Genomic DNA, 288,358 nt, shown 5'->3' on the forward strand with positions numbered 1-288,358 from the left:
AGTTTCAGGGAGGCATAGTGAGAAAGAACTCGGAGGCCGTGTCGTACGGCGCGCACATCAATGTCGTCGTCAATAGCGGCGAGCAGCGAGACATCTCAGCGTAACAGGAATTATGTAAGAGTACTGTATAAGGTAAAAGAAAAAGAAAAGGAGAGTACCATATACTAGGATAAGTTAAACTTTAGGAGTTAACAATAACTAGATCCTTAATATTGTGGGAGTTTTCTACCACAAGTGTTGTTTGGCGCGCGCCTGTTGGGATGCTATTTTTCAAGTCACCAAACCATAGACCCCGAGATGGAGGGACGGCGGGCGAGCGAACGTAAAATAGTTGCATGTTCTTTATAACGCAGTAAAACTTCCACCTGCATAATAACATAATTCATTCAAAAGACATAGAATGTAGATCGTTGGCAAATGGTAGTTAACTCTTGAGCATGTCTGCTGTCGCTTTATATAAGTAAAGTAATATTAGTGCGAGCCGGCACATTTCGTTGTTCATCCAATATAGCGTCCCACACCATGTACAGTAGTGAGATCGGTCTCTACACAAATATCAAGATAGATTATTTCCAGTTATAGATTAGATACACCAAGATTTTGTTATAATGGTAGCCATAGATTGATAACTACACTCCTGGAAATGGAAAAAAGAACACATTGACACCGGTGTGTCAGACCCACCATACTTGCTCCGGACACTGCGAGAGGGCTGTACAAGCAATGATCACACGCACGGCACAGCGGACACACCAGGAACCGTGGTTTGGCCGTCGAATAGCGCTAGCTGCGCAGCATTTGTGCACCGCCGCCGTCAGTGTCAGCCAGTTTGCCGTGGCATACGGAGCTCCATTGCAGTCTTTAACACTGGTAGCATGCCGCGACAGCGTGGACGTGAACCGTATGTGCAGCTGACGGACTTTGAGCGAGGGCGTATAGTGGGCATGCGGGAGGCCGGGTGGACGTACCGCCGAATTGCTCAACACGTGGGGCGTGAGGTCTCCACAGTACACCGATGTTGTCGCCAGTGGTCGGCGGAAGGTGCACGTGCCCGTCGACCTGGGACCGGACCGCAGCGACGCACGGATGCAAGCCAAGACAGTAGGATCCTACGCAGTGCCGTAGGGGACCGCACCGCCACTTCCCAGCAAATTAGGGACTCTGTTGCTCCTGGGGTATCGGCGAGGAACATTCGCAACCGTCTCCATGAAGCTGGGCTACGGTCCCGCACACCGTTAGGCCGTCTTCCGCTCACGCCCCAACATCGTGCAGCCCGCCTCCAGTGGTGTCGCGACAGGCGTGAATGGAGGGACGAATGGAGACGTGTCGTCTTCAGCGATGAGAGTCGCTTCTGCCTTGGTGCCAATGATGGTCGTATGCGTGTTTGGCGCCGTGCAGGTTAGCGCCACAATCAGGACTGCATACAGGGCCAACACCCGGCATCATGGTGTGGGGATCGATCTCCTACACTGGCCGTACACCTCTGGTGATCGTCGAGGGGACACTGAATAGTGCACGGTATATCCAAACCGTCATCGAACCCATCGTTCTACCATTCTTAGACCGGCAAGGGAACTTGCTGTTCCAACAGGACAATGCACGTCCGCATGTATTCCGTGCCACCCAACGTGCTCTAGAAGGTGGATGTCAACTACCCTGGCCAGCAAGATCTCCGGATCTGTTCCCCATTGAGCATGTTTGGGACTGGATGAAGCGTCGTCTCACGCGGTGTGCACGTCCAGCACGAACGCTGGTCCAACTGAGGCTCCAGGTGGAAATAGCATGGCAAGCCGTTCCACAAGACTACATCCAGCATCTCTACGATCGTCTCCACGGGAGAATAGCAGCCTGCATTGCTGCGAAAGGTGGATATACACTGTACTAGTGCCGACATTGTGCATGCTCTGTTGCCTGTGTCTATTTGCCTGTGGTTCTGTCAGTGTGATCATGTGATGTATCTGACCCCAGGAATGTGTCAATAAAGTTTCCCCTTCCTGGGACAATGAATTCACGGTGTTCTTATTTCAATTTCCAGGAGTGTATAAAATAAAAATAAGTGTGTCTGAAATGACAGACCATCAATGTATCGTTATGGAAATTTATTATAACGTAAAAGGTCATGGGAAATAGTTAGGCATAAGATTTTTGTGAGAACTGTGCAGATGACGGGAATCGTGGCAATGCAGGGGCCGGCCGGTGCAAAATACAAGAGGTCATCGGCTATCTCCAAGAAGGGGAGCGTCAGCGCGCCACCTGACAGGAAGGGTGCGGCAGCGTCCGGTCCTACAAGCAGACAGTCACCAGGCCGTATACCTGAGGGATTAGGCGGCAGACAGCCCTTGCCGGGCCACATGCGAAAATGTGGCTGGCCGTTGACACTGACACGCGATCAGCACGCAAGAGCCAGCTAGCTCTCCGGACGCGGCAGCCGTTTGGAGGGACTCCCTGCGGCAGGCCACGTTGTCGTGAGTACACGAAGATCACGTAAGGTACCAGATCCTGCGCCTCATGTGCCTCAGGACAGAAAGGGACGCTATATAATCACCTATTTGAGTTTTTACAACTCACTAGCATTGGACGATCTGCATACACAAAGCAGTATCGTGCCACAAACGCTAACAAATGAACTGCCTCATTTTTAACTTCTCCCCTCACTTAGAGACCACTTGTAGCAATCGTCGCTCCTAGTTCGATCCTGTCTGGATGACCTCACACACTTGTGGAATCACTCCACGTGCCATCATCCCTCGTCGAACTGCAATATTGGGAAACGTAAAGTACTGTCCAGGGAGAGAAGAGACCTGGACTAGTGATGTATCCCAACTAGCAGACCTCAGAGACAATTAATCGACGTGAGGAGAGCCTATCACTATGTCTTCCTACCGTACTGCCGTGATCATATGCGTGGGTCTTGCTGCAATCTCAACAGAGTACTGCAGATGCTCCAGCCCACCCTATTGCTATTGCAACAACGTAGCAACAACAGCCGACGTGTAGCCCTATGTCATGTCAGTACTGTGGCCCCATCCCAAAAGCCCCCCTCCGATGCTCAAGACATGGAACCACGTGCATCAATGCATATGACTCAACATACCAACCCCCTCGGAGAAACTAACGAATTTGTGAAGTGCTTCGAATATTTCTAACAATGTGATTTAGTGCCTCATTCTCAGCACAGTCGTGAACATTGTGCAATGTGCAAGCATAACTTGACACCCCATGAACCTTTTTTTTCTTAAATTTCTTTGTCTAGTGTTGTTTGTGAATGTATGTTATACCTTGTATGTGTTTGTGAATTTGCACTGTAATTCTGATGTAAGTGATAGAGTAGAGCAAACAAATTACAAATTACTGTATTATTCTCTACACCATGTTTTTTTTGTATTCAGAATTTTTTGTTGTATGTATGCAAACAGTGTGCCTGCAGTCCCCATAAACTGAAGCAGATACCACCACTGTCATTGCGAATGGACCATCAGTTCAGGGAACATTTTGTAAAGGTTATTCTTGCTCCAGGGAGACAGAATGAATCGGAGGTTGTAATTAGATTCAGAAAGCTCACAAAGGGATTGTTAACTTAAATATTATCATGTGTGATTGAGATCATGTTAGTTTAATGATTGAAATTGTTGTAACATCTTGGGCATTTAATTGCGGAGCACTCCAACTCTTATTGTAAAGAATAAACTGCTCCATATTTGGCTCACGTGCCCGGGCCATATTTAGAGCGTGAATGTTTGTGTGAATCGGTGTTTGGAAGGGGCTCCCTGGGTATGGGTGTGTGATGTGAGTGTTAGAGTTCCATATTAAGAAGGTGAAGTTGGCTACATCATACATAATCCTCCCTCTATGAGCTGCATTTTTCAGTTGCTGTGATTTTTTTTATAGAGTGCGGCATGTGGAGTCAGTGTGCAAGAATGTTCTTGGGCGATTGACGCACTACCTTGCTCCTAAGTGAGCCAACCGCTCATCAATTACAATCTAAAATGCCGTAGGGGCTATGAGAGACGGCAGAAGCCCCCTCTCATATTTCTATCTTTCTCTGAGAAATTCGATTTTCCTCTCTAATTGCATGCGGTGACTAGTTGCTATTCTTTCACACGCGGACTTCCCACGCAGCGTCTCTCGTCACCTGGGTGGCCCGGTGACAGGCGGGCTCTGCTGAACTGCAAAGGGTTAAGCCGACGGATGTAAGGGAGTCGGGTGAATGCTTTCCAGACGCTGGGCTAGAGATTCCGTTACTTCGCAGAAACTTAGCGAAAACACTTTCTGGCGGGCTACCAGCGAGGCGTGGTAATGACTAGTGTTCCCAAGCAGCCTTGTCAAATTCCCGCGTTTTCTGCCAAATCGTAACTGTGATTGGCTTGCTCAGGGCATAGCTCCTTGACGTAGCAAAATCAGCGAAGACACTGGCGCCAAGAATCTCCATTGGTGGAATGGTACTGCTTCGGCAATAGAGTGGAATTTTCCGTCGGTTTTAGAGTTGCTGATTGGAACGTTTAACCACGGCCACTGTTGTGGGGGCGGGAATGTTCTGTGTTCGGATTGTACGGGTGCTCTTGTCGTAGTCGGCTCTCGCCTGTCGGTCGGAGTAGGTTACAAGACTGAGCTCTCGCTGCTCTGGACAGCCTGCCTTCCGTTGGCTGTCTAATATATTTTTATTTCATTGTAACTGTTTAACGAAGTGGCTGAAGTTTCGACTTCAACGTAACTTTCCGAGTACATTTGGCAATTGAGCGTTCTGCGTACAAGCGGCCTATGTTGTCTGTCTTGGGAAGTTTTGGCTAAAGTTGACTGTATCGTACTGTGTGACTTCGTTTGTTAAAATCAATCACTATACCGTCAGTGATTGTGTGGCGAGCCTTCTTCGTCTTCCTCAGAGGCGCATTTGTACTGATAGGAAGTCTTTAGTCTGGAACAACGAGACCAGGACAATTTGTTTCGGGCTATACTCGCGACATTATCATCACCATGACGGGACGTCGAAGCGACCAGCCATCGCTTCCGGTACGCCAGATCGTGTCCTTGCAGATAAGAAGACAACTTGGTAATGTATGTCCGCAGCACCGGCAGACTAGGGAATTTGCACTGTGATAATCAGAGCTCAGCAGAGCGCGCCTGTTCGTCTTTTCTAACTTTGTTTGGTCTTGGGTGTTCATTGTCTGAGTTATCACTAGAGTAGCAGCAATTAATGTTGAGTTGGCTGGGTGTTTCTCTTAAGATTTGAGTTGCAAGGAATTGGCTCCACATACCACTTCGTCATAAACGTCACAATCTAGTTTATGGACAACTTCACCTTCACAGCATTTATTTGAGTATCCAGTTTGAGCCATTTTGATGTATTGTAAATGTTTCATGTGTTTATGTTTATTTATTTGAGTTATAATAAACCATATTGTTATTTTGGACAGAACTTTCATTCTGTTAATCGGTAGAGCAACCCTATCATTTCTCACTACGTTAATGAAACTTTCGTTTATTTAACTTACTTATCAATTGAAATTATTGCAGGTGCCAACTCTTTTCTACTCCACTTGCAGGGTCGATTACAGTCAGTTCGCTTTTCTTTTTAGTCCATGTGCAACAGCAAAAGTCAGAGTTAGAATAGGGGGGGGGGACTTGGAGCATCATTTACATATGTAAATTCTAGAAGAATTTAGTGTTAAATACATTCGCAAAGTGGAGGGCATCATCTTTCTCCTTTTTCCTGGTCTTACCTTCACGGAGTTGGCACGTTATTCTGCTCTGAATTCGACAGGCAGAGAGTGGATGAATGTCCTTCCTGTGTCCACCCTCGCCTCTTTCCCCTTCCCTACCCCTTCCGGAACGGAATTTGTGTACCCCGTCTGTTTGCGTGTAGGGTGAGAACGTTTTATCGAACTGTTTGTGAATCGTGTAACTGAAGTGGAACGTGGATACCAGCCCAGTATTCACCTAATCGGATGTGGGAAACCACCTATAACCACATGCAGGCATACCGACCCTTGTCCTTAATCCGCTGGGCAGATTCGATCCGGGGGGCCAACAGCACCTCACCGAAGCCCGGAAGTGTCGGTTAGGGAGGGGTGACACACACACACCATTACATTAATAATTTTTGTGTTGCCACCATCTGTATTCAAATGAGTAAAGGCAAAACGTTTGTTTTGCAAGACGCGTTTCGCCTCTATTTATTAAGGCATCAGCAGTGGCATGAAATATTAGGTTAGGGCGTAAATTCGTAGCGGCTTTGTTTTGCATGTTGGTATTTCAGTTGCTATGAGTTTATTTGTTGAATTTCATGTTTTATTTGTAGTTGGCTGTTGGTATTTGAGTTTACATATTGCAAAAGTGTGGACGGAATTTCGACGTATCCTTCTGTTTGAGTTCAATAGAGCGTTGACAGCAGCGGAGGCAGTCAGAAACAATTGGGCCGTGTATGCCACCCGACAGAGTACGGCGAGAAAATGGTTTTCTGGTTTACAGGCAGATCGTTCTGATATTAGTGACTCTCCACGTTGAGAGAGACCTTCGGAGTTTGATTAAGATCGTTTAAACGCTTTAATACACGATTATCATCGTCACTATACTCGAGAACTGGCCATTAAAATTGTTACACCACGAAGAAGACGTGATACAGACGCGAAATTTAACCGACACGAAGAAGATGCTGAGATATGTAAATGATTAGCTTTTCAGAGCATTCACACAAGGTTGGTGCCGGTGGCGACACCTACAACGTGCAGACATGAGGAAAATTTCCAACCGATTTCTTATACACAAAAAACAGTTAACCGGCGTTACCTGGTGAAACGTTGTTGTGATGCCTCTTGTAAGGAGGAGAAATGCGTAGCATCACGTTTCCGACTTTGATAAAGGTCGGATTGTAGCCTATCGCGATTGTGGTTTATCGTATCGCGACATTGTTGCTCGCGTTGGTCGAGATCCAATGACTGTTAGCAGAATATGGAATCGGTGGGTTCAGGGTGGTAATACGGAACGCCGTGCTGGATCCCAACGGCATCGTATCACTAGCAGTCGAGATGAAGGCATCTTATCCGCATGGCAGTAACGGATCGTGGAGCCACGTCTCGATCCCTGAGTCAGCAGATGGGGACGTTTGCGCGACAACAACCATCTGCACGAACAGTTCGACGACGTTTACAGCAGCATGGACTATCAGCTCGTAGACAATGGTTGGGGTTACCCTTGACGCTGCCTCACAGATAGGAGCGCCTGCGATGGTGTACTCAACGACGAACTTGGGTGCACGAGTGGCAAAATGTCATTTTTTTCGGATGTATCCGGGTTCTGTTTACAGTATCGTGATGGTCGCATCCGTGTTTTGCAACATCGCGGTGAACGCACATTGGAAGCGTGTATTCGACATCGCCATACTGGCGTATCACCTGGCTTGATGGTATGGGGTGCCATTGGTTACACGTCTCTGTCACCTCTTGTTCGCATTGACGGCACTTTGAGCAGTGAACGTTACATTTCAGATGTGTCACGACCCGTGGCCCTACCCTTCATTCGATCCCTGCGAAAGCCTACATTTCAGCAGGATAATGCACGACCGCATGTTGCAGGTCCTGTACGGGCCTTTCTATATACAGTAAATGTTCGACTGCTGCCCTGGCCAGCACATTCTCCAGATCTCTCACCAATTGAAAACGTCTGGTCAATGGTGGGCGAGCAACTGGCTCGTCACAATATGCCAGTCACTACTCGTGATGAAGTGGTATCGTGTTGAAGCTGCATGGGCAGCTGTACCTGTACATCCCATCCAAGCACTGTTTCACTCAATGCCCAGGCGTATCAAGGCCGTTATTACGGCGAGAGGTGGTTGTTCTGGGTACTGATTTCTCAGGATCTATGCACCCAAATTGCGTGCAAATGTAGTCACATGTCTGTTCTTTCTCTCTCTCTCTCTCTCTCTCTCTCTCTCTCTCTCTATCTCTATCCAATGAATACTCGTTTATCATCTGCATTTCTTGGTGGTGTAGCAATTTTAATGGCGAGTAGTGTAATATGGAGTGTTATCATTCTACGATCGTGAGACAGCTGCCTGCAATGGCGAAGGTTAAAAAATCGTGTGTATACATATCGTAGGCTTCAAGCGAAAATCAGTAGGTGGTCATACATACAGTAAATCTCTGTTTGGTCGTCATCCATTGCATATCAGTACCGGTGACAAGAAATGGTATCTTTATCCTTACGTAAGGAAAAGAAAAGAACGGTTGAACCCAAACAATACAGCAACTCCAGTAAAAAGACCTGCGCGCATCCACAAAAGATAATGTCATGCATCTAGTAGGACAGCAACGGTGTAGTGTACCACGAATCGTTTCTCCGAGATGTAACTATCGCTGCTGACACTTACTGTCAACAAGCGAGACGTTTTGCAGACGAAATCCAAGAACAACGAGTAGGAAGACTGCGTGAAGTGATGCTACAGCACGAAACGGCCGCCTGCATTCTAATACACTGATGACAAATATTACACAGGAGTTTGGGTTGGAAATTCATTCCGCGCCCACCTTATTCGCCTGATTTTGCGTCCTCAGATTTTCATTTTTTCCGCTCTCTACCGAAGAATCTTCAAGGAACTTCCTTTCTGGACGAAAATACTCTCCGAACACTGCTCGACAAGTTCTTCGCCTCAGAACCACTTGATTTCTACAATCACAGAATCGGAAAGTTACCCCAGCGTTGGCAGACTCTTGTAAATAGTGAATGATGACTAAAGTCTCTGTTATGTGTATCTAAACGTTAGGATTTTACGCACCAACCCACTAAATGCGCATTGTCATTTGTATGAAGCACTTTCAATTTACATATTCTCTTATCGTACACGTAAAGCATAAGCCACAAACATTTCTAAGCTAAGAACGTTTCGGTCAGTACATGTTTTATCACTACTGTGATCAGAGTAAGTAAAGAGAAAACAGTCTCAGTACGTTCAGTTTCCCTCTTTTCATTCAAAGGGGAAGTTTCAAATGTCAGAGCTCTGTTGTAACGTCCTCATTATCTTCGGAAGGAACGTAAGGATCTTCTGAGTAGCGGTCGAGTCCTCATCCGAACTTGTAGCTAAAGGAAGCCCTAAAACCTTTTTAGTCCTCATAGAAATGTTGGTGGGTGCTCTGCTCATATCTGCCAATTCTAAACAAACGATACAGGTTCTATAAATAGGTACGATAGAAAAATTGAATATGAATAAAACAGACACTAAAAACAAAGTCTTTCCAAAATTTACCTAAAGAGAAACATCGATCTCATTAACCGTTCTAAGACAAAGGCAACACGAGTCTCTGAGGCCGAGTGAATAATACGCCCATTGAGAAATAACATTTTGTCAGAAGAGTCAGAAATGTACGCTATAGGGAACACCGGTCCACGAGACAGAGTAGGTGTCGGAAAGGTGGGAACGGGTGACCACGTTGTTCAGAGGTCCGGACGCTGGTGTAGCCTACCTACTGTCCAAGGGTGTACCGAGATGCCCTTATGGGGCGAGGACAACCTGGGCAGTCTAAGACTCAGATTCGATACTATACATGTCCCAGTAGCCGTATTCTGTGGACAGCGTTAATACACTACTGGCCAATACAACTGCTACACCAAGAAGAAACGCAGATGATAAATGGGTATTCATTGGACAAATATATTATACTACAACTGACATGTGATTATATTTTCACCAAATTTGGGTGCATAGATCCTGAGAATTCAGTACCCAGAACAACCACCTCTGGCCGCAATAACGGCCTTGCTACGCCTGGGCATTGAGTCAAACGGAGCTTGGATGGCGTGTACAGGTACAGCTCACCATTCAGCTTCAACACGATATCACAGTTCATCAAGAGTAGTGACTGGCGTATTGTGACGAGCCAGTTGCTCGCCCACCATTGTCCAGACGTTTTCAATTGGTGAGAGATCTGGAGAATGCACTGGTCAGGACAGCAGTCGAACATTTTCTGTATCCAGAAAGGCCCGTACAGGATGTGCAACATGCGGTCGTGCATTATCCTGCTGAAATGTACGGTTTCGCAGGAATCGAATGGAGGGTGCGTTCACCGCGATGTTGCCAAACGCGGATGCGACCATCATGAAACTGTAAACAGAACCTGGATTCATCCGAAAAAATGACGTTTTGTCATTCGTGCACCGAGGTTCGTCGTTGAGTGTACCATCGCAGGCGCTCCTGTCTGTGATGCAGCGTCAAGGGTAACCGCAACCATGGTCTCCGAGCTGGTTGTCCATGCTGCTGCAAACGTCATCGAACAGTTAGTGCAGATGGTTGTTGTCTTGCAATCGTCCCCATCTGTTGACTCAGGGGTCGAGACGAGGCTGCACGATCCGTTACAGCCATGTGGATAAGATGCCTTCATCTCGACTGCTAGTGATACGAGGCCGTTGGCATCCATCACAGCATTCCGTATTACCCTCTTGAACCCACCGATTCAGTTTTCTGCTAACAGTCATTGTATCTCGACCAACGCGAGTAGCAATGTCGCGATACGATAAACCGCAATCGTGATAGGCTACAATCCGACCTTTATTAAAGTCGGAAACGTGATGCTACGCATTTCTCCTCCTTACACGAGGCATCACAACAACTTTTCACCAGACAATGCCGGTTAACTGCTGTTTGTGTATGAGAAATCGGTTGGATACTTTCCTCATGTCAGCACGTTGTAGGTGTCGCCACCGACGCCAACCTTGTGTGAATGCTATGAAAAGCATATCACAGCATCATCTTCCTGTCGGTTCAATTTCGCGTCTGTAGCACGTCATCTTCGTTGTGTTACCAATTTTAATGGCCAGTAGTGTAATATTTGAACATCAGCCTCATGACCCTCGCTCCTTGGATCTATGCTTTAACAATACTGTAAGAAGACTGTATCTTATTTAATGATACAGATGGGAACAAGGCTTTGATGGGGCAGTAGCTGCTACTGCGACACAGTTTAGCTCCATTTTCACTTGCTTCCCCCTCTCGTGTGGAGGTAAGGAACAGGGTGAGAGTTTCGACTGCTCTTCAGGAGCTGCCGTGCGCCTTTAGGAGAGGATGAGGCGGAGTCGGGATCCGAAGTGACGGAGAGTGCGCGACGTTCCGGACAATTGACTCGCGCGGCGCAAAGTGGCGGCAGGTGCGCCTGGAGCCGGCAAACGACGCCGGAGGGAGCGAGGTGAGGGAAGCAGTTAGTTTTATGGCTGCGCTTGGCGCGCTGTTAAAGAAGGGCGCCGGCCGCCACCCTTCGTGTCGCTAACAAGAGCGGCCGGGCGAGCGGTGCCACCTCCCGCCAGATACAAACGCGTTCTCTCTCCTCACTGTCGTCGGCGCGAAGGACGGCGGGGGTGGCGGGGGTGGAGAATTTAAATCCTCCCCGGGAAGGGGTTTTATAGCGGCTCCCGCGTACCAGGTGGTGCTGCGCTCGTTCCGAGTTATTGTCCACGCGCACCGGCTCCGCAGGCTGGAGAAGCGTCAGAGCTAAGCAGTCGCCTGTTCCTGCTACCCAACTCGAAGGGCTCGACTTACGAGTGTGGGCGACGAAACCTCTCCACATAAACTGACGGCTACCAAAACTTTTGCGGGGAGCATACGGAAAGCAATAAACTGTGGGATGGGGGAGTGGGTGAAGGGGAGAGGAATAAAATAAATTTCAAGATAAACAGTAACGTGAAGAGGGACTAGTGAATACAGAGAAGAATCGGAGAACATAAAAAATCGATGTGCATTAATGAACGTTTTCAGTATACATCTCTCCCAAAATTTGCATGAAACCCATTGCAAACTAACAACACAGTCCCACACAGCGTGTCCCGGGAGAAATAGTCATTATTCAGGGATATGACAGGAAGGAACATTTGCAGAGCAAAAAATGTAAACATCGGCTCTAAAGAGCGTACCTTAAGGGCTATGATCACTTCTTTGTCTCTGATACTGTGAAACAAACCTGTCATACTGTGCAATATTAGTAATTTTCGCCTAACAAAGAGTCTTTAAAAATGTGGTCCATCAACAAAGGAGGTGGCTTACGAAACACTCGTTAGACCTATACTTGAGTATTGGTCATCAGTGTGGGATCCGTACCAGATCGGATTGACGGAGGAGATAGAGAAGATCCAAAGAAGAGCGGCGCGTTTCGTCACAGGGTTATTTGGTAACCGTGATAGCGTTACGGAGATGTTTAGCAAACGCAAGTAGCAGACTCTGCAAGAGAGGCGCTCTGCATCGCGGTGTAGCTTGCTCGCCAGGTTCCGAGAGGGTGCGTTTCTGGATGAGGTATCGAATACATTGCTTCCCCTTCTTATACCTCCCGAGGAGATCACGAATGTAAAATTAGAAAGATTCGAGCGCGCACGGAGGCTTTCAGACAGTCGTTCTTCCCGCCAACCATACGCGACTGGAACAGAAAAGGGAGGTACTGACAGTGGCACGTAAAGTGCCCTCCGCCACTTGCGGAGGATAAATGTAGATGTAAATGTAGATGTAGATGTAATATACGCTCAATAGTAAACGCCTCATGGCCTAAAGTTATCGAACAATTGTAAAGTAAAAGAAATGACCAACGCATAGCAGCGACAGAATCTATTATTCTTTATCTTTGCCGTTCTTGCGCGGTGCCTGTAAATCTCTATGTACATGTATCGATTAATAATATAAAAAATAATTTTGTAGTTTCAAGATAAATGAGGCATTTGGCGTCTCACCTTTTACTGTTTGTATTCCATGAAAGGCGGACGCTTACTAGTTGCGTTCCGCAACGGTATTTTATATTTCATGTGAAAATATTGAGTGAATATGCTAATTGTTATTTTTTTCCAATCAGAAAACATGTAGTTTCTTGTAACTGGTTACGAACAGACAGCATCAAGAGGGAATTTTGACTGTTATGTATACAGTATTTAACCACAATGGTCATCTATTGTAATTTAATATGAAAACATACGTAGCATTAAAAAAAGTGTGTTAAAGGTAAGTGTGCTTAATTTAGTAAATTAACCTTATGATTTCAATCTCCTCATTTACTTAATTGTGTTAGTTCATCACCAGAAATTACGATCACGCTGAGGAGCTGAACGCAGCGAGAGGCAGAAGGAACATTATCGTTTTCCTGTTATTTCTGAACCAACTTTTTTTTAAATTGTGTAGTGTCGCATTTCTTTTAAAGTCAGTAAATCTTCTGGTCCCTTAGTGTTGTTCCGAGTATGAGTACATCGAGAATATAAAAATGCACAGAAAAGATAATGTTTCTCTTATTTAGGTATTTAATGCTCAACGTATGTTATTATAATAGTGTAATCAATCCCTGATTCTGTTGCCAAGTGGCCCACCAAAATATTCACTTTTCGACATTTGAGAAAGAAAACTAAAATAACACTTCTTTTTCATTGCTACATCTGCAAGATCTTGGCTTTCCTTATTTTGGGAGAGTGTAGTATGGTTCAAATAAGAAAAAATGATTAGTAACTAAACATGGGCTCTGCAACTCATATCTTAGGAGCTATGAGAACTTGTTCAGTAGAACAAATGTTTTGCAGTAGTGGTCTGTGCGGCTCCCCCGCCGGAGATTCGAGTCCTCCCTCGGGCATGAGTGTGTGTGTTGTTCATAGCGTAGGTTAGTTTAAGTCAGATTAGATAGTAGAGTGTAGGCTTAGGGACCGATGACCGCAGCAGTTTGGTTCCATAAGACCTTACCATAAATGTCCAATTTTTTTTAAGATGGACAAGTTCTGAAAGCTCCTATGGTATGCACTATAGAGCCCATGTTTACTGCATTTTTTCTTGTTTTGTTCCATATCTCTCAAAATACGGAAAACAAAGAGCTTGCGACGGAAGAGATTTGTTTCACAGAATCGAAGATAAAGAAGTGCTCATAGTTGTTGAGGTGAGCGTTTTAGAGCCCACTTTTACTAGACTCTTCTGCTACGAATGGTCGTTCCCGCTGTATGTTGTCTGTTAATGGAAGATATCTAATCGATGATGAGCATCGGATTAAATCCAAGCATCGCTCCACAGACACCAACAGCCGGCCGGGGTGGCCGAGCGGTTCTAGGCGCTACAGTCTGGAACCGCGCGACCGCTCTGGTCGCAGGTTCGAATCCTGCCTCGGGCATGAATGTGTGTTATGTCCTTAGGTTAGTTAGGTTTAAGTAGTTCAAAGTTCTAGGGGATTGATGACCTTAGAAGTTAAGCCCCATGAACCATTTCAACAGACACCAATATATGTACTGTGCAATGGTACAATCTACCAGTATTTTAGAGATAGTCTGGTGCTCTCGTTTAATAAACAAGTGCTGTAAGCTACTGACGACCAGTTTCTATCCTTAGAAATGGGAATAAAAAATTAAATCGCAGACGCAATTACTCATACATGGACTGACAACGCCATACCACGTAAAAAGATTAAGGTAAAAACTTAGCAGGCTCTTCTTCGTCGTCTGGCAGAATGACTTACTTCAGTTTTATAAAACTGACCCTGAAATACCAAAGTGGTTCCTCATAGGCGTCGTACTGAGGTAGCAAATTTAATAATTCACATTAATATTAACTACAAAAATTTATTGTATGAATTCAGGGTCTGCCGGCCGTAACAGAACTTCTCGGATCTCCAGCAGCGTCAAGTGACTAAAACTACACGAGCTTTCGGCCAGTCACTCCTAGGCCATTGTCAAGTGGGCTGCTGGTACGGCGTTATATACACAAGTTGCTGGCTATGACGTCACTGGTGGTCGCGGCGTTGCCATAGATGAGCATATGTTCACTCCTTTCGATGTGCCCGCATCAACCGCGCGTTAGCTGAATCCCATGCAGTGTTGAGCTGCAGGTCGCCGTACCTATTGACGCGTCAACGGTGATTTTTATTTGAGTGAATTCTTTAATAATACAGTCCAAACAGCTGTGGCAACCCTCCTCTCGGGGGATTTTGAGGATATTTCTTCTACCCACACCGATTTGTACGCCATTAGCCATCAGAAGCCGAGACGGAGGCGGACTGTGCTACAAACATTGCTGCATCGTGCATGAATGATATCAGACGCTGATAACCTGCTCGCTGAGGTGAGCCAGCTACGCAAGGACTTTGGTAACAATGGCTATAACGTTCTCCAAATGAAGGGATTTCAATCACAATAAGAACACCGACGAGAGGCAGGAAAAGAGACTTGCTTTCTTGCCGTTCTGTGGCTCCGTGTCGGGCAAGATAATCCGTCTGTTGAACAGATACAAGGTCAAATCGATTTTCAGGCCTCCGACAAAACTCCAATTACTAAGACGAGTTAAACACACCTGGTCTCTACAAGATACCTTACGATTGTGGCCGTCTTACGTCGGGCAAACGGTATGAACTGCAGAAAAACGCAGGAAGAAGCATGAGACGTTTTATCGCCTATGTTATCCCGAGAAATCCGCTTTGGCTGAGCGTGCCTTAAAAAACGGTCACCAGATAAAACGACGAAACCCCTGTTGTAGTTCGCACTAACGGCTTTTTGCCTGTGTAGTTAAAGGCTCCATTCAAATAAAAATCACCGGCAACGCCCTAAATAGGGACGATACCCAGCAGCTCAGCGTGGGATCCAGCGATCGCGCAGTAGAAGCGGACACATCGAACGCCGATTCAACGTATGCTCATACGAGGTTCGACAATAAAGTAATGAGACTGGTTTTCTTTGCAAGATGTGACAACCCTGCAGGCTTGCTTAGGCACAATAACTTTGACCTTGGTCTATAAGCTGCTTCCAGTCCAAGCGGCACATCGATGCAATGCTCAGTCGTGAGTTGTGCTGTAGTAAGTAAACACGTGTTTGTGTCTCTCGTTACGGAAATGGAACCACATTATATTTCGCAACGGTATGCCATTTCTTTTTGCATTAAATTGGGTGAAAACGCGAAGAAAACTTACGGTAAGCTTCAGAAGGCCTTTGGAGAGGAGTTTACGTCAAGAGCTCAAGTTTTTCGTTGTTGAAGATGAAGACCGTAGTGGACGACCATCAACATCACGGACGGATGTCAGCTTGGCCAGGGTGCGTGGACTCGTACGATCTGATCGAAGATTATCAATGAAAATGATTGCAGAAGAACTGAACATCAATCGAGGAACGGCTCGTCTAATAATAGCTGAAGGTATTGGTATGAGAAAGAGTTGTGCAGAAACGGCCCCCAAAAATCTCACTCTACAACAGCGAGAAACACGGACAAATGTGGCAGCCAATCTGTTAGAGCAAACGGAAATCAATCCAGAATTGTTGAGCCGTGTTATCACTGGTGATGAAAGTTGGTTTTTTCAGTACGATCCAGAGACAAAACGCCAAAGTTCGCAATGTTTCTCAAAGGGAGCACCCAGACCAAAAAAGCTCGCATGTCAAAGTCAAAAGTGAACTGAATGCTTGTGTGCTTCTTTGGTTCCAAGGGAATTGTTCATAAAGAGTGGGTGCGTCCTGGACAAACAGTTAATTTTAGAAAGACTTCGTAAAATAGTTCTTCGTCTCCGTGCCAACATTGCTGATAATTGGATTCTGCATCACGATAATGCGCCATCCCATACTGCTCTATCAGTACAGTAATTTTTCAACTCAAAACAAATATCAATACTACCATAGCCACCTTATTCAGCAGATATCGCTCCGTGCGACGTTTTTCTATTTCCAAGAGTCAAAACGTCGATCGAGGGACACCATTTTCAAACAACACAAGATGTCCAAAAAGCTGTGACCAGGATCTTGGAGGATATTACAGAAGATGAGTTCCAGAAATGTTACCATCAATGGCAGAAGCGCTGGAAAAGTGTGTGCAATCAGAAGGGAACTACTTCGAGGGAGCCAACACTAAACTTGACTAAAAAGGTAAGCAACATTTTTTTTCACATCAGTCTCATGACTTTATTGTCGCACCTCGAATACTGCGATGCTGTAAGCGCGAGTGACGTCACAGACGGCTGCTTGTGTACATCAGGGCGTACCAGCTGTCCCATTGGGACAATCCATACCCATTAAAGCCAGCAGACAACTCCCAGCCTCTCCTTCCCCACTATCCGTAGGACCACTGCCACATTCGTGGCTTGTTGTACAAGGTGGCGTTCAGGAAGGAGCTAAGCATAATCAACGCCCACCGATCTTCACTCCCCCCCCCCCCCCCCCCCCTGGACTAGGAGCACATCTACCGAGTCTCGGAGAAGTGGGCGAAGGGAGAGGTGCTCAGGCAGGAAGAAGCCTGTCCCACAAAGTCTTGCCGCCATCGCTTACTTCAACAACCTGAAGAAGTAGAGTTATGCCAAGTCACAAGAGAGGACATCACATCACCAGAGAAGATCAAGGAGGAACAGCAGCAACGCTGCTTAACCTCCGCCACTGACTCTACGCTCAGTCCGTTACTTAGTGCAGTGCGGTTTTCCCATGGGGAAGTCCGAGAACTTTTTATTCAAAATATTTATTAATTATTAGAAAATGCAAGAGATGGGAGTATTAGTCTGACCAAAGTGAAGGAACAGGAAGAGTCAAACAAACTTCTGGTTTATTAGAATAATTACTACAATTATTGCATAATTTAATACAACCCATGACATGTGCTACACTTAATAAAATTACATGTGGCCCAATTCCTGAATCGGTAATATTAAGAAAATACATAAGTATTTGCCAATTGTTTGATGAGTGAAAACAATGATTTACTATCACCCGATCGCGAGTTACATGCTGGGCGTGATAGTAACCAAAACACCGAATTTTGGGCTCAGCCTAATTTTCACTCTCCAATGTTGTTCGTCGGGAAACCTAATCAGCCACAATGCCACTGGACACAAGTCAAGTCGTAGGAAAAAGGAACCTTACCTCACCTCAGTTCACTGAGAACAATACATAGGAAGGAGCAACATGCGCTTGTCAAAGTCAGTTTAAAAAAAGAAGAAAATATAGCTTCATCTCTCAAAACTAACATTGCAGCCACTGTCAATACCAGTACCAATATAATGCACTCCTTTTCAACTGCTTGGCAATAGAATTATGAGACCACAGCTGTCTTATACAAACAACTTGCAACCGGCCTGCTACGGCTCAGTACTGCCTCCTCCGGCCCAGCACTACCTCCGCGCACCAACTTACAGTAACATGCATTTCACGCGCAAAATTGCTCATCACCGACTAAGTTATAATAACATGCACTGCACTAAATGGAAAAACGTCTTACGGTTGCGCACATCAGACAAAAACAGGCTGAATGCCTCAGAACAGCTGCCACCTTACAACAACCTCCATTCCACAGCCTCTCCCCTTCCCTCAAATTCATGCTCACATGGCACGATCACGCTCTAGGCGTTGATTGGCCAAGATACTCACTCCACAATCACTCGTGACATCTAAATACAGAGCAGAGAGATATCTAGGTCCACCAGCGAGCGGTCGACAAATATACCAAAGAACTCTCCTGTAATCGATATGCAAAATTCGTAATCGAAATGAAGGTTGCCTCAACCAACAGACACCTTTCACTGTCATATCCCTGAATACTGACCATTCCTCCTGGGACACACTGCATAATTAAATATTCTACTTAGCGATTTAGTCACTCAATACTTAAAACATGCTATTAACTGCAAGCATCAGTAAAACTAATCTTCCGTGAAAGAAGGGAATTCCTTGATCTGATCAAAAGTATCGAGACTCATAATTGGCGACGTGTCATACGGAACTGTGATCTCTGCTGTTGTAGTAAGTAACCAGACTCCGCCTGGATCACTTCTTTCTTGTTGACTGCCGATTGCAATCTGTGCTGCGGAGCACCTTCAGGTATATTTGGAACAGGAAAAAGAACCAACTACAATAAAAATTACAAAAGCTTGACATTACAAACATTAACATCAGAGGCTGCACAATTAACAATAAAATACTATGCGAACCAAGACAGACCTGGCGCCGTGAAGTGAAATTTGGTAACTAAAGTCAAAAATTTGTGCATATGTCATAGGATAGTATATTAAAACAGCGTCAAAGAGATTCCTCCATCATAAAATAAAATAAAATAAGAATTCAAAGCCTAAAAGACGTGAACAAGAAATAAATTTCCGTAAGTGTGATGCGTCATACAATAAAAGATAAAAACAGACGTAAAAAGCAACCTTATAGTACACTGTCCTTCGTACATTTTCGTTCTCATTTGTACACTTTAAACAATGCTGCAAATTAACGAACATATCTGATTAGCATAGTTCGAGTCTTCCAGTTGTTAAAATACAAATTCAAGAAAGGGCCTTCATTTTAATGAATAATAATACAAATATATTGAGAAGCATTACTTAAAAAAAGGGAGAAGAGGAAATACAGCTCCTAAAATAATTGTAACTTTTTTGCGCTTAATACGAATTTTAAAGAATAAAATGGTTCAAATGGCTCTAAGCACTATGGGACTTAACATCCGAGGTCATCAGTCCTCTAGACTAAAAACTACTTAAACCTAACTAACTTAAGGACATCACACACATCCATGCCCGAGGCAGGCTTCGAACTTGCGACCGTAGCGGTCGCTCGGTTCCAGACTATAGCGCCTAGAACCGCTCGGCGGTGGAGTAAAGAGCGAGGCGACTGGATAGTTGATGACTGGAAAGGGTTGATTTGTGGTGATGATACACGGTATAGCGTGTGGTAATCCGAAGGAATGGTATGGGTTTGGCGAATCCCTGGAGAACGTTACATACCGTCATATGTAGTACCAACACCGGACTGTGGAGCAGTGGTGTTAGGGTACTGGGATGTTTTTCGTTGTCAGTGTATGATCCCCGTATTGCACTTAAGGAACCGCTAAATGAGGAAGGATGTGCACACTTTTACAACATACTACGTACACTAGAACAACAGGTCGCAGACGGTCATTGTTTGCATAAACAAGACAGTGCACCCTTTCATAAAGCAGCATCTCTCAGGCAATGTTTTCTGGACAACAAGGTTCCTGAAATCAATCGGCCTGCCCAGAGTTCTGACCTCAAACCAACGAAACACTTTTGGGATGAGTCAGAATGTCGTCTTATCTCTAGGCCCTATCGTACAACATCACTACCTCCTCTATCTCGCCGTCCGATGTGGCCGAGCGGTTCTAGGCGCTTCAGTTCGGAACCGTGCTGCAGTTGCGGTCGCAGGCTCGAATCCTGCCTCGGGCATGGATGTGTGTGATGGCCTTAGGTTAGTTAGATTTAAGTAGTACTAAGTCTACGGGACCGATGACCTCAGATGTTAGGTTCCATAGTGCTTAGAGGCGTTTGAACCCCTTTTTTTTTTTTTACCCCCGAACTTCCTTCCAAGGTAACACTTTGCCATCTCCTCTAGCTCCACATCCTGAGGAAGAATGGAAATGGCTGCCATTTCTCCACAGACTTTCAGACACCTCACTGAAAGTGTTCGCAGCAGAAGTCCTCATAAATGTCCACTAATGAAGATCGGGTACTTGTAATTACATAGCACACCTTCGTCGTTATAGAGGTGCTAGTTTACCTTATCCCTTCGGTCTCCGTTGTCGCGTCGTAATATTCAAATCTTGCTGTTTGAAGTTCTCATAGAGACTTTATCAAACGTGCAGTCTTTTAGTTAAGTGAAACACTACTGTACCCTTTTGAAATTAAAGGGTGTCGCAGAAGGAAAATGTCAGTATTCAGGGATATGAAAGGAACGCTCATTCGAAGCAAAATAGATGGGCTCTAAAATGCATACACTAAGAGCGCTATGAACACTCCTTTATCTTTCATATTGTGAAACAAATCTTTTTTGCCGCAAGCCCTGTACGTTTCATATTTTGGTTGTAGTAGGGTCCAAATCAGGAAAAAAAGGCTAGTAAAGACTGGAACTGAATTGGGTACCTTAAGGGGAGTTTTACTATCTTTGACATGAAAAAAGTATGTTCTTTGGGAATTTTTTTCACTTGATGTGTTATAGATATCAATATCAAATTTGGTCAAAATGTTTATTGATATTTCCTCTACAAGCCGGAAATGTCGAAGAGCAAAGGCGGAAGTGCCGTCGGAACGAAACAAAATTTCGATGTAGACCTACACGCGCGGTATGTCACAGGCTTCTTTGAGAATTTTGAAGAGCATTTTGTTGAATTTGAATGTTGGGCTGTTCCTGCAGTTCACTATAGGTCTTATGGGGGTCCCATTTTTGTGTATCTTGGGTTGTGACCGAAGGCAAGGTGCTTGTGGGCTCATTGTTACAATATTTCTTGCTTCTTGGATGGTGAGTAGAAAGTTGATGTTGTTTGAGATGTGTTTAATCTCTTTTTGAATTCTGGCTGTTGGATCTTTATGTATCTCTGTTATGTGGTTGGTTTGGAAGAAGTCTAAAGTTTTTTCTACATATGTTGCTCTGTTCATTACAACAGTTGTGTTACCCTTGTCAGCTTTTACTATTATTGCATTATTCATGTTTAATTTAGTCTTAATGGTACGTGTAAGGATTTCTTCTCTTTTCTTGTATGCTGGGAATGGTTTTGCATGTTCTCTTTATATTCCTTCCCCCTCTGCCTCCAGCCTTTCATATCTACCTATGAACCCCTATAAGAATTGTCAATTGTGTATTATTTTATTTTATTTTATCACTGTAGCCAATATGATTATTGTACTTAAAGTTTCTAACACCTCACCTGATTGTATAAATGAGTATGAACTTTATGCTATTTTAAGCTGTCAAAATCGTATTTACATACTGCCTGAAGTATTTACTCCAACAAATGTATTCAACACCTCCAAATCCTTCAAAAAAGTTTTCTGTAATAATGTTGTTAGGACGTATATTCTCTGGACTTTGTGAGAACGTTTTCTCTTTTGCTGTACGATCCATGCACCTAATAGATTACGACGCCATATTTGTTTATACAATATGATAGTGTTCATGTGATGTGTTACGACTGTGAAAGGATCCTGTGACCACTGGAGGTACTTTATCTTACTTAATTTATGTTTACTGCTAGATACAAGTTCAATTTTTGTCAAAACAGACCAAGTTCTGAAATACTGTTTTGTTTTCTCCACTAGAAAGTGTCACAACCTCCTCCAAAGAAATCGTAACACAACACAAACACACAAATGCCATATTAACTGATGTATATCCACCTGATGATGGAGGTTTAAACCTTCGAAACGCGTCGTGGAAACAAATAAACAGTGACTGGTAACAGTAAACTTATTGTTTCATTTTAAAAAAAAAAGTCATTTCGAGAAAAACACGTTTGAAGTTTTGACTACATATAAATGCAACTTACGTTCAGTCTGCTATTCAGCGTGCATAAACTAGTCCTTCCTCTTCCTCATAGAGGGCGTTCTGCTCGATCTGGGCCATCCTGCGCTGCTCCAGAGCCGCTTCTACGGCCGGTGACAAGCGGTTTTCGGCCGCTTGAATCCGGTGGTCTTGAGAATGCTTGGCGAACTGCGTCGAATTGAGTCCCAGGGTGACGTCCATCGCTGTCATGGTCTCCAGAACTGCTGAATACCCTTCGTTGTAGCTGCTCACTGCCAGGAAAGACGCAATCTCCACACTCTTCTCACCAGAATGGGGGCTAACTTCCAAACACACGCGTTCAAACTTTGATTTGAATTTTGCGCATTTCCTCCCAAGCACCGGTACAATAACTTGTCCTCCGAAAGAAAAAGAAACTGGTGCATGAAAAAGCCCGATTTCAGCTAGGTGCATTTTCTTTCTGTTCAACCACGAATAACAAACATTTCCGTTCCGTATTCGGAAAAACCATTGCAGGGGTGGATGCTAAACACTTTTGTGGATCCAAAAATGCAATTTAAAAAAAATGATTTGTTGAACCAAAAGATAGCAAACCTTCCCTTAAGAGCTATGAGCAATTGTTCAGTAGAAACGGGTTTCACAGTAGCAAAGATGAAGAAGTGATCATAGCTCTTAAATTACGCACTTTAGAGCCCGTGATTACTACAGTTTTTCTTGTTTTGATCCATAATACCACCTCTCGAAATGTGGTAAGCCAAGAGCTTGCAGTAGGAGAGATTTGATTCATAATATCGAAGATGAATTTTAGAGCTACTAGGCTTTTTTTGCTTCGAATGATCGTTCCTCTCATTTCTCTGAATATTGACCATTCGCTCCCCCCCCCCCCCCCCCCCCACACACACACACACACCGGCGACACCCTTTATTTTATAAACGACACGCACAGCATTCAGTTTTAGCAACAAATTAGTCAAGAGACCAAAATCCAAGAGTCCTTTTCAGAGTATCAGGTCTCCGAAACACTTTAAAAGTAAATAAAATAAACAACTTTTTGGTTAAAGAAACTGAAATATCAGTGAACAGAGAGCAGTAGCGTAGCCGGTATTTTGGCTGCAATGTTACATGGTTTCTTCGCTTGTACATCTCCTAAAAATCACATTGATCCCATTGAGGGCAGCTTACACACGTGGTTGTCGACCTGGAAAAGGCATTTGATCATGATGCTTCGGATAAGCTTACAACTATGAAAAGGGATATCATTTGACTGGCAAAGCTGGAGATTTACAAACTCGTTACATTTAAACGTAAAAGTAGACGTGAGAGTGGGAAGAGAAAGTACAAACTGGTTTAGATGAATATCCAGTCTGAATGTGAGAAATATGACTGAGCTATGCCCACTAGACGACATGGGGGTAAAAACTGGAGGACGAAGGGTACAGTATTCGAGGTTTAAAGACGGTATGGTCCTTCTAGTAACGGAAGAAAAAGAGTTTCAGGAAATAGCGGAGGTTCAAGAATCAAATGACTCCAAGCACTATGGGACATAACATCTGAAGTCATCAGTCCCCTAGGCTCAGAGCTACTTAACCTAACTAACCTAAGGACATCACACACATCCCTATCCTCAGCAGGATTCGAACCTGTGACCGTAGTAGCAGCATGGTTCCGGACTGAAGCGCCTAGAACCGCTCGGCCACAGCGGCCGGCATAGTGGAGGTCATTGTAGCTGAAGGAAAGAGCTATGCATGAAAATCAGTGTGAAGACAACAAAAGAAAATAGCAGAAAATAAAATGTTGATAAGAATGCTTAATGGAATAACGTTAGAACATGTGCAAAGTTTTAAAATAACTAGAAAGCAGAATAGAAAACAACTGAGAGTGCAGCACAGCAACAAAAACCAAGAGGTAATGAAAAAAATGGGAGGGCAGGGACAGCCAATGAGTGAAAAAAAGAAGAAGAAAGAGATAAATAAGAAAGATAAACTGGCTAATAAAAAGAGCCTTAAAAGAGCACGAGTAAGGGGAGAGGAGGGAGGAGGGAGGAAAAGACTGCATGGTGCAATTCCTGGACCATGTGCTAGGCATCAAACATAGAGTCGCGTTCAAGGGGGAAGCGATGGACTGCCGGAAATACAGACATAAATGACCTGCTAACACTGCAGAAAACTGACGGTGATGATGGTATTAATGTATGAATGAGCAAAAACGCAAAACCTTTTTATAGACCCCTTGTTGGGACAAGAAAGAGCAGGCTGCGAAAGACAATAAAATATTATGGTCGTTTCTAATACTAAATATAAACCATGTACATAGCAGAAGAATAAAATTAGAGAAGCCTATTTCCTTTCGCAGAAATATATGTATATGCGTATGACTTCCCGGTTAAGAATGATTTAATCTAATAAAACAAATATTTCAGTGAATGATATACGCAATAGGGTGAGTTCTTTGTTGTACTGTGGGGTGAGCCCTTTGTCACAGTGTTAATATTTGTATCTTTATAGGCTACTGTGCTACTGAAGCAACTCTGTTGTTTAGTAAATTGACATTTTTAAAACCAGTCAAGAGCTCTCGCATAAAGTTCTTACAGTTGCCCGTGAAATTGTTGGTAAACAGTAGACAGAAACTGTTCACATAAGGACACAACACTGCTCAAAACATCATTAAGCATTGCTTACGTTGCAACGGTACCAAACTGCACTATGTCGGCAGCCTTGTTCCCCACATTTAAACAATTTCTCGTCTGCTTTTGAGAAAAGTATCACTGCAAAACTATGTCACTGTAAGCATTCTCTTTGCAAAAATTGTCGAATTTAGTTTAAAAAGCACGTAACTTTTTCCATTCGCTTGTCGGGAGAACCGACGCAGAATCCTTGGAATTTTCAGCTAAAAAAAAAAAAAAGTCAATAAATGATAATCTGTGAAGCGACTTCGTTTGTTTAGTAAAATGTATGTATTTATAAATCGGTTACCACCACCTACAATTTTCATCACAAACGGTGTATGACATCAACTGTTTCTAAATGTACGCCAGTCTCCTGATGACTGACTACCTCGTTTAGAGCTGGGTATCCCCTCATCAAAATGGAATTATTATTACATTTTTATATTGGCTGGAATTTGCTCTAAAAATTTCTTCACTTTAATTCACTTTGTAGCAACTGCTACTTGCACAATGATTCTGGTGCAAATCTAGACGAAAAATAAGAAGTGACCTGAGAGGAATGAGACACGAGGACATTCTAATTTTCGTAAGACGCAGTAAACTTTTGAAATAATTGGAAATCGTAGGTTATCTGTATGAATAACCACGCGTAGGTTATGGTAGTGAATAGCGATATTCAAAGAGGTAAGAACAAGTATTTTGAGGTTAAGCGACGTAAATTCGGCGTAAACATATTGCTACAAGCTCAGCAACTTTACCTGTATAATGACGATACGTATGATGGTTATCTCATGTTGCGCTGTAAATATCAGTAGAAACTCTCTTACAGTGCTCATAAAATGACACACAATTCTTTCTAATGAAACAGAACGCAGGTATTTTTTCCGATCGTCAGTAGACATAAATTATTTCTTACGAAATTACATAATCAATTTCTAATCATTCCAGTCTAAAACTAGACAACATATTGTAATCACTACTTACAATTCGAGAAGTCAAGGAAGAAAATCACTGGTACAAATGCAGAAGAATTCCTTACAAAGACATGTTAATTGCTTACATTAAGTGTTATTGTAATGATTCAATATGATTCTAGAGAAAATAAAAAACAATAAAATTATCAGAACATACAGAATATGTAGTTGGAGGTTGATAATAGCAGCAATATGAACAAATTCGATGGGTTTCACCAGTCGATATACTTGGAAAGAAAATTGTGCATTATTATAATTGAAAGGAAGCAGATATGAACACTGCTACAAAGTGATCATAAAATCGGATAGAGCAGCTCACAAAACAAATGAAAGGACCACGGACAAAAGTAAGTAAATGAGAAATCTAGAATGAAATTTTCACTTTGCAGCGGAGTGTGCGTTGATGTGACACTTCCTGGCAGATTAAAACTGTGTCCCGGACCGAGACTCGAACTCGGGACGTTTGCTTTTCGCGGGTTAAGTGCTCTACCATCTTTCTTTTTCTTTTTTTGTGTTTTTTTGTTTTGTTTTTGTTTTTGTTTTTAGGGCCTCCCAACTCTCCTTGTACCCCTTCCTTGCTCTCACCAAAAATGCCTTCATCGGCCTGGCTTCTTTGCCATTCAGAGAACTCAAAGTAATGTAACTCCTAGAACTGTTAAAAAAGTGTTTAAGAAACATTTTGTCTCCTCGGGAATATATCGAACTGAAGCAAGTAAAAAAAAATTCTACTTGATGTGTGATGAAACTAAAATCAGTCCTCAATATATGTAAGAAGTTATGTTCCTTCTGCATGAGTGTGAAACCCATTGGGACACAGTTGCGGTTGGTGGTTAAACAACAGGAATTTGCAAAGGTGACTTTCTTTTTGTCTGAACGACAAGACAGTTAATGTTCTAGAGTATTAATTTTTTTTGCATTTAGAAATTAGTAAGTGTTGGTAGTATATATGAAATACGCGTCTCGTTTGGCGACCTTTGCTTTGGGCTCATATCTTTGGTTTGCGGTCCGTGCCCTGTTTTCCCTTTTTACTTTTAGATAATGTGGGTAAATGGTAAAAACTTTTCTCTTGTCCATGGATTCGTGAGAATCGCTTGTTTTTCATGAATGATGTGTTGTTGAAAGTCAGGCATTGATTCTCCTCCCTCGTTAAAGACGTAGTAGAGGAAAGAATATATAAACGAAGTGAGTGTTCTTAACTCACACACTGGAAATGCTTTAACGTCCATGTACAGTAATTTCTTGTTGTTGATTTCATTAGCATTCGTTGATAACGTACCATCTGAGCTACCCATGCACGACTCACGACCCCTCCTCACAACTTTAATTCCGCCAGTACCTCGTCTCCTGCCTCCCAAACTTCACAGAAGCTCACTTCAGAAGTTTCAAATAAGAATTGTCTAATCATGACGTCGAAAGCCAGATGAAAAATTTTGAAAAGTAAAATAGTGTAATGTTGTGAACTAATCTATTTCTCTTTGTATTTCTTACTTGTGAGATGCAAATGGAGTCCATAAACACGCTTCACGCGAAATGGGGTAACGATCCAAAGCGTATAAAAGTCACAAGCACGTACTTCAGCCACATTACAGCGTAAACAACACGGCAGTATGCGGAAGTGTGAAAACGTCGAGAATATGACTCATCATATGGTAGCTACAGGGAATTATATGTAGATATAATTTATTTTCTGCACGTCTGATGCGTTTACTGCAGCCAAGGTCCGCCCCCCCCCCCCCCCCCCCCCCCCGCCCCGGTAGCTGAGTGGTCAGCGTGAGAGAATGTAAATCCTCAGGACCCGGATTCTATTCCCGAATGGGTCAGAGATTTTCTGCGCTCAGGGACGGGGTGTAGTGTTGTCCTAATCATCATCATTTCATCCCCATCGACGTGCAAGTCGCCGAAGTGGCGTCAAATCGAAAGACTTGCACCCGGCGAACTGTCTATCCGACGGGAGGCCCTAGTCACACGACATTTACATTTACTGCAGCCAAGTGAGTTGAAAAATTGCATGAGAAAGTAGTTAACAACTTGCTTGTCATCTCATTAGCTTTAGACGACGAGTAGCGAATGTGGTGCTTAAAAAGTTGTTGAAGCAATATAGACGGAACCAATATGTTCCAAAGAATTGGAATTTAGTTGATTGCTTTAACCGTGTCCTGTACCTCTGCATATTTAGGACTTGGAAGGCTGAAACTGAGGATTTGAGGCTTAATAATAGATATCTAGGAGATTCCAGAATACTATTTACAGCTATTTGAATTTCAAAGATGTTAGTAACAGTTACGGAACTGAAATGGTACTGTTCGCGTCAGGCCACCGATGTTGGATGTGACCATTAATAAGTACAGCTCACAGTCAACAGTCGAGAAACGTCAGTTATTTTACAATTATCATTAAATTAAGTGACATTATGTATGTAAAATAACTCTGCTGTATTCAGGATGATAGAAAATTTCTCTTGTTGAATTAATTTCGTAGTGTTGAAATTTCACAACAGCGTGCGCTCAGAAGAATTACATTACGTTATTGTGTAACATTTGTCCAACATATTTTGTCAAGACCTAAATTGTAGTTGTAGCAACTACATTAATATCTATGCAACTTTACTTAGCACGAAGTCTTTAACAATAAATCAAAATGTTACTTCTTGTGGAGCACTGCAATTTAAAAGAACGGCGTATAATATATGAATTCGTATGATCAAAATAGTCATTGTTTTTTTTAGGAATAATGTGTGGTTTCACAAAAATTCTTAAATCTAACGGAGGATTTAAAAAAATGATTGGAGCGCAAGGAAGTCAGTTTGGGATTTCTCGTTCCTTTCTGTTTCTTTCGGTAACAGACGTTAAATGTATAGCATACAGTGTAGGGTTTAAAAGGCTTCTTAGTCATTCTAAATCAAGAGAAAATGAAGCTAATAGCCTAAATACTTTTTCACGCAGCATCATAACTGTTATGAGATGTTGTTAAACACGTTATTTGTGTAATTAATGTGAATGTAGTGGTCTGGAGATTGGCATACCTGCCCGGACAGGACCGGTTATGCCGATAAAATTAAAGCCTTCAAACGCGGCATTATAACTCTACTTAAGAGCACTAATCTCCTTCTAAAGTTAAATAAGACGACTAGGGTCAATGACGCGTAAGCTGCTAACTACTTCCTCTAAACAACTTGGTGTGAGTTTTCGAGTTCGATGGCTCCAGTGAACGTATAGGCCTTCCCGAGAAAACTGATAACTGTTCATCACTCTCTAGAGCTAAAACATTAAGTCAAACTACTCTACAATATTTTCAATATTTGCAACTGAATATGGGCTTCTCCATCGATCTATAATTGTTTTTTGTTTTCTTTTTGATCAAATGTTCGTAGTGAAAACGAAACTCTCTAGAAATAAACACAACAGATTTTGATCCCAATTTTCTTAGCTAAATGAAGAATGGGAAGTGAAAAAATGGGCTATCAAATAGAGCTGCGGAAAGTCTAGTTCTCCAAAGAAACTTTTGGGTCCCGGCGGAGGTTCGAGTCCTCCCTCGGGCATGGGTGTGTGTGTGTGTTTGTCCTTAGGATAATTTAGGTTAATAGTAAGCTTAGGGACTGATGACCTTAGCAGTTAAGTCCCATACGATTTCACACACATTTGAACATTTGAATCTTTTGATTGCTTGAAAGTAATACGGGAAATGAAGAAAAGCGTAATTAGTGATGGAAGATTTTCGTCGGAATTTTCATAGCCAACGAAGAGTGGGAAAAGGACAAATCGGATATCAAACTGACCTGTTTTTGCAAAAAAAAGTAATTAATTGCTTGAAAATAATCAGGGTAATTAAGAAAAACGTAGTTATTTGAGAAAAACTGAAATTTTTCAAGAACAGCTGCCGCTAGCTATGTAAATAAAGTGTCAAAAAGTTCATCTTTCCGGGACCTAGCTACTTGCGGATAAACAGTTATACTGCTGTGGAAATCGTGCAATTTTTTCTTTCCTGATGAAAAAATAAAATAAATATCAGATTAACAGCGTAAATTGAAACTTTTTTGCTTTTCCCTTATCTATACACTCTTAATAGCAATTAATAGAATACCGATACGATATTTAAATGCATTATACTAGCGGGAAAAAGCTGCGCTCTCAGGTATTTTTTTCTAGCTGTGCTTAATTTTTATGGCATCATATGTTCTGAACTGTGTGTCGTACAACGATATGATTATGTAAGTACATTCAGCGGAATACGTGGATATTGCCTGCAAAGTGCGCTGCGAATGGAGTTAGTAGCAAAGATGTAATAAATTTAAACGTCAGGCATAATGCGGTAGCTTTTCACGCATCTCACTATTTATGACGTCATTCATGCTGAACTGTGTATCGTATAATGATGTAATTTTGCACTTAAGTTCAGTAGTATGTGCCCATACTGTCTTTTTAAAATGTGTCACGAATGCAAACAGTAGTGAAGAAGTAATAAACTGTAATGTCATTACTCATGCGGTACTTTCACTGCATGGACAGCGGGAAAGTGGTAAGCTATAAACATTTTTCCTTTCATAATTTTGTAGAGGTCGTCAGCGACAAAATTTTATGTGAGGTTTGAAAGTTCAGAAATGGCTCTGAGCACTATGGGACTTAACTTCTGAGGTCATCAGTCCCCTAGAACTTAGAACTACTTAAACATAACTAACCTAAGGACATCACACACATCCCTGCCCGAGGCAGGATTCGAACCTGCGACCGTAACGGTCGCGCGGTACCAGACTGTAGCGCCTAGAACCGCTCGGCCACCCTGGCCGGCGGTTTGAAATCGTGTGTAAAGTTTATTGCAAGTCGCTAAGTGCTCTCGTTCGCAAATGATGGACTAATAAAGACTGGGAATTCACATGTCACGGGCTAGGGCTACGCTTATTTTTTCACCCTTACCCATACCCCTTTGACAGGTAGGTGGTTCCTACCCCTACAGCGATTGTTGCCTGACTGTAAAGCGTATGTGTAGCAAGTTTGCTTAGAATGAATCCACCAGTTCAAAAAAATGTCAAATTGTATGATTTCCTAAGGGACCAAACTGCTGAAGGCATTGGTCCTTAGACTTACACACTACTTAAACTAACTTTAATTTATGCTAAGAACAGCACACACACCCATGCGCGAGCATGTGGGGCCTCTAATCGCTCGGTCACTCCGCGCGCCCAGGCAGTTCAGGAAGAGATGTGGAACATACGAGAGTCACTTCAAAAGAAATGCACACTATTTTTGTGTAAAACCAGTTACCATTCTGCATGTGTGAAAGTTTTACAGTGTGTAGATACATCCTTCCCGCTTGTTTTCAAACTTAGTTCAACCTATTCCCGTGAGTGGCGCCGTCACAGCATGTCGTCACGATGGCTGCTACACTCGACGTTCGTCAGATGCAACGTGCTGTCATAGAATTCCTATGCTGTGGAAACGAGACAGTGGGAAACATCCACAAGAGTTTGAAAAATATGTATGGAGATGCTGCTGTCGATTGCAGTACAGTTAGTCGGTGGGCAGGAGGTTAAGTGATCAAATCGGGCACTGCAATATTGAGGATTGACCTCGCATCGGCAAGCCTCGTACTGCACACACTCCAGACAATGCGCAGAGAGTTAACGAATTGATGACTGCTGACAGACGCATCACAGTGAACGAATTGTCACGCTTCATTGAAATAGGGGAAGGAAGTGTTTGCAGAATACTGAAAGTGTTGGTATTAAAAAAGGTTTGTGCCAGGTTGATCCCCAGGATGTTGACCGTGGCTCACAAAGAAACAAGAAAAACGGTATGCAGCGATCTTTTGGAGCAGTATGAGAATGGTGGAGATGAAGTTCTTGGATGAATTGTGACAGGTGATGAAACATGGCTCCATCATTTTTCACCAGAGACGAAAAGGCAATCAGTGGAGTGGCATCATGCAAATTCACCCAAGAAAAAAAATTCAAAACCACACCTTCTTCTGGAAAAGTTATGGCTACGATGTTTTTCGACTCCGAAGGACTCTTGCTTGTGGACATCATGCCAAGTTGAACCACCATAGATTCTGAAGCATATGTGACGACACTGAAGAAACTTCAAGCTCGACTGAGTCGTGTTCGACATCGGCAAAAGGGGGATGTTTTGCTGTTGCACGTAAATGCACGGCCACATGTCAGTTAAAAAACCATGGAAGCGATCACAAAACTCGGATGGACAACACTGAAATACCCGCCTTACAGTCCTGACCTGGCTCCATATGACTATAATCTCTTTGGGAAACTGAAAGACTCTCTTCGTGGGTCAAGGTTTGAAGATGATGACTCCCTTGTGCATGCTGCCAAACAGTGGCTCCAACAGGTTGGTCCAGAATTTTACCGTGTGGGTATACAGGCGCTGGTTCCAAGATGGCGTAGGGTAGTTGAGGGGGATGGCAATTATGTGGAGAAATGAAAATATTTTCCCTAAGGGATGTATATACACACTGTAAAACTTTCAAACATGAAGCATAAAAGATGGATTTAAAAAAAAAATAGTGTGCATTTCTTTTGGAGCGACCCTCGTAGATACAGACATACACGTATACATATATTTTTATAATATGTACGCATTATATCCTCTATGAATCCAATTTGAAAGTAAAAAAATGAAAAATATTTCAGTTTGTTGTGATGTGTCTAAAAATAAAAACAGATTATGAAACACTGGACGCGCCTCTGAATGACGCACGAGATCCCATGCAGCAAATGAGGCGTGTAGAAAGTTTCGCTAATCTGTTTCATTTGTTCCTTTTAAACAAATCATTTAACTAAACATTGAAAATTTTTTCAACGTTTTTTATTTTAAATTTAGTACCTTCCGAAAAATGGCTTTTTAGCAACACAGTGAATGAGCTGTTACGGCAGTGTACCCGTTTGTCAACGTACAAGCCTGTAGCAGCTGCAGTGTCAGCTTTTTATTGCGTGCACACTGAAATTCATACGAGATTACGAGAAATACATCGGAGGTTTCAGAGATGAAGATCGAGCTTATGTCACTGTAACTTATTTTAAGGTTTACGGTATTTTTACAACGGTAGGAGTACCTTTGAAGTTTTTATACATCTGCTTCTCTTTCCACCTGTCAACTGATGCAAAATATTTGTGTCACCTATGGAGCGGCATTTCCTACGCCTCTGACACAAGGGAACTCTGATCCAGTCGTTTACACAGCGAAAGCTGACAGCTGTCAACCAGTAGTACGGTGTGACTGATATCTTTCACGTCTGTAGATTATCAGCATGACGTCTCACTGCTCCATCGCTTGGGTGACATTCAAGAGATGACCTACAGCCCAAAATAGAAATACTTCGTAGCCTTCAGCTACTTTTCGTAAGAGGACCACAACAGTGATACTAGCTAAGAAACCTCACCTTTTTAGCTATGGCATCAAAGTATGTATAGCCTGGTAGTTTGTAAATAGAATAGTACACAGTATGTTGAAGAATCCTCGAAATTTGGCAAGGTGACGCATGTGACACACAAAGTCACGCTGCGATGGTACCATTAAACATACACTATGTGATCAAAAGTATCCGGACACACCAATTGTGCTGCCAGGTACTCCATATCAGCGACCTCAGTAGTCGTTAGACATCGTGAGAGAGCAGAAAGAGGCTCTCCGCAGAACTCACGGATTTCGAACGTCATCAGGGGGCATCACTTGTGTAATACGTCTGTACGCGAGATTTCTATACTCCTAAACATCCCTAGGTGAACTGTTTCCGATGTGATAGTGACGTAGAAACGTGAAGGGACACGTACAGCACAAAAGCGTACCGGGCCGACTTCGTCGTTGACTGACAGAGACCACCGACAGTTGAAGAGGGTCGGAATATGTAATAGGCAGACATCTTTTCAGACAATCACACAGGAATTCCAAACTGCATCATGATCCACTGCAAGTACTATGACAGTTAGGCGGGAGGTGAGAAAACTTGAATTTCATGGTCGAGCGGTTGCACATAAGCCACACATCACGCGGGTAAATGCCAAAAAACCCCTTGCTTGGTGAAAGTAGAGTAAACATTGGAGGATTGAACAGTGGAAGAACGTTGTGTGGAGTGACGAATCATGGTACACAATGTGGCGATCCGATGGCAAGGTGTAGGTATGGCGAATGCCCGGCGAACGTCATCTCCCAGCGTGTGTAGTGCTAACAGTAAAATTCGGAGGCGGTGGTGTTATGGTGTGGTCGTGTTTTTCATGGAGGGGGCTTGCACCCATTGTTGTTTTGCGTGGCACTATCACAGCACAGGTCTAAATTGATGTTTTAATCACATTCTTGCTTCCGACTGTTGAAGAGCACTTCGGGTATGGCAAATGCATCTTTCAACACTATCGACATCTGTTCATAATGCACGCCCTGTGGCGGAGTGTTTACGCGACAATAACATCACGGTAATGGACTGGGCAGCACAGGGTCCAGACCTGTATCCTACTGAACACCTTTGGTCGAACGTATGCCTGCGAGAGTGGAAGCTATAATCAAGGCTAAGAGTGGGCCAACACCGTACTGAATTCCAGCATTACCGATGGACTGCGTCACGAACTTGAAAGTCATTTTCAGCCAGGTGTCTTGATACTTTATCACATAGTGTATCACTGCGATATCAAGTAAAATTGGCAGCTTAGGATTCTTAACTTTACGGGAGGGAAATACATCGTTAGTGGCTTTGTACCGATATACTGTACAAGATATTAAAACGTGCGACGAAACGTCAGACACAAAACAAAGTAAAATGAAAATAGTAAATAACTCTGAAAATGAGCGTGCAGTTAGCTCTCATAACGGTAATTTATAATAAAATGAAACAATAATGGCACAAACAGACGCTATAAGATAACTGTATAAGATCTCTGTGTTAATTATTCTTTTACTCGCTGACGAAAGAAAAGAAAAAGACCAACCTTAGTACTCACTCTTTGTTCTAGTCTCGAAGCTAATACACGCTACGGCGTCCACTAAGCACTGTAAGTTGTAAATTTTAAATAACATACGATAATTTATGCTGAACGTGTATTTTTTTCCTTCATATGCCGAATGACCTTGATGCAGAAATAAAAATATTATTTGTAAGGTTTTCAGCACGTTGGATAAACGACAAGAGCGATCGAACAATCGACCATTCTTGGCAGACATCATGCGTAGGAAAATATTCATTATAAATTTCATTGCGTTCCGTCATCAACGGACGCATTAAAAGACTTGCACCATAATTATTAAAGAAAAGAAAGTGAGTATACTACTTTGTGTTGTGTAAGTAAAAACTAAAAACATTCCGTTAAGTTCAGATATTGGTCGCTTCTCGGCAAGACGAAGATTATTACGTTAAGAAAAAGGGAAATACTTTCTTTCAGTACAAGGTTTTTTCAAAATTAAATTTTACTACAGTAAAGATATCCTACAGCAACGTTTTAATCTGATAACACGAAACACAATCCCTGCGATTAGGTCTACGTTTTTTTTGTTATCATGAACGCTCCATGCACACCTCAGTTTTAACAAATGCTAAAAGTGCCTCACGCAATCCGATATTAACAAGGCGGTGAGTCGCGCTGTTGAATAAGCAGAGTTTAGAGAATTATTTTACCAAAGTATAGCTTCAGGTCCCACACATGATCGAGATTTTTTCTTGCTCTATTCACGCTCTTTCCAGGCGTAAAAGTAAGTTAAGTTGTAAAATCTTACATTCGATGAGTACACCGTAAGTTTACTTTCGACGCTGTACGGACCCGAGCGGTAGCGGCACAGCTTCTGGTGTAAGATTCATGAATTTCCCTTCTCTAAGGCATTCCTGTGGGGGAACAGTAATGGATTTGTGTGGCCGCAGCCCTGTAAATGCGCTAAGGCATAAGCTCTCTCTCGCTCGGCTGGTGGTTGCAGATATACTATGGCAATATACTGGCTGACCTCTGGTGTCCGCGAGGCGGCACAGTCTTGGAAAATAGTTGAGCATTTCTTGTCTGACGAATCTGCATTTCCTGCCGGCAGTTGCAAGTAGGTGACACCGACATTGTGACATGTTCAGTGTGAGAAAATTCTAGAGTGTAACTGTACAGATGATGTCAGTCAATCAGAAGGGTCATCGCCATAGGTGCTGTCGCGTAAATGTCTGAACCAGTGAAATAGAATATGCAGTGTACCTGTGTAAGTAGGCTGTTTAGGACTTTGTGTTGGTAACACCACGTAGCGCTCTGTATGAAAATCACTAGCTATGCTGTGTGCAGTCTGTGGCTGGTTGGCATTGTTGGAATATTCGCTTGTGTAGTGTTCGGCAGTTGGACGGGAACAGCGCGTAGCGATGTGAAGTTGGAGGTGAGCCGCCAGCAGTGGAGGATGTGGAGGGAGAGATGCCAGAGTTTTGAGAGCTGACGATCTGGACGTGTGTGCGCCAGAAAGTAATGATGACTTTTGAACATTATTAAAGTGAATACACTACTGGCCATTAAAATTGCTACACCACGAAATTGACGTGCTACAGACGCGAAATTTAACCGACAGAAAGAAGATGCTGTGATGTGCAAATGATTAGCTTTTCAGAGCATTCACACAAGGCTGGCACCGGTGGCGACACCTACAACGTGCTGACATGAGGAAAGTTTCCAACCGATTTCTCATACACAAACAACAGTTGACTGGCGTTGGCTGGTGAAACCTGGTTGTGTTGCCTCATGTAAGAAGGGGAAATGCCTACCATCACGTTTCCGACATTAATAAAGGTCGGATTGTAGCCTATCGCGATTGCGGTTTATCGTATCGCGACATTCCTGCTCGCGTTGGTCGAGATCCAATGACTGTTAGCAGAATATGGAATCGGTGCATTCAGGAGGGTAATACGGAACGCCGCGCTAGATTTCAAAGGCCTCGTATCACTAGCAGTCGAGATGACAGCCATCTTACCCGCATGGTTGTAGCAGATCGTGCAAGACAACAACCATCTGCACGAACAATTCGACGACGTTTGCAGCAGCATGAACTACCAGCTCGGAGACCACGGGTGCGGTTACCCTTGACGATGCATCACAGACAGGAGCGCCTGCGATGCCTACTGAAAACGTCAACGACGAACCTGGGTGTACGAATGACAAATCGTCTTTTTTCCGATGAATCCAGGTTCTGTTTACAGCATCTCGATGGTCGCATCCATGTTTGGCGACATCGCGGTGAAAAAACATTGGAAGCGTGTGTTCGTCATCGCCATACTGGCGTATCACCCGGCGTGATGGTATTGGGTGCCATTGGTTACACGTCTCGGTCACCTCTTGTGCGCATTGACGGCACTTTAAACAGTGGACGTTACATTTCAGATGTGTTACGACCCTTGGCTCTACCTTTCATTCGATCTCTGCGAAACCCTACATTTCAGCAGGATAATGCACGACCGCATGTTGCAGGTCCTGTACGAGCCTTTCTGGATACAGAAAATGTTCGACTGCAGCTCTAGCCAGCACATTCTCCAGATCTCTTACCTACTGAAAACGTCTAGTCAATGGCTGGCCAAGCAACTGGCTCGTCACAATACACCAGTCACTACTCTTGAAGAACTGTGGCATCGTGTTGAATCTGCATGGTGAGCTGTACCTGTACACGCCATCCAAGCTCTGTTTGACTCAATGCCCAGACGTATCAAGGCCGTTATTACGGCCAGTGGTGGTTGCTCTGGGTACTGATTTCTCAGGATCTATGCACCCAAATTGCGTGAAAATGTAACCACATGTCAGTTCTAGTATAATATATTTGTCCAACGAATACCCGTTTATCATATGCATTTCTTGTTGGTGTAGCAATTTTAATGGCTAGTAGTGTATACTGATACCACCCCACCAGCGTCGAAGTTGAAAGTTTGCATCAGACAACGATAGCGTTGTTGCACCGAACAGTGGACTTAACAGTGGGCGCCTGCTAAGTTACGCCTTCAGAAGCTCTGTGCGACGAGCGGTCTCTGCCGCCGCGGCATGGGACGGCCGGTGGCAGCCGGACAGCCTATTCGCGCTCCGAACCTATTCGCTGCTTGACGCTACGCAGATGCCGCCTAGCTGCGGCTCCGACATTACTGTCCGTGCTTTGGCTGAGAGAGCCTCACGCAATTTGACTGCCAGAATCTGTTTCTTGCTGCGTTATTTGTGATGAGTCTTAGTACTGGAGAAATACAAGTTAAATAAATCTTCGGTTTACTGTATTAACATGTTCACTAACAAAAAATTAAAAAAAAATGGTTCAAATGGCTCTGAGCACTGTGGGACTTAACATATGTGGTCATCAGTTCCCTAGAACTTAGAACTACTTAAACCTAACTAACCTAAGGACATCACACACATCCATGCCCGAGGAAGGATTCGAATCCGTAGCGGTCACGCGGTTCCAGACTGAAGCGCCTTAGAACCGCACGGTGACACCGGCCGGCTGTTCACTAATCATTTCTGCTCCTGTCCAGGTTTCCTACGACAGTTGTTGCACCAGTCTGCAGTCCACCTCTCCTTACCATTGTGTACGAAATCGTGCACAACAGTACCAATATCTGGGCAATTAATGGGCATACTGTACGCAATGGTGGAGAAGTTTTGGCAGCCTTCCCTGGAATTTGAGCGTATTAAGAACAATTCTAGTTCGTCACTATGTGAAAGTTGTAAATCCTCTCCTCCAGGCGACAATTTTCTGGGAGCGGAGAGGAACGTTAGTCAGTGTTGGAGTTGGTGTGAGGACTGTGGCCAAGAGGTCAAAATGTCAAAATCAAATCTGTGTGAATTCCTAAGGGACCAAAGTGCTGAGTTCATCGGTCCCTAGACTTACACACTACTTAAACTAACTTATGCTAAGGACAACACACACACGCATGCCCGAGGGAGGACTCGAGCCTCCGGCGGGAGGGGCCACGCAGTCTGTGACATGGGGCTTCAAACCGCGCGCCCATTTCGCGCGGCCTAGAGGTCACACTGGGAGAGGGAGGCGCCTGGTCGCAGCATGGCAATTTACGCATAATCGTAAGTGTCGCCTTTTTAGAGCTTACGCTGCTTTTGCTCGCAGCAGCTCGCAATTGGCCAGGTAAATTCCTCACATTGTGTTTCTTCCTCGGTGTCTTTACTTATTTGGATCTTGGATCTGGTTTTAATTTGCGGTCAAGAGCTGCACAGAATTAGGAAAGCCTATCGTTGTTCCACAGCAATCTTCTGTTCAATTAAACCACTTGTTAGCAGAAAATCCTGTCACAAGTGAGGTTTTACTCAAACGATTATTTATGGCACATAAACTTACATTCCATTGTGGAAAATGATTTTGTAAAATTTTTGCAGAGACAATTTGTTTCTTATTTGAGCTTTAAACATTAAACTGTTCACAGATTAATTTTTTGAGAAAATATTCACCTTACTTATGAACTAGTTTCGGGGAAAAATCTAGTCTTTAAAAGAACTGATTTGTTTTCCTTATTTTATGTAGTACTACAACAAATTTGATCAAGCGAACTAATGAAGAAATTTGACCGATTTGTTCCGCATAACTGAGCTGTGCTCTTTGGACGGCTTTCACTCGTAAAGTAGGTGCCTTTACACGGTAGGAAATTTGATTAATCTGTGTGATAAACGACTGAAGTCTGCCTCTGATAGCTGAGTGGTCAGCGTGAAGGAATGCCATACCTAACGGCCCGGGTTTGATTCCCGGCTGGGTCGGAGATTTTCTCCGCCCAGGGACTGAGCGTTGTGTTGTCTTTATCATCGTTATTTCATCCCCATGGACACGCAAGTCGCCATAGTGGCGTCAACTCGAGAGACTTGCACCAGGCGAACGATCTACCCGACGGGAGGCCCTAGCCACACGGCATTTCCATTTCGATGAGTGAAGAGAATTGCTCTCGTTTATGTTTAACAGTTTTGGAATCACAGAACACTTTCAATTCATGTGATTAGCACGTTGCCGGATAAAAGTAATATAAGACTTACATCAGTCTGAATATCGTTTGTGTGTTGAGCACGCAAGTGCGGCAGGCAGATAGCACTTCCCAGTGACGAGAGCCAACACGTCACGCTCACGCAGCAACGGTCGGACGAGCTGCTCGTTTCAACGTTTGTAAAGATATCATCACACAGACACAAAGGCCCGAATTAATCCAACAGAGCAGCAATTGTTGCATTCTTCAGTTCGATGACTGGTTTGATGCAGCTCTCCACGATGGTCACACCAGTGCTAGCTTATTCATCTCCAAACAACTACTGCAGCCTACATCAATTTCAATCAGCTTACTGCAGTCAAATTATAGTCCCCTACTACCTTTCTAATCTTAAGCGTTCTCCCACCGCAGGACTTTTTAAAAACATCTCTTCGAGTATGAAACGTTTCTCATTGATGTTTTGCTTCTGAAGTGAGGCTACTCTGCAGACAAATAGCATGTGGAAATACTTTAAAACACTTAAATTTAATTTTCGTAAAAGGTGATAGACAGCTTTGATGAAGTTAAAATTGCAATTTATAATACACAGCTGCCGCGAAGGGATTAGCCGAGCGGTCTGAGGCGCTGCAGTCATGGACTGTGTGGCCGGTCCCGGCGGAGATTGGAGTCCTTTCTCGGGCATGGGTATGTGTGTTTGGCCTTAGGATAATTTAGGTTAAGTAGTTTGTAAGCTTAGGGACTGATGATCTTAGAAGTTAAGTCCCATAAGATTTCACACACATTTCACCATTTTTGACCAATACACAGCTATGCCAATTTATCTTTATAGGCTGCTGTCCTAAGAATGGAACGTTTCTGGAGTTTCATTGGACTTTGCAGTTATACAATGCATAGCTGAACACCTTTTTGGGACCCGAAGAAGGTCACACACATGACCAAAATCTATTGCCTTTATTGGAAATAAAGTAGTGTAATACAATCCAATTATTAACTTAATTTATATTCGATATTAACAAATTTCTTTTTTTAAACAACGCTGTTCTTCCTGTTGTAAGTCTGCATTGTATATCTTGTCTATCTCAGCCACCTTAAGTTATTTTGCAATGCAAATAACAAAACTCGCCTACTTCATCAATTCGACTACATTCCAATACGCTCGTTTTATTTTTGTTGACGTTCATTGTACAACTTCTTTTCCAGACATTATCTATTCCGTTCAGCTGCTCCTGGAACTCCCTTGCCATGTGTGACAAAATTATAACAACACCGGAAAACCTTAAAGTCTCAATTTCTTCTCCGACAACGTAATTTCCTCTTCCTCTTCTGAAGTTGTGCTTGGTTCCTTTACAGCATGTTTACCATAGGGACAGAAGAACATCGTGGTTGGGCTACAAACCTGTCTCCCTTCCTTTTCAGTTAACATTTTGCTTTCAAGCCCTTCGACTCCGATGTTTGCAAGTTGTAGATAACCTTTCGCTCCGTAAATTTCATCCACACTATATTCAGAATTTCAAAGGATGTATTCCTGTCATCACTGTCAAAAGCTTTCTCTACCTCTACATCTACATCTGCATGATTTCTCTATAATTCAGTGTTAAGAGCCTGGTAGAGGGTTCATTAAACCAGCTTAAAGCTATTTCTCTACCGTTCCATTTTCGAACGGCACGCTGGAAAATCTAGCACTTAAGTCTTTTTGTGCGAGGTCTGATTCGTTTTATTTTATCATGATGGTTAGTTCTCCCTGTGTAAGTGGACGCCAATAAAATATTTTCACACTCTGATGAGAAATTTATTGATTGAAGTTTCGTGAGAAGGTCCTACCGCAACGAAAAAAAGCCTTTGTTTTCAGATTGCCACTCCAATTCACGTATCTTGTCCGTGGCGCTCTCTCCCCTATTTCGCGATAATACAAAACGAGCTGTCCTTATTTGAACTTTTTCAATATCCTCCGTCAGTCCCATCTGATGCGGTACTCGCATTGTACAGCGATAGTCAAGAAGAGAGCGGACAAGTGTGTTGTAAGCAGTCACTTTAGTAGACCTGTTGCACTTTATAAGTATTCTACCAATCGCCGTCTTTGGTTTGCTTTACCCAACGCTCAAATTTCAATTAAGTTATTCGTGATTGTAATCCCTAACTATTTAGTTGAATTTACAACGTTTAGATTCGCGTGATTTAGCATGTAACAGAAATTTAGCAGATTCGCACATCACGGAATTTCGACATAATGAGTAAAAGAAATTCCACAGTCCAATATTAACTATGAAATGCTTTATTTTGTGTCTACAGTCTTGAACAGTTTGTAGTAAGAGTGGAATCCAGGCACTACCGACCTGTCTAAACTCTGCAAAGCATTTTCTGCTAATACATGAAGCCACTGCAATATCACATTTATCCGACGACGACAGCCAGAGACTTTCAGTTAAAATGTCCTCCCCAGCACGAGAATTACATGATGTGTGTACGAGTACACAGTGTGACGCAGGAACGAGAACATATGAGGTTTGAGACTGGCCGTAAGTCGTGTACGGAGAGCCAAAGTGCTTAGAGCGCCAGTCCGGCACGAACTTTGACTGTCGTCATTTCCTTATTCACAGCTCCGAATATATTTCCCGTAAATGAAAGTTACCCTGGAAATACATTGCCTTAGCGCAAAATGAGATGCTAAGGTCGTAGTTGCTTTTATGGGAGTTTGAGAGAGAGTGTCACATCTTCGTACACATGGTAGTATTGGCCAAAGCTAAGAAAAGTTCCCATTGTGATATGTCCGGAAACCGATACCTGCTGGAATATAGGCAAATCTGTCCCTTCCTTCCCATCTGAGTGGTACTTAGAAGCAGACACTATAGGCAGTGTTGCACGTGGTTACCATGCTTCCTGACACACTTTTTAGCCCTTATTCTCAATGAATCTCGTACTCTTTCAAACACACCTGGCTTCATTCGGATAGCGCCACAGGCATTGGTCACAGGCTCCTGTAATGTATGCACCTTGTCTGTAGGACGGGCGTATACCAATGACTTTAAATGTCCCCTTAGCCATAAATACAATGGATTCATGTCTCTTGAACGGGCTGACCATGTTACTGGAACTCCTCGACAACCCATAGCCCACCAAACGTTGCGAGGAGCACTAGCACACTAAACGTACAAAAAGGGATGGTGTACCGTCGTCCATAAGGCACAGTCGCTGTTTTTCTGGAGGGGTAACGTTCTACAATGGCGCTGGCAATTCATCGCGCAGCAGTTGATGATACACAACACATTTTAATCTCTTTGATAAAGAGTGTGGGCAATATGAATATCTCATCGATAATTTCTGCCCCTACATTCACACCGAAGTGATTCTGATGTCGCACCTTCATGATCTCTCGAAGACTTATATCTACCAAGAAGTGCGCCTTGTGGTAATTTACTATGACATTTCTTGTGAATCCAACTTCATCTGTAAATAAAATGGTGGCTGTGAACTGCGGATCTTCAACGGCCTATACCTCAGGAGGTATTAGTTTCCGTAGATGTCATTATAGGAAATTTTCTGCTGGTTTTGACCAATACTACCTCCTGTAGGGACTTGTGACAGTTTTTTAAACATCCCTTATACTCTGTAGCGTGCGGTAGATGGAGATTTGGATCGGACGGGGGACGTGCTCGTATGGCTGATGTGGTTAAGGCAGCTGCTCGCGTAAAGCGGAAAATCCAGGTTCGAAAGCCGTCCGGCGCAAATTTTCATATGCCACCATTGAGTTTTCTCAGAGTCCCACTGCAGCTAAATAACGGATACTTATTCCGTCATGTTTTGTTTATAGCTGTTGATCGAACTGTCTGCTCTTTCGGACATGCAAATCCAAGAGAACAAGCTCCATCCATATGCGCTGATCAGCCAGAACATTATGGCTACCGAACCACTATAGATATAGATCCACCCAGTCGATAGCAGCGTCACCTGGCGCGGAATGATTGCTAGTCAGACACATGCACGGTGCATGTAGGCTCATGCTCATAAATTATGGATAATGCTGATACATGGTGAAACAACGCTCTGGTGGGCGGTTTGCGGGTTTAAATCACCTCGAGGTATGACAGTGCGGTGCATTTCACTCGCGGTCGTCGCGTGGTGGCGCTGGCAGCAGTCCCCATACGCAGAGGTGTGTTGGTGCATGTCAGAGTACGGTGCAGCGAGTAAGTGTGCAGACGTTTTCAGACTTGCTAATGGTGACTGTGTGTTGAAAATGGCTCGAAGAACACATATTTATGACGTTATGAGGGGTAGAATACTATGGCGACTGGAGGCTGGTCAAACACAGCAGGTCGTAGCACGGGCCCTTCGTGTGCCACAAAGTGTGATCTCACGTTTATGGGAACGATTCCAGCAGACATGAAACGTGTCCAGGCGCTACAGTACGGGACGTCCACAGTGTACAAAACCACAAGAAAACCGATATCTCCCCATCAGTGCCCGCAGACGGCCACGGAGTACTGCAGGTACCCTTGCTCGGGACCTTACCGCAGCCACTGGAACGGTTGTCTCCAGACACACAACCTACAGACGACTGAACAGACATGGTTTATTCGCCCGGATCCTTCAAGGTGCATTCTACTGACTCCTGGTCACAGGAGAGCCCGTAAATTCTGGTGTCAAGAACACAGTACATGGTCACTGGAACAGTGATCTCAGGTTATGTTCGCGGACGAGTCCAGGTATAGTCTGCACAGTGATTCTCGCCGGGTTTTCATCGTGTGTGTTCCCTATGTGCCAATGCTAGGGCCAGTTTTGTGTAGTGCCACGTTGTGTGGCACCACATTCTGCAATTATCCTTAGTTTATGAGCATGAGTCTAGCATCAGTGTGCGTGCTGTCTGTATGTAGACTTGAGAAGGCGCGCGAGCCATCTGAGTTTTAGCGAGGGCAGTTTGTGATGGCCCGAAGGCTCGGCACGAGAATTTCGGGAACAGCACCACGTGTCGGGTGTTGTAGAAGTGCTGTGGTGAGTGTCTTCAACGCTTGGAGAAACCAAGGTGAAGCCAAGTTCAGACGTTGTGCTGTTGGGCGACCACCCCTCATCACATATGTCGGACGTCGTTGGCTAGGCGAATTGGTTAAAAAGGACAAGCGCGAACTGTGGTGGAACTAACTTCAGGTTTTAATGCAGGGCAGAGAACAAGTGTGTCTCAACACTCGGCGCGCCGACCACTCCTAACGATGGGCCTCTGCAGCCGAAGAAGCATGCAGGTGCCAATGCTAACACCACGATGTCGGCAACTGCGACTGAAATGGGCACTAGACCATCGTCTTCCGCGGGAACAGCTCCTTGACACTTGTACTGAGACAATGAGACAAGCTGGCGGCAGCTCCATTAGGCTCTGCGGAACATTCACGTGGACATCCATGGGTTCACTGGAGCTCCTACAACGCGGAAGCTTTCTCGTTTCCCGTGCACGGGGTCCCGGGTTCTATTCCCGGTGGGGTCAGGAATTTTCTCTGCCTCGAGATGACTGGGTGTTGTGTGTCTTTCATCATCATTTCATAATCATTGACTCGCAAGTCACCGAAGTGGCGTCAGCTAAAAAGGACTTGCAATTACGGCGGCCGAACACCCAGTATGGGGTCTCCCGGCCAACTATGCTGTACGATCATTTCATTTGAACGAATCATGACGGCCAAGGAGTAACGTACACAAGCTGCAGACCACGTACACCCCTTCATGACTGTAAAGTATCCCGACGGCAGTTGCGTTTCTCAAAAAAAGATAATGCGCCATGTCACAAGGCCAGGAGTGTGATGGAGTGGTTTGAGTAACAAAAAGGCGAGTTTCAATTCATATTCTGGCCCCAGAACTTGCCAAGTCTGAACACGACCGAAAACATCTGGGATGTGTTTGGAGGTGGCGGCAGAGCTCACCTTCCGCTTCTCGGAATTTACGAAATCAGGTTCAAATGGCTCTAAACACTGTGGGGCTTAGCATCTGAGGTCATCAGTCACATAGAACTTTTTTTTTTTTTTAGTCATCAGTCTACTGACTGGTTTGATGCGGCCCGCCACGAATTCCTTTCCTGTGCTAACCTCTTCATCTCAGAGTAGCATTTTCAACCTACGTCCTCAATTATTTACTTGACGTATTCCAATCTCTGTTTTCCTCTACAGTTTTTGCCCTCTACAGCTCCCTCTAGTACCATGGAAGTCATTCCCTCATATCTTAGCAGATGTCCTATCATCCTGTCCCTTCTCCTTATCAGTATTTTCCACATATTCTTTTTCTCTCCGATTCTGCGTAGAATCTCCTCATTTCTTACCTTACCAGTCCACCTAATTTTCAACATTCGTCTATAGCACCACATCTCAAATGCTTCGATTCTCTTCTGATCCGGTTTTCCCACAGTCCATGTTTCACTACCATACAATGCTGTACTCCAGACGTACATCCTCAGCAATTTCTTCCTCAAATTAAGGCCGGTATTTGATATTAGTAGACTTCTCTTGGCCAGAAATGCCTTTTTTGCCATAGCGAGTCTGCTTTTGATGTCCTCCTTGCTCCGTCCGTCATTGGTTATTTTACTGCCTAGGTAGCAGAATTCCTTAACTTCACTGACTTCGTGACCATCAATCCTGATGTTAAGTTTCTCGCTGTTCTCATTTCTACCACTTCTCATTACCTTCGTCTTTCTCCGATGTTCTCTCAAACCATACTGTGTACTCATTAGACTGTTCATTCCGTTCAGCAGATCATTTAATTCTTCTTCACTTTCACTCAGGATAGCAATGTCATCAGCGAATCGTATCATTGGTATCCTTTCAACTTGTATTTTAATTCCACTCCTGAACCTTTCTTTTATTTCCAATCATTGCTTCCTCGATGTACAGATTGAAGAGTAGGGGCGAAAGGGTACAGCCTTGTCTTACACACTTCTTAATACGAGCACTTCGTTCTTGATCGTCCACTCTTATTATTCCCTCTTGGTTGTTGTACATATTGTATATGACCCGTGTCTCCCTATAGCTTACCCCTACTTTTTTCAGTATCTCGAACAGCTTGCGTGATTTTATATTGTCGAACGCTTTTTCCAGGTCGACAAATCGTATGAACGCGTCTTGATTTTTCTTTAGCCTTGCTTCCATTATTAGCCGTAACGTCAGAATTGCCTCCCTCGTGCCTTTACTTTTCCTAAAGCCAAACTGATCGTCACCTAGCGCATTCTGAATTTTCTTTTCCATTCTTCTGTATATTATTCTTGTAAGCAGCTTCGATGCATGAGCTCTTAAGCTTATTGTGCGATAATTCTCGCACTTGTCAGCTCTTGTCGTCTTCGGAATTGTGTGGCTGATGCTTTTCCGAAAGTCAGATGGTATGTCGCCAGACTCATATATTCTACACACCAACGTGAATAGTCGTTTTGTTGCCACTTCCCCTAATGATTTTAGAAATTCTGATGGAATGTTATCTATCCTTTCTTCCTTATTTGACCGCAAGTCCTCCAAAGCTCTTTTAAATTTCAATTCTAATACTGGATCCCCTATCTCTTCTAAATCGACTCCTGTTGCTTCTTCTATCACATCAGACAAATCTTCACCCTCATAGAGGCTTTCAATGTATTCTTTCTACCTATCTGCTCTCTCCTCTGCATTTAACAGTGGAATTCCCGTTGCACTCTTAATGTTACCACCGTTGCTTTTAATGTCACCAAAGGTTGTTTTGGCTTTCCTGTATGCTGAGTTTGTCCATCCGACAATCATATCTTTTTCGATGTCTTCACATTTTTCCTGCAGCCATTTCGTCTTAGCTTCCCTGCACTTCCTATTTATTTCAATTCTCAGCGACTTGTATTTCTGTATTCCTGATTTTCCCGGAACATGTTTGTACTTCTTCCTTTCATCAATCAACTGAAGTATTTCTTCTGTTAACCATGGTTTCTTCGCAGCTACCTTCTTTGTACCTATGTTTTCCTTCCCAACTTCTGTGATGGCCCTTTTTAGAGACGTCCATTCCTCTTCAACTGTGTTGCCTACTGCGCTATTCCTTATTGCTGTATCTATAGCGTTAGAGAACTTCAAACGTTCTGATTAGAACAACCCGGTCACTGAACTGTTCACAGTAACACACCCTCTGCCCTGCCTTCCTATTCATAACGAATCCCACACCTGTTATACCATTTTCTGCTGCTGTTGATATTACCCGATACTCATCTGACCAGAAATCCTTGTCTTCCTTCCACTTCACTTCACTGACCCCTACTATATCTAGATTGAGCCTTTCAATTTCCCTTTTCAGATTTTCTAGTTTCCCTACCACGTTCAAGCTACTGACATTCCACGGCCCGACTCGTAGAACGTTATCCTTTCGTTGATTATTCAATCCTTTTCTCGTGGTAACCTCCTCCTTGGCAGTCCCCTCCCGCAGATCCGAATGGGGGAGTATTCCGGAATCTTTTGCCATTGGAGAGATCATCATGACACTTCTTCAACTACAGGCTACATTTTCTGTGGATACACGTTACGTGTCTTTAATCCAGTGGTTGCCATTGCCTTCTGCATCCTCATGTCGTTGATCATAGCTGATTCTTCCGCCTTTAGGGGCAATTTCCCACCCCTAGGACAAGAGAGTGCCCTGAACCTCTATCCGCTCCTCCGCCCTCTTTGACAAGGCCTTTGGCAGAATGAGGCTGACTTCTCATGCCGGAAGTCTTCGGCCGCCAATGCTGATTATTTATCAAAATTTAGGCAATGGCGGGGATCGAACCCGGGATCGAAGACGCTACCTCTAGACCACGGGGACGAAGCATCCTACTTAAATCTACCTAACCTAAGGACATCATACACATCCATGCCCTAGGTAGGATTCAAACCTGCGATAGTGGAAGCAGCGCTGTTCCGGAATGAAACACCTAGAACCGCTCGGCCACAACGGCCGGCCACGGAATCAGGTGACTTGTGTGTGCAAATGTGGTGCCAACCTCCTCTAGTGACCTACCAAAGCCCCACTGTTTCCAAGCCACGACGCGTCGCCCCTGTTATCCGTACCAATGTGCAGGCATGAGTGAGGCGTTGCGTGGTTGTGGAGAAGGGGAAGTACGTTTGCATATTTGTGGCGACGAACACGCTGTAGTCGTTTCTTCGGTTTCCTGAGGGTAGCGTAATATACTTCAGAGTCGATCGTTGCACCATGAGGAAGGACATGAAACGGAATAACCCCTTCAGAGTCGCAGTTGACCGGTGCGACAAGCTTACTGGCTGTGGCTGTGGCTTTGAACTTTTTCTTTGAGGAGAGGTGGAGAAGCGCCACTTATGGATTACCGTTTTGTTACCGGTTGGACGTGATGAAACCATGTTTTATCACCTGTGACAATGTTTGACGAAAATATTGTCAGAATCAGCCTCGTAACCTGCAAGCAACTCCGCACAAACGGTTATCTGTTGCTCTGTATGGTCTTCTGTTAGGCGGCGAGGAACCCGGCGTGCACACACATTTGAGTACCGTGCTTTTGTTCACTACCAGGTCTTTGTAAACATTCACAAGCGCCTCTGAACATCTGCGAAGTTCTGGCTTTCTGCCAAGAGAAACTCAATGACAGCTCTCCGCTTGGAACGCATCTCCGCTACAGACGCCATTTAGAAGGATACGTGTAGCACTGCCATCTATCGGAACTTGTGGGGCGGCGTATGGAAATTTATTGTTAGAAATAAATAAATGTGGAATGTCTTTCCTAACGATGCACCATATGTGGGGAGGCATATGGAATTTTGTTGTTATTAAAATGTGTTCCTATGTTTTATTTAATGCTGTTGTTTGCCGTTCTCAACACTGGCTCTCTAACTACAATATTGGCAACCAGAAAGTGATTAGCAAAACGTGAAGCCTGTAATTAGAATTCCTAGTGCCCACTTCAACTGAGAAATACACTTATAGCTACAGCTTATAGCTCTGAGGAATTAGGAGATTGTCTGGGATTCATAATCAAAAACGATTCACTCTAAAAGGTTCACTATATTCTGAAAGTCACAGACCAAAAAGAATCCGCACAATCCAACTACCAGAGCAGTTCAGAGTCTAATGCGCTGATGCAACTATAACTGTTCCAATTAAATGTTTAACTGAATGCTCGCCATAATTTGATGATAATGTTCATCAAAGGCCACGCTAAATAATGGTAGAATGTCTGTCCCGCGGCGGCACGTGAAAATACGACATACGCAAACTGAAGATAGATCATTAAAGTCATCCCAGTATAACAATTCACTCGAAAATGATTTCATGGTTACGCGTATCCCGAGTAACTTATTACGGCATCTGAGGCTGTTTATAGCAATGATACCGACGCGACGCGACGCGACTACCGCCACAGATTGTGCGCAGATCAGCGTCTGGAGAGAACTGGGGCCTTATTTCCTCGCGCAGCGTTCTTATATATAAAGCCGCGGTGCGGACGGCTAAGGGAACGCTTGATTAAATTCGCTGTCCCGACTAGCTGCTAGGCTAGTAATGCACCACTTTAAGTTATTAAATAAATCATTGCTTCCTTTGCTGATGGCCAATGAAGCTCTCAATTTAAATGTGCAATCAGCACACAGGTAAGTAATCATAATAAAAGTATGACGTGACTAAGTCCAATATTTTGGGCGAGAGAATTAATTTCATTACACTGCACGCAGTAGACGAGCTCTGAACTAGCCCTTTGGAGATACGCTATCGCTATAGTTTTATAGTTATTCAGTTGAAAATTCTTACATCTTTATGATGGTAGCGTATCTCCCTTCTACTTAAATTAAACATCCTAGCCTTATTTATTCGCCTACTTAATCTATCTTGCTTCCTTAATTTTTAAGACAAAAACCAGAAAATCATGAATTTTAACTAAAATTTTAATTAATGAGATCCAGAATACTGTTTCTACTTAATTGTTATGCAAAAGGAATCCAAATATAAATTTTTAAGTTTCTAGTTCTTTTTTGTTGCGCCAATGATTTTTACAGAAAAACGTCCAAATCTCGAAAATGGTTAAAGCTATTGAACTGATATTCAACACATATTGATTTAGTGTTACTTCTGACATGCTAGAAACGTTTCAGGTTATTTACTTGATTTTTAAAGTATTGCGCAACATTTATGACGTTAGAGCTAGTTACAGCGGACTGGCTGGCACACAATGGAAAGACTGATGTGAATTTTATACGGCGTGAGTAGGCTGCTTCCCTACAAACTTCATGAAACTATTGGGGGTTTAGCGAAAATACTCCACGGTATCCCACCAGAAATTCCGCCTTTTTCATCCGAAATTGGAGGGGAAATAAACGTGTTGCGTTGGTTATTGGATTCCGGTCTTATGTTTGTCTGGACTACAATTATATTATTAATTTAATGACTCATTTTGTCACATAAAACCTCTTCAAAGTCAGTTCTCAGTTATGATTTGTACCGATAGCACTGGTGAGATGCTTGTGTAAATCTATTTGTACTTTTGCCTGTGGCCAGTGACCAAACGTATTAGGAAATTAATAAAATACCCGTGATCAAGATAAGCATACAACTAAATTATGTAAGTTATCCGTGCTAACATGTACGAGGCGTGTTTTTTTGGAAGTACCGTTTTGCCAAACCGCGGCCTCAGCGCTGTGGTCGCGGTTCTGCGCATGCGCACTGGATACCCACATCTGTGGTCTACTCACTGACGCCATTAAAGTCTGATTATTCCTTGTTTACGTTTTTGTACTGAGTGTTTCAGATGCCTCCGATAATCGTGAGTCCTGCCGACTGTGAAGTACGGGCTGTCATAAGATTTCTTAGTGCTAAAGGCCTAAAAGCGATCGATATTCATCGTGAGATCTGTGCAGTTTACTGAGAAAGCATTGAGTGATGGAATGGCAAGAAAGTGGGTGAGAGTATTTAAAGATGGCCGCACAAATGATGAACAACTGAGTGGGCGTCCTTCAGTCGTTAATGAAAGTCTGGTGCAGGAAGTGGACTATAAGGCCAGAGAAAACAGACACTTTACGATTTCCTCCTTGCGGGAAGACTTTTCTAATGTTTCTTACTCACAGTGTTTTGTATGGCGTTGTGACCGAGCACATGAAATACCGAAAATTGTGCGCACGTTGGGTACCAAAAATGTTGACGGATGTGCACAAAATCAAACATTTAGATAGTGCATTGACTTTCCTTGAGCGGTACCACAACGATGGTGATGATTTCTTAAGCCAAATTGTTACAGGCGATGAAACATGGGTAGCCTACATCACACCAGAATCAAAGCAACAGTCCATGGAATGGCGACATTCACATTCACCCAGAAAACTGAAGTTTAAGCAAACAATTTCTGCTAGGAAAATCATGTGCACAGTTTTTTGGGACAGCAGCTTACTGTAAGACATTGCACAGTCTGTGCCGTTCAGTTCAGAACAAAAGACGTGGCAAGTTGAGCAAGGGCATCGTTTTCCTGCAAGACAATTCCCATCTGCATGTGGTGAATCAGACCAAAGATTTCATCACATCTTTACGATGGGAAACTCTAGATCATCCCCCATACAGCCCCGATTTTGTGCCCAGTGACTACCACCTGTTCCTGCACTTGAAGAAACACCTGGGCGGTCAGCGCCCTCAAGACGATGATGAAGTCAAAACAGTGGTGATGCAGTGGTTAACAAGTCAGGTGGCAGACTTCTATGAGGAGGGCATTCAGAAACTGGTACAACGTTATGACAAGTGCATCAATATTGACGGAAATTATGTAGGAAAGTAGGTTAAGGTACAGGCTTTCATGTATAAATAAAATTATTGAGATATCTTAGCATGTCTTTTTTTAATTTCAAAACGGTACTTACTTAAAAAAACACGCCTTGTATGTAACTATGCTCTAAGAGTTGGAGAGTGGTCGTAGAGCGTAACGTTAGTTGAGATCGTATGTAACTTTCCAAACACACACGCCTTGAGCGGGAAAGTCGCAGACCTAGTACTTTTCTGCTAACCAACAGGAAAGATGGAAATTCTGTAATTTTTATCAATCAGCACGACATTAAAAAAATGTGTGTAGTAACTGACCGTGAAATATCTTTCAGGAAAAATTTTATCTCGTGGCGCAGGCATTTATGTCTGAATTTTTCTTTGCGTTTCGACGGCACGAGGGATGAGTAGGGCGATAAGATAATCACAAGTGAAGCATCACCTCGTCGCTGAGCCAGCGCATCGGTTACTCCACTGTAGTGGCAGCAGCGGGCTATAAATATTTACTGAAATATTAATACCTCCCCCGCGACATCTCTGGGCCCCAGCGACGCAGATGTATTTGCGGCACGTTTTAATATTAACGAGAGGACGCGGGGCAATGTAAATCATATGCGGCCACGCACCGTTCCGTGAGATGTCGCCTCGGAAGTCGGGCCAAAGGGTGAGGTCAATGAGCGGGCGATGAATTTTGGTCAGGGGAGCGTCCTCCACGCCGTGTAATCTGATGCCGTGACGTGTGCCCCGATAACATATCCCTCTGCTATGTCGTATTACACGTCGGAAGGGCTCCACGCAACGAAGTACAAGGAACTTTCACAAAAGGGGAACAAACGTAAAAAATCCCATTGTTTTCACAGTGATGGTAAATGCGTTGTAGACGTACTTATTCCGAAATTATCTTAGGTCATAACAATAACCCTCTATAATTTATGGTAAAAGGAACGCCATCACGAACTGCAGGGCGTATAAATACAGGTGTAATTGCCCGTGACACGACAGAGTATTGTAAATAATAGGCGTAAGACAAGGCACAAGGTAGCGACGACATGCGAGTAAGTTCTGTTTGGATAGCTGTCATACTCTCATTAGTCTTTTTTTTTTCAGTCATCAGTCTTCTGAATGATTTGATCCGGCCCGCCCCGGAATGCTCGCCGGCCGCGGTGGTCTCGCGGTTCTAGGCGCGCAGTCCGGAACCGCGCGACTGCTACGGTCGCAGGTTCGAATCCTGCCTCGGGCATGGATGTGTGTGATGTCCTTAGGTTAGTTAGGTTTAAGTAGTTCTAAGTTCTAGGGGACTAATGACCACAGCAGTTGAGTCCCATAGTGCTCAGAGCCATTTGAACCATTTGAACTGGAATGCTCTCCTGTGCCTACTGTTTGATCTTGTAACACCCCACCCATCACTTATCTGGTTTTGGCGTGTGTTCGCCCCAGCTAATTGACTAACACATCAACAGAGAGTGCAAAACTGCCGCAATATCGGATAACGCAAAGAAAGTAATAAGGCCCTGTGACTCCTGATTGAACTGCGGTGGCAGTGTTGACATTAATTGATTCAGAATTGATCACTTTTATTAAAAAGGAGTGCACATTGATGTTATATTCAGCTATTGAACATCAGATGCAAATGTTGAACATAAAATTAATTAAGAAAGTGACTTGGGATTTCAACTACTTGATTGAAAACAGATGCAGTCGACAGCACAAATTTATTTTAACTCCCGACCATCAATCATCACATTACAAGACTCTCCTATCAGGCACTAGTAATAAATTGCGTTTGTGTGAAGTAAAGCGTGATAACTCAAAAGTAATTCCTATCGATTGACCCAGGCGTAATGCGAAGTGCGAGAAGAATTCTGCAATTCGCAGCCCATGAAACACTCGAGGAAACTTTGCCGACGTGATCCAACAAATTAATCAGTGGCCAGAGCTGGCCCAATATCACAGAATACAGCGTGGAGGAGCGGCGTCATTGTGCGGACGTCGTCCGACCTCGTGGTGCTGCAAGGCTGCGCTCGTCTATTCACTCCTAACTATCTTGCTCAGCACATAGCTGAACCAAAACTTCCTATCTCCAAGCTCAATCGTTCCATTTCCTAAGACCTAAACTGCAGAGATGCTCACTCTTTCTGAGGCAAGCTGAGTAAAGAACGTCACGTCCGCACTCTAGGCATGCTGGGAAAGGAAGACCACTACGGGGACTTCTACCAGTCCACTCTTCGCCTCGGTTTCCCCTCCAGCAAAATCACTTACGCCAATTGCAGAGCAAGTCACGTTAATTATGTGTCGCTTCCCAGCGCCGACCAATGCGTGCTCTGGGAAGCGAACAAATTCCCACAAAATTTCCCTTCCTCTCAATTTCTTTTATTTAGCTCCTCGCAGGCCACTCATCAAGGTTAGCGTCTGCACAAACACCAATTTTTCCGTAATTCTAACTCCCAGGAGAGTACTTCAAATTCCTTGGTCCTACATTCCCATCAGAGGCCAGCATATTTCATTCTGTCGCTCTTCACCTGATTTACTTCAGACTCTGCAGACCGCGAATTCAATGTGAAGTTGCTATACTCATGAACATTCATATTTTGGCCTCTGTTGACCACTCCACCATAGCTTTGCGTAGCTCACTCGCATGTTTCACTGAAAATGGGACGACAGACATTTATCAACAAGCTTACAAGTTCTCCGTCTGCTTCCCGGTACACCAGCATGCAGTCAACCACCCACTCACTGTCACTCATCTTAAGGCAGCTGGAGGCCGCGCCCCGTTACCGCTTTCTTAGAACTTGAGAAGCCCTAAGCTGCGTATTCTCGCTTCCCTTCTCCGCTCCCCTGCCGGCCACGGTCCTCGAGTACTTCCCTGGGATAAACTAGCCTCCAGTAAATCGACACGTTTCTACAAAGTTTTCATGTCGTGTGAATTGCTTTAAAACCATCACCCGACACTAATTATTCCAATTATTCCATACTATACCATCTACAAGATCCATTGCGCCTTGTCAGTCATTTTTGTTCAGCCCTACTGTTCGCTCAACTTGAGTTACGAGATCTTTAATGACTTCATATAAGGGGCATAGTTCTTGCCATCTTACAGTCTCAGGGTAGCACTTGCAACCTATATTCTCAATTATTTACTGGATGTATGTGTATCCAAATCTCTGTCTTCCTCTATAGTTGTTATCCTCTAAACCTTCCTAGAGAACCATGGAAGTTATTCACTGATGTCTTAATAGATGTCCTGGCCCTTCTTCTTGTCAGTGTTTTCCATGTATTCCTTTTCTCGCCGATTCAGCGGACTACCTCAAGAGTACAGAATTAATTTGTCAGATGAACGATTTAGACAGTTGCTAGTTACCTGATTAGCTAAAGAAGACAGCACTCCTTGGATTATTGAGGGATGTGTATGCGTGCGCTTGTGAAGTAAGAGGCGTGTAGACTGGAGTCTATTTCATTGCTGGAACAATACCGCCACCACGTAGGAGGCAATGCTGACCCTGCGACTTCTCTTAGAGGATAATTTGAAACAGAGCAAAAATACCTTTACGGTATTTGTTGACTTGAAGAAAACTTTTGACAGTGTTGACCGGAATACTCTGTTCTGAGGGTAGCAAATGTAAAATATAGGAGCCGAAAGGCTGCTTACATCTTGTACAGAAACCAGACGGCAGCTATGAGGTTCGGGGGACATTAAAGGGAAGCAGTGGTTAAGAAGGGAGTGAAACAGGGTTGTACCTTATTCCCGATGGTATTCAATCTGTACACTGAGCAAGTAGTCAAGGAAACCAAAAAAAATTTGAAGTATGAATTAAAGTTCAGGCGGAAAAATAAAAACTCGGATATTTGTCGATAACATAGCAATTCTGTCAGAGAGAGCAAAGGACTTGGAAGAGCAATCGAACGGAATGACCAGCGTTTTCAAAGGAGAATATAGGATGAACAGCAACAAAAGCAATATCCTTCTTGGAAAGTAGTCGAATTATATCAGGTGATACTTAGGGAATTAGACTAGGAAACGAGGGGCTCAAAGTACTAAATGAGTTTTGCTATTTGGGCAGCAAAATAGCTGACGATGGTCGAAGTAGAGAGGATGTAAAATGTATACTGGTAGTGGAAAGAAGAGAGTTTCTGAAGAAGAGAAATTTGTTAACATCGAATATAAATTTAACATTTACATCTACATCTGCACAGTACTCTGCAAATCACATTTAAGTGCCCGGCAGAGGGTTGATCGAACCACCTTCACAATTCTCTATAATTCCAATCTCGTATAGCGGGCGGAAAGAATGAACACCTATATCTTTCGGTACGAGCTCTGATTTCCCTTATTTTATCGTGGTGATGGTTCCTCCCTACGTAGGTCGGTGTCAACAAAATATTTTCGCATTATGAGGAAAAAGTTAGTGATTGGAATTTCGTGAGAAGATGCCGTCGCAACGAAAAATGCCACTCTTTTGATGATGTCCAGCCCAAATCCTGTATCATTTCTGTGACATTTTCTCCTATACTTCGCGATAATGCAAAACGTGCTGCCCTCATTTGAACTTTTTCGATGTACTCCGTCAGTCCCATCTGGTAAAGATCCCACACGGGGCAGCAGTATTCTAAAAGTGGACAGGCGTAGTGTAGGCAGTCTCCTTAGTAGGTCTGTGTGTTTTTAAGTGTCCTGCCAATAAAACGCAGTCTTTGGTTAGCCTTCCCCACACAATGTATTCCTTCCCATTTAAGTTGTTCATAATTGTAATACCTAGGTACTTAGTTGAATTTACGGCTTTTAGTTAGATTACAATGATTTATCGTGTAACCGAAGTTTAACGAGTTCCTTTTAGCATTCATGTGGATGACCTCACACTTTTCGTTATATAGGGCTACCTGCCACTTTTTACACCATTCAGATATCTTTTAAATCGCTTTGCAGTTTGTGTTGATCTTCTGATGACTTTATCAGTCGATAAACGAGAGCGTCATCTGCAAACAACCGAAGACTGCTGCTCATATTGTCTCCCAAATCGTTTATATGGATAAGGAACAGCAAAGGTCCTATAACACTACCTTGGGTACCACCAAAAATCACTTCTGTTTTACTCGATGACTTTCGGTCAAGACTTAAGAAGTCTTTTCCGAAGGTATTTGTCTGGAGGGTGGCCATGTATAGAACTGAAACATGGACGACAAACAGTTTAGACAAGAACAGAACAGAGGCTTTTGAAATGTGCAGCAACAGAAAAATGTTGAAGATTAGATTTGTAGATCGCCTAACTAATGACGAGGTATTGAACAGAATTGAGGAGAAAAGGTATTTTTGTCACAACGTGACTAAAAGAAGGGATCGGTTGACTGGACATATTCTGAGACATAGATGGATCATGAATGTAGTACTGGACGTAAGTGTGGAGGGGTGGAAGGGAGACAAAGAGATGAGTATAGTAAGGTGATTCAGAAGAATGTAGTTTGCAGAAGTTATTCGTAGATGAAGAGGCTGACGCAGGACAGCTGCGTCAAACCAGCCTTCGGACTGAAGACAGCAACTACAAAAACAGTAGCGCCAGTCTGAAAACATTTATAGCTGGGTATAGGTTCCCGCTGTTGCAAAAAGAGAAAAATCTCAAAGTAATTTCCTATGCGGGACTGATTAGCAACATTGGTACGTAACGTCCTGAAACGATTATCAGAGTGAGGTTGTTGCAGCAGCAAATGTTGTTTCCGGATGTATACCAGATCTCACTGCGTTCTAAATTCGTTTCATTTGAAAGGAATATTGAAATGTGAAGTTATTATAGATGTAGACGACACATTTATACGCTTCAGAGGGGTATATGTTACGCTGAATTCGTGCGAGAAGTTAAACTGTCCGTCGTTTCGGGATTCGAGCTCAGGTCCCTATTTCTCACATGCAATACGTTACCAGCTGCATAATCCGAAGTCTGTGAGAGATGGTGGTCAAGGAAGGCAGGATTCGGTTACAATTGTGGATGGGGGCGTAATCAGTTGTTATTGGTTGGCTTTTCTTTTTATGACACATAATTTATTTAAAATCAACAAAAAATTAAATAAAGGCAATAATTTAAGAATTGTTTCACGACTGAAGGCTTCAAAGGCAATAAATTAAGAATTGATTAAACTTGATGCACCTTACAATTACAGTTATTAAAATATTGAAGACAAGTGACCAAGGTCTTAAAGCTCGCTGCAAAAGTGCAATTGCCAAATCAAAAATTTAAGATAAGTAACGACACTCGCCACTGAAGGCCTTAATGGCAATAAATTAAGAATTGCTTAACTTGTTACAACTTACAAACTACAGTTATTAAAATATTGAAAACAAATCACCAAGGTCTTAAAGGTTAACTGCTAAAATACAATTGCCACATTTGAATTTCAGGAGAAGTAGCGACAGTCACGGCTAAAGGCCTTTAACGCCAAGAATGGCAATTATTTAAAAAAATTAACAAACATACTGCCAAACAGCAAGGCAATAGCAAAAGTTTATTTAAAAGACAGGCAACTGATCACCAATCATGTGAGACAAAATGATAGTAAACTCAGTAGCACAGCCGTTAAACTTCCTGTAACGCCAAGAATGGCAATTATAATAAAAAATTTAGAAACAGACAATAAAACAGCAAATATAATGACGAGGTTAATTCAAAAGGACAAGCGACTGATCAGCAAACAGGTGAGATAAATGACGGTAACCTGGTCATACAATAATAAAGTAATAACACAATAATAAAATACAATGGCTAGCCACAGACTGCGCTCCAGGAATTGCCCTCTGAGAAGGTTAGGCCCAAAACACATTCGCGAGCGATGAAAAAGGAAGAGAGGAGTTGCATTCATTTCACAAGATGGTAACTCAGACTAGTGGTAGTCTAACGAATTACTAATGATAATCTGCTGAAGCTACCTAACGTCCGATAACCAATGCAAAGATGGAACACCACGCCAAAGTCGGAACCGGTGGTCAGCACTACGTCCTCAGAATGCTGTGTTTAGAGCGTCCAAAAGGAGAAAGAAACCATTACTACCAGAATAGAAGAAACACCGACAGACCTCCAAATCAAAGAAACTGTCAAAACTACACGCCTTACGGGACAGCAGCGGCAAGGCGAGGAAACGTACACTGCCGTTACATACACTAACCTCCAGCGCAGGTCCCTGGGCATTAGCGGCCACCAGGCAGGAAAAATACCGCTGGTTGAACTTAACAAATAGTAACACGTAGAATGCAGCAATCAGTAACATAAAGTCGAGGAAAGCCAATTAGATCCGCTTTCCTGAAGCACTCCACTCGCTGCTCTTCGTCTTGGTGCCACTGCGAGCAGCAACATGAACCCAAGTCACTGGAGAATCGCGAGATCTAACAGTGGTGGAGGTTTCACTGCTAGGATTAAAATCCACTCAACTTGAAGCTTGTTGGCTCCGGTTGACAACTAGATCGTGTACTCTCGCGACTACAGCCCTTCCATCCGGCAGTGCATGCATGCCGCCATCGGTCCCGGCGCGTCTTCGTACTGCCGTCTTGGCTCCTCCGGAGTCCCCAACCGAACTGTTCACGCACGCGACCCTGAAGAACCACGACGTCACCCCAAAGATAGGGCCACAGTTACTACATATAGATAACGCCGTTGCTGCCACTAGTGGACAAGCAACGCTTGCGAAACCGAGTGGCGCCAGTCAACACAAGAAGAAGACAAACAACCGCAAGCATGCCAACTAAACGAAACCGTCTGGCCCCCAACAGAGGACGGAAACCTACATCAGCACCAACGTGAGCTGCAGCACGGCTCAGTTCCTCACGGTCCGACTCAAAACATCAAACTGTCAGTAGAAGAGGAAGCAGACATTTATTTTTCATAACTTGACACATAAACAAGACATAAACACTCAAACTTTTATTGCAATTATTTTCATGGGGAAAGATATCCGCGTTGCTGTCGACATTGTTATCGATATATTCATTGTAACTGTCATCAAAATGAAGGGATCTCAAATTCGCTATAAGCAAGTTACTTCCTATGTATACTGACAGTTTTTTGTCTCTTCTTTTTATTTTGTTTCGTCTTTGTTTTTACAGGTTTGATACAGCATGCTAAGAATTCCACTTCTGTGCCAACTTCTTTATCTGAGAGTAGCGCTTGCATCCAACGACTTTAGTTACTTGTTAGATATGGGGTTACAATTATTGAACTATATGGAAAAAACGTGAATTAGTTACAAACTACGACGTGCACACACTTTATTCAACATGTTAACGTCACTATATATATATATTCGGATTTAGGTTATGACATGTTCGATAGCCGCGTGGGGTAGCTGTGCACTCTGAGGCCCCCCCAGTCGGAGATTCGAGCCCTCCTTCGGGCATGGGTGTGTGTCTTGTCCTTAGCGTAAGTTAGTTTCAGTTGGATTAAGTAGTGCGTAAGCTTAGGAACTGATGACCTCTGCAGTTTGTTCCCATAATTTTGGAAACACATGTTCGATATGCCTGCCTTCATTGGCAATGATGTGGCGCAGACGAATAGCGAAATTCTGCATGAAGTGTCGTAACATCGATGCTGTCGATGACCTCCTGAATGGCTGCTTTCAGTTTTGGAGTTATTTCTGTATACCTCGTCTTTAATACAGCCCCACAAAAAGGAGTCGCATGTGGTCAGTTCCGGAGAATAGGGTGGCTAATCGAGGCCCATGCCAGTGGTCTCTGGGTACCCCTAAAGGCAGAATGCTGTCCCCAAAGTGCTCCTCCAGGACAGAAAACACTCTCCTGCTTCGATGGGGTCGAGCTCCGTCTTGCATGAACCACATCTTGTCGAAAGCAGGGTCACTTTGGGTAATGGAGGTGAAATCATCTTCCAAAACATTCACGTACACTTCGGTACTCACCGCACCGTCAAGGTATATCACACTGATTATTCCGTGGCTATACACTGCACACTACACATTCACCCGTTGAGGGTGAAGAGACTTCTCGATCTGGAAATGCGGATTCTCAGTCCCCCAGATACGCGAATTTTACTTATTGACGTACCCAAAAGAAAATGGGCTTCGTGGCTAAACCAAACCATGCATGCGCACACTAAGTCCCATCATGCCCTGTGGCCAACCGTGCAGTTTGAACGTCCTAACGGAAACCGTTCAGAGGTAATGACGATTTTATTTCATTTAGTTTAATAATTGCCACCCTGTATGTTCTGATGTCTGTCTTGTCCTACAATTTTTACCCGCTACAGTTCCCTCTAGTACCGTCGATGGTATTTCCTAATGTCTTTACACATTTTCTAAGATACTGTCCCTTCTTAGAGTTTTCCACGTGTTCGTTTCGTTGCAGATTTTCTGGACAAGCTTCAAACCTTAGCGGTCCACCTAATTTTCCACATCCTTACAAAGCACCACATCTCAGATTCCTCGTCTGTCTTCTTTTCTAGTTTTCGCACAGTCAAAGATTCGCTTCCGTACAGTGCTATAAGCCATGCATACATATTAAGAAACTTTTTCCACAAACAAGAATGCTCTCTTTGCTTACACTAGACTACTTCGTATACCATACTTGCTTCGTACATCATGGGTTATTTTCCTTTGAAGGTAGCAGAATTCCTTCACTTCTGATTCATTACAAATGGTTTGTGAAAGCCTTCCATTGTGGAAACAATAGATCTGTTTTCGACTGCCAATCACTATGTTCTTTTACTTGCGTTTTACACAAACATTTTGGGAAATATTTCCATTTTCAAGTGCATTTTTCTGTGTATACTATGCCATTTTTTTCTGATGTTTCTGGTGTATGAGGTTCTGAATTGCTCTGTTGACTTTACTACAATACAAGCAAAATCAAATGTTTTATGTACATTCAAGTGGGATCACTGCTGTTGTTCAATTGTGTGTGGATTCTTATGGGACTTAACTTCTAAGGTCATCAGTCCCTAAGCTTACACACTACTTAACCTAAATTATCCTAAGGACAAACACACACACCCATGCCCGAGGGAGGACTCGAACCTCCATCGGGATCACTGCTACCAGCTTGAGTGGTACACTTTGAAAAATCAGCGGAGACCAGCGAAAATGTGTACAGGACGAGGATTCGAACCCGGGATCTCCTGTTTACTAGGCATGTGCGGTAACCACTGCGCCATCAGGGACACGGTGTATCGCAACCGCACGGACTATCTCGACACGCCTCACGGCCGCTTCACACTACCATGGAGCGCACCATCTATCAGCAGTCCCTGTCCATCATACTCCATTTCGCTACTTAGAGATTCCCACAGGAGGTCGGATGTATTTGTGCATTCGCACTGAAGAAAGTAGATCCAGTGCCCAGCCAGGCTTGCAAATTATTTGAATGCGTGGTATCTCACTTCAGCTGATAGCAGTTATCCCCCTGAAGTTTGCATACAATGTTTTATAGCTGCGAGATCTGCGTGGTGTCTGTTCTCTTATAAGAACAGACACCATGTATTAAAAAAAAAAAAAAAAAAAAAAAAAAAAAAAAAAAAAAAAAAAAAAAAAAAAAAAAAAGCGAAGGTTGTGTTTCATTATCGATCTTTATATGCAGTTAGTGGCGAAATTTGTAAGAATTTGACCTTACTGTTTTCTTGTCTCACATATGTTAAGCATCACAGCTTTCTGTGCAGAGTATACATCGAGAATGCAAGCATCACAGCTTTCTGTGCAGAGTATACATCGAGAATGCAACCGTACAGCCAGCCGTGGCGCCCCAGCGGTTCTACGAGCTTCAGTCTGGAACCGCGCGACTGCTACTGTCGCAGGTTCGAATCCTTCCTCGGGCATGGATGTGTTTGTTGTCCTTAGGTTAATTAGGTTTAAGTAGTTCTAGGTTCTAGGGGACTGATGACCTCCGATGTTAAGTCCCATAGTGCTCAGAGCCATTTTTGAGCAACCATAACAAAACAAGCAGTCACAAACATGGTTTGAGTTGTAGTCAACTGAGATAATGCTGCAGGTCTTGCGCAGATTATGATATGCTTTCGTACCAGAGGTAGCAAATTATCATCCATGCTGTTAAGATAAATACCCTATACAAAGGTATATCCCATGCTGTGGCATTATCTTTGTTGACTACATCTAAAAACATCTTTGTAACTGCTTGTTGATGTGTACTGTGTGACCCGTGGCGCCATTAAGTTAGTACACTGTTCTGTCTGGCAATACTATCTCAAGGGTAGTATCGCCCATCCCTCTTGCGGCCCCGTTGCCAATATCTGTGAGGAAGCGTTGGTATCGTTGGGTTGTGTCCTCAGAAGCTCTTTGCTTGCCGATATATATACGGGGTTCGTTGGCCCGAGAGGGGAGACACCAAGTATGAGGATTGGCGGTAGCGTCGCGACAAGAGGCGGTCACGAGATCCGAGCGGCCCAAGCCACGAGCTGTGCAAGGAGGGCCTGCGCCGAGGAAGGATACCGGAGGACTTCACCAGGATCAGCGTGGACTACAAGCAGCAGGCCGACATCCCGTCTGTTGGTTGGCAACATTCGTGTCGGACGACCGCTCGTGGCCTGGCTGCCTCCTTCTACCTGGCTGTCATCGGCACCACACAATAACCACCGCGACGCACCGTGGATCCACGGAGCTGCTTGGTGATAAAGGGGAGTAACATTCTGTAATCCTCGTGGTGGTTGGTGTCATCGTCTACGCGACCTCCTAATTATTTTCTGGTTTGTACCTGACCATCAGAGTTTTACCCGGCCGGCTCTTTGGTCGTAAATATAGACCGTAGTATTTTACTAGACACTAGTTATCGTTTGAAAATTTGTTCTGGTATTATATTACCATTCCTTCCTAGTTCATACCCGATCATTAATGTTTTAATGAATCAGCTCGTGGTCGGAAATACAGTCGGAACAATTGTACCAAGGCACATGTTGCCGTTAAACAAACAGGGGTCCTGAGGTTACATTTGGATGTTAACCGGTTCAATTCCTTGATTATAACTAAATTCGAGATAATCTGAACCAGCTGTTGTACTAAGCTGTTCGTTCCTGTCTTTGAAAGCCCAGGTCATTATTGGTGTACTTTTAACTGGATCTTGTGGTTCCGCCGAGTGAGTTCTCTTGTAATAAGTGCTCATACGTAATGTTTTAAAAAGTTTCTTCAGAGAGGCCTTCATAACCGAGAAGCAATTTAACTTTTTACGTATTAACTGTCAACTGTGACCAGGGCTTTTGTGAGAATAATATTGTCAAAAGGGACGGGTTGGTATCCAGTCGCACCTTGTTGCTGATTGAAATGAAAAGGTTGTTTGCTTTGAAGTAAGCCTTATCATTGTCACAACTGTTTCCTAATTTGTTTAACCTTTAAGCATAGGTGCGCATCTTAAACCAGAACCTTTTGACATACAGTTTCCTAATATAAAAAAAGGCTTTAAACACTCTTGTCGTCAATATTACTTGTATGTTTTCCTGTGTTGCAGAAGAGCATTTAATAAGACAGACTGTGTCCAGCGCAGTAGTAAACACCGCTGTTTCACCCGATAACGGGCGGGCTGCAGGTCCGGGCCTTTGTAATTATTGTCATGATGTTCTTGGTTTTATTTCTCTTGTAAAACTTTATTCATTCACAAATTTGTTAATTTGGAAAGAAACAAATTTATGATTATATATTGTTAAATAAACAGGTTGTGCGAAAATAAAGTTACATTGGTAGGTCCTCCCTTCCATGTTTTCCTTAATACCAGTAAAAAGCACGTCTCACTGTGCACATAAAATAGTATGATGTTTAACATGCGTGACACTCTGCACAAATGTACCACAAGATAACTGTAAGTACAAGTTCTTCCAAAAAAGTTGGGCGTTTCCACACTGTGCAGTAAAGGCAACAGAACAGTGCAGTACCACACACATCAAAAACATTAAGAAAAAACTTATGGATTACACAGAAAAAAAACGCATTTCAAAATGGGAAAAATTTTCTGAAACCCTCCTGTAAAATATAAATAAAATAAAATTGTGACTGGTTGCAGTGACGTCGTTTAGAAACAAAACTATCATCCCTTCGTTTCCTTTACTACATGTACTTTAGTGGGGATGTTAAGTTTATCGCTACTCTAATTTCTGCCAGTCCTAATTACTTACAACGGTTTAGCCTTAGCCTATATTCAGTGCTCATTATAGTGTTGATTCTTCACAACAGGTCTCATAATTATTTGGTTGCTTAACAGAAATCACTTTTTGCGTATTAACTGCTTCAGACTGCTATTTTTAGCTCAAGAGATTAAAAGACGACCAGCAGGCTTAGTTTGAAGTTATTTGTTTACTGTCATCTAATATTGCACCAGCCACAATGCAACCTCACTGCGAATGCTGTTCCGAAACACAGGATGAGTTAGCTGACGTCCCTCAGCAGCTGGAAATCTCCCTGAGTACTGTCAAGCGATTGGCTGCTGCTGTGACTCTGTGTGTTGGTAGAGCTGTGAAGGGTCGTGTGCCAGAGTTACTTGAGGTGTCTGCTGCTGTGAATCCTGCCTGCACTGCGGTATCTGTCACTGCTTGTCCACTTGACTGCGAGTAGTGAGTCTGGTAGCTATAGGCATCCCGTACAGCACGGGTGGGCAACGGCTGTTCCGGCCCTCGACTGCTTTCAGTCCGGCTCCCGGAAGAAATTCATAGGAGACAGAGCGAGACGTTCGCGTTGTACTGTGCCCGGGACAACATTTTCGAATATTTCCGTTGACACTCGACTCGCCTCGAGTTTGCTCACGACACAGACCAGAGAAAGTTTTGCTTACTTCGCACAAGAACAACGGCATTTCGTTGCCGCTTGATTTCAGCTGAAAAAAAAAATTCCAGTCTTAATTCGAAATTATGGCTAATGGGCGTGCGGAGTGTGGGGTAAACAGCCCACTACCGTGAAGAAGTGGGGGAGAAGTATTTTTGCTTCTGGATCAATGCTACCAACATACACACGTTATTTACTGGTTACTGCCTCCTGCGTCTGTGCTAGACATTAACGGATCCTAAACGTTGGTTAGTAGGCGCCAGTAGCACTAAAATTACCGAATGCTCGGGAAATGTGCCTATTTGAACGAGGGTAGCAAAGGACAGAAGTTGGTGAGCAGAGTGGTTCTCTGTTGTCCGTTCACACGCATAAAAATCTGTGTTAGTTCTTTGTTAATTTCGTGCAAGTGTTTCCTTGTATTTCTTTACCGAGTTCATTCGAAAAATGTCTCCCATTAAGAAGAGCAAAGTAGATGTTGAACGTCGCCAGTTCCAGGAGATATGGACGAGGGATTGTTTCTGTACCACGTACAAAGCATACCTGTTTACTTGCCGTGTATTGAATCACGATCTGTTGAGAAGTAAGACGCTATTAAAAGGCACTTATATACGAAACACAGTGCTCAACAATACCATCTATTCTTTCACGTACTGACATCAGAAAATAATTCATGTTCATTGTGGATGTATTAGAACACTGTTTAAGCCATTTAATAATGAACTAGCTGCAACCATTTGCTTTTATAGGCGTTTATTTTCTCTTTACAGTTGAAAATGCTTGTCATCCTATCTCCAGATCTTAAGATTTACTGATGTGTCGTCAGTACTGTTTCTTTACTAACGGACTTGCAAAATTTTCCAATGGAAGTTTTTAAGACAGCTATTGTAAAATCTCGTAAGCAAAGGAACAAATATAAATATAAATATCTAAAGATGGGATGAACATTAAATGATGTACTCTGAAAAACTCGTGTTTTGAGGCATTTATTGACGTGGCGTTGCGCCTTGTGAAAGGATTGACAATGATATCAGTGCGTTACCCCATGAATATTAACGTCAAGGACGCTCCAGTTCTTATTTCGTGTGCAAGGAGCACTGCTGTAGCGTCACATGATGAAGCGGCTCACGAGCTTAAGTAAATCTGTGAATCAGGTCCATGGGTCACCAACGCTTTCTCTTTCCTGCCCTATGGGGTAGACAGGAACCAGGAAGGAGTCAGGATATCCCCCTAACCAACAGGTTCGAGATGCTGTCTTCCACTGAAACTGAGCCAGTGGGATTCACTTCGTCTGTTTGGAAACGTGCTTTGTTTTGTGCCAAGAGGACACAAACGAGAGAGGGTAGGGACCTATTAATCGTCGCCAGTTGAAACATATGACAAATAATTGTGCCTCTTAGGAAAATGACAGCAAGGGACACCAGATGCGCTCAGTGTGCATGCCTGGTCGCCTCATTTGAGAGATGGTACACCATTCTCTCACCTTAACAACATCGTCTGTCACATTAAAGGACATGTTTTAGGTCATGATCTCGGTGTCCGCTAGTACTATATTTGGTATGTGTGATTTATGACTTTTTATATGAGGAAATTGTGAGCAGATTCTTCTTATAACTGAATGAATAACCTGTAGTGAACTGTTGCCCGAGGGGCCGTAATGGGAGCGATGGAGACCAGGGAGAGAAGTGAATCAGAGGCCATAAATACTAAGTGCAGCGACCTAGCAGTGAGCTATTCTGAGAAGCAACACTCAGTGAATCGTACCTGCAGAGAGACTTCTGGCCAAGGCAATCTCCCCCTTCCCATTTAGGGTCAGACAGAAGGGTAACAGTTTGCAAAACATTTTATCTGTGCCAGGCGCCAGTCAGTCGTGAAGGCACCCATTTGGCACAAAGTGGGTGGAGGAAGCCATTTAAGAGAGAATGCTGCAAACTGGGCCTTTGAGCAAACGGTAGGAAGGTCATAAAACTCCACGCATTCTCCTGTTAGAACGATACAGGCGTAGTGGCTGGTGTTCGTGTTTAGTGGAGGTAAGACTGTAACACTCCCTAACGCCAGGAAGACGCCAGGTTCTTTAAGAGAGCGGCAGAAACATATTTCGCAGGCATGACTGTCTGGGAAACTTAACAGCCTTCTTGCAGAACCTGGAAATGGTTGGCACAGAAAGATTAGATCTCTCCATAAATTAGGGATTGTGGTCTCATCTAGGCTGATGTTTCAGCCAAAACATGGCCATGCTTACCATGAGAACGACGCCTCCACAGTCTAAAATCTTGTTTCTTAGAAGAGAGATTTGGAGTCGCTGTACGCTCCTCTCAGGAGATGCAAAGTGGAGGCTTGCAGCCCCAGTGCTGTGTCTGAATTGTCTACCAGGCCAACAAGACAGTCAAGAGGGGAGATTCAATGAGTACAGGGTAGTTTGATTGGTTTGTGTAATGTTGGGGCAGCTTCGTTTTGTTAATTCGGCTTCTATACCAAGGCTTAGTAGAAAGTGGCTGTAATTCTTTTCTTTCTTCGTCTTCTGGTCCTCCGCTGGTGGAGAATCTCAGGCCTTTCCCTAGTGGGTGAGACTTGTGGTCTATATCACATGGGGGACTGTGAGCCAGTGTGTTTCCAATGATACTGACTGTGAACTACATATCATCTCGGACATATCGCGTGTCAGTGAGAGTGAACTTATTCGTTCTGAGTCGACTGCCTGATGCTTGACAATTCCTGCATACACTATCGTGCTTGTGAGTCAAATTGGTTTGACAAGACCAGTGAATGGGTGCACCGCACACTGAAATCTGCTTCGTAGTTTGAAAATTTCGTTAATGTGTCAGAACATTACAGCTGCCGCAATGTGTCGGTCCGCACCCATAGCTGCCACCAGAATCTGCTGCATCGGGATAGGGTTGTTAAATGATATTCACAGCTCCCTATTCTCAGGTGAACTTTGTGGTTTACTTGGTCATAGTTGATTCCATTTGAATTGAGGTGGGCCTCACAGTGGATTCATATAAACAAAGTCAGAGTGCGCTATAAAAGGAATTAATTCAGGGGAGAGTTTGTATAGCTGCTGGAATAACCTCTTCATCATGTTGAATGTGCAAGCTGTCGTATATATGTCAGAGTGAAGCCAAATATTATATTTACATAAAGAAAAGTATTATCTTCTCAATAACCTTGAAATCGTGAGTTACACTCTTCATTTTTATATGTGAATTAATGATTGACTTACTGCACTCTCCTTGCCTATTCCTGTGGTCACTTTCAGAACTTAAATTAATAATCAGATTAATTAATTTAATAAGATTACACCTCAAATTTCTGTTGTACCCATGTACTACCACAATAAAATAAAAAAAACAGTGAATAATTGTGGGAGTATGAATCATAACAGTGGCACATTTAAGTTCACAGAGCAATGACATATTCTATTATCCTTTTCTAGCTACAACTAGCTGATAAATTTTACTCCAAAATGACAGACACAAATCAGAAAAGGAATGGTGTCTCATTGGCAAAGCATACATTGGAATAGAAGTCATACAGATTCTGCCCTGAAATAATCCCTGTCACATCGCAATCTGACTCTGTTTACATGAATCCACTGTGAATGAATTCTTCAGAGTCCCAGAAGTCCGTCGCCCTGACTGAGGTTGCGGCTTTGAACTTTTCCTTCGGAGGAAAGGTGGTGTGAACCCACTACATGGATTGCCATTTTGTTCCCGGTTCGAGGTCATGAACCCATGGTTCATCGCCTATAAACATGTTCGACAAAAAATTGTCACGATCAACCTCGTAACCTGTAAGCAGTTCCGCACTAATGGTCTTTTGTTACTCTTTATGGTCTTCTGTTAGGCGGTGACGAAACTGGCGGGCACACACATGTGTGTACCCCACCTGGCAGACGTATGTGTCAGCACTACCAACAGAGACGTCTAGTTTTGCGGCGAGGCGTTTGATTTTGATCCGTGGGTCACCTCGAATGAGAGTGTCCGCACGTTCCAACATTGCAGGAGTCACAGCTGTGTGCGGCCACATGGCACGCTGTAGATGGGATAGGTTTGTGCGTCCTTGTTGCGATGATGACAGGCGCCTCATCCAACGACTCACTATGCTTTTGTTCACGTAGAAATTAAGTAATTGCCAATTCTCTGGTTTTCCGCCAAAAGAAACGTAATGACAGCTATCTGCTTGGAACGCACCTCCGTTACAGACGCCTTTTTGAAGCGCCGACACCTGTCGGAACTTCATGGAACTGTAGGAACTGAAGCGAGAATATCCCACCCAAGCCTATCCTATGTGCAGCGTGCCATGTGGCCGCAGTCAGCTGTGACTCCTGCAATGTTGGAACGTGCGAACACTCTCATTCGAGGTAATCACGGATCAAAATTAATCGCCTCGCCGCAAAACTGGACGTCTCTGTTGGTGGTGCTGACACACACGTCCGCCAGGTGGGGTACATGCATGTGTGTGCCCGCTAGTTTAATGATTGCCTAACAGAAGATCATAAAGAACATACCTTCACTGAGGAGTCAAGCAGTATATTGCTCCTTCCTACGTATATCTCGCGAAGAGACCATGAGGATAAAATCAGAAACATTAGAGCCCACGCAGAGGCATGCCGACAATCTTTCTTTCCATGAACAATACGAGACTGCAATAGAAGGGAGAACCGATAGAGGTACTGAAAGTACCCTCCGCCAAACACCGTCAGCTAGTTTGCGGAGTGTGGATGTAGATGTAGATGTCCAGCTGCAAATTTCGCACTGCTTCAACCGAAACTGGGTGAAAAAAAGTGTTGCATTACTTATTGAACGACCTCTCGCATATTAGGTCGATTGTTACGAAAAATGAGGTTTACAAATAAGTTTGTGACACTATGTACAGCGAAGCCAGTTCGAAGGTAACGATGTCCCGCGTTCCTCCACGAGCGTCGCCTGGCGCGGCGCAGAGACGTCGGCATCGGCGGCGGCGTCTGGCCGGGCCGCGGTAACTGTTACACAAAGGCACGGGGCGAGGCGAGCCTTTCGCAGCCGCCGAAGCAGATCGATGGCGGGTAATCGGCGTGCTGTGACAGTGTCACCTGTTAGCCAAGTGGCGTTCCCCGCTCGCCCCCCGGCCGCGGCCCCGATGCCGGCAGCGGCTAATGGCCGGTGGCGGGCGGCGCTAGGCACTGCGCGCCCCGACACGTTAAATCACGGGTAATCACGACAGCGCACGCTAACAAGCCGGCAGCAGCAGCCGACGCCGCGCCACGCGACGCGACGCCGAGCGCCGGCAGCGGCGGCTGCGACGGAGCAGCGGTGCCTCGCCCCCCACTACGGTGCGAGGCCCTTCCTGCCGGTACTCGCCAGGGGGGCTACTGTCCACTGTCTGTAGAGGTGTAAGCTACCGCTTATGCCTTGCTCTTTTCTGCTGATGGGTAAGCCTGCGAGCCAAACGTATAAGTGAACAATTTTGCACAACGGATTTTATAACGCTAATTTGACACTTATACGCTCTCCAGAAGGGTAAGCTTGGCCTTTGCTCTATGTGTGACGTTAACTAGTCGTATGCAAATCTGGTTGGTTTCTAACCATATCCTCAGTATATGCTAGAATGTTCAGATGTGCTGACCTACAAAGACTGCCTCCACCAGGTGGTTGCAAACATGAAATACACAAATAAGGAGATAATAAAATGACCAAGGAAAGTACTAGATATGAAATTATAAACTCAGTAGTGTTAAATTCTTTACTCTTCTGCAATTCACCCTATTCATGATTACACAGTACGAGAAACATTATAGTTCTGCCTATTCACATTTGGTAATCGCTCTGTCTGGCACTGTCCTGTGATATATTCACGATCGTTAATTCGAGTGCGGAGTACTGACATCAGTTATGGCAATTGCAATTATATTTAGAACTACACTCGCGACTAGCAACGTGAAGCCTCAGCTTAGAACGAAAAAGACACGTGATCAGCAATTTACTTCCCTCGCACGACCACTACAGTGATCTGACGCTTATCGCTGCGAAGGTTCTCTACCTCACCAAAAGCTTCCGTGGACACCTCCACGGCTGCCGTGGAACACCAGACGATCCTCACACTCTCGCTTCAAGTACTCTGTCCCAGTAACGAGGTCACACACCTCGCCAGGGCCAACCTCTCTCCTCGACGCATCAGGAACAAGTGTGTCCTAGTCGCTACGCTTTTTTGTAGATCATATTCGTTTTTTATCCCCCCCCCCCCCCTTTAATGTACGTGGCCAATCATGTTGCTGGAAGGCGTTCGTTTCTGATCTAGGACCAATCTCAGTTTTGCAACCACCGGAGCTTCTAGAAACTTCCAGACTGTTCCAGAAGCTTCCGCTCCGGCCGTTGGGAAAACCACCTACACGCCGCCACGCGTTTTGTGAGCGAGCCCCTGTGTCTTCTCCTTGTCCTCCGCCACGTGGCTCTCGCTAAGCCGCGGTCCACCTGCCTGTGGTTTCCAGTAGCTTACTGGCGCTGTTGTCTTCAGCTGTCAGGCCTGCCTGCCTCGCTTGTGTCTTTCCCGTTCCCCTGCCACCCTCCCGTCTCCGTCCGCTTCACTATCGCGCAACGTGCAGATATTCTGCTACAAATTAAGATCCCTGGCCGATGTCAGTATCGTTAATGGTTTCCTTTCTCGATGTTTATACTATTGAAGGGTCTTCTTTCCAGGGTGATAGTTGTAATGTGGCTCAAAATGATATCACATTACAGGGTCACATCGTCGCATGGTTCATTTCCTGACTGCCTGTGGCCCCGTTACACCCGAAGATAATATTCAAGGTGGACACTAAACAACTTGGCAACTCTCGGAAGCTGAACCACCTGTGTCAAAGATCAGCAGACTGCCATTTACAGGAAAATGCTGAACGAGTTGTAGCAACCAAGGATGCTATGACGGCAACACGGAACGACCGACCGCCCAAGTCTGCAAGCGAAGCATCATATCATCGTGGTAGCCCAGAAAACATGATACTAGTGGCCAAGTAGAGTGTCTCCAGGAAGTCCTAGGCACAACAAAACAGTAAGTATACACATGCCGAATCAGCAGAAAAAAGCCTCTGAAAGGTGAAGTTGCGAAAGTTTGGAGGCACTAGAAGAGCTACACTACTGGCCATTAAAAATTGCTACACCAAGAAGAAATGCAGATGATAAACGGGTTTTCATTGGACAAATCTATTATACTAGAACTGACATGTAATTATATTTTCACGCAATTTGAGTGCATAGATCCTGAGAAATCAATACCCAAAACAACCACCTCTGGCCGTAATAACGGCCTTGATACGCCTGGGCATTGAGTCAAACAGAGCTTGGATGGCGTGTACAGGTACGGCTGCCCATGCAGCTTCAACACGATCCCACAGTTCATCAAGGGTAGTGATTGGCGTATTGTCACGAGCCAGTTGCTCTGTCACCATTGACCAGACGTTTCCAATTGGTGAGAGTTCTGGAGAATGTTCTGGCCAGGGCAGCAGTCAACATTTTCTGTATCCAGAAAGGCTCGTACCGGACCTGCAACATACGGTCGTGCGTTATCCTGCTGAAATGTACGGTTTCGCACGGATCTAATGAAGGTTAGAGCCACACGTCATAAAACATCTGAAATGTAACGTCCACTGTTCAAAGTGCCGTCAATGCGAACAAAAGGTGACCGACACGTGTAAGCCATACCATCATGCTGGGTGATATGCCAGTATGGCGATGACGAACACACGCTTCCAATGTGCGTTCACCGTGATGTTGCCAAACACGGATGCGAACATCATGATGCTGTAAACAGAACCTGGATTCATCCGAAAAAATGACGTTTTGTCATTCGTGTACCCAGGTTCGTCGTTGAGTACACCATCGCAGGCACTCTTGTCTGTGATGCAGCGTCAAGGGTAACTGCAGCCATGGTCTCCGAGCGGTTAGTCCATGCTGCTGCAAACGTCGTCGAACTGTTCTTGCAGATGGTTGTTGTCTTGCAATCTGTTGACTCAGGGATCGAGACGTGGCTGCATGATCCGTTACAGCCATGTGGATAAGATGCCTGTCATCTCGTCTCCTAGTGACACGAGGCCGCTGGGATCCAGCACGGCGTTCCACATTACCCTCTTGAACCCACCGATTCCATATTCTGCTATCAGTCATTGCATCTCGACCAACGCGAGTAGCAATGTCGCGATACGATAAACCGCATTCGCGATAGGCTACAATTCGACCCTTATCAAAGTCGGAAACGTGATGGTACGCATTTCTCCTCCTTACACGAGGCATCACAACAACGTTTCACGAGGCAACGCCAGGCAACTGCTGTTTGTGTATTAGAAATCGGTTGGAAACTTTCCTCATATCAGCAAGTTGTAGGTGTCGCTACCGGTGCCAGCCTTGTGTGAATGCTCTGAAAAGCTAATCATTTACATATCACAGCATATTTTTCCTGTCGGTTAAATTTCGCGTCTGTATCACGTCATCTTCGTGGTGTAGCAATTTTAATGGCCAGTAGTGTAACTAAGATAGAAAACCAGGACACCCGATGTCATTTCCATGCCCACTGTCACAGAGCGCATTGAAAGTGCCAACGTAAGTGCCTCATTGCTGAGTGCTGACTGCCAACTGCCCAGTGCGTAGTTTCAGCCCTTGCTTAAGTTACAGCTTCCCAGTGAGGTTGGAGCTGTGGAAATCGACCCTCAGCTCGCCTAGCGATCTTGGATCTCCTGTGTAGTCACAAGTCTTGCTGAAAGGATCCTGCATGGCCAACTACAGTGCCAACTTCCGAAGCAACGCTGATGGGGCGTGGAGACTCCCATCACCCTGTAGGCTTGCTGGAGGCTTGACCTGCGTGGCCAGGACGCTGTCCACTGTCCAGTTCCGTCATGAAGAGTCACTGCTGCTGTTCATTACGCTCTTGTGGCAGACATCAATGCTGCTGGCACCTGTCTCTTAAATGGGTGCTGAAGGCTGACCTCTGCATGACAGTGAGTACTCCAAGAGGAAGTGCGGGTGTGCCTCCTGGGTGCAAATCTTCGCCATCAACGAGAGCACTTTGTAGGTCGACATGTAGAGCTGGCTGCCCCGTGATATAACCGCTGCTACCCGAAATGCCTATGTGACGGTGGAAATGCGAGTGCATGGTGACCTCCCTCTGTTGACGAGATTCTCACTCTGCCGGTCAGACTATACCGCGATGTCTTGCGAGGCAGATCTATGTTACTGCTTAAGAAATGTGTTATTGCCAGTAATTTTTTCTTGGTGCTCTGGAGCGTAGCTAGGTCCTTACCACTGCACCCTGTTGCCTGACGACTGTAGGGATCTGTGAGCAGACCCCTATAGGGCACATCCAGCTACAGTACTTGTCACTTTCTGCCGATGGCAACTGTCAATGTGAACGAGGATCCGCTGAGCACATCATGTTGTGCTGTGTATGGTAGTCACATGCACAGTGAAGCGTAACAGGAGGCGCATCTGGAACACTACAAAACGAACTTACGTATTCACACACATGGGGACAACTAAATGAGCTAACAGACCATATATAAACAAATAAGACCTTACAGGCATCGTAGCAGACGATAAAGTGACGACTGGATTTGTTAAGATGAGGTCTCCAGTATTATGGACTCCTCCAACATCGACACAGAGGACATAACACACGAAGAAGAACACGTATATTTAAGATATTTAAGATAGATTAAACCAGGTAGAGACATATATTATCATATACTCGTGGCTAGTATTGTACTATGCGCTACGTTAAACCTGTTACTTCAATAACATCGTTTTTTACCACACAATAAAACACATGAAGAGAGACAGTACATGCCACACATAGCATCACTTAGCATACAGACACGATGTAGAATGTGTAACATAGTGTGGCCAGCTCTCATAACAGGTGCCTGACCTAGAATTAAGGAGACTATCATATCAACAAATATTAATGAAGTAACATTGGAGATACTGCACAGGGTTGTCGGGCTCGAGGTCACATTCCGAGATGGCTTGCCTGGGCAGTTCAGGTGAAGAGACCTATCCTACCTTCTTTTGTCGCTATTCTGAACTCAGTATATTTTTATCTTACAATTTCCTCTCTCCAACATGATGTTCAATAGTTTTGTACGCTGATCAGTCAGAACATTGTGACCACCTACCTAATAGCTGGTATATCCACCTTAGGCATGGATAAAAGCGGCGACGTGGTGTTGTGGCATGAAAGCAATGAGGCCTTGGTAGGTCCTTGGAGGAAGTTGGCACCTCATCTGCACACACAAGTCACCAAATTCCCTTAAACTCCGGGGAGTGGGGCGATGAGCTCTGACGCCACGTTCATTCACATCCCAGATTTATTCGATCGAGCTCACATTTGGTCGGTAGTGTGACCAGCGCATCAATTGGAACACACGACCGTGTTCCTCGTAATACTCAATCAAACTCCTGGCCTCGTGACGCGACGCATTATCTTGTTGAAAAATTCCACTGCCGTCAGGAATCACGATCGACGTGAAGGAGTGTACTTGGTCTGCAACCATTGTACGATATTCCTCAGCCATCATGGTGCCTTCCTTGAGCTCCACTGAATTCATGGAGGCCTTCGTGAATGTTATCCAGAGTATAATGGAGTTGCCACCAGCTAGTCAGCGTCCCACAGTACAGGTGTCAAGGAGCTGTTCTCCTGGAAGACGACGGAATCGTGCCCTCCCATCGACTTGATGAAGAAGGTATCGTGATTCATCAGATCATGGAACGCTCTCCCACTACACCACGTTCAGTGCCGATGTTCACATGCCCATTTCAGTCGTAGCTGCCAATGTCGTGGTGTTAAAACTGGCACATACGTGGGTCGTCAGCTGAGGAGGGCACATCGTAATAGTGTTTGGTGCACCGTCTGTCCAGACATATATGTACTCTGCGCAGTACTAACGTCTAATAGTAGTTCCACCATTCGTCGCCTGTCGTATTTTACCAGTCTGTCCAGCTCACGACGTCCGACATCTGTAATCAGGTATGGTCGCCCAACTCCTCGACGTTTGGACGTGGTTCCACTCCGGTGTCGGCACGTGTTGAAGACCCTCACTACAGCATTTCTCGAACACCAGACAAGTAGTGCAGTTTCCGAAATGGTCATGCTGTCTAGGCCTTCACAATCTGCCCTCGGTCAAATTAGGATAGTTCGCGCGCCTTTCCCATTCTGCACACAAACAGCAGGCTCACTGACAGTACATGAATCGTGCGCATGTCTGGCTAGCAGTCATTCCTCGCCAGCTAACCTGTATCATCTGGACGGTGTTATGTCGATGGTAGATCGGTGGTCATAATGTTCTGGCTGATCACTATTTACACAAAGAAAGAGCTGAAGAGATCTCCATGAGGTCTGACCTCCACGTGGTGGTGCATGGTCTCAGGTTCGTAGCTTGACAACTGCACGATGTAGGCCGTTGATTCTTGCTAAGTGGGCTTAGTGGAGAAATACGGCCCACACAAAACTTATTAGATGGCTGGCGCTGGCAGTAAAACCGCAACCTGAAAAAAGTGCATCATGTCTGTAGAGTGACAGGAAGATTCCCTTTCTATGAAAATACAATACACACAATCGCGAAGATAGCAAAGACAACTATAGCACAACCAGCTTAAAATGTTCAAGTTTGTGTGAAATCTTAAGGGACTTAACTGCTAAGGTCACCAGTCCCTAAGCTTACACACTACTTAACCTAAATGATCCTAAGGACAAACACACACACCCATGCCCGAGGGAGGACTCGAACATCCGCCGGGACCAGCAGCACAGTCCATGACTACAGCGCCTGAGACCACTCGGCTAATCCCGTTCGACAATCAGCTTAACGACGCAAGTTCAGAGAGATCTGTCCGATACATCTCATATCTTTTTAATCTCTAATCTGTTGATTGGCTCTTTTCACTTGTTAAATCTCAGCGAAAATAATCAACGGCTCAGAAATTAGTGTGCCATTATTTTCTTTAGACTTCCATGTTTGGCAAATGGCAACTGGCTCCTCAATTCTCACTTCCTTCCTACTCCGATTAATACGAAAATCCAGTCTGACGAGAGACGACAAAGAGGTAGGTTAACAGAGGGAACATGGGAAGATGGTGGTGATACGTGGCGCCGTTGGTGCCAGTGGCTTCTCTGTATTCATGTAAGATCTCTGCGGTCGACCCTGTATCGCGTGGCGCGGTTTTCCTCTTTGGTCTCTTTTCAGCTATTTAGGCGCAGGACGCTGTGGGGAGAGGGCTGGTTTTGGTCGGCTGGCGCATGATCACCCTCTTTCTGTCATGTGCACAGTGGGCGGCGGTCGGAGACTGCGTCTAGTGAGATGGCGATGGTCTCGTCTGTGCTGCTAAACGATATGAACCTGTGAAAAGTGGAATGTATCAGTGTGCAACCGGATAAGCTACAGAATCAAACGTTAACGGCTCTCCCAGTGTTTGGACGCCCATGTTATCTCTTTAGTGTTGACCAGTGGCACGCAACTTATTGAACAGTAGTTTGACTGTTTTGGACCCACTGGTAAAGACTGTATGTCTAAGTGGGCGCCTGTGCACTCCGAAATAACCACAGGTTTGATTTTCTGACACTTCTTTCTGCATTTTGCTTTTGAGTGTAATCCACCTGTAGTGGCATTCTTTCGTAAAATTAAAGAGATATATGACATTGTTTTTCTTCTTGTGCGTAATTGTTATTTAGGATTATAAGACAGATTATGTGTTCTGGTTTCTACACGTTCTGTGGTATTCTCATGGTGAATGTTTATGTATCGTGGTTCCTGCGCAGAGGCACTGTGAACTGCTGTTGTAGACAATGATTACAAGAGATTTTATTTGGCTGCAAAGAGAAATTGTATTATTGTTATGAAATTTTTCTAATGGTTTAAGGATTGTGTTGCTCTGGGTACTGTCCAATTGCTGTGTGGCTTTATGTTGTTTCTGCAGTGGTACAATCAGCGGTGCGCGTAGTCCGTTGTAGCTGGAGGCTTAACTGGGGGACGACGCCTTGACGGCAGCCAGAGAATTGTAACCGATAGCGCGGTCGCTGTCTTTATCAGCAGACTCCACTTCTTCGACGAATTTAAACTGACCGTTTTATTATTTGTTCCTGGTGACGTCTTCCCTTCTTCACCGTTCCTTACAATTTTCTTTCAGGCTCGATCTGAGTTGCCCGCATCTCGTGGTCGTGCGGTAGCGTTCTCGCTTCCCACGCCCGGGTTCCCGGGTTCGATTCCCGGCGCGGTCAGGGATTTTCTCTGCCTCGTGATGGCTGGGTGTTCTGTGATGTCCTTAGGTTAGTTAGGTTTAAGTAGTTCTAAGTTCTAGGGGACTGATGACCTAAGATGTTAAGTCCCATAGTGCTCAGAGCCATTTGAACTATCGATCTGAGTTGTAGTTTCCGCGAACCTCTGATGTGCCATTACTTATAGCTGAAATTTTGTAGCACCTGAGAGATACCTTTCATTGTACTGGGTGTTTAATATCTTATTCAGAAAGAGAAATTGTGAGTTGTTTCTGTTTTTATATCTTAAAAGGTTTTCTGCTCCTGTGAGAGTTTCCCTCAGTAAACTAGTTACTGTTTGTACGCTTCTTAAGATTTATGTAAAGAGGATTTTAAAATTACTTATTGTTTGGGGTGGGCTTTGACGCCCGTAGACATTTTGCCTGTTCATTAATGTTTCAGATTCCAGTTTAATTATATATATGATTCTGGTGTAACAGCAGTTTGCGGTTGTCACGCAGTTGTTAGATAAAATCTGTTGGAAAGCTAGAGTTTGTGTTTGATTGTCTATTACTGCCTTGTCTTCGTTGAGTTGAAGTATCCTTGAGAATGTGTCCCACGTTTCAGCTGGCATGTATCTCATTACCTGCATTTTGACCGAGATATCGGCTTGCTGCGATTAGAAGTTTGAACAGAGTAGAAACAATTGCAATCGCTCTTGTAATTAGTTCCTTTTAATAGAACTTAGATACACAACTCGATACTCCTCTCATCAGGTCAAACAACGAACAAGTCTGATCTTACTGAAATAATAGTTTTCTGCTTGTGTGAGTTAAAGTTAGGATGACTGAGTTTCAGACGCATTTCGCGCACATTTTCTGGCAAGGTGGCCTCCTTTTGTCACTAGGACAGTGCAGGGCCTTCACATAACGCGTTCAGAGCAGACGCTGCTCGGGGCCGTCGCTTTGCAACCCCAGAAGGGTTCATCGTCAGCGGTATGCACAGCAGACAACATTTCACTGATTAACGGTGGAGACACGCATGTTGGCTCTAGACCCGAAAAGTCAGCTCTTAAGCTGATGACTATTCACGCAGCCTGGCGACATACTGGCGCCAATAGAAAGGATGCTGATGAAGCAGGAATTTACGGCCCCAGTAGACGTATCGACACATCTGAAAAAAATTCAGGATGGCAGGGAGAGAGAACATTTTGCTCCTGTCTCATAGCCTGACACCAAGATTAGGGAATTTTTCTTGGCTGTTAATATATAGTGATGATCTTCGTAGAGCGAGGGAAGGGGAGTATTCGTGTGGAAAATTTTTTCTCTTCCGATAGATCAAGCAAATAAGCATGAGCAATAGTTGGCTCATGTGAGTGTTCAGCCGAATTAATTTTTACAGACGCCGAGAGTACTTTCGGAGAGTGCTAGTGAGGTAGAGAACGGCAGCTTCCTGGTTCTGATATCGATGGGGAGCAGTTGGTCTTCATTCGAGTGTTCTGGTTTCTACACATTCTGCGGTATTCTCATGGTGAACGTTTATGTATCGTGGTTCCTGTGCAAAGGCACTGTGAATCAATGATAATAACGCGGATGACGTTGTTATTCACAGTGAAACTGAAGAACTGTTGTAGGGTTTGTTGAGTGGAATAAACGGTCTTTTGGGTACAGAAAATGGACTGTAAAGCGAAAAGAGAACTGAGTAATAGCAGAAATGAGCGATAAACTTAACAAAACTGTAGACCAACAACTAGATGAATTGAAGATATTGTGTTACCTTGAAAGCGAATTATTAGGGTCATTCAGAAAGAAACGAGCCGGTGAAGGGACTGCAAATCAATTGCGTACGGAATAATATGTGGTCTCTGTATGAGCGCTGATGTCCAAACTCGTCGCTAGAGAGAGATGGGAGGAAACCCAGGTGACGACAGAGTGAGCACCTCAAGCGCCGGCCATCCATTGCAATTAGGGGTGCTGAGAAGAGAGAAATGGTAGCTTAAGAATAAGAACGAAGGGGTTTACTGTGTGTCTTGATAGCGTAAGCCGTGCGAGGAACGGGTATTCATCAAAGAATGACCACTGCATCTCCCTTGCAAGGGTCAAGGTGTGGCACAAGCGATTCAAGGGACGGATAATGTTGGCCGACGGCGCACAGTCTAGATCAACAAAATTGTCCAGAAAGTGGAAGCGCTTATTATTGAAGAATGATGGCGAGTTATTTTGGCAGCTATTACCCCAGAGGTCGGACTGAGCGTCGGAGCTCCAAAATGTTCAAATGTGTGTGAAATCTTATGGGACTTAACTGCTAAGGTCTTCAGTCCCTAAGCTTACACACTACTTAACCTAAATTATCCTAAGGACAAACACACACACCCATGCCCGAGGGAGGACTCGAACCTCCGCCGGAACCAGCCGCACTGTCCACGACTGCAGCGCCTGAGACCGCTCGGCTAATCCCGCGCGGCTCGGAGCTGCATGGCATATTCAGTGCTCTCCGTACACTTGTACGATTCTTAGAAGAATTTCCGTTCTGCGCACTCCCTCCGGTGTAAGAGAATGGTGTGGTAGGGTAGCAGGACAAGGGCTGATGGAGTAGAAGGACCAAACCCAAGTCGAGACTACAGAAAAAATGCGATTCTTTTTTATTTTCCAGTACACACTAGTAGCATATATATAACAATTAAGAGACTCATGATTTTAAATACAAGCTTAGCAGTGTGACTAGCACAACCGAGATTCAGAACAAATTTTTAAACCGACTTCAATTAAGGCAGATATTTAACATGAAGCAATTAAGCAAAACTTCATTTTATAGACGTTTCAGGAATCTAAGTAGCGCAACCGAGATTCAGTATGAATTTTCAGACAGACTTTAATCTAAGAACAATTTATCTGAAACAATTAAACAAAATTTGGTTTCACAGGCAGGCTCAACAATCTGAATAGCACAATAGATGGAAGTCCAAGGTTCAGACGGAGAGTAAGATGGAATATTCCTGGTTTTACAGCCATCATTTTCGGGTACAAATGTTTCTCTTAGAGCAGTTGAAAAGGCAGCAGTGGCAAGATGAGGTAATGTGGTGTGAGGTACCGATAACAGATGGTTTGTTCGGTACGCGTATAATGTGGTCCTTCTCCGAAACTGGTTGCTGCGTTCGGGAGCTGAGCACCAAAATTATAATCTTGTGTTATTAATATTAGAAAAACTAAAGAGTGAGTTTACATGAATTTCACGTAAAACCATCTCTCAGTAACAGGCTATCATTCCATTATTTCAAATGTGCTAATTGCCAGCAGATTAGTAGACAGTTGCTAAACGAAAAGGCAGACGAAGCACTTCGGAGCTCTTCGGTTAGTGCCTAACTTGGATGGCAGGCGAAGTGGTCTGGTTGTAAGATCAGAGCTGGTTGTCTACCACGGTCGGTGTCAGTTAAGACTTTATTCGCAATTTCTGGTTATGTGGACTAGTAGTTGAGAGCAATTTGATAGTAGTTATGCAATACTCAGTTCATTATTTCTTTATAGAAGTATGAAGACTGGACATTATTTCTGATTCATAAAGACTCCCGCCGGAGGTTCGGGTCCTCCGTTGGGCATTGGTGTGTGTGTTTGTCTTAGCATAAGTTAGATTAAGTAGTTTATAAGGGTAGGGACCGATGACGTAAGCAGTTTGGTCCCTTAGGAATTCATACACATTTGAACATTTGATTCATAAAATAGAATATGATTGTGCAGTTTCTCGTATTTTGCTATAAAAAAAGCACGTGACATGCTGTATAAAGAAACTAATTGGAAATTTAATTATTTATAAAACATCAGTTCCTCGCTAAGAGTTTATTACAGTCTCAAAATAACTGATTCAGGACCAACGTGCTGTTTTCTGTGCAAGTGACAACAACTATAGAAGACTGCAAGCTGGTGAACATTTATTAGAACTCACGCATTCCACTCAGGGTGCTGGAAGCAAATAGGCAAAAGTGGTTCAAATGGCTATGACCACTATGGGACTTAACATCGGAGGTCATCAGTCCCCTAGCACTTAGAACTACTTAAACCTAACTAACCTAAGAACATCACACACATACAAGACCGAAGCAGGAAGCGAACGTGCGACCGTAGCGGTAGCGCAGTTCCGGACTGAAGGGTCTAGAACCGCTCGGTCACAGGGGCCGGCGCGAACAGGCACCTCGCGTGTACTGCAGTCTTAGTAAAATGAGATCAGTGACGCGTCATCTGTTGTGACACAGAGGAGGAATGAAGGTGAGAAATTTTCGACGGTTTATCACACGCACGTATATAACATCCCCCCCCCCCCCCTCTCTCTCTCTTACTCGCCTTTTCACTTGCCGTACTTGTTTAAATAGAGCTTAATTGGAACAGAATTTAACTAAAAATTTTCGATTCAACAAAACTGGGAAAAATTCAGATACATCCACAACTAAAAATTTAAATGGAAGGCAACTTCCTCGCCGTATTAAGAACAATATATGACATTCGATCATGTGCCGGTACTACTGCTGGGGTACTCTAACCACACTGTTCAAACTGTGGATTTCGGATATTGAATTTCCTAACGATTTCCGAAATGGAATGTCCTCCCATGCTTGTAGTTCCAGCCACCATTTCGCGAGCGACGTCTGTTAATTGCCATGAAATGAAATGACGTGTGGCCAGGGCCTCCAGTCGGGTAGACCGGTCGCCTGGTGCTAGTCTTTTGAGTTGACGCCACTTCGGCGACTTGCGCCTCATCTTTCCTCATGAAACGCCTCAGTACAAATGCCAGTTCCGCAAATGCACTGCCTTTTTATAACTTGTGTACGTGATACTATTACCATCTACACTCCTGGAAATGGAAAAAAGAACACATTGACACCGGTGTGTCAGACCCACCATACTTGCTCCGGACACTGCGAGAGGGCTGTACAAGCAATGATCACACGCACGGCACAGCGGACACACCAGGAACCGCGGTGTTGGCCGTCGAATGGCGCTAGCTGCGCAGCATTTGTGCACCGCCACCGTCAGTGTCAGCCAGTTTGCCGTGGCATACGGAGCTCCATCGCAGTCTTTAACACTGGTAGCATGCCGCGACAACGTGGACGTGAACCGTATGTGCAGTTGACGGACTTTGAGCGAGGGCGTATAGTGGGCATGCGGGAGGCCGGGTGGACGTACCGCCGAATTGGTCAACACGTGGGGCGTGGAGTCTCCACAGTACATCGATGTTGTCGCCAGTGGTCGGCGGAAGGTGCACGTGCCCGTCGACCTGGGACCGGACCGCAGCGACGCACGGATGCACGCCAAGACCGTAGGATCCTACGCAGTGCCGTAGGGGACCGCACCGCCACTTCCCAGCAAATTAGGGACACTGTTGCTCCTGGGGTATCGGCGAGGACCATTCGCAACCGTCTCCATGAAGCTGGGCTACGGTCCCGCACACCGTTAGGCCGTCTTCCGCTCACGCCCCAACATCGTGCAGCCCGCCTCCAGGGGTGTCGCGACAGGCGTGAATGGAGGGACGAATGGAGACGTGTCGTCTTCAGCGATGAGAGTCGCTTCTGCCTTGGTGCCAATGATGGTCGTATGCGTGTTTCGCGCCGTGCAGGTGAGCGCCACAATCAGGACTGCATACGACCGAGGCACACAGGGCCAACATCCGGCATCATGGTGTGGGGAGCGATCTCCTACACTGGCCGTACACCTCTGGTGATCGTCGAGGGGACACTGAATAGTGCACGGTACATCCAAACCGTCATCGAACCCATCGTTCTACCATTCCTTGACCGGCAAGGGAACTTGCTGTTACAACAGGACAACGCACGTCCGCATGTATCCCGTGCCACCCAACGTGCTCTAGAAGGTGTAAGTCAACTACCCTGGCCAGCAAGATCTCCGGATCTGTCCCCCATTGAGCATGTTTGGGACTGGATGAAGCGTCGTCTCACGCGGTCTGCAGGTCCAGCACGAACGCTGGTCCAACTGAGGCGCCAGGTGGAAATGGCATGGCAAGCCGTTCCACAGGACTACATCCAGCATCTCTACGATCGTCTCCATGGGAGAATAGCAGCCTGCATTGCTGCGAAAGGTGGATATACACTGTACTAGTGCCGACATTGTGCATGCTCTGTTGCCTGTGTCTATGTGCCTGTGGTTCTGTCAGTGTGATCATGTGATGTATCTGACCCCAGGAATGTGTCAATAAAGTTTCCCCTTCCTGGGACAATGAATTCACGGTGTTCTTATTTCAATTTCCAGGAGTGTATATATATTTGCATATCGCTATCCCGTGACTCTTGTGACCTGATTGTAAGTTATTATTGTAACGGAACGTAATAAATTTAAAATACGAATAAAGTTACATTTTAAAATGATTAAAACGGATATGTTTAACTGATAATGTATGATCCTTAGGTAAACTTGCTGTGATTTTAGATAAACAATAAAGATACATTATATGAGTATAAACAAAGACGAGACAATCAGACCCAAGGATAATCAACATTAAAAAATGAAGCAAATACGTAATGCATTCTACGCTAGATTAAGACAAGACACGTTATACACAAGAGAGGCATTCGGCGCCTAATGTAAAACATTGTTAAACAAAACAAAAATAGCTACGCTCGATTTCGCTTTGTCCATTGAGCACTGTTGATGGATCCTGTCTTTTGCATTTATAAATTTCAAACGTTTGTAACAAGCAGAGAGCACGGCCTTTTTACGTGCTGTGTGAAATACGCACACTGTTCTCAATGCTTCCTATAGTATGACCTGTTTCTGGTAAATACAGTCGTAAGGCGCCTTTGTTGCATGTCTTTAAATGCTTCTGAAATTTTCCATCAAACGAGCGGCCGGTTTGGTCGATATAGTACTTACCAAAATTACAACAGGTAAAGCTGCATATCCGAGAGATATCGGATTTGACGTATGCACTTCGCAACGTACGTTTTACTCGATGTTTTAGAGTACTGTTAATTTGAAAACCACATTTAGAATTACACATCCCAAAATATTTTTCTATTTGCTCGCACATTTCTTTGGAACGGTTTTCATTCTTTCTTCTTCATTGGTACGAACGCATAAAGTCATTTACAAAAAATTATTAGCTATTGGAATTTGCTACAGTAGGCGTAAGCAAGACTGCAATGGGAATTCCGTTGTTAAAAGTAGAAGACAGGTCCGATAGGTGGAAAGACGACATTGAAGGCCTCTATGAGGAGAAGTAGTAGTCCAATGGTGCGATAGAAGAAGAAATAGGAATCGATATGAAAGACACATGGGATCCAGTATTAGAGACAGAATTTAGAGTGGTTCTGGAGACTTTAGATCGAATGAGGCAGGAGAGGTAGACAACATTTCCACGGAATTTGTATTATCACTTGGGGAAGTGGCAAACAAAGGACTATTCAGATTGGTGTGTAGAATTTATGCGACTGGCAAACACCATCAGATTTTCGGTGGGGTATCATCCCCACAACTCCGAAGATAACAGGGGCAACTAAGTGCGAATACTATCGCACAATCAGCTTAATAGTTCATGCTCCCAAGCTGCTGACAAGGATAAAATGAAGAAGAATGGATCTTTTAGATGATAAGCTTGTCTTTAGGAAAGGTAAAGGCACCAGAGAGCCAGTTCTCATGTAGCACTTGGTAATGAAAACAAGGCTGAAAGAAACTCAAGACATGCTCATAGGGTCTATCGTCCTAAAAACGGCATTTGACAACGTAAAATGGTGCAAGGTCAGATCGGTAATATACAGTATGTACAAGTTCCAAGAGGGAACATAAGACTGGAAGACCAAGAACGAAGAGCTCGGATTAAAAGGAGTATAGGACAGGGATGGAGTCTATCACTCATACTGTTCAATCTGTGCATCGAAGAAATATTGACGGAGATAAAAAGATTAAAATTCTAGGTGAAAGGAAGTAACTGATAAGATTCTCTGATGATATTGCTGTACTGAGTAAATGTGGAGAAGAAATGAATGAACAGTCTAATGGATACAGAATACTGAATCGAGAATAAGACGTAAAAGACAAAGGTAATGACACGTAGCAGAAATGATGACAGCGAGAAACTAACATCAAAATTGTGAACATGGACTATACGAATTTTGCTGGCTCCCAATTAGAGGAAGAAATTTCTGAGAATGTACGCTTGGAGTCCAACACGGCATGGTAGCGAGTCATGAACAGTGCGAAAAGCGGAACAGAGGACAGTCTAAGCGTTTGGGGTGTGGTGATACAAGAGAATGTTGAAAATTAGGTAGACTGATTAGCTAAGGAATCAGGAGATTACCCACAGAATCGGCGAAGAAAGTAGAGTATGGAAAACACTAACAAGAAGAAAGGAGAGGATGAAACGACGTGCGTTAAAACATCAAAAAATAACCTCCATGGTACAGGAAGGAACTGTTAAGGGTAAAAACTACAGGGAAAGGCAGATATTGAAAGACATCAGACAAAGAATTGAGCGTGTAGGGTGCAAGTGCTACTCTGAGATGAACAGGTGAAGGCAGAAGAGGAAATTGCGGATCACATCAAACGAGTCAGAAGACTAGCGCTAAAGACCAAAAACAAGTATGCCTTTTCCAGTTCAATGTCGAGACATTGCTTTGGAAGGATTGGTTTGTGGGAGAAGACTGAGAGGAAGAAGGTGATATTAGATGATAGACGACATAAAGGGAAGAGGAAATTATGCAGACCTGAAGAGGATGGCAGAAGACCGGACAGCCTGGAGAACTACCATGTGAAAACCTGCCTTTAGGCTGCTGCTGCTGATGATGATGATGTCAAGAAAGGTGGCCCACCCATCAGCAAGACTCGCATTCGGGAGGGCGACGATTAAACCCGCTTGTGGTCATCCAGACTTAGGTTTTCTGTGATTTCCCTAAACCGCTCCAGGCAAATGCCGTGATGGTTCCTTTGGTGGGGCACGACCTATTTCCTTCACCATCTTTTACAGAATCCGAGCCTGTGGTCCGTCTCTAATGACCTCGATGTCGACGAGATTTTAAACCCATTCTTTCTTCATTTTCCTTCTAGCCCAGTGAAGTGATCTCAGTATCATTATATAAGAAATTAGCTATTGAGCTATTAATTACTGAGTTAGGATTAGTGAGAAGTTTAACCCCGTGTTGTGGGTTAAAGCAAGTGTGGCGACACTTATCTAGAATGTTTTAATATTGTAGCAGTGGAGACGAATAATTCGTATTCGGCAACAGTTTCCAAGTAAATCTGTAGAGTAACATGCCACGTTATTTGTATCGCGTGCCGCACTTCGCTTAAGAGTGCGTGTATTCTGCGCGTCGTAGGACTGGGCACTACGCTACGAAAGTTCCGAAGACGGGCGAGAGGAAATAGACGAAAGGAGCGTTTCACTCGCAGTCAGTAGGCTGCACTCCTTCGACTGAGGAGTGATACATAAACTTCACAGTGAAACAGAGTTAAAGAATCACTTTGAAAAACAAACCCGTTACTGTCTTCCATTGAGAGGCAGAAGCTAGAAATGTGGCTCAAAGGTGCGTACTATCTTTCTTTGTAAAGACGCAAAATCGTGGTGCCCTTTGACGCATTCTCGGGATCCGCGAAGCTTAAAACTGTACGGCGTCGACAAATGCAAAAAAAAAAAAAAAAAAAAAAAAAAAAAAAAAAAAAAAAAAAAAAAGAAAGGCAGAGCTCAGAAGTTCATGTGATGAGTGAAGTTGTAACACCGAAAATGCAGATAAAATACCTTCTGCGCCACCCAAAATATTTCGCCGTTTAATATCCGTTGATAACTTGCACTGTACTTCTCATTCTGAATCTGTAAGCATTATAACAGAAATTGTGTTTAATACGTAATGGGTGTAATAGTGTACTTATTTCTGAATATGTATGATTGTAATTATAATGTAAATATTGTAAGTTGCTGGGTAACAGTCAACGGAACTTTATTTTAATGTATCGATAGCAACGACGAAATGATAATAGCTGTGCCGTTGTCTGTCTTTGCGTATGGAGAGTCTCTGTCGCGTTGCGAGCAGAGAGTAAGCAGAGCAGCTTGAATGATGAAAGATTTGCGGAAGTGTTTGTTGGGCGCTCCTGCTGACGCGGTGTGCAGCTATGCTCGCGCCAGTACAGACGCGCCTGATTCGTTAACCCGCGAGTATTCGGAGCACGGTAGGAGTGGACAGGCGAATTACAACTGTTGCCTGTCCCATAATTATCCGTGGTCCTGGACACGACTCGGGGTTCTCAACCAGCAGCAGCAGCAACAGGAACAGCTCAACATCATCGTCGGTTGGATTCCTCGTCTTCCGCACAGCTACAACATCGCAAGCCTGTTGACTGACAAAGTGTAACTAATGTTGTAGAGGCATTACCCAGTGGCATTTCTTTCACAGTTTTCGACTAACTTTCATGAATAATAACCTGGAATAGATAAAACTTGTAGGGCACCTGCGTTGTCATTGTCCTCAGACATTATCATCAAGCAGGGTCCCCTTCCCTTCGATGCAATCATAGTTTTTCGTAAAAATATAAAAATTGATTATCTGTTTACTGCCAGTGTTATTTTTTCGCTAATGACTAGTTTCAGTCTAAATTTGGCTGCCTCAGTAACCGGTAATTCTGGTATTGTGTAAGAGGGGCTTAACTAAGTTTCAGTTTTGAGTATTACCTTCACTCAAAGTAACGTAAAATTTCAATGGCAAAGCTAATAACTATAGATACAGCAGAAATTAAGAGTGCACCATTTAATTTATTCTGTATTTAGCTTAGCAGTTACTTCTGTTGGTTTGGTGCGTACTTTATTGTTCAGTTAATAGTAAATTAGTAGTTCATTTCAGTTCAATCTTTCAATAATCAAAAGAAAATTGCTTGCCTTTTTCTAAATTTTGCACCACGTTACACTGATTTACTGAAAGCCATTTTGTACATAACAAAATTTCAGATACAGTCACTCATTTATTTAACCAACAACATTTAACTTTACTTTCAAAATTTAGTGTTTCAGTGTAAGTAACTGCAAACTCAGTGCTTTCTGAAACTTCCTGGCAGATTAAAGCTGAGTGCCCGACCGAGACTCGAACTCGGGACCTTTGCCTTTCGCGGGCAAGTGCTCTACCAACTGAGCTACCGAAGCACGACTCACGTCCGGTACTCACAGCTTTACTTCTGCCAGTATCCGTTTCCTACCTTCCAAACTTTACAGAAGATCTTCTGCGAACCTTGCAGAACTAGCACTCCTGAAAGAAAGGATACTGCGGAGATATGGCTTGCCACAGCCTGGTAGATGTTTCTAGAATGAGATTTTCACTCTGCAGCGGAGTGTGCGCTGATATGAAACTTCCTGGCAGATTAAAACTGTGTGCCCGACCGAGACTCGAACTCGGGACCTTTGCCTTTCGCGGGCAAGTGCTCTACCAACTGAGCTACCGAAGTACGACTCACGTCCGGTACTCACAGCTTTACTTCTGCCAGTATCCGTCTCCTACATTCCAAACTTTACAGAAGCTCTTCTGCGAAGCCATATCTCCGCAGTATCCTTTCTTTCAGGAGTGCTAGTTCTGCAAGGTTCGCAGAAGAGCTTCTGTAAAGTGGAAACCAAAATGAAAATCAAAACTGTATTATTAGCAACAGTTAGCTACAACTTCCAGCTACTTATCTCCATAGTCGCCGATCCGACTTAGACGTTTATCGTAGCGTTATACCAACTTTTCAGTATCCTCGTTATAGAAGGCAGCTGCCAGTGCTTTCCACCTATTCTCTACGCTGGCCTACAGCTCGTTGTCTGTGCCAAAATGTTGTCGTCATAGCCAGCGGTTCATGTGAGCAGAGATGAAACTCAGAGAGAAAAAATTACGATCTTTGTTGTGGGTAATCAAACATTTCCAATTGAAAACGATGCAGGAGCATCTTCTTTGCCTCTGCAGAATGCGGCTGAGAATTGTCTTGAAGAAGAAACAGCACGACAGTTATTAATGTTGGCTGCATAGCTTCAGGCAAAATTTCTCACCAGGCCCTCGTACTTGGCGGGAGACACTATTGTTCTAGGTATCTCAGAACTAGAAAGAACGACGTAACCTGTGCAAAACTTCATCGCATTTTCGCTGTAGTTTCCATTTCGCGACCGATCATTCCTTACTTTCCCAATAACCCTTCAATTAAATATTAGGTAGTACCCTTTTCCCCCTATGTGTGGTCCGTGAGCAGTTGTATTACATTTCCACCCATTTCAAAATTCTCATCAGTATTTAGATTAGGTTCAGAATAGATTCTTCCTTCAGAAGGATCTGTCGTACACTTTCCTCCTTTTTTTTTTTTGGTCATCAGTCTACTGACCGGTTTGATGCGGCCCGCCACGAATTCCTTTCCTGTGCTAACCTCTTCATCTCAGAGTAGCACTTGCAACCTACGTCCTCAGTTATTTGCTTGACGTATTCCAATCTCTGTCTTCCTCTGCAGTTTTTGCCCTCTACAGTTCCCTCTAGTACCATGGAAGTCGTTCCCTCATGTCTTAGCAGATGTCCTATCATCCTGTCCCTTCTCCTTATCAGTGTTTTCCACATATTCCTTTCCTCTCCGATTCTGCGTAGAATCTCCTCATTCCTTACCTTATCAGTCACCTAATTTTCAACATTCGTCTATAGCACCACATATCAAATGCTTCGATTCTCTTCTGATCCAGTTTTCCCACAGTCCATGTTTCACTACCATACAATGCTGTACTCCAGACGTACATCCTCAGAAATTTCTTCCTCAAATTAAGGCCTGTATTTGATATTAGTAGACTTCTCTTGGCCAGAAATGCCTTTTTTGCCATAGCGAGTCTGCTTTTGATGTCCTCCTTGCTCCGTCCGTCATTGGTTATTTTACTGCCTAGGTAGCAGAATTCCTTAACTTCATTGACTTCGTGACCATCAATCATGATGTTAAGTTTCTCACTGTTCCCATTTCTACTACTTCTCATTACCTTCGTCTTTCTCCGATTTACTCTCAAACCATACTGTGTACTCATTAGACTGTTCATTCCGTTCAGCAGATCATTTAATTCTTCTTCACTTTCACTCAGGATAGCAATGTCATCAGCGAATCGTATCATTGATATCCTTTCACCTTGTATTTTAATTCCACTCCTGAACCTTTCTTTTATTTCCATCATTGATTCCTCGATGTACAGATTGAAGAGTAGGGGCGAAAGGCTACAGCCTTGTCTTACTCCCGTCTTAATACGAGCACTTCGTTCTTGATCGTCCATTCTTATTATTCCCTCTTGGTTGTTGTACATATTGTATATGAACCGTCTCTCTCTATAGCTTACCCCTAGTTTTTTCAGAATCTTGAACAGCTTGCACCTTTTTATGTCGTCGAACGCTTTCTCCAGGTCGACAAATCCTATGAACGTGCCTTGATTTTTCTTTAGCCTTGCTTCCATTATTAGCCGTAACGTCAGAATTGCCTCTCTCGTGCCTTTACTTTTCCTAAAGCCAAACTGATCGTCACCTAGCGCATTCTCAATTTTCTTTTCCATTCTTCTGTATATTATTCTTGTAAGCAGCTTCGATGCATGAGCTGTTAAGCTGATTGTGCGATAATTCTCGCACTTGTCAGCTCTTGCCGTCTTCGGAATTATGATGCTTTTCCGAAAGTCAGATGGTATGCCACCAGACTCATATATTCTACACACCAACGTGAATAGTCGTTTTGTTGCCACTTCCCCTAATGATTTTAGAAATTCTGATGGAATGTTATCTATCCCTTCTGCCTTATTTGACCGTAAGTCCTCCAAAGCTGTTTTAAATTCCGATTCTAATACTGGATCCCCTATCTCTTCTAAATTGACTCCTGTTTCTTCTTCTATCACATCAGACAAATCTTCACCCTCATAGAGGCTTTCAATGTATTCTTTCCACCTATCTGCTCTCTCCTGTGCATTTAACAGTGGAATTCCCGTTGCACTCTTAATGTTACCACCGTTGCTTTTAATGTCACCAAAGGTTGTTTTGACTTTCCTGTATACTGAGTCTGTCCTTCCGACAATCATGTCTTTTTCTATGTCTTCACATTTTTCCTGCAGCCATTTCGTCTTAGCTTCCCTGCACTTCCTATTTACTTCATCCCTCAGCGACTTGTATTTCTGTATTCCTGATTTTCCTCGAACATGTTTGTACTTCCTCCTTTCATCAATCAACTGAAGTATTTCTTCTGTCACCCATGGTTTCTTCGCAGCTACCTTCTTTGTACCTATGTTTTCCTTCCCAACTTCTGTGATGGCCCTTTTTAGAGACGTCCATTCCTCTTCAACTGTGTTGCCTACCGCGCTGTTCCTTATTGCTGTATCTTTAGCGTTAGAGAACTTCAAACGTATCTCGTCATTCCTTAGAACTTCCGTATCCCACTTCTTAGCGTGTTGATTCTTCCTGACTAATGTCTTGAACTTCAGCCTACTCTTCATCACTACTATATTGTGATCTGAGTCTATATCTGCTCCTGGGTACGCCTTACAATCCAGTATCTGATTTCAGAATCTCTGTCTGACCATGATGTAATCTAATTGAAATGTTCCCGTATCTCCCGGCCTTTTCCAAGTATACCTCCTCCTCTTGTGATTCTTGAACAGGGTATTCGCTATTACTAGCTGAAACTTGTTACAGAACTTTCCTCCTACTAACTGGTATTATTTCTCTTCACTAACGATAGTCTTACTCAACTGTAAAATTTCATTAGACATACGCAATCAGGATGAACTATATCGCAATCCAGTAGGCTGATTAGGAATGGGGAGGTTACTAGGTGGGTTAATTATGTCACATCGGCAAAAAATGTCACCACCATTCTGCCCGACCCCACCGCGGCCGTGTCGCAGTATGGGAACGTCGGTACACCCCTTCTTACACATATTTCGCCCCTTCACGTCTCTGTGATGGATGTGAAAGCGGTGAAATCCATCGCTGAAATCAATCTTTCTTTTTTTTACGAGTCGCCGAGACAAAGATTTCAGGCACATCACCGCTCAGAATCGTTTCAGCAAGATCTCAGAAGTGGTATAAAGTGGGTCAATAAAAAGACACCTTTCCTAGGGACGTTGATTCCCGCTGATTTCGCCGTCGGAAACGACAATTCTCACTGCGACGAGCTACAGTACTTCGTTCTTGAGAAGCTACGACGCTGATGGTATCGACGGTGTGTCACGTGGTTGCCTGCCTGCAGGCGGTTAGGACCACTTTGCAGGTGTTCTTTATAATGCAAGTTTTTAAAATTCTCAATAAATGTGGGCAGGTGCCACCTAGGATATTGCTGAACTAGTGGCCTTAAAAATGACTCTTTGCCGCTGTATGAGGTATGTGTCAAAGTCGTACCCCACTATGGTCACGCCACAGCAGGGCGTGAAACAAGAGGGGCGAAAAAGCATAAACACTCTTTACTGCTTTTAATCACGTTCAGATTTGGTCGAATAATTTTAAACGATTCCTACTACACGAGAGCAAAAAAATGCGGTCACGTTGCACTCCAAAGGGACGCTATTACTTTTAATGGAGGAGCCCCAAAGTGTCTTCAGAGAGGGACTGAAACATCCGAGTGTATAGCAGCGTCGAAGGTTGTCTTTTTCGACCGAGAAACTTACGGAAATCAACGACCCAAGGAAATTGGTGGTTCCACTGACACTCTTTATGCCAACCTCTGAGATCTTTTCGTGTCGATTTTGAGCAGCGGTGTGTCCGAAATCTTATCCTTGGCTACCTATAAGAACGTGTGATTTCAAAGCTGGATGTCGCCGTCCTGACCTCCGTCGCAGAAGTGTCAGAAGATGTGGTGATACGTGGGTCAGAGCGGGTGGGAAGACCTTCCGATTGTGTAACACGTCCTCTGTGACGTTTGGCAGAATTATGGTGAAAGTTGGTTACAGTATGAGGTCATTAACCCACCTTACATTTCATTCAGATTAGCTTCTTAGTTCTGGCTTCTTTTTTCGCATGTGTCGGCACTTTGGTGTTTTAAGCGTCGCGGAGCCCGAGGGTAAAGTCTCAAAGCACCACGATTTTTCTCTACAACAGAGGAAGTTCGTAGGCACTTTTAAGCTAAATTTCAAGCTTCTGCGTCACGATTGGAAGCAATAATGGGTTTTTATTAAAAATGAAACTCCTCTAGCTGTACTCAAGATTTCATATATATCTGGCTACTAGCTTCGACGTTGCGTCAACGCCATTTTCAGGCCCGTACATTTTGATGATATCAATTGTGTGTGGCTGAGTACTAGAAGTCCGCGGTGAGACCAATACGTGCTCCACATCTTTATCTTAAGTACAGGTGGAGGAGTTTCATTTTTATTAAAAACTTTACCAGCTGATGGATGTATGGATGTACGAAGACAACTACGGGTGTCCGATAAGAGATTCTGTACTTCCGTTGCGCAGTGTATTAATTGAAAAACCGAAGCTCAGTTCATTAACAGACCCCGCACAGCTGTAAATTTGAACACTTGGAAGTAATGAAAGGGAAGGAATTTCTGTTACGACAAGCCAGCGCTTGTTGTTACTTAGGGGTCGAAGTCTCTGGCGTGTGCAGAGAATCTTCAAATGCTATACGCTACCAACTAGGGTGTGCTTTCGGACGCAGTGTTTATGCTCGCATTTTAGACTGAAAGAGTCCCTCCACTGCCGAAATAACGCTCTTCGTATGACATCCTCATCGTACCTTCACACATATTCAACAGCTCCCGTTGGCGCTGGTGTGAATTACGAGCGCATTAATTTCTTTAATTGCACTCCTGATGAGAAGAACAGCCGCGCAGAGCGTGCTCCATCGGTCGTAAATCAAATCGCCAGCTGGCGGCGGGAGTACGGCGCCGCGGGCCGCGGTAGGCAGAGCAGACAAGTTTGAATGACCTGTTGACGGAAGTGGGCGCGGTTATGCGCCCTTCGCACGCAGCCGTTAAAGAGCGCGACCGTCCCTTCGGACGCGGTCGCACCATAATTTTACGATTTTAACTTTTACTCCCTCACGTGCGCGCCTTAACGATGGAAGTTTCCGTGATATTTTTTCCTCTGAATAGCGGCCACGACGACTCTAAAGTTCTCCCCTGGTTTCTGTAAGGCGCCGCCATTAAAAATCGTGCCGCTTACCAGCACGTCCGGACGCGGTGCCGGCAGCTCACTCATCACACCACACACACCGCCGGGGAAACTTGCTTCGGAGCCTTCGCGTTTATATTTAAGCCAGCCGAAGATGCGCTGAGATTTCCTTCGACCCGCTGTTCTGCACTGCATTTGTGCCTCGCTGCTGCAGTCGTTCTACAGATACTGGCGTTCCTCGTACTCAAGCGGACAGCTTAGGCTTTAGATTAGTACACCAAGACATCTGCTCACAAACACGAAATGGGTAGTTTGAAACGTCCCCTTAGAAAAATTTATACAAGACTGTGCTTAAACTGAAACACAATATTTTTTAGCGCAACGGAATCTGACTTTCAAAAATCCCTACGAAAGAATGGCTCTGACTAACAATAACCTATACGTTTCACAAACCACTTACCTCACAAAAATCTTCGTTACTCAAGCAATTGCAATACAGCGAGCGCCAATACTGCCAGCTAAGTAAAAGATTCAAACTACTGAAGGCACTAACTACTGATAGGCATAGTTACCAAATGAAAGATTTTAATACAGAACAAACAATGTATTTACCTTAATAGTCATAATATATATAGCAGTTCATGACATCCAGTCTTACAAATTTCAAAACTCCGCCATCTCTCTCCCCACGTCCACCACTGTTGGCGGCTCACCTCCAACTGCCCAACGCTACGCGCTGTTAGCATCCAGCTGCCGCTGCCCGACACTACAATGGCAGACAACAATGCCAACTAGCCACAGACTGCGCACAGCACAGCCAGTGACTTTTATACAGAGCGCTATGTGGCGTTACCAATGAGAAAACCTAAACAGCCTACTTACATAGCCCCCATGCTCCCCACAAAAAAAAAGAATTACAAATTGTTTTGGGCAGTGGCCAATAATGTTTTGATAAAAATTTTCATAATTACTATAACAAAGATATCAAATTCACACACTTATTGATACAATGTTGGTCAGAAGCTAAAATTTTCTCACAGTCCATAAAGACAGTCCTGATCGTTCATCACAGTAAAATTGCAGTGTTTTTTTTTTTTTCAAAGTCTGAGCAATAAAAGAAATTGCACTTGGAATTAGTGGATTTCTAAGCAGTCTTGAAAAAGTAGTGTTGTCCTTCCAACGAAAGACAGTGCTGACTCTTGACATGCAGACAGGTAATGGGCCACAGCAGAGTCAGTCGACGTTGAAGACTAACGGTAGGTAGGTCATCACAGAGCAGACCCACTGTAGTCCTGGTAGAGATTACTATTGGTGGGCCACTAGAGGTGCAGACCCACTGCAGTCCTTGTAGAAATAATGGTATTGGTGGGTCATCAAAGGTGTAGACCCACTGTAGTCCTTGTAGAGATGGCCAGCAGCCATCTGTTTGACTGTGCAGGTGCACAATCACCATTGAAGAGTCTTGCGGATAATATAGGAAGTCCATAACCACCACTTGTGCACTCACAAAAATTGTTTTTGAAATGTCCTTACAACCAGCAATGCTGTTATCCAGTCCCTTACTGAATTATTAACACATGTGCAAACACTATCAGTCCCTACTTCTCACATATTGTCCATATACTATGACCAACAGAAATGTGTGCAGTGAAATGTGATTTACAAGTTACTTAATTTGATGAACTGGTGTCAATTACAATTTTATAACATGAGAATACAATAACAAAGGTACAAAATATATCATTAAAGAACATAATAGTACAGATAACATTTGCAGTAATACAGGCTTTACAAAAGAATCGAAATAACAAATACATCAGTGTTACAAAAATTATGACATAAATACATACATAAAAGATCAGAATAACTTTTGAAACATCAACTTCACACATGAGCATTAGAACAAAACAGAATAAATAATGTGTTAACATCTTTACGAAGTAAATAACATGTTATTAATGCAAATTATATTTCAGGATAACAGTATTCCTCATCATAGTGAATGTAGCTTAGTATTATAAGAGAAAAAATTCTATGAAACAGTACACAGAGACAGGAAGAAAACAAATACACAAGGGTACACAAACACATAGTGGGATAACACAAAAAAGGACAGGGTTTGTTTTACTGCAGTATTTTGCAGACAAAACTTTCTTTACTTCTTGGAGATCTCCCTTCATTCTTCATTATTTCCAAAAAGTCATATCGAAGCCTGCTTTCTGTATTATGCTCACATCCTCTTTCAAAACAGTTTTTCTCCACTATACACTACTTTTTTTTTTGGCCAAACCATTTTCTTATAGCTTCTCAATGCTTTTCTTTCAATTCATCATAGTTAGTTTCTTAGATAGTCTACCCCCTCTTAAGCTAACTTAAACCTACTGAGCTCAGATGCTAAACTAAGGGGCGACGCAATGCAGCAGCACAAAACAAATTAACACAAACAGCAATGACCCAAAAAAATGCAGATTTGCAAAGCAAGCAGCAGTAAATGTAATAACTTATATCTAAACATGAGAAACCTACAAGCAGAAAAAATAATATACTAAAGACAACAATGCAGATAAGGGAAAGTTATAATCACATCTTAATGTCTATGTAATTAAAGTGGTGCACCACAAAAACTAATGCTACGACAAATTACCAAGAACTTGAAAAGAAAATTATATATACAGTTACTGTTATTAGTCGCTTCTTATTGCTCTTTCCATTCCAGGAGCTCCTTTTTCGAAGAATGTGGATCATAAAATAATTATTTAATAGATCTGTTGACAGAAACTGTTCACATTAGCAAATGCATTTAATTTTATTTTATAAAACCAATGCTACATCACAGCTGGAAAGCAGATATCAAATGAAATAAGCAACTATGAAAGGCAAAGCATAAAAATATCATTCAATGGTCATGTGACATTTCATAAGTTAGTACAAATTCTCTCAACTCTCGTAGAAAGACGCTTGTCATTATCAGGTGTGCAGAAGTAAATAAGTATCTTTTCCAAGTAATGAGAGTGTCGTTTTTGCGATGCTTTCTACAAAGGAATGTCAATAGCGAGGATAATGGCCTCCCTTTTATTTTTCTTGTGCGTCTGAAAGGCACACACTAATGGCTTGTTTCCAGGTGGCTGTCACCCAGCTGGGTGCCCACGACGCATTACATGCAGGTGGTCACTTAACTGTCTTACCGAAATATTTACGACAGCAGTTTCCGCTACAGTGACAGTCTCACATAAAAATATTTTCACAGGTTGAGAATTTGCGTTACAAATCTGTAGAAACAAAATCCTTTAAATATAATAGTGTCCAAAAAAATTTCACCAGCATAGTGATACATTCACGCATATACACACATTTCATAACACTTAAAGTACGATTCTCGGTTTCCAACATCCTTTTTCACAAACCAGAGTCCCTAACCACTACTCATTATTCCTTACCTTATTACACATATACATATTCGTCGACACTTCTTCAATATCTCATCATAATAAATATGTAGCATAATCAAATTCCTCATATAGCATCAGCTTATTGATCATAATCATACCTCAGCAGCATAATACACATAGTCAACGTAATAATAACATCATAACACCTCAGTCAAAGTCTCAAAATCGTCGTAGCTTCCTCCAATAATTTCAAAACCTAAAAGAATTCTCAGCTCATGTCAAAAGTGTCATCTACCTCAAACGTACTTTAAAAATCATGATCCCATACCAAATACATCATTCAAAGCTCTCATAATATCACAATGGTTCCGAAAAAATATGAACTGTTCACAAAGTACAGACAAAATACAATTTCATAAGTGTGAAGTTATCCAACGGTGCAATTACGTAAACATCTGTCACTGATGTAGTAAAATAAATGTTTGTCTCTCTCAGTTAAATGATCAGATAGCTGTGTAATTTATGTGTTAGAGAAATATGGTACCGATGTGTAAAGTTGTATAAGCTCCTTGTGCTTGCCACACACATGGTACAGAAAGTAGGCGTGTACCCCCTGAGGATTAATGTAATTATATCCTCAGGCATTACAGATTACAGAAATGGAATGAAATGTATCACGGAAAACCTTTGTATCATTGTACTTCAAATATCTTTAAAAATAAATGTTTTAAGTACAAAATTAATCACTCAAATACGTGTACTGTAGCGCTAAACTGTGCGTCTTGTTGTAAGATAATCTCTGTGCTGTGGAAGTGTCGTAGTTATCGTCCTCCGAAAGCTAAGTTCTGCAGAAGTCAATGTACTGACCTCATGATAAACTAAAGTGAAATGCTTTGCGTATAGATATCGTAGTTACTACGCTTATTGCCGTGATGAAGTAAGTACTGTACTGTGATGTATTGTTGTGCTACAGAAAAGGCTGTCTCATTGTAGCTATACCACAAAGTTACTACTAAAACATGTTTTCCTTTCCAGAAGAATTCAGAAAAACTGTGCAGATATAAAACAGATACACCGCAAAAGCACAATGTAAATTGTGTCACACATTAGTAGCATCGTGATATAATCGTGTAGCTATCAAAGAAACCAAATGCTAAGTCATCTTTAATCTCAGAGAAAGAATTTCAAATAAAGAATGTCTTTTCAACTAAACCAAAATGTTGCATTAAAATCTCATTAGCAGTAATGGTAACTGTTCTAAATATGTCAGTCTTATAGTCGTTACGTAATCGTGCAACTAACAAGCAAGAATGTACATGCACAATAACACTGTGATGTCTGTTCACTATAACAATGCATTCGTAATTTCTGTTTAAAAATGTTCCCTAGGTTCTAGACTGGATATTTAACTTCAAACATTGTTGCATGTTAACAGTTTCTTAAGTCTGACAAAGCATACTAGTAACGTGAAGTGAAATGTTTTATGGCAAAGACAAAGTTAAAAAGCAGATTATCTTTCAATAAACGGTTTTACATTTGAAATGTGGTACAATCTGTTACTCTTACTACTGTGCAAAGCTCGAACTTCAACGGAATTATCATGTCGTATACGCCGGTAAAGAATGCTAAAATTTTTCTCAAGGCTAGCGTCTTATGTTATTTTTCTCGGAGCCAGCGGGCGCACGTGGCTGCCTGCGGTGCGAGTCATTGTCTGTTCCTTTGTTGGAGCGCGCCGTTATTGGGATTAGGAGACCTAACTTCTACAAATTCACCTTGTCGAGAGGACCCCGCCCTGTTTGAATCCCGCCAGTTCTGATGGAATTCAGGTCTGTCGTTTTGTCGGTAGTTTCTGTAATTTCTTTCTTGTCGGTTAAGTGGTGGAGAATTTCTCCCCGAATCGTAACTGCGCGCTGAACTGTTGCGTCTGAAGTTATTCTGTCTCCCTTGATAGTAATTGTTTTGGCTCCCATATTGTCTGTTTCTACGATTGTCTCTGTTATATTCATTACTACGGAAATGCGATCTTTCTCTGTAACTATTACTCTGCCAGTGGTTGTCATATGGGTGGTGTTTGTTTTGGTCACGATTTGTGTTGTGAGAATAGCCTTGTCGTGTCCAGTTATTCTTTCTTTCATCGCGGAATTGCGACGGATGTGACCTGTAGTGATTGTTTTCCTGTTTTCGCATCCCGCGACTGTCTGTGTCAATTTCTAATTCTTGTAAGAGTCCCTGAAAAGCTTCAATGTCGTCTTTGCAACGTCCTGCCAAAATAATATGTCGTAAATGTTCAGGCAATTTCACTAAGCCTATGTGGATGAGTTCTGTGGGGCTGTATGGGTTTGAAAGATATTGATTCTTATGTAACATGTCTTCAAAATATTTCACAAGGCTGGAAAATTCAGATTGTTCGAAATGTTTCATCATTATGATGCCATGTTTTACTCGGTCTTGTGTGACTTGAGACCAATATGCTGAGAGGAAGGTATGGTAAAATTCTCCTTCACTGTGGCAATCGTGAATGACCGATTGCATTCTTACAACTGGTTCATTCTCTAAGTAGCCACACATAAATTCTAATCTGTGCTCTAATGACCAGTTGGGGGTGAGGGTGGGGTGGGGGGGGGGGGGGGGACAATGAGAGAACTGATGAAGCCACGGTTGTGGATGAATGTCGTTGCCAGAATTTTTAAATGTTTTGAGTTTACGTGTAGTAATGAACAGCTTATAGACAAAATCATCGTTTTGCGAGTAGCATATCGGTCATTGTTACGTCGTGTCGGCGGTTCCGTTTCAAAATTCGGTGCACCTTGCCAATTTCTTTCGTAATTTCCGAAATGCCCTGTGTTATTATTTTGTGGCTTTTCCGTATTTCTAAGCCCTCTTCCTGTGTTGGAGCGCGAGTGTCCTCTGAAATATGTAATTCTTGTATTACTTGAGCCAACTGATCTTGTACTTCCCGCATTTCTCTTTTGTACTGTGTGTTGATTTGATTTTGATTCTGTTTGAATTTTCTGATTTGTTCATACTCTTCAGTGTCAGTGAAGGCTACAGGTTTTGTGTCATTCAGATCATCATCTACCTTTGTAGATAAGTTAGCGAACTGATCTGAAAGATCGGCTACTTTATCCGATAGTGAAATTATTTCCTCTGTGTGTCTTTCTGAACCAATTTTCAGAGTATCTACTGTGTCCTTTAAGTTCGCTTGAGTTTTTGCAAGTTGCGTATCCGAATCGGTAGATGCAACTGAGTCAGTTTTAACTTGCAAGGCCTCATGATTTTCATGAACAGTAGTTTGCAGTTCTTTTATGGCTGCTTCGTGATTCTGTAATGCATTTTCATGCCGCGAAAAAATACGTTGGAAATGCTCACAAATTTGTGTTTTTACGTCATTACAGACTTTTTGACATTTCGATTCGATGTTATGTAACTCATTAGTTAAATCTTCACGTGTTTTTTCAAGTGTGGTGTCTAACTTTTGAAGCTTTTGTTCCATTGTGTCTAACTTTTGAAGCTTTTGCTGTGTTTGTCTCAGATTTTGTTCCATTGTGTCTAACTTTTGAAGCTTTTGCTGTGTTTGTCTCTGATTTTGTTCCATTGTGTCTAACTTTTGAAGATTTTGACCCATTTGTTTCTGATTTTGTTCCATTTGTTGCATTAATTGCAATAATAATGTATTAGTGTCTGGAATCTGTTTTTCTATGCTTTTTGGCAGTGCATTTTCTCCGGCAACATTTACATTTTGACAGGCAGAAAATGTGTATTGACTCATTTGAGAAAACGGTGAGGACCCATAACCTAAGTCTACAGTATTTTAATATTGTGTTCTGTCATTTCGGATTCCTGAGGCGAGCTGTTGCCGACTGATCGATCGATAATTGTTCTCTGTTCACTAATTGTTTCATTGTCTACACCATTATTTGCCGCCCGCTCCATTTCCCTATGCACAATTACCAATTACTACTTCACAGTGGTGCTGATAAGCGACGCTCGTCGTCACAATTATTTCTCAGTTTACTTTGGAGCCTAGTGTTACGTTTTTCACACGCCATTATTGTCATAATATTTCACACGATAACACATAAAAGCACAATTTGAAGAGCAAAAATAAGTGAACACATTAACATAGCACTGAAAATAATATCTAGTTAATTGCAAGCGCAGCTGCGAAATACTTGGTGCAAATCTACATGCATGCCACAACTGATTTACTGTACAACAATGAAAGACTACAACTAGAAAGGAGATTCTCTCTACAATTAGGCGCTAGCAATAAAGAAAATCTACACTTATTACACAAATTACAATAAAAAAATCAGAAGATTGCAGTGAGGTATCCTCGGCTAAGGGTCGACAAGACTGTGCTTAAACTGAAACTCAATATTTTTTAGCGCAACGAAATCTGACCTTCAAAAATCCCTACAAAAGAATGGCCCTGACTAACAATAACCTATACGTTTCACAAACCACTTACCTCACAAAAATCTTCGTTACTCAAGCAATTGCAATACAGCGAGCGCCACTACTGCCAGCTAGATAAAAGATTCAAACTCCTGAAGGCACTAACTACTGATAGGCATAGTTACCAAATGAAAGATTTTAATACAGAACAAACAATGTATTTACCTTAATAGTCATCCAGTCTTACAAATTTCAAAACTCCGCCATCTCTCTCCCCACGTCCACCACTGCTGGCGGCTCACCTCCAATTGCCCAACGCTACGCGCTGTTAGCATCCAGCTGCCACTGCCCGACACTACAATGGCAGACAACAATGCCAACTAGCCACAGACTGTGCACAGCACAGCCAGTGATTTTTCATACAGAGCGCTATGTGGCGTTACCAATGAGAAAACCTGAACAGCCTACTTACAAGTTAACAGGAAGACATGTTCTCGTAGAAGCAATATAGCTTCCTTTCCCATGAACCGCCGTTGTGGATCTACTAATAAGTAGTGGTTCACAGTCATAAGAATTGTGTCACTGTGTCTCCAAATCTATTTCTGCAGCTGTTACATGCAAATGGAGCATCTATATTCTTTATTTGTATTTATTTGCATGTAGGATGAGGAATTCACTATGTATCTTATATATACATACACACCTGAATAATTGCTACAGTAATTCTATTCTTTGTTATAGCAACCGCATTTATAGGATACGTTTTACCTTGAGGTCAAATATCATTTTGTGGTGCAACAGTAATTACTAATTTATTATCAGCAATTCCGTACTTAGGGACAGATTTAGTTCAATGAGTGTGAGGAGGATTTGCTGTTGATAATGCAACATTAAATCGCATCTTTACATTTCATTTTGTATTACCATTTATTATTGCAGCTATGGCAGCAATTCATGTATTCTTCCTTCATCAAACAGGATTTAATAACCCATTAGGGCTAAACGGAGATATCGAAAAAATCCCATTTCACCCAAATTTTACTTTCAAGGATTCTATCACATTTGTATTAATAATATCATTATTAATTAAATTATGTTTAATTAACCCTTACCTTCTAGGAGACCCACATAATTTTGTAACTGCTAATCCATTAGTAACACCAGTCCATATTCAACCAGAATGATATTACTTATTTGCATATGCACTTCTCCGATCAATTCCTAACAAGTTAGAAGGTGTAATTGCACTATTCTTATGAATTAGAATCTTAATAATTTTGCCATTGTATAATAAAACACCATTCCAAGGTATACAATTTTATGCTATTAATCAGATTATATTCTGAATCTTATTAGTTCTTAGTAGTTGTTGTATGTTTATTAACATGAATTGGTAAACAACCAGTAGAAGAACCTTACATCATAACAGGACAAATCTTAACAATTATCTACTTTACATACTTCTTAATTAATGTACATGTTGCAAACGCATGAGATAAAGTAATCAAGGAATAAATAAGTTAATTAGCTTAGGAAAAGCATACGTTTTGAAAACATAAAACTTGAAGTTTAACTCTTCTATTCACTTTTCTTAAAAAATTTCACTAAATAAATGAGATAAATAAAATCTTTAAACCAACAAAGAAAATAAAAAAATCAAAGATAAAGGTAGAAAACTTTTTCAAGCTAAGTATATCAACTTATCATAACGGAACTGTAGTAAGGTACCGCAAACTCAAATAAAGCCAAAAGATATAGTAGAAGATTAATAAAAAATATAAAAGAATAAAAATCACCCCCCCCCCCAAAAAAAATTAAAGCTAATAATATTCTTGTAAAACCAATTCTAGTATACTCAGCTAAAAAAATTAAAGTAAAACCACCTGCACCACGTTCGATATTAAAGCCCAAAACTAACTCAGATTCACCCTCAGCAAAATCAAAAGGAGTACAGTTAGTTTCGGTCAAACATGAAGCAAAACAAGCTAAGGCTAATGGAAAAGAAATAATGATAAATCAGCAATAAAGCTGATAATTTATAAAATCAAACATGTTAAAACTACTAATTAAAGTAATTAAAGATAATGAAATCAAAGCGAAACTAACTTCATATGAAATTGTTTGAGCAACAGAACGAAGGGAACCTAATAAAGAATAATTTAAATTAGAAGATCACCCAGAAATTATAACGGTATAAACATCTAATCTAATACAGCATTAAAAAAATCTATAACAAAAAGAACATATATAAGTTAAGTAAGGGAAAATTACTCAAACAGTGAAAGAAATTATTAAATTAAAAACAGGAGAAAAATAATAAAGTAAATACAGCAGTTTTTCGCTTTCATCTTGTGGCAGGTGTACTCTGTATAGTTAACTCGATGGAGACTGTTGGACTTCTTTATTCCACCACAAGTCCAATTTTGCACTTAGAGCTTTGAGCTCATTTTATATTATCTCGCACGTCTTTTAATTCTGTGTGTAGTTTATGAATTATACGATACCTGTTTATTCACCTGATTTCCGTGGGTGTTTATTGTTGCACATTTTCACCGCTCAGAATTTCGAGGCTGTAATTACCTAGTCTCTAACGAAGCCTTGCGCATAGAACAAATTGACACCACATTATATATATTAACCTTCCTACCACTAGGCGGTGTCGGATCCGACCTGCCTTGTTTGTTTTCGTTTGCCCAGGAAATAGCGGTAGTATGCCCTAGTGTGCATTAAGCATGTAAACCAAATGAACCTAACTTATACAGGGTGTTCAAAAAATGACTTAACGACTTTGAAAATTCATCTAAATTAATTCATAGTACCTATGGAGGTGGCTGTAGTGTCATATTGTAGGGAAATACAAGTTTTGTCTCGCGTAGTTTGCCAGTCTCTAATCGCACCGCAAGGAGCGCTAGCGGAAGTTACATTAGAGATGGCTGCCTTCACTGGACCCGAACGTGTTAGCTGTGTGTTTTGGTTTGAAGAATCGAAGTCAGCGACAACAGTAAAGCGTAATTTCCGTATCAAGTACGCTAAAGATCCTCACAGTAGGCCTACAGTTTATGAGTGGCAAACAGGGTGCTCCGTAAGATATGGGAAATCTTTAGGTCGTCTAAGCACATCTGACAACGCCGTTGAGTGAGTGAGACAACGTTCTGTCAACAGCCCTGCGAAATCGACCTGGAGTGTATCTCGCGAACTGCAAATCCCACACACGACTGTTTGGTGTGTGTTGAGAAACCGTTTGAATTTGAAACCTTAGAGATTAACGATCGCATAAGCAATAAAATACACTAATAAAATTGCTCGTAAGAACTTCTGTGCGGATATATTAAATCGACTACATGAAGATGAACATTTCTTGGACAAAAGCATCTTTATCTGACGAGTCGACTTTTCACTAAAGTGACAAGGTAACCAAACATAACTGTAGGCTAGGGCAGTGAAAATCCATATCAAACATTGCAACATGTGCGTGATAGCCCTAAACTGAACGTTTTTTGTGCATTGAGTAAGAACAAACTTTACGGCCCTTTTTTTACCTTTAGAGAACCATCAACAGGATAGTGTACCTGGATATGTTACAGCAATTTTTGATACCACAGGTCGGTGAGGATGATCAAGAACGAAATGCTTACTTCATGCAAGATGGTGCACCATCCCACTACCTGGCTGACGCCCGGGGTATTCTCAGTGGCCGCTTTACAGGTCAATGGATTGGCCGCGATGTGCCAATTACATGGCCCCGCACTTTCCCCATACATTACAGCACTCTTTTTTTTATGGGGATTCATCAAGCATATCGCGTTTGTACTTCTTGTGCCGTCTTCTCTAACCGAACTTTGAGCAACAATTTACACTGCCACAGAGCAAGTTATATCTGCAACGCCCCAGCGAGTCTGGGAAGAAATAGACTTCCGATGGGATGTGTGCAGGGTAACCAACGGAAGCCACATACAACTCCTTTAGTTTAAGGTAAAAAAAAAACCTTTATGAGTTTCCCTGCAGAATAACGCTAAATCCAGCTCTCTATCCTCTTTCAGTAAATATATATAAATTTTTAAAGTTGTAAAGTCCTTTCTGAAACACCTCTAAGGTGGAAAACTTTTTTTTTTTTTGAACGTAGCTAAGTTTTGTATTCGACACAGCCTTGTGACAGGTGTCCTCATACTCTACCTTGTGGCAGTAAAGTTAGTAGTAGTTGTAATTAGTATCTTGGATTTATCGTATGCTGCTTGAGAGGGCTTAAGATACATAGAAAAGCTGTACATAGGTTCTCTAGCGCACTTAACTTTCATAAAGAGTATGAAATCGGAGACAGCAATTGTAATTTGGTGATGTATAAGATGTTTTATGATAGCACGCTAGAAGATATTAAAAGGAGCGTATTTTAATTCTCAGCTCAGACGTGCTGTTTGAGTACTACAGCTGAAAAGTGGAGGTACCTAATAAGACTAAATACAATTTTTGTTTAATTTTTAGGGTTCCGTACACCAATCAATGAAAGCGGCATCTCTACAGGATCAGTTTGTTCTTCGTCTGTAAATAAATGCAGTGTTAAGTTAACACAGTCAAAGGTACAACCAATAATGTCACATATTTTGATACTCTCAAACTCACTCATCGACACCTCCAGGGCACTTCGCATGGTTCTAGAATCATGGAATTTGGCAAGAAGCAAGGTTTCACAGTTAAATTAAAGCAAAATCTGAAAAATTGTTAATGTGTAATTATCTCAAACAAACAAAATTTTCTTGTCATTTGTTATCCGATTGTGTCTGTCTGCTGGCTAAGAATCCTTTTTCCTAGTAACCGGAGGACGTATCAATTTCAAATTTATCTCAGATGCTAATGTCTAAGGTGTATTGGTGGTGTAAAAAACCTCAAGTTTCTATATCAATCTCGCAAACGCACTCATCAAAACCTGCAGGGTACTTCACGTTTACAAAGAATCATAGAATTCGGTAAGCAACAAGCTTTCACTATGAAAGTACATCGTTCACTTGTGATTGTCTCAAACAAACAAAATTGTCATTTCTGTCATCCGTCTGTCTGTCTGTCCGTCTGTTAAGACCCCATTTTCTTAAGAATGGGTGGACTATGAAGTTCATATTTATGTCCATACTAGGATCCAAGCTCCTTCTGTATCGTAAAACATTTAAGTTTCTACGTCAATGCAGTCAAAAGATAAGGCCATTTATGGCACATTTTTTATACTTGACAGTATCGATATCGATAACAATCAAAAATCTTCTGAATGGATGTACTATCTACACTGAAGCGCCAAAGAAACTGGTATGCGTATTCAAATACAGACATATGTAAACAGGTAGAATACGGCGCTGCGGTCAGTAAAGCCTATGTAAGACAACCAGGGTCTAGCGCAGCTGTTAGATCGGTTATTGCTGCTACAATGGCAAGTTATCAAGATTTAAGTGAGTTAGAACGTCGCATTATAGTCGGTTCACGAGGTACCGATGAAGTGGGAATTTCCCCGTACGCTCATTCCACGAGTGAATATCAGGAATACGGTAAAACACCAAATCTCCGACATCGCTCCGACAGGGAAAAGATCCTACAAGAACGGGACCAACGACGACTGAAGAAAATCGTTCAACGTGACAGAAGTGAACTATTCCGCAAATGGCTGCAGATTTCAATGCTGGGCTATCCACAGGTGTCGGCGTGCGAAACCATTCAACGAAACATCATCGATATGGGCATGGAGATAACATGATGAATCCATGGTCCCTACATGTCAGCAGGGGAATGTTCAAGCGAATGGAGGCTCTGCAATGGTGTGGGGCGTGTGCAGCTGTATTGATATGGAACCCCTGATACGTTTAGATACGACTCTGACAGGTGACACGTACGTAAACGTCCTGTCTGATCACCTGCATCCATCCATGTCCATTGTGCATTGCGACAGACTTGGGCAATTCCAGCTGGACAATGCAACACCCCACACGTCCAAAATTGCTACAGAGTGGCTCCCGGAACGCTCTTATGACTTTGAACACTTTCGCTGGCCACCAAACTGTCCAGACATGAACATTATTGAGCATATCTGGGATGTCTTGCAACGTACTGTTCAGAGGAAATATCAACCCGCTCTTACTCTTATGGATTTTGGGACAGCCCTGCATCACTCATGGTGTCAGTTCCCTCCAGCACTGCTTCAGACATTAGTCGAGTCCATGCCACGTCGTGCTGTGGCACTTCTGCATGTTCGGGGGGGGGGGGGGGGGGGTCTACATGATATTAGGCAGGTGTACCAGTTCCTTTGTCTTTTCAATGTATAAACCAGTCATTCTATTCTGCTCGTTCGCGGACGCCCTACACGATCAGGTGTACTTGTTTCATTGACTCTTCAGTGTATACACACTATTGGCCAATAAAATTGCTACACCAAGAAGAAATGCAGATGATAAACGGGTATTCATTGGACAAATATATTATACTAGAATTGATATGTGATTAAATTTTCACGCAAATTGGGTGCATAGATCCAGAGACATCAGCACCCGGAACAACCACCTATGGCCGTAATAACGGCCTTGATACCCCGGGGCATTGAGTCAAACAGAGATTGGATGAAACTTCCTGGTAGATTAAAACTGTGTTCCCGACCGAGACTCGAAGTCGGGACCTTTGCCTTTCGCGGGCAAGTGCTCTACCAACTGAGCTACCGAAGCACGACTCACGTCCGGTACTCACAGCTTTACTTCTGCCAGTATCCGTCTCCTACCTTCCAAACTTTACAGAAGCTCTTCTGCGAAACTTGCAGAACTAGCACTCCTGAAAGAAAGGACACTGCAGCGGAGTGTGCTCTCATTCTGGAAACATCCCCCAGGCTGTGGCTAAGCCATGTCTCCGCAGTATCCTTTCTTTTCAGGAGTGCTAGTTCTGCAAGTTTCGCAGAAGAGCTTCTGTAAAGTTTGGAAGGTAGGAGACGGATACTGGCAGAAGTAAAGCTGTGAGTACCGGACGTGAGTCGTGCTTCGGTAGCTCAGTTGGTAGAGCACTTGCCCGCGAAAGGCAAAGGTCCCGACTTCGAGTCTCGGTCGGGAACACAGTTTTAATCTGCCAGGAAGTTTCATATCAGCGCACACTCCGCTGCAGAGTGAAAATCTCATTCTAGAGATTGGATGGCTTGTACAGATACAGCTGCCCATGCAGCTTCAACACGATACCACAGTTCATCAAGAGTAGTGACTGGCGTATTGTGACGAGCCAGTTGCTCGGCCACCATTGACCAGTCGTTTTCAATTGGTGAGAGATGTGGCGAATGTGCTGGCCAGGGCAGCAGTCGAACATTCTCTGTATCCAAAAAGGCCCGTACAGGACCTGCAACAAGCGGTCGTGCATTATCCTGCTGAAATGTAGGGTTTCGCAGGGATCGAATGAAGGGTAGAGCCACAGGTCGTAAGACATCTGAAATGTAACGTCCGCTGTTCAAAGTGCCGTCAATGTGAACAAGAAGTGACCGAGACGTGTAACCAATGGCAGCCCATACCATCACGCCGGGTGATACGCCAGTATGGCGATGGTGAATACACGCTTCCAATGTGCGTTCACCGCGATGTCGCCAAACACGGATGCGACCATCAAGATGCTGTAAACAGAACCTGGATTCATCCGAAAAAATGACGTTTTGCCATTCGTGCACCCAGGTTCGTCGTTGAGTACACCATCGCAGGCGCTCCTGTCTGTGATGCAGCGTCAAGGGTAACCGGAGCCATGGTCTCCGAGCCGATAACAAGCTGCTGCAAACATCGTTTTGTTATTGTTTTGCAAACGTCCCCATCTCTTGACTCAGGGATCGAGACGTGGCTGCACGATCCGTTACAGGAATGCGGGTAAGATGCCTGTCATTTCGACTGGCAGTGATACGAGGCCGTTGGGATCCAGCACGGCGTTCCGTATTACTGTCCTGAACCCGCCGATTCTGTATTCAGTTACCAGTCATTGGATGTCGACCAACGCGAGCAGCAATGTCGCGATACGATAAACTGCAATAGCGATAGGCAACAATCCGACCTTTATCAAAGTCGTAAACGTTGTGGTATGCATTTCTCCTCCTTACACGAGGCATCTCACTAGGCAAAGCCGGTCAACTGCTGTTTGTGTATGAGAAATGGGTTGGAAACTGTCCTTATGTCAGCATGTTGTAGGTGTCGCCACCGGCGTCAACCTTGTGTGAATGCTCTGAAAAGCTAATCATTTGCATATCACAGCATCTTCTTCCTGTCTGTTAAATTTCGCGTCTGTAGCACGTCATCTTCGTGGTGTAGCAATTTTAATGACCAGTAGTGTATATAATTAAGTTTGCAAGAAACCCTCGGTGCGTGAGTTTTACTCCAACTTTCCCGTTTCTGTTATAAGCAAGCTTAGTTGGGATAATTAGATGCTTTCGACTCAACACCACGCCCACAAGTGTTCAGATTTTGGTAAAATAAAGTAACAAATAATTCAGAAACGTATTTCTATGTTGGTTGATAGAAAGATTTGATTTCGTAATACCAGTGCAGTTATAACTCTGTAGCGGATAAGTTATGAAGGAAAGAAACAAAGTTATCTTTAAATATGTATTTAAGGTAAAGCAACCACTTTAAAAAGTCAGTAACATACCCAGTCAGTTAAAAGAAAATTTTAAGATAAAATTATTTTCTGTGTTCTCCTTTGATTAAATAACAAAAGAATCTTTCCTTATTCAGTTAACTACACTGCAAAATCTCTGCGTCGAAGATAATACGAGGGCATCTAGGCGCATACTTAAAAAGTGCACTACTTACATTCTGATTAGAAGTTCGTTTTTCAGAAGATAAAATATCCAGATCTATTCGCCATTTCTTTTCAAGTTCTAAGATGTTCTTAAGTAAAATTCTCAATGTATTAAGGATATCTCCCAATGAAGATCATACTGAATCCCAAGTTTTAACTAAAACACATCGTATGGAGCACATTTCGCAACAAATATAATAATAATTATCCAGTTACCATTACCATTGTCCCACAGAGTGTAAGAGATACTACTTACATCAAAATCGTACAGGCTTAAAATTATTGTTAGACCTTGCGACGTATTTGACACTTGTCATCACGCTTGTTTCGCGTAGTCGGAAACAAAAACAGAAAAATACGGCAGCTGATACATTTTACAAAGGAATCAACAATTATTGGCCCTCCCAAAAATGATCAAACTTGGTATTGGCACATTACTTACTGTGCTCTATTCATATCTATGTTGAGACGTTAATTTTTACTAATTTTATCAATTTTCTGTTGCTGTTGTTCATAGAAGTTCAAGTTCTTCCTTCTTTCTTGAGGAGCATGTGCGAAGTCAGTCTCTTGCTTATTGTCTCTGCCACAGAAATAGGCTTGTTATTGACGAAGTTTTAATATTCAGTCCTTTACTCCAGCTGTTCTATCCAGTACCACTACAAATCATGAGGATCGTGAACACGGAGGGTAGCCACAAACTGCTGACGGTTTGCTCGCCAGCGATTCCAGTCCAAGGGGACGCGCGTACTCCCCAAGCAGCAGGTCTTCAAGGCTCGGTCTAAACAGTAGAAAACAACAATCACAAGAGAACTGCAGTGCGGCATCGACGTCCGTCAGCAGGACAATGCTACCCTTTCGTACACACTACCTATTCGCTATAAGTTTGCAATCATTTGCTAGAATACCATAGACAACAGCCTTCCAAAGGTGTCTGTTTGGTACTGTCCAACACCGTTCCAGAAAGTGACAGCGGTTGTCTGTGACGACTGAAATAGGGCAATTTATAGGGAAGACCAGCAATATAATGTAGCAGGTTAGTCACCCTATAGAGGAGTGCTACAAAGACGAACGTTAAATCAGTCCTAATATCGAATAGAATTTTATTTGGAGGGATGAGAATTTGAGCCAGTACAACTCCGAAACTCACGGTAGCAGAACCTCATACGAAATGAGTCTAATAGTTTTAGATGTTGTGACATGTGTTCAAACACAACTTCCCAGCTCAGAAAGTAGTTATTCAATCTGAGTGGTCACGGAGTTGTTTTGAAGTGCACGTGCTACGAGGCATCCGCGACTCGAAGTGTATATCTCAAAATCTCAAAAATTACAGGATAGTACAATAAAAAAAAGTTTCCCGAGTTTCTTAAATTAACGCGATATATTACGGAAAAGTACCAATGCAAGTCAGATTGGAAGGCATAGAATAGAAAACTGCCTACAGGCTGAGGCGGAATACGCTAAGCCTGGACCTAAAATCAGTACGTTGTAATGCCAAGAATACAGGCGAGCTTCGGCTAAGTGCGGCAGTGGAATCCGTTACCGATGAGTTGGAGAGTGCAGTGGATGTGAATCAGGACCCAGTGGAATCTCTTGGCGCATCAGGTATGGTGACAGAGATCCAAAACTGGACTTACACTGGAGCTACCCAAAATTTCAATATACCATAAATTTTGGATTTTCTTTTTTTAAATAAGTGCAGCAGTGTCCGATATTACCCATATTCGAAGGGTTGAGACAGAGCAGGGCATACTTTTATTTTCGCAGTATGTGGGGCTTCCAGAATGTAGTGAAATGTTAAAAAAATTTTAGTATGCAACAGAGTCCTTTCACTGACTAAAATGTTACATTATACTATTACAATACAACTAAATCAAAATAGCATGTGCCCTCTGGCAGCTCATATATCTCATGCTGTCCGCCATAAATGTATCATCTGACGACAAGACATTGTGCTACGAACATGGCCACTTCCATAACTGCGTATCCAGTGAATGACTGAGAGCAATAAGCCAGCTAAAACACATTAGTATTTAAGGCTGTAATGGATTGAGATTCTTTGGAAGAATCCTCAGAAAGTTGTAGTTCGTTGACGAGGGAGGTAGCTAACAAAACCCTCGCGCGACCTATACGTGAATACTGTTGACCAGTCTGTAGCCCAGATCATGTAGATGGAGGAGACAGAGAAGATCCAAAGAAGAGCGGTGCGTTTGGTCAGGTTTTGAGATAGTGAGCCGAAAGTGTAACTGAGATGCTCCTCCAACCCCAACAGCAGACGCCACACGAGAAGCGTTGTGCATCCTGGTGTGGTTTTCCCTTGAAATTCCGAGAACGTACTTCCCTGGAATAGTCAACCAATATAATGTCTTCTTCTGCTTATATTCTCGGAAAAAAAACATACGACGCACCAGGAAGAAATTATCCGGATGAGACGGAAATAAGTAGGTGTGATGTACATGTGCAGACAAATGATTACAGTCTCAGGAAAACTGGATGGTTTATTCAAAAGAAAGCCCCGCGGGATTAGCCGAGATGTCTTAGGCGCTGCAGTCATGGACAGTGCGGCTGGTCCCGGCGGAGGTTCGAGCCCTCCCTCGGCCATGGGTGTGTGCGTTTGTCCTTAGGATAATTTAGGTTAAGTAGTGTGTAAGCCTAGGGATTGATGACCTTAACAGTTAAGTCCCATAAGATTTCACACACACATTCAAAAAAAAAGAGCTTAACAAGTAGAACGAGTGAATAACGAGTTGGTTTGCCTCTGATTCTTATGCAAGCAGTTATTCGGTTTGGCATTGACTGACAGAGTTTCTAGATGTATTCCTGAGCGATAACGTACCAAATTCTTCCCCACTGGCGCGTGACATCGTCAGAATCCCGAGCTGGCTACGAGGCCCTGGCAATAACGCTCCCGACTTTCTCACCTGGGGAGAGATCCGGTTACCTTGGTAGCCAAGGGTTTGGCAAGAACGAAGAAAAGTAGTACAAACTCTCGGCGTGTGCGTGCGGGCGTTATCTTGCTGAAATGTAAGCTCAGGATAGCTTGCCATGAAGGGCAACAGAACGGGGCCCACAATGCCACTGATGTACCGCTGTGCTGCAAGGGTGCAGCGGATGATAACCAGAGGAGACCTGCCATGAAAATAAAAGGCTGCCCGGACCATCACTCCTGGTTTCCAGGCCGCATGGAGGCGGTAATCAAGTTGGTACTCCATCGCTATCCAGGGCGTCTCCAGACACGTCTCAGCTATTCATCGCTGTTCAGTTCGAAGTGGGATTCATCACTGAAGTCAATTCTACTCCAGTCAATGAGATTCCAGGCCGAAGATGTGTCTGGAGACGCATGGACACCGGTGGGATACCAACCTGACTGTCTCCCGCCCTAAGGGCCAAGCACCAGGTGTGATGGTCCTGGATGTTGTTTCATTTCGTAGCAGGATCTCTTTGGTTGTCATCTGCGGCACCCTTGCAGCACAGCGATACGGCAATGATATTCTACGCCCCGTTTTGTTGCCTTTCACGGCAAGACAGCCTGAGCTTACATTCCAGCAAGATAATGCCTGTCCGCACACTTCTAGTGTTTCTTCAGCTTGTTTTCGTGTTTGCCAAACCCTATCTTGGCCAGCATGGTCGCCAGATCTCTCCCCAATTGAGAAGGTTCGGAGCACTATGGGGAGAGCTCTCCAACCTGATGGAAATTTTCACTGTTTAACCTACCAATTGGACAGAGTTTGGCACGCTATCCCTCAGCGCAAGATCTAACAACTCTGTCAGTCAGTTGCTAAACCGAATAACTGTTTGCATAAGAGCTGGAGGCGACCCAACACATTACAGACTTGCTGTTCCTTTGGACAAATCTGAAATTGTATAAACATTTGTTTGTCTGTACATGTACCGTTTACCGCCCATTCGGATAATTCCTTCGTGGCACGTCCTTTTTTTTTTTTTTTTTTTTTAGTGCAATTCGCGAAAAGATGAAACTTACGCAAAGTATCCGGCACACACCATAAGCTGTCTTTTTGGCTGTAGATATAGGTGTATACACGTACAATCATTATTAGATATCGTTGCTGCTTTTCAATCAACGGGTAAAATAAGGAAGAGTAAGTTTTGATCTTCTCTGCATTTTGAGGAACAAGTTGCTGAAAACGAAATTTCGACGATACCTCGTTAGGAGTAAATTTCTTGAATTAACATTTTGCACAGACACGCGTATGTACATGTTGCGACTAACTTGAGTTGCGTGTGGGCGAAACAGTCGCAGGCCTAAGGTAAATCGCGTGTAGAGATTTAAGACGTGATACGGACAACTTAGCGACTTCCTGCGCCGCAGCTGTAAGTTTCGCTTGTAATGGGCAATGATTAAGGACGGGAGCGGGCACGCACGTGCCACACATCCGCTAATGGGCCAGCTCGGCTTTCGCAGAACTTGTTACAGCCGTACCGCCACAGTCGCGCCGGCCTACCTTTAGAAGCAACTAGCGTGCGGCAGTTCCTACGTGCGCTTCTCCCAGTGAAGTTACGACGAGGATGCGCTCACACGACATTAGCGTTGCTATTGGTGATACGAGTTCGTTGTTTGTTGTGTGGCTAAAACACGACTGTTTACGTTATTGTTATAGAATCATTAGGCCTGAAACATTCAGTAATCGGTGGTCATGATCGGTAGTTTTTTTCCAAAAGAAACAAATATACATGGTGTCAACTTTCATTTCCAGTTTCAAAACGCTGTAGAAAAAGAACTATTGCTCAGAATGACATCAGATTTGAACAGCACACTATTGATGCAGAAGGAAATGTCATGAAAAAATTAGCTAAAGAAAATTTTATCAATATGGTTACAAATGACAGATGAATCGCGACGACTATGGCTTGAATTGTACGTTACACCTTCCGTACTGTTGAATGTGCATGACTGCAAAAGTTCGGCAGTCAACAGTTGTGGCACTGATAGATAGGTATGCCTATCCAACATGCAATGTCGTACCATATCGAATAGGAAAGCTCGGTTTTTAACTGTCTGAGACCAAAACAGCATAAAAAGCGAAATTATATCCGTTCTTAATTGTCCTGGGGCCACAAACAGCTTAAAGAGCAAAATGACACCAGTCGTGAGTCTAGCACAAGACCAATATGCTGCCCACCATTTTCTGCCACAAGCTGAAATCGAGAAACAGCATGTTACACAACAGATCGCAGTGGCTTGGCGGTTACGTTCAAAATGCATTGCGCAATGCGTGCCTTCAGTTCAGCGCTGAGCACAGCATCTTCCAGATAATCCCACAGCCAGAAGTCACATCGATTAATATTAGGTGATCTCAACGACCAGGCGATAACGAAACGGCGGCTGATAATTCTAGTTGCCGGCTGGAGTGGCCGAGCGGTTCTAGGCGCTGCATTCTGGAACCGCGCGACCGCTAAGGTCGCAGGTTCGAATCCTGCCTCGGGCATGGATGTGTGTGATGTCCTTAGGTTAGTTAGGTTTAAGTAGTTCCAAGTTCTAGGGGACTGATGACATCAGAAGTTAAGTCCCATAGTCTTCAGAGCAATTTGAACCAGTTCTAGTTGATTGTGCGGCAGCCGCTTCACTGACTCGGACAGGCTTCATGCACAAAAATGATCATACTCAAACAATCACGCCGTTGAAGAGTTGGAATGACGTTCGAGCGCGAAAGACTCTCGCAACGTTTACCAGTGACGGTACAGGTAACAGGACCCGCATCTCCTCCAAATGGCTCTGAGTACTATGGGACTCAACTTCTGAGGTCATTAGTCCTTTAGAACTTAGAACTAGTTAAACCTAACTAACCTAAGGACATCACACACATCTATCCCCGAGGCAGCATTCGAACCTGCGACCGTAGGGGTCTTGCGGTTCCAGACTGCAGCGCATCTCCTCGAAAATATACATCCCTACGATACACGATGCCGTCAACCCGCACCACACTGTCACCTTTGCAGAATGAAGCGGTACCGGTTGATGTGCACTCTGATTTTCCGTCGCCCATATTCTGCAATTTTGCGTATTTACATGTCGTTGGAGGTGGAAATGGATTTCGCCTGTCCACGGATTGTTCCTTGGCCATTCATTACCCACTTCTACGCGGGCAAAACGTTCCAGGGCTAACGTTTGTCTTGTTGAAGGTAGGCAGACTCCTGAACACGGTTGAGTTGGTGTGGATAGTAATGCAGGATGTTTCGTAGGATTTTATGCGCTGTGATCTCATGCATGTCCAGCGTTTGGGCTATTCCATGTGCACTGAATGTGTGCACATCATTGCTCAACCCCTCCCGCAGTACTGTGCCCATACGTCCAACAGACGTGAATCAAACGCTTTCCCCCTCTGCCATACTGCCCTTCAGAAGAACATGTCTTTTCATATTTTGTAATCAGTTTCTCCATACCATTATCAGACATCAGACCAGAGCCTTTTCCCACCCCTTAGGTATCCGGAACTTCTACAGGGCTACTGCCGCGCACACACAATTCTTGTATAAAGAGCTTCACCAGCAGTGCGCTGTACTTCATGGAGAGTCATTTTGGAGGTCTTGGACGCAAACTGCAGTGTCCAGCGCGTATGTTGGTTTGCATATTCTGAATTTTCAGCACCATCTATTGGTCAAATTTTAGTTAATTTTTTTGTCCCATGACATTCATTTCTCCCTGCGTCAATAACATGCTGTTCAAATGTGGCGTCATTCTGAGCAATAGTTCTCTTTCTACAGCTAACACATTCTCAATTCTCTTTCCCATTCTTCTGTATATATTCTTGTCAGCAAGTTGGACGCATGAGCTGTTAAGCTGATTGTGCGATAATTCTCGCACTTATCAACTCTTGCAGTCTTCGGAATGTGTGGATGACATTTTTCCGAAAGTCAGATGGTATTTTGCCAGACATACATTCTACATACAAACACGAATAGTCGGCTTGTTGCTAGTATCCTCAATGATGTTAGAAGTTTTGATGGAATGTTATCTGTCCCTTCTGTCTTATTTTATCTTAAGTCCTCCAAAGCTCCCTTAAATTCCCCCATCTCTTCTAAATCGACTCCTGTTTCTTGCTCAATCACATCAGACAAATCTTCCCCTTCATACAGGGCTTCAATGTACTGTTTCACCTATCCGCTCTCTCCTTTGCATTTAACGATGGAATTCGGGTTGCACCCTTAGTGTTACCAAGACTGTTTATAATTTCACCGAAGGTTTGTTTTGATATTCCTATACGCTGAGTCAGTCCTTACTACAATCATTTCTTTTTCGATTTGTTCACATTTTTCATACGGCCATTTCGTCTTAGCTTCCCTGCACTTCTTATGTATTCATTTCTCAGCGACCGTATTTCTGTATTCCTCAATTTCCAAGAACACTTTCGTGCTTCCTTATTTCATCAATCAACTGGAGTATTTATTATGTTACCTATGGTTTCTTCGTAGTTCATTCTTTGTACCTATGTTTTCGTTTCCAACTTCTTGATTGCCCTTTTTAGACTCACTATACTGCCTACTGAGCCATTCCCTGTATTTATAGCCTTAGAGAACTTTTAGCGTATATCGTCAATCCTTAGTACTTCTGTATCCAACATCTTTGCGTACTGATTCTTCCCGACTTATCTCTTAAATCTCAGCCTACTCTTCATCACTACTACATTTTGATCTGAGATTATATCTGCTCCTGGGTACGCCTTACAATGCAGTATCTGATTTTGGAATCTCTGTTTGACCATGATGTATTCTAACTGAAATCTTCCCGTACCACCCGGCCTTTTCCAAGTATACCTTCTCCTCTTGCGATCCTTCAAGGGAGTACTCGCTATTACTAGGTCAAATTTATTACAGAACTCAATTAGTCTTTCTCCTGTCTCATCCCTTGTCCGAAGCCCATGTTCTCCTATAACCTTTTCTTCTACTTCTTCCTCTACAACTGCTTTACAGTCCCTCATGACTTCGCAGTCCCCCATGACTGTTAGATTTTCATCTTCCTTTAGGTACTGTATCACCCTTTCAATATCCTCATATAGTTCATCTCCTCATCTTCAGCTTGCAACATCGGCATTTATACCAGAGGTATCGTCGTCGGTGTTGGTTTGCTGTCGGTTCTGCTGATAACGATCCTAGCACTGAAATGTTCACAGTAACACACTCGCTACCGCACCTACCTGTTCATAACGAATCCCACTCCCGTTATACCATTTTCTGGTGTTGTTGGTACTACCCTATACTCATCTGACCAGAAATCTTTGTCTTCTTTCCATTTCACTTCACTGACCCCTACTATATCTAGGTTGAGCCCTTGCATTTCGCTTTTCAGATTTTCTAGTTTCCCTACCCCGTTCAAGCTTCTGACATTCTAGTTGATTATTGAATCTTTTTCTCTTGATCACCTCCACCTGGCAGTCCCCTCCCGGTGATCCAAATGGGGACTATTCCGTAATCTTTTGCAATGGAGAGATCTTCATGACACTTTTTGAGCTACAGGCCACATGTCCTGTGGATACACGTTACGTATCTTTGATGCAGTGGTTTTCATTGACTTCTGCAGACTCACGCTGTTGATCATTCGTGATTCTTCCGCCTATAGGGGCAGTTTCCCGTTCCAAGGACAAGAGAGTGCCCTGAACCTCTGTCTGCTCCTCCGCCCTCTTTGACAAGGCCGCTGGCAGAATGAGGGTGACTTCTTATGCCGGAATTCTGCAGCCGCCAATGCATATTAGTAATCAAAATTTAAGCGGTAAAGCTAACGATACCCTAAAAATTTATTTTTCCAAGATAGTAACAAGATCTACACAGTCAAGGGAAATCACAAACAAATACCAACTGGCGATAAAAGGCAGGTATTCGCCAAACCTAAACCATTCCATCATTCCAATCCAATTCAGTTAAAAATCACTGTGCCGTGACGCCGCTCTTTATACCACCTCGCTTGGCACTGATTACGCAAATGCGTGGCTTATAGGGGCCACTCGGCTATTGTACCCCATCCTATTAAGTCCACACTCACAGTCATTGTGTTAGCTGGACCTTTGGTAGCACTTAGGAACTCTCCAGTGATTCCTTTGTGATTTTTGCAGCCATCCTCGCAAGAGATCGACGATCCCTGTCTGTCAGAACAGGAGGCCGTCGTTTAACTGTGTTCCTTCATGTTCCTACGTCACCATCACATCATCAACAGCAAATCTGGGCACGTAGAACCGTGCCGGCTGCTGTGGCCGAGCGGTTCTAGGCGCTTCAGTCCGGAACCGCGCGACTGATACGGTCGCAGGTTCGAATCCTGCCTCGGGCATGGATGTGTGTGATGTCCTTAGGTTAGTTAGGTTTAAGTAGTTCTAAGTTCTAGGGGGGCCGAAGACTTCCGGCATAAGAAGTCAACCTCATTCTGCCGACGGCCTTGTCAAAAAGGGTGGAGGAGCGGATGGAGGTTCAGGGCACTCACTTGTCCTAGGGGTGGGAAATTGCCCCAAAGGCGGAAGAATCAGCAATGATCAACGACATGAGGATGCAGAAGGCAATGGAAACCACTGCATTAAAGACAAGTAACGTGTATCCACAGGACATGTGGCCTGTAGTTGAAGAAGTGTCATGATGATCTCTCCATTGGCAAAAGATTCCGGAATAGTCCACCATTCGGATCTCCGGGAGGGGACTGCCAAGGGGGAAGTTACTATGAGAAAAAGATTGAATAATCAACGAAAGTAAAATGTTCTACGAGTCGGGGCGTGGAATGTCAGAAACTTGAACGTGGTAGGGAAACTAGAAAATCTGAAAAGGGAAATGGAAAGGCTCAATCTAGATATAGTAGGGGTCAGTGAAGTGAAGTGGAAGGAAGACAAGGATTTCTGGTCAGATCAGTATCGGGTAATATCAAAAGCAGCAGGAAATGGTATAACAGGTGTAGGATTCGTTATGAATAGGAAGGTAAGGCAGAGGGTGTGTTACTGTGAACAGTACAGTGACCGGGTTGTTCTAATCAGAATCGACAGCAGACCAACATCGACAACGATAGTTCAGGTATACATGCCGACGTCGCAAGCTGAAGATGAACAGATAGAGAAAGTGTATGAGGATATTGAAAGGGTAATGCAGTATGTAAAGGGGGACGAAAATCTAATAGTCATGGGCGACTGGAATGCAGGGGAAGGAGTAGAAGAAAAGGTTACAGGAGAATATGGGCTTGGGACAAGGAATGAAAGAGGAGAAAGACTAATTGAGTTCTGTAACAAATTTCAGCTAGTAATAGCGAATACCCTGTTCAAGAATCACAAGAGGAGGAGGTATACTTGGAAAAGGCCGGGAGATACGGAAAGATTTCAATTAGATTACATCAAGGTCAGACAGAGATTCCGAAATCAGATACTGGGTTGTAAGGCGAACCCAGGAGCAGATATAGACTCAGATCACAATATACTAGTGATGAAGAGTAGGCTGATGTTCATTAGTCAGGAAGAAACAACAAGCTAAGAAGTGGGATACGGAAGTTCTAAGGAATGACGAGATACGTTTGAAGTTCTCTAAGGAATAGCGCAGTAGGCAACACAGTTGAAGAGGAATGGACGTCTCTTAAAAGGGCCATCACAGAAGTTGGGAAGGAAAACATAGGTACAAAGAAGGTAGCTGCGAAGAAACCATGGGTAACAGAAGAAATACTTCAGTTGATTGATGAAAGGAGGAAGTACAAACATGTTCCGGAAAAATCAGGAATACAGAAATACAAGTCGCTGAGGAATGAAATAAATAGGAAGTGTAGGGAAGCTAAGACGAAATGGCTGCAGGAAAAATGTGAAGACATCGAAAAAGATATGATTGTCGGAAGGACAGACTCAGCATACAGGAAAGTCAAAACAACCTTTGGTGACATTAAAAGCAACGGTGGTAACATTAAGAGTGCAACGGGAATTCCACTGTTAAATGCACAGGAGAGAGCAGATAGGTGGAAAGAATACACTGAAAGCCTCTATGAGGGTGAAGATTTGTCTGATGTGACAGAAGAAGAAACAGGAGTCGATTTAGAAGAGATAGGGGATCCAGTATTGGAATCGGAATTTAAAAGAGCTTTGGAGGACTTGCGGTCAAAAAAGGCAGAAGGGATGGATAACATTCCATCAGAATTTCTAAAATCATTAGGGGAAGTGGCAACAAAACGACTATTCACGTTGGTGTGTAGAATATATGAGTCTGGCGACATACTACCTGACTTTCGGGAAAGCATCATCCATACAATTCCGAAGACTGCAAGAGCTGACAAGTGCGAGAATTATCGCACAATCAGCTTAACAGCTCTTGCATCGAAGCTGCTTACAAGAATAATATACAGAAGAATGGAAAAGAAAATTGAGATTGCGCTAGGTGACGATCAGTTTGGCTTTAGGAAAAGTAAAGGCACGAGGGAGGCAATTCTGACGTTACGGCTAATAATAGAAGCAAGGCTAAAAAAAAATCAAGACACGTTCATAGGATTTGTCGACCTGGAAAAAGCGTTCGACAATATAAAATGGTGCAAGCTGTTCAAGATTCTGAAAAAAGTAGGGGTAAGCTATAGGGAGAAACGGGTCATATTCAATATGTACAACAGCCAAGAGGGAATAATAAGAGTGAACGATCAAGAACGAAGTGCTCGTATTAAGAAGGGAGTAAGAAAAGACTTTAGCCTTTGGCCCCTACTCTTCAATCTGTACATCGAGGATGCAATGATGGAAATAAAAGAAAGGTTCAGGAGTAGAATTAAAATAAAAGGTGAAAGGATATCAATGATACGATTCGCTGATGACATTGCTATCCTGAGTGAAAGTGGAAAAGAATTAAATGATCTGCTGAACGGAATGAACAGTCTAATGAGTACACGGTATGGTTTGAGAGTAAATCGGAGAAAGACGAAGGTAATGAGAAGTGGTAGAAATGAGAACAGCGAATAACTTAACAATAGGATTGATGGTCACGAAGTCAATGAAGTTAAGGAATTCTACTACCTAGGTAGTAAAATAACCAATGACGGACGGAGCAAGGAGGACATCAAAAGCAGACTCGCTATGACAAAAAAGGCATTTTTGGCCAAGAGAAGTCTACTAATATCAAATACCGGCCTTAATTTGAGGAAGAAATTTCTGAGGATGTACGTCTGGAGTACAGCATTGTATGGTAGCGAAACATGGACTGTGGGAAAACCGGAACAGAAGAGAATCGAAGCATTTGAGATGTGGTGCTATAGATGAATGTTGAAAATTAGGTGGACTGATAAGGTAACGAATGAGGAGGTTCTATGCAGAATCGGAGAGGAAAGGAATATGTGGAAAACACTGATAAGGAGACGGGACAGGATGATAGGACATCTGCTAAGACATGAGAGAATGATTTCCATCGTACTAGAGGGAGCTGTAGAGGGCAAAAACTGTAGAGGAAGAAAGAGATTGGAATACATCAAGCAAATAATTGAGGGCGTAGGTTGCAAGTGCTACTCTGAGGAAGGAATTCGAGGCGGGCCGCATCAAATCAGTCAGTAGACTGATGACAAAAAAAAAAAGTTCTAGGGGACTCATAACCTCATATGTTAAGTCCGATAGTGCTCAGAGCCCCATTTTTAGAACCGTTGAAATTTCCTTGCTGGATTTGTCACTCAGCTGACATCCAGTGAGTAAACCACGTCTGAAGTCACTGAACGTTCCTGATCTATAGAGTGTGTTGTCACTACTTCTCTTCTCACAACACTATATTCTCTGCCTCCTTTTACACTGTTGTACCCATGACTCGTGACGTCATGTGATTTATTCCGCTTTACACAGGCGTAGGCGGATACATTTGATCAGATAGTGTATTAGGGCTCTGCGGAGCTGTAAGTCGACTACGTCAATAATAGAGTGATGGATGCCATACAACTTCCCAAAACTTTATCTTTACGTCTCGCTCCGATCCGTCCCGTACCTTGACGGCCTGTGTGAATGCCGCCATTCGAGATACATTGTGGAATCTGCGTCTACATCGTACTGCGCAAGCCTATAACACTACCGTCTGCTGCTGCTGTACCATAACCTTAAAGCCTGAAGCAGGTTGTGAAATAAAACTATTCTATTAAAGCGATTATGGTACAACGCAACAGAGCAGTGTTACCCTCTGAGAGGAATTTTGTTATGTTGACCGTGTTGTACCTAACGGAGGTGGCGTATCAGATATGAAAGTCAGAATTACGTAAATATTTGAATATTAATAAACAAAATTTTGCCTATCTGCACTGGTCAACGGATAAAGAAAACGGTCGCCAGCCTAACTAGGCAAGAGAATGATTAACATTCTCGTTCAAGAAAATAATTATTAATAACTTTAATGGATAAAGACATCCTATACTTTGTTACCCGCGAGTGCAGTGAAATCTGACACACACATGTTCACGGTAAGATGGAAACTAGCAATTAGAGCAGCACAAACTATTTGCAAAATTATAACGGATACCGAAACACACTATTACTTTCAGAGCTTACACAAAATGAATGGTCTTTATAACGTTATTATTACTATTCACTGCAGAATCATTAACTGGATATAGGTTAAGTCCCTCTCAGTTAAATACTTTACTATTTAAAATGAAAGTTAATTGGAATCCACTAACAGGTTGCTTCTCACCATCATTTGAATAAAGAAATAATGTTTTTCATAATTAGTGGTCTTCCCATTACTTGTTACCTAGCATTAACACAATCGGCAAACTGTGGATCCTGTTATATTATTAATATGCATTTCCAATACACAAGAGAGACAAACACTTAGCAAACATGAGTATATAACGTTACACGCTGCACTTTTCCACTTTTACTACATTGAGAGACAAAATTAACATATATGTAAGATACTGATTCACCTTCTGCGATTTACAACAGGCAGTAATGTGATCATTTACTAAGCAAAACTTTGTAAGCCTCAGTCTTAAGAACTCTTAATTTGAAGTTGGCAACAACACATTAATAAGCAGTTTTACTACGAAAATTATTTTCAGCAAGCATCATTATCTTTAACTCACTTTTTACTATATTCAAGAGGCATTAATTAGCAAAACACTGGTCTGTAATGTTCTTTCAGTAGGGACACTCGGTAATCACTTTAGTTAAAAAAAAAAAAATGGTTCAAATGGCTCTGAGCACTATGGGACTCAACTGCTGTGGTCATCAGTCCCCTAGAACTTAGAACTAGTTAAACCTAACTCACCTAAGGGCATCACACACATCCATGCCCGAGGCAGGATTCGAACCTGCGACCGCAGCAGTCGCACGGCTCCGGACTGCGCGCCTAGAACCGCGAGACCACCGCGGCCGGCCACACTTTAGTTCAAACGGAGATGAACCTGAGAGGTGTTATGATAAGGAGAAAAGTCAAGGTAGGTACATAAGTTCAGTTATAAGTTACCTTATATTTGAGCACACTAACACATCCATTAAGCTGATCCTTCACTGTACATTACTATAGTGCTCCATTACAGTGATTGCGCAATGTGGTGGCGATTGCATGTTCGTAGGTGGAATTGCAGGTAGAATTGCTGAACTCTGTCATTTCTTGGTGGCGATGATAGATACAAATTCCAGAATAGTTCCAGCTGTTTATCCATCCATCCGAGGCATTGGAAAAAAAGCAGAAAAAACCTCTCTCGGAACCAGCACAATATGCATCTTTTACATGGCAATGCGCAGTCTCGTAGCTCGTCCCCGACTCGTAGCTCGTCCACGACTGGTGGCTCGCCCCCGGCTGACTCTTGTTCCACCTTTTCTACATGGGCCAGCCACAATTTGAGCGCGTTACACAGTTCCGTTCCCGAGGGGAACCACAACACCTTTTACACACAAACTAACTAAGAACCCTAAGTGAGGATCAGCAGTTTACATAACAGCAAACAAATACAATAAATAAAACGGAACATTTGCACATATTGACATTTCTACCAAAAATTATTCACACAAAATTACAATTATATATAGTAAGTTTTCTTACCTCCAAATGGGACAAAGAATTTAAATGACAGATACACTACATTGCATAGAGCCAAACCATGACATCAAAGTTTGTACAAAGAAAGGAGTATACAGTTCTGTGTTATCTATTCAATCAAACACATTTACAGAAGCTTAACGATGTAATATTAAATGAAACAAAAGCCAAAATAAATCATTGGAGTATTAGAGCTATGGTGTTACAACCCAACTTGACGGTGTGTATCGGAGGTTACTTCTGGTACCACTAGCAGATCCCCGCTTCCCAGTTTCCAAGAGAACGGCGCTTCGGTAAGCCTCTGCATTAGCTTTTAATATCTCAATTTTTTTCAGTATGGTTATTTTGAAGTATGCAATACGAGTCCGACTCTTCCCAGAAAGTGTTCACTCGAAATTGCAGTAGTGAACCTCTCTGTGATGGATAACGCCTCTAAATTAACATCTGCCACTGGAGTTTGTTGAGCACATCTATAATGCTCCTTCGCTGACTGAATTTCCCCGTGACAAAACGTGCCGCGCATCGTTGGGTCTTCTCGACCACTTCTGTGATTCCTACCTAGTATTGGTCCTAGATTGTTGAACAGCATTCAAAGCGATTGAACAAGCCTTGCAAGCCGTTTCCTTTGTGGATGAGTTACATTTCCTTAAGATTCTTCCTTTGACTCTCTGTCTGGTATCTGCTTCACCTACTATTTATTTTATGTAGTTATTTAAGGTCTCTCTGGATAGTTACTCCTAGATATTGTACGGTAGATACTGTTTCCAGCAATTTGTCACCAATGTGTAGCCACCAGTGCTCTGCGAGAGACGATGACATGATAACTAATGAACTTTAATTAACTTGATTAGAGGAGCATAAGAATTCTCCGTTCACTGTGGAGCGGTGAGACGTGACATCTACCTAGCTATCGGCTGCTGTTCCGATGTGGCTGGCATCGAACTTCTTTTCTTCTAGCAGGGGTTTAGTTGATGGACGATTGAAATAACAAACGGGACAACAGGGGAAACTACAGACAAGAGAAAATGCATCTATTCTGCTAAAGTCATAGTATATTGTAGTCCCAGTAGCATACTAAAAGGAAGTTAAGGTAGCCTGATTCTTAAGTGTGGTGGTACATCTATAAAAAGTAGTTCTTGTCTCTTCATGCTGCAGGTAAAAAATACTACACATTAATCATTCAATCGATGGAAAAGCTTTGAATTAGCTTGGTACAGCTCCTGAACTATGCGAGAGTGCGAGGAGAGAAACCATGGAGAGCGCTGACTGTCGGCAAGAAAGGTTACCGAAGCCCGGACAAGGCACTTCACTCAATTACTGAGCAGTCATCTTAAATATAGCCCTGCCTTTGGACTGCCGCACGATATTTAGCATAACAGCGATCCCCGCTGGATGTAGGTCCTGATAGAAATTACTGTCTATCGTCTCGCGACTGGAATGTCCACGGCGGGAAACGATGTACTAAACTTGATTAGTGATGCTAAGATGGCGGCTGGCTCCGAACTGATGACTGTTCCACTCAATAGACTAGTAACAACTGCCTTTCCTTGCCGTCTCTCGTCACTTACCCGAGGAGCCTTCGGCACGATAGTATAGCACAGCCTCCGGTTACAAAGAGTATAAATCAGTTATCGATACTCAACAATTGAAGCGTGATGTGCGCTCTCAGAATAGCAATTTGTATTATGATCTTTGTCCTTTTGTAGAAGAGGAGTGAGCGTATATTTTTGGTTCATTGTCTTGTCGATTCCGATGTTCTAGCTGACGGTCGGTTGTTGTTCACAGACTGTAACTGATACAATTATCTGTAGTAATAATAGCATTTTGTTTAATATATATGAAATTAATTATGGTAATATGTATTTTTGTCAGTAGCGTGTAACTATTCTGCATGTGATTCATTTACGTAATAATTAAATGTTGCCCTGGCCATTTTGTGTAGGCTCATTATTGTACCGACGGCATTGATGACAAAAATCATATAAGTGCTTTTAACAGTCACTTAATGCTAAAACTATTAAAAAGAATAATCTCAATAAACTGAAAACGGCGTCTTGTAATATTTTCCAAGTCATATTAGGCCAGAGGTACAACTTTTTATTAACAGTAATATCTATAAATGTGTACGCTGCCATTGCACACAGGCAGATATCCTGGAGCATCAAGCCCCAAAGAAGAAAAAATAATTAAGCATTGTGTTTAATGGATTATCGCGTAATATTAAAGAAAGACTTTTAGTCCATCGTGAGTAAGACGGATGTCTTCATGTTGGGATACGTATGATATTTCTGGCGATAGCGCCCTGAGAAAAATTAGCCGTCGCTTTTAACAAACATTTCATGCAATAGGAATAGCGGCACAGTTATCGTTGCATGAAGACATTCTAATTTAACTCATTTACAAAAAATTAAAATTATGCGATAATATGCTTCTGCCGACGAGAGGAGGGGCGTATAGGCAACACTACAAGCGTGGCTGTTATCATTAGCAACCCTGTTTAACGATGAGGGTCCTCCTGCTCGGAGGTTGATGCGCCTACAGAGGTAGGATTGCCGCGGGAACGGCAGGCCTTCGTGTGTCCTTCAGCGGCGGAGCCGTGACCTGAATTTGAAGCAAACGGCTGGCTAGCCTCTGCCGATGTTCGCCATCTTGCGGAATTGCAGATTTAACAGAATTTTTCCCCTGAAAATTCGTCCTTCTCTACGAGCTCCTAGACGGCTCGTTAGCCATGACGACCGTGGTAACAAGTCGTGGGGGAAAGTAATTTGAGATTGTATAATTAAAGATTAATTATAAGGTTTCTGATATAATTATTTTATCAGTTGTAGAACTACTGACAGCGTTGGGAGAGCCAGCCCTGACAAAACTCTACCATCTGGTGAGCAAGATGTGTGAGACAGGCGAAATACCCTCAGACTTCAAGAAGAATATAATAATTACAATCCCAAAAAAAGCAGGGGTCGACAGATGTGAAAATTACCGAACTATCAGTTTAATAAGTCACGGCTGCAAATTACTAACACGAATTCTTTACAGACGAATGGAAAAACTAGTAGAAGCCGACCTCGGTGAAGATCAGTTTGGATTCCGTAGAAATGGTGGAACACGTGAGGCAATATTGACCTTACGACTTATCTTAGAAAAAAGCTTTTGGCAATGTTGACTGGAATACTCTCTTTCAAATTCTGAAGTTGGCAGGGGTAAAATACAGGGAGCGAAAGGCCATTTACACATTTTACAGAAACTAGATGGCAGTTATAAGAGTCGAGGGGCATGAAAGGGAAGCAGTGGTTGGGAAGGGAGTGAGACAGGGTTGTAGCCTCTCCTGATGTTATTCAATCTGTATATTGAGCAAGCAGTAAAGGAAACAAAAGAAAGATTCGGAGTAGGTTTTAAAATCCATGAAGAAGAAATAAAAACTTTGAGGTTCGCCGATGACATTGTAATTCTGTCTGAGACAGCAAAGGACTTGGAAGAGCAGTTGAACGGAATGGACAGTGTCTTGAAAGGAGGATATAAAATGAACAGCAACAAAAGCAAAACGAGAATAATGGAATGTAGTCTAATTACGTCGGGTGATGCTGAGGGAATTAGATTAGCAAATGAGACACTTTAACTAGTAAAGGTGTGTTGCTATTTGAGAAGCAAAACAACTGATGATGGTTGAAGTAAAGAGGATATCAAATGTAGACTGGCAATGGCAAGGAAAGCGTTTCTGAAGAACAGAAATTTGTTAAAATAGAGTATTGATTTTTTCTGAAAGTATTTGTATGGAGTGTAGCCATGTATGGAAGTGAATCATGGATGACAAATAGTTTAGACAAGAGGAGAATAGAAGCTTTCGAAATGTGATGCTACAGAAGATTGCTGAAAATTAGATGGGTAGATCACGTAACTAATGAGGAGGTATTGAATAGGATTGGGGAGAAGAGGAGTTTGTGGCACAACGTGACTAGAAGAAGGGATCGGTTGGTAGGACATGTTCTGAGGCATCAAGGAATCGCCAATTTAGTATTGGAGGGCAGCGTGGAGGGTAAAAATCGTATAGGGAGACCAAGAGATGAATACACTAAGCAGATTCAGAAGGATGTTGGCTGCAGTAGGTACTGGGAGATGAAGAAGCTTGCAAAGGATAGAGTAGCACGGAGAGTCACATTAAACCAGTCTTTGGACTCCAGACCACAACATCATCATCTGTAGCGTCATATCAGACGAAAGGTAATTTAACGAACAACCCGAATCTGAGGTCAAAATTAGTGATTTAACTTATTCTGTGCACTCTCGCTTTGTCACTGAGCTGGACCATGCGGCAGTACAGGCTGGCGACAGGCCTTGTGGTCAGTCGATGAAAAGTCTGCACTCTACAAATGTTTTAAGGGCCTTTACCATTCGTCAAACACCTCTAGTTGGCTACTGTAGTGAACATACACTGGAACAGTGCCTTACAAATCGCGACTTCGGAGGTCCCCCCGCACGGTCGGCGACAGTGGGTTTGACCAGCGTGCGCCTCGCAGCACCACCTGCGCTACCACACTGGCCGAGAAGTCCGTCCGGCTCCCACGGCGCAGGTGCCGGACCCGGGCCCGGGACCGGCCAAGCTGGTGCAGGCCGGCAGCGACGTCTTTATGACGGGCGCCAGGTCAGGGCGCAATCTGCCTCCATTTATCAGCCGGTGTTTGCTCAGCGCGCCGGACCACCGTGCTAGCCGGCCACAGTCGCACCCACCTGCCGCCCGGCGCTGATCCGGCTCGCCAGATAGCGCGCTCATTTCCGAACGATCTGCCCGCCGACGCCATCCGTGTTCTCGGCACGTACGCTTCACTTCCCCGGTATAATCTCGCCGGTGCCGATATTTCTTTAACACAAGGTCGGGTTCCCGGGAAGCGGCAACTGGCCTCTCACTTTCGACGCAACATTATATACACTACCGGCCATTAAAACTGCTAAACCCAGAAGAAATGCAGACGATAAACGGGTATTCATTAGACAAATATATTATACTAGAACTGACAGGTGATTACATTTTCACGCAATTTAGGTGCATAGATCCTGAGAAATCAGAACCCAGAACAACCACCTATGGCCGTAATGACGGTCTTGATACGCCTGGGTATTGAGTCAAACAGAGCGTGGATGGCGTGTACAGGTACAGCTGCCCAAGCAGCTTCAACACGATACCACAGTTCGTCAAGAGTAATGACTGGCGTATTGTGAAGAGCCAGTTGCTCGGCCACCACTGACCAGACGTTTTCAGTTGGTGAGAGATCTGGAGAATGTGCTGGTCAGGGCATCTGTCGAACATTTTCTGTATCCAGAAGGGCCCGTACAGGACCTGCAACATACGGTCGTGCATTATCCTGCTGAAATGTAGGGTTTCGCAGGGATCGAATGAAGGGTATAGCCACGGGTCGTAACACATCTAAAATGTAACGTCCATTGTTCAAAGTGCCGTCAAAGTGAACAAGAAGCAACCGAGACGTGTAACCAATGGCACCCCATACGATCGTGCCGGGTGATACGCCAATATGCCGATGACGAATACACGCTTCCAATGTGCGTTTACCTCGATGTCGCCAAACACGGATGCAACCATCATGATGCTGTAAATCGAACCTCGATTCATCCGAAAAAATGACGTTTTGCCATTACCCAGGTTCGTAGTTGAGTACACCATCACAGGCGCTCCTGTCTGTGACGCAGCGTCAAGGATAACAGCAGCCATGGACTCCGAGCTGATAGCCCATGCTGCTGCAAACATCGTCGAACTGTTCGTGCAGATGGTTGCTGTCTTGCAAACGTCCCTAGCTGTTGACTCAGCGATAGAGACGTGGCTGCACGATCCGTTATAGCCATACGGATAAGATGCCCGTCATCTCGACTGCTAGCGTTCCATGTTACCCTCCTGAACCCACCGATTCCATATTCGGCTGACAGTCATTGGATCTCGACCAACGCGAGCAGCAATGTTGCGATACGATAAACCGCAATCGCGATAGGCTTCAATCCGACCTTTATCAAAGTCGGAAACGTGATGGTACGCATTTATCCTCCTTACACGAGGCATCACAACAACGATTCAGCAGGCAACGCCGGTCAACTGCTGTTTGTGTATGAGAAATCGGTTAGAAACTTTCCTCGTGTCAGCACGTTGTAGGGTCACCACCGGCACCAACCTTGTGTGAATGCTCTGAAAATCTAATCATTTGCATATCACAGCACCTTCTTCCTGTCGGTTAAATTTCACCTCTGTAGTACGTCATCTTCATGGTGTAGTAATTTTAACGGCCAGTAGTGTATGTTACTCAGGGCTTGTAGCCCCAGCGACTGCGCGTTCGTCCTTTTCCTATTTTGTACTCTACAGCCGGTTTTCGGTATCCGGGGAAAGAAGGCTTTCTCCAGCGTCGAGGTGATCACCCTATCTTTTCCAAACCCTCCTAAATGGATTGTTGTAGAAACTTACAGGGCTGGCTCAAGAGCGACTTATTTTTCCGAAGTGGCCGGTGTTCACCATCACCTGACGGAAATAAAGTTTTTAAAAGGCTGGTAGTAAGCAACATAGGAATGGTAGAACGATGGGTTCGATGACGGTTTGGATGTACCGAGCACTATTCAGTGTCCCCTCGACGATCACCAGAGGTGTACGGCCAGTGTAGGAGATCGCTCCCCACACCATGATGCCGGGTGTTGGCCCTGTGTGCCTCGGTCGTATGCAGTCCTGATTGTGGCGCACACCTGCACGGCGCCAAACACGCATACGACCATCATTGGCACCAAGGCAGAAGCGACTCTCATCGCTGAAGACGACACGTCTCCATTCGTCCCTCCATTCACGCCTGTCGCGACACCACTGGAGGCGGGCTGCACGATGTTGAGGCGTGAGCGGAAGACGGCCTAACGGTGTGCGGGACCGTAGCCCAGCTTCATGGAGACGGTTGCGAATGGTCCTCGCCGATACCCCAGGAGCAACAGTGTCCCTAATTTGCTGGGAAGTGGCGGTGCGGTCCCCTACGGCACTGCGTAGGATCCTACGGTCTTGGCGTGCATCCGTGCGTCGCTGCGGTCCGGTCCCAGGTCGACGGGCACGTGCACCTTCCGCCGACCACTGGCGACAACATCGATGTACTGTGGAGACCTCACGCCCCACGTGTTGACCAATTCGGCGGTACGTCCACCCGGCCTCCCGTATGCCCACTATACGCCCTCGCTCAAAGTCCGTCAACTGCACATACGGTTCACGTCCACGTTGTCGCGGCATGCTACCAGTGTTAAAGACTGCGATGGAGCTCCGTATGCCACGGCAAACTGGCTGACACTGACGGCGGCGGTGCACAAATGCTGCGCAGCTAGCGCCATTCGACGGCCAACACCGCGGTTCCTGGTGTGTCCGCTGTGCCGTGCGTGTGATCATTGCTTGTACAGCCCTCCCGCGGTGTCCGGAGCAAGTATGGTGGGTCTGACACACCGGTGTCAATGTGTTCTTTTTTCCATTTCCAGGAGTGTATATACCAGTAATAGACGGCATTGTCTACGTCACATCGTTCTGGTAAGCAAAAAATCAGTATGCTACGAGGGTTAGATCTTAAATAGTGGCAACTATGTATTCACAACCGATACAGAAGAGTTACTTGTGTGCACCTGTTACTGTCCTTCAAAGTAGTCACAAGCGTTGTGTAGAGCCCGTTGCCAGTGATGTGAAGGCGTAATATACCGTTAGCAGAGCCCGTTTTGTTGATGATGCGAATGGAGCAGTCTACTGCCTGTCGAATCTCTGGAACAGTTCTGAAGCGAATGCCACAAGGTGGTTCCTTCATCTTCGGAATCAAATCAAAGTGACAAGGACTTAAGTCCCTGGAGTATGGTGGATGGTACAGTACTTCTCAGCCCCATCGACCGAACAGAGCAGCCACAGCTTGCGCTGTATGCTCCCCCACATTTTCGTGCAAAATGATGGGTGGGTTGCTCAGAAAGTATCACCGCTTCTTTCGCAATGCTGGTCGCAGATGATGCTCCAAAAACGAACTGTATATCTGTGCATTGACGGTCTGCTGTAGAGGAACATAATGCGTTAGGATAACACCATCACAGTCGTTCATGATAATCACCATAACTTTCATCATACTGGGGCTCTGACGCACTTTCGACTTTCGCGGCGACCCATAATGACGCCATTCGTTGGATTGGCGTTTAGTTTTGGCTCGTACGATGTGGCCTGTTTCGAAAACATAGTGACACCGTTACCTTAGATCGCTCGCTCACAAGTGATTGTGTTTCCCTCGATTGTTTGCACTCCGGTGACGTGGGACGGGCGAGTACATTTGTTCTGAGGTAAAGTGGGTATGTCAGCAACGTGTGCTATCAGCGACAATAGTAGATTCCTTTGCATAGTGTCTCCACAACAGTGTTGCCACTATTTAAGTTCCAACCTACGTATTAATATCCCCCTTTCGAGTCCAACGTGAATAGAGGATACATGGTTACATGGCAAAAAGTGCTTCAACTAAGACAACGGCCAATTTTAAGAATTAAACCTGGCAAGCGTACAGTTGGAGAAGGGAGTAGAAAATTTCTACCTGGTATTGCCTATCCGGATCAATGGAAATAAAACGAGTAGACCGCTTTTAACACATTTCACTATTCCAACTGTAATATATCCATATATCCTAAATTACTAAAAAAAAGTGTGTGGTGAATAAAGGGGAATAAAAAAAGTTGCACTTTGTTTTCCCTAAACATGATGAAAAATATAAAGTTCTTTAAGTTTCATACGAGGTTCATATAAGTTGGATATACAAGAAACTGTTAAGAGAATGATGTCCATTTCATGTAATGATACACGTACTTAAAGTCGAATGTCTCACGATAGTTGCTATTTGCTTAAAGATGTGGCTAGCTTTATAAGACTGTGACGACAACTATTCTCTTACACAAAAGATTAAATAGGAGAATCTATCTTATTTTCAAGGTAAATGTGTGTTCTTGATGACTTAGAATATACTTATAAGTAGCTGAAAAAAGTAAAGGAATATGAGCTGCATCGTTGTTTAACATACGCAGCTGGCTACTTCCTGCTGTACCTGAAATAATTTAAAATTTTGCCCATATGTGTCCATATCGCTTGCACATTTTACTTGTCTTGACTAACAAAACCAGGTTTTAGCAAATGCATGGGCGCCACGGCCACCTTTAGGTAAATTTAGAATATCTGTAGCGATGGCTGCCAACTCTCCATCAATTCTACATGCTCTTGCCAAGTACTGGTGGCAACATACAAGTCATCAAATTGACAACAATTTGGTCTATCAGCTCAGGATCTAACACAGTATCAAGTGCAGTAATAAGCACGCCCACATTTACGTTCAGACCAAACGTTAATACCTGAAATTAAAACTACGTCCAGCAAATATAAATTCAGTGTATTTTCTGGGTGACTCAGACAATGCTATTTGCCAGTATGATGACCGCATATCAATCGTGGTGAGATATTTTGTACAAAAAAACTTTTGTAGCTGTACCTCTAAATTCTTGGGTGCATTCCTCTCCGGGACTATTGTTTTATTTATATCGCGAGCGTCGAGTACCAAGCGAAAGATACAATATGACTTCACAACAGCCTGTAATGGGCTACTGTATGGGGAAAGTAACAGTTCTATTACACCCCAAGCCAGCATCTTTCTTCATCATGGCAGCTAACGGGTCCACGGCACCAAGTAGGTAGTTCGACAGTACGTTTGATGCTCGTAAACTTGCTTTTCATACGCCTATCCCCGAATAACACCTGGTTTCTCCGAGAATACGGCTTCATATTGTTTCAAAAGGTGTTATAGTTCTCCTTGATGTGGCAGGCTTAGGAACTGAGATACATTAACTTTCATTTCTACTAAGTCAAGTATTTTTTATGTTTCTCGCATGCGATGATTCCCAATCTGACAATAACTCTCTTGTGATTGATTATCGCCTACCTACAATATGTTGGGTCGGATATACCAGACTCGAACTGTCTGACAGAACTTGCCATGGCTTTCTACGGCTTTCACCATCTCCAGTACCAATTGTGTATAATGGTCCCTGAAGCTAATAAGTCCATAGCAGGGGTCAATTTGTGAGTATCTCTCTTGTATAATGTTCCAACGTAGGATGACAGTTACCACTTAAGACTCACTTAAAGGAATGTGCACAATATTGCTCCTTTCCGGAAAAACACCTCGGCCTGCACCTGGTGCTTAATTACTTGACTCTCCGCCCCAATGGCACCCACAATTCTGTACCAGCAGGATGGGTAACCTCTCAACTTGGTTCAGATGTCTGTTGGAATTACTATCCATAACTGAAACCGATGGGCCAGAATCGATTACTAACTGCACTTGAATACCATTTATACCGCGGATATTTCGACACATTCCTTTTTGCATTTGCGGTTTTCCTCGAAAAACTCTTGCCTCAGGTCTTGACCGTCACCAGTGTCGTGACAGTGTCGGTTTCTTGAATTCTGGGGTACGGGGACGCGGAAACTGGGGAGAAGTATCTGGGCTTTGATTAATATGACTGAAGTATGATGGCCTGGCCCGACCTGGTAGTTTTCAATGATGAGTGTTTGTCACAGGGTGGTAGGCATTTCCTAGCACCCTTTGGTAACAAACTTGAAAATGTTGGCAGGCAGCAGCACTTTACAGTAGTACTACGAGCGTTAACAGGAAATGGACTCACAGTGCCTACTTTCTTCTTTGGAGACTGATTGGCTGAAACTTGGGCATGTGAAAAGAAAGTCGCGCAGCGGTGGAAAGTTCGTGCAATCGAGGACGAGTCGGCAGACCTGGCGGGTTGCAGGAGGCGAATTTTGAGCGCTCTTCGGCGGAGGTGTGGGGGCATATTTCGGGAGTCGATAGCCAGGAATGAGTAAAGTTGTTCTTGCAGTGTAGAAAGTTCAGAAAGTGTTCGGAAGTACGTTCCCGGGTGTTAGCATGGGAAACGTCGTAGACAATTGCCTGTTTTCAAGGTATGTGGGACATATGTACTTGCATGTTCTGCTACGATTAAGAGAAAAGGTGTTTACCCACATCAAGGTGCGAAACCATTTTACAAATGACTGTTAAAGTTTAGTGTTTCTTATAGTGTATATGATTTTGGTTGGACATATGAAATTTTTTGTTATGTGTGTTTTTTGTGATTGATTAATCCGTGAGTCAACTGTCATGATAAATGATTTTGAATTATGATTATTTTGACCTTAGTATAAGTTTAAGTAAATATGTAAGTCATGTTTCAAAAATGTTCAAATGTATGTGAAAACTTATGCGACTTAGCTGCTAAGGTCACCAGTCCCTAAGCTTGCACACTACTTAAGCTAAAGTATCCTAAGGACAAACACACACACCCATGCCCGAGGGAGGACTCGCACCTCCGCCGCGTCCAGCCGCACAGTCCCTGACTGCAGTGCCTTAGATCGGTCGACTAATCCCGCGCGGAAGTAATGTTTTTCAGCAAGCAATGCTAGTATTCAAATCAGATTATCTGAAGTAATTTTTCTCTGCTGAATGTGATAGAGTATATGTGTGATGCATTTAGAAGTTTATTCTTTGGTAACCAGCTGATCGCCAGCCGGTGTGGCCGAACGGTTCTAGGCACTTCAGTCTGGAGCCGCGCGACCGCTACGGTCACAGGTTCGAATCCTGCGTCGGCCATCGATGTGTGTGATGTCCTTAGGTTAGTTAGGTTTAATTAGTTCTAAGTTCTAGGGGACTGATGACCTCAGAAGTTAAGTCCCATAGTGCTCAGAGCCATTTGAACAATTTTTGAACTAGTTGATTAGCATGAGAGTTACTTTCTTCTCAGTGTTCTTTGTTTTCTTTCATACATAGTCCTTTCCTTGTCTAGGCTTCGGGTTTGATTTTTTCTTACCCTTCAGATAAATAGGGAATTGTTACTCACATTCAGAACAGACCTAAGGTCACAGACAGAATCTTGCTTTTGGTTTTCTGAAAAGGTCAAGAGGTAACATGTTTTTGTAAACGTAATTGTGATGTAATTGTGCAGTTTTATTGTGTAACATAAACCCTCACTAGTGTCCGTTACGAATAGCATCTTTTGGAAATGTGTTTCTCGCCTTCTGCGATATCCTTGAACAGTGAATACCAATTGCTGTGATGTTGAATTATCCTGTCATGTCGTGACGCGAGTGATTTTTTTGTCAGTCATGAGACTAAGCATAGGCAGTGATTTACTGCTCAATTGCTAAGAACATGTACTATGAATGCACCAAATCTTCTTTGAAGACTTTTGTGTCGGAGTATATGTGTCTGTGGATATTATAGACAATGGTGTTGCTCAAGTGCTATCTTCAGATTACATGGCTCCTTCGCGTTTTCTTTTCGTTTGTGGACACGAAAAGGTGCATCTATACACAAAACATCGACCAATTAGAAACCGAACGCTAATCTGTTTCTTTGCAGTTAGGCGCTGTCGGATTATTAATATCTGGCTTTGCTTATTCTTGTTGTATTCTGTTTCATCCGGCGCAGACGTCCATTCCCACCTTCGGTTCCACTGTTCTACCATCACCATCGTCTCAACCAACCGCACTTCATCACGATGCCCGTCTCTGCAACCATGGGCATTCTTCGAAAGCATCTCCCCGTCGTATTACTTGCAACTGTTTACAAAATGTACGAACTTCAAAACACACAGAACGATACCATGAATTGTGTACATTAAAATCAAAAAGACTGATAATCAACGAGCTAATAACCACCATTTCAATGTATTTGTTCGGTCACATGTGTAACAGCTTATATTGGACATTTAATTTTTTTTTGTCAAATGGAAACTTTATTACTACGCAAAATAAGTCTCATGTCCACCAGTTGGCATACTCATTCGCAGGTTTCATCCGTTCATCTTATAAGATTAATCCAGCAGATAGTAAAATTTTAAACGAACTAGTCAGCAGCTCTATAGTATGACTTAATTACCTGAATTATCACTTTCACCTGCAAGAGCGCAGCATTGTAAATAACATCGTTGGCTTGTTAGCGTTCCGTGATTTTTAACACTCTTTTGTATTCCGTGACTTTGCTAATATTTTCTCTCTGATAGTCGACTTGACAATGGAAGGAAGTATTTTCAAAGGAGGTGTATTGTAATACCCCACCTGTCACTTATCTGGTATTGGCGTGTATTCACCCCAGCTAATTGACTAGCAGATCAATAGAGAGTGCAAAACTGCCGCAATATCGGATAACGCAAAGAAAGTAATAAGACCCTGTGACTCCTGATTGAGCTGCGGTGCCGGTGTTGACATTAATTAATTCAGAATTGATCACTTATAATTCAAAAGGGGTGCACATTGATATTATATGCAGCTATTGAACACCATATGAAAATGTTGAACACAAAATTAATTAAGAAAGTGACTTGGGATTTCAACTACTTGATTGAAAACAGATGCAGTCGATTATCACAAATTTATTTTATCTCACGACCTTCAATCATCACATTACATGACTCTCCTACCAGGCAGTGGTAATAAATTGCGTTTGCGTGGAGTAAAGATCAATAACTCAAAAGTAATTCCTATCGACTGACCCAGGCATGATGTCAAGTATGAGAAGAATTCTACAGTACACAGCCCATGAAAGCCTCGTGGAAACTTTGCCGACGTGATCCAACAAATTAATCAGTGGCCGAAGCGGTTGCAATATCACCGAATACAGCCTGGAAGAGCGGCGTCGTGTGGACGTCAGCCGACCTCGTGGTGCTGCAAGGCTGCACTCATCTATTCACTCCTAGCTATCTTGCTCAGTACATAGCTGAACCAAAACTTTCTATCTCCAAGCTCAATCATTCCATTTGCTAAGTCCTAAACTGCAGAGATGCTCACTCTTTCTCAGGTAAACTGAGTCAAGAACTCCACGTCCGCACTCTAGGCAAGCTGGGAACGGGAGACCACTTTGGAGACTTCTCCCAGTCCGCTCTTCGCCTCGGTTTCCCCTCCAGCAAAATCACTTATGCCAATTGCAGCGCAGATTGCGTTAATTATGCATCGCTTCCCAGCACTGATCGATACCTGATCTGAGAAGTGAATAAATTCCCACAAAATTTCCCTTCTTCTCAACTTCTTCTATTTAGCTCCCACCAGGCCACCCATCAAGGTCAGCGTCTGCTCAAACAACAAGTTTTCCGGAATTCTGACTCCCAGGAGAGTACTTCAAATTCCTTGGTCCTACATTTCCATCGGAGGCTGGCGTATTTCGTGCTGTCTCTCTTCACCTGATATACTTCAGACTCTGTGGACCTTCAGTTCACCGTGAAGTTGCTATAGTCATGAACAAGCATATTTTGACCTTTGTTGACTGCTCCACCATTGCTTTGCACGGCTTACTCGCATGTTTCACAGAAAACGGGATGACGGTCATTTATCATCAGGCATTAAGTTATCTGCCTGTTCCCCAGTACATCAGCTTGGAGTCGGGGTCAACCACTCATGCTGTCACTCATCTTAAGGCGGCTGGAGGCCATGCACCATTACCACTTTCTCAGAGCTTGAGCTCCCCTATGCTGCCTATTGTCACTGCCCTTAATCGTTCCCCAGCCGACCACGGCCAACTCTAAATGTTTCCCTGGGATAAACTAGCATCCAGTAAATCGACTCGTTTCCACAAAGTTTTCGTGTCATGTGAATTACTTTAAAACCATCACCCAACATTAATTATTCCAATATGTCCATACTATACCCTCTACAAGGTGCATTGTGCCTTGTCAGTCATTTTTGTTCAGCCCTACTGTTCGCTCAATGCGAGTTAGGTGATCTTTAATGACTTCATGTAAGGGGCATAGTTCTTGCTATCTTACGAGGTTTGTAAATTCCATCCAGATTCCACTCAGCCCTGGATATACACGGTCCAGTCACATTAATCTGACGACCGCCTGTGGTATATGTCAATGTGTAGGTGTCAGCACTAGCTGTGGAGGATGTATAAAGCATGTCTTACGGGTGGGGTGGACACGGAAACAATGCAGTCTTTGTCACAATGTGGCAACGGAGCGATTTACCTGAAGTCCAAAAGAGGGCGAGCAGGGTCTTTCCAGTCAAGGGCTGAGGCGTTTTCGTAACAGCTAAGTTGTGCCCTGTCCATGTGCAGTCGTGGTTAAAGTATACTGTGCATGGCAAAATGGCGCTATCCAAAAAGGGCGCTGATGCAACTATTGTGCACCACAGGCCATAGATGACAGGGATGAACGATGACTTGCGGAGATGTGTACTGGCGGATACAAGTGCAAATAATGAAAAGCTGGTGTCCAAGATGAACCAAGGAGCCACCAACAGTGTCTCCTAAATGACCATTCAGTGAACGTTGATAGATATGACACTCTGCAGCTAGCGCCTGGTGCATGCACCCAAACTGATCGTTGTTAATCGCCAATAAATGTCGCAATTTGCGCACCAATACCGCAACTGGGCAACCACTGAGTGGCGACTGGTTGTCTTTTGAGATAAATCACGTTTTATGCTTCACTGGACAGAAGGCCGTTGGCGTGTACGGCACGAAACTTCTGAAAGCAAACATCATCGGAAGGGTCCAGGCAGGAGGACGAAGCGGTTTGGTCTTGGGAAGGTTATCGTGGCATTTCATGGATGACCTCAACATTGTGCAAGGCACAGTGGATCAGTTGTATGCATACATCGTTTGAGACCACGTCTATCACTACATGCAGATTTTCTTTCCTCGGCACAATGGCATCTACCAGCAGGACAAAGCAACGTGTAACAGAGCACGCAGTGTACGTGAGTTGTTCAAAGAGCGCCAGGATTGGTTTACCGTACCCTCCTGACCACCACCAGACTCTCCGGATTAAAACCCGATCGAGACTGTGGGCTCACATTGACCGGGTATCATCGAGAAACGTAGCGTAGCTGACAGTGGCCCTGGAGTCCCCATGGCTCCACATTCCTGTCGGTACCTTCCGAGACCTCATTGGCTCTTTTCCTGCACGTCTCGCAGTGAACCGCATCGCAAAAGGAGGTTATTCAGGCTTTTGACAGGTGGCCACATTAATGTGAGTGGACGGTGCACATTCTGTATAGTTCGCATCGAACTTAGGTTCAAAAATGGGACCATGTCACTACAAGAAATAACTGCATGGCTGCTCTGTTGGAGGATATCTTCGTAATATATGGAAGATGAAACAAAAATCTGCGGAACAACAGTACGTTTCTGCCTACATATATGATGTCACATCAGAGATGGGGTGATATTCAAGGTTTTGCAGATAGCGGTGCCCACCGTCTGCCCCATTCTCCCTCCTGTCACATTGCATACGGTTAAATCTTCTAAAACTATAAACCATAGAAGCAACTAACAGAGGTCATCAACTTGTCTATTAGAAAATATTGCTGTCTACAAGGTCAGTTAGACTTGCTACATACGAGTAAGTTTGGCTTCACTCATAACCGGTGAAATACGATGCCTGACGATAATGCGAGGCACCCAGAATACATGTTCGGACGTCAGTGTAACTTTGTACACTTAAACATCATCGGCATCTGTGTGAATGATTAGAGTTGCAATTTTCTTCGACTAGTAGAAAGGCCACCAGAGAGCATTAGTGTTGTTCGTGTTTAACGTTCGGAGCAGACCTGATAAGTTATGTAAAGTGCGTTATCAGTGTCGGATGTTGAGTGATTACTAGCAAGGACAAAGGGATGTCGTGCACTCTTATGAGACAGCGTTATCATTACCTGACACAGTTTGAAAGCAAAATTATTGTGGATCTCCATTGGGTCCTTAATCTCCTGAGCTGTGTGGCATTCGTGTATGACAGTGGCCTGATGATGGACTGCTCATCAAAGTGTGGGCAGGCTTAGTCGTCGTCAAGTTTTCTGCCGACCACGTTTGACCATCACAAGGGATGTGCCACACCAAGCACATCGTAACATCTTCATACCTGTGAATGGCATCTGAGAGCAAGGAATGAAGTCCCTGCAACGTTCTGGGTCAACCCGCACCATTGGTTGGAGACAACACAGTCGGACTAGAGAATTACAGTCACATCGTGTAGGCTGCCGTTAATACCACACGGCAAACGGCTGAGTTTAGAGTGCTACCGTGACTGGGAATCAAAGACTGCTGATGAATGGCATCTGATTGCGACAAGCGATGAATTGCAGTTTTGCATTGCCTCGTGTGACCATTGTCAGCGATTACGGTGGCGTCTTCCATTCTTTTGGAGACGCGCAACTTAGTTACTCCTGGCGTCGTGATGTGGAGAGCCATCGAGTAGGCCTACGACTTCAGGTCACTGCTGTTAGTGTTTGAAGAAACTCTGACTGCAAAGCGTTAAGTCATAGACAACCTGCGTCCTCATGTGTTACCTCTCGTGGACAGTTCGTGGTGGTAGTTTTCAACAGGGCAATGCTCTTCCACACGTGGTCTGACCCTGGCCCATACCTCGATGAACAGTCTGACAGATCCCCAGATCTGTTCCCGATAGAGCGTGTGTGTGGCAAGCTTCGAAATCAACTTCATCAGATTGCCAGAATCCAGTATACCAAGGACCAGTTACGACAGTTGTGGGTCAGTTTAGCTCAGGAGAGGAAACAATGGCTTCATGAAACGTCTCAAGGCACGCATTCAGGGCAGAGGGGTTCAACATCCTACCGACTATCAACTTCTTTGTAATTCTAACTCTATTTTCTAATGACTGAAACAACTAACAATTCAACCCATGAAGTTTCATTTTGTTTCTTCGCTCCTTTCTTGGTGCTTCACCATTTTTGTCAGGCAGTCAACAAAGATAGAGTTGGTGGTCAGTACTTACCTCAAGGAAGCCAAACTTCTCGTCTGTTGGTTGAGAAGGAATAGTGTCGTATTTTCGTCCTAAGAAGTGCGTGCCTTACATCCTGGGATCTGAATGACTCACAGTTTTTCTGCTTCCCCAGTCTACCCCTCATTCCTCGCTAGAGAAAGAATGGAAAATTCCGAAAGCTGGAATAATGCTTATGTTTATCGAGAGCAGTGACTATTGAAGGCACTCGCCACCGATATTGTTACAGTTTTCTCAAGCAAATTTCCCATTCGGTAGAGCTAATTATAGGTAAAGAACGATATCGTAGAGTCAACAGCGACTGTTTTAATGTATATTTATCTCCAGAGAACTAGTTTCGGTCAAGCAACCACCTTCAAGTCACTGATTAAGACCGCATCAAGCATACGAAAGATTCCTTGGCGTCAGATACATTTTCGTTTTCTGATTCAGCACCTGTAAGTCACACACATTTTTCGTCCACCAACAAGTGCAAATGTTGACAGACTGTCACACTACTAAGCGTAATATCTCGTCTTCTCGTAACAGAAATAAAATTGTCATAAATCATATACAACAACAATCACAGACCACAACTAGGATAAGCTGTAACAAAGTCAAAACATTTCAAAGTCCAGTTTAGATGCGGCTAGATCTCTTATATTGCCAGCACCTTAATATACTCGTTTGTTATCAGAGAAATAGCAGCAAAAAGTGTCAGCAATGTTGCTGAAGGCGTTTAATGCACAAAGTGTCATATGGTATTGCAGGTTGGGCGACCCTGGAGGCAACTCAGCCACCTAATCGCAAAGTGTTTTCTTCTTCCGCACGTAATGGCCTCTTCCCTCTCTGTGTGTAAGCGGTGTGTTTTAAGTGAATCTGTTGAATATGCTGAAAATATGTGTGGCGTCGTATCATGTTTGTGTCGTATGAGGACGAGAGAAGAGGGAAGGTGAAATCAAATGCATGCCCATAGCCCCAGTCCTCTCGAATAACACGAACGGGGATCGCCGAGCTTGACGTCCTCACTCAACGCACAGATTCCTCTGCTCTTCTTCTTCCGTATCTCAAGTGCTGAAAACTTCGTTGACTTAGTTTTCATTATTGGCTTCCGAAAACTCGTTGAAGGACTCGCTCATCAGTCACATAGGTACGAAAAGTGAGTCGCTACGCTTTCAGCTACCTAGTTTCAACAACTTTTCAAGGTCATATAACTACCTACATAACACACATGTAGATCATCGTTAACTGTAGATTTTTTTGAGTTTTTGGCAGAACAGTGAATAAGAAAGCATAATGTATTCTCGTACAAAAACTTTATTCTTGCATATACAATTACAAACAGTAACCAACTCATCGTTAATTTTTATTTGATGTAGCTTCAATAATTTTTAACTTATAATTTAAATGTACATATGTATTAGCCATTTCCTTCTCCAGCCAGCAATGTGACAAATATAAATTAGAAATATTCTCAATTTCTAGTACGTATCTAATTTTCTTCCTGTAACATATCTGTTTTACGGCTTTAACAATCAGCTTTGTTCCTGCCCACAGTTCTTCTCGGCGACAGCATTCAGAGATTTTAAGTTTGTCTCTTATCTTCTGCATAACACTCTTGTTGAAAACTTCCACATTTTTCTGGATGTACGTTGCCAACTATTCTGCTCCACATTCTTGCAGAATTTTTTTAAAGGTTTACAATTTGTGCAAATGAGTGTCCATTAAATGTTGCTATTCCATCGGTTTTAAACTCTGCAAATGGCCGTTCTGTTTCTGTGTGTTCAATATCCTGGCCGCCACAGTCCGCGTATAAACATTCGTTTTAAGCAGATCCTAATGGAAATGGAAATTTATGAAAATTTAATGTTCTAAACAATCTCGATCCGACTGACTTTTGCCAGTGGTCCGACACGTTTACTATAAATGCAGATATTTCATATTCCCCAGTCGTAGCCAGATTTCGCCATACACTGTGTTTAAAGCAATTTGTAAGCCTTGCTTGCCCATCTGTAAAAGCTCCTTCTTTTTCAATTACAGCTTATATTTGTCCTTTGTGGCAGTTATCTTTGACAGATGCTCCAGTTTTCGTTTTTAGCTTCAAAGTCTTCCATTTTCAGTTCTATTTTTCTTACATACAACACATGACCTGCACTTGATGGAGTAGTTCCTCTGTTGGGAAATGGCTGAAATTGTGGAATACATTTACTCTTTTCCTTAGAACTTGTGGCATAAGATTCTTTGTGCGAACTAGTTCTACTTTGGTGGTATGTTTATTTGGTGGTATTGTGGAGAACAATGTCCTGGCTTGCCAGAAATATATCTCTCCTCTTTAATACAGATGTTCTAATGTGTGTAAAATCTTATGGGACTTAACTGCTAAGGTCATCGGTCCCTAATCTTACACACTACTTAACCTAATTATCCTAAGACAAACACACACACCCATGCCCGAGGGGAGACTCGAACCTCCGCCGGAACCAGCCTCACAGTTCACGACTGCAGCGCCTCAGACCGCTCGGCTAATCCCGCGCAACCTCTTTAATACAGCACTTCGCGGTAAGATATATGTTGCCTTTGTTGTAGCCGGTGTTAAGAATCTCCACGCAATTTACTGGAGATAATTAAAACTGTATCCAGACAGAACATAATTTATAAACATTTTATAAGCTTTTCTTGGACTAGAGTGTCAAGAAGTTTTATTTGTAGGCTAGTCAATTTTAGAGTACTCTTATTATCCCAGCAGACAAACTATAGCACATTGCTGAACACCATACAGCAGCTGTTCTGCAGGCTATCCGTTAGATGACACCACACGGGCGTGATTGGCACAAAGTACAGCGGAGCACATTGTAAATACTGTTTAATAGAGTTTAACACACTTAAACAGTCTTGCACAAGGTCGATCACACGATCCATTCTGTAATTGTATATTGTAGCCTCCAGCCTGGTAATACTATGTTCTTTAGCCCAAGAGGATTTAAACATTTCACATAGTCACATATCTGGGCACTTTACAAAAGTTGTAAGGTGGTTACCGATAAATTTGTTCACGCCTGCGGTTATGATTTGACATAAAAATTTGTTATACATCTTTAATCTACAATTGTATGCCATCCGCGGTTCATACCAACTCTCTTACCGTTGTTCAAAATCACACTGCTGCTTCCCTGGCAGTCTCGTTGCATGCAGAAGTCGTACATTGATATTAGGTGGTCGCACATTTCAATACTGTTAAAAATTTCTGCAAAATCTTGCGATATGCATAAATAGCCGGCTGCTGTGGCCGTGCGGTTCTAGGCGCTTCAGTCTCGAAACGCGTGACCGCTACGGTTGCAGGTTCGTATCCTGCCTCGGGCATGTATGTGTGTGATGTCCTTAGGTTAGTTAGGTTTAAGTAGTTCTAAGTTCTAGGGGACTGATGACCAGAGATGTTAAGTCCCATAGTGCTCAGAGCCATTTGAACCATTTTTTTATGTATAAATGCAAAAGGTAATAATCGCCTACACTAAGCTGCTGCAATATTCCAAGCAACTTATTCACTGGAACATCCAGTTGAAGTTGGCTAATTCTGTGGTATACCCAAAGGCTGTTTATATTTACTTGAAATGTTTTTAATGCCTCCCTGCCGATTTTTTTCAGAATTCCTCTAGCTGTCACACTGTTGTTCTCATGTAGGAGAAAAGGCAGCTTCGCCTTGACCCAGTGTCTCACGGTAACGAACGTGATTAACTTACTATCTAGAAATTAGTTACATGACCCAATCCTCCTTTCACTTTACAAACCACCTCTTCTCACACTGCTCCTGACAGTGTATTTGATCACAGATTTTATTTAACATGATGCCAAAGCAGTTCTGTAATGCGTGTAAGTGTATTTAAATGCTTCTTGCTAAGGAGATTCCATTTTCGGTGTAACAAGACTGTTCAGGTTCGTGTACGAAGTATGGAAATGCAAGAGACTGAAGCCAAAAAACTAAAACTGAAATATTTGCTGAAGACAATTGCCACAAAAGACGAATGTAAACTGCAGCTGGAAAAAGAAGGAGCTGTTGCAGTTGTGCAAGCAAGGTTTACATATTGCCTTGAGAGGTCAGTTCGTGCACAAAATCCTGGCCCGGCAACACACCAATTATGGACAGCTAGAGGAAGAAAATGGTGTAATGGGAGTAGAACTCGTTATGAGCAGGAATGTAGGGCAGAGAGTGAGTTACTGCGAACTCCTCAGTGATATGGTTTTTCCGATCAGAATCGACAGCAAACCAAAACTGACAACGACAGTTCAAGTATACATGCCGACATCGCAAGCTGAAGATGAAGACGTAGAGAAAGTATATGAGAATCCTGAACCTAAAGGGAGATGAAAATCTAATGATCAGGGGGTTTGCAATGCGGTTGCACGAGAAGGAGCAGAAGTAAGGGTTAAGAGAGAATATAGGATTGGTAATAGGAATGTCGAAGGAGAAAGACTAATTGAGTTCTGCAACAGATTTAACCTGGTAATAGCAAATACTGTGTTCAAGAATCACATGAGTATGGCGCACACTTGGAAGAGGACGGGAGATTTCGAAATCAGATACTGGATTGTAAGGTGAACCCACGAACAGATATAGATTCAGGTCACAATTTAGTAGTGATGAAGAATAGGCTGGTTTAAGAGGCTAGTCGGGAACAATCAATAAGCGAAGAAGTGGAATACGGGAAGGAATGAAGTGATAGGCTTGAGGTTCTCTGAGGCTATAGATACTGCAATAATGAATAGCACAGTCGGCATTTGAGCTGAAGACAAATGGACATCTCTGAAAAGGGCAATGGCAGAAGTTGAAAAGACAAAAATAGATATAAAGAAGATAATTGCGAATAAACCATGGCTAACAGAAAAAATACTTCAGTTGATCCATGAAAGAAGGACGTGCAAAAATGTTTAGGGAAATTCACAAATACAGAAACACAAGTCTCTGAGGAATGAATTAAACATGAAGCGCAAGGAAACTAAGACTAAATTGCTACATGAATAATGCGGAGAAATAGAAAAAGTAATGATTGTGGACGGACCCACTCAGCCTATAGAAAAGTCAAAACAACATTCGGTCAAACTAAAAGCAGAAGTGGTAACATTAAAAGTGCAATGGAATTCCATTATTAAATGCAAAGAGGGAAGGGGATATGTGGAAAGAGCGCACTGAAGGCCTTTATAAGGGGGTAGAATTGTCTGATATGACAGATTGGGAGGTCGTTCCAAGGCGTGGCAGGCAGCGAAAGGCGTCCCCGGAGGCTGATCAGAAAGCCTCCCCAGTGCGTCTGACAAACCGGTTTCAGGCACTGTCTCTGGCTGAGCCAGATGCAGCTGCCTGCCCTGTTTCAGAGGATCATTCTCAGCCTTCAAGGTCCGGGCAATCGCAGAGGGTGGGCTTACTGGTAGTTGGGAGCTCCAATGTTAGGCGCGTAATGGGCCCCCTTAGGGATACGGCGGCTAAGGAGGGGAAGAAATCCAGTGTGCACTCCGTGTGCATTCCGGGAGGAGTCATTCCTGATGTGGAAAGGGTTCTTCCGGATGCCATGAAGAGCACAGGGTGCAGCCAGCTGCAGGTGGTGGCACATGTCGGCACTAATGACGTGTGTCGCTTTGGATCTGAGGAAATTCTCTCTGGATTCCAGCGGTTATCTGATTTGGTGAAGGCTGCTGGTCTTGCTTACGAGATGAAGGCAGAGCTCACCGTCTGCAGCATCGTTGACAGAACCGACTGCGGACCTTTGGTGCAGAGCCGGGTGGAGGGTCTGAATCAGAGGCTCAGACGGTTTTGCGACCGTGTTGGCTGCAGATGCCTTGACTTGCGCCATAGGGTGCTGAGGTTTCGGGTTCCGCTGAATAGGTCAGGAGTTCACTACACTCAGCTGGCGGCTACACGGGTAGCGGAGGCTGTGTGGCGTGGACTGGGCGGTTTTTTAGGTTAGAAGGCCTCGGGAAAGTACGAGGTGGGCTGCAATGTCAAAGGGTGCATGGCAATTACAGAACGTGCTTGGATAAAGGAACAGTCGGAATTATAGTTGTAAATTGTTGTAGTTGCGCTGGAAAAGCCCCTGAGCTTCAAGCGCTAATAGAAAACACAGAAGCTGACATCGTTATAGGTACAGAAAGCTGGCTAAAGCCTGAAATAAGTTCTGCAGAAATTTTTACGAAGTCTCAGACGGTGTTCAGGAAAGATAGATTAGGCAGAATTGGTGGTGGAGTGTTTGTGTCTGTCAGTAGTGGTTTATCTTGTAGTGAAGTCGAAGTAGATACTCCGTGCGAATTGGTATGGGTGGAGGTTATACTTAACAGCCGAATTAAGTTAATAATTGGCTCCTTCTACCGACCCCCAGACACCGATGATACAGTTGCGGAACAGTTCAGAGAAAGTTTGAGTCTCGTAACAAATAAATACCCCACTCATACGGTTATAGTTGGTGGGGACTTCAACCTACCCTCGGTATGTTGGCAAAAATACTTGTTCAAAACCGGTGGTAGGCAGAAAACGTCTTCCGAGATTGTCCTAAATGCTTTCTCCGAAACTTATTTCGAGCAGTTAGTCCACGAACCCACGCGAATTGTAAATGGTTGCGAAAACACACTTGACCTCTTAGCCACAAACAATCCAGAGCTGATAGAGAGCATCATGATTGATACAGGGATTAGTGATCACAAGGTCGTTGTAGCTAGGCTCAATATCATTTCTTCCAAATCCATCAGAAACAAACGCAAAATAATTTTATTTAAAAAAGCGGATAAAGTGTCACTAGAAGCCTTCCTAAAAGACAATTTCCATTCCTTCCGAACTGACTATGCGAATGTAGACGAGATGTGGCTCAAATTCAAAGATATAGTAGCAACAGCAATTGAGTTATTCATACCTCATAAATTGGTAAGAGATGGACCGGTTCCCCCGTGGTACACAAAAAAGTTCCGAACGTTGTTGCAGAGTGTTGCAGAGGCAACGGAAAAAGCATGCGAAGTTCAGAAGAACGCGAAATCCCGAAGATGGGCTAAAATTTACAGACTCGCTAAATTTGGCACGTACTTCGATGCGAGATGCCTTTAATAGGTTCCACAACGAAACATTGTCTCGAAATTTGATAGAAAATCTGAAGAAATTCTGGTCGTATGTACATTACACAAGCGGCAAGACGCAGTCAATACCTTCGCTGCGCAGTGCCGATGTTACTGTTACCGACGACTGTGCCGCTAAAGCGGAGTTATTGAAAGCAGTTTTCCGAAATTCCTTCACCAGGGAAGACGAATGGAATATTCCAGAATTTGAAACACGAACATCTGCTAGCATGAGTTTCTTAGAAGTAGATACCTTAGGGGTTGCGAAGCAACTCAAATCGCTTGATACGGGCAAGTCTTCAGGTCCTGATTGTATACCGATTAGGTTCCTTTCAGATTACGCTGATACTATAGCTCCCTACTTAGCAATCACATACAACCGCTCGCTCACCGATAGATCTGTACCTACAGATTGGAAAATTGCGCAGGTCGCACCAGTGTTCAAGAAGGGTAGTAGGAGTAATCCATTTAACTACAGACCTATATCATTGACGTCGGTTTGCAGTAGGGTTTTGGAGCATATACTGTATTCAAACATTATGAATCACCTTGAAGGGAACGATCTATTGACACGTAATCAGCATGGCTTCAGAAAACATCTCTCTTGTGCAACGCAGCTAGCTCTTTATTCGGACGAAGTAATGGCCGCTATCGACAGGGGATCTCAAGTTGATTCCGTATTTCTAGATTTCCGGAAAGCTTTTGACACCGTTCCTCACAAGCGACTTCTAATCAAGCTGCGGAGCTATGGGGTATCGTCTCAGTTGTGCGACTGGATTCGTGATTTCCTGTCAGGAAGGTCGCAGTTCGTAGTAATAGACGGCAAATCATCGAGTAAAACTGAAGTGATATCAGGTATTCCCCAGGGAAGCGTCCTGGGACCTCTGCTCTTCCTGATCTATATAAATGACCTGGGTGACAATCTGAGCAGTTCTCTTAGATTGTTCGCAGATGATGCTGTAATTTACCGTCTAGTAAGGTCATCCGAAGACCAGTATCAGTCGCAAAGCGATTTAGAAAAGATTGCTGTATGGTGTGTCAGGTGGCAGTTGACGCTAAATAACGAAAAGTGTGAGATGATCCACATGAGTTCCAAAAGAAATCCGTTGGAGTTCGATTACTCGATAAATAGTACAATTCTCAAGGCTGTCAATTCAACTAAGTACCTGGGTGTTAAAATTACGAACAACTTCAGTTGGAAGGACCACATATATAATATTGTCGGGAAGGCGAGCCAAAGGTTGCGTTTCATTGGCAGGACACTTAGAAGACGCAAGAAGTCCACTAAAGAGACAGCTTACACTACACTCGTTCGTCCTCTGTTAGAATATTGCTGCGCGGTGTGGGATCCTTACCAGGTGGGATTGACGGAGGACATCGAAAGGGTGCAAAAAAGGGCAGCTCGTTTTGTATTATCACGTTATAGGGGAGATAGTGTGGCAGATATGATACACGAGTTGGGATGGAAGTCATTACAGCATAGACGTTTTTCGTCGCCGCGAGACCTTTTTACGAAATTTCAGTCACCAACTTTCTCTTCCGAATGCGAAAATATTTTGTTGAGCCCAACCTACATAGGTAGGAATGATTATCAAAATAAAATAAGAGAGATCAGAGCTCGAACAGAAAGGTTTAGGTGTTCGTTTTTCCCGCTCGCTGTTCGGGAGTGGAATAGTAGAGAGATAGTATGATTGTGGTTCGATGAACCCTCTGCCAAGCACTTAAATGTGAATTGCAGAGTAGTCATGTAGTTGTAGATGTAGATGTAGGGGATCCAGTATTAGAATCATAATATAAAAGAGCTTTACAAGACTTCATATGAAATAAGGCAGAAGTGAATCGTAATATAAAAGAGCTTTACAAGACTTCAGACGAAATAAGGCAGAAGTGATAGACAATATGCCATCAGAATTCCTAAAATCATTGGCGGAAGTGGCGAGGAAACGTGTTTTCACGTTGGTATGTAGAATGTATGAGTCTGACAATAAACCACCTGGCTTTCGTAAAAATATCACCCACAGAATTCCGAAGATTGTAAGAGCCGAAAAGTCCGAGAATTATCGCACAATCACCTTAACGGCTCATGAATCCAAATTGCTGACAAGACTAATATATAGAAGAATCGAAAAGAAAATTGAGGATGTGTTAAATGAGAATCAGTTTAGTTTTAGGAAAGGTAAAGGCGCCGGAGATGCAGTTCTGACGCTGAGGTTGATAATGAAAGCAAAACAAAAGAAAAATCAAGACACGTTGAAAGGATTTGTTAACCTGGAAAAACGTTCGACAATGTCAAATGGTGCAAGATGTTCGAAATTCTAAGGAAAATTGGCGTAAGCAATAGGGAGAGAGGGGTAATATACAGCAAGTTAAAGAGGCAAGAGGGAATAATACGAGTGGAAGACCAAGAACGAAGTGCTCATATTAAAGAGGGTGTAAAACAGGGATGTAGTCTTTCGCCCCTGCTGTTCAGTCTATACGTCGAAGAAGCAACGAAGGAAATAAAGGGAAGGTTCACGAGAAGAATTAACATTCAAAGTCAAAGGATATCAAAGATAAGATTCGCGGATGGCATTGCTATCCTCAGTGAAAGTGAAGAAGAATTACGGGATCTGATGAACGGAATGAACAGTCTAATGAGTACAGAATGTGGACTGAGACTAAACCGAATAAGGGCGAAAGTAATGAGAAGTAGGAGAAATGAAAACAGCGAGAAACTTAACATCAGGATTAATGGACACGAAATATATGAAGTTACGGAATTCTGCTACCTAGGCAGGAAAATGACCTATGGCGTCGGGGCAAGGAAGATATAAAAAGGAGACTATCACTGGCAAAAAGGGCATTCCTGGCCAAGAGAAGTCTATTAGTATCAAACATAGGCCTAAAATTTGAGTAAGAAATTTCTGAGAATATGCGTTCGGAGGACAGCATTGTGTGGTAGTGAAATATGGACTGAGGGCAAACCGAAACAAAAGAGAAGCGAAGCGTTTGAGATGTGGTGGTATAGACGAATGTTCAAAATTAGGCGGACTGATAAGGTAAGGAATGAGGAGATTCAGCACAGAATCGGAGAGGAAGAAGAATATATGGGAAACACTGAGAAGAAGAAGGAACAGGACGATAGACTTCTGTGAAGGCATGAGGGAATAACTTCCATGGTATTAGAGGGAGCTGTAGAGGGCAAAAACTGTAGAGGAAGACAGAGCTTGGAATACGTCAAGCAAATAAATGAGAAGGTAGGTTTCAAGTGCTACTCTAAGATGGAGAGGTTGACGCAGGAGAGGGCCGCATCAAACCAGTCAGGAGAATGATGGCTCAAAAGAAAACGGGCTCAGTATTTCTGCAGAGGACTTCCAATGACAAGTTGAATCCAAGTCATGTCGAGTTGCTACTTTATCCGGATAAAAGGAGGTCGAACCTACATTAGGATGTATCCCATGGGTTTTGTCACCTCTGTGTAAAGCTTTCATAGGCCTAGTTACGCATTGTATTTAGGTTTTTCTTTAACACAACGTACAACGTAAAAGTCAGTCATCGTATCGCAATTCCGTATTGTCTGCTTTCCTGCTGTGTCTCCCACCCTTCTCCGCCCTCCCCATAAACTCTCTCTCTGTGCGTGTATGTGTGTGTGTGTGTGTGTGTGTGTGTGTGTGTGTGTGCGTGCTTGCGTGTGTGACTTTCTTTGCACTCCGTGTTTGTAAACACATAGAGCAAACTATTGCAGACTTGTTTGCTCTTCACATACCGCGATATAACAGCCGTAAAGGGCGTGAGAAACAAGTAGAGATAAAAAGTGGAGTTCTGCACATGAGCGAATCTGCGATCCCGGTTATTAAATAACGCTCTTTCAGTGGCGTACAAACAGAATTTCGTTTGCCAATTACAGAAGTCCAATAGAAGCGTCAAATCGAGCTGTTTTTTTTTTAACTTTTTAAAAACGGTGACGAGTGTTAGCAGAAAATGCTCTAATTTCTGGAAACGGTGTTTTCCACTTTGTGAGCTAATACATGTTCGTGCCCCTTTGGAAGAAGCCAACATCAATAAATGAATCTGTCATTATATTTAAACATCGGAGCTGTTTACGTTTGCTCTCTAGCAATCATAATATTGAGAGTAAGCTATTCTTTATTGCTCCAGATATATCCATGACTTTTCACCACTGCGTTACGTATTATTAGCCTGACATTTACATAAATTTCTTTTCACAATGTCGCCCTAGTATTACACAATACTGTATGTTTATCCTATTTACCTATCTATTATAAACACGTCTGCTATGCTAATCTTCTCATATTTTGGGCCACAGTCATGTAATAATATTTGAATGATGTTTTCGCCATTTGACTGTACAAACTTCTTTATTTAACATTACTATCGTTATTTCCGCCTTAAATCAGTATGAAGTACAACAATGTTGGTTATATGTAGACTCAGTAAATTGAAGTCATCGTCAACACCTGTTGAACTGTGTGTCCCAGCATGTAGGTAGCTACAAAATCACAAAAATATATGGTAGACAGGTAGTAAACATGTCCTCCAACCAAAGGACACGTGAGCGTCAGAATGAACATCGATATAGTCGTTACATGTGCAATGAACATGGTCTGAAAATATAGCATTTAACTTACTCGTTCTCTGGTGGTCAAAGATGAACAGTCTGCTGTTCATCTTTTACCACCCGTCAACCAACGGTTTCCACAGTATATTTTCAGGCGAGACTATTGATGTTCCCCTTGTGACTCAGTTGTTCTGTGGATGGAGAACGTGTTTGCTACCTATCTGCCATATATTTTTGTGATTTTATACTCGTCTAGACGCTGGGACAAATAGTACAATCAACAGATGTTGACGAAGATCAAACTTAACAAAGTCTAATCATACCCAACATTGTTGTACATGATAGTAGCTTAATGCCGACATCATGATAGTAATACGTGTGCAATGGTCTTGTTATCAGTGGGAGATGGAACATTAATATCCTTCTACCCTGCTTCAATTTACAAGCTCCTGGTACTCATTCGATAAAACCTCTGTCTCCTCAGAGGTTAGAGTCTATCTGTCACAAGGCAGGATGAAAGTGGAGTGCTGGAGGAAGAAGACCTCAACATACATTGATCCAACTGTACTGCATGGTAGGGTCTCCCCAGAGCTGAGGAGAAGACTGCAACTGGATGGAAGGTTAACGGTATCAGGTTACCCCGAACACGACTTGCAGTAATAGCAAACCCTTTCTGTGGGGGTTTGTGAACGTCCTGGAACAAGAAAGTAGCTCATCCAGAAGTTAAAATTGGCTGCAACTGTGGTGGTGTCTGCAGGCGTAGTCGAAACGACTGATGGCTCTTACAGCACGATGTGTAATGCAACAGAAGACCATCCCTTTGTCGAGTAAATGCAGTCCTCTGCTGAAACCGTCATCATGCCTTTCTTCTCTAAAATATTCCGAGGATAACATAGTCCATTCGGATCTCAGCACGAAGAGAGGTCAATTATTAATGATACGCCAATGATGATGTTATTGCAGATGGAACACAAAGCATGATTGGGAAGGCATGGAAATCAAATGGGGAAGGATGGAGATTTTAACCGTTGTTCTCTGGAATGAGATTAGAGTGTCTTACCACTGCGCAATCGCGCTTAGTGGTAGGTAACTACTATCTGTAGTTATTTGGCACTATTATTTTCATCATTTATGCTAACAGAGTGAGTTAATGTGTGAAATCAGCGTGTATTATAAAGAAAAGGTACCAAACCACACTGTGGGCGTAATTGAAATCTTTATTTAAAAGTCATCACCAGAGGTCTGAGCACAACTATCCCACTGATTCACGAGCCCGAAGGATTACCTGCTCGCAGAATTCCTGTGGTTGCGACAGGAGTCCGTCCTCCACTGTATCTTTAGAGCCTCGTCAAACTTAAAGTTGAGAGTGGGCTGCTTCTATGTTGGCAGGGTTGTGTAGCGCTTTGCATTGGATCTCTGACTGAGCTTTCTTTGTAAGAGACTCCGTGGCTGGTTGGACTCGTTGTTGGAAGTTAATCGCCAGTAGCGTTGGGCAGTTGGAAGTTAATCGGCAGCAGTAATGGGAGTACCGTTGGGCAGTTAGAGGTGAACAGCCGCCAGTGGTGGATGTTAGATGTGAGAAGTTAGCATTGATGTAGGGTAGAAGTCTGAAGTGTTAGCGTAGGCTAGCGAACTGTAGATCGAAAATTTTTCATGATTATACAGGGTGTTACAAAAAGGTACGGCCAAACTTTCAGGAAACATTCCTCACACACAAAGAAAGAAAAGATGTTATGTGGACATATGTCCGGAAGCGCTTAATTTCCATGTTAGAGCTCATTTTAGTTTCGTCAGTATGTACTGTACTTCCTCGATTCACCGCCAGTTGGCCCAATTGAAGGAAGGTAATGTTGACTTCGGTACTTGTGTTGACATGCGACTCATTGCTCTACAGTACTACCATCAAGCACATCAGTACGTAGCATCAACAGGTTAGTATTCATCACGAACGTGGTTTTGCAGTCAGTGCAATGTTTACAAATGCGGAGTTGGCAGATGCCCATTTCGTGTATGGATTAGCACGGGACAATAGCCGTGGCGCGGTACGTTTGTATCGAGATACATTTTCCAGAACGAAGGTGTCCCTACAGGAAGACGTTCGAAGCAATTGATCGGCGTCTTAGGGAGCACGGAACATTCCAGCCTATGACTCGCGACTGGGGAAGATCTATAACGACGAGGACACCTGCAATGGACGAGGCAATTCTTCGTGCAGTTGACGATAACCCTAATGTCAGCGTCAGAGAAGTTGCTGCTGTACAAGGTAACGTTGACCACGTCACTGTGTGGAGAGTGCTACGGGAGAAGCAGTTGTTTCCGCACCATGTACAGTGCGTGCAGGCACTATCAGCAGCTGATTGGTCTCCACGGGTACACTTCAGTGCAAATGTTCTCTTTACGGATGAGCCTTCATTCCAAATTGCAAAATTTTCACAATCAACATGTGTGGGCTGACGAGAACCCACGCGCAATTGTGCAATCACGTCGTCAACACATATCTTCTGTGAACGTTTGGGCAGGCATTGTTGGTGATGTCTTGATTGGGCCCCATGTTCTTCCACTTACGCTCAATGGAGCACGTTATCATGATTTCATACGGGATAATCTACCTGTGCTGCTAGAACATGTGCCTTTACATGTACGACACAACATGTGGTTCATGCACGAGGGAGCTCCTGCACATTTCAGTCGAGGTGTTCGTACGCTTCTCAACAACAGATTCGGTGACCGATGGATTGGTAGAGGCGGACCAATTCCATGGCCTCCACGCTCTCCTGACCTCAGTCCTCTTGACTTTCATTTATGGGGGCATTTGAAAGCTCTTGTCTACGCAACACCGGTACCAAATGTAGAGACTTCGTGCTCGTATTGTGGACGGCTGTGATACAATACGCCATTCTCCTGGGCTGCATCAGTGCATCAGGGATTCCATGCGACAGAGGGTAGACGCATATATTTTCGCTAACGGAGTACATTTTGAACAAGTAACAAAGTGTTTAAAGTCACGCTGGTACGTTCTGTTGCTGTGTGCTTCCATTCCATGATTAATGTGATTTGAAGAGAAGTAATAAAATGAGCTCTAACATGGAAAGTAAGCGTTTCCGGACACAAGTCCACATAACATATTTTCTTTCTTTGTGTGTGAGGAATGTTTCCTGAACCTTTGGCCGTACCTTTTTGTAACACCCTGTATATCTTTGTACTGTATGTCGATGACAATTTATATTCGTGTCTGAACTGGGTGTCACATTATTAAGGTAAAAAGAAAACGTCATATGGTTTGCAACAAAATCTTTCCTTTGCTAACCACATGCCTATTAGTAGTTAGTGGCGTTAGTAGTTAGAATATATTATTTAGGTGGCAGTACTGACGCTCGGTGTATTGCAGTACTCCGCGTATTGAAGATTTTTGTGAGATAAGTGCTTAATGAAATGTGTAGGTTATTGTCAGGATTGCTTCTTATTCACGGAGATTCTTTTCTAATAGTTATTTGAAGTCAGGTTGTAATTTTTTGAGCAGTCAGATTGAATTGCCCTAAATATTGTGGGTCCATGATAAGAAAAAGTAAAGACAAAGTAAGCTCAGTACGTTCAGTTTTAGTCAGCTGTTTAAGAATCAAATAACATAGAAGTTTCATCTTCTCAGTCATTCAGCAATTTAAGTACGGATACACACATTTAAATAAAAAAGTTTCAAAGTGCTTACCTTTGAGATGTTTCTTTTGCAGATCAAAAACAAGGAAGTCCGATCTTCAGGAAGTAAGCTCAAGCTGCTGCAACGTGAACTTGGCCATTAAGCTTTGTGTGACGTGCGTTATCATAGAGCAGAAGCAATGCCTCCGTTGGCAGTTCAGACCGTTTGCTCTTGATGTACTTACGTAGGTTAAGGAGTGTCTCGAAACAATCAACATTAAATGTCTTTCGGTGCTCAAGGAGTTCTATGAGTATCGGATCTCGGACTTCCAAACAGACGCTGAGCATGACTTTGCGTGCTGAGGGATCTGATGACCCAAGAGAAAGAAGAACAACCAGACAAGAAGCCTAGAAATTTTCCACTGCAAAATTAATTATTACTACTGTCCCCTACAGTTAATAGGTCCTCATTCATACCTAGTATTAAATGATTTAAATAAATCTGTCTTTTTCATCAAAAGTAAAATATTGGCTGAAAAAGAGTAAATTATTAATTTTGCCGTAGTACGTGGCGTCTCCGGAGTGCAATCGAGAGCACCTAAGGTTAAAGTTCCTCTGAGCAGCCAGTGTAAGAAACAGCTTGTCAAGATCTGCGTCGTAATGTAGCTCTCAAAAATTCTTGACACTGTTATTGAAGAGATAGTCAGATGGATACGATTCTGAACAACTATTATAGTCTGTGTCGGTAGTGCAAGTTCCAGAAATTTTTGCTTTTCACAAAGGAGAATCTGTTCATGCCAAAAGACCGTGATATTAGACAGGGACCTCAAAGTACTACCTAGCATTCAAAAGTCTATATCTTCTGCTTACTTCCACTTTCTATCGTAATTACTGGGAGAGGAAAGATGAGCATAATATTCCATTCAAAAATGAGGAAAAATTAACCTTTTAAGATAACAATTTTTATTTCATAAAACGTTTTCTCAGTGCTCAAATATTACGAAATTCATCTTCTTACAAGAGTGTTGTTGTTGCTGTAGTCTTCAGTCCAGAGACTGGTTTGATGCAGCTCTCCATGCTACTCTATCCTGTACAAGCTTCCTCATCTCCAAGTAACTACTGCAGCCTACATCCTTCTGAATCTGCTTAGTGTATTCATCTCTTGGTCTCCCTCTACGGTTTATACCCTCCATGCTGCCCTCCAGTACTGAATTGGTGATCCCTTGATGCCTCAGAACATGCCCTACCAACCGATCCCTCCTTCTGGTCAAATTGTACCACAAATTCCTTTTCTCCCGAATTCTAACCAGAACCTCCTCACTACTTACGTGATCTACCCACCTAATCCTCACCATTCTTCAGTAGCACCACATTTCGGAGGCTTCTAATCTCGTCTTGTCTAAACTATTTATCGTCCATGTTTCAATTCCATACATGGCTAAGCTGAGCAAAAATACTTTCAGAAAATGTTCCTGACACTTAAATCTATTCTCGATGTTAACAAATTTGTCTTCCTCAGAAACGCTTTCTTTGCCATAGCCAGTCTATATTTATATCCTCTCTACTTCGACCATCATCAGTTATGATGGTTCATTGAACCCTCTGCCAGGCACTTTATTGTGAGTAGCAGAGTAATGACGTAGATGTTGATGTATTTTACTCTCCAGATATCCAATCTCATCTACTACTTTAAGTGTCTCGTTTCCTAATCTAATTCCGTCAGCATCACCTGATTTAATTCGAAGACATTCCATTATCCTCGTTTTGCTTTTGTTGATGTTCCTCTTATATCCTCCTTTCAAGAAGACACTGTCCACTCCGTTCAACTGCTCTTCCAGATCTTTTGTTGTCTCTGACAGAATTACAATGTCATTAGCAAACATCAGAGTTCTTATTTCTTCTCAAGAATTTTAATTCCTACTTTATATTTTCCTTTTGTTTTCTTTACTGCTTGCTCAGTATACAGACTGAATAACATTACAACAATGTATACTGACAAAAGTTTATATTTTCTTATATCCCGCAGCAATGGCGGCTGTCGTTTCTTTTTAACAGTAGAAATACTGTAAGATGACAAGAACTATGTGCTTCACATGAAGTCATTAAAGGTCACCTAACTCACGTTGAGCGAACAGTAGGGCCGAACAAAATGACTGATAAGGCACAATGCATCTTGTAGAAGGTGTAGTATGGACATATTATAATAATTACGTCGGGTGATGGTTTTAAAGTAATTCACATGACATGAAAACTTCGTGGAAACGAGTCGATTTACTGGACGCTAGTTTACCCCAGGGAAGTATTTAGAATTGACCGTGACTGGATGGGGAAGAGCGAAGGGAAGAGACAATAGGCAGCATAGGGCGGCTCAAGCTCTGAGAAATCTGTAAATCTGAGAAATCTGCCTCCAGCCGCCTTAAGATGAGTGACAGTGAGTGGGTGGTTGACCCCAACTCCATGCTGCTGTACCGGGAAACAGACAGAGAAGTTTACGCCTGTTTATAAATGTCCGTCGTCCCGTTTTCTGTGAAACATGCGAGTAAGCCTCGCAAAGCTACGGTTGAGCAGTCAACAGAGGTCAAAATATGTGTATTCGTGACTATAGCAACTTCACGGTGAATTCACGGTCCAAAGAGCCTGAAGTAAATCAGGTGAAGAGCGACAGCATGGAATATGCCGGCCTCCAATGGGAATGTAGGACCAAGGAATTTGAAGTACTCTCCTGGGAGCCAGAATTCAGGAAAACTTGGTGTTAGTGCAGACACTAACCTTGATGGGTGGCGTGGGAGAATAATAAATGACTACATTCCATTATCCTCGTTTTGCTTTTGTTGATGTTCATCTTATATCCTCCTTTCAAGACACTCTCCATTCCGTTCAGCTGCTCTTCCAGGTCCTTTGTTCTCTCTGACAGAATTACAATGTCATCGGTGAACCTCAAAGCTTTTATTTCTTCTCCATGGATTTTAATTCCTAATCCGAATTTTTCTTTTATTTCCTGTACTGCTTGCTCAATATACAGATTGAATAACATCGGGGATATGCTACAACCCTGTCTCACTCCATTCCCAACCACTGCTTCCCTTTCATGCCCTCGACTCTTACAACTGCCATCTGGTTTCTGCACAAATTGTAACTAGCCTTTCGCTCCCTGTATTTTACCCCTGCCACCTTCAGAATTTGAGAGAGAGTATTCCAGTCAGCGTTGTCAAAAGCTTTCTCTTAGTCTACAAATGCTAGAAACGTAGGTTTGCCTTTCCTTAACCTATTTTCTAAGATAAGTCGTAGGGTCAGTATTGCCTCACGTGTTCCACCATTTCTACGGAATCCAAACTGATTTTCCCTGAGATCGGCTTGTACCAGTTTTTCCATTCGTCTGTAAAGAATTCATATTAGCATTTTGCAGCAGTGGCTTATTAAACTGATAGTTCGGTAATTTTCACATCTGTCATCATCTGCTTTCTTTGGGATTGGAATTATTACATTCTTCTTGAAGTCTGAGGGTATTTCGCCTGTCTCATACATCTTGCTCACTAGATGGAAAAGTTTTGTTAGGCCTGGCTCTCCCAAGGCTGTCAGTAGTTCTAATGGAATGTTGTATACTCCCGGGGCCTTGTTTCGACTTAGGTCTTTCAGTGCTGTGTGTAACTCGTCACTCAATATCATATCTCCTATTTCATCTTCATCTACATTCTCTTTCATTTCTATAATATTGTCTTCAAGAACATCGCCCTTCTATAGACCATCCATCACTCCTTCCACCTTTCTGCTTTCCCTTCTTTGCTTCTGGGTTCCCATCTGAACCCTTGATATCCATACAAGTGGTTCTCCTTTCTCCAAAGGTCTCTTTAATTTTCCAGTAGGTAATATCTATCTTACCCCTATTGATATGCGCCTCTATATCCTTACATTTAGCCATCCCTGCTTAGCCATTTTGTACTTCCTGTCAAACTCATTTTTGAGACGTTTGTATTCCTTTTTGCCTGCTTCATTTACTGCATTTTTATATTTTCTGCTTTCACCTATTAAATCTAATATCTCTTCTGTTACCCAAGGATTTCTATTAGGCCTCGTTTTTTAACCTACTTAATCCTCTGCTAATTTCTCTATTTCATCTCCCAAAACTACCCATTCTTCTTCTACTGTGTTTCATTCCCCCATTCTTGTCAATCGTTCCCTAATGCTCTCCCTGAAGCTCTCTACAATCACTGGTTCTTTCAGTTTATACAGGTCCCATCTCCTCAAATTCCCATCTTTTTGCAGTTTCTTTAGTTTTAATCTACAGTTCACAACCAATAGATTATAAAATATAAAATTTATTAAGCAGATTATCAGGTGAAGCAAGGAAGGTTGGGTTTAACCTCCCGCGACATTAAAGGTGGAGCAATCCAAATTGTATCAAGGATGGGGAAGGAAACCAGCCGTGCCCTTCCAAAGGAATCATCGCATTATTTGACTGGAGCGGTTTACGGACATCATGGAAAACCTAAATCAAGATGACCAGACGTAGGTTTGAACCGTCCTGCCCCCGAATGTGAGTCCTCCGGTTTCGATATCATCAGAGCATTAAAACTCCGTGACGATGGCTGAAGACAGTGGCGAGGAACAACATGCTATAAACATTACAACAGGTCACCCCGTCAATAAATATTAAACTTTGACAGCTTAAATCCGATCCTAGAATGTTTTTATTTAAAAACTTTTATTCTAATTTTTGATCGCTGTTTTCCACGAACAATGTTCCAAAAAATACTGCAGTATCAGTTGGTTTGGGCTAGATTAAGATGTTGTTGGTGCAAAACTTTTCATTTCCGTCAGTGTACCTGATCGTTATCCATGTGGCAGGGTTCGAGCGCAAACAAACTGCCGATGTGTGTTCGGCCACATACGGTGCCGGATGCTCACGTTGCCACCTTACGACAAAGCATCGCTCCACCGTCACCGCTTCAGCACGCAGTGGGTGCGCTGCGCTCTTACGTACGCTCAGCCGTGTGCGTGCGTCGACAGGTACGCACCTCGCACCGATTTATGGCGGCAATTATTACGACTCTCCCGTCCCACTTCCGCCATTTGCATTCCAGAGGCGGGCTGCTGCGCAAGCCCTCGACTTGTTTCGAAAACGCGCGCCGCTGCTGCCATCTTAATTGCAAATAATGAAGGAAACTCGCGTTTTTCTTACTTTCTGAAGTGCCGTGAGACGCCAGGTAATTGCGACTTCTTTTTCCTGTGACAGTCACATTGTGCTTTCGCTCCCGAGTAACGATGATTCCTCGTTGTCTGTCACTGAGCAACGGGTAGAAGAAAAATCGACTGCCGCTTTCCAACAACCACAAATAAAAACCCTACAAGTGTGAGTAGGACGCGCGTTCTGAGGGTTCCGCACACACTTAACTGCGTATGTTGAAGTTAATAATAATAGTTGTCAGTGGATCAGTGACCTGGCGCAAATCTTTCAATTGGACGCCACTTCGGCAATTTGCTTCTCCTCAACGCACCCTGGTTATCGAAATTGGACCTTCCGTATGACGTGGAATCCGAACCGCGTGCTGTTTCTGGCGACTCCTCACACAGTGGAGAGGTGAAGGCTAGGTTAGAACGACGACTGAAAAATCTTTGGTCCGACCGAGATTCCATCGCAATACCTCTCAGTTTCCAGGCATGCGCTTTACTGTTACTCTACGAGGCCCCATTTGTATACAGACACCTCATCTGCAGGTTCTGACGAGTGAGTTCGCAACTGTTGAAATATGCAACATATATGGCCGTATATCAAGATGACCAGACGTAGGTTTGAACCGTCCTGCTCCCGAATGCGAGTCCTCCGGTTTCGATATCATCAGAGCATTAAAACTCCGTGATGACAGCTGAAGAGAGTGGCGAGGAACAACATGCTATAAACATTACAACAGGTCACCCCGTCCAAATTCTGAAGGTGGCAGGGTTAAAATACAGGGAGCGAAAGGCTATTTACAATTTGTACAGAAACCAGATGGCAGTCATAGGAGTCGAGGGGCATGAAAGGGAAGCAGTGGTTGGGAAAGGAGTGAGACAGGGTTGTAGCCTCTCCCCGATGTTGTTCAATCTGTATATTGAGCAAGCAGTAAAGGAAACAAAAGAAAAATTTGATGTAGGTATTAAAATTCATGGAGAGGAAGTAAAAACTTTGAGGTTCGCCGATGACATTGTAATTCTGTCAGATACAGCAAAGGGCCTCGAAGAGCACCTGAGCGGAATGGACAATTTCTTGAAAGGAGGATGTAAGACGAACATCAACAAAAGCTAAACGAGGATAATGGAATGTAGTCAAATTAAATCGGGTGATGCTGAGGGAATTAGATTAGGAAATGAGACACTTACAGTAGTAAAGGAGTTTTGCTATTTAGGAAGTAAAATAACTGATGATGGTCGAAGTAGAGAGGATATAAAATGTAGACTGGCAATGGCAAGGAAAGCGTTTCTGAAGAAGAGAAATTTGTTAACATCGAGTATAGATTTATGTATCAGGAAGTCGTTTCTGAAAGTATTTGTGTGGAGTGTAGCCATGTATGGAAGAGAAACATGGACGATAATTAGTTTCGACAAGAAGAGAATAGAAGCTCGAAATGTGGTGCTACAGAAGAGTGCTGAAGATAAGGTGGATTGATCACGTAACTAACGAGGAGGTATTGAATAGGATTGGGGAGAAGAGAAGTTTGTGGCACAACTTGACTAGAAGAAGGGATTGGCTGGTAGGACATGTTTTGAGGCATCAAGGGATCACAAATTTAGCACTGGAGGGCAGCGTGGAGGGTAAAAATCGTAGAGGGAGACCAAGAGATGAATACACTAAGCAAATTCAGAAGGATGTAGGTTGCAGTAGGTACTGGGAGATAAAGAAGCTTGCACAGGACAGAGTAGCAGGGAGAGCTGCATCAAACCAGTCTCACGACTCAAGACCACAACAACAACATGGCCGTATTTTTCGATCGCGTTGATTTAGCTGCATAAATTATTTACACGGCCAAAGGCCCGTAGGTCTTACTATGTTACATTAATTTCAAACTGATATCTCCAACCGTTACTGAGAAAAATGGGTCTTTACGGAAGGCCATCTCCATTAGTTGCATTGATTTAAAAGCTCAAATTTTTTCCCCTGCAAGGGGCCTTAGACCTTAGTACTTGACATAAATTTAGACCTTATACCTATGCCCGTTCCAGATAAAAAGGTGTCTTAACATACAATCAGACGGACAACAAATGTCAAGAAGACATATATTTTCTATGTGGTATAACTGTAAATTAACAATTTTCGAAATTTTCCTCTATTTGTACCGTGAAACACTGGTTCTTGTTGAATTTCATGATTCTAGGTCAACAGGAAGTACCCTACAGTTTCTAATTAGTGAGTTTGCTAGTATCCCAGTATGTGAAAAAAATGGCCTATCTTTTGATTTCTTTGACTTAGAAGCTTAACTTTATCCCATTGTCCGCTACGGTCGCAGGTTCGAATCCTGCCTCGGGCATTGATGTGTGTGATGTCCTTAGGTTAGTTAGGTTTAAGTAGTTCTAAGTTATAGGGGCCTGATGACCTCAGAAGTTAAGTCCCATAGTACTCAGTGCTTGAACAGTCCCCTATTGAACACTCATGAAATGGTCGTACGGGAAAATCCCCACTTCATCGCTACCTCGGACGGTATCCCATCGCTCGTGAGTCAACTCTTGTTGTCTTACATAGGCGTTGCGGACGGCTACGCCGTATTCTACCTCTGTACATATCTCTGTATTTGAACATGCAGGCCCTAGACCAGTTTCTTTGACGCTTCATTGTAAATCAAACTTTATTAAAATTCTACGTTTTTATTCTACCCGTGTGCCTACTTGTTTCTCAACATACTCTCCAAGGCAACGCACACATTCCTTCCAACGAGGTATCAGTTTCTTAATACCGTCGCTATAGAACGTTTGATTTTGCTGACAGAGCCTCTATCTCACCTCTGCCTGCACCGCTTCTCGAATGTGTTCTTTTAAGTCATGGGAACAGATGAAAATCGGATGGGGCTAGGTCGGGAGTGAATGGAGGATGATGGATGACAGTAAACATAAGGCGTCGGATTGTTGCAGTCGTCGCACCATTGTTGTGTCTTCTGTCATTCTTCTGCTGAAGGAGATGGTGCTCCATGCGTAGACGAACCCTTCGAATCCTAAACTCGATTACAGTGCGCTGTTTCTTACCCATCAACAGAGTTACATTTTACACTGTCATGTTAAACACTACATTACGGAGCCCTCTAGCGGCCGAAGACTACACATTAAGAAAAAGATATTACTAACATCTGCTGTATTTAATAACTTTTAAGAGTTTACATGTAAAAAATTCGGAGTCATTACTTTTCACCATGCTCTCGCGCTAAGACTACATTGATACCCCAAACCTTGAAATCGTTTAGTGACACTTGATGGCTACTATCTCCTGAAGTCTTTCATGAATGTAACAGATTTCGTAATTTGGAAGAGGGGTTGAGGAGTGGGATGGAAATTAAGGGTGAAACAATATCAGTAATATGACCTGTTGATGACATCGTTGTTGTCTGTGAAAGCGGAGACTAACAACAGGACATACTAAATGGAATGAACAATCTCCTAAGCATACATTATGGACTGGCAGAGAACGGAAGATACACAATGGTAGAGTTATAATGGCGTGGCAGATTTTAGCCATTCATGATTATTATTGTCTTATTGAGCAGGACATAGGAGGCTCTAGATAGCAGTGAGAGCGTTTACGTTTCAGAGATGTTTGTTAAAAGCGAGACTGAATGATTTCCAGTAAGGGTAACACATGATGGATAGGGTACCACGTTAGAACCATCAGGAGGTATACATTCGGTGTTGTTCTGGGCAGGTTCTGTCAGGACAAGAATTTCCATGTGGACAAGCTAAGAAATGAAGGAAGCTCCTACAAAAGCGACCATTAGCTATTCCTGTGACACTTTACAATTTCCAAGAGGTCGACTTGGCTCTTTTTACATAGCCATGTGACGTCATTATAACATTGAGAACCTTTTAGATGTGCCTGCAATGGTTAGTTGCTATGTGAACAGTCCACGGTGACGTTTCAGACACACTTGGCAGGTAAACGCGTGCACAGAAAGACGCAGGTCGCATGTCCCATTAGGATCACTATAAACAATGCACCCTGAGCTATTCTGGGAAACATTGGAACAGATTTCTATAGCGCCATCTGTTATGTCAGTGTAACATTGAGAGCCTTTTAGATGCCCCTGCGAGAGTGAGTCGCTATGCAAACATCTCTCTCGGCACTGGTCTCACAGCTATACGTCATTGGGACAGCCACAGCTAATAGGTGACCACATGTGTGTCCAGAGACATAGACATGTGACAAACAGTCGAAGAATTATAACTGTATACCCGAAAATATGTGTGACCTTCACCTGTTTGCTGTAGGTGGCTGCGGCGTGAGAGTGATGGGTCAAGCTTTGGCGCTGGCTTGTATCTGGCTGGCTCTGCGAAGCGCCTGTGCAGTGTTGGCACATGCGTGCATTGGAACAGTTTGCTGACACGTCACGGTTGACGATAGTTCAAAAGCGTTTTTTACATGCACTGACTGTTTGTGCACAGCATTATTTTCTGCTGTTTAACCATTGTGAGTGTGTTTTCAGAGCCTTTTACTTTTTGACAATTTACGAGTTGTTAGAGTGTCTGTACATCAGTGTACTACATTATTTCGACAGTTTACAATTATTAAGCATGTTTGCGGAGCCTTTTACATGCGTTATTTTGATATCTTACGAGTTGTTTTCGTGTCTGCACATCAGTGTACTGCATTATTTCGCCGATTTACGAGTAGTTTGCAGGTCTGTAGGCTATCTAGTGTGACCCCAAGCACGTGAGGGCGAGTGTTTTGTATCAGTGTAATAAATGAACTATCTGAAATCCATCCCTAATAAGTTGTTCCAGAATATATAAAGTACACTCCTTCCTCTCTTGAGTAGCCCAGAATAGGCTGAGTCCTTTTCCCGCCATTTCCCTCCATATGCCATCTTGGATTACATCATTGAAGGGACGATAGCACCCTCTGGTGGCAGTAATGTGTACTAGGTCAGGTGGACCCTGGACCTAAAGGTGAACACACTGGATGGAGCTAATGCCTCAAATTGTTTAAATAAAGACTGCAATTAAAGACTTTCGTTCATCTCATCCAGCACAGGCTTGGTCCTTTTCCCATTTATTTCTAGAAAGAGGTGGCAGTCAGATGACTTAAGTTAGTGGAGATAGCCCAAGTAACACTTTATCCCCGCCATTGTCTTAGGCTAGTGGACATAGCCATGCTGTGTTGCATTGTCCTGCTGGAATTTGAACTTCCCGCCATTTTCTGGGGGAGGGGAGGGTGGAGGGAAAGAGGGAGTGGAGGGGGTTAGGTTAGTGGAGGTAGCCCAATCGACCTATATTTCCACCAAAATTTGAACTTCCCATCATGACGTCATTGCGATGTCGCCATATCTATCACCGCCATCTTGGATAGGCCATCTTGAATAAATTTGACAGCAATGCAGAGTGGAGTGACGCCCCTGTTGTTCCACTACTGTCGTCCACCTGTGAGGAATGCATCCAGTAATTTGAGCCATACATTTTTGTTACAGCCTGTATAATTCTTTTCAGCAATGCATGAGTTGTTATACTGATTGTACCGTAGTATTCCACTTGTCTGCCCTTCTTCTCTTCGAGACTCTATGGATATTATTACTCAGGAAGTCTGATCGTATATCTTCAGTCACGTAGATTTTACAAACCAGACTGAATCGTTATTTATTATTACTTCCCCGAATGATGCCCGAAATTCCGAAGGAATGCTATCTATGGATTCTCACTTAATTGGTCTCAAGTCTTGGAAAGTTCTGTTAAGCTGGATCCCTTGTATCTTCCAAATAGGCTCCCATTTCTTCCTTCATCACATCAGACAGATAGTTCCCCTTCAGTGTACTCTTTACACCTATCCACTCTTTTCTCTGTGTTTAACACTGCAATTCCGCTTTCACCTTAATACTGACACCTCTGTTTTTAATTTCGCCGAAGACTGCTTTGACTTTTCTATAGACTAAATCTGCTGTTCCGCCAGACATTTCTGTTTAGATTCTTCACATTTTCCTTGCAACTATTTCGCCTTTTGCTTCCCTGCAATCTTCTGTTTATTTCATTTCCAAGTGAAACATTGTTGTTTTCCTTTCTTTTGCTGAACATTTTTATACCTGTTTCATTGATCAGTTCCAGTATTTACTTCGCTACCCATAGTTCTTCTTTGTACCTATTTCTGATGTCCAACTTCTCCGATTGCCTTTTTGGAGATGAACATCCACCTGTGCTATCTACTATGGTATTACTATCGCCATAGCGAACTTCAAACGCCATCGTTCCCTATTACTTCAGTATCCCACATTTTTCTTCTGGACGAGTCTCTTATATTTCAGTCTATTCTTCGTAATTACTAAATTGTTGTAAGTAGGCTGTTAAGGTCTTTATATTGGTAACGCCACGTAGCGCTCTGTATGAAAATCACTGGCTGTGCTGTGTACAGTCAGTGGCTGGTTGGCATTGTTGTAATACTCGACATTGTAGTGTTGGATAGCTGGATGTTAACAGCGCGTAGCGTTGCGCAGTTGGAGGTGAGCCGCCAGCAGTGGTGGATGTGGGGAGAGAAATGGCGGAGTTTTGAAATTTGTAAGACTGGATGTCATGAACTGCTATATATATTATCACTTTTGAACACTATTGAGGTAAACACATTGTTTGTTCTCTATTAAAACATTTCATTTGCTAACTATGCCTATCAGTAGTTAGTGCCTTTAGTAGTTTGAATCTTTTATTTAGCTGGCAGTAGTAGCGCTCGCTGTATTACATTAGTTCGAGTAACGAAGATTTTTGTGAGGTAAGAGATTTGTGAAACGTATAGGTTAATTTAGTCAGGGCCATTCTCTTGTAAGGATTACTGAAAGTCAGATTGCGTTGCGCTAAAAAATATTGTGTGTCAGCTTAAGCATAGTGTTGTATAATTTTTCTAAGGGGACGTTTCATTGTGATCTGAATCAATATCTATTCCTGATTTCGGAATCTCTGCCTCAGTGTGATGTAATTCAGCTGAAATCTTCCAGCGTCTGTAGGCAATATCCAGTTATGAACTGCTCCTCTTGTGGTTCTTGAACTGTGTATTCTCTGTTTCTAGCAGAAATCTGTTGCGAAATTAAGGACGGAAATAATAAATGACAAAGAGAAAAAGTGATTAATTTTGTAAATATGCCTTGTTGTTTTCTAATGTTCCTCCTTAGTTGTGGTCACTAACATATTACTGCGCGGTGGAGCTCAGTGCGAAGCTAGCTGGTTCGAGCCCTAGTGGTGGAATATATTTTCAACTCCTGTATTTGCACTTCAAGGGGAGAATGTCTTCGATTAAATTCCAGACGCCGCCACAGATCTCATGAAGAGTCAGTATTGAGAATGTTTCACCCGGAAGACAGGTCTGCTAAGCTCGGCGATGGTGCTGTTCGAGAGGAATACTGTATCTGCTGGCGTCAGGTCGCGTCATACCGCTTCTCTCATCATAAAAAAGTGATGAATCTAATAGACAGACCCATTACAGTTACACGTCTTGAACAGATGTGATACTGACCCGACGAACAGGAAGGAGGGCATTGTGTGTAAGAGATGATTACAAGGCAAAAACTATCCCTTTGGGTCGCACAGCCAACAATACCATGCGACTCTTCATTTCGTCTCCTCACTGTTTGGTAATTTGCGACACTGATAACAATGGTTCGAAAGAAACAAAATTAGGTGTGTTTGTAGAACAATGTATTTATACATATTATAAATCGACACTCACACCATTTTCCGGGCCATATGTGTAACTTAATATCAGGGACTTCTGTAGGGATATTTATATGGTTTCCACTTATAGGGTGATTCACGGGGAAGAATAGTGTATATAAATTATAAATATTTTCCGCGAACAGATTGAACTATGACGAATTACAGCCCCTCTCCCGCTTTTCTGTTTATTTGTGAAATCTTATATCAAGATCTGCTGTAGAAAATATGATACAGCTTTCACTGATACATAGACCGATTCAAAAGGAAGGTTTCTCTACATAATTTATTCCAGCTATGCCAGACAATTAGTCCAGCCATAGATACTTGGTGCTACACGTACGAAGCTGGGGGAGTTCGTCAGTACTAACTTAAAGAAGAATCCAAAAGACAATTGACGTTCTATTAGACGACTATCACTTCGGCTTTCGGAAAGACAAGGGAACGAGAAGGCAGCGACTGATAACGGAAGCAAGGCTTAAGAAAAATGAAGACACGTCAGTTGCATTTGTTGACCTGGAAAAACTGTTTGTTAATGCATAACGGTGCAAGATGATAGAAATTCTAAGAAAAATAGGTGCATGTCCACACCACTACATTCTTAGTACGCCTAATAGATGTTTGCCCATCATATTCATTACTCGTGGCAGATTAATCTACCAAGTCCCGTCGTGGCACACATTTTCAACATGTCCCCAATGAAGTATATTAACGCCTATTTGCAGCAAGGGTGTCCATTTAATTATCATTTCATTCTAACAAAGCTGCATGGTCATCAACGGTAACTGTTCTTTTGGGAACAGATACTACCGACATATATAGTTAAAATATGGCTTCCCGGCCATTGACCTTCTTGTGCGAACGCACACGCTATGCCCGAACTCGTACGGCACTTGGTAGATTTATCTGCCACGAGTAGAGTGTGATGGGCAAACATATATTAGGCGCACTATGAATGTAGTAGTGTGGACATGTTGGGAATGTGGGTCTCACGGGGAGCGTATAAGGGATAGGTCCCTGCAGGCGCGCTATCCTCTGTGCCCTCGGTGGCTCAGACGGGTAGAGCGTCTGCCATGTATACAGCAGATCCCGCGTTCGAGTCCCGGTCGGGGCACATTTTCAACATGTCCCAATGAAGATTTGCCAATGACATTCCTATCATCAGAAAAGTGAGAAGGATTTACAGGACATACTGAATGTGGAGTGGGTTCCTGTAGTCATGTCCTAGTTCATGAACCACGGGCAATGTATGAGTGGCCAAGTAAGTGGTCCTGACAGTCGGGACACCAGATACTTTGGAATAAGGCTGGACATCTCGGACATATTCTTAGTCGTGGTCATCTTTGTGCTCATACGGCAAAGACTACCAAATCCACCGGTTAGTCCCTCAACCGTTAGGGGTAAAACTCAATGGGGCTCGGGGCAAGTAAGGCTAGCAACCTGCTTCCCCGATACTTTAAATATGATGCTGGAAACAATCATAGCAAAATGCCTCAGACCTTTGGAGCCGACGGAGTCCCTCCTCTAAATGACAATCCAGGGACTCCTAAGATACGACTTGGCAAACAAATGGTAATGAGATGGGGAGCTATTAATATCAATGGGGGCTACTCTGGGAAGAAGGTAGAGCTGGTAGAGGCTGCAAGTAAGATGGGGCTGGACGTTTTAGCTGTTAGTGACATTTGGGTAAGGGATGAGAAAGAAGAGGAAGTGGGAGAATACAAGGTCTACCTGTCAGGAGCCAAAGCAGGAATAGCACAATGGGGTTTAGGGCTTTACATCAGGAAAGAAATGGAACCCAGAGTAGTTGCAGTAAGGTGTGTAAACGAACGACTGATGTGGATAGATTTGACAGTGTCTAGCAAGAAAATTAGGATTGTGTCAGTATATTCGCATTGTGAAGGGACAGATCAAGATAAGATGGATAGTTTTTATGAGGCACTCTGTGATGTAGTTGTTAGAGTAAAGGACAAGGACAGTGTTCTGCTCATGGGTGATTTTAATGCCAGGATTGGAAATCGAACAGAAGGGTATGAAAAGGTTATGGGTAAATTTGGAGAGGATATGGAGGCCAACAGGAATGGGAAACAACACTTGGATTTCTGTGCCAGTATGGGCTTAGTAATCACAAACTCCTTTTTTAAACAGAAGAACATTCACTGGTATACTTGGGAAAGAAGAGGAACCAGATCTGTCATTGACTATAAAATAACAGATAAGGAACTCAGGAAGTCTGTGAGGGACACACGTGTATTCAGGGGATTCTTTGATGAAACTGATCATTATTTAATCTGCAGTGAAATTGGGATTGAGAGGCCTAAAGTGCAGGAGGTCACGTCCATATGTAGGAGGATAAGAGTGGAGAAACTTCAGGATAAGGAAATCAGGCACAAGTACATAACAGCGATCTTAGAAAGGTACCAGATAGTTGAATGTAGTCAATTACAGTCATTGGAAAATGAATGGACAAGGCACAGGGACACAGTACTAGAAGTGCCAAAAGAATGTCTTGGAACAGTAGTGTGTAAAAGTAGGATGAAGGAAACAGCTTGGTGGAATGACACAGTCAAGGCAGCCTGTAAAAGGAAAAAGAAGGCGTATCAAAAATGGCTACATACTAGAACTCAGGTAGACAGAGAAAGTTATGTTGAAGAAAGAAACAAAGCCAAACAGATAATTGCAGCATCCAAGAAGAAATCTTGGGAAGACTTTAGAAACAGGTTGGAGGCTGTTGGTCAAGCTGCTGGAAAATCATTCTGGAGTGTAATTAGCAGTCTTCGAAAGGGAGGTAAGAACGAAATGACAAGTATTTTGGACAGGTCAGGAAAACTGCTGGTGAATCCTGTGGATGCCTTGGGCAGATGGAGGGAATATTTTGAAGAGTTGCTCAATGTAGGTGAAAATACGATCAGCAATGTTTCAGATTTCGAGGTAGAATGGGATAGGAATGATGATGGAAATAGGGTCACATTTGAGGAAGTGGAGAAAATGGTCAATAGATTGCAGTGCAATAAAGCAGCTGGGGTGGATGAAATTAAGTCGGAACTCATCAAATACAGTGGAATGTCAGGTCTTAAATGACTACACAGGATAATTGAAATGGCCTGGACGTCGGGACAGGTTCCATCAGATTGGACAAAAGCAGTAATCACACCAATCTTTAAACATGGGAACAGAAAAGATTGTAACAAGTACAGAGGTATCTCTTCAATCAGCGTTGTGGGTAAAATCTGCTCAGGTATTCTTGAAAGGAAAGTGCCAGTATTAGTTGAGGACCAATTGGATGAAAATCAGTGTGTGTTTAGGCCTCTTAGAGGTTGTCAGGGCCAGATCTTTAGCTTACGGCAAATAATGGAGAAGTGTTATGAGTGGAACAGGGAACTGTATCTATGCTTTATAGATCTAGAAAAGGCACATGACCGTGTTCCTAGGAGGAAGTTATCGTCTGTCCTACGAGATTATGGAATAGGAGACAAACTTTTGCAAGCAATGAAAGGTCTTTACATGGATAGTCAGGCAGCAGTTAGAGTTGACGGTAAATTGAGTTCATGGTTCAGAGTAGTTTCAAGGGTAAGACAAGGCTGCAACCTTTCTCCACTGTTGTTCATATTATTTATGGATCATATGTTGAAAACAATAGACTGGCTGGGTGAGATCAAGATATGTGAGGGTCAGGGATTTTCTCTGCCTCGTGATGGCTGGGTGTTGTGTGATGTCTTTAGGTTAGTTAGGTTTAAGTAGTTCTAAGTTCTAGGGGACTGATGACCTAAGATGTTAAGTCCCATAGTGCTCAGAGCCATTTGAACCAAGATATGTGAACACAAAATAAGCAGTCTTGCATATGCGGTTGTGATGGCAGATTCGATTGAAAGTTTGCAAAGTAATATTTCAGAGCCAGATCAGAAATGTAAGGACTATGGTATGAAGATTAGCATCTCCAAAACAAAAGTAATGTCAGTGGGAAAGGAATATAAATGGATTGATTGTCAAATAGGAGGAACAAAGTTAGAACAGGTGGACGGTTTCAAATACTTAGGATGCATATTCTCACAGGATGGCAACATAGTGAAAGAACTGGTAGCGAGGTATAGCAAAGCTATTGCAGTGAGCGCTCAGCTACGATCTACTCTCTTCTGCAAGAAGGAAGTCAGTACCAAGACTAAGTTATCTGTGCACCGTTCAATCTTTCGAGCAACTTTGTTGTATGGGAGCGAAAGCTGGGTGGATTCAGGTTACCTTATCCATAAGGTTAAGGTTACGGATATGAAAGTAGCTAGGATGATTGCAGGTACTAGTAGATGGGAACAATGGCAGGAGAGTGTGCACAATGAGGAAATCAAAGAAAAACTGGGAATGAACTCTATAGATGTAGCAGTCAGGGTCATGTTACACGCATGGGAGAAACAAGGTTACCCAAGAGACTCATGGGTTCAGCAGTAGAGGGTAGGAGGAGTCGGGGTAGACCAAGGAGAAGGTACCTGGATTCAGTTAAGAATGATTTTGAAGTAACAGGTGAAACGTCCCCTTAGAAAAATTGTACACAACTGTCCTTAAACTGACACACAATAGTTTTTAGCGCAACGCAATCTGACTTTCAATAATCCCTACAAAAGAATGGCCCTGACTAACATTAACCTATACCTTTCACAAATCACTTACATCACAAAAAATCTTCGTTACTCGAACTACTGCAATACAGCGAGCACCACTACTGCTAGCTAAATAAAAGATTCAAACTACTGAAGGCACTAACTACTGATAGGCATAGTTAGCGAATGAAAGATTTTAATAGAGAACAAACAATGTATTTACCTTAATAGTCATAATATATATATCAGTTCATGACACCAATTCTTACAAATTTCAAAACTCCGCCATCTCTCTCCCCACGTCCACCACTGCTGGCGGCTCACCCCAACTGCGCAACGCTACGCGCTGTTAGCATCCAGCTGCCGCTGCCCAACACTACAATGGCAGACAACAATGCAAACTAGCCACAGACTGCGCACAGTACAGCCAGTGATTTTTCATACAGAGCGCTATGTGGCGTTACCAATAAGAAAACCTAAACAGCCTACTTACACAGGCTTACGATCAGAAGAAGCACCAACGTTAGCACTGAATATGGGATCATGGAGGAATTTTATAAGGGGGCTATGCTCCAGACTGAACGCTGAAAGGCATAATCAGTCTTAAATGATGATGATGATGATGATGATGACTGAATATAATGAACGCTCTAGTGAGTACAGCCCCTGTTAGTCATTCTGCCTAGGATGTACTCCTTCAGCATTCAGTAGGGCGGTTCCTGTGTGCCACTTTTGCGACTCTCCGGTCCCGTGTCCTTAGCACACCTCAGTGCTAAAGCTCACCCATAAAGGCAGATGAAACAGCCAGCACCTGTTTAAATTAAAGAATATTAAAAGAGTTGATTAATCAGCACATACAACCACTGTAACTGCATCAATACATATAAAAATTCATTTTGTCTAACCCTGTCTAACTCAGCTCATGTATGGTCGAATTTCTTATCAAATATAAATAAAAAGAGATGAGCTGAACGGCTTGTCACTTTTCAAAATATCTGTTACGTTTTTATAAGTTCTTTGCTGCATTTTAGTCCAGAGCTGCTCGAGCTGTTTTTGTAGGAGGTAAAACAAGCCATTCGTTCCCTCAGAAGCATGCCGTGGCCACAAATTCTGTCCCAAAGCACGCAATTTCGTTAGTACTTTTGTTTGATATGTACGTTACTGCGGCAAAATATATTACCATGATACGGTAGCGTAAAGTCTGAGAAATACCACATAAATCCTGGATAAAATATGGCTGCTAAGCCCTCACCGAGAACTCTCATCTCTCCCTACAGTGCCAGTATAGTTTTTGTTGTCTGAGAGCTACGGCGAGCATTTCTCGAAAGACGGACTTGGCTGTCTACACGAGAGGTCGCAGAGCGCGACTATCTTAGATCTTGCCCCACTCTCAGACTCTAGCCGTGATTACACGGCACGTATTACTCGCAGAAACGTGGAGTGAAAAACGCTCACCCTTATATCTAGCTGTAATTATTACTCTATTTCTGTAATTCTCTCTATGGTGTCATTTGCCGAGAAAGCATTTGGCGCGGGGCCACTACCAGCCACTCCCTGGGGAGACCGTTAAGCGCCCTTGCTGCTCGCAGAAAGCCACGTACACCAATGTTCTGGCCTTCATTCCCGAGAATCTCAGGTGTCTCTGATCACAAATGTCACTGCCAGCCGCTCGTGCCATGCGCCCTGTCCAGCACGGAAAATCGAAAGTGCAGAATCCAAGCACCTGTTTTCTTTAGTTCCTTTTAATACCTGCAGTGGAGGACTGTATCGTTACAATGTTCAGGTTTAAGCTCCGCTCCGGAACACAATTTTAATTTCATTACTCAAAATCAGCGATAATTTGTTTTTGATTAATTTTACTTCTCACTTTTACTCATTTTCTTCTACAGTTCTATGCCCATTTTACAAGGGAACGTTCGTGTCAATAAATGATCTTGATAAAACTTGGCGTGTGTGTGGAGGAGGCAAAATGGTGCCTTAAGTATTGTTTTGTTTGTGCCTTGTTTCACTTTCAAGTAGAACACATCCTGGAAGGCAATTTAGCGAATTAGGTATAGTAGGAATATCTTCGAAACAATGATATATGAAATATTGTTCTCATATAAAAGTTGATACGCAATTAACGTTCATGGAAACTGTGTAATCTAATTTTGTAATAAATTGAAATTTTGCGAAATATCAAACTACCATTAATTAATACTGAAAAATGAAAACTTCTGTTACAACATAAATTAAAGAAGCTTTCAAGTTACATACATCCATGCACAGTAAAACTGTTTTTCGAAATACCATAATTGGAAAATAGGGTGTACGCAATGTGCTGGCAGAGTATTTTCAGCATACCTAATTAAAACATCCAAACATTTGTTATTAATTTACTTATTTATTTTACTCAAATTTGTTTTATATTTTAAATTGCTACTTTACGTTTTACATTACTTTTTTCTGTTTTTTAGTGTACTATTTCACATACATGTATTTTTAAATTAAAAATAATTTATGCTGTAACAAAAGTTTTCATTTTTCAAAATTAATTAATGGTTGTGTGATTTTTGCAAAATTTCGAATTATTTTAAAATTGGATGTTACTGTTTTCAAGACCGTAAATTACTTATCCACTTCTATATGAGAAACATTTTTGTATATCATCGTTTCGAAGGTATTCCTTCCAAACCTAATATGCCAAATTTCCTTTTGCGGTGTGTTTTGTCCCTTAATAGTCAATCTGGGCACACAAAAAACTACGTATTGCATTATTTTGCTCCCTCTATACACTCGACAAGTTTCATCAAGATCGTTTATTGACACTTGGGAATGTTCCCTGTTGAGTCGAAGACTTCACGATACTTAGGACCTCTGCGGCCGTTCCGCTCTGCTAGCAGGGACTACGTGTTTACTTCGCATCTTAGTTCTAAAGTAGCCCCTACGTACACGGTTTACTTGCCTAATTTTCAGCTTTATGTGACGGACTTGAAGATCTACGTTGGGCTTCGCTCGGTGGTGGTCACGATATCCAAGTAGGTCTCCGTCACTTCTATCGGTTTGTAAAGACATCTCTTTTACTTTTATACTTTTATTCCTGGTTAGTTTCTGTTACCGTCTTACGTATGGTGTTGTTTCAATGGATCTGGTCCGATACAAATAAATTTTAGATCGATTATTTACTGTAAGTTCTGATCAACAACCTCTCCAGCCGGTAATAAGAAATGATTTTGATAGCCTGTCGTGAGATAAGTCCCTCGTTTTTGGAAAAAAAGTAACTTTTGGCATAGCTTATAGCTTAGAATTGTGCCCTAGGATTATACTTTTGTATGACTATGCCCTGGCTCTTCTGTTCCTTTTAGATAAAATCTAGAGAAGCCTTAACCAGCAAAACGCGTAATTTGTAATAAAAATAACTTTACAGCCTGGACTTTATCTTAATTTAATCATAATCAGTGTTTTTGGAAATCATGCAACTGTGTCATTCATGATAGACAAAATAAAAGAACTAGTGGCCCTTTGAGACGGTGGTTAGCTGTTTCCTGAAGATGGCCTAATTAGCCGAAAACCAGTTAGAAATAAACAAAAATCAGTAGGACAAAAACAGTATATTTGTTATTCAAACTTAAATATAGAATTGTTCTACCAAGAAGTACCGGAAGAATCCATAAAAAATAAACATTGCACCTATTACTCATTTTTTCATGTGCAGATTTTGAGAATTTTGTTCCTATTATCACGTGAAAATATTTATACTACTTTAAGTGTGATGTTTGCATGTGTGTTGCTCTGACACTCTAGCACTGGAGTAGTCTATTTGTGGTTTCACTGCTGTCAGAAGACCGGAATATATAAATCTCTTCTTTTTTATGTGTCGACGTTAGAAAGTAGCATTCATTTCTTTGCCTATTTGCAGGTATTGCGCCTCCATAATTGTGTAGAAATTCACATACGCGCTTTTGTAGTTATTTGTCTGGTTCTCTCTTAGTTCTTTGTTTAAACCGCTGATTATTTTTGAATCTTCTGTATGAGTCTATAGCTATTATTGTTATATCTAACTAGTTCTTCTCTAGGAGTTCGTTTAGTGTGTGACCTATGGCAGATTTTTTATTACTGTTCAGCTTTGCATTGTCTCTTGTGCTCTGTGTGGCCCGAGTACCTTACCTAAGTAACGTCTCCCAAGGAATAGCAAGTATCCTTAGATAACAAAAGTGAAAAGTAGCTTTCTCCACAAACAAAATCTACAACAGGAATTAATTAACAACTTAAGCAATGAAAAATATAAATACTATACAAAATCAAGCATAGAACTTGCGCAAGCTGTGACATAGACAAGCTGGCAGTAATTTCCCACTAGATACACTGAACACAGTTCACAAAATCAGCAATAGCAACACACTTAAACACACTTCAAACGCACTGACAAACATAAAAGAACGTGTTAAAACACTCCACCGTTTCCAGAAATCACATACAGTTAATTTAGTTGAGTACCTGGAAGTTTTTGTATATCACAAATACTGAGAACGAAAGGTTCTCAGTGAAAAAACAGGTATTGACTCGGTTAATTTCTTCAAATGTTTGTCATGTGTATAATTCCTATAGAAATATAAAAATTTGTTCATTCTTTCATCCATTCCATTTAATATTTCAAACAAAACAGCATGAAATAGAATATACATGGTATGTAAATGTAATGAGTCGGTAATGTTAGGATAGATATTATAAGTGACAAGAAAATATAAATAGGTAACCCATGAAAAGTGGAACACCTCTGATTGTGTCCAAACTCTTTCGAAAGGCATACAGTCGTAATATCTTTGTACTATGTTTTGATTTCATATAAACGAACAGTTATTTTTGTTTATTTTACGTGCCTAGGATTTAGACAACACGAAAGAATAAAAATGCAACATGTAAATGTACAACTTAGTAATACAAAATAATAACAATATTCTGCAAGACAATATTGAATTTCTATTAGCTGGACCGAAAGCTTCAGAATTCGCTGCTGCAATAGGTAGGTCCTACGTGATGGAAGGATCAAGCACGTTTCTGCAGATCAGGATATGTTGTAGGTTCTGCAGTTCACTACACTCATAGGACTCATCTACAGACACTTTCTCGGGTTCATCTGGCGTTGTGACACCCAGTCCTCAATCGGTTTAGTGCCTTCCAAGGCACGTACGCCGGAATAAATCTCGCGGCAGGTTCCTCTTTGACGTTCTCCCCAACCCTTTCGATTAATGAATTTCGCCATAGGTCTGTTCAGCGAGTTCAGGCTGCTCATGGAATTTCTGATGTTGTGTTCAAATTATACAGAATAACAGCAAAAGAAAAGGAAGAAAAGAAGCAGAAAATCTATCCCAGAGAGCCCCACTCTGGCGGAAGCAGTGTGACTAATGATTTGAGTGTCTGTGGATTTCTGCACGATGAGGGAGGCAAAGTAGACAAACACAAAATATAATTTTGTAGTACTGGCACATAAAAAATAACAAGACATTCTGACTGCTGTAAAACCACGAAAAGACGACTGTAGTGCATAAGTTGAAGAGCACACGTGCAAGCATCACACAAAATATCAATGTAAATATTTGCATTGAATAACGAAAATAGAGTGTCGAAACGCGTTGTGATATGTATTAAGAAGCACAGTATTTCCGATTTCTTCTACCAATAACATGGAAAATTCAGCTTACTCACTACGAAAATTAATCTTTGTGACGCCTACTGTTCCTGCATTCGTGTCGTATTGATCCAAGACAGAGCGCGCAGCGCTTTAACATTAGATGTGATTGAAGACATAAAAAATGTAAATGTACAGGTGCTTGGTGCACTTAGTGAGAATGACGCGCAGAAAGCATGGAAAGGGAAGAAAGCGAAACGTTTCAGCCGTTCTTTAAGTACTAGAGGCTGGCGGCAATGCGGAAACAGCACATTCATCGCCGGCTGCTCGCAGCTGCAGTCGGGGGATAGCGCCCGACTCGAGAGTAATGGCAGCTGAGAGCCATCACTCTCGCTGAGACATGGGCGGGACGCCGCCGCGGTAATTAAAGCGTACCGGGCTCAGCAAGAAGCCGTATCCGCCACTTGTCGCGAACGAAGGATGATGCGGCGCGTTAAATACCTGCCGACCACTGACCGTTAAGGGCCGCGGGCACAGCTTCAGCTTTTCGTCCGTCTACACGAACGACAGATTCGTGGCGTGCATCGCAGCTGATCACAAGTCTATACCACTACACATTTTGTAGTTTAACGTTGTTACAAACGAACCCGAAAAGCTCTTGACCGATTTAGTTCAGAATTGTAGATGATACACCAACAAACGTTAGGACGGACACAGCCTGTACTTTTCTTTATTGTATACAGTGTATAAATGTATAGACAGGGTGTTGGAAATCGTTACAAACTTTCAGGACTTGCAGGGGGCAGTAAGTACATAATATTTTGAATAGGAACCCATGTCCGAAAACGTCCTGCAACGATTTCAGTTCAGATGTTTAACTCATCCACTTCTGCTTGAGGAATTGAATTAGGCGTTAGGTATTATTATTAAGTAATAATTCGAAAGGATCGGGGCTACATGTGACTTTTAGCCAACAAATGGATAAATTATTAACATCACTTAAACATGATAAAACACATAGACTGTCCAAAGGCACAGAGATTTGCACGAGCTTAAACATTATCTATAAATCAATTGAAACATTAAACCAAGCCGGCGAGTTCGGCAATTAAAATTAAGGACTCAGACCTGCTCTGTTCTCAAACAAATTTCTGGAAGGCGCAGTTGCGAATTAAATGAGCCACAATATGCTTTAAATTAATAACAGAGAAGTAAAGCTGCATGTGGCTTTGCACTGCTACTTTATGATTTCCAAAACGATAAACGAAAGTTTTGAAAACCAATAACACTGGACAAGCAGCACAACAGATAGCCATAACATTACACAGAAGCAAGTTCCTAACAGCTTGTTACAATTAAAGTGTGACACTTATGACGTTAAGGGAGAGCACCACTTTCAGACAGTTATTTCACGACTTAGGCTAGAAATCATTTATTTACGTGTGAACTGATCGATGCTTACCATTTTCAAAATGCAGTGCAGCAGAGACTCCACAGATAGGTTATATGACCCCATTATCTATCCACTGTGAGTGCCTGACAACCGTGGAGACAGGATTTAGCAGACGTCTTCATTTATCCACACTGAATCCACCAAACTCCTTTTACTTTGGGTCGTGAATGGTACCACATACTGTGGCTCACTGGCCGGTCCCAATGTGGCATTGGATACACATGCCCCGGTACAGGCCCCACACCCCAAAGGGCCCGGTTCAACTTGATCCACTCACAACTAAAGCATTCAAAATTGGATAACACTGCAGCCAAGGCATAAGGCAGAGCACACCTACATATTACACCGAGCCGGCCCACTACCAATTTTAACTATCAATGACAGGATTCACCCTCATATGATGCATCCACAAAGTGGAAGCAAATATTTCGGTTCGACTGTGGACTATCTCAAATGGCGTACACAACTGAGATAAAATGTTAGTTATCCAAAGCACATCTCATCAGTCCACACTGATAAACAATATTTTGCATACAGTATCATTTGTAGTGGCAACTTCTGCCACTGAATATATCAGGATGACCAAATGTAGCGGGAAGAGGTAGAAGGCACCGTATTAAGACTCATCCGAGCTTTCCTAATGATTTATTGTTTCCAACCACATTGGCCTTGTACACACTGGTCTGCGTCACAAGGCCCCGAAATGCTGAGGAAGCACCCCAGTAGTCTGTGCAATGCAATGCTGTGTCAAACCGGCCTTGGCCAGCCGCGGAGTTCCGAGGGCGTCAGGATGCCCCGGCTGCAGACTCAGCTGTCCCCATCCTTGTTGCCTCTACGCCACTCTGAGGAGCCTCCGAACAGCTTGATGACAACTGCAAGGAGGTCGGTGCCATGATCCCTCGCTGGCGTAACTTGGGACAAGGCGACGACAAGCACCAGCGATCCACAGCCGAATGTGTGACCCTCGCCCCGGAAGTCACCAGTGTGTCTTGGAAGCCAAGATGCCTGCCCGCAGTAGTGAGCCGTGGAGTGGCACACTGCTGGCTGGCTAAGGACCCCGTGTCGGCTTGAGAGGGCCGAACCAGCGACTCACCGTGGACCAGAACGCTGCTGCTGGGTGTAGCTGGTGGTGTGACAGGCCCCGCTGTCCAGGAGACCTGCCACACTTGAATGAATCCCGTTAGAAACCCGCACCTATTTGTATGCCGCTGTGCTCCTCTGTTTTGCCATATGCACTGCTTCACGTCACGTACTCATAACAAGCTAGGTTGGCCAGTGGGCCTATTCTGCCTGTGACTTGCGACATGAAAAACCGCTACATATTCTCTGTCAGCAATTTGACGGCCCTGTGGCCTCTATTCTGCTTCGCAATTGTTGGTACACGTGACTCACTGCAATCCGGCCCGCATCTGTCTGTAACTTGTGCTCAGAATATTGCACAAAACTTTCCCTATCCTAAACAGTGGTGCCACTACACATTATATCAGTAGCCTGTCAACCAAACCATGTTATGTACAGGAACGCTAGTTGGTGTAGTAGTACGGTGACCATTCAGAGTTGTAAGCTGTCTGGTGTGGCTCCTTTTGAGTTGTAAGCAGATTGGCTACAACTCTGAATTGGGCACATTCTGCTAGACCCATTAGCAATCATACAATCTGGTTGACAAGCTACTGGTGTGATGATATTGTGTTCAAAATATTGTATATCAGTGCTGACTGATAAGGTGGGTACTGAATACCTACTATTTTATCTCAAAGGTATACGCCATTAGTTTACTGAGACAAGCATCCTCTGTGGTGCACAGCTTGCCTTCTAGCCTCATTATCGGTGCAGACAATGCACATATTTTTATAATAATCGTTCTGAAGATGGCTGTATAATCAGCTGAAACTATCATCATTTTGTGTTATTCACTTGACTATTAAATGATATTATGTAATTCTTTTAACTAATGTAAGACTTTTAGATTGCTTGTCTCCTGGTTATTTCAGTAGTAGACCCTAATACACGTAAGTGTTCTGCCAGTTTTTGGATAATTTTATAAGGGGGTAGTTTGTGTTGTTGCCCCTGGATGATAATTAGACGAACATTTTGTCAGGATTTGTAAGCGGTGGGTCCTTGAGGTATGGCAATACGTGAACACCGAGAAGTAAGTTTAAACAGTTTTATTAACAAAGGCGGATTATAAAACATGCACGCTACGTGCACCCATCATCACTGTGTCAAACTTCATACGAAGAGACTTGTATACTACTGTTGCTGTTACAAATTAAGTTTTAGCTTGATCATCTGGATGCACTGTTAACTGGTGATAATCACTTGTTAAATCACATACTGAAAAAATTCGACATCTGCTCAAGTAATCCAAGGTTTCAACTAAATTTGGTAAGGGGTAAATGTCGCATGTGGTCACAGCATTCAAAGATCGGTAATCAACACAAAAACGGAACTATGGTTCTCCAGAAATTGATTTCTTTACAGAAGGCGAACACCACGGTGTGTCTGAAGGATCTCTTGGTTTTATAATTCCGGCTTCTAATTGTTCTTTAACCATGTCTTCTACCAACTCTCTGTGACTGAATGGTATTCGGTAAGACTTCTGTGTGATTGGGGCTGCATTCTCTGTAGGAATACGATACTGAACTAAATGAGTGACAGGTAAATTTGCACGTTCTCGGACTAAGTCTGCATACTCCAACAAAATATGCGCTAAAATCTTCTGTTCATCAGCTGTCAAATGTTCTATCTCCTTCCAAATCTTGCGCTTCAGTTCATTATTAACTTCGTCTCCTTGTTGTAATTTTGCGGCACTCTTACAAAAATCTACGTTTGTAACTGCAGCATTTGTTACCTCATCTGGAATCTGTATTACGTCACTTTTACTTACGTTCGACACTCCAGCAACTTTCGTTCCTCGTGGCTAAACAACATTCTCGTTGCTCATATTCGTTGTTGTAACCGGGACTTTTGCGACATTCTGTCTCACCATTGTAGCGACACCTACACTTCTAGCAACATAAAAATGTATTGTATCCAATAAGTCACTTTTCTCGGATCGCTCAATTAATAACAAAGTTCCTTCCTTGCATCGAGGTGACTTAACTTCAACGTAGATTGTCTTTCCTGCTTCCATGGGAATTTGCTGAGGCTGATCAATTTGAACGTCGACTCGGACGGTTTCAACTGATGCATCATTTGGGCGGTCCATTTCCACGACGTCAGTATTGGTGGTCCTTTGAGTACGATCTGAAGAACGATTTCCTAGGTTGTAGTTGCTATGACCTAGTCTGATCTTTCTTTCTGCGACAATTATCTCTGCCTCGTTAGCGGACAAGAAATCAAATGCGAGTACACCGTCGCAACACGTTTCGTTATTTGAATCCTCTTTCAACCTTGCTGTGTATTTATCTTTATCTTTACTTTCATGTTCATCTTGGCCTTGGCCAAGAATTAATTCTAGGTCAACTTATCCATAGTTACGTAGCTTACCTCCGTCTAACACTCGCACTTTTAATAGCGGCGGTTTCAATTTATCCTGTTTATCTGTGCAACACTACATTAATGAGGTCTGTGCTCCTGTGTCAACAAGTAGCTTGATGTTTCTCCTACGATATACAGCACCTAACAAGAAGTCATTTTCGTCTGATTTTCATAGGAACTAACAGGAATCACTATCTCCGGCAAGGGACGGACGGGGTGGTGACCCGTACGTCCACGTACTCGTTTAAAGATCTGGCAGATCGTCTGTTGTTCGCATTACCTTTCTTCTTGTTGCGACAATCTCCCGAAACATGACTCTGCATCCCGCAATGATAGCAGATTGACTTCTCTTTACAATCCTTACACTTATGACCCAGCTCATTGCATCTGTAGCATTGTACTGTTGTGTTGAAAACTCGGCGTTCTTGTTTCTGCATCTCATTCGGTAGTCTTAGTGCTTCAACGAAACCAACAGCTGATTCTACTGCTTCCTGAAACGTTTTACATCGCGCCAGTCGAACAGCTTAGCTTACTTCCTCTCCGTGCAACCCATAAATGAATGTGTCCAAGGCTCTCTGGTCGGCTTCGAACAACTGAATGCGGTTTTTATTTTCATCTTCTACTAACTTGTACGTTTGAGCGTTGATGTTTCGAATTCTATCGGCACACTACTCTATCGATTCGTCTCGTCGCATTCGCAAACTGTGAAGCTGCTCTCTGTAAAATCTGATCGCGCTTTTACGTTTAACTCTCTGAACAACAATCGTTCTAAACTCATTGTAATCTTCTGTTTTCAAGCAAGTAGGCTCCGCGCTAATGTAGTCTTGTGCTGCTCCCTGAATTCTTAATTTGGCCACCACCAGCTTATCGGAATCTCTCCATGATCCTATCACAGCGGCACCCTCAAGTTTACGAAAAACACTTTCACATCATCTTCGAGTTTCCCCGGTAAACACTGGTACACGTGGCAATAATGAAAATTCTTCATTGTAGTTGTATCTGTACTGCATGAACTATCATTTGCCAAGTCTTTCGGAATGTTACGCTCGCTTCTTTGTACTTTTAACTGCCGAATCTCTTCTTGGAGTTCGTCAATAACAGTTGGTAGATCGACAACGTTACTCTGACTGGATTGCGACATTTCGTCTAATTTAACGCCAATGAGTCACTCAAATGTAAAATAAAAATCCATCATTGCCTTTCGTATTCTCGCCAAACTGGAGCAGACCAACATGAATTCCACCGTTGGATGTCCCCGCGTAGTCGGAAGATGTTCACGCTGCTGCCGCTCGAAGTTCACGTTGTGACGCACCTCTTCAGGACTGTAGAGTTTCCATAATTATCCCCATGCTGACACCACTTCCATAAAGGGGGGGGGGGGGATAGTTCGTGTTGTTGCCCCCGGATGATAACTAGACGAATATTCTGTCAGGATTTGTAAGCGGTGTGTCCTTGGGGTACGGCAATACGCGCACACCGAGAAGTAAGTTTAAACAGTTCTATTAACAAAAGCGGATTATAAAACACGCACGCTACGCGCACCCATCATCACTGTGTCTGACATCCTAACACAGGCTAAATACGGTCGTATCGAAAGGCTCCATGGTGAGCCAAGAAAAGAGACGTATTCGCACCCGAGGTCGCGCTAGTTAATACGGCGCGCTGCGGACGGGAGCCTGTTGCGTACTCCCCAACCTTGCACTGTGGCCGGACACACGTGTACTGACCAAGCAGATTGTCAGCGTTCCAGACAGGTCGACTGGCGAGAGCGTGTTACGTACCGTACGGCTGCATCCAACCTGTAGACCCTTACAATTTTGATACGTGCATGCCACTGTTTTTGTGCAAGAAGTGAATAATAAACATCTCTTCTGCCTGGTAAAGAGATCGATGGACTGGTAGGATACATTCAACAAAACGTCAGTGTTTTAATGTGTAAACATCGTGGACGTAATTTCAACCAGTTGCACCAGTCCAAGGAATACAATTTGTACTTCCACGTTTACCCGCGGTAACAATATGATTTCGAGGACAGGACTGTTGTCGGGTTCCTATAAAGACAGTCTACAATCTTCGTCAGGAAACAGACAGAAATAAGTTTTTGGTGGACCAGTCCATCAAGTCCCAAAATCCATGCTACCTGGTGATTTTTTTTTTTTTTTTTTTTTTTTTTTTTTTTTTTTTGCAAGGACAGCGGTGACCGAAACCGCCAGCATGAAGCCAGACAGTAACGTCACTCACCTGCAAGTCAAGGCTTATGACCACTTCTGAGACTGACAAGAATGGGTTCACAATACTGGCATCTAAAATGGCTTGATCTTGGTCTCTAGCATTTTGGCTTTACGGAGAACTTCTTTGCTCTCCTCTTGATAACTCCACAGTTACCAAGTCACCTCTCAAGCACACTTGCTTTTGCAACACGAGTAATCGAGAAACTACAATCCTGCAACCGACAATAACTGCGCAAGTCATCTAAGATAAGTAAGATATAGTTTGAAAAAAAAAAAACTTGGCGTCATTCCTTCAGTTGTCTCCCTATGGCTGTTGACACAATCTGGAACATCTGCACTTGGCATTACCGCCGAAACTGGACGATATGGGCTGGCTGTAACTGCAGGATGTTTCACGATAGCACCGCAGGTGGACACGTCGCGAATATTCTTTCAACTAAGCTTGCGCCTGCTATAAATGTGGCCCTTACACAGAAGATATCGCACTGTCGTGGAGCCGTTGATAGCACTTACCTTGACTGCAGTGAGGATCGCTACAAGTGATTAATGGGCGACTTCGCTGTTGGAAATAATGCAGTCTTTTTTTGAGAACTCAACACACTAAAACTGTAGTTGTGGTGTGTATACCACTAGTTTTGAAAATTACTTTGAATAATAATCAGGCACAATTGAAGTAGAATATATTAAAATCAGAACTCTTTGTAGCATGGCTCTGAACACTATGGGACTTAACATCTGAGATCATCAGTCCCCTAGAACTTAGAACTACCTAAACCTAACTAACCTAAGGACATCACACACATCCATGCCCGAGGCAGGATTTGAACCTGCGACCGTAGTGGTCGCGCGGTTCCAGAACCGCGCTGCCACTCCGGTCGGCTGCTCATAATATGTGCAAAGAAGATTCAATAAGTAATGCAACACACTCTTCTCTCAAAATTGGCTGGTTTTATTCAGGGTTCCAATGCATCACATCTGACAGTCGTGGCCGAGCGGTTCTAGGCGCTTCAGTCTGGAACCGCGCTACCGCTACGGTCGCAGGTTCGAATCGTGCCTCGGGCATGGATGTGTGTGATGTCCTTAGGTTAGTTAGGTTTAAGTACTTCTAAGTTATAGGGGACTGATGACCTCAGATGTTAAGTCCTATAATGCTCAGAGCCATTTGAACCTTTTTTGATTACACCACATTATTTCCACCTCTTTTGGCTACAAAACCACATTTTTCAACATTATCTCAGTTCAGGGCGGCGGCCTTACGCCATCTTATTGGGAGGGCCTCTACGCCAGCATGGCACCACTCCACTGGTCGACTTCGGAGCGAACGTCTTGCTGCATCAATAAACTCCCCATCATCCGCATACTTCCTCACGCAGAGTGCATCCTTCACTGGGTCAGACAGTTGGAAGTTGGAAGGCGCGGGATCCGATCTGTAGCTTTGAAAGCTCCGCTTGTTTGGACAGAGTTGTGTGAGGCCTTGCGTTGTCATGGATAGTGCGTTTGCATTTTTGTGTCGGCGAACACGCTGAAGTCGTTTCTTCAGTTTCCTGAAGGCAGCAATATACACTTCAGAGGTGGTCGTTGCACCACGAGGAAGGATAACAGAAGTCAGAAGAGTTCCGGAAGACCATCTATATGACTATACTGAGAGTGCGGCTTTCAACTTTTTCTTCGGAGGAGAGGTGGTATGGCGCCACTCCATGGACTGCTGTTTCGTTTCCGGTTCGAAATGAACCCATGTTCCATTACCTGTGACGGAACTCGACAAAATATTATCACGATCAGCCTCGCACCGCACAGGAAATTCCGCACAGATGGGCCTTCGTTGCTCTTTATGTTCTTCTGTGAGTGGCGACGAACCCAGCGGGCATGCACATTTGAGAAGCCCAACTCGTGGATGAGTGCCTCCGCACTGCCAACAGAGACGTCGAGTTGTGCAATGAGGCGTCTGCAATTCGTCGATTACCTCGAATGAGAGAGTCCGCACGTTCCAGCATTATAGAAGTCACAGCTGTAAGCTGCTAGCCAGCACACGGGAGATCGGACAGGTTTGCTCCACTTTGATGCCATGATCATTTGTGGCTCTTTGATGTGATGACAGACGCGTCGCCCAACGACCCACCGTGCTTTTTAAAACGCCTCGTTAAATCCGCAGTACAGAACAGGTAGTAGGAATTGTTGAAAGGGACCAAAACTGTGCGGCTGTCAGTTGCACCCGAACACATACGACTTTATTTAGTTGCCCAAACATTAAAGCGCAAATTTCCGAGCTTAACTATCGACTGAATGTGTCACACAGTCTTATGGCATAAGGGTACAATCTCTTTAATTTTTAAAATGGGTGAAGGTCCATGATTTAAAACACAACTACAATAAATTTTCAAAAGGCAGAAGACGCAACGTTTTATCCTTAAATAATATTTCAAATGAGGCTGAAGGCCCAAACAATCTGACTTGACAAGTAAGGAATTTTAATTTTAAAACTGCTGAAGGCTCATGATTTAAAAACACAACTATAATAAATTTTCAAAGGTAGAAGGTCAAAAGCTTTATTTTTAAAAAGGAGGCTGAAGGCCCAAACAGTGCAAGGCTTGACAAGTAAGGAACTTTCAATTTTAAAACGGTTGAAGGCCAATTATTTAAAACCCAACTAAAAGCATACAAATGCAAACCATCGGCTATGAGCCATTAAAATACACAATCAAACACCAATAAGAAAATGCAGTACAGCAAGCGGCGCTCAGAAGTTCCTGGGGGTCGGTCTGCACTTGAAATATTAACGACAGGTAGCCGGCTCAACTATATCCGATCCGCCGGCAATCCAACCTAGAGACAGTCAGCGGACCCACCGACAAGACGACTTGCTTTCCACCCGACCAGTACACAAGGAACTCCAAAGCCAAAAGTAAAAGGCGTAGCCGCCTACAACCAATTATGCATAAGCTGTCAAAACTACACACCCGTGTTGGACAGTGACGAAACGGTGAGGAAAGGACACTGCCTGAAATTTACGTCAGCGGCCAGGGCAGCTAACCAGAACACTAAGGGCCACAAGACAGAAAATTCCGTGGTGAACTTGGGCTTCAAATAACCAAAATACAGTTAAACTCCGCTGTTGCTCACGGGAACACCACCAACAGCCAACCATGAAAACCAACGGCACAATGTGAACAGACTGGCTTCACTCAATTTTGATGTCCTGGGTCGGTGAGCCACGAACCTCGTAGCAATCGGAACAGCTCCCACACATTTCGACACTGCGTAGAGACCGCTAGCGGGCCCAGCCCCTCTGCACCACGTAGAGTTTTCCTGGTTGATCCGCACCAATCGACCGACTGCCGCACACCGGCTGGCCGGAAACTATCAGCACCAGAACAAAGATAGTACAAGGTGCGAATATCGATACACACCGCTGCTGCCACATGTAGAAAGAGGAAGAACCACGGCATAACCGCAATAACCACGGGAAACCAAACGCAGAGTAACAGTCAAGGTTTAAACCAACGCATAAGCCGGGGCCAGCACAGCTCACTTTTTTTCACTGTCTGGTCTCCGTAGACATTTTGCAAGTGCTTATGTATATCTGTGATGCTTTGATAGTCCATCAAGAGAAACTATGGACATCTCACTCATTGGAACGCACAACCGATGGAGATCCCATTTTGAAGGCTATGTACAGCGCCGCCACCTATCGAAGCTTCCTGAAACTATAGAGACTGAAGAGGAAATATTTTCCTATTGTCCGTCATCAAATTACACATTTTTCATCCAAACTGGGCAAGAAAAAAAAAGTGTTGTATTACTTATTGAACGTCACTCGTACATCTTCCTCCTTACATGTTCACCCTCAGTCTGCCTCGCCACTCCTTTTTGCCAGGCAGTTTTGGAGTTTCTGTTTTCGAATGCTGTGCTATTAAAGGCGACAAAAGAATAGCTTCCTTACAAGGGCGGGCTCTCGTGCTCCTTGACAGTCAATGGGATTGGAGAAAAGTATCTTTCATTAGCTTTAATTGTCGATACACTTACTCAATGCGTTATCATGAACACAAAAGGTGCCGTCGAGTCGCATTTATCCCATATTGCACAACATTATAATTACCCTATATAGCATTCTTGGTTAGCACATTGGACTCGCATCCGGGGTGACGACGGGCCAAATCCCCATTCGACAAGTCAGATTCACTAAAGCGTTCCACGCAAATGCCGGGATAGTGCATCTCATGCAACGAAAAAACGTACTGTCCTATGGCTCCAAACCCCTCCATATCACCGGTCGCTGTTGCCGAGCGGTTCTAGATGCTTCAGTCCAGAACCGCACTGCTGCTACGGTCGTGGGTTCGAATCCAGCCTCGGACATGGATGTGTGTGATGTCCTTAGGTTGGTTAGGTTTAACTAGCTCTAAGTCTAGGGAACTGATGACCTCAGATGTCCCATAGTACGTACAGCCACTTGAACCATTTTTTTGCTTAGAGCCATTTTTGAACCATTTGAACCCCTCTATATCGCACCCAGTGACGCAGCTCGTGGAGGAAGATACGATGGTCGGTCAGTAGTGATGGAGCCGCCAGGTCTTGTGGAATAAATTTACAATATCAACGAGTTTCAATTGAAATTAGTCAATTCATATTGTAATGGTGGTAGTAGGAATGGGATGATGGAGTTGAGCTGAGATTTGTTCATTCATTTACTAAACACATTAAATTTCAGTCTCCAAAATTTCGTTAAAATGTTTTTAATTTCTAATCAGTCATACGGACAGCCAAAACAGGAACAAGAATAGCCTTCCTGTAGATACGACACCGTCAGCTTCCTCAACAGAAGCCAAATGAAAGATACAATGACGGGTAATTTAAATTTTCATGGTGATTGTGCAACCCCAAAGAGTAAAGGCGGTAAGATTCAAAAAGATTAAAATCAGGTAATGAGTTTACACTATTGACAACAAGCAGAAGCCAAAAAGAATTCCACTGCACGAAACGTTATACTCAGTTATAATTAAAACATTAAAAGCAGAAAATAAGTTTACACTGTTACAGCAAACGCAAGTGAAAGCAGAGAACCAAGTAAAATCAGCCAATAGAATACACAGGATTTTCAGTATCACGTAACAGAGCCCGTGGTCCTGCTGAAATGCGCACTGAATTAACTAGAATCTCCACTACACCTTACGTATGTCGAACAGCCTACTATTGAGATATGTATGCAATGGTAAGACAAAGCCAGTTCAGTTAACTGATCAACATCACGTAAATATATAATCCAGTTTAAAGCTTCTGCTCAAAATCAGTCCCATTAACATTCAACACACATGTAAATTAATATAGTCAACTCACACAGAGCGACTGAATATATCCGGTATGCCGTTCTACCTTCCTGTAAATACGACACCGCCAGTATTACAGGCAGAGTTACAACATGCACTGGAGCCTGGATAGAGCTGCACGCACTACAGGTTTATACACAGAGGCAGCCTCAAGTCTAAATCCGCATATCACACACCATTAAGAGAACAGGACAGACTGCTACACTAAAGCCACACCAGATTTGCCATCTTGCTTCCACCATCCCTCACATTTTTTTTAACCGCTGTCCACCAGCCAGCAACTATCCAGGTGCTCCCATCAATGCTTGATGCTTGACTGCCTCTGCCTCTGGCTTCTAGTGGCTAGTCTTCTTCCCACTCTGGGTCTCAACATTCTGTCTGTAGTACAGAACAGCCCCCACTTTGGCTCCGGACACCGCTGGTGTAGCGCCTCTCAGACTAGAAACGTACTCTCGTTGCAGCACTGGTGCGATTGCAACTCTACTGGCGTTCCCCTCAAAGCTGACATGGACGTTTGATGTGTAGAGACGTCACACATACAAATACACTACTGGTCATTAAAATTGCTACACCATGAAGATGACGCGCTACAGACGCGAAATTTAACCGACACGAAGAAGATGCTGTGATATGTAAATGATTAGCTTTTCAGAGCATTCACACAAGGCTGAAGCGGGTGGCGACACCTACAGCGTGCTGACATGAGGAAAGTTTCCAACCGATTTTTCATGCACAAACAGCAGTTGACCGGCGTTGCCTGGTGAAACGTTGTTGTGATGCCTTGTGTAAGGAGGATAAATGCGTCCCATCACGTTTCCGACTTTGGTAAAGGTCGGATTGTAGCCTATCGCAATTGCGGTTTATCGTATAGCGACATTGCTGCTCGCGTTGGTCGAGATCCAATGACTGTTAGCACAGTATGGAATCGGTGGGTTCAGAAGGATAATACGGAATGAAGTGCTGGATCCTAACGGCCTCGTTTAAGTAGCAGTCGAGATGACAGCCATCTTATCCGCGTGGCTGTAACGGATCGTGCAGCCACGTCTCGATACCTGACTCAACAGATGGGGACGTTTGAAAGACAACAACCATCTGCACGAACAGTTCGACGACGTTTGCAGCAGCATGGACTGTCAGCTCGCAGACCACTGCTGCGGTTATCCTTGACGCTGCATCACAGACAGGAGCGCCTGCGATGGTGTACTCAACGACGAACCTGGATGCAAGAATGGCAAAACGTCATTTTTTCGGATGAATCCAGGTTCTGTTTACAGCATCACGATAGTCGCATTTGTGTTTGGCGACATCGCGGTGAACGCACATTGGAAGTGTGTATTCGCCATCGCCGTACTGGCGTATCACACGGCGTGATGGTATGGGGTGCCATTGGTTACAAATCTCAGTCACCTCTTGTTCGCATTGACGGCACTTTGAACATTAGACGTTATATTTGAGATGTGTTATGACCCGTGGCTCTACCCTTCATTCGATCCCTGCGAAACCCTGCATTTCAGCAACATAATACACGACCGCATGTTGCAGGTCCTGTACCGGCCTTTCTGGATACAGAGTATGTTCGACTGCTGCCCTGGCCAGCATATTCTCCAGACCTCTCACCAATTGAAAACGTCTGGTCAATGGTGGCCGAGCAACTGGCTCGTCACAATAAGCCAGTCACTACTCTTGATGAACTGTGGTATCATGTTGAAGCTGCACGGGTAGCTGTACCTGTACACGCCATCCAAGCTCTGTTTGACTCAATGCCCAGGCGTATGTAGGGCGTTATTACGGCCAGACGTGGTTGTTCTGGGTACTGGTTTCTCAGGATCTAATCACCCAAACTGCGTGAAAATGTAATCACATGTCAGTCTAGTATAATATATTTGTCCAATGAATACCCGTTTATCATCTGCATTTCTTCTTGGTGTAGCAGTTTTAATGTCCAGTAGTGTACTTGAGTAATTTGTAGGGGTAAGAAATGGAACGATGACATAGGCTGAGCCATACGTAAAACTAATGGTCGACTGCAGCTCATTAGTACAATACTAGGGAACTGTAATCGGTGTGCTAAAGAGACTGCGCACGTAGAGCTCTCGTCTGTCCCATCCTACACAGAGGTGACTGACAGGACGACTTTCCTGACAGTCTTTGAGGCTGTTGACACCCCACGGACGGGTTAATCCTCCTCTAGAGACATCGTCGGCCATCTACCTTACTGAACATGATCGCGCCCTTTTGGAGCGCAGTACGACTGGAGTTTTTGCTCTGGTGTATTGCTTGGAACCACAAGGGATCGTCCAGTAGAACCACAAGGGGCCGTCCAAAATCATACGACGACATTTGAACGCGATCCGAAGCAGAAAAGGATGCTTATGCTGTTTCAGGCCTTCTGTTTATCGTCCTTCTGTAGCGTGATCATGGAGATTGCGTCATTCACACAGGCTTGAGTAAAACGGCAAATGGTCCCTCTGAGATCCCCCCGTTTGGCAACACCCTCAGTCCACCAGCCCTCGTTCGTTGAACACTTTAACGTACCTGTACAGAGGAAGCCCGTGACGAGAGTCATAGACACCTTCAAGTAAGCAACCACTTGACTCTTCCCCATTCTTACATGTCTACTACACCGAAGAGCCAAAACAAACTGGTACACCTGCCTAAAATCGTGTAGGGCCCCCCGAGCACGCAGAAGTCCCGCAACATGACGTGGTGTGGAATCGACTGATGTCTGAAGTAGTGCTGGAGGGAACTGACACCATGAATTCTGCAGGACTGTCGATAAATCAGCAGGAGTACGAGGGGGGTGCAGATCTCTTTTGAACAGAACGTTGCAAGGCATCCCAGATATGATGAACAATGTTCATGTCTATGGAGTTTGCTGGCCAGCGGACGCGTTCAAACTCAGAAGAGTGTTCCTGGAGCCACTCTGTAGCAATTGTGGACGTGTGGGGTGTCTCCTTGTCCTGCTGGAATTTCCCAAGTCCGTCGGATTGAACAACGGGCATAAATGAACGCAGGTGATCAGACAGGATACTTAGGCACTTGTCATCTGTCAGAATCGTATCTACACGTATTAGGGGTCCCATATCACTCTAACTGCATACGCCCCAAACCATGACAGCTTGAAAAATCGCCTGCTGGCATGCAGTGTCCATAGATTCATGAGTTTGTCTCCATGCCCGTACACGTCCATCCACTCGATACAATTTGAAACGAGACTCGTCCGACCAGACAACGTGTTTCCAGTCATCAAGAAGCCAATGTCGGCGTTGAGGACCCCAGACGAGGCGAAAGCTTTATGTCTGAAGTCCATATCGAAGATGTTTCCTTGGAAGGTTCGCACGCTGAAACTTGTGATGGCCCAGCATTGAAATCTGCAGCAATTTGCGGAAGTATTTTACTTCTGTCACCTTGAACGATTCTCTCCAGGATCTTTTTCCGGGCGCAGCGATGTTGGAGACTTGATGTTTCACCCGATTCCTGATATTCATGGTACATTCGTGAAACGGTCGCACAGGAAAATCCCCCACTTGATCGGTGCCTCGGAGCTGCTGTGTCCCATCGATAGTGTGCCGACAGTAATACCACTTAAATCTTGATAACCTACCATTGTAGCTTCAGTAACCGATCTCACAACTGCGCCAGGGACTTGTCTTGTATAGGCGCTGGCGACCGCAGGGCCGTATTCTGCCTGTTTACGCATATCTCCATTTGAATACGCGTTCCTACACCAGTTTATTTGGCGTTTCAGTGTATAAAGGTGGCCAGGACCCTCTCACGGGTTTTCTGTGCGCAAGTATATGTTTTATAGTGCTCTACAAACGTGGGTGTGTGGCACTGACAATATTGCCAAAATGGAAGTGAGGGGTTTGAAGGGACCCTTTGCCATTTTATTCACGCCTGTGTCAATGTCCCATTCCTCTGTGATCGTGCCATAGGACAGCGTAAAAGAGGCGGGCTTAAAAAGCAATAGCACCCCGTGCTGCTTCGAGTCAAGTCCAGATTTCATGGAATGGTCTTGAACGGTCCTTTGTGAATCCACACTGTGCCCCAAAGCGAAATGGGTGTGATTACTTTCAGTGGAGCTGGTAACCCACGATGTCCTTAGAGAAGGGTTAAAACGTCCAGAGAGTGTCAGTGGTGTCAAAAATTGTCAACAATGTTGTCCTGTTGCGCATCGGTCTGCGAACTGTCGGTTTCGGCCGCAAGATGTGTGGGAATCAACGCCTCAAGCCAAGGGCTAACCTTTACGCCACACCCTGGAGCCTATTCGAGCGGCAGTGCGTATGAAACGTTTTCCACGGCTACACGTAAAAAACACGTGATTTCAATGCCTGTGTTCGCGGATGTAAACACAATAGCGGAGGCGCTAAAGAAAGGGTAAAATATGAGTAAGAGTAGGTACGACGACCTTTCCATGACACGTCCACACTGGCGTTGGGCTGAATTTTGGTGAAATTTGGTGCAAATGTGCAATCATTAACCCACCTGTGTCACATTAACTTCTGAGCTGTGACCCGCATTCGCATGTGTTGGTGCCTTGCTGTTTGAAGTGGAACTGAGCCCGAGAGTGATGTTGCAGAGTGACACGCTTTCGCACCATTACAGAGGATTTCTGTGGGCATCATTGAGCCAAATGTCAGACTTCTACGTCGCGGTCGGAAATAATTAAGGCGTTTAGAAAAAGTGTTCGTTTAGTTGTTTTATGCAGTGTAGAATGTTGATCTAGTGGGTGGGACCTGTACCAAAAAAGCATAACAGGAGATGGTGAACGCATACAGAGTGTCACGAAGATGTAGAAGAAACTAAACTGACAGACGCTAGAAGGTAGTTGCAAGCTATCTCTTAGTAACCTACGTAGAAAGATTTACAATCAACTTCAAATGTTGAAAATTGGAATTTATTACAACCCCATAATACCACTCCCATATGGATGGTGAAGACAAGTTTAAACCAATCACAGGACACACAGAGACATTTAAGTAATCTTTCTCTCTCTACTCCACACGATAATGGAAGGGGTAGAGCTCTAGTGCCTGGTACAATGGGACGCACCCTCTTACATGCACTTCAAGACTTTCGAAGAGTACTGATGTAGTAGTAGACGCACGTGGTTCTTCCGAAAATGGCACGGACGATTTCGTTCCTCACACTTTCGTAAGCCGAGTTTGTGCTCCATTTGTAACGATCTCGTTGTCAACGGGTTCAAATGGCTCTTAGCACTATGGGACTTAACATATGAAGTCATCTGTCCCCTAGACTTAGAGCTACTTAAACCTAACTAACCAAAGGACATCGCACACATCGATGCCCGAGACAGGATTCGAACCTGCGACCGTAGCAGCAGCGCGGTTCCGGACCGAAGCGCCTAGGACCGAATGGCCACATCGGCCGGCGTTGTCAACGGGACTTAACTCTGCTCTTCCTTGTGTCTTCCTTTCCCAAAAAACCAACATCACGTTACTGATCTGTCGGGTCTCAGCATAGGGATAGTTAACCAAAAATATTAGAAACTCGCACTCAGTATTCGAAGAAATCTGTCACTGCTGTGCCGGAAGTAATAAAAATGTGAAGTTTTGAGAAATCCGAGCAGGAAAAAGGGCTTACCACGCTTGTGATTCCAGCCAGTTCTGCTCGAAAGCAACTCTTCAAAGTGCTACCAACGGCTGCAGCAACGGAAGACGATGAAAAGGAGGTGAAGAACCGAGTAATGAAAATGAAGATGATGATGGTGACGATTAGACTAACGAGCGTGATAAACACGCACCTTCCATGCATCTCACAGAACCTTGCGGTTCTGGAGAAACCAGTTAGTCCGTCAGCTGCCCCAGACAGCGCTGAGTTACGACTGTGCACTCCTCCACTCCATCACGATGAGCCATCGCGCCGAGTACCTAATTGCCAGTGCCAGGGGTCGAACCGGGCCGTCTGCATCGCGGCCGGCCATCTCTGGCGGCTCCCAGGTATCGTTCGAGTCACATCTCGCTTTCCCCGAGCTTTCTTCGCGATGACGTAGCACCGTGGTCCTTTCACTGACAAGATTCTGGTTCAAGAAAATACAAGAAGCCCGCAAGGTGCAAATAATGTTGTCTCGTTTCATTTTAATTCTATCAATTTATTCATACGGAGTCCCTCTGTTCCTCTGCACTGTAAGTGAGGACACGAACAAGTAATTAGAACATCTACAGTTTCGACTTACACGCGCATCCAGTGATACCATTTTAGAGAACGAAGATCTCTTCAATAAAAATCAACATTTGTCGCAAAAGATACTGTTATAAAACTCAGCTGGTTAAGTTTTCCAATGAGATTCAAGCAGAGATTAGCGATTAGTGGTAAAAAAAATCGACGTATGTAAAGGTCATAAGGCTTGACATAGTGAAATATGTGGAAAAGCGGTCGCAATTTTCGATTGAACCTTTATTTGTCTAGATCGCTAGTTTATAAAAGGATATGATCGTTTTTGATTGTGCTAGCAATAATCTTCAGATCTATACAAACCTACTTAAAATATGTACAACTTAAAAGGAGAGAAAGTGACAAAGAACATATCATAAAATATCGCTCCAGAATGTAATACACACATATTGTACAATCAAGCACTGCGTCATTAAAACTACTGTGTGTACCATGATGTTGCTATTTAAGACAAAAAAAATGTGCATCTGTTAGAGGACACCACTGTATGCACAAGTCAGTAATAAAATTTATCGCTTTAAAAAGGTTAAAAGATACACAAAAGAAAGTTGACGAGTTAACTTCAGCTAGTAAAAGATTACAACAACGGAAAATAATGAAATTTGGGTACAATATATGAGAAGATAACACATTTCTTCTAATGAGCAGCCGCCCGCGGTGGTCTCGCTGTTCTAGGCGCGCAGTCCGGAACCGTGCGACTGCTACGGTCGCAGGTTCGAATCCTGCCTCGGGCATGGATGTGTGTGATTTCCTTAGGTTAGTTAGGTTTAAGTAGTTTTAAGTTCTAGGGGACTGATGACCACAGCAGTTGAGTCCCATAGTGCTCAGAGCCATTTGAACCATTTGAACAATTTTTCTAATGAGCAAGTTTCTAATGTGCAACTGCAAAGCAATTTAACAAATAAAGTGCCAGGTACAAAATAGGACTGTTTTACAGTCAAGAAGTTCTTTGCACGTAAGTAAATTACTAGACGATTTAGCAAATAAAATGCAAGATACAGAAGGAGGAGGGAACTTCCTGTCACCGATGAATAAACTGAAGCCACCAGGGTCGGGATGCGAAAAACCGACTGGTTAAGGCTGCTACCATTGTTTTAGTTCTGAGTAACCTGTATCTTTTGGTATGCTTTCTCTCGGTAATAATAGGTGTTTTTTTTATTTCTTTACTAATAACAGAGTAAAAAATCGTAATATCAATTGGCCATGGCAGCAGAAAATTTTCATTTTTAAATAAATGTTTTTTAGTGTAATTTTTATTCGTAAAACCTGCGGTGGTTTGAACTATTACGTTATTATATAAAAAGCGAAAAGCCAGTACTGCTATTTTAACGACAATGCTGACAGAAATGAGCGACATGGCATAAGAACCGTCACAGCACTGCTGGAACAATAATGTCCTTGTTGCCGTGTATCGTGACTTGAGGTGGGCGTGTTCGTGCAGTGTGCAAGACGTGCCCCCAAATGCTATACCAGTGGAAGTCAACCTGGCCCCTACCGTCCCCTATTGAGCATACCTACTTCCGTGGTGGACGATAGGTGGTGGGAGTTTTAAAAACACTGTCGTTAAGTTTTTAAAAAATTCTGACACAATATTTGGTAAGTAATTATTGTTATATGGTTGTCTTTATATATTTTATTAAGTTACTTTTCCATTTCATAAATGCCAACTACTGTGGAATTGGTGAATGGTTAGAAAATTTTGCTGCTAATAGAAGTAAAATAGTGGGCAGTATTTGAAAGACGTTGACTATCCTTTATCAGTACGGAAGTTTCTCGCGGTGGACGATGGACATCCGTGTAAGTAGGCTGTTTAGGTTTTTATGTTGGTAACGCCACGTAGCGCTCTGTATGAAAACCACTGACTGTGCTGTGTGCAGTCTGTGGCTGGTTTGCATTGTTGGAATATTTGATATTGCAGTGTTGGGCAGTTGGATGTGAACAACGCGTAGCGTTGCGCAGTTGGAGGTGAGCCGCCAGTAGTGGTGGATGTGGAGAGAGAGATGGCCGAGTTTTGAGAGCTGATGATCTTGACGTGTGTCCATCAGAAAGAGTAAATTTGTAAGACTGGATGTCATATATATGATGATGACTTTTGAACACTATTAAGGTAAATACATTGTTCATTCTCTACCAAAATCTTTTATTTGCTAACTATGCCTATCAGGAGTTAGTGCCTTCAGTAGTTAGAATCTTTTATTTAGCTGGCAGTAGTGGCGCTCGCTGTATTACAGTAGTTCAAGTAACGAAGATTTTTGTGAGGTAAGTGATTCATGAAAGGTATAGGTTATTGTTAGTCACGCTCATTCTTTTGTGGGTATTACTGAAAGTCAAATTGCGTTGCGCTAAAAACATTGTGTGTCAGTTTAGAGATGGTCAGAATAGGTAAAGAGAGAAATGTCTGAATACGTTCAGTTTTGCTCATCTGTTTGAAAATCGAATAACGTAAGGAGTTTACCAGCACAGTAATTCATAAATTTTTCTAAGGGGAGGTTTCATATGTTGACTATCTCTTATCAGTTCGGAAGTTTCTCGCTGTCGACGAGCGGAATGCCTCAACCCTGGTCCAGAAATATTCGTAGGAAGTGATGTATCAGTGAAGTGCTTCATTTGCTTTAAATGATTAATATTTGCCATTTCTATGAAATAATAAAAGAGGAAGGAAATTATGGTAACTTAAAAACTTAATAACAATTCATTCATAGTGTAGAATGAAAACAGAACGTACAGTAGCTGATCTGATGCCTGTGCCTACCTAATATGCCTTTATCTGCTTGTTGCCCTTGGAAACGGACAGGTTGACACAAAAAACAGAGATCTTGAACATCAGTTTTTACCCTTTACCACTGATTATTCGTAATGCCCAAATAGTCGTACGATCCCTGATGACAATATGATTTTTGAGTAGACGTTCAAAAAATTAGAATTAATATGAGAATACTGGTGATTTTTCAAGTATGCTGCCACTTACCACGTTTCGTCACAAGCACCTAGGATGCCTGGATTAAGTTCTCTTTTATTTGCCTGTTTAGTTTAATACTTTGGTTCTATGTGTCTTGAAACTGAGGCACTCAAAATTTTTCAACTTTTGTTAGGTTTAGACCTTTATTACAGGATATGGTAGGAATAAAAAACCGAACATCGATAACGTCGGAAATCGGTTATTTTGATTCGTTTTAACAGTGAGGTTGAACTGTCATGGAAAAAAAAAGACGATATAGCCGAAAGATGATGTTTCAGTGATAGCCGCCATCACCACGCGAGGGGTCTGTTGGTATTGCCCCAGTCGCCGATGTACTGTGGTCTAGTGCAGAAGGACTCATACGATAGCGGGCAGTAAGCGTCATAGTCACTCTCGTTTTCGTACGTCATTGTATTAAAATTTATCACGCGACGTTATAAAATGTTCAGAACACTAGAGCAGCTCCTCGAAAACTTTGAAAAGGCTTCTTCTGGATAAACTGGCGCTGTTCGGAAGGGCACTTTTTGCTACTAAAGATTTCAATTCCTGCTATATGTTCTCGCTTCCCACGCCTGGGTTCCCGGGTTCGATTCCCGGCGGGGTCAGGGATTTTCTCTGCCTCGTAATGGCTGGGTGTTGTGTGATTTCCTTAGGTTAGTTAGGTTTAAGTAGTTCTAAGTTCTAGTGGTCTGATGACCATAGATGTTAAGTCCCGTAGTGCTCAGAGCCATTTGAACCATTTGCTATATGTAGCACTTTCTAAGTATGTTGTAGAGAGTTTATTTTCGACAACGTCTGTATCAAAAGCTGTTTCATTTTCGGAATATGTGACCTCTTCAGAATGTCTTTTGAACAAAGGTCGCGTCTGACCTACAGTATGTAATAGTTGTAATAGTCACTGCAGCTCATTTTGTACACAGCACAATCCAAGAATTTGTCACGTTTAGGTCCAGATTTATGGCGGAGACTTAACCTCGAAGCGTTGTTGGTTCGAAAATATACTGTAGCATTTCATTTGTTAAGACAGTGATCTACCTTTTTAAGGTAATTTCGGCAGTTCCCCAGGGGAGTGCATTAGGGTCATTGCTGTTAACAATATCAAGTAATGATCTGCTTGTGACGTTGGAAACTCCGTGAATCTTTTCGCAGACGATGCGTATATTTCTTATCAGAAATATTTAATAGTTTTTGTAGTAGCCAAGGGAGGATCATTAGATCCCTCAGCAGGCAAAGTCATGCTCAGCGTCTGTTTGGAAGTCCGAGATCCGATACTCATCCAACTCTTTGAGCACCGAAAGACATTTAATGTTGATGATTGTTTCGAGACACTCCTTAACCTGCGCAAGTTGGTTCAAATGGTCCTGAGCACTATGGGACTTAACATCTGGGATCATCAGTTCCCTAGAACTTAGAACTACTTAAACCGAACTAACCTAAGGAAATCACACACATCCATGCCCGAGGCACGATTCGAACCTGCGACCGTAGCAGTCGCGCGGTTCTTGACTGAAGCGACTAGAGCCGCTCGGCCACGCTGGCCGGCCAAAACTGTAGTAAAGTGCAGGAAGACCAGCAAAGGATCAACATTTGTACAGGGACTGGCAGTTGGACATAAATAACGCGTATTACTCGTAAATAGTTGAAAAGATACACGACCATATGTTTACTATATTAGCAGCAAATCACTGTAAACAATAACTACCGTACAATATCTACGAGTAACTATCCGGAGTGACCTGAAGTAGAACGACCACATAAAAGAATTGTAGGAAAAGCTGAAATCAGGATGAACGCACGAGGCAATATAGATCCTACGACTTCTCTTACAACACAGATTAAGGAAAGGCAAACTTACGTTTACAGCAGTTGTAGGCTTAGACTTTAGCTTTTGACAACGTTGACAGGAATACACACTTTGACATTCTGAACGTAGCAGGGGTAAAGTATAGAGAGTGAAAGGTTATTTGCAACTTTGATGTTGGTATGCAGACTGAAGAGATGAATGAAAATCTGGGACAAAGTCGGGATTCGAATCCAGGTCTCCTGCTCAGAAGGAGACCACCACTACGCCACTCTGTCACAGTTTCTTTGCACGACTGCATCGAGTATACTACCACGTCTCCCTCCTAAAGTCAGATTGCCATTCATAACACCTGGTATTCCCCCCAAACTCGAACGGCATTGCAGAGACTTTCCAGCAGTTAAATTTGATTAAAACACCTATGCCTGGTTTTCAGCCGGGATCGCTCATTTCGTTCCACTCTGAGGTGTTATTCCAGTACAGTTGGAGACCGTCTGCAATGCAGTTCGAGTTTAGGGGGAATACCAAGTGGGTTGAGGCATCGATGGGAATTTGGATTGACGAGGAGGAACGCTATAATAGTCCGTGAAGTTGTGCATACCACTGTGACAGGGTGGCGTTCTGGTGAGCGCATCTGCGTAGCGAGCTGGAGACGCAGATTTGATTTCCGATCTTGTACCGATTTTCATTTGTCGCGTCAGTATATATTTATACATCATAGATGTTTGAGATTTGGAAAGGCCTCTGGAACCATAGAGTTTCATTTATTTCCAACTTGTAGACCCTACAGAAACCAGACGGCAGTTACAAGAATTGACGGGTCTGAAGAGGAAGCGGTGGTTGAGAGGGGAGTGAGAGAGCGTTGTAGTCTATCCCTGACGTTATTCATCTGCACCTTGAGTAAGTAGTAAACGAAGCCAAAAAAATATTTGGAGAAGGAATTAAAGTTCGTGGAGAAGAAATAAAAAAAAATTGAGGTTTGCCAGTGAAATTGTATTTACGTTAGAGACAGCATAAGACTTGAAAGAAAGAACGAAATGGGCAGTGTGTTGAAAACAGGATGTAAGATGGATATTAACAAAAGTGAAACAAGAGTAAGGTAATACGAAATAAATCATCCACTTGTTTTACATTCCTTTTTGGATACCCTAATGAAATGCTCTCCGAAGAGGCAATTCATTGAAAGTTTCATATTTCCAGCTGTATATAATACGTGATTTCGTGTAATACATTACAAGATAAGATAAGAGAGATTAGGGTTTGTACAGAGGCATATAGGCAGTCATTTTTCCCTCGTTCTGTTTGGGAGTGGAACAGGGAGAGAGGTGCTAGTTGTGGTACGAGGTACCCTCCGCCACGCACCGTATGGTGGATAGCGGGTATGTATGTAGATGTAGATGTATGTTAAATTTCATAAAAATTATTATTTCATTTGTTTTCTTGTATGTCATGTTCGTCCAATACATGCTAGCATTATTTTGCATTCACTAATTAAGCCGTAATTAAGAAAAATTAGGTTGGCATTCTTGTTTTTCACTATTTTGTATAATGTGATGTATATCTTATGTAAAAATATTTTATTTTGTATACGGCATTTTGGGCATAAAACACGGAAGGTTTTGTATCTAGTTATTCACAATAACTTTGAACTTTTAATTTTTAATTTTATAAATTCACATTATAGTTTTGTTAATTTCATTGTTAAGAACATAAAATAGCGGGAGCAGTTGCAGACAGATCACAGACTCGACCACTGTGTCGCACGTCAGTGTAATAAGCTACGGTTTTGTGACTGTGTAGTCCGTTATCTGGAGTGGGCTCCCACCAAGAAGACGTTGTGCAGCTTGTCATTAATAAACGACTATAAAACGACTTGGTACCTGGATTATTTCATGAAATTCACGTAAGCAGATCCAGTTTGTAGATGAAATGGGCAGAGACAACAACTTCAGCAATAGCGGCAGGAAGCAGATTACTCCGAGTTACACCAAACTAAGATATGTATAAGCAATGAACTAAAGTTTATGTCACTGCAGAACTAATGAGTAAAGTGTAATGTTTGGAAACTGTTCTAGCAGTAAACATCTGTACTTGTCTCAAAGTTATCTTTAAGTGGTGGAGGCCAGAGTGATGAATAACAACCCCCATGATCACACGCTCTTGATGTCATTGGAACACAAGGATAACAACAAACTTTTCAAATTCTCTGTTTAATAAAATAAACTTTCAACGATTATTTTTGTCGTATTCCAGTCTCCCATGCCAAGAAAATTTCTTTGCAAGTTAAATCAGGCGATGCTCAGGGAAATAGATTACGAAATGAGAAACTGAAAGTAGTAGACCAATTTTGCTATTTCTGCAGCAAAATAAATGGTGATGTTTGAAGCAGAGAGGATATAAAATGTAGAGTGGCTATGGCAAGGAAAGCGTTTTTCAAGAGTAGAAATTTATTAACATCGGATGTAAGTGTCAGGAAGTGTATTATGGAAGTGTTTATATGGAGGGTAGCCATGCACGGAAACATGGACGGTAAACAGTTTAGACAAGACGAGAATAGAAACTTTGAAATGTGGTACTACAGAAGAATGCTGTAGATTAGGCGGGTAGATCGCGTAACTAATGATGAGGTACTGAGTAGATTTGGGGAAAAAAGAAATTTGTGACATAACTTGACTAACAGAAGGAATCGGTTGATAGGATACATTGTGAGGCATCACGGATCATCAATTTAGTATTAGAAGGAAGCTTAGGGGGTAAAAACTAACAAAGAGACTAAGAGATGAATACAGTAAGCAGGTCCAAACGCATGTGGATTACAGCAGTTATTCGGAGACGAATAAAATGGCTCACAAAACACATGTTCGACCGATTAATTCTATTAATTGAAGAGGCAGAGAAGATCCAACGAAGAGGGTTACATTTTGTCTCGGGATAGCGTAGTCGCCGCGAGAGTGTTGCGGAGATGATCACCAAACTATAGTGGCAGATGCTGCCAGAGATACGTTGTGCATCACGGTTTGCTGCTGACATTCTAGGAAAGCACGTTTCTTCAGAATGTTGTTGTGGTCTTCAGTTCGAAAACTGATTTGCTGTAGCTCTCCATGCTAGTCAGTCCTGTGCAAACCTCTTAATCTTCAAATATCTACTCTGAGTTACACCCTTCTGAACCAGTATTCATCTCTTTGTCTTTCTCTACAATTTTTGCCCCCCACTCTTGCCACCAATGCCATATTGGTGACGCCTTGATCTCTCAGTATGTGTCCTTCTTCTATTCAGGATGTGCCACAAATTTCTCTTCATTTCCATTCAGTACTTCCTCAGTTACGTGGTATACCCATCTAATTTTCAATATCCTAGTGTAGCACCTGGTTCCTGGAAAAGCTGTAAATAGCCTTTCGCTCCCTGCATTTTATCCTTGCTACCTTCAGAATTTAAAAGACTCTATTCCGGTCAACACTGTCGAAAGGTTTCTCTATGTCGACAAATGCTATAAACGTCGGTTTGCCTTTCCTTAAACTATCTTCTAAGGTATGTTGTAGAGTTAGTATTGCCTCACATATTTCTGGATTTCTCCGGAATCCTCAAGGTTGGCTTCCACCAGTATTTCCATTGTTCTGTAAAGAAATCGTGATAATATTTTGCATCCATGAATTAATAAACTGTCCGCAGCTCTTGGTCTCGCAGTAGCGTTCTCGCTTCCCAGGTCCGGGGTCCCGGGTTCGATTCCCGGTAGGGTAAGGGATTTTCACCTGCCTCGAAATGACTGGGTGTAGTTGTGTTGTCTTCATCATTATTACGGTCAGAGAAAGCCAATGGCAAACCATCTCCACTAGGACCATGCCTATTGCCTACTACGGCAGTGCAGGTCTCCCGCATCTTTCCTCTACGCCCTGTCATGGAGTATGGGACTTTTTCATAATCATTTAATAAACTTAAAGCTCGGTGATATTCACATCATTCGTTCTTTCTTTGGAATTGGATGTATTATATTCTTCATGAAGTCTGAGGTCTAAGCAGGACTTACAGTCGGGAGGACCACGGTTCAAACCCGCTTCTTGATTCAGCTTTTGCGTGATCGTTTGAAAGGGCACGGCCGATTTCCTTCCCTGTCCTTCCCTACACTCCTCGTAAATAGGAATTCGTAGAGGACAAATGTAAGGATTTAAAGGCCTTTATCGGTAGGGAAAAGATACATACCGCCTACGGGAAAATTGAAGTGGCCTTTTGAGAAAATAGAAGGCTTCCATGTACGTCTCGCTAAATGATCAATACGAGAAAGTGAAGGAAATTTCACTCCATAGAAGGCTTACCAACAGCATTCTTTCAGCGCGTCATTTACCAACGGAACAGTGGTGTAGCCGGCCGCGGTGGCCGAGCGGTTCTAGGCGCTTCAGTCCGGAACCGCGCTGCTGCTACGGTAGCAGGTTCGAATCCTGCCTCGGGCATGGATGTGTGTGATGTCCTTAGGTTAGTTAGATTTAAGTAGTTCTAAATCTAGGGGACAGATGACCTCAGATGTTAGGTCTCATAGTGCTTAGAGTCATTTGAAATTTGAAAAGTGGTGTACGATGCAGCGGGTGGGGATGGTGGTACCCTCTGGACAGTATTACTGTTGAGATGGTGAGAAATGTCTCATCTTTTAAAGGTTCATAGGAATGGGAAAGCAGGTTTATAGCTGAATACACAGCTTTGGGGCTAAGGTAGTGTTGCGGCCGCTCTACAGGCATTAACTCCCGGAAAGCACTACTTCAGAATACATCCAGCTGACCCTCGGAGCTGCATCAAACCCGTCTTCGAACTGGAGACCACAAGAACAACATGTCACAACGTTCTTAACAGAAAGGAGCGTACAATAAAAACGGAGAGGTAATGCATGAAACAATTTTTCGCCTTAACAGCGACATGATTAAATTATCTACAAAACGCAGATGAAGAAGCGAATCACTTCTGATTGCGATGTCTGCTGCATTTCCTGTAGTTTTTATGTACAAAAGTCACAGAGTTCCTACTAAATTAGAAACGTAATACACAAATCACAGCGCCCTTTGTCGCCCATGAAAGAAACGGTATTGCTGCATAAAGCTGCGACGATCATAAATAAAAGCGCTCGGAAAAAAGAGCTTTGATTTCATCGTCAGAGTGTTACGCAAACTGATACAGTTGGTCGCGTCCATTCCCAACAATCCGCTTCGTACCTACCATGATTAAACGCATCGCATTACGAAGATACGCAATCAGTAAGGAAAAACGACCGGCCCTGCAAATGAATATTTAGCAGGTAATTTGGATTAAAGCCATAGCTTTTCATTACGCTTAGCGCTTAACGCGATTTGGATAGCGAGTGTTAAAAAAGCGCAATTTTACGTCACGTGTGTCAGAAAAATTACAGTGTTACATCATCCGATAGACAGGTTTCCATAATCGTTAAAAATCGTGAGTGGAGTGTTGTTTTTTTTTCGCTCATTATGCTAAGCATATCCTCTGGTATCGAGTGGTATTTCCGCTAATAAACATTTGTTATTGACAGCGAGAGAAACTAATTCCCGATTACAGTATTCGTCCACGCTTGTCAGTCGTTGTGTTATTGTTTGCTCATTACAACAGCGGTTGGTGGGCTAGCGAGGGGAGAGAACCCGTTCCGCGCTCCATGTTTTCCACGTAGTTCGAGCGACGGCCAAGAGATGTCACGAGCAGCGGCAGCGCTATAGAGACCCCAAGCTGTGTGAAACCTATTTTGAAAATATACGCATTTAGAAGCACAATACAATCGTTTGATTTTCTCGATGAGCTGGTGATTACATCGACGGTTAGCGCGTATTACATGAAGAAATTCTGCCATTTTTCATTTCTTTTCTCATTTCTAAAAGTTCAGTTTTCGGAAACATACTACGCTACCGGCTGGCTTAATCTATGTACACGCAATAGAAGTTTTATTCTAAGAAGTAATGCACAACGCAATTACAAATGATCATGAATTGTCTAATCACAGCTGCTTATTAATAAAACCTATTTCATTCATTTAACTGGTTGGTATCTGTGCCAGTCATTACTTACAGTTCTGACTTGGACGCGACGCCTTCCAAATGACGTTCTAAAAAATGGTTCAAATGGCTCTGAGCACTATGGGACTCAACTTCGGAGGTCATCAGTCCTCTAGACTTAGAACTACTTAAACCAAACTAACCTAACGACATCACACACATCCATGCCCGAGGCAGGATTCGAACCGGCGACCGTAGCGGTTCCAGACTGTAGCGCCTAGAAACGCTCGGCCACTCTGCCTGGCTACGTTCTAAAATCATGCCCTGGAAACAGACGAAAAACGGAGAGAGAACAACAACCTTTGCCATACACTTCACAATGGTTTTGGAGCACAGGTGGAGATGCTCGGGCTTAACATACCGTTTGCCTCTAGATCATTAAAGACGGGCTAGAACCTGAGATTAAGCTTATGGACGTTCCAATATTACCGATGTGAACTATTATCAATATTTTGATTCGACACCTATAGTATCGGCATCTATACTAAGTATTTTGCATTTTCGTAGTATTGTAAACAATATCAAAGTACTGGTATCAGAATACAGAATAGTGTTCGGATAAATAATAACCTTTTTCTGTTAGTTTAGTAAGGTTTAAATGTGTATGTAGAGTACAGGAAAGTATTTCGAACTAAATGCGTATAATTTTAGCTTGATACACTCCTGGAAATGGAAAAAAGAACACATTGACACCGGTGTGTCAGACCCACCATACTTGCTACGGACACTGCGAGAGGGCTGTACAAGCAATGATCACACGCACGGCACAGCGGACACACCAGGAACCGCGGTGTTGGCCGTCGAATGGCGCTAGTTGCGCAGCATTTGTGCACCGCCGCCGTGAATGTCAGCCAGTTTGCGTGGCATACGGAGCTCCATCGCAGTCTTTAACATTGGTAGCATGCCGCGACAGCGTGGACGTGAACCGTATATGCAGTTGACGGACTTAGAGCGAGGGCGTATAGTGGGCATGCGGGAGGCCGGGTGGACGTACCGCCGAATTGCTCAACACGTGGGGCGTGAGGTCTCCACAGCACATCGATGTTGTCGCCAGTGGTCGGCGGAAGGTGCACGTGCCCGTCGACCTGGGACCGGACCGCAGCGACGCACGGATGCACGCCAAGACCGTAGGATCCTACGTAGTGCCGTAGGGGACCGCACCGCCACTTCCCAGAAAATTAGGGACACTGTTGCTCCTGGGATATCGGCGAGGACCATTCGCAACCGTCTCCATGAAGCTGGGCTAAGGTCCCGCACACCGTTAGGCCGTCTTCCGCTCACGCCCCAACATCGTGCAGCCCGCCTCCAGTGGTGTCGCGACAGGCGTGAATGGAGGGACGAATGGAGACGTGTCGTCTTCAGCGATGAGAGTCGCTTCTGCCTTGGTGCCAATGATGGTCGTATGCGTGTTTGGCGCCGTGCAGGTGAGCGCCACAATCAGGATTGCATACAACCGAGGCACACAGGGCCAACACCCGGCATCATGGTGTGGGGAGCGATCTCCTACACTGGCCGTACACCTCTGGTGATCGTCGAGGGGACACTGAATAGTGCACGGTACATCCAAACCGTCATCGAACCCATCGTTCTACCATTCCTAGACGGGCAAGGGAACTTGCTGTTCCAACAGGACAATGCACGTCTGCATGTATCCCGTGCCACCCAACGTGCTCTAGAAGGTGTAAGTCAACTACCCTGGCCAGCAAGATCTCCGGATCTGTCCCCCATTGAGCATGTTTGGGACTGGATGAAGCGTCGTCTCACGCGGTCTGCACGTCCAGCACGAACGCTGGTCCAACTGAGGCGCCAGGTGGAAATGGTATGGCAAACGGTTCCACAGGACTACATCCAGCATCTCTACGATCGTCTCCATGGGAGAATAGCAGCCTGCATTGCTGCGAAAGGTGGATATACACTGTACTAGTGCCGACATTGTGCATGCTCTATTGCCTGTGTCTATGTGCCTGTGGTTCTGTCAGTGTGATCATGTGATGTATCTGACCCCAGGAATGTGTCACTAAAGTTTCCCCTTCCTGGGACAATGAATTCACGGTGTTCTTATTTCAATTTCCAGGAGTGTATATACGAGTATATTCTCGTAAAAGGTTAGAATCTGTGCCCTAGTACTTACTTTATTCGACTCAGTTTTATATGCCCTCTAGCAGTCGTCTTTTTGTCTGTATGTGCACGCAGCTCGTGCTCTAGCGGCTAGTGTTGCTGCCACTGGGTCACGCGATCCCGGGTTCGATTTCTGGGCGGCTTGGTAATTTTCTCTGCCTGGGGATTGAGTATTTCTGTTGTCATCATCATCATTCGTGACAGTGGCTACAATGGACCGTGTATCAAACTGGACTGAGAGAAAATAGAGACTTTGAACGGACGCTGATGACCGCACAGCTGAGCGGCCCCCAAGCCAAACATCATCATTGTTATCCAGATGTGCTAGTAGTATATAAATTTTGCCGTTTTCATTACTGAATAAATCTAAGGAAAAATATAATTCGTCGTTTACTTAATTGTAGCGAACCATAGATCATCAGTTATTGTTTATAGTAAGTAACTCTTTTCTCTCGAACGTTAGTGGGATTATCTCAAAGAATGGATCTTCAATATGTCAAAAATCCGCCTCAGTTGCGAAATGTTATTGGTCTTTACCCAGGTTTCAGCTAGAGTAATCTAGCCGTCTTCAGAAGCATAAAATACACTAATACATGCCAGAATAAGGCACGGTCAAACATAAAAAGTTAAAGTGCCAAGGTACCATGTCAAGCTACGTTACTTAGCTTAGGAACAGGAGTTCCAACTCCTCCAGAGTTCCAACGTACCGTCCGCGGCTAACCGACCGCTTTCCACAAAGTAGAAGATATATGCTCGATTCTCGGCCTTGGTACAAATTTTCAATCGCGGCTTCAGTCTATACACATAAAAAAAAAACTGTCTTGATGATCTCTCCCATTGGCAAAAGTCTCCAGGAGGAGACTGCCAAGGAGGGATTGACCACGAGAAAAAGATGGAATGACCAACGACAAGATAACATTCTACGAGTCGGGGCGTGGAATGTCAGAAATTTTAATAGCGTAGGAGAGGGAAAAGCTCAGATTAGGTGTTGTGGGAGCCAGTGACATGAAATTGGAAGAAGATAAGGATTTCTGGTCAGACGATTATAGGGTAATATCAACAGCAGCAGAAAATGGTGTAACGGGTATAGCATTCGTTATGAATAGGAAGGTTGGACAGAAAATGAGCTCTGTGTGCATTTCAGTGAGAAAGGTTGTTCTAATCAGATTCGACAGAAAACCAACACAGACAACGGCACTTTAGGTATCAGGCCAACATCTCAAACAGAAGGTGAAGAAACTCTCTGGTGGATTAAAACTGTGTGGCAAGCTGAGACTCGAACTTGGCACCTTTAACTTTCGCGGGCAAGTGCCCTACCATCTGAGCTACCCAAGGACGACTCATGACCCGTCCTCACAGCTTTACTTCTGCCAGTACCTCGTCTCATTCCTTCCAAACTGGGTGGAGCACTTGCCCGCGAAAGGTAAAGATCCCGAGTTCGAGTCTCGTTCCGGCACACAATTTTAATCTGCCAGCAAATTTCATATCATCGCACACTCCGCTGCAGATAGAGAGATAGGGGAACTACATCAGAATTTAATTCGGTATGGAAAGATAGATGAAAATCTAGTATCCACGGAGAACTGGAATGGGGTTTAGAGGAGAGACTAGAAGAAAGGCTTAAGGGAGTATAGAGCCGTGGCAGTAGGAATGAGGGAGAAGAAACACTATGTGAATTTTACAATAAATTTCAGCTAGTAACAGCGAATCCTCTAATCACGAATCACAAGTGCAGGAGGAATACTTCGTTGGTTGGTTGACCTGAGGGAGTGGACCAAACAGCGCGGTCATCGTTCCCATCGGATTAGGGAAGGATGTGGAAAGAAGTCGGCTGTGCCCTTTCAAAGGAACCACCCCGGCAATTGCCTGAACAGATATAGGAAAACCACGGAAAACCTAAATCAGGATGGCCGGAAGCGGGTTTGGAACGTCTTCCTCCAGAATGCGAATCCATTGTGATAACTACTGCGCCACCACGGTAGGTGAATACGTGAAAAAGTCTGGGAGATACAGGAAGGTTCCACCTTGATTGCATCATGATCAGGCAGAGATTCCGAAATCAGATATTGGATTGTAAGGCGTACCCAGGTACAGACAGAGACTCAGATCACAAATTAGTGCTAATGAGGTGTAGACTGGAGTTTAAGAGCATCATCCGAAAGAATCAATCCGGAAAGAAGTGGGATACTGAAGTGCTGAGGAAAGGTGAGACGCATTTGAAGTTCGCTAAGGATGTGGATGCTGTGATTAAGGAACCAGAATGGGCTGTTCAGGTGAAGACGAATGGACGTCTCTAAAAAGGGCAGTCACAGATGTTGGACAGACAAACATAGGTATTAGGGAGGTAACTACGAAGAACCTTGGGCAAAAAATGAAATACTTCAGTTGATCGATGGAAGAAGGAAGTACAGAATGTTCACAGAAAGACACAAATACAGCCGCATAAATCCTATAGGAACGAAATACACTCCTGGAGATTGAAATAAGAACACCGTGAATTCATTGTCCCAGGAAGGGGAAACTTTATTGTCACATTCCTGGGGTCAGATACATCACATGATCACACTGACAGAACCACAGGCACATAGACACAGGCAACAGAGCATGCACAATGTCGGCACTAGTACAGTGTATATCCACCTTTCGCAGCAATGCAGGCTGCTATTCTCCCGTGGAGACGATCGTAGAGATGCTGGATGTAGTCCTGTGGAACGGCTTGCCATGCCATTTCCACCTGGCGCCTCAGTTGGACAAGCGTTCGTGCTGGACGTGCAGACCGCGTGAGACGACGCTTCATCCAGTCCCAAACATGATCAATGGGGGACAGATCCGGAGATCTTGCTGGCCAGGGTAGTTGACTTACACCTTCTAGAGCACGTTGGGTGGCACGGGATACATGCGGACGTGCATTGTCCTGTTGGAACAGCAAGTTCCCTTGCCCGTCTAGGAATGGTAGAACGATGGGTTCGATGACGGTTTGGATGTACCGTGCACTATTCAGTGTCCCCTCGACGATCACCAGAGGTGTACAGCCAGTGTAGGAGATCGCTCCCCACACCATGAAGCCGGGTGTTGGCCTTGTGTGCTTCGGTCGTATGCAGTCCTGATTGTGGCGCTCACCTGCACGGCGCCAAACACGCATACGACCATCATTGGCACCAAGGCAGAAGCGACTCTCATCGCTGAAGACGACACGTCTCCATTCGTCCCTCCATTCACGCCTGTCGCGACACCACTGGAGGCGTGCTGTACGATGTTGGTGCGTGAGCGGAAGACGGCCTAACGGTGTGCGGGACCGTAGCCCAGCTTCATGGAGACGGTTGCGAATGGTCCTCGCCGATACCCCAGGAGCAACAGTGTCCCTAATTTACTGGGAAGTGGCGGTGCGGTCCCCTACGGCACTACGTAGGATCCTACGGTCTTGGCGTGCATTCGTGCGTCGCTGCGGTCTGGTCCCAGGTCGACGGGCACGTGCACCTTCCGCCGACTACTGGCGACAACATCGATGTGCTGTGGAGACCTCACGCCCCACGTGTTGAGCAATTCGGCGGTACGTCCACCCGGCCTCCCGCATGCCCACTATACGCCCTCGCTCAAAGGCCGTCAACTGCACATACGGTTCACGTCCACGCTGTCGCGGCATGCTACCAGTGTTAAAGACTGCGATGGAGCTCCGTATGCCATGGCAAACTGGCTGACACTGACGGCGGCGGTGCACAAATGCTGCGCAGCTAGCGCCATTCGACGGCCAACACCGCGGTTCCTGGTATCTCCGCTGTGCCGTGCGTGTGATCATTGCTTGTACAGCCCTCTCGCAGTGTCCGGAGCAAGTATGGTGGGTCTGACACACCGGTGTCAATGTGTTCTTTTTTCCATTTCCAGGCGTGTATATAGCAACTACAGGGTAGCCAAGGCGATAGGCGCACGAAAGGCGAGAAGAAATCTAAAAAGGAATCATCATTGCAAGGACAGATACAGGACTTAGAAAAGTCAAAACAAGTTTCGGTGAAATTAAAAGCGAGGGTGGTAACATTATGGTGTCGAGAGGGTTGGCACAGAGGATTCAGTATTAAAGTCAGAATTTTAAAGAGCTCTAGGAGACTTGAGATTAAGTAAGGCAGATGGGATATATAATATACCATCAGCATTTCTCAGATCATTAGGGTAACTGGCATCCAAACAATGATTCAAGTTCGTGTGTAGAATCTGTGAGAGTGGCGGCGTACCGTCACACTTAATTACGAATACAGTAAGGGCAATAAATACGATAATTACTGCACAATCAGCTTAACAGCTCATGCATTGGAGCTGCTGATTAATATGCAGAAGATTGGATAAGAAAACTGAAGATCTGTTAGATGACAATCAGTTTTGATATAGGAAAGGTAAAAGCACAAGAGAGGCAATTTTGACGTCGTGCTGAAGAAAAATAAAGACAAGCACATAGCTTTCATTGACCTAGAAAAACTTGTTCTAAAACGCAAAACGGTGCAAGGTATTCGAAATACTGAGAAAAATAGAGTGAGCTACAGGGAAAATAGGTACAAAAACCAAGAGGGAACAATAAGTCCGGAAGAAGATAACCGAAGTGTTCATGCGTGTAGGAAAGGGATACAGTCTTTCGTCCGTACTGGTGAATTTATACATTGAAGTATCAATGACGGATTCTAGGCGCTACAGTCTGGAGCCGCGCGACCACTACGGTCGCAGGTTCGAATCCTGTCTCGGGAATGGATGTGTTTGATGTCGTTAGGTTAGTTAGGTTGAAGCAGTTCTAAGTTCTAGGAGACTGATGACCACAGAAGTTAAGTCCCATAGTGCTCAGAGCCATTTGAACTATCAGTGATGGAAATAAAAGAAAGTCAAGTGTGGGATTAAAATTCAGAGTGAAATGTATCAACGATAAGATTCGATGATGACGTTGCTATCACCAGCTAATGTGAAGAAAAGTTACTGGATCTCGTGGATGGAATGAATATTCAAACGAGTACAGTTTGTAGATTGAGAGTAAACCAGAAAATGTAATAACACGTAGAAGAAATGAGAATAACAAGAAACTTAACATCAAAACTGGTGATAACGAAGCAAATGAAGTTATGGAATCCTTCTACCGTGGAATCAAAATTATCTACGACGAATAGAGCAAGGATGACACAAAAAGCAGGCTGGCATCGGCAATGTGGGCATTCCTGACCAAGATAAGTTTACTGGTATCACACAACTCCCGTAATTTTTTGAAGAAATTTCTAGGGATGTACATTTGGAACAGAATAGTATAATGCAGCGAACCATAGACAGTGGGAAAACCGAAACAAAATAGAATGCAGTCGTTTGGGATGTGGTGTTACAGGAGAATGTTGAAAATCAAGATAAGGATAAGGAATGAGGAAGTTCTTTGCAGAATCGGTGAAGAAAGAAACATAATTATGGAAAACTCTGATAAGATGAATGGATAAAATGACAGGAGATGTGTTCAGGTATAAGGGAATAAACTAATGATACTACAGGGAGCTGTAGGGAGTAAAAACTCCGGGGACTGACAGAGATTTGTACACATCCAACAAATACTTGGGGGTATAAAGTGCAAGTGCTACTCTCAGATGAAGAGATTATCACAGGAAAGGAATTTGTAACTCAGGACCATATAATGTTCAGCTTCCTGCCCTGTTCAGATAAATGTATAAATAAAGCGAAGTGCTGGGATGAGCTGAAAATGTGGAAGAAAAGATTCAGAAGTTCCTTGATGCAAAGTATCAATCAAGTATTGACTTATGACCCTTGTGTTGAGAGCTGACTCTTGCCGAAGAGTCACACAAGTGAGGGAAAAATTAATAAACGTACCAGACAAAGATTTGGACGCTTTTACGTCTGTATCAGGCAGTTCTCACCTGATATAGTAAAATATGAGAGCAGACCAAACACTCAAATCCACAGAGCAGAAAATGACAACCAGTCATATAACCATACACTGATGTGTGGAAAATCATAAGCATCAGAGGGAGCAGCGGATATCATAAGAATATTCTTCTTCATGCACCTAAAGCCCACAACATGAGAGACATAATGACAATAACAGTCGCAACAATAACAAGTGTGGTGGCAATCACTCCTATTGTCCAGCAAATAGACAGTGGCAACATCAGCATGGAAATAGACGTGAACCCAGAGTGACTACAGCTGAAGATCGTTGTGACTCAAGCCGTCTTAAGTCATAAAAGTGTACGACGCCGAACAGTGCCCTAACGGTCCGGTCTCTATGAATGATATGGGTGTGCTACATGCGGTAAACCTAATCAGCTACAACAATGGAGTAAGTTTTGTGAGTCGATTTGTGTCAGAAGCACAGCTGTACTTAAGATGCAGAATGAGAAGTGCAGCCCGCAATTAAAAGCAATAATTGGTTGTTTGCCAGTTATAATTTTAAAAAAAGGTGGGCAGTTAACTGCCATCTCTGCTGGACTGTTCATAAGAATTCGTAAACAACAGAAAGTACTTACACTTCCTGTGAGTAAATGTAAGATTGTAGAGCAGATCCTCAAATGTAAGCCTGTAAAAATCAGGCTCAACTGCACGTAAAATTAGGAGAAATTATGTTTTCTGACACGTTCCGGTTGCATAGTAGGCAGTGATTTTTTAAGTCATTGGGTCATAATCGTCGACAGCTCCGGTGGCAAATTGTGTCTTACAATAGATTGTCATGACATAAGTATGGATTTATTACTTCAACGTAGGGCCAGGGGAAAGTTTTTCAGGGAGTTAAAATAAAATTTTTGGGTGAGTTTACAGGTATTAGGCAGGGGGACAACAACAATACAACTATTTGAAATTAAACAGTCAATTTGTCTCCATGCTGTGTGAAGAAAGGAATTACACTAATTACTAAAATGTTATGTTATTGTAATTGACAAATGTCTCTCTATTTTCTGTGGATGCGAGTGGATTAGACATGCAATCTCATGCGACCTGTGCCATATCTTGTACAGTGTGATTACTAAAGGAATTAAAAAGTTTCTGTCAGAAACTGACTGGAAAGCTTGCCAAAGAGTCATGAAATATACTGCTGTCATTCTTGCTGGTAGAAGCTACTAGTTTACAGTATTGCTATCTGGCTTGAATGCAAGCCCTGGTGTATTTACATCTGCTCTTGAGACAGTACTAAGACCTGAGGTATTAGACAGAGTTTTGGCAACTTACAGATAGCTATCCCTGGTGAGAATATCTTGAAAGGTTCTCCAAAACTTTAAAGAGGATGAAGTCACTGCAAATCTACCAAAAACCAAATTTGGCCGCTATACTATTTCTCAGACTTATCATCACTCCACAAGGATAAGAACTTGATAACACTAAATTAAATGCTCTCAAGAATTTTGCGCTCACCAGATCCAGGAAGTAACTGATATCATATCTTGGACCTATGTCTTTCCATCATAGAGTCAGTCTGAATCAATTATTGAACAGACTGCCAACAAGCTTTTGAAAAATGAAGCAGCTCTTTGCAATGAAAAATCACTGTATCATCCAAACACTAATCATACTTTTGTGTTTCAAAAGAATCATCAGATGTTGATTTGGGGACACCTTCATTTCCGATACAGCGAATAAATGATACGCTATAATGTAAGTTTTGTGAACAATTTTTGTACAAATTTTAGAAGATCTTACTCCAAAACAAAGTAGAAGCTGTGGCTGTGGTATGGGCTTTCAAAATATTTCAGCATTACCAATATAACCAGCATGCAAGTGTGTATTGTGACCATCAGGACCCTACTTTCCTATTAAATTGCAAATTATTGCATGCAAGGTTAAGAAGATGGTTTTTAGCCTTGCAGAAATATAGTTTTAAGACTGTTCATGTCAATAAACGAGGTAATATAGTGATAGATGCCCTACTGAGACTGCCTTGAAGGATTCTAAAAATGAAATTTTTAATGGTCATTAAATACATTTTGAAGTCACATTACTGTAGTACAAAACTAGTAGGAGGTACTTCTTGGGTCTATGCAAAAATAAGCATCAGATGCAAGATATTGATCTCAGTTATCTGAAATTGAAGCAGCAATTGCAAAATAATCCACTTGAAATGCTAAGCTCTCATTGTAACATTAATGATGGAGTGTAATTCTGTAAGAGATACCCTAAATCTCATACTTGGTTCGTATATGTGTATGCCTGCTGAGGCAGAAAATTGACTCACCTGCTACACACACCATATGTGAGGTCAGATAGGAGTAGTTAAGTTGTTAAGAATATAAGTGAATACTGTTATTCTAATAAATTAATACAAAAGGTGCATAAATTATTGAAAACTTGTCTGCTTTGCCAGAAGGCAACATCTTCAAATATGTGTAGGAAGGATGAGCTATATAATGTCCTACCTACCAGGTCCTTAGAAATCATAGCTAGTGACATTTGCGATTCACTATCTAGAACTTGGACAGGATGAGGTTGGAGGTACATTTAAATGACTTTTTTTCTAAATATGTTTAACAATATGCAAAATGTGCTGCTACCAGTGAGCAACTCATCAGAAACATTCAAAGTGATTATATACTTAGGTTTCATCAGCCAGGATCATTTCTTTCAGATAGTGGCAGTACTTTCACTAGATAACAGGAAGGATTTTTTGCAAGAGAAGAGATTAAACAAATTTCAATACCTAAATCTAATGCTAAAGTCAATGCTAGATAAATAAGTCTGTTTAACAGATGTTCTTGTTACCACAAAGATTGTAGTTATCAATATTTGGGTCAATCTGAAGAAATAATGAATGATTTACCTCATACATCTAGAAACTGCGCATTAGAAGAACTTAGTTGATACAGAAGCTGTGTGAGAATGGATGTTAGTATTAACATTATTACTTCTATACAAGTAAATTTCATCAACTCCATCACTAAGAAATAAATGTTAGGATTGTCAGTGAAGTGCTTGCTATTAACCGTTGTTATTATGTTCTGTCAAGCATTGACAGAAAATTTAGTTAATCTTATGAACAATGAGGCTTATGAGATTTGCCTGCAGCACAATCTTAGGTACATGTCGTAGCTAAGAAATAGCTAGTTATCTATATTAATAAAAATGCCGATGTCCGATTGTTCAGAAGTGTGTATCTCCCAAACATCTCGACCAATTGCTCTACAATTTTGACAAATCAACAATTCTAAAACAGGCATTTTTTAGTACCTATTTGTTGAATATGTCATTCATAATATATACATATGAAACTTTTGTGTTATTTGTGACATTTACCTATTAATAAATCTATAAAAAATTATATATTACATATATGAAAAATAGGTATTTGGAAACACATACATATTTCACTGCAACAGTTGTCAAATTTTCAAAGCATTTGGTCAAAAACGTTTGAAGAATGGTGGTTACGAACATTTACAGTTCTACGTAAGTTCAAATGAAGATACTTGTTTTTCAAAATCTCAAATCTCCAGAAGTTCTTTACGGATTGCTTTGAAATTTTGACATAACATTGCATTCGAATACTCATGTATTTTATATAAATACTGGAATGGTATATGAGATATATGTAATAAAAGGGGGTATGTTATAAAAATGAAATTTGTTAATCTCTGAAAGTTATAGATAGACTGCATGGAGGTTCTGACACAACATTGCATTCTAATAGAGGTATGTGGTACATTTACACGACGTTTTTTCTAAATATGTTTGGCAATATGCAAAATGTGCTGCTACCAGTGAGTTACTCATCAGAAACATTCAAATTGATTATATACTTAGGTTTCATCAGCCAGAATATATATATATATATATATATATATATATATATATATATATATATATATATATATATATATATATATATATAGTGTGTGTCTGTACATGTATATATATATATATAGTTTAAATTTGCCAAATAATTCAGACACACATATTTGCCATTATAGGAAGAATCCATGTAAAGGTTACTTGACTGTATATCAAAATCTATGCTATGAGAAACTCTTTTAACTTCTACCATTCTTTGCTGGTGTTGGAGCATAAAACTTTCTCAACTAAACCTCAGAAATCTTTTCAGTAAAATACACCAGTTCTAGTGTTTTGTTTCTGCATATTATAAAAGTGAAGTGATATTCAAGAGTGAAATAAGTTTGTGTGAAAGCAGTCAACTAACCTAATTGAATAAATTAAAACATATACACTTATTTACAGACCACATATGAAAACTGTTGCATGCTTCAATTTAGTTCACATTCTTGCTCACGGCAAATTCTAGCCAGACAATGCAGTAATTGAATGTCAGTTTAGAACTGTAGACATATTTAAATATATATGTTGAACGCTGGTAAATTTACGCATTCACAACACTGTTTAAAAGACAGAACAATAGTAACTAGGCTGGCTGAACATAAATGCAGCTGGAGGTTACAGAATTCTGACTCCACATTTGCTGAGCATGTACTGAGCGAGGGTCACAACTACCAGCCAATACCTAATGTACTTCACTTAGCAAACAAAGGCCATAAACACAGCCTGCTGCAAGCCCTGGAAATTAACAAACGTCTTGCTCACGGTCCAAATATAATCCTAAATGACCAGACACAGCTCAACACTTTGCTTCTCCTAAACTTCATATAATCATCTTTGTTGTTCATTACTTCCCATGCTGCCTGTTGCTATATTACCCATTTTCATGTATTCGTTAAGTTCTTTTGTTTTATTGAAGTTTTCTCTATGTATTCCATATAGACTGTAGTTTCAATTGTTAAGGCTTTCTTTTAACTTGTACTTGCATTACTGTCCATGTTTAACATCTCTCTTGTAGTTGTCTCATCAAATATTGTTTGTATTTTACTTGGTTCATTTATTTAATGCAAACTGTTACACAGCCACAGTTTTGAATATGATGTTAATGTTAAAATGCAGTACCACCAACTCTCAAAGATTACATTTACTGTATGTTCCCTCAAAGGCCTTCATTTTCCTGCATTTATTTATTTCTTTTTATCTTACTGATATTGCTTAAGTTTCTTATCTATTACGTAGTTACACTGATAATTGTTTGTTCTTTTAATGGGTTCTGTGTATCACTCTCCATATTTTATACCTCCTGATGTAGCCTCATCAGGTACTAATTTTATTTTATTAGTTTTGTTTATTAATAGAAACTGTTATGTAGGCATGCTGTTCCTATTTTGTGTTAATGTTTTTCCTATCTACTTCATTTTAATTTATTTGCAGTCCAATTTTTTTCTTTTTCATGGCATGACCACCTCACTGTCAAAGATGTTACTTACTCTGTTTCTGCTTCAGTCTAGACATATCACTTCTCTTACAATTTTGCTTGCAAACATTGTCACTTCTTTGATGACTGTGCACGGTAAATGTTCGAAAACCAATTAACACAATAAAAGTAATATTGTAGAACAACAGCAAAGCGGTTCTTTTCATTTATTAAAAATGTTACACATTGCATCACATGGGAAAGCAGGAGAACAGACATAAATAACGTTCATGTTTGACGTTGATCAAACTCCCAACATGATGGTAGGACGCTCTGTAATGAATGGGCCCTTCTCTGCCACCAATTCTAGTTTTGCACCTGCTATTAATGCTTGCTACGAAACTGTTTAGGAGTCCTTGAGGGTTATTGTCCCACTCCTCTCTCAAGGCTGTTTTCAGTTCTTGCATTGTTCGTTGTGGGGGTTTTCGTTGCCAAGAGAACCCCAGGCATGCTGTATACCGTATAAATCAGGCGAGTACGCAGGCCATTCCATAGTTCAATATCTTCACTTTCCAACATTGTTCCGTTATCATGCTGAATGCCTTCCCGCACACTAACGCCTTCGCCATACCGATGAGGTTCATAAACATTCCGTGGTATCTAACATGATTCCCTCTCTCTCCACACTAACTGGTAGCCGCAATCATTCTCCACAGTGAAGCGAGACTCGTTAGAGAACATCACTTTAGATCACTGTTGCTGACTCCAACCAACTACTCCCAACGCTTACGAACTCTTTTTCCACTACGGCGTGGTTGATAAATGGTACACATTTAACAAGTTCCCTGATTTAATTGCCACGAAATGGTTCAGGCAGAGACAAATGTACCGGTAGCGGTTGCAAGGTCAAGAGATCTACCTAAGATTGAGATGCCTGTTCCTTTTTGAGTACAGAGCTACGTATCAATCCTCCTCCTATGGTGCAGTGGTCTGTGTATGATCGCCGACATGCTTTCGCAAAGCATTTCCACCTTCAGTGGCCTTTTTTTTTTTTTTTTTTTTTTTTGAATCTAGAGATGACACTTTTGTGCACTCCTACTTCTGTGGTCACAGTGAAGTCACCGGCTTCGAACCGTCCAACTGCTCGTCTACTATCGTTGTTGTTGTTTGTTATTATTGTGGTCTTCAATCCGAAGACTGGTTCTATGCAACTCTCCATACTACTCTATCCTGTGCGAGCCTCTTCAACTTCGAGTAACTGCAGCTACCTACCATCCTTCTGAATCTGCTACTCTATTCATATCTTGGTCTCACTCTACGATTTTTACCTCTTGCACTACCCTCTAGTACGAAGTGGGTGGTCCCTTGATGTCTCAGAATATGTTCTATCATCCGATCCCTTCTTTTGATCAAGTTGTGACACAAGTTTCTTGTCTAACCACTTATATTCAGTACTTCCTCATTAGTTACACTATCTACCCATCTAATCTTCAACATTCTACTGCAGCACACATTTCGAAAGCTTGTATTCTCTTTTTATCTAAACTGTTTATCGGTCATGTTTCACTTCCACGCATGGCTGCACTCCAGAAAAACACTTAAACCTATATTCGATGTTAACAAATTTATCTTCTTCAAAAATGCTTTTCTTGCCATTGCCAGTCGACATTTTGTATACTCTCTACTTCATCAAATATTTTGCTGCCCAAACAGCAAAACTCTTCTACTACTTTAAGTGTCTTGCTTCCCCATCTGCTACCCTTAACATCACCTGGTTTAATTCGACTAAATGCCATTATTCTTGTTTTGTTTTTGTTGATGTTCATATTACATTCTTTTTTCAAGACACTCTCCATTCCGCTAAACTGCTCTTCCAAGTCCTTCGCTGGCTCTGACAGAATTACAGTGTTATTTGCAACCTCAAAGTTTTTATTTCTTTTCCCTAAACTTTAATTCCTACTCCGAATTTTCTTTGGTTTCTTTTACCACTTGTTCAATGTACAGACTGAATAACATTTGAGATAGGATACAATCCTGTCTCACTCCCTTCTCAACCACTGCTTAGCTTCCATGCCCCTCCACTCTTATTAATGCCGTCTGCTTTCTGTGTAGATTGTAAATAGCCTTTCGTTCCCTGTATATTGCCCATGCTTCCTTCAAAATTTCAGAGAGAGTGTTACTCAACATTGTCCAAAGCTTTCTCCAAGCCTGCAAATGCTATGAACGTAGGTTTTTAATTTCTTAACCTACCTTCTTAGTCTTAAGGTCAGTATCGCCTGGTGTATTCCTACATTTTACCTTGCACGAGGTCAGCGTCTATCAGTTTTTCCATTATTGTGAAAGGAATTCGTCTTACTATTTTGCAACTGTGACTTATTAATCTGATAGTTCCGTAATTTTCACATCTGTCAGCGTCTGTTTTCTTTGGAATTGGAATTATTACATTCTTCTTGAAGTCTGTTCATACATGATGCACACCGGATGGAAGAGTTTCGTCATAGCCGCCTCTACCAAGGCGATAAGTAGTTAGGATGGATTATAATCCACTATTGTAAGCACTCAGATGACGTCTTACACAGTTGCCGTACCGCTCATATTGTTTCCACAACAACCTTCATCAAACAACGCGCTGCATGAACTGTAGAATGCATACCGAGCGTTCGTACACAGGATTCGCTGCAGGGGACACATACAGGTGTGCCGGCCGTTGTGGACGAGTGGTTCTAGGCGCTTCAGTCCGGAACCGCGTGGTTGCTACGGTCGCAGGTTCGAATCCTACCTCGGGCATGGATGTGTGTGATATCCTTAGGTTAGTTAGGTTAAGAAGTTCTAACTCTAGGGGAGTGATGACCTCAGATGTTAAGTCCCATAGTGCTTAGAGCCACTTGCACCGTTTGAACAAACCGCCGTCTTCATTTCCATTAACTAACATTGTTCGAGTGCACCGTAGTAATTGTTCTTTGTCCCGTAGCAATTCGCAATGTTCCTTAGCAAGTGTCAGTTGTTCCTTAGCCTTTGTCACGCAGTGTAGTTCTTTGATTCCGATTGTCCTTTATTCTCGTAACCCATTGGCGAGGCTGTGAGGATTTCTGGATGAATCCTTCTGTCACAACTTACTTCCTAACATTCCGAAATTTTCATCGTTAAAAATAAGGACGACCTGGCGACTACCTTCTCCTAATGCTCCACTCTCAGCGCCAGGACGGATCCAGTACCTCCTGACTTCTGAGTAAGTTCTCAGCTCGCGATTGGTGCACCATATGTTTAACCATCAACACGCCTCAGTGCATAGATGCTGCAATAACAGTCGTTGATGTGCCATTTAAAAAGAGTATGTCGTTTCTGAGTACTCATCTTCAAAAACGTCGAATCACGATGGCAGTACAGTTATCGACGACTACGTAGTCGACAGTACCAGAAGCTGGTCTAACAATCAGTGTCGTGCTCTAAATTGCAGTTCAAGTCGTTCACGAGACCTCTTGCATCTCATCTCCAACTGCTCAAGGATACAACAGAAACAGTTTTTTGACACGTATGGTGCACTTCCAGCAATATTTTACTTCTTTACGAGTCGCGTCAGAAGCAAACACCCCAAAACACAAATATAGATACTTTCATTAAGAACAAAAGGAAAACACTACAAGTGTTAGACAACGGAAGACGAGAATTGGGCAACCTCAAGTGGGCTCATTTCAGTTTTAGCTAAGTCTTTCGTGATACGATAAGCTGGACATCAGCAACACAAGTGTAAATGAATCCTGTACTCAATCTCACATTCAGAAAACGTAGACTCTGCGCTGAAATCCCGTTTCTGAGTAGTAGTATTGCTTCTTGTAAAGTCAGAATTGAGTCGGTATGTGATTTTCAGGTAGTATGTTCTACTGTGGGGCAGAACAAAGTCTCTTTTCAGGTATCATCCAACACTTACGATGCTGGAACACGTTTGTAGTCTCATTTGCTGTGGTTGTCCTGCTGATGCCTCATTTGCTTTAACTTCTAACAGACGTCAATTGGAAGCATGGTTTTGTAAATTAGAGGTTGAGATTATATTCTACTGCTTTCGTATTTTTGTGATTGCTGTTTGTCGTCGAACGTCAAGAGGGAAAAATTTCAGCATGACGACAGGACATACGAGTCCAGAATGCCGCGCCCGTTCTCACTGACGGTAGAATCTTGAGAGTATTAGCCACGTCATATCACTCTTCAAACTACTTCTCCATAACGCGACGTTTCTTCCTGTCAGGAGTCTTGTGATGTTCCCAGTTGGTTGAACAACATTTCTAGATATTTTGGAGTTGACACTAATCTCAGTGTTTTCAACAAAGGTTTAAGCTTTGTTTTTCACCGCATTCCTCAGATGGAAAACGTGTGTGCAGGTTTTCATCGTGTTTAGATTGACTTGGATCCTTGTATAGTACAGAATAAGATACAGAGGAATGGAAAAGGAAATTGAGGAGCTGTTAGATGAGGATCGGTTTGAATAAAAAAAAAAAAAACCTCCGTCCCAACAGGCCTCGGAAGGCCCAACGTTCCGACCGGCCGCCGTGTCATCCTCAGACGACAGGCGTCACTGGATGGGGATATGAAGGACCATATGGTTAGCACACCGCTCTCCCAGGCGTGTGTCAGTTTACGAAACCGGAGCCACTACTTCTCAGTGAAGTAGTTCCTCAGTTTGCCTCACAAGGGCTGAGTGCACTCCCCATACCAACAGCGCTGAGCAGACTGGATGGTCAACCATCCAAGCGCTAGCCCAGCACGACAGCGCGCAACTTCGTTGATGTGACGGGACGCGGTGTTGCCACTGTGGCAAGGCCGTTGGCGATGTGGATTTAGGGAAGGTAAAAACACCAGGGTGAAATCCTGACATTGCGCTTGTTAGTAGTAGCAAGTCTAATCAAAAATCAAGACATGTTCGTAGGATTTGTCGAACTAGAAGAAGCGTTCAACACTGTAAACTATAAGAATGTTTTCGAAATTCTGAAAAAAATAGAACTTATCTATGGGGAAAAACTGGTAATGTACAATATGTACGTGAACCAACAGAGGAAAATGAAGAATGGAAGATCAAGCACGAAGTACTCGGATTACAAAAGGTTAGGAACAAGATTGCAGTCTTTCATCAGACATTGATCCTGTGGCAATGGTTTTCATCAGATCACAGAAGTTAAGCGCTGTCGGGCTTGGTTAGCACTGGGATGGGTGACCGATGGACCTGCAGAGCGCTGTTGGCAAACTGAGTGCACTCCTCCATTGTGAGGCGAATTGAGGAGCTACTTGACGGAGAAGTAGTGGCTCAAGTCACGAAAACTGATACCAGCACGTAGAACGATGTGCTGACCACATACCCCTCCATATCCGCATCCAGTAACGCCTGTAGTCTGAGGATAACACGGTATCGTTGGACCTTCCGAAACCTGTTGGGACGGTGTTTGGACTTTCGTCTGTTTACTCTATGCATCAAAGAAACAATCAAAGGAAATAAAACAAAGGTTCAGGATTGGGATAGAATTTCAGGATCAAATGATATCGATGATTAGATTTGCTAATGACATTTCTATGCACAGTGAAAGTGAGGAAGAATTGGAAGGCCTTAATATGATAGAACAATCTAATGAGCACGCACTATGGAATTAGAGTAAACTAAAGGAAGACGAGAGTGATAAGGCATAACAGAAATGAGATTAGCGATAAACATAACACGAAAATTGAATTTCACGAAATAGACGAAGTGAAGTAAGTTCGCTAGCTTGGACGCAAAACAGCACATGAATGGCGAAGTAAGGAGGACATAGAAAGCATACTAGCACAGGGAAAGAGTGCATTCAACGCCAAAATAAGTCCACCAGTATCAAATATCAGGCTTAATTTGAGAAGGAAATGTTCGTTTGGAGAACATCATTATATAGAAGGAAATGGTGGACTGCATGAATATGGGAAAAGAAGGGAATCGAAGCCTTTGATGTATGGTGCTAAACAAAGTACGTTGAAAATTAGGTAGACTGATAAGATGAGGATGAGGGTGTTCCCCCAGAACCGGCGAGGAGAGATAGGCTACATATGGAAGATATCGAAAAGAAGGTGGGATAACACGAAAGGATGAGTTAAGATGTGAAGGAGAAACATCGATGGCACTTGTTAGAGGGTAATAACTCTAGCGGAACCCAGAGATTTGAATATAGACAACAAATAATTGAGGTCATAGTGTGTATGTGCTACTCTGAGATGACAGGCTAACACAGGAGACGAATCCAAGTTTTAGCGCAACAAACCATTCAGAAGACCGAAGAACAACAAAAAAGTAATTAGCAATGTTGACTACTGTTGTCATATGACGGTAGTTCCTCATAAGCTTCTCATGTCTTGCGATTCCGCAAATAATCTCTACTTATGAGGGAGTTTTCGATTGTATATGTTTGTGGCACTGTAAACATCGGCTAAAGAAGACAAGTTCTGTTACACCAGTTGTTACTCGATTAGTTTCTCGAAGGTAGGTGTACCAGGTCAAAAATTTATCGTTAACATGATATTTGGAATACATAACTAATTAATGAACAAAGGTATATCTAAATTAACGTATAAAACAGTATCACTCACTAACAGATACACTGAGCTTCAGAAGTTATCCACTGGATCAATTATTTATAGAAAACAGTGCCCTGCTTTACACTCGAAACTGCTCTTTTTGATACTGTAAGGACGCGGGTGTAGTGCTCTAGGAAAGAAACAGGCTGAGGTAAGAAAATTAAGAACGTTCTAGTAGCTGCAGGAAGTGAATAGAAATAAAAGGAAGGAAAGTAAATAAGAGTTTCTGAAATGCGGCAGGGAGCTGGTGTTGAATGGTAGGATAAGGATCCATAATTTTATTAAAAAATTTAATAACTAATAAACGACTTGATGGGCACTTCAAAAAGATCTAAAAACTCTCAGAAACTACAAGTTGACATAAAATGCTGTCAGTTGGTCATGCTGTTTAGGTGCTCGTGTAGTGCCAAAACAACTTGTTCCTTTTGTTTCGGAACAACACTCAACCTGGTTGTCCCGCTCAGTTTCTAGGTTCTCACTTTAGTATGGTTAACAGAGAGACCAAACGCTCCAGGACTGGTAATTTCTTTTACTCAAGACCCTTTTAGTGGAACTAAATATAAAAAACCTGTCTACTCCAGCTATTTTGCATCGCTGACTAACAGATACATTGAGCTTAAGAAAAAAAATCACACCACCAAAAGACATTGGAGAAAATTTGGGAAAGGAGGAGCCATGCGCTGAAGTCACGTTACGCACTGCTCAACTGAGATAACCCAAGTTGATGTGGCTCAACCCAAGCAAGAGACTTCCACACAGCCAGTTTAACAGTCAAGAAATACATATTAAAATGAGTTGAGTTTGATCACATCGGAGTTTCACAAAGACTGTTTAACAGACGACTATGGATAACCAGTATAACATGTGATATAAAAGTCTTTTCAGACGTAAAATATAACGGCTTGGATTCTAACTGGATGCAGACCATAATTTCCAAGAAGATGGAACATAGGTCACAATCACCTGTTCATTGTCTGCCATGGTTGCATATCGGGCAGTAGCCGTCGTGGGCCGGCCGTAGTGGCCGAGTGGTTCTAGGCGCTACAGTCTGGAACCGCGCCACCGCTAAGGTCGCAGGTTCGAATCCTGCCTCGGGCATGGATGTGTGTGATGTCCTTAGGTTAGTTAGGTTTAAGTAGTTCTAAGTTCTAGGGGACTGAAGACTTCAGAAGTTAAGTCCCATAGTGCTCAGAGCCATTTGAACCATTTTCGCCGTCGTGTTCAGTCCTTTGGAAGTGGCTGACAAGAAACTAACCCGGCACCACAGTGGACACAGGGTTCTTCCGAATGATTCAAATCCAAGTAAAAGTAGGTGACCAAGCAACACATCGAAATAACTTCTGCATCGGGGAATCTTCACTAACCCGGCCGACAGAGGATTCATGTAACCAGCACTGACCAATATTTCATATGCAGCACGAGCCCAGGATCTAATCGGCGCAGGCGGCCGGTGTGGCCGAGAGGTTCTAGGCGCTTCAGTATGGAACCGCGCAACTGCTATGGTCGCAAGTTCGAATCCTGCCTCAGGCATGGGTTGTGTGTTGTCCTTAGCATAAGTTAGTTTAAGTTAGTTTAAGTAATGAGTAAGCTTAGGTACCGATGACCTCAGAGCCACAAGACCTTACGACAAACTTCCAAATTTCTTATCGGCCACGATTTCACAGCGCTTGCTACCCGCCGTCGCCATACGAACCACTAGACATCCGATAACTGAGAGAGAGAAGCCGTACCCGCGATAGCCCTTAAATCGACCTCACCGTAACTGCACTTACCTCTGGCGGCGGAAAATCGCTATGACTCTACCACCGCCAGAGATGCTGCCAACCAGAGGGATCTATCGATACTGAATCGCCCCACGATGTAACCAGCTATGGCTTTCAGCCAGTGTTGCGGCAGCCCTCTGCGAGTCGCAACTGAAAGCTGGTACAGTACAGCCTTTTGTCCAAGATCTTGTCTCGGCAAGTGGCGCATAGATCAGCACGAGAAAGTCTGAGAGACGAATACCTGCGACGCGTCTGCAGTGCACGTCCTGCCGCGCACAGACGCTACGGCAGAGCAGAGCCGCGCACACACCTCTGAGCGTGCGTGAAGTGAGCTTGCCTGCCTGCCCATCTGTATTCCCGCAACGGCGCGTGCCGGCCGCGCATTTCTGTCACGGACGCGGAGAGCGGCGTCTGCTGCTACAGATACCTCACCTCACCTCACCTCACCTCACCGTACCTCACTGCCCCCGCCAGCCAGCCTCTACCCGCCTAGTGTGTCGCGGCAGGGACGCGGCGCGGCGCGGCGTGAGACGCATCTCTAAAAGCGATGCACCGTCCACGACCGCAAGGCCTAAGCCAGTACCAGCTGCGCACTTCCATCAGAGCTTTTCTTCCTTCTCAACATCTCATGCCGCGCAGAAACAACGAACGACAGTTTGTATATTTTTGAACTTCCGACGGGCGTTCAATAAGTAATATAACACATATTTTATCTCGGCCAGTTTCGGTTGAAAAAAAAAAAGGGGGGAGGTAATTTGTTTTGAGTCTTTCATGAAATCCCGATTGGTGGCGGCGCTTTGCGTAGCCTTCAAAAATGGCGCCTATAAGGAGGGTGTGTCCGCAGCTCGTGGTCTTGCGGTAGCGTTCTCGTTTCCCGCGCACGGAGTCCCTGGTTCGATTCCCTGCGGGATCAGCGATTTATCTGCCTCGAAATGACTTTGTGTTGTTGTGTCTTCTTCATCATCATCATTCATTCCCATTACGGTCGGAGGAAGGCAATGGCAAACCACCTCCCATTGGACCTTGCCTAGTACAGCGGTGCAGGTGTCCCGCATCGTCCCCTTCGCTCTTCGGAGTATGGGACCTCATCATCATCATAAGGAAGGCGTATTCCAAGCAAAGACCTGTCGAGTTTCTTTCGGCAGCTAATATCGCAGATATTGGCGAGGGGAGGCGTCTGCCATCATCGCAACAAGGTCGCGCAAACCTGACCTATGTTGGAACGTGAATACACTCTCATTCGAGGTGCTTGACGGATCACAATGAAACACGTCAGAGTTCAACTGGACGTCTCTGTTGGTAGTGCTGACACACTCGTCAACCAGTTTCGGTACTCAGATGTGCATGCCAGCTGGGTAGCTCGCCGCCTAACAGGAGACCGTAAAGAGCAAAGAAAGACTGTCAGTGAGGAATTGCTTGCACGTTACGAGGCTGATGGTAAAACATTTTTTGGAGAGCTTCGTCACAGGCGGTCAAACATGGGTTCATAACTTCGAACCGGAAAATAAAAGGCTATGTATGAAGTGGCGACACACCAGATCTCCTCCGAAGAAAAAGTTCAAAGCCGCGCCTATAGCCGGTAAACTCATGGAGACAGTCTTCTGGCATCTGAAGTGATTGTTCTGTTCGATGCCCTCCCTCACTGTGCAATGTTAAAATCTTAAGTGTATTGTGCTGCTGCCCTCAATAAACTGATGAAAGAATTTCGGCGTGTTCGTCGCCACAAAAAAACAAACGAACTTTTCCTTCCACATGACAAGGCATGGTACAAAAATGGTTTAAAACGGCTCTGAGCACTATGGGACTTAACATCTGAGGTCATCAGTCCCCTAGACTTAGAGCTCCTTAAACCTGAAGACATCACATACATCTATGCCCGAGGCAGGATTCGAACATGCGACCGTAGCGGTCGCGCGGTTCCAGACTGAAGCGTCTAGAACCGCTCGGCCTCACATAAGTATGTGCACCCAGGAGGAGCTCACAAAACTGAAAAGTATGCGCTGAGATTCGATCAGGATAGAGCCATTGAAAAATGTGGATAGTTCCCAACCGAAAGGTTGGACGAGTAGTACATCTTCGAGTAGTAAGATCTTTGACAGCTAACAGAGCTAGGTGGACGCGGTAAAAGTTTGAGTGGTGGTGAGGAGATGTGCAGAGACAGCAGCCGTGTTCCGAGTCGGAGCTAGATGCCTGCAGGAGCCAGCCGGGCCGTGAGAGCATCAAAATAAGCATTGGCGCTACGCACATAATAAGCTATATATTGAGCGAAACTTGGCACATACCTGGGGAAACTAGAAAGAATAATTAATCAAATAGTTTTTCTTTGGTTAAATAATGTCTAAAAGCTAGATAGAAATCCCATTGTTGATGCAATAAGCGTTTTGTGAAACTTTCTCATAAATCCATGCTATAGAAGTTTTTTTTAGTTTTTCGCATGTGCCTTAAAAGTTTGTAAATATTTTTTAAAATAAGATTAGAGTTTCACACCTTATGTCGTTCTCGGCATCCTGTGCTTGCTTTGAACCAAAAGGTATATTAAAGTAAAGCTCCCATGAGTAAAGCTAATAAAAAATGGTTCAAATGGCTCTGAGCACTATGGGACTTAACATCTATGGTCATCAGTCCCCTAGAACTTAGAACTACTTAAACTTAACTAACCTAAGGACATCACACAACACCCAGTCATAGTAAAGCTAATAATTTCATTTATCAGAGTAAAATAATCTATATGCTATTGCACAGTTGACAAATTATTCAGATCAGGACAGAATTTTTATTAAGTAACAAAAAGGGCCAAAATGAGTAAAGTTATCTAGAATGACAATTTTATGCCATTGCACTACGGCTGAGTTGAATATATGTTTTATTATCGGCTAAACGGGAAGGAGTGCACGAGCTAAGTCCACAGACACAGTCAGATGCAGGTTGGTAACTTTCATTTATTTTTACCACTAAACTTTCATGCAGTCAGATGTGTATTTTGAGTATTAATTTTCCAACAATATTTTCATGAGGTCAGATAAAGTTCAGTTCAGTTAAATACGCAGTCAGATGCAAGTTTTATTAAAGACTAAAGCAGTCACATGCAGTTCAGTCTAGTTTAAGTAGAGAAGTTTTATTAACAACACTTTCAAAAATTCATTGGACTGTTCTTCCTCAAACCTCCTACAGCACGGATCTCGTTCCTTCCGACTTCCATCTGTTTGCCCAATGAAGGTTGCACTCTGGAGGTTGCATTACGTGGATGCTGCGGAGGTTACTGATGCAGCAACTCGTTGGCTCCGATGTCGACCTGTAGAGTGGTACCATGCGAGCATACAGGCCCTCCCACTAAGGATGCCTAAGACACTGAACGGAGATTATGTTGAAAAATAGGGTTTTGTAGTCAAAAGAATTGGGAATAAATTGTGTATTGGAATCCTGAATAAAACGAACCTGCTTAAAAAAAAAGTTTCGCATTGCTTTTTGAACGCCCCAGATGTTTTCTGGTGCTTCCTCTGAATCGTCACCATGTTACTCTGTCGCTGCTATCATCACCTCTCTGGGGGGTACGTGTGGTGGGAAGGTCAGACTCCTGTCAGAGATTATAAAGCATTTCCTATCTGAAAACATGTAGAAAGAAGTGACTTACTACTGTTCTGATTATGAAATTGCTTAATCAAACAGAAAAACGTGACATTTCTAATCTGAGGGGAATAAATTGCAACTCATTTTAAATGGATTTTGGAAGATGGTGCAATACTTGCTCAAGACCACCAGTCGGGGAAAGTGCCGCTTTGATGACGTAGAGGTTCTAGCGTGGCAGTTTGCTGACGTGGCAGGGCGTCACCCACTGGAATCAACGTCCTCGCCAGCTATTTAATGACAGCATCCGAACCAGATATGAACATAGCAAAAATCCAGGCCCCTGACTGGCCGGACAGTTTGAGGCCAAGAGCCCAATGGTCACTGTTCGAGGATCCCTTTGCGAAGGGCCCAAGCAAACGGCCGCGTGTCGGTCACAGGTCGCAAAAAGTGGTTCATAATTTTTTAAGTTGTGTTAATTAAATTATCATAGTCAATAGGTAACAGAGACGGTCGCGAGAGTGTTGAAAATCGTAATTTTTATATCAAATGTGAATGCGATGATCCACAATCACTGCACATTATAAAGTGTTGTTAGGGACTCTCGGACTAATGGACTGTATGACATCAGTTATTATAAAAAAATATTTGATACTGTGCTGCGGCAGGAATTGCAGACAGTAATTAAAGGCAGCATCCCTAAAATTTAGTCGAAGTGCTCCTTATTGAAATCAGGTTCCTCAAAGTCCTACGACTTTCACTTAACGGTACGATGCCACGCAAGAGTCTCTGTACCTCTGTAGATACTCCTGGGGATCATACTTGAACTGTTTTTGTCTCGCTTTTTAAAGCCAAAGATTATGCACCAACCCAGCATTTGCCTAAACGACGGCGTAAGGTCTCTGTCCCTTATATCACCTTCGAGGCGAAGTAGGAGCATCTGTTGTAACCTTTGCTAGTTCAGCAGAAATACCAATTGTGAAATCATGGTTTTACTCTGTTTATTGTTGTGAATCCGACATAAAGTTTAACAGATACGTTGTTAAAAAATTGAAAAATAATTTTGTCAAAGAGTAATTTCTTTTCAGTCTCTGTTTATATAACTAAACAGAAAAACACCTTCTGTTAAATAAATCCTTATCTCCGACCCCTGCAGGAAGAGAAGCTATGACGGATAACTTTTCATTACTTTTCAAAACTAAAACCAACTACTTGCGGTCAGTGCTGTCCTTTGCTTTAGGAAATGGGTGGGGAGATCATTGTTCACAATTATTTGGAAAGCCATGCGCTTTATCATTCCGAGTTATGCCGAATACTTTATTTTGTATATCGATGCAGCAGTTTATAAGCTCTCTTTCTGATTCTACTGCCTGCACTGTTTCCCCTCTGGTTCTTCATTTTTTTACTTCCTTACTTTTCGACTGTGATACTCTAAACATCTTCTCAGCTTTCAGCGTTGCAATTTCTGCACTGCACAGCACGATATCAGTCTGCTGAGGGCCGTGTTTGCTGTTTCATCTAACCATTCGATATTGTAGAAGCCCTGTCTACACAAGAAAATTGACTAAATTTGAATAAAAGAATCTATAAACTGAACACATTACATACTATACGACTGTTTCTAATATAACAGACAGGCGACACTGGGCTCAAGTTAGTTGTCGCTATTATGCACACAGATTAGCTGGTACACCCAACAGCAAAAAAAGTCTTCAAATGGCTCTAAGTACTATGAGACATAACACCTGAGGTCATCAGTCACCTACACTTAGAACTACTTAAACCTAACTAATCTAAGGACATCACACACATCCATGCCTGAAGCAGGATTCGAACCTGCGACCGTAGCAGCGGCGTGGTTCCCGACTGAAGCGCCTAGAACCGCTCGCTCACAGCGGCCGGCAGTCAACAGCAAAATGGATGTTCAGAAAGTCTCTGATTTGTAAGACATTTTACCGTAGGATTCTCTATTTGTTAAGAAGGAAGGAGTATTAGGGTTTCAACGGCCCGCCGACGACGAATTTGTCACAGATAGATTACAAGCTCAGATTGGGGGAGGACTAGGGAAGTAAGGCGCCCGTGCCATTTGAAACGAGCCATTGCAGCATTTCCCTTAAGTGTTTTATCTTGTACTTGTATCTAGTTGACCTTTCGAAGAGCTAAACTACCGTTCCCGTCCACCTCGGTAGCTGCACGATCAGCGTGCCGAATTGCTAACCGAAGGAGCGCGGGTTCGATTCTCAGTGGGTTCGGAGATTTTCTCCGTTCGGGGACTGGGTGTTATGTTGTCCTTACGTCCCTATAGCCATAACTGACATTCCACTGCTGAGATAAACGTATGGGTGCGTCCCGAAAGCCAAAAAATAAATAAAAAACCTAATTTTCTCCAGAACACGAGTTCAGTGCGTTAACACTGCGCCCTATCGCTCGATTTCTCACAAGCAATTTCAATTGTCTCCAATAAGAAAAAAATCGGCTCGCCCTTATTAGCTGTAAGAAAATTGGTGGACGAATCAGAAAGCTTTCTGCTCTATCGGTTTCTCGTCTATCTTTAATAAGACACTAGATCCTAGTGGGCCAACGGCCTTTCCGCAATTGTAACACCGGTTCCCGTCGGATCACCGAGTTACGCGCTGTCGGCTTGGGTACCACTTGGATGATTGACCATTTGAGTCGAGAGAGCGGTGTGCTGACCTCGTGCCACTCTGTATTCGCATCCGGTGACGCCTAAGGCTGATGATAACACGGCGGCCGGTCGATACCTTTGGGCCTTCAATGGCTGTTCGGGTGGAGTTTGTTTTTGGATTCTACAGGAATGTTGGAGGTGCCCCAAAGCTCGAAGCTAACCGCAGAGAAGCTAAATATTGCGTGCATACTGCTTTAGGGAAAGGTGTAGAAGGTATTAGGCATAGGAACGACATCTTCTTTAACATATATTTTTTAATTTTTTATTTGGTCTTCAACATGAGAACTCTATTTAGCCACCAATAGCTACACTATTTAGTTCTCATCAGTTACATTTTTCAGCCATCCACAACTACGAAATAAAGATTTTTTGGAAGACATAGATAAACGTATTACTTTAAAATAACTTAACAGTGTTTCTCCACTATTAGCAAAGAAAGAAACCTTCTTAATTTCACAACAGGGAAGTAATTATTACATTTTTCTTTACAAAAATGTTAACGAACCGATCTGTACAGCCACCACTCTTTGAGATACAAACAGTATTTAATTAACCACTAAAATGTTTATTAGACCTTCTCTGTAAGTATGTTGTCATATTTTAAAATTATGACCTAAACTAATTGTTATCAGACATGTAAAATCTGCCTTATTGTTCTTTAGTAAAAGAACAGCAATGCCTGTAGGAAACGGTACAGTACGCTTTCTCAATCCTGCGAAGAGCTGTTCTCTATTTTACTGCAACTTGGGACCAGGGGAGGATTTGATATCTCCAACGTCCGAACTATTAAAATTACATAAATCTCTGTTCTAACGTAGGCGATGCAAATGAAAAGTGAAACTGCCGCGATTGAATTTCACGCGTATGACTGTGGAAATGGGTGTACTGAAATGTTACGAAACCAAGATAAGCGAGGTAAGATTGAATCCAAGCATCATATTGTCCTTCACTTACGTTTGATGTATCTCATTCATCTTTCTACTGGGACCTGACATCCATTTTTAGCTAATGTAAGAAGTCGGTAAAAAAACTGGATATCTTGGTAAGCTCCAGTTATAGTAACTTAGTCAGCTGGTCTACTGTTTCGTTATACCAAATTCTTGTTCGAGCTTTTATCCACAGCACGTATCTGTATGGTGTTTCACGAGGAATAGTAAATATTTCATGAAGTGGTAGTATAGAGCATTTCGAAAAGAACCTCTTTTTTGTTTTCATTCTACTTGTTTGTAATCCAGTTGCTATTGGTTTATATAAAGATCGTCATTTTAGTTTTGAACTTCAATTACCATTCTGTGCATGAGCTTACATAGTAAAATTTTGCAACCTCGGTTTTGATTGTGATGTGTGGGACAATTCTACTGTTAATGCATGGCCGCTCCAGTTGAAAATATCCTTTAAACCCACGACCGGTTGCGGCCTTTGCATCCAAGCCATTTTATCTGAAAAGTGTGCAGTGGTGAAGCAAAGTCTAATGATCACTTGATGTTGCCTTACCACGGCATACTTTTCAGGTCCACTTGATAATAGCCTGGTTTTCCATTAAATGAGTATACAGTTGTGGAACAACAGCACTCTCTGAACACAGAGAAGCTAAGCTCACCGTACAAAAAACTAGTGATCCTAGAGAAATCTTTGCCAGCATAATACCGAGTAATTCGCCCCAGGACTTGATAACTTCCTGAATTCGGATGTGCAGATACGTCACATCCAGGTTAAGGCAATCGCGAGAATCTGATAGCGCAGTTCCACCAAATTGCGGGGATGCTTATGTCGGCGTTTTAACCGCTGTTCCAACATGTCCCACAGATTGTTTTATTGGTTTCAAGTCAGGTGATTTTGCAGACCAATCGACATGTAATAGGGTGAAGGAGTACTCACAAAAACTTCCAGCCCGATAAACTTAGCTGTTGTTGTCCTTGGGTGACTGTGCGAAAAATGGCCTCTTGCTAGATGACGGAGACCAAACGTTCATTGCACGCCGTTACCCTCGCAAATTTCTCTGGCTAACAGGTTGGGACGGACCTTCATTCACTGCCTGTAGCAATTCCTGTCGGGTTTGGAAGCGATATTTACTCTTAAGTTGTGAAACGCCCCTCTGATCCCTCTCAATCAGGATCTTTTTTCGACCATAATTCTGACTTCGTGGTTTGTAGCCACGTGTCTTATACCACTTTTTGCAGACACGTTCAAGAGTCTTCCGAGAAACATCAACAGTTTGCAGCAACTTGACACTCCGTGTGGTCAGTGGCACAGCCCAATACGATTGCCTCTTTGCCACTCTGTCACGTCGTTACATTTCCGTATATTTACAGACGATGCCCATTTGAAACATAAATATTTCACCGATCGCTACTGCCTGATGCTCACTTAGCAGCACTGCAAGCGTGGTTGAGCACGTGATTCTGTGAAGGCTTAACGACTCATTTACGTGTACGCACTGGGGTGACAAATTTTTTGTCGGGTGAACTTACCGGTCCTATTGTATCATTTAAGCACACCCAATTTATTTACAAATTGCGTAACAAATGTCGACAGAACAAAAGTTCATTTCGATTCAAGATTGGGTATGTTTCTCCAGCATGAAGGAGCTCTTCACTTTATAGCCGCCATGTGAATGTCATCTAAACCGATCATTCCCCAGAAGGTGGAACTACAGAAATTGCTTCCTTATTGGCCATCTAGGTCTCCAGCCGGACCTTACCCCTCTCGATTTTTTTCTGGTGAGGATGGTTTAGAGGCGCAGTCTTAAAAAAAACTACGAATTGATGGTCCAGAATTTCAATAGTTTTGCCTCCATAAAAGAATTTCTTCAGTAGAGATACAACTGCTGTCATCAAGAGAATTCGAAAGTGCATAGTACTATGAGGCGGAAATAATAAAATCAGGTTTTAATATCTACATTTACATCCTACTTTGCAAGCCAAATAATAGTGTATGGCTGAGGGTACTTTCGGTACCACTATCTGATTCCTCCAACCCTGTTTCACTCGCGAATAGTGAGTGGGAAGAATGATTGTCGGTAAGCCTCTGTATTGGCTCTAATTTCTCGAATTTTCTCCTCGTGGTCAATACACGAGATGTATGTGGAGGGAAGTAATATGTTGTCTGACTCCTCCTGATAAGTGCTGTCCCGAAATTTCAATAGTAAATATCTCCGTGATGCATAATGTCTGTCTTGTAACGTCTGCCAGTGGAGCTTGTTTAGCATCTCCGTAACGCTCTCTCGCCAGCTAAACGATTCCTTGACGAAACGCACCGCTCTTCGTTGAATCTTCTCTAGCTCCTCTGTCAATTTGATAGGGATCCCAGATAGCTGAACAATACTCAAGAATCAGGTGAACAAGCGCCTTATAAAGCCACTTCTTACGTGGACGATTTACATTTCCTTAAGATTCTTCCGAGCAATCTGAGTCTTGTGTCTGCTTTTCCCACTATCTGTGTTATATGGTCATTCCACTTTAGGTCGCTCTTGATAGTTACGCCTAGATATTTTACGATAGACGTTGTCTCCAGCTGTTTGTCATCAGTAGTGTAGCTCTACAGTAGCGAATTTCTTTTCCTATGTATGCGCAATATGTTACATTTATTAATGTTCTGGGACGACTGCCAGAGTCTGCACCATTTGTTAATTCTCTGCAGGTCGTTCTGCAAATTCTTACTACCTTCTGGCGTTGCTATTGGTATAAGCAACTGCATCATCTGCGAATAATCTTACAGAGCATCCGACGAGCGACGTGTTGAGTTACATCTGCAAGAAAGTCTGGAATCCGATCGCAGTCTGCTCCGATACTCCGTAAGCTCGTATTTTTTTCATTATGACAATGCGGGGCGGTGTCAAATACCTTACTGAAATCAGCCTGAGCGCCGATGTCCACTATGCTGTGGATCTCCTGGAGGAACAGGGCGAGCTGACTTTCGCAGGATCTCTGTTTGCGGAATCCATATTGTTTTCTATAGAGGAGCTGTTCATTTTCCAAGAATGTCATAATTCTTGAGCATAAAACATGTTTCATAATTCTACAACAGATTGACGTCAACAATATAGATCTATAATTGTGTGTATCTGTCTTACGACCTTTCTTAAAAACGGTAGTGACTGCGCTTTTTTCCAGTCGTTAGGTACCTTTCGTTGCTGAAGCGATCTACGATAAATAGTTGCTAGAAGAGGAGCAAGTTCTTTAACATAATCGTGGTAGACTCTTATAGGTATCTCATCTGGTCCTGAAGCCTTTCGACTACTACGCGAATGTAGCTGCTTTTGAATTCCTCTGAGAGAATGAATAGACGATTTTTACCCACTTACTGATTTTACATACGACCAAAATCTCTTAGGGTTTTACTCGGATCGGTTGACAACGTCTTACTTTCGAAATCATTGAACGCTCCTCTCATTGCTCTCCTTATGACAATTTTCGCTTCGTTCAGCTTTTATTTGTCAGCTAGGTTTTTACTTCTGTTGAATCTGAGATGAAGTGCCCTTTGTTTACGTAGCCCTTTTCCAACACGGCTATTAAACCATGGTGGATCTTTCCTATCCCTTAAAGCCCTACTCGGAACATACTTGTCTATGACATACTGAAAGATGCCTTTGAATTTTTTCCATTTGCTCTCCACATCTACTCCTCATTACCGAATATTTGATGCTGAGTGCTGAAATATTCTGAAATTTGTTGGGTTGGGTTGTTTGGGAAGGAGACCAAACAGCGGGGTCATCGGTCTCATTGGATTAGGTTGGTTGGTTGGTTGGTTGGTTGGTTGTTTCGGGGAAGGAGACCAGACAGCGAGGTCATCGGTCTCATTGGATTAGGTTGGTTGGTTGGTTGTTTCGGGGAAGGAGACCAGACAGCGAGGTCATCGGTCTCATTGGATTAGGTTGGTTGGTTGGTTGTTTCGGGGAAGGAGACCAGACAGCGAGGTCATCGGTCTCATTGGATTAGGTTGGTTGGTTGGTTGTTTCGGGGAAGGAGACCAGACAGCGAGGTCATCGGTCTCATTGGATTAGGTTGGTTGGTTGGTTGTTTCGGGGAAGGAGACCAGACAGCGAGGTCATCGGTCTCATTGGATTAGGTTGGTTGGTTGGTTGTTTCGGGGAAGGAGACCAGACAGCGAGGTCATCGGTCTCATTGGATTAGGTTGGTTGGTTGGTTGTTTCGGGGAAGGAGACCAGACAGCGAGGTCATCGGTCTCATTGGATTAGGTTGGTTGGTTGGTTGTTTCGGGGAAGGAGACCAGACAGCGAGGTCATCGGTCTCATTGGATTAGGGAAGGAGGGGAAAGGAAGTCGGCTGTGCGAACCACCCCGGCATTTGCATGGAGCAATTTAGGGAAATCAGTGAAAACCTAAATCAGGATGGCCGGGCGCGTGATTGAACCGTCGTCCTCCGGAATGCAAATCCAGTGTGCTAACCATTGTGCCACCTCGCTCGGTCTGAAATCTGTATCCTGTCACACTGTCATATATCTTCCTACCTTTCATAACTTTTTTTGTAGGACCCGTCGTCATAGATGTTGCACAGCCTTATAACCACTGATGCCTTCCTCTAGTTTAATTGATTCGATAAGTTCAGGTCTGTTTGTTGCCAGGAGGTCTAAGAGCTACTCTCACGAGTTGGTTCTCTAACTACCTGCTGAAGGTTATTTTCGGACAAGATATTCAGAACAATGCCACACAATTCCCTGTCTCTGGCACCAGTTTTGTTGGAGTAACGCTCCCAATCTATACCTGGCAAGTTAGTTATCCCCTATGATCAGGAAAATTACTAATGATATTCTGCAAGCTCTGTTTAAAGCGCTCTACAACTACATATCCTTTTTTGACGGTTCTTTGATAATCAGTTTCACCCAGATTAATTCACATTCGGAATCCGCGATAACCTCGCTAGCTTTTATCGAATTTTTACTGCAATAAACAAGACGCCACCATTGGCGACTAACCTGTCCTTACGGTAAAAATTCCAGTCTGAATTTAGGATTTCGTTGTCATTTACGTCTGACTTCAACCAGCCTTCTGTCCCCAATACTGTCTGTGCATTATAACCTTCAATAGGCGATACTAATTCCGGAACCTTTCCTTGGATGCTCCTGCAGTTTTCTAAAATCATATTAATCTTTATCTCTGATCTGAGAGGACCAAGATTCTCTGAGGTCACTGTGCTTGATTCAGCAGTCAAATCGTGTTTTCTCCCAAGGGAGGGGTCCTCTAACCTAAAAAAGCCCCATGTGCACTCCACACGTATTCCGCTACCCTAGCAACCGCTTCCTGCGTGTAGTGCACGCCTGAACTATTAAGGGGAACCCTATAATTATGCACCCAATAGCGGAGGTAGAGAAATTTACACCCGATACCGTCGCAGAGCCGTCTGAGCCTCTGGTTTAGATCTTCCACTCTGCTCCAAACCAGAGGACCGCGATCAACCTTGGGTACGATGCTACAAATAGGCAGCTTAACCTGCACACCGCGTGCGTTGCTAGTTGCCTTCACCAAATCAGCCAGCCGCCGAAAGAAGCCGAGGATGGGCTCAGAACCCAAGCGGCAGGCGTCATTCGTGTCGACATGTGCCACAACATGCAGCCGGTTGCACCCAGTGCGGTCGTTAGCGGCCGCAGGGCCTCCTCTTCATCACAGATGAGGCCTCCCGGCAAACACACCAAATGCATACTGGAATTCTTTCCCGTCTTGCCTGCTGTCTCCCTGAGGCTCTCCATCACTCGCCTAATATTGGTGCGCCCAATGACTAGCATAACCACCCTCTTCACTTGTCAGGATTGTGCAGGAAAATCGGCCACTGGGCCAACAGGAGAGCCATCGTCTTCTTTTGTAAACACCTTTTATGGTTATTTGTCTGGATCATATTTCAACAGCCGTACCTACTAACCAATAAAAATTGGACACGTGTTATATGGAATGCTTTATTAAAATTATTCCACACTACCACCTCCTAATAAATTTAATTTACCTCCAGAAACAACCTGTATATATACTTTCCGAGAGCTATTGGTTACTTTGCGAGCTACGCTATCTCATCGGAAGCATATAGACAATAGCTCATAGACATTAACATGGTGAATGTACAATTTTCGGCGAACAACCTTGCTGCAGTGGTAACACCACTTCTTGTCAGATCACCAAAGTCAAGCGCTGTCGGGCTTTGCTGGCATGGATGGGTGATCATTTGGGTCTGCCGAACGCTGTTGGTACACGGGATGTCCTCAGCCCTTGTGAGACCAATTGAGGAGATACTTAACTGTGAAGTATCAGCTCCAGTCACGAAAACTGACAACGGTCGGAAGAGCGGTAAGCTGACCACATATCTCTCCGTACACACAACCCGTGACGCCTCTCGGCTGAGGATGACACAGCCGTCGGTCAGTACCGTTAGACCTTTCGGGGCCTCTTCCGGCGAAGTTCAGTTTAGTTTGTGTACAGATTTCGCCTTATGACGGCTTGGACTCTGGACACTTTCAGTGAGGTATCTGAATGTCTTTGGAAGAATGGCATTCCGTTCTTACTCAAGAGAAAAAGCCAGAGAAGATAATGATGGTGTTGGACGATGATATCTTGAGGAAACTAAACGTTCTAATTCAAACCCAAACATGTTTCTTAGGGTCAGGTCGAGACACTAGGCAGGCCAATTCATTTCATAAATGTTATTATCCACAAACCATTGCTGGTTTTGACGTGGTGCATTGAAATACTGCCGGCCGGAGTGGCCGAGAGGTTCTAGGCGCTACAATCTGGAACCGCGAGACCGCTACGGTAACAGGTTCGAATCCTGCCTCGGGCATGGATGCGTGTGATGTCCTTAGGTTAGTTAGGTTTAAGTAGTTGTAAGTTCTAGGGGACTGATGACCTCAGTAGTTAAGTCCCATAGTGCTCAGAGCCATTTGAACCATTGAAATGCTGATACAAACGACCATCGTCTCCTTACTGTTTCTCTACTATAGGTGAGCCGTGACGCCATTGAGTTAGCAGACTGTTCTGTCCGGCTCCAGTGGCTCAAGGGTAGTATCGACTATCCCTCTTGCGGAACCGTTGCCAGTATCTCTGAGGAAGAGTTGGTATCTATGGGGTGCGTTCTTAGAACGTCTTTGCTTGCCGATGCATATACTGGGTTCGCTGGCCCGAGAGAAGGAGGCACGACGATTGGGGATTGGCGCTAGCGTCGCGACAAGAGGTGGTCACGAGGTCCGAGCGGCCGAAGCCACAAAGTGCGCAGGGGGGGCCTGCGCAGAGCGAAGATACGGGAGGACTTCAATGATAGGGGTCAGCGTCGACTACAAGCAGCTGGGCGACATCCCGTCGGTTGGTTGGCAACATTCGTGTCGGACGGCCGCTCGTGGCCTGGCTGCCCTCTCCTACCTCGCTTTCATCGGCAACACTCTGTAACCGCTGTGACGCACCGTGGATCTATGAAACTGCTTCCTGATAAAGGGTAGTAGCATTCCGTAATCCTAGTGGTGATTTGTGTCATTGTCTACCTGCCCTCATTATTATTTTCTGGTTTGTACCCGTTCCTCAGAGTTTTACTCGGTCGGCTCTTTGGTCGTCAATATAGGCTGTAGTATTGTACTAAGACACTAGTTGTCGTTCAAAAATTTGTCTCCTTTCTGGTTTTTACCCTATCATTAATGGTCTAATGAATCGGTTCCTGGTCGTAAATACAGCCGGAACAACCGGTTTAATTCTTTGATTGTAATTGTATTTCTCAGTCATTAGGTATAATCTGAACAATCTGTTGTACTAAGGTGTGCGTTGCTGTGTTTGAGAGACCGGGTCATTATTGATGTATTTTAGCTGGAGGTTGTGGTTCCGCCGAGTGAGTTCTCTTGTAATAAGTGTTCAGGAGAAATGTTTTAAGACGTTCCTTCACAGTGGTATTAATAGCTGACAATCAGTTTAACTTTGTAAAAGCACACATAAAAAAAAAATTTCATCACCCCGTTCCCACAACTGCTGAAGATAGACGTTGGCTCTCGATACTGTATCTCAGACACAGTTCCTTTGACTGTTCAGAGATGTCACTAAAACCGCCCAAAGATATGAACAATCGTGCATGAGAAGCGCCTATTAGACAAAGGGGCTCCGACAGCTGATTAGTTTCAGTAATTCCACCTGGAAGGAGATACACGGCTCGCGTTGTCTGTAGGTCAACCATGCCTATACGGTTAATATCGCGGTTCGATCGCGTCTGCGTTGTTTCTTTGTGCCAGGAAGGGCTCTTAACAAGGAAAGTGTCCAGGCGTCTCGAAGTGAAACAAAGCGATGTTGTTCGGACATGGAGGAGATACAAAGGGACAGGAACTGTCGATGACATGCCTCACTCAGGCCGCCCAAAGGCTACTACTGCATTGGATGACCGCTACTTACGGATTATGGCTCGGAGGAAGCCTGACAGCAACGCCACCATGTCGAATAACGCTTTTCGTGCAGCCACAGGACGTCGTGGTTCGTCTCAGACTGTGCGCAGTAGGCTGAGTGATCCGCAACTTCACTCCATCTATGCAAACATGACACCATGCAGCACGGTGCAGATGGGCCCAACAATATGCCAAATGGACTGCTCAGGATTGGCATCACGTTCTCTCCACCGATGAGCGTCGCATATACCTTCAACTACACAACCGTCGGAGAAGTGTTTGGAGGCAACTCGGTCAGGCTGAACGCCTTAGACACGCCGTCCAGCGAGTAGAGCAAGGTGGAGTTTTCCTGCTGTTTTGCGGTGGCATTATGTGGGGCCGACATCGGCGCCGGTGGTCATGGAAAGCGCCGTAACAGCTGCACGAGACGTGAATGCCATCCTCCGACCGATAGTGCAAACATATCGGCAGCAAATTGGCGAGGCATTCGACTTCATGGACGACAATTCGCGCCCCCATCGTGCGCATCTTGTGAATGACTTCCTTCAGGATAATGACATCTCTCGACTAGAACGGCCAGCATGTTCTCCAGACATGAACCCTGTCGAACACGCCTTGGGTAGATTGAAAATGGCTGTTTATGGACGACGTGACTCACAAACCACTCTGAGGGATCTACGCCGAATCGCCTTTGCAGACTAGGACAATCTGGACCAACAGTGCCTTGATGAATTTGTGGATACTACGCCACGACGATTATAGGCATACAACAATGCAAGAGGACGTGCTACTAGGTATTAGAGGTACCGGTGTAACACCATTCTGAAGGTCTCGCTGTATGGTGGTACAACATGCAATGTATGGTTTTCATGAACAATAAAAAGGGCGGAAATGATATATGTGTTGATCTTTATTCCAATTTTATGTACAGGTTCCGAAACTTTTGGAATCGAGGTGATGCAATACTTTGATGTGTGTATTAACAGCCAATTGTCACCGGGGCTTTAGTCAAAATAAGACTGTCGAAAGGGACGGGTTAGGATCCAGTCCCACCTTGATTACCGATTGAATTAAGAGGTTGGTTGTTTTGAAGTAAGCCTTATCATTGTATTATTGTTTTCGAATCTGTTTAACCTTTAAGCACAGGTGGGCATTGTAACCCTGAGCCTTTCGATATACAGCATTCAAATTAAAAGTTACATTTATTTTGAGTAATTGAATCACTCTTGTCATCAGTGGTGCTTATGTATAATAGTTTTCATGTGTTGCAGAAGGGTATTTAATAAGAGAGACTGTGTCCAGCGCGATAGTAAACACCACTGTTTCACACAGTAGAGGGCGGGCTGCAGGTCCAGCCTCTTGTAATCATTGTCGTATTGTTGGCTGTGTGATTTCTTTTGCAAAAGTTTATTCATCTTAAGATTTTAGGTCAATAGAATTTTGTAGACATGTTAATTTTGTAAAAAAAAATGTGGTATATACACTCCTGGAAATGGAAAAAAGAACACATTGACACCGGTGTGTCAGACACACCATTCTTGCTCCGGACACTGCGAGAGGGCTGTACAAGCAATGATCACACGCACGGCACAGCGGACACACCAGGAACCGCGGTGTTGGCCGTCGAATGGCGCTAGCTGCGCAGCATTTCTGCACCGCCGCCGTCAGTGTCAGCCAGTTTGCCGTGGCATACGGAGCTCCATCGCAGTCTTTAACACTGGTAGCATGCCGCGACAGCGTGGACGTGAACCGTATGTGCAGTTGACGGACTTTGAGCGAGGGCGTATAGTGGGCATGCGGGAGGCCGGGTGGACGTACCGCCGAATTGCTCAACACGTGGGGCGCGAGGTCTCCACAGTACATCGATGTTGTCGCCAATGGTCGGCGGAAGGTGCACGTGCCCGTCGACCTGGGACCGGACCGCAGCGACGCACGGATGCACGCCAAGACCGTAGGATCCTACGCACTGCCGTAGGGGACCGCACCGCCACTTCCCAGAAAATTAGGGACACTGTTGCTCCTGGGGTATCGGCGAGGACCATTCGCAACCGTCTCCATGAAGCTGGGCTACTGTCCCGCACACCGTTAGGCCGTCTTCCGCTCACGCCCCAACATCGTGCAGCCCGCCTCCAGTGGTGTCGCAACAGGCGTGAATGGAGGGACGAATGGAGACGTGTCGTCTTCAGCGATGAGAGTCGCTTCTGCCTTGGTGCCAATGATGGTCGTATGCGTGTTTGGCGCCGTGCAGGTGAGCGCCACAATCAGGACTGCATACGACTGAGGCACACAGGGCCAACACCCGGCATCATGGTGTGGGGAGCGATCTCCTTCACTGGCCGTACACCTCTGGTGATCGTCGAGGGGACACTGAATAGTGCACGGGACATCCAAACCGTCATCGAACCCATCGTTCTACCATTCCTAGACCGGCAAGGGAACTTGCTGTTCCAACAGCACAATGCACGTCCGCATGTATCCCGTGCCACCCAACGTGCTCTAGAAGGTGTAAGTCAACTACCCTGGCCAGCAAGATCTCCGGATCTGTCCCCCATTGAGCATGTTTGGGACTGGATGAAGCGTCGTCTCACGCGGTCTGCAAGTCCAGCACGAACGCTGGTCCAATTGAGGCGCCAGGTTGAAATGGCATGGCAAGCCGTTCCACAGGACTACATCCAGCATCTCTACGATCGTCTCCATGGGAGAATAGCAGCCTGCATTGCTGCGAAAGGTGGATATACACTGTACTAGTGCCGACATTGTGCATGCTCTATTGCCTGTGTCTATGTGCCTGTGGTTCTGTCAGTGTGATCATGTGATGTATCTGACCCCAGGAATGTGCCAATAAAGTTTCCCCTTCCTGGGACAATGAATTCACGGTGTTCTTATTTCAATTTCCAGGAGTGTATTATTAAATAAACACGATGTGTGAAAAGAAAGTTATATTGGTGGTTCCTCCCTTCCACGGTTTCCTTAAGGCCAGGAAGTATCCACGTGTCCATGGTAGCACAGCTTGGTTTTCGACCCGTTAGCGGGGGGGGGGGGGGGGGGGGGGGGCTGTCATGAGTTTCATTTCAGTCTGCTAGAGTTTAAAATTTTGTACTGTATTCTTTTGGAACATTGTCTAATTATTCTCTTTTGTCCACAGCCGCACCGTCGATCCACGTCAGTGTCCTGGTATTTCGTACCTAAAATGGGATCAGCTCCTGTATGAACTGAGCATTAGGCAAGAAAATGTTCACGATACGCTGGGGGGGGGGGGGGGCGGGGGGAGGACTGGCGGCCAGGCTACAGGCAGGCTTGTCAACACCGCTCTCCGTTTCTGTCAGCACGGTTGGCGAGGTGAGCCAAAATTTACAGCCTATCAAAAAATTTAAAAAAATTAAAAAGTGGTTGAAATGGCTCTGAATACTATGGGACTTAACAGCTGAGGTCATCAGTCCCCTAAGGACATCACACACATCCATGCCCGAAGCAGGATTCCAACCTGCGACCGTAGCGGTCGCGCGGTTCCAGACTGAAACGCGTGGAAACGCTCGGCCACACCAGCCGTCACAGACTATCAAGGCAGGATCAAATCATTTACAAGAAAATCTCTCCTTTCTCCAAAAAACCGTGAGGCAGGTGAAGCACATTCATGCACATTTAGTCCTCCTGACAATAGAGTAAAAGATCTTAAACTTCTAGAACCGAGCCCTGATCAGTTAGCACTTGTCATCCTGTTAAATTACCTTTTGTTTGATTTTCAAATCCAAACTGCAGCTTTAGAATTAGAAAGTGGGGCTGATACATATAATATAGAATGTGTTTCTGACAATACAACAACTGGAAGTTGATCTGTCACCCGAGGTCCAAGTGATGAGTCTGGGGAATATTTTGCCCACATCCCTAATCTGATGATGTATCTCTTAAATAGTATTCGGGAATTGTCAGTTGGAACCTCAGAAAATATGCAACAGGTATTGTGGCTGCTAGTTGCGTTTGAGCCGCATGGTGACGCATTAAGAATCCCCCACCACGCAGTACGTATTACACTATGCCAGTTAGCACGCGGTAGTTTAATTAATCTTCTAACCTCTGTGTAAGACTATCTGGCAACTGAGGCAATCGGTCGTGGAGGGTAAGATATCAGACCGTACGCGCAAAGAGCTAGATAGCAAATATTATTGGCGCGTGCATGGCTCCCACGAATCTTTGTTTGAATATGTAGAGCGGGTTCGTGAGGCAGTATCGCACTACGTATGGATGTTCCCGAGGCGAAGTTAGCTGTTAATATCTTCGAAGATATTCGGCCTGAAGATAGGTCTCGGATACCACTCATTCCTCGTCCGGTCACTCATCATAAATTAGAGAATCTTGTTAACTCTGCTATGAAATTGTCCTTTGCCGACAACCAGGACAATGAGTTGTTGTTGTTGTCTTCAGTCCTGAGACTGGTTTGATACAGCTCTCCATGCTACTCTATCCTGTGCAAGTTTCTTCATCTCCCAGTACCCACTGCAACCCACATCCTTCTGAATCCGCTTAGTGTATTCATCTCTTGGTCTCCCTCTACAATTTTTACTCTCCACGCTGCCCTCCAATACTGAATTGGTGATTCCTTGATGCCTCAGAACATGTCCGACCAACCGATCCCTTCTTCTGGTCAAGTTGTGCCACAAACTTCTCTTCTCCCCAATCCTATTCAATACTTGTGATCTACCCATCTGATCTTCAGTATTCTTCTGTAGCACCACATTTCGAAACCTTCTATTCTCTTCTTGTCTAAACTATTTATCGTCCATGTTTCACTTCCATACATGGCTACACTCCATACAAATACTTTCAGAAACGACTTCTTGACACTTAAATCTATACTCGATGTTAACAAATTTCTCTTCTTCAGAAACGCTTTCGTTGCCATTGCCAGTCTACATCCTCTCTACTTCGGCCATCATCAGTTATTTTGCTCCTCAAATAGCAAAACTGCTTTACTACTTTAAGTGTCTCATTTCCCAATCTAATTCCCTCTGCATCACCCGATTTAACTCGACTACATTCCATTATCCGCGTTTTGCTTTCGTTGATGTTCATCTTATATCCTCCTTTCAAGACACTGTCCATTCCATTCAACTGCTCTTCTAAGTCGTTTGCTGTCTCTAAGAGAATTAAAACGTCATCGGAGAACCTCAAAGTTTTTATTTCTTCTCGGACTTTAATACCTACTCCGAATTTTTCTTTTCTTTCCTTTACTGCTTACTCAATATACAGATTGAATAACATCGGGGAGAGGCTACAACCCTGTCTCACTCCCTTACCAACCACTGCCTCCCTTTCATGGCCCTCGACTCTTATAACTGCCATCTGGTTTCTGTACAAATTGTAAATAGCCTTTCGCTCCCTGTATTTTACCCTGCCATCTTTAGAATTTGAAAGAGAGTATTCCAGTCAACATTGTCAAAAGCTTTCTCTAAATCTACAAATGCTAGAAACGTAGGTTTCCCTTTCCTTAATCTTTCTTCTAAGATAAGTCGTACGGTCAGTATTGCCTCACGTGTTCCAGTATTTCTACGGAATCCAAACTGATCTTCCCCGAGGTCGGTTTCTACTAGTTTTTTCCATTCGTCTGTAAAGAACTCGTGTTAGTATTTTGCAGCTGTGGCTTATTAAACTGATTATTCGGTAATTTTCACATCTGTCAACACCTGCTTTCTTTGGGATTGGAATTATTGTATTATTCTTGAAGTCTGAGGGTATTTCGCCTGTTTCATACATCTTGCTCACCAGATGGTAGAGTTTTGTCAGCACTGGCTCTCCCAAGGCTGTCCGTAGGTCCAATAGAACGTTGTCTACTCCGGGGCCTTATTTCGACTCATGTCTTTCAGTGCTCTGTCAAATTCTTCACGCAGTATCGTATCTCCCATTTCGTCTTCATCTACAATCCTCATCCATTTCCATAATACACTCCTGGAAATTGAAATAAGAACACCGTGAATTCATTGTCCCAGGAAGGGGAAACTTTATTGACACATTCCTGGGGTCAGATACATCACATGATCACACTGACAGAACCACAGGCACATAGACACAGGCAACAGAGCATGCACAATGTCGGCACTAGTACAGTGTATATCCACCTTTCGCAGCAACGCAGGCTGCTATTCTCCCATGGAGACGATCGTAGAGATGCTGGATGTAGTCCTGTGGAACGGCTTGCCATGCCATTTCCACCTGGCGCCTCAATTGGACCAGCGTTCGTGCTGGACTTGCAGACCGCGTGAGACGACGCTTCATCCAGTCCCAAACATGCTCAATGGGGGACAGATCCGGAGATCTTGCTGGCCAGGGTAGTAGACTTACACCTTCTAGAGCACGTTGGGTGGCACGGGATACATGCGGACGTGCATTGTCCTGTTGGAACAGCAAGTTCCCTTGCCGGTCTAGGAATGGTAGAACGATGGGTTCGATGACGGTTTGGATGTACCGTGCACTATTCAGTGTCCCCTCGACGATCACCAGAGGTGTACGGCCAGTGTAGGAGATCGCTCCCCACACCATGATGCCGGGTGTTGGCCCTGTGTGCCTCGGTCATATGCAGTCCTGATTGTGGTGCTCACCTGCACGGCGCCACACACGCATACGACCATCATTGGCACCAAGGCAGAAGCGACTCTCATCGCTGAAGACGACACGTCTCCATTCGTCAAACCATTCAAGCCTGTCGCGACACCACTGGAGGCGGGCTGCACGATGTTGGGGCGTGAGCGGAAGACGGCCTAACGGTGTGTGGGACCGTAGCCCAGCTTCATGGAGACGGTTGCGAATGGTCCTCGCCGATACCCCAGGAGCAACAGTGTCCCTAATTTGCTGGGAAGTGGCGGTGCGGTCCCCTACGGCAGTGCGTAGGATCCTACGGTCTTGGCGTGCATCCGTGTGTCGCTGCGGTCCGGTCCCAGGTCGACGGGCACGTGCACCTTCCGCCGACCACTGGCGACAACATCGATGTACTGTGGAGACCTCACGACCCACGTGTTGTTGAGCAATTCGGCGGTACGTCCACCCGGCCTCCCGCATGCCCACTATACGCCCTCGCTCAAAGTCCGTCAACTGCACATACGGTTCACGTCTACGCTGTCGCGGCATGCTACCAGTGTTAAAGACTGCGGTGGAGCTCCGTATGCCACGGCAAACTGGCTGACACTGACGGATGCGGTGCACAAATGCTGCGCAGCTAGCGCCATTCGACGGCCAACACCGCGGTTCCTGGTGTGTCCGCTGTGCCGTGCGTGTGATCATTGCTTGTACAGCCCTCTCGCAGTGTCCGGAGCAAGTATGGTGGGTCTGACACATCGGTGTCAATGTGTTCTTTTTTACATTTCCAGGAGTATATTACCCTCAAGTACATCGCCCTTGTATAGACCCTCTATAAACTCCTCCCACCTTTCTGCTTTCCCTTCTTTGCTTAGAACTGGGTTTCCATCGGAGCTCTTGATGTTCGTACAAGCGGTTCTCTTTTCTCCAAAGGTCTCTTTAATTTTCCTGTAGGCAGTATGTATCTTACCCCTAGTGAGATAAGCCTCTACATCAATACATGTGTCCTCTAGCCGTCCCTGCTTAGCCATTTTGCATTTCCTGTCGATCTCATTTTTGAGACGTTTGTATTCCGTTTTGCCTGCTTCATTTACTGCATTGTTATATTTTCTCCTTTCATCAATTAAATTCAATATTTCTTCTGTTACCCAATGATTTCTACTAGCCCTCGTCTTTTAACCTACTTGATCCTCTGCTGCCTTCATCCCTCAAAGCTACCCATTCTTCTTCTACTGTATTTCTTTCCCCCATTCCTGTCAATTTTTCCCTTATGCTCTCTCTGAAACTCTGTACAACCTCTGGTTCTTTCAGTTTATCCAGGTCCCATCTCCTTAAATTTCCACCTTTTTGCACTTTCTTCAGTTTTAATCTACAGGTCATAACCAATAGATTGTGGCCAGATTCCACATCTGCCCCTGGAAATGTCTTACAGTTTAAAACCTGGTTCCGAAATCTGTGTCTTACCATTGTATAATCTATCTGATACCTTTTAGTACCTTCAGGGTTCTTCCATGTATACAACCTTCTTACATGATTCTTAAACCAAGTGTTAGCTAAAATTAAGGTGTGCTCTGTGCAAAATTCTACCAAGCGGCTTCCTCTTTAATTTCTTAGCCCCAATCCATATTCACCTACTAAGTTTCCTTGTCTCCGTATTCCTACTCTTGAATTCCAGTCACCCATGACTATTAGATTTTCGTCTGCCTTCACGATCTGATTAATTTCTTTTATTTCATCATACATTTCTTCAATTTCTTCGTCATCTGCAGAGCTAGTTGGCATATAAACTTGTACTACTGTAGTAGGTGTGGGCTTCGTATCTATCTTGGCCACAATAATGCGTTCACTATGCTGTTTGTAGTAGCTTACCCGCATTCCTATTTTCCTATTCATTATTAAACCTACTCCTGCATTACCCCTATTTGATTTTGTATTTATAACCCTGTATTCGCCTGACCAAAAGTCTTGTTCATCCTGCCAGCGAACTTCACTAATTCCCACTATATCTAACTTTAACCTATCCATTTCCCTTTTTAAATTTTCTAACCTACTTGCCCGATTAAGGGATCTGACATTCCACGCTCCGATCCGTAGAACGTCAGTTTTCTTTCTCCTGATAACGACATCCTCTTGAGTAGTCCCCGCACGGAGATCCGAATGGGGGACTATTTTACCTCCGGAATATTTTACCCAAGAGGACGCCATCATCATTTAATCATACAGTAAAGCTGCATGCCCTCGGGAAAAATTACGGCTGTAGTTTCCCCTTGCTTTCAGCCGTTAACAGCAAGGCCGTTTTGGTTAGTGTTACAAGGCCAGGTCAGTCAATCATCCAGACTGTTGCCCTTGCAACTACTGAAAAGGCTGCTGCCCCTCTTCAGGAACCACACGTTTGTCTGGCCTCTCAACAGATACCCCTCCGTCGTGGTTGTACCTACGGTACGGCTATCTGTATCGCTGAGGCACGCTAAAAGGGGGGAAATCAAAACTTATTTAACTCCGATCCAGAGGGTAGCATGATAGGTACGCGGGGGTCAGTGAAATCAGGGGCCTGCTTTAGATGCTGCGTACGTGACCATTTAGTGCAAGGCTGCCGGTTCCGTGGACGCCTCGCGCTGAGAAATGATGACAGGCGGGTGCGGGAGCGCAGCCTCGGAGGCAGGGGTGGTGTTACCGTATACAGCCAGCCACCAGGGGTATCCTACCATTTGTTTGTGCGGCTGTAGGGCATGAACCGTTGTGTGGGTTACTAGATTTCGTTGCTCTTTGATTTCTTTTGCAAAAGCTTATTCATCTTAAAATTTCGTAAAAAAACGAAAATTTATGTTTATATATCGTTAAATAAGCAGGTTGTGTGAACAGAGAGTTATATTGGCGGGTCCTCCCTTCTACGTTTTCCTTAAATCCAGTAAGTACCCATGTGTCAGTGGGCAGTGCACAGCGCTGTAAAATACTATTCATGTCTTGCACATTTAGAGTTTTCTCAACCATGAAACGGCATGACACCCTTTCCACGAAAAAACACGCCATATTGCATCATCAGCCCCTTCGTACTTCAGTGTTGGTCTGATACCGAGCGCCGCGGGTTTCTAACCCGCGCCAGACAGCATGGACCTTCATTACCACTAGGGGTCTCTGCAGCCGTCGCGCCGTAAGCCGTTGCTGCGCGCGCTCCTGGCCCACCTATAATGTGAGGGTTCCACTGTGGAGTACATGGTCCCAGCGGCCAATAGCGACGTACCCTATCATGTATTTAATCGCCTGCCTCTCGCTCAGCGAAGCAGTCTGATATTCGAGTGAGTCTGTCGACATCTCGCCTACAGACAGCGTGTTTACTTTGTTTCCGTGTACGAGTGCACGTTGTGGATTCGTGATGTTATCGCTTGTGACCCGTTGATTCTTGCGTGTTGTTGTTCGAAAGCTCTTGCTCGGTCATCCGTCGTTGTCCATGTCTGTCCTTTCCCGTTCGTTTGTTTGCTCACGGGCCGTTCCCGTTTGGTCCCAACAGAAAAGAAGAACGATTAAAGCTAGACAAGATGTAGCGTTCGACTTTGTACCAACGACGTGACAATCGATTACCTGTAATCGAGAGAGATGGCACTAGCCAGAGATAGTTTTAAAGTGGAAAGCACGTGACGAGTGGTGGCACCATCTAAGCGCTCTATATAAGTGGGGCCACCAGCGCCTCGCAGCCAGTCGGCGACCCACCTCAGAAGATGTTGCTCGCAACCGGCAACGAAACGTCAAGAAGGAGAAGAAGTTTTATATATGGACCACGGCAATTCAGCCCGGAAGTTTTAATTAATGAAGACGCCGGCCTTGAAAGCTTACATGCTATGATTAGTTCCTTTCAGAGCTCATTAATAAGAAACATTGGACCAACTATCAGACTCCTTCAACTGAATATCGAAAGCATTAGCAGGGCAAAGTGTGACTCACCCTATGTCAACGGCTTTATTTTTGGTGGAGAACTTCGTTGTCGACGAGATTTGAAGGATTTAGAGCTAACGTGCTCTGCCGCAGTAACATTAGTGCGAAAGTCATACAGGCGCGGCGCGAAGCCGGCCGTGGCAGAGGACCGCCGGCGGTGAGTTGGGCGAGAGTGTCGCGGGCGAGGCGGGGTGCCGCCCCAGGGGGCGGCGGGGGCGGCGGCGGCGGCGGCGTCACGCGCCGTTAGTGGCCCCCCGCGGACAGCAGGTGCAATTAAAGTGAAGTAGTGGCGCCTCCCGGAAGCGCGGCCCCCATTACACGAGGTGTAGCAGCGCCACCCATATGCGCCGACGACCAGTCTGGCCGCAGGCAGGTTTACTCCGCGCCCGGCGGAAGAGGGCGACGCTTAATTCTGGTGCATATGGGCGCCGGTGTGTGCGTGCGTGCGGGCGCTGCCGAGTTATGCGTCCGGGGGCGGCGGGTTGCGTGTCTGGACGAGCGCCGCAGTCGCTCGGAACCGACCCGCCCGCTGCTGGCAGCGACACCGGGAAGGTGCCGCGCCGTTTGTTACGCTCCATTGTCTCCGCTCGACCAGACGCAAAAACTGCGCCTCTGCTAGTACGCTTTCTGTTGTTCTGGCGGAGATAACAACACCAAAACTTCAGATCACAAGGTGGCACGTTTTGGTGGAAAGGAAAACTGTACAGGGTGAATTTGCTGAAACTGCCGAAACGATACCTGAGACGATAAGAAGCAAGAAAGATAGTACGGACACATTTCTTAAAGTGCCTTTTGACTAAATTGCTTTTCATTTGTTTCACAAAATCGTGAATTGGGCGACATAGCCACAATCAAGTGCAAGCTGAAATGTCACTAAAGTCCGAAGTGTCTAAATGACACGTCATCGTCGAGATTAGACATATATTCTATCTATTCTATCGCTTGCGCCTTGTCCCGCGGTTACGCAGAGTCGGCCATGGTTAATCGGATTTGTCATGTTAATATTAAGGGGTGGCCGGATGCCCTTCCTACCGCCACCCTGTACCCCCCAGGACGGAATTCGTGTACCCCAACTGTCTGTGTCTAGTGGAATCCATGAAATAATGTGAATGTTCTCAGATGTCTGCGAGCCGTGTAACTGAGGCGGAACGTGGAGACCAGCCCGGGATTCACCTAGAGGGATGTGGAAAACCGCCTAAAAACCACATCCAGGCTGGCCGGCACACCGGCTCTCGTCGTCAATCCGCCGGGCGGATTCGATCCGTGGCCGGCGCGTCTACCCGAGGCCAGGAAGCAGCGCGTTAGCTTTCTCGGCTACCCTGGTGGGTCGAGATTAGACATATATCAGGTCTTATAAATCATGACTGGTTTATGCACTGGAGAGCCAAAGAAACTGGTACACCTGCCTAATATCATGTAGCCCCCCCCCCCCCTCCCCCCGAGCACGCAGAAGTGCCGCAACACGAAGTGGCATGGATTCGACTAATGTCTGAAGTAGTGCTGCACGAAATTGACACCATGAATCCTGCACAGCTGTCCATTAATCCGTAGGTGAACTAGGGTTGGTTATCTATTTTGAACAGCACGTTGCAAGGCGTCCCAGATATGCTCAATAATTGTTCAATAATCTTCACGTCTGCAGAGATTGGTGGCCAGCGGAAGTGTTTTAACAGAGAAGAGTGTTCCTGGAGCCACTCTGTAGCAATTCTGCACGTGTGGGGTGTCGCGTTGTCCTGCTGGAATTGCCCAAATCAGTCGGAAAGCACAATGGACATGAATGGATGCAGGTGATCAGACAGGATGCTTACGCCCGTGTAACCCGTCATAGCCGTATCTAGACGAATCAGGGATCCCATATCACTCCAACTGCACACGCCCCGCACCATTACAGAGCCTCCATCAACCTGCTGACATACAGGATCCATCCGCACGACACAATTTGAAATGATAGTCGTCCGACCAGACAACGTGTTTCAAGTCGCCAACAGTCCATTGTCTGTGTTAACGGGCCCAGGCTAGGCGTAAAGGTTTGTGTCGTGCAGTCATCAAGGGTACACGAGTGAGCCTTCGGCTCCGAAAACCCATATCGATGATGTTTCGTTGCATGGTTCGCACGCTGACACAAGTTGGCTCAGCACTGAAATCTGCAGCAATTTACGGAAAGGTTGCACTTCTGTCACGTTGAACGAGTCTCTTCAGTCGTCGTTGGTCCTGTTCTTGCAGGATCTTTTTCCGGCCGCAGCGATATCAGAGATTTAATGATTTACCCGATTCCTGATATTCACGGTAGACTCGCGAAATGGTCGTACTGGAAAATCCCCACTTCATCGCTACCTCGGAGAGGCTATGTCTCATCGCTCGTGCGACGACTATAACACCACGTTCAAACTCACTTAAATCTTTATAACCTGCTATTGTAGCAGCAGTAACCGATATAACAATGGCGCCAGACACTTGTTGTCTTGTCCGCATCTCGTGGTCGTCCGGTAGCGTTCTCGCTTCCCACGCCCGGGTTCCCGGGTTCGATTGCCGGCGGGGTCTCGGATTTTCTCTGCCTCGTGATGGCTGGGTGTTGTGTGATGTCCTTAGGTTAGTTAGGTTTAAGTAGTTCTAAGTTCTAGGGGACTGATGACCATAGATGTTAAGTCCCATAGTGCTCAGAGCCATTTGAACCACTTTTTTTTGAACTTGTTGTCTTATATAGGCGTTTCCGACCGCAGTGCCGTAATTTGCCTGTTTACATATATCTGTATTTGAAAACGCATGCCTACACCAATTTCCTTGGCACTTCAGTCTATAACCACAAATGTGTAATCTCGATGTTGTCATGTCATTAAGGCATGTCGGCAATTTTGAGACATTTCAGTTTCAACTTCAGAGTGGTTATAAAGCCGAAATCATAACTGTGCTAAATAAATGTTACTTGCATGCCCTGAATTTGACGTGCTCTATGAACCTGACGGACCCTTGGATGGACCTATGAGGCCCCACAGAAGGGAGGGGCAGGGGCCGTCGGTGGCCAACCCCTCGGAGATCCCTAGGGAGAATAGATAACTTCTAAGAACTGGGCCAGTTACAGCAACGCCAGTGACACAGACGCTGTCTGGCGGGTAATGATTTGGGGGATCCTGCATTGTCCAACTCGGAGCCGATGGGGTGTGAGTGGCTGAAATTTCACTGGCTGCAGCCAAACGCTGTGGAGTCCCAAAGCCAGTCTGAAAAGGGCCTGTATAATGAACCATTTCGCACGTCCAGACAGTACGGAACAATTTTCTTTTTTTTACAAGTTGGTCTCTCTGCTCTGCCAAAGAAAACGTTGGTAGAATGTTGTTACGTGTAACGCTTATCCTAGAAAAAGTAGAGGGTGCCAGCCTGGTTGGGAGATACATTTCTGCTTTCAGCTGGCTGGCGCTCCAATTGGAATTTCTCTCCATCGCAAGGCGGGAAACAGAACATAGAGTGAAATAACAAGACATTTGAGAAGTGGAAGAACGGAGCTCGATTTTCTGAGAGCTGTATATGCCAGAAAGTAGCCCACTGGATAGCCGACTCCTACTTTTTAGGTGGATCGCTGGACCACTGTTCTAACAAGTACATTGTGGCCAATATTTGGTGGAGCCTTTTCATTGATGGAGTGTTCTGTTGCGCAGATTTTGTGCAGAGCAGAAGGGAAAAATTATTTGGCTGATCTGGATAGATATGGAGAAGCAGACGCGGAATTTCTGGCTTCAGAGTCGCTGTGGAGGCCAGACTGACATTCCTGAGGCACGGCCAGCCACAAGGCGGCTGGTGATTAGCGACTGGCTCGAGGCCTCGCCGTAGACAGGACTCGATCCTCCGACGCGTCACCTATGGCAAGATTATCTGCCAGTGCAGGACAACTGGGAAGGAAAGCAGTTAGACATGTCTCGGTCTGTTGCTTCTAAACTTGATTAGCTTCTGTGATTTTACATCTGCCCAGAATTCCGGGACTTCGTCCAGGGTTTGTCATTTGCTTGCAGATTTCATACTTCTTCCAGGCACAATCGAATCAGTGACTGCCTCGGTCCTCCCTCCCAATCCTCTCCCCCCCCCCCCCTCCCCCCCTCTGACCTTTTGAGACGATAGTCATTACCGTGCCATTTGTAATTTCTTTCTTGCAGGCTTTGCTAAATCAAGCTACCACTAATTTAAGTGTGTTTTAGTGTTCAGTATTGGTAGTTTCCTCTCACTTGTAATTTATTGTTCGTGCTAATGAGATATTATTGCTTTTTGGATTATGTATATGCTTATGAGGAAGGTGAATTGGGCCAAGGCTTTTGTCAGTAGTTAGATAAACACCTTTCTACTATATTAAACCTTCAGTGCTTCTTGTAAGAACCAACCACTATAGCTTACTTACAGGGTGTTTCAAAAATGACCGGTATATTTGAAACGGCAATAAAAACTAAACGAGCAGCGATAGAAATACACCGTTTGTTGCAATAGGCTTGGGACAACAGTACATTTTCAGGCGGACAAACTTTCGAAATTACAGTAATTACAATTTTCAACAACAGATGGCGCTGCCAGTGATGTGAAAGATATAGAAGACAACGCAGTCTGTGGATGCGCCATTCTGTACGTCGTCTTTCTGATGTAAGCGTGTGCTGTTCACAACGTGCAAGTGTGCTGTGGACAACATGGTTTATTCCTTAGAACAGAGGATTTTTCTGGTGTTGGAATTCCACCGACTAGAACACAGTGTTGTTGCAACAAGACGAAGTTTTCAACGGAGGTTTAATGTAACCAAAGGACCGAAAAGCGATACAATAAAGGATCTGTTTGAAAAATTTCAACGGACTGGGAACGTGACGGATGAACTTGCTGGAAAGGTAGGGCGACCGCGTACGGCAACCACAGAGGGCAACGCGCAGCTAGTGCAGCAGGTGATCCAACAGCGGCCTCGGGTTTCCGTTCGCCGTGTTGCAGCTGCGGTCCAAATGACGCCAACGTCCACGTACCGTCTCATGCGCCAGAGTTTACACCTCTATCCATACAAAATTCAAACGCAGCAACCCCTCAGCGCCGCTACCATTGCTGCACGAGAGATATTCGCTAACGATATAGTGCACAGGATTGATGACGGCGATATGCATGTGGGCAGCATTTGGTTTACTGACGAAGCTTATTTTTACCTGGACGGCTTCGTCAATAAACAGAACTGGCGCATATGGGGAACCGAAAAGCCCCATGTTGCAGTTCCATCGTCCCTGCATCCTCAAAAAGTACTGGTCTGCGCCGCCATTTCTTCCAAAGGAATCATTGGCCCATTTTTCAGATCCGAAACGATTACTGCATCACGCTATGTGGACATTCTTCGTGAATTTGTGGCGGTACAAACTGCCTTAGACGACACTGCGAACACCTCGTGGTTTATGCAAGATGGTGCCCGGCCACATCGCACGGCCGACGTCTTTAATTTCCTGAATGAATATTTCGATGATCGTGTGATTGCTTTGGGCTATCCGAAACATACAGGAGGCGGCGTGGATTGGCCTCCCTATTCGCCAGACATGAACCCCTGTGACTTCTTTCTGTGGGGACACTTGAAAGACCAGGTGTACCGCCTGAATCCTGAAACAATTGAACAGCTGAAGCAGTACATCTCATCTCCATGTGAAGCCATTCCGCCAGACACATTGTCAAAGGTTTCCGGTAATTTCATTCAGACATTACGCCATATTATTGCGACGCATGGTGGATATGTGGAAAATATCGTACTATAGTGTTTCCCAGACCGCAGCGCCGTCTGTTGTTGACAATTGTAACTACTGTAATTTCGAAAGTTTGTCTGCCTGAAAATGTACTGTTGTCCCAAGCATATTGCAACAAACGGTGTATTTCTATCGCTGCTCGTTTAGTTTGTATTGCCGTTTCAAATATCCCGGTCATTTTTGAAACACCCTATATGAGAGCCACTCTAATCATACCGTTCATTCCACTGGGTGACAAACTCATTTCGTGTCTGTCATATAATGGTGCTCCAGTTAAGTGTTCTCTTGGTGTTACTCTAAAACACTAGTACGGACAGAAAATACCCACTTTCCTGGTGTGTTTTCACGCTGGTTTCTGCGGTTCCCGGGGAAGGCTCCGCTGCCGAGGTGGTAGGGGAAGTGGACTGGCAAGACTCGATCTGCCGTACTCTCAGTCTGTGCTGCCGAGTTCATGCACTGCTGGAATGGAGTTGCTTCCCCTTGGTTTAGTCCCAGCTCTTCAGCCGGCATGATGTGAACAGGTCATCCTGCAGACTGCCATTGTACTTTGAGCAAGCTCAAAGCAGAATCCCAAGCTTTGCTCACTCTAAAACAGCTATTTTTATCTCTACAGATTCTTTAAAAAACCATTAGAAAGTGCCAGCTACAACTATGCACACCATCTCCAAAGGTCATAATATGAATTATGACGGCACCAAGTAGTTAATACAAGCCTGCAGATTCTGTGACTGCATTTTAAAAAATCGACCATTACGCCCATAAAAAAAATAACACCATTACCACATACGATGAAAAGTCGGCAGTTCCAAAGAAGCAGATTACCACATTATACGATAAAAAATGTATGTGGTTCACTACAGAAATTTAAATCAGTGAATAGACAATAATCTTATTGTAAGCAAAATTCGCCAGATATCGTCATACAGTCAAGTTCCCTGGATGAAACTGTATATCGATATTAACGCTGAGAAACGTATGAATGTGAAAAACTAATTCGAAAAGATTTTTTTAAATTAACGAATAACACTGTTTTTGACAAAACTTTTAAGAGTTTGAGAAAAAATGAACGGCTTGAAGCCAGCGCCACGTTGGGTAGTTTAGATACGGAGCTGCTATTTTGATAGTAAGACCGAATGTCAAGCACAGTATTTTATTTACCGAGCATTTTGTAGGTATTGAATTATGGAAACTTAACACTGGTTTTGACAAACCTACAGCTGTAGGAATTGCTGTTTTAAAGATTACTTAGACTCTTCTTGTGGATTTACATTACTGGTGTATGCTGACGAAATCTGAGACAAAAATTATTAAAATGAGTTGCTTAGAGACAGGTAGTTTAATATGTCATGTAACTAAAATATCTGTGATGCTGTTAACACTGATGTTTATAGGTGGTTTGCCACTTTGTGTTAGCCTCAGAATAATATTTATAACATCCCTTTCATCAATAAAAATTATCAGAGGAGATCGTTATAGAATTAATAAGTGAGAACAAAAGCATATACTCTCGAAAGTGAAACAAAACGCATAACGCACAGAACAAAATGCATGGAATGATAGTCAGAAAAGTAATTAAGCACTGACGATTACTCAGAATATGTGTGAAATAATGTTCATAAACGGACTGATCAGTTGGGAGGTGCCGGGGTGGAGAAAAGTTGTACCTCTTTAATTCTGACGACCCCTTCCGTACCTATCACCTAATTAATTATGCGCACAACGGTAACGAAAGGAAATGATGGTGGACCCTGCTAGTTGGTAAAATAAGGAGTGCACACTCACAATAATTCAATAAAAATCGTAATCTACTCAGAGAAAAAAAGAAAGAACATTATCATAATAAACATCAGGAAATGGGATCCTGCATATATCTACGAAATTATATGCTGGTTAAATATTACTATGAGATTTATTATACACCTGAACAGAAAGGCACATGATTATCGGCACAAACAGTAGGTTAAAGGATAGGGTATACTGAACTATTATAAGAATGAGAGTTGGCCCGAGAAATGGGGCTCTTACTCTCTGTGATGCAATAGGTTGACGGATAATGACTGGAGGTCCTCATGAATCAAATAAAACGGTTCAAATGGCTCTGACGCAGCTAGCTCTTTATTCGCACGAAGTAATGGAAGCTATCGACAGGGGATCTCAAGTTGATTCCGTATTTCTAGATTTCCGGAACGCTTTTGACACCGTTCCTCACAAGCGACTTCTAATCAAGCTGCGGGCCTATGGGATATTGTCTCAGTTGTGCGACTGGATTCGTGATTTCCTGTCAGGAAGGTCGCAGTTCGTAGTAATAGACGGCAAATCATCCAGTAAAACTGAAGTGATATCAGGTGTTCCCCAGGGAAGCGTACTCGGACCTCTGCTGTTCCTGATCTATATAAATGACCTGGGTGATAATCTGAGCAGTTCTCTTAGGTTGTTCGCAGGTGATGCTGTAATTTACCGTCTAGTAAGGTCATCCGAAGACCAGTATCAGTTGCAAAGCGATTTAGAAAAGATTGCTGTATGGTGTGGCAGGTGGCAGTTGACACTAAATAACGAAAAGTGTGAGGTGATCCACATGAGTTCCAAAAGAAATCCGTTGGAATTCGATTACTCGATAAATAGTACAATTCTCAAGGCTGTAAATTCAACTAAGTACCTGGGTGTTAAAATTACGAACAACTTCAGTTGGAAAGACCACATAGATAATATTGTGGGAAAGGCGAGCGAAAGGTTGCGTTTCATTGGCAGGACACTTAGAAGATGCAACAAGTCCACTAAAGAGACAGGTTACACTACACTCGTTTGTCCTCTGTTAGAATATTGCTGCGCTGTGTGGGATCCTTACCAGGTGGGATTGACGGAGGACATCGAAAGGGTGCAAAAAAGGGCATCTCGTTTTGTATTATCACGTTATAGGGGAGAGAGTGTGGCAGATATGATACACGAATTGGGATGGAAGTCATTACAGCAAAGACGTTTTTCGTCTCGGCGAGATCTTTTTACGAAATTTCAGTCACCAACTTTCTCTTCCGAATGCGAAAATATTTTGTTGAGCGCAACTTACTCAGGTAGGAATGATCATCAAAATAAGATAAGAGAAATCAGAGCTCGAACAGAAAGGTTTAGGTGTTCGTTTTTCCCGCGCGCTGTTAGGGAGTGGAATAGTAGAGAGATAGTATGATAGTGTTTCGATGAACCCTCTGCCAAGCACTTACATGTGAATTGAAGAGTAGACATGTAGATGTAGATGTAGATGTAGACCACTATGGGACTTAACTTCTGAGGTCATCAGTCCCCTAGAACTTAGAACTACTTAAACCTAACTAACCTAAGGACATCACACACATCCATGCCCGAGGCAGGATTTGAACCTGCTTAGCAGCGGTCGCGCGGTTCCAGACTGTAGCTCCTAGAACCGCTCGGCCACCCCGGCCGGCTGAATCAATTATTACTCTCTCGACTATGCTGCAGTATCGCTTTTAGTAGTGAGAGCTCAAGTGGGATCACATGGAGAAACAAGCAAGGTGGACTTGTAGCACAGCGAGCGCGGGTGCTGCTGAGGGATTCAGTATAAAATTGATAAGGTCCTACAATGCTGCAACCGCAAAATATTGTACCAGTACTGAAATCTGCAGCAAGTCGTCGGTAGGCAGCGTCCTGATGACGTAGGTGGCGACTTCTGCTGTGCAGCAACTCTGTTTCAGCCTCTGGCCTCGAAGGCTGTCCGAGAATTCTAAGTTCTGACGAAAAAGTGCGACTAGGTCGCAAGACCATCCGACTCCGACGAAGATCAGGTCCCGAATCACTGACCCTGCACAATGCAAGAGCGAAGCCAACTTTGCTCAACTCCCAACTACCCTCGAAAACCGCGAATCATCATTCAGTGCTGATTCCAAAATTTCCCTACACTGTCTCAGAACATCATTCGCGCCCACAGCGACCGTTCCCTCCAATTTCGAGCGGGGCTTTATGACGTCAACTAGCCTTAGTTTAAGTTGACCAATCATGCCTCTGCTATTCAGCTGAGGGCACTGAACTTGCCGCTTGACCGGCTATGAAAACAACCTGTCTAGACCACCGGCCATCTGGCGCCAGACAGTCGCACCCAGCAGCGCACGGTCCACAAGAATTCTCAGAATCATGAGGACAATGCAGTCAGCCGGTGCCAGCAGACTTCGTTCCAGACGCGCTGGAACGGAAAACACATAAACTCAGCGACACTCAGACGTCTTGCAGGTCGTTTCACACTGCATACAATAGGCGAAACTCGACCGACGTCAGTTGTTCCGCCAGGCGCTAAAGCCCATTGTAAGAGGTCCATAATTAAAGAATTTGTTGCTAGCGCACTCGAGCTGATGTAATTTCGATGAATTGCTCACGCGCTGCCTGCGATATGTAAGCTAGAAGAGAATCTGAGACCAAAGAGCAGTTTTGACTGCAGTAAGAACTGTGTGTTAGTAGCAGTAAGTTGTTGCTAGCGAGCAGTGGTGTCTGGTGTATCGTGTTGGCTGGGCCGGTAGTGTGCAGCGATGGCGGAGGCTGAGCGTTGTAGGATAAGGTAAAAGCAGCCTCGCGCATATGTAGTATTGTTACATCAAGTTCCATGTAAATGTTTTAAAAAATCTGTTAATAACAATCTTTCTCAAATATATATATATATATATATATATATATATATATATATATATATATATATATAATTATGTCGCTCACATTCAGTATAAACTACCAACAGGAAAATTGCGTAACGTATCAATAATAAAATGTGACTAATCTCTCAATAAAAAATGTGGGTCACTTATAACCTTTCAATAATTGACAGTCAATTTAACCTGGTAAATTTTGGACGTCAGCAATGCTGCGTCATGGCCCTGATACATCATTTTGAATAAACTGAAAAATCTTACCTTAATCAGATCGCCGGATAACGCGTATATATCTGCTCCTATAAGAAATTTTCCTGGCGCAGCTAAGTGCAATGCTGGCCTATAGATTCGTCTTATATAAAAGGAAAGAACTGATTTTTCTTTTCAATAATCGGGATGGCCAAGGATTGGAGAAATTAGTGAATTCTTTAAATTGAGATTAATGTCAAAAGTTACTTTTTATGAGAAAGATTATTATTAACAGTTTTTTTAAAACATTTACGTGGGACTTGATGTAACAATATTACATATACGCGAGGCTGCTTTTACCTTATCCTACAACGCTCAGGCTCCGCCATCGCTGCACACGACCGGCCCAGCCAACACGATACACCAGACACAACTGCTCGCTAGCAACAACTTACTGCTACTAACACACAGTTTTTACTGCAGTCAATACTGCTCTTTGGTTTCAGATTCTCTTCTAGCTTACATATCGCAGGCAGCGCGTGAGCAATACATCGAAATTACATCAGCTCGAGTGCGCTAGCAACAAATCTTTAATTATGGACCTCTTACACCATTGATCTACGATCCTCTCAGTATTCGCAGTAGTTCAGTCCCCAACCGGAAATGCAGCGTGCCGCGTTCTGCGGCGCTCGTCTCGCACAGCCTACTCAGGGAAATAACAAGCGTAGGAAGCAAGTGAAAAGTGTTTTGAGCTCTCAGTAGAAAATCTCTCCTTACAATAACCTTATTCGTCCTGTTACCATCGTACAAAGACACAAAACATTAATAAAATCGATGGAAATGAGAGGCGACATGCAAAAGAGGGCAAGAAACTTCTCACCGTGTATGGTTCGATGAACTTTGCATGTAGTTTCCACTGTAAAGCGATGTAAATGCTACAATTTCGAAGATAAAACTGATGACAATAGTGAGCTTTCGTGCTATCTTCAGGGGAGTTTATTTATTTTCTTTCTCACTTGATAGTATCAGTAGTTTGTGTTGGAAGTGATATCTACCATGCGTTCTAGAGCTTGTCACTGTTTTTTGATGCTTTTGTCTTGTTTCACTTGCTTTTGACGCGTTAAAACGTATATTTCCTATGGCATTGCCGGTTTTAGCTGTTATACACGTGTTTAATACACTGAAGAGCCAAAGAAACTGGTACACCTGCCTAATATCGTGTAGCGCTCCCTGAGCACGCAGAAGTGCGGCAACACGACTTGGAATGGACTCGGCTAATGTCTGAAGTAATGCTGGAGGAAACTGACAACACGAATCTTGCATGGCTGTCCATTAATCCGTAAGAATATGAGGGAACGGCGATCTCTTCTAAGCAGCATGCTCCAAGGCATTCTGAATATGTTCAGTAATGTTCATATCTGGGGAGTTCGGTGGCCAGTAGAATTGTTTAAACTCAGAAGAGTGTTCCTGGAGCCACTCTTTAGCAATTCTGGTCGCGAGGGGTGTCGTATTGTCCTGCTTGAATTGCGCAAGTCCTTCTGAATGCACAATGGACACGAATGGGTGCAGGTGATCAGACAGGATGCTTACATACGTCACCTATTAGAGACGTATCTAGACGTATCAGAAGTCCCGTATCACTCCAACTGCACACTTCCCAAACAATTTCAGAGCCTCCACCAGCCTTAACAGTCCCCTGCTCACATGCAAGGCCCATGGATTCATCAGGTTGTCTCCATACCCGTGCATGTCCATTTGCTCGATACAATTGGAAACGGCACTCGTCCGACCGGGCAACATGCTTCCCGTCATCAACAGTCCAATGACGGACCCAAGCGAGGCGTAAAGCTTTCCCTCATGCAGTCATCAAGGGTACACGAGTCGGCCTTCGGCTACGAATGCCGATATTAATGATGTTTCGCTGAATGGTTCGCACGCTGACACTTGTTGATTGCCCAGCATTGACATCTGCAGCAATTAGCGGATGAGTTGCACTTCTGTCACATTGAACGATTCTCTTCAGTCGTCGTTGGTCCCGTTCTTGCAGTATCATTTTCTGGCCGCAGTAATGTCGGAGGTTCGATGTTTCACCGGATTCCTGAAATTTCGGTACACTCGTGAAATGGTCGTATGGGAAAATACCCACTTTGTCGGTACCTCGGAGATGCTGTGCCCCACATCACAAAGGTGGCATGAACGTCCATTTAGAGTAATGACCATTGGTATCAATGCAGTGCTGCAATCTCCTTTTCATGGATTGAGTGGTATTCCTTAACACATCGGCATTTATCGAAGCACATGCTCCTACAGTTCTCTCTTGCATATCTTCAGGCATTTGGAACGTCTTTATAAACAATGTCTTTTATCAATCCCCACAAGAAAAAATCCAGAGGCGTCAAGTCTGGCGAAAGAGCCGACCACCATACATCTCCTTCGCGTCCAATCCAACAATTGGGAATTGTCTCTGCAACTCATTTCGGAGCATCAGTGAAAAATGTGCCTGACACCCATCGTGTTGATACCACATTCTGTCCCTTGTTACTAAAGCTATTTCTTCCAAGAACAGACCTAATGTTTCTTGCAGGAATGTGGTGTACTTCCTACCATTAAGATCTCCTTTGGTGAAATTAGGGCGTATACTTCTGTCCTCCAGAATCCCACACCATACAGTCACCGACCACGGTTTTCGGTGCGCAACTGGCCGCTGCCAAATAACGCAAGTTATGCAAATTAAGATTTCCATGTTTCATGATTGTAGTCTCATCAGTAAATAAAATCAAATTAATAAATGTGTCGCCCCTCTGAATCTGAAGTTGAGCCCATCGGTAGAATTCAATGCGACTTGTACAAACCGTACCAGTTAATTCTTGGTGGAGACTGATATCGTAAGGATGTTATTTATGGCGATGCAGAACACGAACGACACTACTCTGGCTCATACTCGATAAAGTTTTTGCCAGATATGTTCCCGATGCGTTAGAGATCCAGTTGTTCTCAATTTATCATACACATATTTAAATGTACGACGTGTAGGGTGAGTACGTTGAGGGTATCTCTCAGTGTATAAATGTCTATCTCTCACTGAATTTTGTTGGCATTTTTCGTAAATGAGAAGCATATAGACTTGCTCTTCGAAGGAATACATCATTCACATTCGCTTGATTCGACAATACTAGTCTTACCGTTCCTATTAGTGTTGTACTGCGGAAACGTCGAATGGTGTTTGCATGTGAATGGTACGTTAGATGGATACGCCGTATGTGGCGAGTATTTACTATTTGCGCGATATACGAGAGAGAAGAGCATGCGCTTCGATAAGTGCGGAATTGATAAGGAATACCACTCAACCCATGATAAGAAGAATGCAGCACTGCATTGATACCAATGGTCATCTCTTGGAGCACCTTTCATTGATGCAAGTGTCAAGATTGGACTGAGAAAAGCCGGCCGGAGTGGCCGAGCGGTTCTAGGCACTACAGTCTGGAACTGCGTGACCGCTACGGTCGCAGGTTCGAATCCTGCCTCGGCGTGGATGTGTGTGATATCCTTAGGTTTAAGTAGTTCTAAGTTCTAGGGGACTGATGACCTCAGAAGTTAAGTCCCGTAGTGCTCAGAGCCATTTGAACCATTTTTTTGGACTCAGAAAAGATTGGGAATTTGTACAGGGCGCAGATAACCGCGTAGTTGAGAGCCCCACAATCCAAACACCATCATCATCATAGAATATCTTCTATAAATGGACGTTCATGCCACCTTGTTGACCTTAGTTGAGCTTAATAAACCTTACTGTTACACATAATGGGGGATTGGTCTCGATAGCCTCTAGGGATTTGTCTCGATAGCCGCTATTCTTAGGATAAGTACCAAACTATAGCATCCCATTAAAAAAAACTGAGTTGACATTCATATCGCTGACCTAGCAACAAAAAAGCAATATCATAGTATGGCCACTGTTGTCCCATGCAATATTTGTCCCACAAACTCTTCATCTGCTATCATACTTTCGGAGTTATTCTAGGTGAAATAGTTAGTCACCCTGTATAGGCGTTGCCAACAGCAGCGCCGTATTCTGCCCGTTTACATATCTCTGTATTTGAATACTCATGCGTTTACTTCTTTGGTTCTTCCGGTATACATATTTCATCAGAAAAACAAAACGTTTTTGCAGCAGAAATGTGTCTGGGTAAATCAAAACTAATCATAAGATGTCTCGCATAAGGCTGAATTTTTATCCAGTACAAAGTTACAGCTAGGCCTGCCTCTCTTAGAGTTATACCAAGAACATGCTTTCCCCTGGGGATCGTCGCAATATCTTGGAGTCGCGCTCTCCGGTGCTGAACGTAGCTTCCTTTGCTGGCGGTTGTGGCACGCAGGTAGCGGGAAACCTTGGAACGCGTAGCTGCAGAAGGCGTCAGCCCCTGCCCTGGTTCTGCGCACTCGGCGCTTGGCAGGAACGCCGCTGCCGGAAGACTGGGGGCGCCTCGTTATTCGCGGGACAAAGCTACGGCCACGTCGCAGCGCGGCGGCGCCGTATACTGTAGCAGTAGGCCTGCGACTGCATTCCGCCGGCAGCGCGCACATACCCACCGGCCAATTACAAATTGCCGCCTCCCTCCGCCATCTCTCACGACCGGTCGCTGCACAACTTCTCCCCTGTCGTCGTGCTCGCCTGCAAGGCACCGCTGGCCGCGTTGTGCCTTCAAGTGGGCGGATCAGACACACACGACATAGCCGCAATAACAAGAAGTGACGTTTCCTCAGTTGCGAAGGGCGCATAGTGAACTGTTTCGCGATCTATGTACGTGGCGTGTTTTTTAAGTAAGGTCCGTTTTGGCCCGCCCGGTTGGTCGTGCGATCTAACGCACGGCATTCCGGGCGGGAAGGAGCGCCTGGTCCCCGGCACGGATCTGCCCGGCGGATTTGTGTCGAGGTCCGGTGAACCAGCCAGTCTGTGGATGGTATTTAGGCGGTTTTCCATCTGCCTCGGAGAATGCGCGCTGGTTCCCCTTATTCCGCCTCAGTTACACTATGTCGGCGTTTGCTGCGCAAACAAGTTCTCCACGTACGCGTACACCACCCTTACTCTACCAAGCAAACATAGGAGTTACACTCGTCTGGTTGAGACGTTCCCTGCGGGGTCCACCGGGGGCCGAACCGCACAATAACCCTGGATTGGTTGTGGGGCGACGGAGGGGTGTAGTGGACTGCGGTAGTCGTCGTGGGGTTGTGGACCACTGCGGTTGCAGCGGGGACAGAGCCTCTCCGTCGTTTCTAGGTTCCCGGTTAACATACGATGCAATACAATACAAGGTCCGTTTTGCTGGAGACGCTAGTAGTTCGCGCGAATACCACAACGAGCGCGTGCGTCGTATACTGGCATACCCCGGGAACAACTGTGCTCAATTTCAGCTCTGTAGCTAACCTGTACGGTTCTGTTCAGTGCTTTGGAAATGTGAAAGACTATCAACTCGCGCGCTGCGTGCGAGGTTCGCTCAGTGATACGGTTTTTGTCAACAAGGAATCTGTCTGCTGCAGAAATACATCGACAAATTTGCGAAGTGTACGGCGATACTGTTATGAGTGAAAGCAAAGTGCGTAAGTGGGTGCGAGAATTCAAAGATGGCCGTGACAACGTCCATGATGAGGACCGCTCCTGTCCCCTTCTTTGATTACAGACGATTTGGTGGCATCGAATGGTTCAAATGGCTCTGAGCACTATGAGACTTAACTGCTGAGGTGATCAGTCCCCTAGAACTAACGTAAGGACATCACACACATCCATGCCCGAGGCAGGATTCGAACCTGCGACCGTAGCGGTCACGCGGTTCGAAACTGTGGAGCCTGGAACCGCACGGCCACCCCGGCCGGCTTGGTGGCTTCAGTTGAAGCGAAGATTCGTGAGAACAGACGCTTCACAATAACAGGTCTCTCAAACGAATTTCCTGACGTGTCGAGATCAGTGCTTTACAATATTGTTTCCGAACACGTAGAGTTTAGGAAACTGTGCTCCCGGTGGGTCCCTAAACTCCTAACCACAAAAACCAAAGATTTGAGGGTGCGATGAAGTTCTTGATTCGTTGTCACAAAGAAGATGGCGGCTTCTTGAGTCAGATAGTAATTGGAGACGAAACATGGGTTTCGGATATCACGCCTGAATCGAAGCAACAGAGCATGGAATGGAGACACATGCACTCGCCTGTAAAAGAGTAGGCCAAACAGACTCTGTCCAAGCGCAAAAGTATGGCGTCGGTGTTTTGGGATAGGCAAGGTGCTTTGTTGGTCGACTTCATGCAACGAGGAACCACTATCAATGCAGAAACATAGTGCCAAAGTTTGAGAAAGCTACGCACAGCGATTCAAAACAGAAGACGCGGCATGCTGATAAAGGGAATTGTCCTTCTTCAAGATAATGCAAGACCTCACACTGCGGGTCAGACCCGCGATTTATTGGACAGTTTTGGCTGGTAAGTTTTAGACCACCCACTCTACAGTTCTGATCTTGCGCCGAGCGATTACCATCTGTTCTTCTACCTCCAACAACTCCTCAGTGCCAACCGTTACGATGACGACGACGACGTGAAAACGGCAGTGAACTCTTGGTTACTCATCAGGCGGCAAGTTGTTATAAAGAGGGTATATTAAAATTGGTTGAGAGGTATGATACGTGTCTGAACAAACTTGGCAACTACACTCCTGGAAATTGAAATAAGAACACCGTGAATTCATTGTCCCAGGAAGGGGAAACTTTATTGACACATTCCTGGGGTCAGATACATCACATGATCACACTGACAGAACCACAGGCACATAGACACAGGCAACAGAGCATGCACAATGTCGGCACTAGTACAGTGTATATCCACCTTTCGCAGCAATGCAGGCTGCTATTCTCCCAGGGAGACGATCGTAGAGATGCTGGATGTAGTCCTGTGGAACGGCTTGCCATGCCATTTCCACCTGGCGCCTCAGTTGGACCAGCGTTCGTGCTGGACGTGCACACCGCGTGAGACGACGCTTCATCCAGTCCCAAACAAGCTCAATGGGGGACAGATCCGGAGATCTTGCTCGCCAGGGTAGTTGACCTACACCTTCTAGAGCACGTTGGGTGGCACGGGATACATGCGGACGTGCATTGTCCTGTTGGAACAGCAAGTTCCCTTGCCGGTCTAGGAATGGTAGAACGATGGGTTCGATGACGGTTTGGATGTACCGTGCACTATTCAGTGTCCCCTCGACGATCACCAGAGGTGTACGGCTAGTGTAGGAGATCGCTCCACACACCATGATGCCGGGTGTTGGCCCTGTGTGCCTCGGTCGTATGCAGTCCTGATTGTGGCGCTCACCTGCACGGCGCCAAACACGCATACGACCGTCATTGGCACCAAGGCAGAAGCGACTCTCATCGCTGAAGACGACACGTCTCCATTCGTCACTCCATTCACGCCTGTCGCGACACCACTGGAGGCGGGCTGCATGATGTTGGGGCGTGACCGGAAGACGGCCTAACGGTGTGCGGGACCGTAGCCCAGCTTCATGGAGACGGTTGCGAATGGTCCTCGCCGATACCCCAGGAGCAACAGTGTCCCTAATTTGCTGGGAAGTGGCGGTGCGGTCCCCTACGGCACTGCGTAGGATCCTACGGTCTTGGCGTGCATCCGTGCGTCGCTGCGGTCCGGTCCCAGGTCGACGGGCACGTGCACCTTCCGCCGACCACTGACGACAACATCGATGTACTGTGCAGACCTCACGCCCCACGTGTTGAGCAATTCGGCGGTACGTCCACCCGGCCTCCCGCATGCCCACTATACGCCCTTGCTCAAAGTCCGTCAACTGCACATACGGTTCACGTCCACGCTGTCGCGGCATGCTACCAGTGTTAAAGACTGCGATGGAGCTCCGTATGCCACGGCAAACTGGCTGACACTGACGGCGGCGGTGCACAAATGCTGCGCAGCTAGTGCCATTCGACGGCCAACACCGCGGTTCCTGGTGTGTCCGCTGTGCCGTGCGTGTGATCATTGCTTGTATAGCCCTCTCGCAGTGTCCGGAGCAAGTATGGTGGGTCTGACACACCGGTGTCAATGTGCTCTTTTTTCCATTTCCAGGAGTGTATGTCGAAAAACAGAGTGAAGTATGTACTTTCTGAAAATAAATGTACTTTTTTTTAAATAACCTTTCGTTGTGTACTTATGTTCAAACGGACCTTACTTAAAAAACACGCCTCGTACCATTCTACATACCAAATTTAAGGGAACCACGTCTACTGAGGGAGGCTGAACACTCATTGCTCTCGTGCTGACAATGCGAGTTGTAAGATTTCAGCGCCCATTCGTTATGGAAGAAGTTGAGTGTGCCAGTACACTGAAGTGACAAAAACCATGCGATACCTCGTAACATCGTGACGGGTCTCCTTTTGCCCGGCGCAGTGCAGCAGCTCGACGTGGCATGGGTTCAACCAGAAGTCCCCTTCAGAAATATTTAGCGATGCTGCCTCTAGAGCCGTCCATAAATGCGAAAGTATTACCAGACCAGGATCTTGTGCACTAACTGACCTTTCTATTAGGTCCCATAAATTTTCGGTGGGATTTGTGTCGGACGATCGAATTTTACTGAATCTTCTTCAAACCAATCACGAGCAATAGTGTACTGGCGACATGGGGCGTTATCATCCATAAAAATTGTAACGTTCTTTTGGTACAAGAAGTCAATAAATGACTGCAAATGGTCTCCAAATAGCCGAATATAACGGAGGACCAAGTCCATTCCACGTAATCACAACCCACACCATTGCGGAGCCATCACCAGCTCTCACAGTGACTTGTTGACAACCTGGATCCATGGTTTCGTGGCATCTCTGGCACACTCTAACCCTACCATTAGCTCTTACCTGCTGAAATCGGGGCTCATTCAACCGGGCCACGGTTTTTCAGTCATCTAGGTTCCAACCGATATGTACTCTAGCCAAGGAGAGGCGCTGCAGCCGATGTCGTGCTCTTAACAAAGGCGCACATGTCAGTCGTCTGCTACCGTACCCCGTTATCTCCCAATTCCGTCGCACAATCCTAATGCATACGTTCGTCGTACGTCTCACATCGATTCCTGACGATATTTCAATGACTTTCTGCGCTGACCACTGTAAGAGATCCATGGTTAAAGAACTTGTTGCTAGCGCACTCGAGCAGATGTAATTTCGATGGGTTGCTCACGCGCTGCCTGCGATATGTAAGCTATAAGAGAATCTCAGACCAGAGAGCTGTGTTGTCAGCAGTAGGAACTGTATAGCAGCAGGAGTAAGGAGTTGCTAGCGAGCGATCGTGTGTATCGAGTTGGCTGGGCCGGTCGTATGGAGAGCGATGGCGGTGCCTGAGGGTTGTAGTATAAGGTAAAAGCAGAGTCGCGCATATGTACACGATTGTTATATCAAGTCCCATGCAAATGCTTTTAAAAAGAAATCTTTTAATAATAATCTTTCTCATAAAAAGTAACTTTTGACAATCATTCATTTCAATGTAAGGAATTTACAAATTTTTCCAATCCTGGGTCATCCCGATTATTGAAAAGAAAAATCAGTTCTTTCTTTTTATACATGACAAATCCATCGGCCAGCATTGTACTCGGCTGTGCCAGAAAAATTTCTTATAGGAGCAGATATATATATGCGTTATCCGGCGACCTTATTGAGATAGGAATTTTCAATTTATTCAGAACGATCTTTCAGGGCCATGATCCAGCATTGCTGACGTCCAAAATTTACCAGTTTAAATTCACAATCAATTGCTGAAAGGTTATAAGTGAGCCACAATTTTTTATTGAGAGATTAGTCACATTTTATTATTGATATGTTACGGAATTTATTTTTTGGGAGGCTACGCTAAATGTCAATGTTATGGTTATATTTTTTACAGTTGGGAGGTTATTATTTATATTATTTTACTGTGGGGAGGTTACACCACTCAACGCAAACGCTCACTTTGACCCTGTTGATGGCGAAATAGTGAATCTCCTAAGGATTTACTAAATGCAATGTCCCAAGCGTGTAACTCTCTCTCTCTCTCTCTCTCTCTCTCTATATATATATATATATATATATATATATATATATATATATATATATATATATTCATCAGTTGACAGTCTGTGGAAGAAGGTAGCCATATATATACATATATATATATATATATATATATATATATATATATATATATATATATATGGCTACCTTCTTCCACAGACTGTCAACTGATGAATAACCAGTACACCACATTTGCCCACCTGGACCTGGTTCATGGTGTAATTAGCGCAATGCCCAATACTCAAACAGTTCATACAGCCATAAACATTCCATCGCAGGAGCAGTCATGGGTATCATAAAACCTTTTTACAGGGACCTGGTAAATCCTGAATTACTGAAGAGGTGTCTGCATGGTCAGTCTCAAAATCCCAATGAGTCGTTCAACAATCTTATGTGGACTCACTTACCAAAAAATGTTTTTGTTGGAATAACGACAAGAAAGTGGGGGGACAGTGACGCTGTTATTGTTTTTAATGATGGCAACATTGGTAGCGTGAAGTGCAACAGCATATGGGAATTAATCCTGTAGCAAACTGCATCAGAGAACTCGGACGGATGGAAAAGGTTCGCATTGATAAAGCAGAGTACGCAGTACAGTTGGCCACTAAGGAGTCAGAAACAGGAAAAGAAGAAAAAAAACTAGGAATAAGATCAAGAGGACGATATATAGTATGGTGCAGGGTTTTCATGAGTGACTAAAAATAAAAATTAAGCACGGACTGGATAATTATGAGGAACGACGTAGGCCAAATCCCTTTCAAAGTAACTATTTGTATAAACCTTCCGAATGCGATTTCAGTGTGTTAAACACATGTTCGATTGAATAAAAGTACAGTGCAATCAAAAGCGATCTTTACAGCATTGATCACCTACATTTAAGAAACACACACCTTAAGTTTCAGTAGTCGTTTCATGGAATTCATTGCGTGCGCCATCCACAGCACTTAGGATATCTAAGGGATATTTCAGTTTCTCCAGCATCCAGCCTAAGAAGTCCTCATTAAATTGTTCACCACGTCCCGCACTTGGACCTGGTAGACAGCATCTTTCATCAAATCCCGAAGTCCTGTACGGCAGTATCTGAGTTTCCTAAAAACGACAATTGTGTTGCATTTCACAGAATAGTGACGACATTACAGGCTAACTAAGTAAAATTGTGAAGAGCATGGTGACTATGTTAAAATTTCAATTTCAGGAAGCTGTAGAAAACGAAACGCTGATCAGATTGACGTCAAATTTGAACGAAACATTATGGAAGAATAGGGAAATGGGAAAAAATTAAATAAAATCAACTATAATTTTCCCACTAGATAGCGCTGTAGGTCTCTTATGAAATTGCGTTCAACTGCAGATGACAGCTATGCGTTGGCTATGGTATGAACAGTTTATTAAATCAACCGCACTGTGCAAAGCACATGATAACCCATGTTTGGCATTATAGAGCAGTTGCACTGTAAGCTGAACCCATCCACCAAGGCAGGGTCGTACCACATCTAATAGGAAAAATCTGTTTTTAATTTCCGTGAGACAGAACACAGCGTAAAAGCAACACTGACATCGGTTTTTAATTGTCCTGTGTTCAAAAATCACATCAAAAGCAAGAATGAAATCGATTTTTAACTTTTCTGACGCCAAAGCCTCATAGAAAGCTGCAATGAAATAATATATATATATAACACTATCCTCTGTGTCCTTGGTGGCTCAGATGGATGCCGGCACGGTAGCTCAGCGTGTTGTATCAGAGGGCTGGGTGCTCTCTGTAATGAAAAAACTGAGTCAAGGAATTAACGATGAACGTGAACGGATGTCTTATGACGTCCGCCCAGACCAAACGCAGCGAACAGTCGAACAAAATAAAAAACAATGTGGATAGATAGTCTGCCATGTAAGCAGGAGATCCCGGGTTCGAGTCCCGGTCGGGGCACACATTTTCAACTGTCCCCGTTGACTACCATCAACGCCTGTATGCAGCTAGGGGGATTCATTTCATTGTAATTTCACAATTAAATTAGTTTTAAACTATCGTCAAACTCGCGCAAGACATGTCCAATACCCTTCCCACCGTTTCCCGCCACAAACTTAAGTCGAGAAATAGCGTGCTCCGCAACAGATCAGAGTATATCAAGGGTCATATCACAATGCTCTGCGCAATACGTGCTTTCAGTTAAGCTACGTTTGTAATCGGAGCAATTAATACAGCATCTATCAGGTAACCCAATAGCCAGAAGATCTGGTGATCTGGAAGGCGATCCTGTACAGAAATGACGGCTGATAATTCTAGCATCTCCGAAATGTCTCTGCAGCAACTGCTTCACTGGCTGTGCAATGTGTGAAGGAACACTGTCTTGCATTGAAATTATCCTACTCACGCATCCACACTGTTGAAAGTTTGGAATGACGTTGATACGCAAAAGACAGTGTTTACCACTGACGGTACAGGTAGCAGGTACCACAGGACCCACCTCCTCAACAAATGATGCTGTCAACCCGCACCACACAGTTAACTCTGCAGCATGAAGCTGTAGAGGCTGATACATGAGCGGAATTTCCTTTGCCCATATTCTGTAATTTTGGGTATCGACTCGTTCCTGGGGATGGCACTGGACTTTGTATGTTCACAGAATATTCCACGTGAGCAATAAATTCTAGAGGAAACCTGTGTCTTACTGGCAGGTCAGTGTGAAACAACTCCTGAGCATGAGTAATTTTGTATGGGTAGCAATACAGGATGTTTTGTAGAATGTTTTACACAGCGCTCGCCGGCATGCCCAAAATTCGGGCAGTTTCCCATGCACACTATCGCTTGACCCCTCCTGCAATGCCGCCCTTTTCATACCCTTCAGTGTCCGGAATTTCTGCAGAGCTATTCGTGCACAGACACCGTTCTTGTAGAAGAATTTCACCACCAGCACGCGATCTTCCATTAAAACTGTCATGCCGAGCGTCTATGACATAATCTGAGGACCAGCTGTCCACCCTGCGACTTTTATTTTGCAGCTTCTACCTCTTTCACGCCATCTAGTGGTAAAATTTTCTATAATTATTTCCGTATCGTTTTCACCCTACTCGATAATGTTTCGTTCAGATTTGACAATCAGAGCAAGTGTTCTTTATTTTTCAGCTTTTTGAAACTGGAAATTTAATTATAGTCACCCTGTACACGTGAAACTATAGTGGTCTTCACCAAACATTAAAGTATACCAGATTTACTTATTGTAGGCTTTTCTTTTAGTGGTAGAGAAGCCATCTTCCACAGCTGATTGTAAATTACAAATGATTACGATGGAGACCTATGTAATTTTTGTTGAAAATATACAAAATATAATGTGTGCCCACGTAATTTGTTAAAAATTTATTGAAATGCTTTCGGGAAGAATGAGAATATTTTATCAGCTATTTGTAGCCCGGCTGGGTTGTTGTAGAATTTATTTCAGCAGAATCCAACGAAAGAGGTTCAAGTGAGAGAAAGGGATTCACAAATGCAAATTTCTGATAGAGGACTACCAGTTCTGACAGTTGTCTGATTCTTATACCGATATATGCAACGTATCAACGATGTGAACAAGTTTTGTGGAAGAGCTTCATCTACAGTTTTTCTTGTAGCTTTGTTGTATATTTTTCACGAAAATTGATGTTAGAATACCATTTATAACTAATGAAAATGTACCTAAAGTCAATGAAGGTTTCTAAGCTGTCTTCTCTTTTATTTCCGAGAGTTAAGAAATGGAAAGGCAAATTCAAAAGGATCCCATTTCTTTGAAGATGATTATCACGAATAAGAGATGAAAATATCAAGGCAGTGAACAATTGGTATTGAAAGGTCAGAGATTAAAAGTATACGTAATAACCGACACCATAGTTATTTTGTAAGAAAGAGTATGGTTCATATTCTGAAACAAATAAGTGGAAACCAGGTCCATGGAGTAGCTAATATTCCTTCAGAATTAATGAGTTCCTTGGGAAAGCCAGAAGCGACAAAACTATCCCATATGGCACGCAAAATTGAGACAGGGGAAACACTATCAAACTGTGAGAAGAGTAATTTATTTCCAAGAAGCCAGGTGCTGTTAGACGTATTACCAAACGTTCGGGGTAATAAGTCATGATTGTCAAGTGCAAACATCATTTTTTTTACAAAATAATGGAAAACTTGGTACAAGCAAATATCAAGATAGCTCAGTTTGGTTTTCGGAGAAATGCAAGAACATGCAAGGGCATACTAACCCTCAACAAAAGCTGGACCGTTTGACAAAGAATATGACAGTAGTGTGTCTCTGAGGACTCCAGGACACATTTCAGAAATTCGATGCTAGTCAGCGCTACAGTCGGGGAAATATTCTATTTAAAATTGCAATGCTATATCTAAGCCAGTTGTGCTTCGTAACCACTCTGACTTCAGAACTGAATACATGGGCGGTAAAAAGGGCTAACCCTCAAATATAAAAACTTAGAGATAAGTTCTGCCATCTGATGCTGGGTACGGGAACCACCAAAATTGACGTTGGTCTCAGCCCAAAATATCCTAATATGATATTTATGATATTTAGGGGTGACACCAATATCAATTTTGATAGTTCCCGTACCAGGCAACAGATGGCAGCACTTATCTCTAAGTTTTTACATTTGAGGGTTCGCCCGTTTCTCCGCGCATGTCTTCAATTCAAGATAGTGTCATGTTCAAAAGCATCCAGACAACCTGTGGTATTTATCAAAATGTTTCTGTCAAATACTGTACGTAACATTTTACACATGCACACATAGCATAGAAAATACATAAGGGTGTAGACAATACTGTAGCACCATGTCAAAAGCCTCCAGATGAGCTAAATTATTTAGTAAAAACTTTCTGAATGAACCTTATTTTATATCAAAATACAGGAGCTTCATCTAAATTGCATAAACACCTGTAACGTTCAAAAGATTCTTAATTTCTTTCGCCCTGTGTACACACACACACACACACACACATATATATATATATATATATATATATATATATATATATATATATATATATATAGGGTAAGTCACCTTACATTACCACTGGATATATTTAGTAAATCACACGTGAGGAGAGGGGCTAATGTAACTAATTAATTTTTTTTCATCAGTCTACTGCCTCGTTTGATGCGGCCCGCCACGAATTCCTTTCCTGTGCTAACCTCTTCATCTCAGTGTAGCATGGAAGTCATTCCCTCATGTCTTAGCAGATGTCCTATAATCCTGTCCCTTCTCCTTATCAGTGTTTTCCACATATTTCTTTCCTCTCCGATTCTGCGTAGATCCTCCTCATTCCTTACCTTATCAGTCCACCTAATTTTCAACATTCGTCTATAGCACCACATCTCAAATGCTTCGATTCTCTTCTGTTCCGGTTTTCCCACAGTCCATGTTTCACTACTATACAATGCTGTACTCTAGACGTACACCCTCAGAAATTTCTTCCTCAAATTAAGGCCGGTATTTGATATTAGTAGACTTCTCTTGGCCAGAAATGCCTTTTTTGCCATAGTGAGTCTGCTTTTGATGTCCTCCTCGCTCCGTCCGTCATTGATTATTTTATTGCCTAGGCAGTGGTTCATGGTGTGGGTTTCTGTAGTCATGTCCTACTTCATGAACCACAGGCAACGCATGAGTGGCCAAGTGAGTGGTCCTGACAGTCGGGACACCAGTTACTTTGGAATAAGGCTGGGCATCTCGGACATATTCTTAGTCGTGGTCAGCTTTGTGCTCATACGGCAAAGACTACCAAATCCACCGGTTAGTCCCTCAACCGTCAGGGGTAAAACTCAATGGGGCTCGGGACAAGTAAGGCTAGCAACCTGCTTCCCCGATACTTTAAATATGATGCTGGCAACAATCAGAGCAAAATGCCTCGGACCTTTGGAGGTGACGGAGTCCCACCTCTAACTGACAAACCAGGGACTCCTAAGATACGACTTGGCAAACAAATGGTAATGAGATGGGGAGCTATTAATATCAATGGGGGCTACTCTGGGAAGAAGGTAGAGCTGGCAGAGGCTGGAAGTAAGATGGGGCTGGACGTTTTAGCTGTTAGTGACATTCGGGTAAGGGGTGAGAAAGAAGAGGAAGTGGGAGAATACAAGGTCTACCTGTCAGGAGCCAAAGCAGGAATAGCACAATGGGGTGTAGGGCTTTACATCAGGAAAGAAATGGAACCCAAAGTAGTTGCAGTAAGGTATGTAAACGAACGACTGATGTGGATAGATTTGACAGTGTCTAGCAAGAAAATTAGGATTGTGTCAGTATATTCGCATTGTGAAGGGACAGATCAAGATAAGATGGATAGTTTTTATGAGGCACTCAGTGATGTAGTTGTTAGAGTAAAGGACAAGGACAGTGTTCTGCTCATGG

The sequence above is a fragment of the Schistocerca gregaria genome, chromosome 8, assembly GCF_023897955.1.
Source record: "Schistocerca gregaria isolate iqSchGreg1 chromosome 8, iqSchGreg1.2, whole genome shotgun sequence".
NCBI lineage: Eukaryota > Metazoa > Arthropoda > Insecta > Orthoptera > Acrididae > Schistocerca > Schistocerca gregaria.